General features: G+C 44.8%; 5 protein-coding genes across 9 annotated transcripts; 2 read left to right on the plus strand and 3 right to left on the minus strand.

Annotated features, from left to right (window-relative positions):
- Positions 1-5191: 5191 nt before the first annotated feature.
- Positions 5192-27233, minus strand: PLEKHS1 (pleckstrin homology domain containing S1). Its single transcript, XM_036829086.1, has 13 exons — positions 27165-27233; positions 23762-23808; positions 18489-18577; positions 18271-18377; positions 17807-17941; positions 16376-16451; positions 15367-15483; positions 13438-13584; positions 10837-10952; positions 10127-10333; positions 9350-9451; positions 7930-8065; positions 5192-5418 (listed from the first exon to the last, which is right to left on the minus strand). The coding sequence occupies exons 2-13, from the start codon at positions 23787-23789 to the stop codon at positions 5239-5241; spliced, it is 1440 nt and encodes a 479-aa protein (XP_036684981.1). The 5' UTR covers positions 23790-23808; positions 27165-27233; the 3' UTR covers positions 5192-5238.
- Positions 27234-45168: 17935 nt separating this feature from the next.
- Positions 45169-76379, minus strand: CASP7 (caspase 7). Of its 5 annotated transcripts, none has more exons than XM_036829613.1 (8): positions 76257-76274; positions 75528-75595; positions 69840-69949; positions 52835-52971; positions 52244-52372; positions 49591-49766; positions 49103-49232; positions 45169-47089 (listed from the first exon to the last, which is right to left on the minus strand). In XM_036829613.1, the coding sequence occupies exons 3-8, from the start codon at positions 69947-69949 to the stop codon at positions 46866-46868; spliced, it is 906 nt and encodes a 301-aa protein (XP_036685508.1). In that variant the 5' UTR covers positions 75528-75595; positions 76257-76274; the 3' UTR covers positions 45169-46865. The 5 variants fall into 5 exon arrangements, with proteins under 5 accessions (XP_036685508.1, XP_036685507.1, XP_036685506.1 ...); XM_036829612.1 differs by lacking the exon at positions 76257-76274 and adding an exon at positions 76173-76190; XM_036829611.1 differs by lacking the exon at positions 75528-75595 and having other exon boundaries at positions 76257-76379.
- Positions 76380-85105: 8726 nt separating this feature from the next.
- On the plus strand, positions 85106-154703 carry LOC118882943 (nebulin related anchoring protein). The gene is given in 43 exon segments (XM_036829338.1): positions 85106-85137; positions 85261-85332; positions 85651-85745; positions 86319-86406; positions 91016-91120; positions 93549-93653; positions 94968-95072; positions 95784-95888; positions 96669-96776; positions 97067-97171; positions 100602-100706; positions 101678-101794; positions 104000-104104; positions 106423-106530; positions 107581-107685; positions 111787-111885; positions 113135-113239; positions 114564-114671; positions 114916-114956; positions 114958-115015; positions 116660-116857; positions 117461-117565; positions 119963-120061; positions 121154-121258; positions 122407-122514; positions 124118-124429; positions 125553-125657; positions 127803-127901; positions 129541-129645; positions 130372-130479; positions 130999-131112; positions 132804-133001; positions 134830-134934; positions 136196-136294; positions 138201-138305; positions 138648-138755; positions 139605-139916; positions 145402-145506; positions 146323-146421; positions 147706-147810; positions 151169-151276; positions 153661-153792; positions 154339-154703. Coding segments are annotated over 42 exon segments (4878 nt in total). The 5' UTR covers positions 85106-85137; the 3' UTR covers positions 154444-154703.
- Positions 151283-153654, plus strand: LOC118882945 (nebulin-related-anchoring protein-like). The gene has a single exon (XM_036829340.1). It carries the CDS (start codon positions 152559-152561, stop codon positions 153009-153011), a length of 453 nt encoding a protein of 150 aa, XP_036685235.1. The 5' UTR covers positions 151283-152558; the 3' UTR covers positions 153012-153654.
- HABP2 (hyaluronan binding protein 2) lies at positions 153840-191384 on the minus strand. The gene is made up of 13 exons (XM_036829339.1): positions 191228-191384; positions 179280-179316; positions 167688-167798; positions 166135-166242; positions 164797-164913; positions 163925-164044; positions 163257-163428; positions 161966-162063; positions 160296-160551; positions 159747-159889; positions 158898-159032; positions 157388-157533; positions 153840-155191 (listed from the first exon to the last, which is right to left on the minus strand). The coding sequence occupies exons 1-13, from the start codon at positions 191294-191296 to the stop codon at positions 155027-155029; spliced, it is 1677 nt and encodes a 558-aa protein (XP_036685234.1). The 5' UTR covers positions 191297-191384; the 3' UTR covers positions 153840-155026.
- Between the last annotated feature and the right edge of the window lie 96974 nt (positions 191385-288358).

A 288358-nucleotide genomic window follows, 5' to 3' on the forward strand; every position in this document is an offset into this window, starting at 1 on the left:
CACATTAGACCAGATGTGTGTGTGTGTGTGTGTGTGTGTGTGTGTGTGTGTATATATATGTAAATGTCTTCCATGTCCCAGTACTTCTTAGAAAATACTTAGAATATGGTAAAATAATGTCCATCACCATGACCCTGAGTAAGAAGAGTTTAAGAAGGCAAGAGAGTGTTAACAAATTTCAGAAAGATTATGATGAACATAATTTAAAATTTAAACTATAGGAGAGTGACTTCTCAAATGACATCACGTAAACAAGAGATCACAGTTTGGTCATCTTCCTCTTTTTTTACTATGTCATAAGCTCTTGTTAAAGAGTTTTAGATCTTGCATATCTTTTGTGTCCCCAGGAGAGCTCCCAAGTCAATATTGACTAGTCCATAAAAACCTGTTAATTGTTGAGAAAACAGCTTATATTAAAAAGGCCCACAGTTTGGCTTTTAAATTAATTGGATCTGACCCCATACCAAAAGAAAAAAAAGTTATAAAAATCATTGATATGAATATTTTATTTGAAACCATTAACAAAATAGAATAATGCTTGTGAATTGGTATTTAACCCCACATTTAGTGATTCCTTCTTTTAACATGTACTTATTAGCCCTTGTCATGAGCAGTGCAATGTATTTACGTGCTAGGAATATGGTAGTGAGCAAGGCAGATGTGAATTGTTCCCCTCTGAGGGGTTTAACATTCTAGAGCAGGGCTGTACACTAGAACTTTCTGCAATGATGAAAATATTCCACATCTGTGCTGTCCAATACTGTAGCCACTCACCATCACACGGCTACCGAACAATTCCAGTGTGGCTAGTACAACTGAAAAACCAGATTTTAAATTTTATTTAATTTTAATTAGTTTAAAAATTTAAGTCACATGTGGCTAGTGGCTACTGAATTGGGCAGCCCAGCTCCAGAGTCCAGTCCTGTGAGTGCAAAGTTCACTTAAACCCTTAGATTTCCAGAACCATCTAGCCAGAGTTGATATTGAGAATGGCTCCGGAGGTCCTTCCAGATTCTTGATCATTAGACAAAGACTTCATCAACTCAGATGTTTTAAAGAGATTTTTCAATAAAACACATTTCCTGCATGTCTGTGTATTCAACTTCAGGAAAGAAATCTAAGTTAATCCAGCTTCTGAATCTGAAAGCCCTCTCCCTTTGGACCTGTTTATGATAGTTTAAATCCTCCTTCTTATCCCAAGGGAAAGTACTTGGCACAAGCCCTGAAGAGAAAGGGGTAGGGGTGGGGAGACTGAGTGCTTCAACTTCTCAGCCGATTAAAGAATTATTGTTGCCCCCACCTGTCTTCTCCACCACCCCCCAACCCATCAACATGCACACAAACGCACACACATCTAGGTAAGCGCCTTTCTGGAATCCATGCTAATATGTCAGCAGCTTTGAGTCAGGATAGATGTATTTGGCCCTGCATGTTCATTGCATATCTTACCAGCTGCTATTTAGATTTCACTCTGAATAGTTTGTGTCCTCAGCAGAAAGAGCAAAGTGGAAAGATACAGACACCCTCTGAGGCCTGTCCTGGAGGCATGATGCAACCATTAGGAAGAGGGAGTGGCTGAGAGGTGGCAGCTCCAAATGCCCTATTGGAAAGTTGAGCAAGGGCAGAAAAGATGTCAACCTGGAAGCTGGAGGTGCCACGCTGAGCTGGGGAGCCCAGGTAATTCTCTTCACGTTGCCAGCTCTGGTTTCTTCCCCAGCAAGACTGAAGTGCACCAGATTCAGGCCTAGGTTATATGATGGCCAGGACTAGCTTATAATCCATTCTCGTTACCTCCTTTCCTCCAGAAATATGCCCAGAACAGGGCTATCTCTTGCAGGGACAGTTCATCACTCTGCAGCCCCCAGCTCCACCTTCACTCATGTTCATCCATCTGGAATCGGGCTGGAATGAACAACAAGGGCAACTCTGGAAGGGGAAGGTCACAGATGACTCTCTGCACTGAGGATGGGTGTGGGTGTGGTCGGGGGTGCACAGTGGGAGGAGGGTCTATCCTACCCTCTCTGCTCTGATGAATTACCTGTCTATGAGGCACATGTCCTTTTTGCCTTGGCCTCGAGACTTGCCCCCATCTCTCAGCAGGCTGTCCTACAGTTCTCTTGGCCGAGTAACAAAAAGCTGGGTCTGGAACAAATGCCTCAGTTAGCAGATTTCTGGACCAGTTCAGTCACCAGCTTTCCTTGGGGCCACTACCTTGGCTATGACACTCCCCAGTGGCAGAGAGCAGACTGGAAACCAGGCTTCTGTGCTCAGGAACAGGGTTCTTTTCTGGAGGGGGAATGGAGGGGTGGTTGCCATCAGCCTCTTCCAGGACTATTGAAAACGAAGGGCCTTTTCCTCTCAAAATCACCCGTGCGTATTCCGTGTCCTGCAGCTTCTCAGAAGATACACCGGCCTCTCCCCGTTACCCGGGGTGGGGGGTGAGGCTCCCCAGAAATGCTCCCTGGCCCACCTGCAGTCCAGTCACCTGGTTGTTAGAAGGCAGCTTCCAGGGCCCCACAACAGAACTACCAAATCAAAACCTTTGGGTTGGGGGAGATCGTGAAATCTGCCCTGAGACTTCCTTTAGGGAACAAACCGCTCATGTGGGAGAAGCCCCTAGAGCAGGATCTTCGTAACAAGTATCCCAGATGGTTCAGCTGCAGGTGGAAGGTTCTGGGATGAAGAGAGGGCCAGGAGCAGGCTCTCTAGCCTCACTGTACAGGGAAGAGAATGGACTGGGAGCCAGGAGCCCTGTGTTCTCCCAGCACTTCCATGAGCCACGTAAACACTTCAGCGCCTTAGTCTTCAGGCTCTTCTTCCACTCAATGCGGAACTGAAGGGCCTGGGAGCTAGAGCTTGTCCATCCATCTCAGCTTAGACGTCTGAGCAAAACAGGAGAAGGACTTCTGGCTTCAAAGCAGTGCACCCACCCCCATTGTTGATTCCCAGACAGTTTTACCTTGATGTTTTTTTAAACTTGCTTCACTAAGGTGGCTTGGTTTCTACTTATGAAGGCTTAATATATAAATATGTTTAAATATATATATTAATTACCACACCTGTATTTATTTTTCATTATAAATGTGGCATGTGCTCATAGTTAAAAAAAAAGAGAGAGAGAGAAAAATTCAAACATTATAGAAATGCCTCCCCCCAATGGCCAACTGTGATCATACTTCTCAGAGATGATTCTTATTGACAATTTGATGTATGTTCTTCTAGACAAAAAAAGGTATTGTCTGAGCAGCGGCAGTATAACTAACCTTTATTGACTGCTTACTCCATATCAGGCAATGTGTCAGGGGCTGTTTGTACATCATCCATTTCAACATCATAACAACCCCTGTGAGGGAGGGATTTCTGTCCCCAGTTAAGGTTGGGAAAAAATTTTTTTTAATTAATTAATTTATTTATTTTTGGCTGCGTTGGGTCCTCGTCACTGCGGGCGTGCTTTCTCTAGCTGCGGCGAGTGGGGGCTGCCCCTTGCTGCGGAGCGCAGGCCTCTCATTGCAGTGGCCTCTCCTGCTGCGGAGCACAGGCTCTAGATGTGCGGGCTTCAGTAGTTGTGGCACATGGGCTCAGGAGTTGTGGCTCGCGGGCTCTAGAGTGCAGGCTCAGTAGCTGTGGCGCACGGGCTTAGTTGCTCTGCGGCATGTGGGATCTTCCTGGACCAGGACTCGAACCTGTGCCCCCTGCATTGGCAGGTGGATTCTCAACTACTGCACCGCCAGGGAAGCCCAGGGTTGGGAAAATTTTATATGCACCAACACCAGTCATTTATTTTTGTAAATGTGGGATGATGTTATACCTGCTGTACTGCAACTTGCTTCTTTCGTTCTTAAGATATTGTGAACATCTTTCCTAATCATTCATGTAAAACTTTGAACATCTGCAGAATGTTCAATTATATGAAGTCATCATAATTAAGCAATTCCCAAAGGATTTTTGTTGTTGTTACAAACAACGCTACTGTGAACAATTTTTTTTTATGGATATCTTTGTGTATTTGTGTGAGTATTTCTGTAGGATAAATTTCTAGAAGTAGAAACAGTAGGTCAATATACACATATAAAATCATTATACAGTATACCTTAAACTAATACAATGTTATATGTCAATTATATCTCAATAAAACTGGAGAAAAGTAGAGTCTTAACTCCAATCTAGCTTTACCAAAAAAAAAGAAAAAGAAAAAGAAAGAAACAGTAGGTCCAATAGGGCATGCAAATGAAAAATTTTTAATACTTTTCTGTACAATCTAGGTAACAGAAAATGAACTATATTTGAGTGTCTCATCTATGTGCTGAAGGTCTTTTTGAATCTAAATCCAAATACGAAGTGAAGATCAGGACATCTATTTCTCAGAGCTGGTTTTAAATTCTTGGTTCTGCCACTAAATAGCTATGAAACCAGGAGCCACAAAGAAAATATATCATTAAACGTCTGAGGCCTTGATTTCTTCCCATGTGAAATGGTAACACAGTAAGATCTATTTTCCGAAGCCCTCTTTTGCTCTACCATTCCCCCATTTGATTCATCGTTTAGTTCTCTGCATTTGTTTTCTTACTTATGAAAAAAGACTTGATCCTTTCGGCCTTTTAGGATCAATGAGTTAATGCATCAATTAGTTAAGAACTTTCAAACTTAGAAGTGCTAAGCAGTTCTCTTATTACTTGTAGAGCAAGCAAACTTTGCTGGATATAACCTTAAAATTGCTTCGACTTCTAAAATTGTTCCTTGGTCTTTAAGAAAACAAGATGATCATTGAATCCAAGAAGTCACTGTGTCTTAGCATTCTGGATGTGATGAATAGCAGGAGGTGTCTGGGAAGGCTGATACGGTATCACATCTCTCTCGGGAATCTTGGCTTCCCGAAATGAGTGTTTCCAACTGTCCATTCCCTAACAAAGAAGAGACTGTGTGGACCATGACCTCACAGAACACACAGCACATTTTAGATGAGAAACTTACCCAATCTCAGTCTGTGGTGTTTGGGACAAAGTCTGAGATAATAAGGTCTTAACATTTTCACTGTGTTCCATAATCATCATCCCACTTGGGCCTCTCAACATCCCTGACGCAACAGCCAGAGATGGGATGGTTATTCCCATTGTTAAGATGCCGATGGAGAAATTCAGAGAGGTGTGCTGACTGCCTGCTGTCACACAGCGGTGAGGGGCAGAGCCCAGCACAGAGTCTGGGGCCCATCCTCGCTCGTCGGCAGTGGGCCCCAGCACGTTACTCTCCAGATCCTTTCTGCTGACCCTTTTTAATGGCTAGATTCCTCTTCAGTGTCCTCTCCAGTACAGACGTATCCAGTTTAGAAGGTTTAATACCTTGGTCTTGTAAGTGGCATGTACAGGCTATTGCGTGGAATTTCTCTGAATTTGGGATCCGAGCGATGGTGAGTTTTACTTTCTAAAACACAAGAAAGAAGAACATTAAATGACTAAAGACTATCCTTAGGGCCGTTGGTTCTCAGTGTCAGTCTGTCCTCATTCACACCCTTTGAAGCTGGTTTTGAGGAAAATCTGGGCCGGAAGAAACCAGGATGGATGACTTATATTGATATATTCAGGTGGAAGAAGGATTTTCATTCTCTGGCCTCCACGGGGCAGATTCCAGAGTACATCAGTCCTGTCCAGATGGGCCCATTTGTACCAAGAAATAAAAAGCCTCTTGAAACAAGAGAATCCAAATAAGACCACCAGACAGGACCAGCCCCTGACAAAATTGGGAGGAAATTGAAGTTCTATGTGTTTCTCCTGCAATCTAGCATCTCCTCCCCCTCCTTTTAAAATCTCACATTCTCTCCCCTCCCTGTCCCTACCCACGCTCACCCCAAATTCCCATTTCTGTCAACTTCATTCTCAAGGATGGAAAGTACATCTGCTTGGTTCAGCTGCTGTAAAACATTAGGGGTCTTTGACTGCCCCTCCTTTGGTTCCATATCTTCCCATCTTCCAATATCCTTTTTCCTTCCAGGGACCAGCTATTTGAATTTTAAAAAGGACTGGATATTTGTTTTTAACATAAAGAAATAGATCAGGAATGGTAGGGATGGGCAAGTTGGGGAGTTTTTTGATCTTCAATAATCATATTGGTGAACACATGTATTTCTCAATAGCATCCGGGAGAAAGGGGGCAGGCAGAATGAGCCCAAAAGAAATGCTGTCAGTCCCTCTTATGCAAGTGACTCCATAATCTAGAAGGCAGTCTTGATAAACTGCAGTCAGCAACACCCAGGTGGAGTTCCTCCTGGATCTGCTCCCAGGCAAAAACCCTTTTCTTGGCTTCGGAGCTGATGCCTAGGTCTCTGGATAAGCGTATTGTTTGGTAACTTTCAGAAGATTATATTGAACACTTGGCCGCAGCATGGGTCTTTGGCAGAGGAAATATATTACAGTTACTAGAGTGTTGGGCTGGACTCCTAAAAGCTCCCCTTTGCCACCACACAAACTCCTACCCTAGTCTTCAAAACCCAAGTCAAGCATCCCCTTCTCTGAGACACCTTTCTGGCCTCCCTCAAATAGATTAACTTCATTCTTCCTCTGTGATCCCATGGTCCTCTGTTCATATCTCAAGGCACATACTGCACCTGTAACTAGCACATAATATACCTGTTTTATCCACTAATCTGTAAGCTCCTTGAGCTCTGGCCGAGGCCATTTTTGTGGCTCTAGGACCTAGCAGAGAATCCAGCATACAATAGATGTTCAATAAATGGTGAGTGAGTGAAGGAATGAAGGAATGAATGAGTCCTTTTGCTCTAACGCTATTTATGTATCTTAGACAACTCCCTCATTCTTACTAAATTTTCCCATTTAGATAGTAGGGGTAGTACAATTTGTCTAACCAACAAAGTTATTGTGTGATGCAGAAGAGATAAGACATATTTAATCATAAACTCTCAGAGCTGGAAGAAATTTGAGAGATCTTCCAGTACTGTGGTTTTTAGAAATTCTAAGCCAAGTTACTGTTTCCTCAAGGTGAGGTAACAGGAAATTCCAGCATGAAAAAATAATGATAAACATACACTGCTCTCACTGGCCGAGGCCCAGAATACCATCCTCTTCCTCCCCTCTCCTCCTGCCCTGGTCTTAGGGGTCCAAGAAGTACAGTTTGAAAACCAACCCTCTCTCACTTTAGAGAGAAGAAACTGAAACTGACTTGTCAGAGAAGGAAGTGACTTTCCCAAGGTCAAATGGCTTGTCAGAAATAAAAATAGACCAGGAAAGGAGTTAACAATATGGAGACTGTACTAATAGGCAGAAACATGGAGAGCCTTTTAACGACATGCGTACTCGGTACATAGTCACGTGTTCAGTATAATTCTTACAAGAACTCTGTGAGGAAGGTATGTCAATTTCTAAGATGAGGAAATGGAGGCTTAAAAAGCTAAACCTGTTCAGCATTCCCCAGCCGATAGTAGAAGAAGTCATAGTAACCATACTGAGTACCTAATCTGTGCCCATCACTGTTGTAAGCATGTTACATATTATCTCATTTAATTCTCCAATAACTAGTATTACCATTATCCCTAATTTTACAGAAGAGAAAATTGAGGCACCGTTTGGTTAAAGGAGGTTGGATGTAAACACTGAGCCTGCCTGATTCCACTGCAAGCTCTTTTTTGCCATGTCATGCTGCGTCTGAGGTCTTGAACCCAGCTGTTCAGCCTCCTAGCAAAGTGCTCCCTCCAAATACTACTTGATACAAAAGAATTTTAACAGGGTCCTAAAATAACATTCTTGTTATTTAGAAGTATTTTATGAAGTGTTATTTACACTTCTTAGTCTCTTATTTACATATGGTGGCTGAGGATTGAAGAGTCTCATTTGTCTTCAGAGTACAGTACTGTTCAGACACCATCCCAGACCTTGATCTTGTTCCTTCTTGCCCTGACCAGGGCCAATCAGCAGGACTCACCTCCCTCTGGATGGACCGGCTGAGAAACAAGGAAAACTCCTCCAGGCTCTGGGGCTTCAGGTCATTCACGGCCAAAAGGTGATCTCCGTGAAAAAATAAGCATCCCAGGTGCGGGGGGCCTTTCCACTGAGCCACACTGCAATGGGAGTACAGCATCCAACACAAGAGTGAGAAGGTGCTTGCTGGGAGTGCGGGGCACAGATGGAGATACAGAGGGGGCTTCTCACTCTATTGTACCACTACTATTACTAGTTTCTTTAGCTATATCGCACTACATCTGAAGTAGTCGAACTCCTTTTTCTGTTTGGAATATTCTTTCCTCTATCATTACTCTTGGAGCCTGAGCCTTCCTCCAAACTCCAGCTCCAATGACACTGCCTCTACAAAGCCCTCCTACATTACCCTTCCTTTACCTTAATTAATCTCTCCTGCCCCTGGACTTCTACTGCATTGTGTGAGCTCCTTGCTTATTGTATATTCAGATCAAATGCATTTTATATTTACTTGTCTATGTAGCTGTCTTTTTCAACTGGCTTTGAGACCCCAGAAGTATGGAACCACCTTAAAAAAATGTTTTTTTATAACCCCATAAACAGAAGATGTTAAGTACTGGGTTGGCCAAAAAGTTCGTTCCGGTTTTTCCGTAAGACGGTACGGAAAAACCCAGTATTTAAAGTGAGCACACAGTGAAAATGTCATGCAAAAATAGATGAATTATTAGATGAGCAAGCTCAGGTGTAGAGAAGTCCATAGTTTCCGTCAAATATGTTTTGAGCCTTAGATTGTGGGAAGTTTGGAAAAATGGCAGGTTGTGCTTCCTGCCCTCTTATAGAACTTATAATTGATGTGTGACATTTACATTAACAAGCTTTCTTCTATTCTAAAAATGTAATCTTCCATCAGAATGAATTACAACGTCTTTAAAAGAATGTAGAATCAAATAAACAGTAATCATTCTAAGAAAATTCTCTGCCACACAATCTTCTGTGTCTGAGTCCCTGACCAGCAGGTTTTTACCTGGTGTCTAGAAGTCTTCGACCCTGTTATGCCATTTTCTTTTAGACCTTAGATTCTTGTTGACCTCACTGACTTCATTCATCAAATACCCACTGCTCATTGTTTGGCAATGATTTCCTTGGACCATACATATTCCTGCCCACTTTTCCTCACTTTCAAAAAATCAGAAATTTAGTGCCTCCTGGACTTTTGGGTCCTCCTATACCCACCTATCTCCCAGCTGTCCCTCCTATACAACAGTATCCTTATTTCTGCGTCAATCAAAGACCTTTTGTGACAACAGCAGCACGAGAGTCCGAGTTCTCCAGGCAGTTTTGCCACATACAGTGCTTCAAGATATAATTACTGTCTTCATATCATCCAACCCCATTTATAATCAGTAACCCTCAAATCTCCTACCTACCATATCCGTCCTGCAGCTTCTTTGAGAGCAAGGTAGTTTATGATGTCAGGAGGAGAAAGGAACACTTTCAGTTTCTCCACTTGGATTTCATCGGGGATGTTACTGCAAGACATTTGTAAAAGTCAGGCAACTCTCTCTGGCTCTGAACTGTACCTTCTGAGTGGACTTTGGCTTCCAACATCTGAGACGGTATTATGCCATTAAAGATTGTCCAAAACATTTGGAGAAGAATAAGAATTTAAGTTACTCGTTAATGCCCTCCTCCACCCCCTTGGGATGTGGTAGCGACAGTAGACAATGGAAAAGGAGTAAAAAATGGACGAAGTTCATTATATATCATGTCAGTTTGCACACTTCTCCACAGAAGGAGACACTGAAAAGAGTTAAAGTTGAGAATGATCTCATCAAATGTTCTTGGCATCATTTAAAACCTGAAAGTTCTCCAGCCTAGTCTACAACCAAACCTCATGTGACTTGCATGCCTGTAATTTTAATAGTAAAATCTGGGTGATATACAACCCAGGTCAGGGTGATCCAAGGTTCCAGAACCTGAAAGAACAGAATTTTTTAAAGTATTTGAAAATGCCACTCACAGCCCAGGGGACTGCTTGCTGCGTTTCCAGCTCTGGTACTCACTGTCCTTGGTTACCACATCAGTGAGAAGGGCAAGCTGGACAGATTCTTGGCTGAGTTGGAGATTAAAATGTGAATTCTGAGGACAAATGGAAGCCTGCCTTGCTCTACGGGCCCATAAAGTTTTAGAAATGAGAACTTTACTTGATCAGTATAGACAATTGCACAACACTTAGTGAGGCCGACCCCTTTTTGTCATTCGTGATCTGTGCTTCCGTACTGGCAGGTGAAAGACAAGAGCCTGTTCCTGAGCCTTGGTCTTGTGGGTGAAGCTCCCCATTCAGCATATCTGCCTGGGTCTGGGATTCTTCTTTGCCATCAGCAGACTTATGGGACGTCTCTTTGGAAACACTAGAGTACAAGAAGTTAACACAAACACTTTTTCAGCATTATCTATTTACAGCTTTCCGTGGTGTGTGAATCAGATTTAAGTAGCTAACAGCCATGTGAAAACTAACAAGGTTTTGAAGTATGTCCAACCATCAGAATCCCAGCTACAGTTAGAACCAAATCCAATAAACTTTCCTTCTAAAAATGGACATGGAACCAAAATAGCCCTTTACGTTGGGAGGGTTTGGAGAGACAAAGTGAGCGTGCGAGAGACGTAAATGCAAAATAGAAAAGAACTGCCCCAGGAGACAGAAAATGTCCCGCGGATGTCACCAATGGTTTTCTATGGATAGAGAAACCATTCTCACGTTTACTTGTTTTGAGATGACTGAATAATGTGTTGAACTTGGTCTATGGTAATGCTTTTGTATTATTATATCAACTATTTAAATGATCTGGCAGCAGTTGTTCTAGAACAGTACATTAGCTAAGATCAAATTTTAAAGTATGGCAGTTTTACTTACCAGGATTTCATTGACATGTAATGACGCTCAACTGCCTTGGAGACCTGGTCTGGACTACCAGGTCCAATGGGTTCAATGGGTTCGCCAGAATCACTGGCAGCAAGAATATTATCCAACTACAGACAAGAGGCAGAGACGTAAGGATGTGAGTCTACCAATAAGCCAGGTACCTTGTCACCCACTACCTGATGGCTCTGGTCCCTGAAACAGAATGTCTACCATTGGATGAACAGTGGTGCTCATTCTGGGGGAATGAACCAGTAAAGCTTCTGGCAGACTCCAAATCTGCTTTCTTCTCTAGGATTCCCCACGCTCCTGATACAAGTGTTCTATTGGACTAAACTGCTGTTCATTTTTCTGTTTCATCACTAGGCACTTAATGACATGAACTCTTTTGCCCAACCGATACTATTATAGAATCGTGACACCTGACTGGGTCAAAGGCTCTGACATAGTGCAGAGCTGGCCTCGGGCTGCTCTGCTCACAGGCAGTCAAGTTACTTCAAGGGGCTGTAAGGATTCTAGAAAATACTGTCCTCTGAGGATTCTCCACTAGCCTGTTGGAACTAAGTCATTTGGGGCAATGGTTTCTCAAAAACCCTAAGGGCTTTCGATTGCCTACCTAACAAACTAACCATTAACCATCACTGGAACACTTCTTTCCAGTCAAGCCAGCCTTCCCACTATGCCCCTCCAAACGATGTTCTTCTAGTGCCCATTTCATGCTGTTTTCTTCTCCTGGAGTGCCCCTTTTTTCTTTTGTCTAATGAAGCTGTATTCAGGCCTGGCTTGAGGTCCCATAGCCCCCTCCGATCACCTCAGCCACTGCCAACCTCTCCTTTCTCTGAACTTCTATGACACAGTGTTGTACTTAATTTTTGTAATGGTCTTCCAGCTTAGTTTTATCTGTCTTACTAGACTTTGCATCTCGTAAAGTACCTAGCAAACGCCGGGCATATAGCTAGTGCTCAGTACCACCTGACTGGTTGGTTGGACTGTCATGAAAGACTAGTTGCTGTCACCATGTCCCAGAGAGCACTGGTATGAAAAGCAGGGTCCTGTGGTCAAAGCTTGCGGAATGCTGTGTGTTGTATCCTGCTTGGCTATTTATAATGCACCACTGCATACTAAAGGCTCTGAGAATTCTTCAGTGAAGAAGCTTGTGTAACTTACTTTGATTTGGTGTTTCCAGAACTCATTTGACCTCAGAATGCTTCTTATGTATGAACACATGTCACCATCTTGTAGAAAAACCCAGTTTGGGAAATGCTGCCCCCCTCCCCCCAATTTTGTCTTCCTACTTCCCATTTCCATTCTCTTCTCTCTACTGTCCACCTTGAATATAGCTGCTGGGTTAATAGTACTAGAAGATAATTCGGTTTTGCCCCTTCCTAACTGAGAAGCCACCACTGCCCCTTCTCCTGCCTGCAGCATGAAGTCAACTTGGCATTCAAGACCCATTATGGTCTGGCTCTTTTTTCTGGTTGCTGTGGGTTTTTTCCCCCTAATATGCCACTCACGCTGGGTTAGAGCTCAACTGAACTATTCATCATATATGTGTCAAATGCCATTTTGTGTCTTGAAGCCCTCCCTGACTCCAGTGGAGACCGAAAATCTGTCTTGTTTTCTATTGCTTCCAGAGCTCTTTTATTTTTTAAAAAAAGTATTATTTTATTGAAGTGTAGTTGATTTACAATGTTGTGTTAATTTCTACTGTACAGCAAAGTGATTCAGCTATATATATATATGTATATATATTGGGTTGGCCAAAAATTTCATTTGGGTTTTCCATAAGCTGTTATGGAAAAACCCAAATGAACTTTTTGGCTAACCCAATATATACGTATATATGTGTGTGTGTGTGTGTGTGTGTGTGTGTGTGTATATATATATATATATATATATATACACACACACACACACATTCTTTTTCATATTCTTTTCCATTTTGGTATATCACAGGATATTGAATACGGTTCCCTGTGCTGTACAGTAGGACCTTGTTGTTTGCTTCCAGAGCTCTTTGACCATGCCGCTGGTGGAGCATCGTCAGGTGGTAACTGGGAGGACTGTGAGCACTGAGGGCAGGCGTGATATCAGGTCCCTTCTGGCAGCCACCATGCCTAGCACAGTACAGGATTCGCACACAGAAGGCACTCAGCAGGGAATTCCAAATGATCAATAGACTGGTTGGTATATGCCACACAATTTATCACCCAAGGGTGTTGTTGTTTCTGCTCATACTATTATTATCTCTTCCCAGAATGCAGAAAGACTCCCCAGGTCAATCCCTCAAGTCCAAATTTTGCCTATCATGTAAGGTCAAATGTCATTCCATGGAACTTTCCCTGGCCTCTGTCTGGAAGTCAGCTTCCCCGCCTACCACCCCTCATGCCCTCCGAGCATTTGACGAGCATCTCTCTTCAGTATGGAGCCCTTTCTGTCTCGTATCATGGTTGGTTCCTATTAAAGTGTCAACACTGTGAGCACATCACCTGTGTCTGATTCTGAAACCAGCCTAGTGCCTCAGAAACAGTGCCTGGCAGGGGCTCAGTAAATATTTGCAGAAGGAATAAATGATTAGTAAACAGAAGGGGTTACCTCTAAAAGAATACTTCGAGGACTAATATAATGACTCTCTTCTTCTGTATCTTGAGCGGCCTCTGACCAGAAGTCATGTGGTAGATGAGCTTCTCTTAGTCCCGAAGAACTCTTTTCCATTGAAAAAGAACTTTTTACCATTAAATGCTGAATAAAGAGATGAAGACAGAATTAATGCTTTTTCTTTGTCTTTGCAAGAGACAGAATTAAACCACATGTTTTCTGGAAAAGGCATGATAGATTAATTGGGTTGAGAACATCCGAGGATCTTCCAAGGTTACATCCAGAAGCCCTCACAACTTGAACTTGCTTCTTAAGTCTGGGTCACCACTGATATAAAAATATAAGCCAGCCCATCTTTCAGGCTTTTCTCTATTATTGGGTCCCGTATCTCAGAACAAGTAATTCTCTCCGGCGGGTGGTGTGCTAAGTCACTAAGCTCCGCCACTGTATCCTCCACGATCATCTTTTTCTAGTTTTCACTCAGTGCCATCTGAGAAGCTAATTAGCCCAGGGTCAAGGCACTGCATCTTTTCCCTTTCTGCTGTGTTCCTCTTTTGTGTTCTGCTTATATAATTCTACTGTTTCCATAGCAATGCAATTTTGTAGCACCGATCATGTGATAGTATGAATTGTAGGCTTCAAGGTGATCTAGGTTCAACCAATTACTGCTTCCCTCTCTAATAGATACAGGACTGTACAAAGTAGCTGCTTTGCCTGGCAGGAAAATTGTTATAAGTACAATTCAATTCTTCCAAGTACAATGCCTTAGAGCAAGGGGGGAGGGTTGAAAAAACCCTGAATGTTCTCTAGGAAGTCCTTGAAAGAAAGTGATTTAAAAAAAAAAAAAAAGATGTATTTAAGTTGTGTCCGTTTTTCTAGCTCCAAGTTCACGAAGCCAGGTCATGCTGAGTCGGGGATGAGGAAGGGTTCCCATTTTATTTTAGAAACAGCAACAACAACTCCCAACAAGGTAGGTGGTACTCTTAACTGAAGGTGATTGGAAAATCACTGGATTGGAATACATAGTATGAAAAGGCAAAATGACCAATAATAGTATCTTTAGGGAGAAGGGGTACAGGAGTGAAAAGCAAGAGGCATTTACTGAAAAGAGTTATCTTTCTCAACCCCATTTCCTACCACCTTTCCTACAAATACCAAATGAAGTGTTTGGCCTGGTGCATTTGATATGCTACATAAAGCTTTTAAAATAGTTGGAGAGCTTCCAGCTAGATAAAACAGGAGGCTATGCCCTATTAAGATGTGCCCGGTACCCAGGGAAAAGGCAAAGTCAGTGGTTACATCTCTAAGGGATAAAATAGCATCCATGGCAGAAGAAAAAAACACTCAGCCTGTTCGTTAATAATACCCAAAATTGGGAAGATTGCAAATCCAGGAGAGCTGAAAGCACAATTACAAATCATTTTCAAGGGGCAAATGTATTATATTTGTTTTCCTCAAATGGACTTCATTAGAAATGAAGTCACACACACACACACACGGAGAAGCAAGACTGATTTGGGTAAATATAGGAAATAATAAGAACTCTGATTTTGCCTCAGGAGTACAGATGGTCAAGTGGTGTTTGGGGAATTTTTTTTACAGAAGTAATCTTTGCCCTGTTGGTGAAAGGAAGGAAAAGGCTACCATCCAGGCTTTTGTTTAGCTGGGGGGATCTCCACCCGACATACCTGCTGTACCTGGATGCATATCAAAGAGCACCCAAAGTGAACGAATACATTTAGATGTAGGCCGGGCAAGCAGTAAGGCTCATCATGGCAGGGGAAACAGACTAAATATAGGATAGACAGTAGGACTAAGAATCATTCTTTGGTGGATTAGGCTTTGAGGAAGATGTCAAATACTTTGACTTTTGAAGCATCAGCTGGCTCCCAGGCAGGGCGTCCTAAGAGAGGTAAGTCTGATTACCATGTCTGGAAGACTTTTTCTTGTTGTGGTCGTGCTGACAGCCTCCGGTGTGCAGGAAGGACCAAGGAGAGGGATGGGGTCTGAAGAGGGCCTTCTATCACCCAATGAGAGTTTCTCCTGCTTATCAAAAAGGAATACTGGAATCAGGGCATGACTGATCTCTTGTCTAGAATGAAGCAACAGCCTGGTCATGGGGCTCTCTGCTTCCAAACTTTGACCACTAACATTTATACTGCTGGCCAGCATTCTCCCATTTAGACAAGAGCTGATCTTGTGTCTCTCCTGTTCCAAAACCCTTGAGGACTCCCAGCCTGGCCTTCAGAGATGCTCTAAGTTTCCCTCAACCTGTCTTTTCAACACCGTGTCCCTCTGTACCCCACCCCTTCACTCTAATCATTTGAGTACTTGTAGACACACTTTGCTTTCCCTTCTCCTTGGCCTCTGCTTTTGTTGTAAGCATAGAACAACCTAGAAACCATGTCAAAATGATACCTAGAGGCCAAAGTTTCATTTATAAAGGTCTGTCCTAAGAAAGGACTTAGGTAAATTAGCAAAGGTTCTTATGAAGTAAATAAACAACTTAAAATTTCTGGCACTTACATCAAAGAAAACTCGTATTGAAAATACAAGATAGGTTAAAAAGCATTTTTTTAGAAACCACCCTGGACTTAGTCATTCAAAAGGTAGCTGTTATGTACCTTGAATAACAATGATGGAAAATACTGTAGTTTCAGCTACTATTAAAAAATGCCACAGTTAACTTTCACTCCTCCTACTCCAATAATGAAAATTTGAAGTGTCTGTATTTTAGCTCTCTTGCAAAACACAAAAGAATTTTTTTCTATTGTTAGTCATAAAAATAACAAGGATGTACATTTTCTCAATTATTTATTCCTTGTATTAATGCCAGTTGCTAAGGAGGAAAAAAAAAAATAGCTCACATTTTGTTTCCTTGTGAAAGAGGGCTTTGTTCAGATGCCCCGTTATTTTATTAGTGAAATAGAGTCACCTCTGTATTCTGGTGTGCTGCTTTTATATTCCGGCAGAGTGATGACAAGAAGGACACCCAGTCTTTAATCTTCTCCCTGTTGATAGGAATAAACTTTCACCCGTCATGTGGCAACAATGGCGCCTGCGCTCACTTTGAACCGGCGAAGGATTCTTTTATTAAGATTGGAACAGGCAATGGGGTAGGTACCAGGGAAATAAGGATCTTTTTCTTGAGTAGCTTAAATGCCCCCCCTTGGATCCTTACCACCTCCACGCTAACACACCAGAATTAACCCTCATGCTACCTCTGTGAGCAAAGCTCAGAGAAATGGGAAGAAAAGTGGAAAGTAACAGTATAATCACAGGGTTTGGAGCTTTTGACTTTGAAACGGATTTCTTTTGTGTCCTTAAGTGGCCCCTTAACCTGTCAGCGCCATTTGGTGTAGCTATTTAGGTGTGCCTCCCTTTAGGGAATGCATGTATTTAAGAAGGATGTATTTGAACAAATGTATATAAATCACGTCTTCTTTTCTATTGACTCCCGCGACAATTGAAAAGAAAGGTTTTCGCCTGAATATCTCTTCATATTGATAGTTTGGCTTGAGCATTTGCCACCTCCTCTGTACAGCTGCCTTCTCCAACTTTAGCCTCTCTGTGAAGCAGATAATCATCCGCAAAGAATCCATTTGCCATCTTCGCTAGCACCAAAAGCCCCTCAAAAACTGAAGACTCCTTCAGGGACGAGCATAGCCACTCCCTAATATATGTACCTTGGGTAGATGTTACTGTATTGGTTTCTTGTACATAAAATGTATCTGCGGTGATGGTGACTGTTATGGGTTGAATTGTGTGCCCCGCCCCCGCAATTCACATGTTGAAATCCCAATCCTCAGTACCTCAGAATGTGACCTTATTTGGAAGTCAGGTCAGGTTGTTGCAGACGTAATTAGTTAAGATGAGGTCAGACTGGAGTAGGGTGTCCCAATCCAATATGACTAGTGTCTTTAGAAAAAGGAGAAATTTGGACGTAGAGACGTGCACATAGGGAGATTGCCATGTAAAGACTGGAGGTTTGCTGCCACAAGCCAAGGAACTACCAGAAGTTAGGAGAGAGGCCTGGAACAGATCTTCTCTAGAACCTTCAGAGGAACCATGGCCTGTGACGCCTTGATTTCAGACTCCTAGTCTCCAGGACAGTGAGACAACAAATTTCTGTTGTTCTAAGCCACCCAGTTTGTGGTACGTTGCTATGGCAGCCCTAGGAAATGAATAGTGTGATTTGTCAAGGTATTTTAACACATAATAAAGACTGCCAAGATGGTGTTTAAGGTTGTGGCCATGGGTTTCTATTCAAGGCATGTTTATTGTTTACTGGTTTAAAATGTTTTTGTTTATTTGTTTGTTTTTTATTTTGCATACAGGAGACACCCTGTGTTATCTTACTACTTACCTGTCATAGCCAATGAGGAAGTATTCCCTGTTAGTGGTCCTGATGGACATCACTTCTTCAGGATGGCATCTAAACATCTTCTGTACAGATTGCATTTTTTCATGGTTACTGATGCCGACTTCTACACTGGAGTTTCTGTTAGAAATAGATATAAAGTATTAAACAGATGCAAATACAAAATTAGGAAGAAATTGACTAATGTTTTTTATTAAGTTTCAAATTGAATAAAACTTTAGATCTGTTTGATCAATACTTTGAAAATTGTCCAATAGTTTTAGAAAATAAGTTGAAATCTGGTTTATCACTGATTGAAAATACTTTGTTCAGCCTAAAACTTAATTCAGAATTCCTATTTCAGTTGGACTCTTAGTTCCACAAATTAACGTTTTCTAATTCTTTTTTCTATTTTGCAGGCAACACGTTAGTATTTGTTGTTATAAACATTTTCTTGATTGGATACGCACCGATCAATTTCAACAGAACCTCGGTGATGATGGTCTTTGTAATAGGAAAGACTAAAGCCCTTTTCCCCACTCTTTGACAGGATGAAAAGCCGCTTTTTCCAAGAGGCCTGAAAAATGAAAACATTTTGCATCTCAGTTAAATCTCAAAGGAAGAGAAAGGATTTTAAAAATGCTCATGAGGCTGGTGGGAGGCCTGTTAAATCTTTGTGAATACTTACTGCAGAGAAGAAAAGCTGAGGAGGTGGTGATTTAATAAAGTAATCTTGTTTGCAGACTTCATTTTCATAATATAATGTAAGTTGTTTGCCTAATAAAAGAAAGTGAACAGGACTCAGTCTGTTGCCTATAAATTTCTGAGAAGAACTGCTTCAGTTGGAGAACACTGTTTACCGCTGGAAAGGTCTTTGCATTATTCAGTTATGGAAAAAACCATCTATAATAGGCCAGGAGAACAAAAAACCCAGGACCAAGTGTGCGATTCTTATTCATCCAGTGTCGGGACCTTTGTTCAGATGACATTTAGAAGCTCTTTAATTCAGCTCACACCTGTCTGGCTCTCCGTCTCTGGAGGATGCCGTTGGCTCTCTAGATATGAGCAAAGATCTGTCTCCCTTCCTGTTGAAGCACCAGCCGCAGAAGCAAGATAATTCTGCCTTGACCTTTGACTTACCAAACAAAAGCGAAACCACCTGCTATTGAAAATAAGGTGGCAAAGTGGTTACATAGAAGGTTTCCAAAATGTTAATTGCTTCTCTGTAAGGATTGACATGTATAGGCAGTTTTGATTTTTTCTATATTTTTGAAAATGTCTGCAAGAAATATGTACTACTTTCCTTATCTAGAAAAAATTAATGTTGCTAAAATAAAATTTATTTTAAAAAGAAGACCTTGGTTTTGCTTTTACATCCAGGCTATAGTTCTAGGTCGTCCATGGTTTGGTAAAAGACAGCCTTTACTAAAGTATTAGCACTTCTGCATTAAGTGAAAACAGAATCAAGATTAGGTACTACAGCTGATGGAGACATTATGCTCGTATCCAGTAATTCTCAGACAGCCGTCCTCACCTTCCCTCCCTCTCCTCCTTCTGCAGCAGCTCTGCCTGCTCCCCCCATTCTCCCCACCAAGGAAGAAAAAAGGAAAGAGAAGAACAGAAGGAAACAAAAGCAAAAAGTTTTAGCTCCTTTATTTAATGGTTGTGTGGCTTTGGACAAATTCACAGATTTATTTACTGAGCAAATATTTACAGAACACCTTGAATCACTCAATTTCTCTCAGTTTCCTCATTTGTAAAACGGAGGTGAAAAATAAAGGAAAGCAGAGAGTATCGTAGCCACTGCAGTCCCTGACCGACGGTGCACCCTGAGAGGAAGTCAGGATGAAAAACAGGATGCGGCACTCTGTGATCTAGAAAAACAGTCCCCATAGATAGTCAGAGGTATTTCAGGAAGAATTTTAATGAATCCAAATCCTTGCATCTTCCCGTACATAGATGAGCATTAAAATCATTCACTTGAGGTATCTGCTCTTTGTGACTAACAGCAATCTTTTTACTGAGATGCATTCTTGACTGAATGTATTTTCTAGCCAAAAGTCATACATAAGCTGGTTTCTCCCTACCTCTTCAGAGCAGTTCCCTAGAGCTGCTGAGAGGTTGTCTCCCCAGTAGGAGACAGAGTGGAGTAAGAGAACAGAGTGAATAAGAGAGGAAGAGTGGTATAAGATGAGGCTGCAGATGAATCCTGCAGCACCTGGTAGACACTAGACCACGGTAGAGTTTGCATTTATTTTAAAAGCAATGGGCAACACCATCCATGGATTAGCCTTGACCAGAAAACACTGAAACGATCTCATCAACCCTCTAGATCCAATTTGTAGGAAATACAGAAAACAGAGAAACATGCTAAACACCATACCAGGGACGTGATCAGCAAAATTCAGTCTCTAGGGGAACTTCTAGGACAAAATCTCAGTATTTTCACCCTTGGATAGATCATTTCCGGCCCTGAACATCTCCACCTGGATTTCCTGTAAACTCCTTTCTCTCCTCCTTTTCTCTCAGGTGCCCTAGATCACTTGGTGGCACCAACATCTACCTAGCCTCCCCTCCTAGAACACTCAGAGTCCTCTTAAACTTTCACCCTTCCATCACCCTTCTGTCCAGTCAGTCATCAAGTCATGTCCATTTTACGTCCTGGATCCACCCCTATCTCTCTGTTCTATCACCACTGCCTTCCAGACCTTCATATATTTCAATACATTAAATTCACATGAATTCAAGGCCTGCATACATTTTTCACTACACTGCTTTGGTAACTGTCTAGATTGACTCTCTAATTCCATTTTTGACATCTTCAAAACCATCCTCGACACAGCCCTGAGAGTAAATGCCAAATCTGGCCAATTTTGTACTTCGGGCAAAGATGAAATAACAGGAACTGGATTTACTCTCCTGTCTGAAACACACAAAAAATACAAAATATATGAATTAGTTGTTTTCAGGACACTGGTCATAGGCAATAAAAGTCATGGATCCCTGAGAGACAGGAAACGAACTTGGTGAGCCCTACAATTTCCTTGGTGGAGTTTCCAGTCCACAGCACAGGAAAGGGGAACTGAGGTGGGCCCAGGTGGACCCCTGAGCGGAGGAAACAGAGCTGACAGTTCAGGGAGATCAAGGCAGCTAGAGCTCATAGGACAGAGGGAAGAGCTGCACAGAGGGAGAATCCCAGAGACAGTCACAGGGTCCCCCTCAAGTATTCAAGAATGTTGATCAGTATACGTGTGTGGGGAAACTACCCAAGGCCAGAGAACGAACCATCAGAAAAAATTAGAGGGAAGAGTGCCCAGTGCCCCACTGGGCCAGAAAAAGTGCCACTTCCGTCCAGCCAAACTGGCAAAAATGATCATTTATGGAGCACTGTGTAGAGTACTCAGGAAGGTCTTGCCTCAGTAGGGAGCTTGCCTCAGTCTGGGCTGAGGACTGCTCCAGACCTAACAAATCATAAGAGCAAGGCTTAAAAGGATCAAATTGTTTCCAAGGAAGTTAACTGCATCCCAGAAAAAAGCTCAAGATTTATAGAAATACAGAAATATCCAGCACCCAACAAGGTAAAATTTGCCAGGTCTGGCAACCAATCAAAAGTTACCTGGGATGCAAAGAGACAGGAAAACATGACCCATAATGTGGATAATCATCAATCCTTCAAAACTGGCCTAGAGCTGACACAGATGTTAGAATTAACAGAGAAGTTCATTAAAACAGTTATTATCAACTGTATTTTATACATTCAAGAAGTTAGAGATATAGACGATATAAGAAAGATCCAAAGTGAACTTCTAGAGATGAAAACCACAATGTCTCAGAAAAACAACAACAACACTGGATGGGATTAATGGGACTAAAACAAATGGAGAGTGAAAAAAGCACCCCAAACACAAAAGAGCACTGGTGCATTGTGGGACAATTTCAAGTTTAAGGTAACTGGATTCCCTGAAGTGGGGGAGGGAGACAGAAAAAAATATTTGATGAAATAATGCTGAAAGTATTTACAAATTTAAAGAAAACTATCTCAGAAATCTCAGCAGGTCAGGAACCCCAAATACAAAATATAGGAAGAAAACTGTAACAAGGAACATCATAGCCAAATTGCTCAAAATCAGTGATAAAGAAAAACCTTAAAAACTGTCAGAGGGAAAAAAGAGATAATGCATACAGAAGAAAAAATAAGGATGACATTAGATTTCTCATCAGAAACAACGCAAGCAAAACAAAAACACCATCAAAACCCAGTGGAACAACATATTTAAAGTACTGAAAGAAAAATAGTGTCATTTTAGAATTCTATAGGCAGCAAACATATCTTTCAAAAACGAAGGCAGTTTCAAGACATTTTCAGACATACAAAAGCTGAAAGAATTCAGCATCAGGAGGCCGCATTAGAAGAAATGTTAAAGGAAATCCTTCAGGTGGAAAAAATGATGCCAGATGGAAATCTGAATTCATACAAATGAATGAAGAATGCTGAAGTGGTAACTTCAAGGATAAATATGTGACATTTTTATCTTACTACTTAAGACATAAAAATTCAATTGACTATCTAAACCAAAAACTCTTGATATATGCAACAACATAGATGAATCTCAAAGAATTATGTTGCGTGAAAGAAACCAGACAAGAGTTCATACAGTATGGTTCCATTTATATGAACTCTAGGAAATGCAAACGAACTTAGAGTGACAGAAAGCAGAACAACGGGGAGTGGGATTGGGTGCTGGAGGGAAGGATTATAAACAGGCACAAGAAAACTTTTGGGAGTGATGCATGTGATTACTATCCCGCTGTGGTGATCGTTTCCCAGGCACATACACACAACCTTATCAAGTTGTTCATTTTAAATATGTGCAGTTGATTGTGTGTCAGTTATACCACAATAAAACTATTTTTCTTAAAATATGAGCAATCCAAAAAGCAAATCTGATGACATCACTTCCGTGCTTGAAATCCTTCAAGGGTTGCTGGTTATATGAGGTCAATATCCGGCACCATACAGCACCACTTTCCTGTTCTCCCCTCTTCCTCCTATTTTACAGCCACATTCTCCTTGAACACAACCTGCCTCGAACACACTTCATTGCTTTCGGTCATGCCATCCCTTTCTGCTGAGATGTGCTCTTTCCCAATCTCTTTTAAAACCCTATACATCCTTTAGGGTCCAGCTCAAATGCCTTCTCCATAAAACCTCTCTGGATCCCCACAAAGACGCATGTGCTTTTTTTCCCTTCAGACTCTACAGAATTTTGCACTTACTTATCATAGCCTGATCACATGTGCCTATCTTAACTTCCCAATACAGCTACTGGAACGTGTTTATCTTAATATCCCAATGAAATTACAAACTCATTGAGAAAATGACTCTTCCTAATTAACCTGTGCATCCTCTGCAATACGAAGCACAGTGACTTACTAATAATAGGTGCTTTGAATAAATATTCAAAAATACTCATTTTGGAATTGAATCAGATAGTTTGATTTTTAAATTAGTTCATCCTAAACTTCTGACCAATCATCTACAGTGAGGCATGTGAGCATGAAGCAGGAACATCTGAATAATACCCCTTGACCTATCCTCATAATAAGCCCTGATAACAATTTTGGCAGTTTCTCCAATTGAGAATTTCATATAAAATTACGGAAATATTCTCCAGTCTTTTCTGGGCTATAGTTTGCTGTTAGTACCACCTCCAAGCAACAAATGGAACATTTGGTCCATGAAAATCAGAAAATGCCAAATTTCTAGATAAGTGAGCTCTTACAAAATAATCAGCTGAATCTAATAGCCTCTGCTACATTCTCCACACCAAGAATAATTGTCTCAGAATTGCCACCCATCATCCTTACTAAAACCATCTTCGGTATCCTGGTTAGTTTGACAGGAATTGATCATTATTTTCAATAGAGTTTTTTCCTTCTGAGAATATGCCCCTCGGGTACCTGAACTCTTCTGAGGTTTGGGTTCCATTATGGCTGTCTGTTCTCACCTGTCAAAAAAGAAGGGTTAAGCGTTAGTCCCCAAACAACGGTATGCTTCACTGCTTAGCCACTCAATCACCAAGCGTCAGGATGGTGCTCCCAAATGTTGGTGAGACGGCTTATCGGCTCCCCTCTCCCCATTCTGCCCTTGAGGCTGATAGTAGCCATGGTAATGAGGACCCGCCCAAGCAGCCTGTGTTCACCAAGTGCCAGTTCTGTGGAGGTGTGGCTAGGATGACCAAAGGAGCATCTTCCCTGGACTTTCTCTGCTCCTGCTTCATAAGTGGCTCTGACAAGAGAGCCCCTGGGAATAGCAACACCAAGGAACAGAGATAAGAACAGGGCAGAGGGCAGCATGCTATGGACCAACTGCAGCTGAGAAAGCACTTCTGGCCAAAAAGAAGCCCAAGATAAGCCCTCCTCCACGCCAGGAACTCATTTTCTCCAGAGGGAAACCTTAGAGCAAGGACCAGGGCATACCCCTATCCTTAAACTGCCTCCACTGCCCGTGTGCCCCGTTCCCAAGGCTGCCCAGCACTGGGGGCTGAGGCTGACATGGTCAAACTGACTCTAGAGGTCAAGCCCTTTCCTGCACAGATCTGCTGGCAATCCCATGACCGACACGGGGCCCTGCGAGGAGAGGAATCCCACAGGGTAAGAGACCAGGGGGCAGGTGAGATCTTTGAAACAGGAATGTATTGGTGACTAAGTTTTACCCTGAATCAGACTCTCAAAATAGGAGGAAACACTGAACAGGGCAGTGCTAGGGCAGTCCCAGGGCAGTCCCGGGAAATGGGAAGAGGCAAAGGGCTCTTTACCATCCAATTGGCATGATGTCATTCCTCCTCTCCTGAGGTCTCCCTTTCTCCAGCATAAACTCACTCATTCCTCCTAGGGCATAAATGACTCACAGCAATTTCTGAAATATATATGTATATTGTATATAGTATACAATATACATATACTATACTATAGTGCGTGTGTGTGTGTATATATATATATATGTATATATACATACGCATACAGTATACTATATGCATGTATACATATACTATTTGTGTACATATATATAGTAAACAGAGATGAAAGTCTTAAGGTTAAGACCTCAAGATCTCAAAGCATACTCCTGGTGATTTGTGAAAGGCACATGGGAACCCTCTGAAGACAAGTGGGGTTTTCCTGGACCTAGAACTCACACATTCCCTAACTAAAAAATGGTTTTCTCTGTTGAGGTATCTCTGTATAATAACGATAGTGATTATTTGAACAAATAACAAACAGATAACAAGTGAAGTAACAAACAGGTCCCTGGGGTATCTTAAGGCGTATGTTGAATCTCTGGTGCCCTCAGCCCTCCCCTGGTGTAAGGAGCATGCTTAGCTCTGTGCAATGGGCTGTAATACTTGGTGAAGGCACCAGGCCATTGAGACCAAAGCCTTCTGTTCCCTGGAAGAGCATTTCTGTACAAGGAAAAGGAATAGAACCTACTTAAAAATTTGCCAACCATGGACATTAAAAAAAAATTTACCCCTGAGGTTTTGCTTCAGATCCCTGAGGTTCTTTCCAATTGTAGGGATTTCACTGCCTGAAGCAGAATTGGGGGCCAGTGGTTCTCAGCCCATCGCCTTTCCTCACATCCCTGCATGTGGGACTTGACCACCTTTCCCACGGGGCATTTAGCCTAGTGAGCGATGGAGTTCAAAGGTGAGATTGTAGGACTGTGCCGGAGAGACTAGCTGAGGGAACATTTTTTTTTTTTGAATTTTTGAATTTTATTTTATTTATTTTTTTATACAGCAGGTCCTTATTAGTCATCAATTTTATACACATCAGTGGATACATGTCAATCCCAATCACCCAATTCATCACACCACCACCCCCACCGCTTTGAGGGGAACATATTTTAAAGCAGTGTTTTTACTGCAAGCTCTCTTTGTTTAAAAGCCCCAAATCATTCTTTTTCTTGACAGAATAATTCTTTGTTAAGCCTTTACAGTTTGTAAAATATGTTTGCTCACGTGACTGCTTTGGTGTCGCAGAACCGTCCCGGGAGACGGCTCATTTTATGCACGGAAAACTGCGTTTGCTAGAGGACGAGCGAGGTGACTTGTGCAGATCCCCACACCGCTCCACGCTCCCACCCACATCCATGCTCCCTGCGCACCGTGGACGGCAAGGAGAGCTCTGGAAGACGTTTCTGGCCTTCCAATGTCTGTGAAGGGCCCCAAAGTCTCGTGTAGGGACCACTCTTCCTGCTTTTTTTTTATGGTGGTATTTTTTTACCCACTGTAAAATGAGACGGCAGTTTTAGAGTATTAACTCTGAAATCCGGATTCATCTCCATCAGTTATGACATGTGATCTTGGGTACATTATAGCACCTGTGTTCACCTGTGTTCCTTCATCTATAAAATGGAAGTGATAACATCACCACCCTCATAGGATTGCTGTCAGCATCAGTTGAAATAATCTGGCGAAGAGCATTTTATAGGTGCTCGACAAGTGTTACTTGTTGGGTCATGTCCAGTTCGGATAGTCTATGATTCTATGATTGTTTCATAATGTCTAGCATGTATTGAGTACTTAATACATTCCAAGCACTTCCAAACAAAATCTATATAATAGATTTCAGATATATATATATGTATATAATGGTTTTCATATATATGTATACATATTCTGGATTTCACATAATATATGTTGCATATGATCTATATCGATTTCAAATTATTTTTATGAAATTCAGTATATGTATACATATATATGAAATCTACTATATTCAAACATATGAAATCTATTATATAAATTTTGCTTATATAATGTAAGCAAAGTTTTAATATTATATATTACATATATGAAATCTAGTGAGATTCAACATAGCAATGAGATATAACAATACTATAATGTTTACATTATTCTTACAGTGATACAGTATCCACTTTACAGATGAGAAACTGTTACCAGAAAGATTAAGTAATTTGCCTTTGATCACATAACTAAAAAGAAGCAGAGCCAGCGTCCTAACTTGAGAGCTGGTGTCTGAACTACTTTGCTGTTCCTTTCACCTGAGAAAAAAGAATTAAATCTGTTCAGAGTTTGACTTTCATTTCTTGTCATTGCCCCCAAACAAAACAGCCTTTCAGATTTAACTCTCTGATCTTGTTCAGGAGACAGCATCCAGTCTCATTGCCTAACCTGTTCATTGTAATGAAATCTGATGAGTGTGATACCAAGAGGTCCTGTTTCCCTCTGTGCAGCCCAAGAAGGTTATGAAGAGAGAGCCCGTAACAGTGATTTTGTTCAGTTAAGCTTCCAGATCAGCACAGTCTTGAGAACCCCGACCAGTCACGTCAAGCAGTACTTACTGGAAGCCAGGTGATCACTGGTTCGGTTCTCAGCGAAGTGTCCTGTCCTTGTGTCTCCTGAACTCACCCCGGCTCACTCTGAGCTCTGAGGATTAAGTACCAGCTTTGCCTGAAATGTGAGTCAATGGGAAATTCCCAAACTTCTATCTTCGGGAAGATTTTACTCTTGCTCCAAGCTGAAGGAAGCTGGTGACCCAAGGGAAGTCCTGGGCTTTCATTCTTCTTGCGGTTTGGCACAGAACTGCCCTTGGCATTCTCGGTGTCTAATAACAAAACAAAAGCAAACAAATAAAAAATTCCTGCCTGACTCTGGACCATGAACACAATGACTCTTATTGAAAACAGTGCCAGCCCAGTCTTGACCTCCTGCAATGACTGCCATTGAAACAATTCCTTTGCTTCCCACCCATCCATATCCTCCCAATGTCCTCCTGGGGAAGTTAGGAAGGGTTCCTTTGTGCCAGATGAGGAAATAAAACCTGACTTCTCTAACACATTTGCACATGCCAAGGGTCTCTGGAAGGTCTGCTTATTTATCCATGATGGAGTGGTCAGCAGGGTGGCACTGGGCAGGCTCTCCTGAACGTCCTGCACAGCCACCAACAACTCTTAGAAATAAGCAGGCTACCATGAATGGTCATTCTCAGTGATCTCTAACCACCAAAGGGCCTTAGGTATATTTTCATTTATATTAAATTGTTCTTTGGAGAAAGAGGAAGTGGCAAATGAATTAAACTTCTTATAGCACCTTCAGCAGTGAAAGCACATAATTTTAACCTTTGTTTTCACTAGTGTAACTGGACTTGAATCAGCTCTGCCAGGTATTCACTGAGTGGTTTTAGCTAGCTATTTAAATTTTCTGAGTCTGCTTCCGCATCTGAAAAATTGGGTGCAGCACTGACCTCACAGGATCTGTTTAAAGATTAAGTAAGATTTCACCATAAAAAGCCTATAGTATAGTGATTGATCCTTGGTAAGCATTCGACAAAGGTTATTTCTCTGCTTTTCCCTTTGGCACCCTATGGAAGGGACAAGTATTATTGGTTCCTTTACTCAGCAAACTTAGATGGACTTCAGATATGCAGAAATGATTATTTTATTGTTCACTTCCTGCACAGGATGGGTTTTGCTTGATTTAGGAGAAATAATTTCTTGGAATGTATTTCTTTGGATGTTTCTTTAAGGCCAGCTTTTGACTACTCATGAAATAGTTTTTAGTATCTTTACATTTGGTCTTTAAGCAGATATTACAAGTTATTGCTCTAAGGGGTTCGTGAAAAGCTTGTGCTGATCTCCACTTACTCAGAACTATAAAGCTACAGACAGCCCAATGTAATAATCCAGGGACCCAACCAAAAAAGGGAAGAGAGAAAATTTCTTTAAGACTGTATTCCTTTGGAAAGGCTATCGATAAACCAGTTAGACAGACAGAGGGACTTCCCATCCATCCATCCATCCATCCATCCATCCAACCAGCCATCTACCAACCCAGTCCACATTGTTCTAGGCTTTTTTGGTCATATTTTCCTAATAGTATTACAAAGCTCCTTGAAGAAGAAGCTTAATATATCTTACAAGTGCTTATGAGAGTTATCTATACTGTAGATGCCACCTAGAAAATTAAAACTTGGCAAGCAGACACCAAATACGAAGCTTGTAAAAAGTAAACATACCTATGAAATGCAAGTATAGTTTCCTTCATCATCTCCAGTGACCTGTAAACAAGGTATCAGTGAAATGCCTGTTGCAAAAGAGCAATCATCTGTTCATTTGAAATATCAAGTAAGCTATTTCGTGGTTTTGCCAATTGTGCTTCTGTATCATGAAACAGCTCTTCAGCTCTGCTGCCTCTTAACCAAAACACAGCTGAATGGTTTATATTACATGACCTAACATTTGTTGGGAATTTTTCTTTTACATATACTATCTTAGTTAATCCCAACAATTTTGCAGGATAAGTGTTGTGATTCCTTAATTTCAAAAAGAGGAAATTGAAATTTAGAGAGAAAAAAGAACTTGCTCAAAGTCATACAGCTAGTGTGTGACCACCAGAAATCAAAACTCGAGTCTGTCTTGACTATAAGCTTACATGTGCCCTTTCGTACCCTCTAGTGTGTTGAATCCTGGGCTTGGATCAGTTGGTCTGGGCTCTTGGCCTGCTCTGCCACCAACTGTGTGACACTGCATAGGTTGCCAGCTTTCTGGGCCTCATGACCCCATTGCTGTCCCTGTGTCAAGGAGCTCTAAGTACCCATTCAGTTCTGATTATAATGACGCCCTTGAGGCAATGCCAACGACATTGTTGGCCAAAAGGAAATGAGATTTCCTGGGCTGGCTTGGACCAATCATGATTCTTTTCCTTAGCATCTGAACAAAATTGAGGTACAGTTATCAGGAAGATGGAGAACATCTGTTGCCGACATCATCACCTGGCCCCTGCCTCCCTCTCCAAGATCACCTCTGAGAGCTCTCACTTGTACTGTCTGCCCTCTAGGCATCTTGACCTGTGTATGTACTGTTCCCTCTCTCTGATTCATTCTTCTCCCATCTCTTCACCTGGTTAACTTCTACTCATCCTTCAGATCTCACTCAGCTATCACTTCCCAGTGATTCCCTCTCTCCCCCAGACAAGGTCAGATTCTCCCATGATACATTATCATGGTGCTGTGTTAACTTCAGAACACATTTTCCCATTTATAATTTTATATTCATTTGTCTGATTATTTGATTAATGTCTGTCTCTTCCTCCACAAGACTGCAAAATCCATGAGGATTATTAGTATTGTGTCTGCTTCTGCTGACCCTTGCATCCCAAGTAGCTAGCTTAAATGCCTCTCCCATTCTTTCTTTATTGTGTGCCTACTATATGCAAGGTGTTATATTATGGGTCAAAAGATAAATGAAAAGATGAATGTCTTTTGAGAGCTCATAACGTGGCCAGGGAGATCAGACACAACGAACTCTAATACTCCAGTGATACCTCTACTTCACTTCCATACCCCACTCCCATGGTCACACTTTGGACCTTGTAATTACTCATCCCTGTCTGGCCTTTGATCACTTTGATGCTGGTATCCTACCTTCTGACTGCAACTTCCCATTCTTCTACCTATTCTATTTCCTCATTTCAACCAAACCTGTTCTTCAGCCTTTTCAAGCCCTCGGGATTCTTGATGCTTCCTCATACTTTCACATGTCTGTTGCGATCAGTGACCTTTTCTAGCTGAAACTGCCATTCCTCAACCCCCTGTTGAAGGAAATGAGCCAGCCTGGTCTTTGGATCAGGGCGAGCATGTGACCCTAGAGCTGGCCCTCCGTTGGTTGGCTGTTGGTCCACAGAGTAGCCTGACACAGAGTTTTGCTCAAAAGAGACAATGGCAGTTAGTGAAGCCTTGTTGAAATTCTCTTTCCTTTACTTCCAAGTTACTTTTTCAGCTGGTTCTCTTCTGCACTGATTGATCTTCTTTGCCTCTTTTGCTCGCTCCTCTACCTACATGCAATCCTTACATTTCAGAATCCCCAGCGTTCCTTCCATAGATATTTACCCACTCTACAAGTATATCTTGATGCTGGAAGTGTTGACAGTCCATTGAGGTTGGTGACCATAAATCTGGCAAGATTCCTATCTGCTTGATGTGTGATTTTTCTCTAGTAGCATCCAGCTGTTCAGGAGCAGACATGGGGAAGCCAGGTGGTGAGGTTCATTCCAGGTTAGCATTTGTGCTGGGGAGATGCCACGGAAGGACAAAAGAGAAAGGGAGTTTAGGATAATTGCAAAAGGGTGCCCAAATAGGTGAACCATGGGATCAGAGGGGCATAAGGAGGGAAGAGATGATAGGAGGGGCTCCTGGAGAGGAAGTACCGGTGAGATTGAAAATAGATGAAATAAGCTGGCTGGAAGGGTAGGAAGTGGTGCTTGAAGAGAGCATGACTGATTGATGATCTTAAAAGTAGAACAGTTGCAGGGAGGGGATGGCTGAGCTACAGTGTGTAAGAAGGTCATTGGCAATGAGGAGGTCAAGGAACTTAGGGGCTAAGATGTTTGGTCATCTACATGGATGTCTAGTTTATGCAACAAAATCCTTTTGAAGTTCTCTGAAGTTTTTTTGAAATGAAAAACAGAATAAAGTTAATCATCTCTGCCCACCTCCCCTAACACATACATACAACAGTGTCTATTTTAATAGTTGAATTCATTTGTAAAAGCAAAAGTAGACATAGATGTCAAAGGAGGACCCTTGGATCCATAGACGATTGAAGTCAGAATCCTCTTTATTTCAAAAGAACACTTGGGTCCAGTTTCTGGGGATGAGGGAATGTGTATAGGTGATAGAAGATGGCCCAAAGGTTGCAGGCTGGGAAGACAGCCAAAAGACCACCACTGGGTCCAAAGGAGGGATGACGGGGGCTGCTTCCTTTTCTTTCCCTTCCTTTCCCCTTATTGCCCTGAATCCTTATTTTGCCCACCTGGTTGGCACTGGGGCAATGGGAACAGAGTTGGTAGAGAAGGAATGGCAGTGCAGTTTACAATAGTGAAGAGGGAGGGACAAGCAGAGTAGAAAAGAGACCCCCAAAGTGGGGACCCCATGCAATAGCCACTTTCCCAAAGCGTATCACATGTATAGGATGTGGCACAATTACTGATACCTTATGTTTCTTAGATCCCTCCATTGTTCCGCAGTGGGGCTTCCCTGCTGCTCTGGATTTCACAGCTGCCCACTTTATTTGTACTTCAACTTCTATGGTAATGGAAGTAACCGTCTTTCATTTATGGACCTGGAGAAGAAAGAGCATACTCCACACGGATTTTGTATGAATCGCGAATTTGACGAATCAGGCAAAGCCCATGAAATCAGCAACTAGTGGGGCTTCCCTGGAGGCGCAGTGGTTGAGAGTCTGCCTGCCAATGCCGGGGACACGGGTTCGAGCCCTGGTCTGGGAGGATCCCACATGCCGCGGAGCAACTGGGCCCATGAACCACAGCTACTGAGCCTGCGCGTCTGGAGCCTGTGCTCCACAACAAGAGAGGCCGCGATGGTGAGAGGCCCGCGCACCGCGATGAAGAGTGGCCCCCGCTTGCCGCAAATGGAGAAAGCCCTCGCACAGAAACGAAGACCCAACACAGCCAAAATAAAATGAATAAATAAATAAAAATAAATAATAAAAATAAAAAGGAATTCCTTTAAAAAAAAAAAAACCTCCTTAAAAAAAAAAATCAGCAACTAGCATTATTTCATCCTTCTGCTTTTTGTCCTGGGGAATCTATAAACATTTTAAATGCTTTTATCCCTTTCACTTCCTATTTAAGTTGAAGGCAGTTAATAAGAAAGAATATTTTATTTCGGCATTTGTTGGTACCAATTGTATAACAATCATTACTAGGAATAAAAAAAGAACTAAGACCTTGCTCTTAGTGACCGTGTAAGCTAATATGGGAGATAAGCAACATACAAAAACAAGCAGTGTGTCAATCAGGGTCCCAGCAGGGAACAGGACACTCAAAGTGTTTATAGAAGAGAGTTACTGAAGGGACTATTTACAGAGGCGTAGCCAGATTAAGAGAGCCAAAAGGGATGGTGAAGCACCCAGGGTCTAGCAATAGCGGGAAGCCTTTACCACATCTAAGCCTGCTGGGATAAGAGGAGGGAGCAGTGTTACCAGATTCTGATGAGGGCTGCAACTGTGGAAGAAACACCACATTACAGGAGCAGCGGCTATAGGAGGAGTACAGCCACTGTCAAAACCGTGGTCCTGCATGAAGAGAACAGGGATAGGTAGGGGTGGGATGGGATGGAGAGAAGCCAGCAAAGGAGATTAAAAGGGAGCAGTCAGAGGAGTATGTGAAAATCCAGGAACGTCTGGTGTCTGGAAGTGGCAGCAAGTGTTTCTGGAGGGGGAAGGGGTCAGCCACATCAAATGCTGTCAGGAGGAGGAGTGAGATGAAGACTGAGAACTGACCACAGCACTGGGCAACATGGAGGTCATCATGGTCTTGGCAAGAGCTATTTTGGGAGAGTGGTGTAGAGTGGAAAGTTTGATTGGATCTTTGTTCTTTTTTTTATTCCTAGCAGTGACCATTATGCCATAGGTACAAATAAATGCCAAAATGGAATATTCTTTCTTATTAACTGCCTTCAGCTTAAATAGGAAGTGAAAGGGATAAAAGCATTTAAAATGTTTACACTTCCCCCAGGACAAAAGGCAGAAGGATGAAATAATGCTAGTTGCTGATTTTATGGGCTTTGCCTGATTCCTCAAATTTGCAATTCATACAAAATCCGTGTGGAGTATGCTCTCTCTTCTCCAGGTCCATAAACGAAAGATGGTTACTTCTATTACCATAGAAGTTGAAGTACAAACAAAGCGGGCAGCTGTGAAATCCAGAGTGGCAGGGAAGCCCCATGGGGGATCAACAAATGGATCTAAGAAACATAGGGCGTCAGTAATTGTGCCACATCCTATATATGAGATGGGATTTGGGAAAATGGCTATTGCATGGGGTCCCCACTTTGGGGCTCTCCTTTCTACTTTGCTTGTCCCTCTCTCTTCACTATTGTGAGAGGGTTCATTTGGTGGGCTGCAGAGCAGGACAGAGAAGAATAGAGAATAGAGAAGAGTAGCTCTGGAGGGGCGAGTGGAGATGGTCCAGAAGGAATCCAGTGAGGAATATGTAGAGTGATAGATGCAGATCAAGAGTCACGGTATTTCAGAGGAAGGAGATGTTCTTCCAGAGAGGGAAGAGGAGGAGACCAAGGGAGGCTTCACGGAGGAGGTGGCACCTCAGCTGGGTCTTAAAGCCTCCCTACCCTCCCACTTCTCAGTGATCCCTGGGACCCACGTGACTCTTGGACCGTGGACACACTCTGGACTCCAGCGTCAGCCTCAGCCACTGGTCCAGAAGCAGAGGGAATCTCAGGACTTGTGAGTGGGATGCTGGGTCAAAGGCTCCTTCTCTTCCGCTGGGCAGCACAGCGTGTGGATGGGAAGGCATTTTGCTTCCGTGCGGGGAAGCCAACCTAATAATAAAGATGATGCAAGGAAAGAACAGAGCTGAAAGAATCACAGAGATACAGTGCCACTGTCTTGATGGCTTGGTAAACTTTGGATTAAACTGTGCTTGAATTCCATCCTTCCTCTGGACTTTCCTGTTAGGAGAAGCTGAAATTCTCTTGACTGTTGAAATCAGTTTGCATTAAATTGTTTGTTTTGTGCAAATGGAAATCATTTTGACTGAGGGATGTATGATTTGAACATGAGGAATTGGCCCAGGGATAGAGATGGGGGAGAGAGTTTATAGGAGAAAAAGGATAAAAAAGGAAGGGTGAAAAAGAAGATGACTCAGCATAGCATAGTATTTTCAAGCATAGAGTCAGACTTACAGAGCTCCCAGAGCTCATTATTGTGCTCTGTGCTCTTGGAGAAATCATTTAACTTCTATATGCCTCAGTTTCCTTGTCTTTCAATGAGAATGATAATAGTACCAACCTGCTAGAGTTGTTACAAGGATGAAATGAGCATATATTTGTAAAGTGCTTGGCCCATAGTAAGCACTTTATAAGGGTTTATCAAATAAATCAAGGACGTTGTATCTGTAATTTAACTTATAAATGAGTTTGTGTAGGAGCCATACCTCTAATGGGAGGGGCTAGGCTCCTCTCTGAGTTTAAAGACTCTTCAGAGTACTTTGTAGTGGCATTGGGGGTGTGATGTCATTCTTTCCATGTTTCACATGAGTAAATAGAGGCTACACGAGGCTCAGAAATCATCTAAGAGTCACCTGGTAATAAACACCATGACAGAGTTGAAACCTACCAGACCTAGAATCAAGATACCAAGTTTATGCTTCTGGTCTGCTTCAGCTCACTGGAAGACCTTGGGTTTGTCCCCTTTTTCCCCCTGGGAGGGGGGGACCAGTCTATGGGTCTCATAATAGTACCAGCTTAATTGATTGTGCAGTTTGCCAGTTACAAGGCACTTATACACTGTCTCCTGCTTGCACAAAAATCTTGTGAGGGAAGCAGGGCAGATATTATATTCCCTCTTTTACAACCAAGAAGAGAAGCCAGCTGATAAAAACGTTTGATATCTGGTAAGTTACCACTGAGGGTAACTGGAGCTGGATCCCACTAGGAAACTCTGGAAACTATTCTACAACACTCACCTTAGTTATTCCACCCAGGGGTGAGGGAGCTGGGGTATTTATAGACCAACTCCTGTCTATCATCAGGGGGACATGAATTTCTGGCACTGCTGACCTGTCATATATGTAGCAAAGTGGGCTCAGGAGGCCAGAGGGATCCAGAGGGACATGTGGGTGTTGACACTTGCGAGTAGACCAATGTGGCTGCCGCCGGCATCTGCTACAGTCTCCCTTGGATAAGATGCTTTTGTCACTTTTACCTGCAAATATGTCTGAGAAATATAGTTTTGTAGTTGGGCACATTGCTATTTTCACCTCAGTCAGGGTTTTGAGGACAAGGAGACGTGGCAGGTTAATAATGGTCCCCAAAGATGTCCACATCCTAACCCTGGAACCTGTGAATATGTTACATCACATGGCAAAATGGTCATTGCAGATGTGAGTAAGCTAAGGATCTTGAGATGGGAAGATTATCTTGGCTTATTTGTGTGGGCCTGCTAGAATCGCAAGGGTCCCTATATGAAGGAGGCAGGAGGTCAGAGGAGAGAGAAGATGCTACACTGCTGGCTTTGAAGAAATGAGGAAGGGGCCAGGGGCCAGGGAGTGTAAAGCCTCTAGAAGTTGAAAAAAGCAAGGAAAGTTTGACAGATTATCCCCTGAAGCCTCCAGATGGAACAGAGCCCTGCTGATACCCTGATTTTATATTTCTGAACTTCAAACTCCGAGAGAATAAATTAGTGTTGTTTTAAGCCACGAAATTTGTGGTAATTCGTTAGAACAGCAATTGGAAATTAATGCAGAGCAAATGGATGGGTTAACATCAGGGTCTATGATAGATGTTCAGCAGGTAGCTCAAACAACTTGTGCAAAACAGAAACCTTGATTTTCACCATCCTCACCCTTCCCAGCAAACCTCTTCCCAGTCTCAGGAAACTGCACCATTTCATCTACCTGTTAGGCTATAAACCGGAATCATCCTTAATTTCCAGCCTTTTCGCATATCCCTACTCCAAATCTGTCAGCCAATCCTGCTGTCTCTGCCTTCAAGACAAAGCCCACATCTGACCACTTCCCATGACATCCACTACCATGTCAATCTGCATCTCTCACCTAGGCCACTACTGCAACCCCTGGGCTTCCTGCTTCTACTTTCTCTCTTTAGTCCATTCTCCAGAGTATCTCTGACAATAAATAGTTCATGAAATCCTATCACTTCCCTGCTCAAATCCCTCCAATGGATTCCCGTTTGTTGTATCAGAATGAAATCCAATGTGCTCACCATGGTTGAGAGCCCTACACGATCTGGCCCTGCCCGCCTTTCTTATTTCCCAGCATCCTGCTCTGCAGCACTGGCTTTCTTGATGTTTCTCAAATAGGCCCAGGTGGTAGCTGCCTCAGGGCCTTTGCACTCACTGCTTGCTCTACCTAGGAACCCCTTTCTTTGCATGTCTACGTGGCCCACTCCATCACTCTGCTCAAGTTTCTGCTCAGATATGGCTCTGAGGAGGCCTTTCCCAGTCATTCTACCTAACTTAACCTTCCACTCACCCACCTCACCATTCCTGAGCTTCTTATCCTGCTTTATTTCTTCATAATACTTCTCACTACATGAAATCATATTAACTATCTGTCTTCTCCACTAAAATATAAATTCTATGAGAGAAAAGACTGTTTTTTTACCTGTTCTTTCCCCAATGCTAAGAACAGTGCTTAGCACAGATCTCAGTAAATATCTGTTGACTGAGAAAAAATACACATAAAAGGTTATTTCCTTTTTGGTGTCTATCATGATCAGTCAAAGACAAGTGGTGGCTTCTGATGTAGGCACGGTTTACCCAGAACACAAATTAGTGCATTTTCACATATCCACCCACCCACACCTTCTAGATCTTTATGCCTGAAAGAGAAATTCGTCTTCAGCTCCCACAAGTCCTAAGTTGGAAGAGAAATTGTGAACCAACTGTGACTTCACTGAAAGTACAAATCCTCCAACAGCGCTCTCTTCAATCACAAGTGGATCATCTTGCCCTCTGAAATGAGAGGGACCACTGTTCACATCGGCTATGTGGCTGTTAGGCGCTGGTTAATTTATCATAGAAAATTCTTACTTGGTATTCTTATCTAACCCCTGCTTCTAGCACACACCCAAATCTCCTGGTTTTTAAATTAGCCATACTCATTTGCTCTTGGTACTTATATTATTTTTAAAAGTTTAGCAGACGGAATATATCTATCTTTACAATTCCTTTCTCTCTTGTTTTTCTTATTATTTTTCCTCCTCTCCTTCTTTCACTCAGTCTCACTGAAGAATGTACCTATCCCGTAGGACCCTCCTCAGGCTCCAAAGTTTCTAAACTGTTCAACTTACCCCTTCCCAGGGTGCATTCTACCTCTAGTTTAAAGTTTGGCTGCAAGCTGGAATCACATGGAGAGGTTTAACAACACTGATTCCTGGTCCCACCCTCAGAGATCCTGACTTAGCTGGTCTGGGATACTGCCTGGGCACTGGGCTGGAAAAGATCTCCAGGTGATTCTAGGGTGTAGCCACAGTTGAGAACCATCATATCTAGTCAATCTCCTTAGGGTCTTTATTTATTTTTTTAGAATTTTTTTTAAAAATAAATTTATTTTATTATTTATTTTTGGCTTCATTGGGTCTTCGTTGCTGCGCGTGGCTTTCTCTAGTTGCGGCGAGCGGGGACTGCTCTTCGTTGCGGTGCGTGAGCTTCTCTTGTTGCGGAGCACGGGCTCTAGGCGTGCAGGCTTCAGTAGTTGTGGCTCGCGGGCTCTAGAGCGCGGGCTCAGTAGTTGTGGCGCATGGACTTAGTTGCTCTGTGGCATGTGGAATCTTCCTGGGCCAGGGTTCGAACCCGTGTCCCCTGCATTGGCGGGTGGATTCTTAACCACTGCGCCACCAGGGAAGCCCCCTTTAGGGTCTTTAGAATCGCCCCTTCTGAATAAACTCCATAGACTCCCTGGAATTTTCCATTTATCTCTTTAAATTCACAAAGACCTGGCTTTTGCTTGATGACTCATAACAACACCCACCAAAGGAAATGTCTCCTTATTTGATCTTATAGTTCTTTGGAGTTTGCAAAGCCCTTTCCACACATTTTTCTTTAAATCCTCCCAACACCCCTGTGAGGTGGGCATTCAGGGCCAAGATGAGGCGATGGAAGCTGGAACAATGGTCTGCAGAGTTAGGGCTGGGGCAGCCAGATTGAGCAAAACAAGCAGATAGACAAACACACACACACAATAAACAATAACCCCATAAAAACAGGATACCCAGTTAAATTGGAATTCCAGATAAGCAACGAATAATTTTTCAGTATAAGTATATTCCATGGAATATTTGGGACATACTTACACTAAAAAAATGTGTTGCTCTGCCTGAAATTCCAATGTAACTGGGCACCTTGTATTTTATTGGACATCTCTGCACTCAGCGCCCATTCCTCTTCTGAAGCCCAGGCTGGTGGCTATGCCATTCTCTGGCCTTCCTATAATTCTCTTGCCTTCCTTTCCTGCTCCCGTTCTTCCTCTGCTCTGCATGGGTAGCCATAATCCTCAGAAAGCCTCTTCTGTAGATTAGAATCCACTTGCACTTCCTTTTTCTCCCTCCTTCCTAATCTCCTTCCTGTGTCCTAAATTATTAACAAGGTCAGGCTGGTTTAAAAAACATAGTCAAACATTTACTGAGTACTTTCTGCGTGCCAGGCATTGTGCTAAGCGCTTTGTACTCATTATTTCATTTATTTCTCACAAGACGCTTAGAGGTAGATACAATTTCCTAGGTACCTACATATGGCTATTTCCATTTTAAGATGGAGAAACTGCGGTTTAGAGAGCTTGAGAGATTCCTCAAGGTTATCTAACTTGGAAGTGCCAAAGCTGGGATGGGAACAGGGCTCTTCCTCCAGAGCCTTTGTTCTCAACTAGCATACTAGGAAAATGAGATGGTACAAAGAGCCTTGTGGCTTTGCTATTCAAATTTTCCAGCTTGTTCAATTTAGCTTTCTGAAGCTCCTGGGATTTGGAACAACCATTGGATAAACCTCTTCCATGCCATGTGGGAGGCCTAGGAGATGAAAAGTGTTGACAGCGTAGCAATCCATAAGATGCATACATATTTTTGGAAATCTTATTTTTAACCCTGAAAAAAAGAAGTGTCATCCACAAGTCTCTTGAAGGAAGACTTCAGCATCCATTGCCAGCAAAGTAAACACTTAGTCAACCCAGGGACAACGTTCTTTAAACACGTTTGCTGAGGCTAAGGGGCAAATAGTTTATGCTGATTCCGGGTAACAGACCACAAATACAGTGTGTCAGAGGGGCTTTTTTTTCAAGTGTTCCATATCTTTTTTGGTATAAGCTGCCCCTATGCTTTAGCAGTCTGTAAATATTTGTGCAATTAATGTATGCTGGCAAACGTCTCAAGAGAAAAGCAGGCTTCATAATGCCAAGAAAAATTGTAATTAGCAACACAAAAGAAAAAGAATTTGTCTCTTTCATCTCAGTGCTTAAAAACTGTCAGCACTTAATACAGCTGGAAGCTTCAGAAAAGATAATTTGCAAAAGCTGATTTTCCTAAGCTTTTAAGAGTTGGTCCTGCATATATCCTCGTATAAAAAACATACACTTCAGAATTAATTTTTCCCTTCCTTACTTAACATTAAACCAGTTAATATTAATTATGAAAGGTGTGGTAGAGAAAAGTTCCTTTAAAAATGTCAGTAATGTTATTAAAGAGAGTATTTTACATTGTGGTACCTAAGAGGCACTGGAGGAGAGGGAAAACACGTGTGGCCCATCTTGCCTAGAAATGATTGTCTAAGTGATCTGAGAGGAAGAGGAAAGAGGTGTGCCTGCAGATACCAGCTGGAGAAGCCAGTGCATCTGGACCCATTCATTGCAAGCTCCCTCACACTTCCCAAGCTTCCTCCAAAAGTCACCCTGTGCTTGAAGTTCCTGTTCAGCCTCTGGAAGTTCCTGGGCAAGTGTTCTCTAGTTCTAGCACATTTGGAATTGGGATAGGGTGGCTAGCTGTACGTTATGGACTGAATGTTTGTGCCCCTCCCCCAAATTCATATGTTGAAATCCTACCCCCCCACCCCCACCATGTGACAATATTAGGCAGTGGGGCTTTTGGGAGGTGATTAGATCATGAGGGTGAAGCCCTCATGAATAGGATTAGTGCCCTTATAACAGAAACCCCAGAGAGTTCTCTTGTCCCTTCTGCCACGTGAGGATACAGTAAGAAGATGGCCATCTATGAACTAGGAAGCAAGCTCTCACCAGACACCAAATCTGCTGTGCCTTGATCCTGGACTTTATAACCTCCAGAACTGTGAGAGATAAATGTTGTTTAAGTTTCTCATTCTATAGTAATTTGTTAGCAGTCCAAACTGACTAAGTCACCAGATCTGAGAATAGCCAATGCATGGCTGGCCCTTTGATGGTCTTTCGTAGCTGGGTTTTTTTTTTTTATATTTATTTTTTTTGGCTGCGTCAGGTCTTAGTTGCGGCACTCAGGATCTTCGTTGCTGCGTGTGGGATCTTTTTAGCTGTGGCATGCGGGATCTTTAGTTGCAGCATGCAGGCTCTTAGTTGCGGCATGCAGGATCTAGTTCCCTGACCAGGGATGGAACCTGGGCCTTGGGAGCATGGAGTCTTAACCACTGGACCACCAGGGAAGTCCCTTTCCTAGCTGTTTAACTGAGGTTTTACTGCCACTCACACTGATCTGCAAGGGAGGCTTTTACTATCAATATAAAATACACTGTCCTAGGACCACCTACATCAGAATCTCCAGGCAGGTTTGTCAAACATGCAGATTCCTGGTCTCCAACCTGGAAATACTGAATTACAATGGGGGCAGAGTGGGGTGCAGGAATCTGCTTCATACACAGATCCTCCAGGGTTCTCAGGCACCCTAAAATGTGAGAATTACTAGAGTAAAGGAACCACCTTCTACCTGCTGACCTTCATTTCCTGTCTCTGCTGCCTCCTCTCAGCCTTGCTGGGAGGCTAAAATGTAAAAGAATTAGATATGTCCTCTGGGAATCCCTCTCTGAATCCCTACCTAGGCAGAGGGAGACCTCCTCATCTGTACTCCAGAGTAATGAATGCACAACTCAATAAATAAACAAAAATAAGCTACTCTTTTACTGGAGTGATTTGTTTACCTCTTCTGGGGAAAGTATCATTTCATGGTCATCTTTTTAGCCCCACCTCTAATACAACATCTGGCATTTAGTAGGGCTTTTTAAATGTTTGCTGTATAAATCAGTCTTTGGTGTAATTCCTGCTCTTTTGGGAGACCTCACTTTGAGGCAGAAAGAGTGGAGGGTCCAGTGGAGCATCTTCCATTCTTGCCTTTTCCATGTTTCATGTTAAAATCATTGTCTTCACATCATCATCTTCTTCATCATCCTTTGATACCTATCTTTTATTGAGTGTTTTGTGCCAGGCATTGTGCTAAGCACTTTACATACATATCTTATTTAATCTTCACAACATTACTATCCTCATGGGTTGATGGGGAAACAGAAAGGTTGTCTAAGGTTATATGGGTATTAAACAGTCAAATGGCAGAGCTGGGATTAGAATTTGATCCGACTGTTAATTAAACCAGGAGGCCATCAGACTCAAGGCAGCTCTAGCGTTGCTGCACCGACAGAAGCAAATCAAAATCTAAGCCTATAAACATCTCAAGTTTAGGAAAGTGAAAGCTAAGGACAACCAATCACAGCCAACTAGGGTTTAGGCTATAGCCAACCAATACTTTCCTTTCTGCTTCCACTTTTTCCCTGTGAAAGATTTTCCCCAGCTCCCTTTGAGGGAGCACTTCTAACCACTTCCCTTTTGGAGCAAATAAATTCCTAAAATTTTTTTTTTTTTTTTAAAGATTTATTTATTGATTCATTGATTGCTATGTTGGGTCTTCGTTTCTGTGCTAGGGCTTTCTCTAGTTGTGGCAGGCGGGGGTCACTCTTCATCGCGGTGCGCGGGCCTCTCACTATCGCGGCCTCTCTTGTTGCGGAGCACAGGCTCCAGACGTGCAGGCTCAGTAGTTGTGGCTCACGGGCCTAGTTGCTCCGCGGCATGTGGGATCTTCCCAGACCAGGGCTCGAACCCGTGTCCCCTGCATTGGCAGGCAGATTCTCAACCACTGCACCACCAGGGAAGCCCAAATTCCTAAAATTTTAATATGCCTCAGTTTATCTTTTAATGGGACTCAGAGCCAAGTTTCTAAATACTGATGGTTAAAAGCACCTCTGCTAACCCTGGATCCTAAGAAAAAAGTTTGACGCTGTGAGGATTGAGATATGCCTTAAACAGCTTAAGCTGGAACTAGCAATTTTTCATTTCATTTCATTCCATTTTTTGGCCGTGCTGCACGGCTTGCGGGATCTCAGCTCCCCAACCAGGGATTGAACCCAGGCCGACACGGCAGTGAAAGCGCGGAGTCCTAACCACTAGGCACCAGGGAACTCCCTGGAACTAGCAATTTAGACCAAACCTATCAGACTGTTTCTACCTCCCTCTTTTTCTCCAAATCCTTCCTGAACCTCATGCCATCTACCTGGGTCAGACCATCAAAGCTCAAGAAATGCCTGGCCTTGTATTTCTGCAGTTATATCAACCCCAAGTGCCTTCCAAATTTAAATCCTTTGACATCGTTTGGCTTTAAATGCTTAAAACAAACTTAACAGAAAACTGTAGTGCCATAAATATTTATATAAACCAAAGCTCGCGCCAAAGCCAACTCCTCATCTTCGGCTTTTGGGTTTTCAGATGTTGATTGTGCACTTTTAGAAGGCTATTCAAGTATGAACCTGCAAGCTAATGGAGTTTCCACGTCCACACCAGTACTGCGGAGGTGGCTGGGGCCTTCCACATATGTTCTTGGTGTATTTGTGTTAATGATCTATGAATCAGAAAGAATTATTTGCCATCTGATCCAAAACCAAGTCCTGAAATCTATCGGAAGGGTGATCTGTGGCCCGAGGGCACACTGGCAGGGACAGGCAGTAATTCTCTCTATTGGGAGGACTGGTGGGAAGAGACAGGCTCTGTGGTTTCAATGCACAACAGCTCCTGCCCACAGCAGAAACATGCGCAGAATGGCTCCCTTAATCCCATTCTGTCTGGGAAGACATCTTAAAGCCTGCAATTCATATTCTCAAGCACTTTGAGAACATAAAAACAATCCTATTATATCACTCAGCAGAAGCCTCATTTAAAGTGGAGAAGGGCATAGAAAGTATACCATGGAAATTAAGGGCATCGTAGAGTTTTACAAGAAGATTTTTGCTGAAGGTTAAGACGTGCTTGAAACATGTCTTCCGTGAAAACTCCAGAATAGATATGTTCTTTCGGGAATTCTTTTTAGGTATATACTATATTATCAGCTTCAGTTTCAGTGGAGAGGGGAAGCAAAAATGTGTAAACAAGTGGTCCTTGCCCTCAAAACTGAGCTTCTCAAACTGTCCTGTGCATGTGGATCCCCTGGGGATTTGGTTAAAATGCAGATTCTTGTTGAGTGGGGCGGGGCCTGGGATTCTGCATTTCTGACAAGCTCCCAGGGGACGTGGATGTTGCCCGGCACACACTTGGTATTGACATTTACAAGGCAAAAACATTTACAAGGCAAAACAGTGTAAAAGAACCTTTTGATCTTGCGTTATCTTTGAAGAACTCTGAAGGATCCCATTCCTTTGGAAGTTCATGGTACTCGGGGCTACTGCTATTTGTGTCCCTGCCTAAGGACACAGATGCATTGCTGCTGCTTTAAACTGGTGATCACCGCAGCTCCTCACCTGGCCAGACGTCTGCTGGAAAAGGCCTGACAGATGGAAAGCCAGACGGAAAGGTGTGATCCTAGGAAGTCAAAAGGCAATCCTTGGTGGCCAGAGTATCTGGACAAAAGATTTCAGGAGACGCACTGCAAGGCTGGACAAAAGAAAGGATTTGTCAACCAGTGTCTATGTCCTTTCAGTGGACACTACCGTCTTTCTCACAGAGAAACCTTGATTTTCTTGAGGTTTTAAACCATGTTGAATACACTGCATCCCAGCACTCTGAGACCTATTTTGGGCAATTTATATACATAATAGGCTTATGATGGTTTATGGAAATTTGCTCAGAGGAAAAAGCTCAAGGCAGAGCCTAAAGCTAGCACTTAAAATAGGCTAGCGGCACCTCGAGAAAAAGCAAACAAAGAGAAACCCAGACTTGAGCCCACCATGCCAGGTGAGGCCTCTTCCTCACCGACAGCAGCACTCTGCCTGGTACTTTTGCAAGGGGGAAGCTGGGATTCTAAATAACAATAACCAGGAACGTGTATTCACCAGGACTGAGTTCTCCTTTAGTGTAATTTGTCATCAGAATTTCAGATTATAAAAAGATTGGTTAAGTTTAAGAATGGAGATGGGTATGAACACATACCCAACTTGGAACAGGATTTCTGATCTTGATAAACGAAGGCTCTTTCCTAACAGTGATTTATATTTCTGGACTACGGGGCATGAGGTAATATTATTTTATAAGCTTAATGACTGCTCAGAGAATTAAAAAAAAAAATTAATGCTGACACTTGGAATCACTTCTGTCTCTTTAATGAAGCTTACAAGGCAAATATCAATAAGTAGAGTGCTATGGTTTTTACTTCAAATTACAATGCACTTGGGCATATTTATTTTTAAGATAGGAACCTTTAACAGGGTAGTCTATTTCCCAAAGAACAGCCTGTGAATTCTGAGAAAAGTGGGGTAGGTGCTTGCTGATTCTCTTGATTCATGATCACCACTTAAATTTTGAACATTTGGTATATTTTAGATGGCAGGAGACAGGGACAAGTCTAATAAACTGGCCCTAAATTAGTTTTCTTATTGAAAGAAGATACTTTTACACCATCTGATTTTGTTGCCAAATTAAAAAGGGCCAGCCCATCACAAACAGCTTTACAAGTTCATTAACCCTTTATGTGAAGAGTTTCAGCTTCCTAAGTGATTATTTACTTGTTGTTTTATTAGTGTTCTAGCTTCAAAAGAAAACATGAATTACATTCTGTGTTGAGGTCAAGTCAGTAGGGTCAATTCTTATCCTGTTTTCTCATTTTCCCACTGAAATAAAAAAAACTTCAAAAGGAAAGCAAACTGAGCAGATTAGGAATTAAACAACCACATTTTAATCAATAAATATAAACATTTGTTTGTTAACAAGTTATCGGGCAGAGTAAAATAGTAATTATCAAGGATTCAAAAGGGGACACCACCTTGAAAACACAGTGCAAATATCTTTGCCATAAACCTTCCCCCATTTAGAGAATTAGAGGTAACAAAAAATTTACTCAGAATAAGGCTTGGAATAACCTAAAAAGTTCCAGGCAGATTTTAAAGCTAAAACAGATGATTTTGCACATAACAGGTAATACATAGATTATCTGACAACTCAATGAATAAATGATTGAATGGATGACTCACTGAACACAGGGAACAGGATTCCTTCTATTCACATTGTGAGCCAGGCCCATATCTATTTCTGTTCCTCCCTTGCCTCACTATCCCTTGCTATGCTCTGTATTGCAGGAAATCACACTTCCCAGGGCCCTTGCCAGATTGCTTCCAGGTAGGGCTGGAAGGGTAAGGTGTTGGAGGAAGACTAGAGGGCAGAAGGAGAGGTGAAGCCTGGGTATGTTGCCATGTCTGACTCATCTGGTGTTGCCCCATCTCGGGCGATGGCTTTGTTCCTGCCACGGCTCCATTTCCCACAACTCCTAGGTGGTTCCAGCTCCTACCAGCCAGCCCCCAACCATGTTTCCAGCTCCTGTGTATGACCCCAGCTTCTGGACTCAGGGAACCACACCTCCTCATAGCCCTAGGTGGTAACAGCTTCCTTTCATTTATCTTCTCTTTCATCATCTATGTATGTCAATTTCCTCTATTGAATTCCCTCTGCTGAAATACTTAGAATGGTTTCTGTTTTCCTGACTGGATCCTGACTACTACATATTAGAATCATTACATTTTTTCCCCCTCTAACATATCTGGGAATTTCTGCACGAGAATCCGCTGTAAGCCAATGAAAATAATCACTCAAACCGCATTCAATACCCACTTTCTGCAATACAGGCAAATGAATATCCCTTTGGCTGTCTTTTGTCAAGCACTCTCTTTGCCAGGTACAAATATGACTCTGATGGTCTACCAAAGTCACCACCAATCACGGTGGACACAGCCAGAACTCATCTGCAGAGGTCATTTTTGTTGTATGTACTAAGTGTGACAACAAGGAAAAAGAAAGACAAACAGAAAATTAATCTTAAGAGAAAGTCACCAAATGGATAACAATGTTAAAAAAAAAAAAAAAGTCTCTGAAAATTCAGAGACGATAAGACAGCACCAGAAAGTTTCCTGTTGAATCAATTTTCCTGAAGTTAAAATCTTTTCGAATTTCTGGATCTTTCAAGAGCATCAAAAAAAAAAAACAATTCTGATTCACCCACAAATGATCTGTAGCTTCTCAGCTAGAATGCGCCCCTGGAATGGTTATCTTCAGAAGTAGAGTTCCTTGGTGAGCATGGAGACCACACATGGGATCTGCTTCTTCTCATGGAAGCGTGGGTCATCAGACTGAGATTCAAAGTGCCTGGCGACCCTGTCATTCACCCTGGTGAGAATCTGCAAGATCTCCAGGCTTTTCCCGTGCTCGTTCAGGATGGAGCAGAGGGCCTGCACAAACCAGGAGCCACTCCCTTGGTTCCGCCATGAGAAATAGCCTTCAACGGGAGAGAAAGGAGGTGAAATCAGCAGACCTGGCCACTGCTCCGCTCACCACCCAGTAGGAGCTGGTGGTGTTTGGGGCCTTCGCACGTGCTTTTCTGAAGTGGCAGTACTCCCCGCCTATCCGTGCAGGGTATGTGTCCTACAGGTAACCACTCTAAAACACAAATCTCATCCTGTCCCTCTCCTACCTAAAACAGTTCCCTCGCACCCCTATATTAGGGTGAAGTTCAGGCTGCTTAGCACAGCCCACAGGGCCCATGACAACGTGGCCCCCTGTCTACCTGTCCGGGTTTGAACCTTGCTAATGCCCGATCACACCCTGTGCTATGGCCTCTCGCTCCTCTCTGTGCCATGGGAGTGAAAAGGCAGCGGTCTACAAGCCAGGGTGAGAGCTCTCATCAGAAGCCACAATGCCCGGCACCTTGATCTCAACCTCCAGAACTGGGAGAAATGAATTTCTGCCCCCCAGTCTGTGGTCTTATGTTAGCGCAGCCGGAGCAGACTGACAGCCCCCTGTGGTCCAGCCTTTTGAGTTTTACCAACGCGCTGGGCCACCTGCCCCTGGGCACGCTGTCTGGTGAGCCATCTCTCCCTTCCTCCTGCTGTTTGGTTTTTCAAGACCCAGTGACAGCAGCTCTTTTTTCCGGAAGCCTCTCTCACCTGCCTCCCTAGGGTTCACGCTTCTTTCTTTAGTTCTGCTAGACCTGGCTCAGAGCACCTCCCACTTGAGTAACAGGTTGGTTTACACAAATACATGCTCCCATGACTCTGCCTCCCTCTCACGAGCAGACCAGGTTTCTTTCTTCCACGCACAATCCTTAAAACTTGTGACATTATCATTCTCACAAAACCCCATCTGTAGATCCCGCCAGAACTGGTTTTCCAAACACAATGGCCTATTTACTGTAATCAGTACCTCTGTATCAAGCACTTGACAAACTACTACTACAGTTGGGAGAACTCTAACTTAGTGATGGTTTTTACCCCAAACAAAGGAACTTCACTGAACTCACTCAGGCAGACTCACTTCACTGAACAAACTCAGAGTTATGATTAACTCACTTGGTTAATCATAAGGTGGCTTGTTTGCTACAGGCATTTCTGGTGTCTCTTAACAGGATGCCGTATAAAAGAATAAAAGAATCCTGGTCTGAGCTATACCTCTATTATGTATCAAAATCTCTATATGACCTTGGGCAGGTCACCTAAACTCACCCAAGCTCAATTTTTTCTTCTATCTGTAAAATTAGGACAGATGTAACACCTTTCCTAACTACCTATACAATTATTTCAGGGATGATTGAGGTAAAAGACATGAACAACACTCGGTAAATTGTAAAGTGCCAAAGAAATGTTTGTTCTTATAATTCCCAACAATGATAATAATAATCATAAATGAGAGAATTCGGCCTTCTTTGGAGAGAAAAGTGACTATGTCCCTGTGGTAGGCAGAATAATGGCCCCCAGAATAATGGCCCCCAGAGATGTTCATGCCCTTACTCCAGGGCCTGTGAATATGTTACCGGACACGGCGAAAAAGAGCTTCGCACACGTGATTGAGGTCAAGGAAACAAGATGGGGAAATTATTCTGGATTACCCAGATGGGACTAATCTAATCACAGGAGTCCTTAAAAGAGGGGAACCCTTCCCAGCTGTGGTCAGAAAGAGTGGTGTAAGGGTGGAGGGAGGGTCAGAGATGGGAGGTTGCTGGTTTTGAAGCTGGAGGAAGGGGGCCACGGGCCAAGGAATGCAGGTGGTTCTAACATGCCGGGAAAGCAAGGACGTGGATTTCCCCCCCTACAGTCTCCAGAAGGAACTGTAGCCCTGCCAACCCAGTTTGGAATTCCATCCTCTGGAACTGTAAGGTAATACGTTTGTGTGTGTTAAGCCACTATGTTTGTGGCAATTTATTGCTGCAGCAGTAAGAAACTGACATAGCTGCAAGCCTTCATTTCGATGGTGGGATGGATGGCATGGTCTGGTTAGCAGACAATGGACGTGATACCTGGAACTGTGGAATAGGCGAAGAGAAAGTCGGCTTCAACTGGGATCTTATTTCGGGGATTAGCATCTGTGTCACTGATAGGCCCCGAGTCGGCCTGGATCCCATCATCAAGCTCTGTCCCCCGGCAAGCCTACATATCAAAGCAGAGATCACTCCGTGAAGTTGGGAACAGGAACATGTGTGCTGTTCACTGCTGTGTCCCAGTGTTGTCTACGCTTGGCATGTACTAGCAACGCAACAATCTTCAAGATAATTTGATAATGTGTCAAATCAGTAAGCAGAGCAAATAAAAATATTGCAATGTCTTAAACTCTCATAATTTGTGATCGAATGCAATCTAAATGCAGATGGCAAGCATTTAGAAGTAGAAAACTACAACCCAAATTTGCATACCCCAATAGAAACAGCATGTAGATTTGTAAAAAATGATACAATCCAAGTCATTGTGTAATCTTTTCCCATTTCTATGGACTTTGGAAAGGGATTACCTGAATGAAGAAGAGTTTGGGTTTCTCTAACAGGGTTTTGCACCGATCCCCCCTAAAATGGGCTGTCAAGTCCTTTATTGTTGTCTTGCCATCTGTTCCATAAATTAAATTTTCTTCTCCGTGGCTTAATAAGATGCAGGCAAAGCAGGCTGAATTTCTGTGGTCCTCTTCAGAAGCTGCAAGTGATTTAAACATTGAAAAGTTAAAACCTAAATCCTGTGGGACCTCAGAGGTAGTATTCCCTTCCAGCCTGGCAGCTGTTACTGACAGAGAGTGACGGGCAGATGGTGGAGGAGTCCCCCCTGGAGAGAAGTTAGAGAGAGGGAGAATTCTAGAATTCTCACTCAGTCTGAAACCAGAACGAGGCTGCCTCATGAGGAAGAGAACCCCAAGGGTAGGAGGGCTTCAGGCAGCAGCTGGGAGACAGCATATGGGGTTGCTGAAGGGTGTGGCCTTTGTTAGGTCCGTGACACTGGGTGAGTTACTCAACCATTTTGTGCCTTGGTTTCCTTGCCTGTAAAATGGAGATAACAGTACCCATTAAATGAGTTGATATTTGTAAAGCAGACCACAAGAGTATTGGGCAAGTATTTGTTAAAGAAAATAAAACATACTAAGTGAAACAAGCCACTTAGTAAAGGAAAAATACTCTACGATTCCATGTATATGAGGCTCCTAGAGTAATCAGGTTCACAAAGGCAGAAAACAGAATGGTGGTTGCCAGGGGTTGCGGGGATGGGGAAATGCAGCGTTAGTGTGTAATGGGGACAGAGTTTCAGTTATGCAAGATGAAAAGAGTTCTTCTGGAGACGGGTGGTGATGGCTGCCAAACGATGTGAATGTACTCACTGCCACTGAACTGTACACTTAAAAGTCGTTAAGATGGTAACTTTTATGTTATGTGTAGTTTACCACAATTTAAAAGGTAAAAAATAAGATTACAAAAAAAAAGAAAAAGAAAGAAAGAAAATGCTAGGTTGGCTGTCAATTTAGGATACTGAGGAGAGGAACCATAAATTACGTAATGGGTTGGCTCAGCTTGATTTCATCTAAGGTTCTGTGGTTCTAACTAACCAGCTAGCTAACTAATTACTATAACCTATCCTTTCTTCTTCTCTTCTCTTCATCAATGATAAGGGAAGAATAAGATTTAGAATTTCTTAATTCCCTGGAGGTCCAGTGGTTAGGACTCCACACTCTCACTGCCGAGGGCCCGGGTTCAATCCCTGGTTGGGGAGTTAAAATCTCACAAGTTGTGCGGTGTGAGCAAAAAAAAAAAAAAAAAAGTAGTAAAGAATTTCTTGAGCACCTACTGCGGGCAGACAGTGATCTAGGTACTTTGCCAGAGTTATCGTATTTAATCCCTACAAGAGCCGCTTGAAGTAGGCCTCGTTTATCTTTATTTCACTGATAAAAAAAATGGAATCTCGGAGAGGTCCTAGCACTTTGTCCTGTCAAGAAAAATCACCATGTTGCTATTTTGACAGGACAATAAATGAAACTTCTGTGATCCTGACATGCCCTGGACACGGGTGGAATAACTCACTTTTCATAAGAAACTACAATTGGGACAAGCCCTTACATCTGTAGAGGCCATTACCCTTCTCAAATCACATTCACAATCTTTCCCTCAGCTAATGCTAACTGCAGCCCCAAGAAGCAGGAGGAGCTGGTATCATGATCCGCATTTCAGGAAAGCAAAAAACCAAGAAGGCACAGATGCCTTGCCTAGCTCGCCCAGCTGCTAGAACTTGGACTAGACCCCAAATTTGTACTCTTGACTTCCAGTCTGCTCTACCATGTGGCCTACTAGGGTACAGAAGGTGGGCTCTTAAGATTCCTGTTTGAAGAAATAAGGAAAAGATGCCTAGGTCTTAAAAATATAAGAGAGGGTACTTAAGAGAGAGTGTTATGGGGGGGGGTCTTTTTTGTTTAGCTGCATAGCTAAGAAAAGCAGCGCTGATTGGAATTGTGTGCCTACCCTCTGCCCGTGGGTCACCATCTAATGAGTTGGGAGGCCATTACTTTCAATCATTTGCCCTAAATGCGAGAATATCCTAGGTGGCTTCCACTAGATGGTGTGGGGTAATAGAAAACGTAATTGTTCTGGAATCAGAAGACTAAGGCTTGAGTTTTGGTTCTGCCCCTACTAACTGTGCCTTCAGTATGGCCTTTATCCTCTCTAAAGCTCTGTCCCTATATTCATGAAACGGGCATGATAATATTGTTGGCCAACATGAAGGGGCTGTGTTAAAGATCTAAAGAAACAATTTTGTGAACATGTCATATAAAAAATAAGGTGTTGTGTATGGGGTTATTCTTCTCTCTCTGCCACCAGGGAAAAGTTTATACTTAAACTCTGTTCTGGACAGAAAGGTAGATTTGTTACTTCCCTAGGAATTAGCGTTTTGAAATTGAGACCATTCTGTAGATACAGAACCTATTTCTCTTGCTGTGATGTGAGCCGCTTTCATCTTTTTAGGGGGAGATCTAAGTTTCCAGAGAGACAGGTGCCCCAGAGACAGGTATGGAGTCACCCAGAGGAAGGAAGGGCTTCCCACGCTGAGACATTTCCCTCCTGCATGTGAAGGTGTCTTCCCCAGACCAGGTGGGGAGCAGGAAGAAGACTGAAGGAGGAAAGGCAGGAGTGCACCTTTTTTCAGCAGATCTTGCATCCTGGCACAAGAGCAGTCATTATAGACGGTCACATCAAAACCCAGGCTTCGGAAGCACTTGAAAAGGGCCTCAGCATCTTTGTCTGTTCCGTTGCGGACATCCATTCCTGTGGGAATCAAGCACCGAGTCCACGATGAGTGCCACGTGCTGGCACCATCAGGCCAGGTGCTCCGGTGTAAATGCTGCCAAGGTCACAATTTAGATGAGCGACTGAAATAAGAAGCAAACTCAAAGGAGAGGGTAACTCAGCCCACCCACAAAAGGTGAGCCTCGTCATGGTGACTCTCAGGCCCAGTCAGCCCAAACAGTCCGCCTTGATCCTCAGCCAAATCCCACATGTGGTCCAAATATTACATCCGCTAATGCACATGATGGGACTCTCAGACTGAAAGTTCCCAGTTTCCCCGCATCCCTCTCTCCTGGACACTCGAATACCACCTGCGGAGGGGCTGTCTGCCACAGTAGGTGGGCACAGTGGCTTCCTGATGAACATCTGATACAAGTCTGAATGCAAGCTGAAGAAACTGGAAGGGAACAGGAGAGGTTAGCCCATGCCCAGAGCACCCACCTGTCACTCTGTCGAAGTTCTTGTTGTTTATGATGATGCATTTGCCCACCTTCTCAAAATTCATGTTATACTGATATGTAGGCACTCGGTCCCGGGGGTTCTTGGCCGATTTCCCTGAGTCATTTTTCTTCTTCTTACTGGGGAAATACAAAGCCAGTCAGGGGCTGTGGAAGATGTTTGGACAGGAATGACCACTTGTTTTTACTACTAGCATAAAAGGGGTGCCCAAGACTGCTGCAATGTCTGTGAAAAAGAAAAAGAGCTGGGGTGGACAGTTGGTTCTGTTTAACTGTCATGTTTAAAATGAACAGGATCTCCTGCTTAATTTCATTAGATGCTACAGAAATGCAAACTGAAATCATAATGCGATACCACTACATTTCTCCGAATGGCTTCATTGTCTTGGTGACCACGTTCGGCACCTGGAATTATTATACGTTACTGGGGGAGCCCCCTTTGTACATCCCTCTGTGGAAAACTGGCAGAACCTACTAAAACTGAACTTAAACATATCCTATGACAGAGCTATTCCCCTCCTGGGTATATAGCTCAAAGGAGAGCAGACGTTTACCTAACGACAGAGCCACACATGTGCACAGCAGTACTATTTAAACAGCCCCAAACAGGAAATAATCCAAATGTCCATTTACAGTAGAATGGATAAATTGTGGAATATTCATGCAATGCAATACTATAGACAGGCAGACCTCAGAGATATTGTGGGTTCTGCAATAAGCAAATAACCCAATAAAGCAAGTCAGATGATCTTTTTGGTTTCCCAGTGCATATAAAAGTTATGTTTACACCATACTGTAGTCTATTAAGTGTGTAATATGTCTAAAAAAACAATGTAGGTATATCTTTATTAAAAAATACTTCATTGCTAAAAAATGCTAACCATCATCTGACAACACAGGGTTGTCACAAGCCTTCAATTTGTAAAAAAACACATTATCTGTGATGCACAGTGAAGTGCCTACAATAATGAGAGTGAACAAACCATGACAACACAGAGCCACATGGATGCATCTTACTTAGACAGGTAACGCTGAGTGAAAGAACACATACACAAAAGGGTACATAAGTGTGTGCACTTCTCTATGTAGATGTTATAATTTAATTAACATTTACATTAAAAGGGGAGAAAAGGAACAGCAACTTAAACAAGAAAGTAGGCCCCTTCCGATCTCCAGACACTGACTGTCCAGTTTTCTAAGAGTCAGGCACACAGGCACTGAGACTGAAATCTGCGGCATCGTTGACAGGGTAGAGGAAAAAAATGTCAAATGTCAGCGGGGAGCTGCATTGCTAGTCGACCGTCTGAATGTAAGCTCCATGAAAGAAGAGATTTTTTAATCTCTTTTGAAAAATTGCAGAATCCCCAACACCTAGAACAACGCCTGGCATATGAGTTGCTCAATATTTGTTATAAACTACAGACCAATAGCCCTAATAAATACAGATGCAAAAATCCTTGATGAAATATCAGCCAGCCAATCCAGCAACCTATAAATAGGGTAATACACCATGACCAAGTGTGATTGATCCCAGGAACACAAGGTTGGTTTAACATCCAAAAATCAACCAATGTAATCCATTGTATGAATAGAATAAAGGACAAAAACCACATGATCAACTCAATTGGTGCAAAAAAGCATTTGACAAAATCCAACACCCTGCTATGATAAAAATGCTCGCTAAACTAGGATTACAATGGAACTAACTCAGCCTGCAAAGGGCATCTATGAAAATCCCACTGCTAATATCATACGTGATGAAATAAAATTTATATTTTAAGGTGGGACAAGAAAAAATTAAACATAAAATTCTCTGTGTTTGTTTGGGCCTCCTCCCTCCCTCCCTAATGTGCAGTTTACCTCTGCACTACATGTTAACCAGAACTCCTCAAAGACAGGAGTGCCCGCTCAACTGTAACGATCAATATTTCTTCTTTCTACGGATGCTAGCAATGTAACTTCTTAAAATGGCATTCTTTCCCAGTTCTGTAGGGGGTCATGGTGACTTGCTGCTGGCTTTGTATGTGCTTATCTGGACTATGTAACTTTGGTGAACTTTATGTGAAATATCAGTATGTCATTTTGATGGACGATCCTATGTCTCGAAAATGAATATGACTGTGCCTTTGACTTCTAACAGGTGGAACAGTTCTCAGAGCCTTCTGAGAATATGCTTCCCGGGTTATAACCCTCGGTTTGGCTCAAATAAAATTCCCGTTTTCTTCTTGACTTGATAGTTAATTGAATTTTCATCGACATACTTAATGATGAAAGGCTGAATGCTTCCTGCCCTAAGATCAGGAACAAGTCAAATATGTCCACTCTTGCCACTTCCTACTAAATACTGTATGAGAGGTTTTAGTCAGGCAATGAAGTTAAAAACTATCATTTGAATGAATGAATCAGGTTTTATTTGCTCATTTTGCAGACATGGAAACTGAGGTCCACAGAGAGGCAGGGGGTTGTCCAAGGTCACCCAGCTAGTGATGGGCAAGGTGGGACCATCGCCCAGGCCTCCTCCTTCATGTCAGCGTTCCAGAGCCTTATGCTCTTGAGTATCTGTTAGAATGATTTGTCCACCATCCCCCCAAAGCTTCCTCAAAAGTTGGAAAAAGTAAAGTGAAAGTGAAAACTGAGCTTGTTACCTGATGAATGTGGGTCCAAGGGTATTTTACTCTGAGTTTTCATTGAATGTTATCTGAGTTTCTCAGAATCTCTGAAAGGATGTGGCCTTTCCCCTTTCTCCTCCTACTTTGGTCCAGATTACAGGTTAGCTATGTTAAGTCGAAACTTCAGATTCCATATTGCTGTTTTCAACCTCAACATGACTTTATCCTCCACTTTTATAAGGCCAAATTTCTTCCGTCGTATCATTTTATTTCTAAAAGAGAAATGCCCTCAGTCTGGTCTCCTACCTTCTAAAGTCTCCCCTCTCAAAACATAGGCAGAACATTCTATGACATAAATCACAGCAAGATCCTTTTTGACCCACTTCCTAGAGAAATGGAAATAAAAACAAAAATAAACAAATGGGACCTAATGAAACTTAAAAGCTTTTGCACAGCAAAGGAAACCATAAACAAGACGAGAAGACAACCCTCAGAATGGGAGAAAATATTTGCAAATGAAGCAACTGACAAAGGATTAATCTCCAAAATTTACAAGCAGCTCATGCAGCTCAATATCAAAAAAACGAACAACCCAATCCAAAAATGGGCAGAAGACCTAAATAGACATTTCTCCAAAGAAGATATATAGATTGCCAACAAACACATGAAAGAACGCTCAACATCATTAATCATTAGAGAAATGCAAATCAAAACTACAATGAGGTATCACCTCACACCAGTCAGAATGGCCATCATCAAAAAAATCTAGAAACAATAAATGCTGGAGAGGGTGTGGAGAAAAGGGAACCCTCTTGCACTGTTGGTGGGAATGTAAATTGATGCAGCCACTATGGAGAACAGTATGGAGGTTCCTTAAAAAACTAAAAATAGAACTACCATATGACCCAGCAATCCCACTACTCGGCATATATCCTGAGAAAACCATAATTCAAAAAGAGTCATGTACCACAATGTTCATTGCAGCTCTATTTACAATAGCCAGGACATGGAAGCAACCTAAATGTCCATCGACAGATGAATGGATAAAGAAGATGTGGCATATATATACAATGGAATATTACTCAGCCATAAAAAGAAACAAAATTGAGTTATTTGTAGTGAGGTGGATGGACCTAGAGACTGTCATACAGAGTGAAGTAAGTCAGAAAGAGAAAAACACTCTGTCATACAGAGTGAGGTAAGTCAGAAAGATGTCGGTCTTCAACTGACATCTCTGAGGTAGGTAGAGGGGGCATAATCACACCCGTTTTATAGGTAATAATAACAACAATTAGCGTTTGTCAGGGCTTATTATGGGCTGGGATCTTGATAAAATTCTCACCTGCATTTTGTCATTGGCTCCTGAGAGGACTTTAGCTAATTTAAGCCCACTCGAAGACCCTAACAAGAGGAGCGTTATGTCTGGCAGGCTGGAGGTCAAGTTTATGCCCTTTATGAGAGAAAATTTCACTTCTGTCTTCTGCAATACAGACTATTTTATAACAAACTGTACAATGATATCCAAATTATAAACAAGCTGTGATTTTTTTAGGCTGCCATAAGCCAAACTACACCAGTGAGCATTTTTTATAAGAAAAACAGGCTCAGATATAAGTTACACAAAAAAGAAAAGGACTCTGTTTCTATCAGAATAGAATTTGGAAAACTAACTGCTTAAAAAAAAGGAACACAAAAGTGTGTATATAAAGATATACACACTTTAAAGAAAACGCTTTCCATGGTTATAAAAAATACCTTAAAAAGGAATATGAAATGTGATTCTTATCCCCAGTAAATATATCAAGGGAGATAAGGAAAATTTCCCTTTCTTATCCTTCCCCTAAACTGAATTCTCATTTTTCAAAATGAACTTAATATCTGCTTCTTCTTTCTGGATTTGAGTCAGTCCATATTAATTTTTCCTTCTAACTCAAATAGCTTTTTGTTAAACTCAGGTCTTCCCACACCAAAGATGTGTATCAGAGAGTGATTATCAACTTGATCCCATTGAGCTCATCTTCCTAAGAGGCACTGGCTTTGGGAAAACTCCATCTGTAGCTTAAGCCTGGGGAAACAAACCCTGATGATTAGCTTAAAGCACGTAACGAGAGACAAATAAGAGGAAGAAATGATTGTCGAGAAGTCACCAGGGGAAAGGAGCCAGGAAAAAACCAGGTGGACTAAAGTCTATTGCCTATGGATAGATTCCGCAAGTAAAAGAGTCCAAGGGACTAGAGTCTACCACCTACTAGGTGTGAGGCTTTGGGGTCCCTTCTCCTGGGGATTATCTATCTCCCTTTCACCCCATTCTCCCTCTTGTGGGAGCAGTGCCATCTCTTCCACTTTGCCAGCTGCTGTTGCCAGGCTGCTGCAGAGACAACATTAAGTACAGCCTCACATATAGGAAGGGGGCTGATTCCTGAGAGGGGCTTACGTTAGGGAGCCCCAGTAGCTGATTCCGCAGGAACACAGGGCAATCGCTTTGCTTGAGTCTTTCTTTTGTGTGTGACACCTAATACTATTTGGAAACACTTCTGGACTGACAAGTTCTCTTCCATTTTTTCCCCCTGGGGTTCCCACGTCCAGTTTTGAACCTTAATAGCAGGCCTCAATGAAAAGACCTGGTTGGCAGACCTAAGTTTATTCAGTTGCCACTCACTCCCATAATAACCAGCAGGGCAAGTATCAAGATCTAATTCGGCCTCTACTTCCTAGCTGGAGTGTAAAAGGGAGGGTCTTGAATCTAAACCACACAGTATTGTTAAAATCATGAGGAAGCTCTCCCTATCCTGATGTGGGATGATTTGTAATAAGCAGTGTTAAGGGTGGAACAAAACAAAGGGGCAAAACAATGAGAACAGTGTGCTACGTGTCAGGAAAAATTCGTATCTTGCTTGTATTTGCATAAACAGACTCTTGCAGGATGATATAAAGGATAAATCCATGGATTCTGGGGCTGGACTGCCTGGGTTTGAAACCCTGCCCCACCACAGAGCTGAATGATTGTGGGCAAGTTACGTATTAACCTCTCTGGGCTTCAGCTTCCTCATTTGTAAAAAGGACAAAATTATAGCATCTGCCTCAGAGCTCGTAAAGAAGTTAATATTCACAAAGCACTTAGAACAGTGTGCGGCATGTAGTAAGTTGTACTGAATAAATAAACATCATTATTATTACTCATGTTATTTATTAAATAGCATCGAAAGTGGCTACCTGTGTTCTGGAGCCCGAGCAGGACAGCAGGAAGGAGAAAGAATTTTGACCGTGTATCTCTTTTTCTATCTATGAATAAGTTAACTACTCAAAAGATTAAAATAAAAGTTATTATTTAATAGTTAAAAATCACTTGCTGCAAGTGGATTTCAAGACCTGTTTTGAAAATTACTTTTTGGATTTTTTGGATTCATACTTTTTTGTGCGAATTGTTGAAAGGCGTCCCTGGACACCCCATTTTTCTGGTTTCCACTGTGATTTTACCCCTCTCCCTAGCCTTCTTCCTCTACGTGTCAATAGTAACAACAATAATAAATAAAGTTCTAATAAGTATCACTTTTTGAACACTTACCGCTTTACATATATTATCTCATGTGATCTTTACAACAACTCTGTGAGACATTAACTCCATATCTCATAGAAAAAGATTACATTAGCTTGTCCAAGATCACAAAGCTAGGCAGGGGTAGTGTCCAGGTTTATTCTGAGGTCTGACACCAAGTCCCTTCTCCAGGATTTCTCTGTTAAAATTCAGGTTCCCAGGCCTCGCCCTAGACCCAGGGGATCAGAGCCAGGCCTGGGTATTGTCCTGGAGACGCTCATATCCTCTGAAGCCTGAGGGCCTCAGCACCAGCCTGTGTGCCCACTGCCTGGGCCCGCTTGGCCCTCACCTTTCACTGCAGTCTCCACTCTTGTTTCAAGCCCCTTCGTTACTTCCAGAGCCCATGGAAGCAGAGGTCCCTGCGGGCTAGTCCCTCTTCCTCCCGGGCAGGGTACAGAGTACCAGCTCGTCCCACCCTGTCAAACACCGCTCTCTATATAGCTGCAGCCTTTGGGCCCCTTAGCTCTTGGCTAGAAAGTCAAATGAGATATGCCTCGGGGAGTACAGCCTGTGGAAGGCGGCCCTGGGCAGCAGCGTGGTTATATTTAGGGTCATGTGTGGGATTTATGGCTCTCCACGAAACCCGCAAGGTCTCCCAGAGGTGACAGCCGAGCTGAACGTTAATCCGAAATTAACAGCACAACCAAAACGCTTCCAGGAAAGGCCACGTTGCAAGCAATGCCATCCTTATTCTCCCTTGTTTGCACAATGTTTGGGTGAGTCCCCAGCACCGCCTTGGTGGCCCTGTAACTCACTATCAGCACAGTCGGGGGAGGTGAGCTCTGTGACCGAAGTGCTAGCAGCTCATAAAGAGTTACTGTTTGTTTGGAGATCAATGGTCAGAGCCAAGCAGATCATCAGATAAACAACTGCTGTTGGACAGAAGCAAGGCCCTCAAGGGCTCCAAAGAGATGGTGCTCATTAATCAGCCAACTGCAGAGAGATGGCAGTGGTCTGATCCACAGCTCAGCACCGCAGGTTCTCCAGGGGTGGGCGCCGGGGTGGGAATGAACAGGGTGATAAGAAGCTTTCAAGGATCCAGATTAGAAACTTCTTCAGCTGGCGATCCTCCCCCAAAGACAAGATTTTCTAAAAGTGGCTGTTCTTGTCATCCTGGGTTCATTTGGCCTTTTCTGCAGAAGACGCTAGCACACGTGAGAACTGCCGTTACACAGACCCCAACAGGTGGGCACCCGCACTTCGTTCAAGTTCGGATCAGTGGAAACCAGCCTTTCTCCTGAATCTGACAAACGGTACAAATGGTGGAGGAACCACGTAAGATAGTCCCTAAGTCACCAGGAACAAGTATCACTGATATATTTTTTAAATTTATTTTATTGAAGTATAGTTGATTTACAATGTTGTGTTAATTTCTGCTGTACAGCAAAGTGATTCAGTTACACGTATATATATACATTCTTTTTCATATTCTTTTCCATTATGGTTTCATCAAAGGATATTGAATACAGTTCCCTGTGCTATACAGTAGGACCTTGTTGTTTCATTAATATTTTTTAATAGGGTTTTATGCTTTACAAAGTATGTTAATAACCATTACCCCCATTTGTTCTGCAAAGTACAAACGAGAGGTATGGGAAGATGTAACAAATAAAGGCTGGCCAGGGTATTTTTAAAGCCAGATTCTATCACTTCCCATTGTACCCTAGCCAGGACCCATTTTGTTCCCTCCCTTTGCTAATTTTGTGCTGATAAACTCAGTCTTTAACTTGACTTTTTTACATTCTGAACACATTGGCCAAGATTACTACACTGAGGAGAAACACAGGATTCTGGTTTTGGAACCTGCTGTTAAGTGCAAGGCTATGATAAACCAGACCAGTGAATTAAAAGGTCCAAATCCTCTTAAAAGCTCATGTGTTATATACAATTGGCTGCAGATTTTAAAACAACAAATCTGGCCACGAAATCACTGTGCTTGGTTAGGGCTGGACAAGCAAGGTCACAACAACTACAAAAGCCTGGTAGAAAGACTGACTTAGGAAGTGCATTCAAGTGTGCACTCAAATACAACGAGCAGTTAATTTACACAAGCAGGTTGGCTAACTATGGCGCTTCCTAACCATCCTTCATGTTTGCTGGTGTTGTATTTCCTCGCTCATATGCGCAAGGACCACTATCTTCATTTCCCAGATATGTTTTGGTAAGCTCAAATCTCTGCTAGGAACACAGATAATACCAGCATTGATTATCAGGAAGGACCGAGATTATCCTAACTTCTCAGGTCGAGAGCCATTTTTTGGAACCTCAGATTTCGCAGTCATTTCAGCAAAATCAAGAGGCAAAGAATTACCACCAAGCTCTGATAGTTATTTATATAGAAAGACTTCCTTGAACAGTCTACAGTAACACATACCAGAAAACATTATAAGATAAAAATACTGTACCTACTATACAAAGAAGTGAAAAGCCTCAGAAAGTGCACGAAAAATTTTTACAATCCACTCTGGGTACAAGTATAATTTTCCCCATCACCAGAGTGAATAAATACAGGTTTTATCATCTTACAGATCCCCCAGGCTGCTCGAAACGTGAATTACACCTTTCTATATTTGGAAGGGAATATAAGCACGCAAACTGGCTCCTATTTATTTTCTAAAGTGTCTCCATGAATAGGATTCCCAGTAGCTCTGTCTGTTTGCAGACATTCATCAGCATGAAAGTAAACACACCACCAGGCACACATTTCCCCAGGGCTGCCTCATTCGGAACTAGAGCTCTGGTTTTCGTAGCTGCTTTGTCTAAATATTTTTGGGATGATTCATTCATGGTTTCAGGATTTCAGTAGAGGGCATTCCCAGCAGTCCTGACATACCAAGGCACAGAACAAGACCGAGAGGAAGGGACAGAGTGAAGGTGGTACCTCATGTCTCCATCTGAAAGCAACCCCCTCTGCATCAGAACTAGGCTTCGCCCTGCGATGACCGGCAGCGAGTTTCCTTCTTCTCTGAAATAATAAAAACTCAGCATGCTCGGAGCACAGCAGGGGCAGAAGATTGGCACGGTCCGCCCGGCCCTGAAGGCCTGTGACTGAATCAGCAGTGAACTGCACGCTGGAGTTTTCCACAGGACCATTCACACTGGGGCTGGGAAAGTCACACTGGCCTCCCCCTTCTCTGCTGACCGGCAGAAATGCCCAGGCTCCAGGCGGCTGCATGCTCCCCACTCCAGGACAGCTCCCTAGAGAAAAAGCGACTTCCTAGGAACTTGGGGTCCCATGGGAAAAAACCCACATTTCCACAAAGATGCAGCCAGTAGCACCATCTCTGAGAGGGAAAAACTGGAAACAATGGGGAAGTGGCTAAGCAGGGGACAGAGTATCAGGAGAATAAAATACTACACAGCTATTTAAAGTGATGAGCATGCAGATGTGGGCAACCCACCGAAGTGCCAGGTCTACAAAAGGTGGCAAAACAGCACACATAGGAAGTGCAAAGTATGTAAAGTTATATGTGAGTGAGCAAAAATAGGAAGTGAGTTTGTGCTGAATCAGAGAGTTCAAATTCATTAGGTTATTTTTTTCCTTTTAAAGGTCCTCAAGGTAGTAATATAAGAATAAAATAAAAGACCATAGAGGCATACCAAATACTTTAATTTTCAAGTGAGGCATATAAACATTTTTCAAGGGTCTTGGATAAAGCGAATGACTCAGGAGTTACCACACTTTCCCATTTCACCCCTCCAAATGCAATGAGGAAGAGGTGGATGCATAAAAACCAAAATTATTAAGCAATGCTTTTCTCAATTTCCTGGTTCAAGGTCACAGTCAATGAAAGGTGTGGAGCTGATGAAGGGGAGTTATAACACCTGCACTCCTGGGAAACCTCCTAATCAGTTGCTATTCCTCAGGTTTGTGAAGGAGAAAAAACTGGCTTCGTACATTCTTCTCTGAAACTCAATTTGCAAAAGTACACTTACACTGGGAAACAAAGTCAGTTTAAAATAGGCTAAGGAGAAGAATTATCGGCCTCCATGTTTCCAACTTCCCCCTTAGAAAAAGAACAGAGACCTCTGGCAATAAAAATTGACAAATGACTCAAAGAAAAAAATCATTCGGGGGAAATAAAGGACTGAATTCTCTTTAAATAGCCTAGAATGAAGTGGGAGACACAGTGGTGTCTGTACTGTGGCTGCAAGCTCCAGAACTGCGAACAGCTCACACACTTCAGTCTTGATTCTTACACAACCACTTCATCTGTCTTCTTCACTTTCAGCTGAGCAGTATACAAACTCACCCTATCAGATGCAGGCCAGACAGAAAGCCCCAAGCACCAGCAAGCTTGGGCTTTGAACGTGCAAGGCCATAATGCACATTTCTTATTTGGATTATGAGCTCCCTTGAGAAGCAACGGGGCTTATTTTCATAGTACTCTTTTATTACTGGACTTAATTCTACACTAACGGTGTTTTAAAAGTTCTATCACTATGGAAACCTGACATTTACCTCCCTTCCTCACTTTTTCTGTTAATTTTAGAGCTTATTTTTCCCCTCTAGAAAAGCAATAATCTAAAATAACTAGAGGTATTCTACACACGTAGAAGTCATGGCTTCAAAGATTTAGACCCCGTGACCATGGTTCAGAGGTGTGGCTCGCTGCTCCTGAAATGCGCACGTGGCCCTCTTTATCAGAAACCCCGTCGCTAGCCCTGTTGAAATGCTGTCTGTATACCATCTCTCAGCTGAAGTGAAGCAGAAAGGGAGCAGTTTCAATGAAGAATTAAATTTGCTGACCCACTTGGGTGGAAGAAAAAAACCACCCTGCTGGTGGATTAATATGGTTGAATAGCTAGATGCCACTGCACCTGTGGGTGGCACTTGGTTGAATAGCTAGATGCCACTGCACTTGTGGGTGGCACTTGATGTAAGGGGCGGGGGGAAAATGGATCCCAAATTAGACCTGGGTCTTGGTCCTGTTGGGTGACTATGGATAGAGGACTTTACCTCTCTGGCCTTCACTTTCTTTGATCGTTGCACAGAAGGGGAACTGGATAAATTACCTTTCAAGGAGTCTTCCGGTTTGAAATTATGATTCTATGATTTCTCCCTTATCAGGTAATTTAATTCTCACAAACAACCCAGTGGATAGGTATTCATATCCCTATCATGCAAATGAGGGGACTGAGGCTCAGAAAGGTCAAAACACCTGCTCTAGTTGTTCAACTAAAGAGTGGGACTCAGGGCCAGGATCTGAACCTAGGTTGTCCAACTCCACACCAGCACTGCTGTCATTTTAAGTGGTATCATGACTACTTCAAATATGGCATTAAATCTTTATTACTCTTTATATAAAAAGTTGGGAGACAGGCATCCAGTATTCTGGAGTCTGAATCTGAAGGCTTCCTTTATTGAAAAGTAAACTGCCTGGGTATGTTTTAACGTTCTTTTTCTTTTTAGGGGGCTCAGACCTGGCCTCTGCTTTTGCTTAATTAGGGACATAGTCCTTGGGATGAGTTGAGGTCTGCTTTCTTTGTTCTTTTCTCCAATTCCAAAGCATTGCTTCTTCTGAAACACTTCCCGTACCAGCCTCCAAATGAACAGTCAGGCCACCTGGATCTTTCTTATAATTACACAAATAACACTTTTTTTAAAAAAAATAGGGACCTGTTTACATATAACACAATTGGTGGAGCAACTCAAGTTGCAGCCCAGGAGAAAGAAGAATTACAACCAAGTGGCATTTATGAAACACGTTCCAGGAGGACAAAGGTCAGAACACAAAGATGATACACAGGAGAATGCTCATGGGATCTGAGCCTGTGCTTCAAAAGTAGGGAGCTTATCAAGCTTTGAAAACAAGCCTTTTCTCCTGCCCTCTTCACCAGGGAACTGGAAGGATAAATACACCCCCCCCCCACCCCCGGAAAACACCCGAGGCTCCACCAAGGCCCTGGGGAAATTTGAGAGCATGTGCAATCTGTTTGCTACTTTGTTTTTTATTTCCTTTAACAGTGACCTTGAGCAGAACTCAGGAAGGAGCCTCTGATTTCACAGCTGAAGTGTTCCTGGAAGGGGGACATCTTCCAGGCTACTGGGCAGGGCTTGGTCTTACATGTGCAATGGCTCTCAGTGGTGCCACCAGGATCAAACTCAGCCCGTCCAAGGGCTCTACCCACTTTCCCAGACCTGTGCCGTGGGGCCTGGCCATCATTCCCACCACGGCTCTGGCCCCGGCAGGCAGGCTCTTCTAGTGCCCTGATAACCCCACTGCCTTTTCTCTGACAAGTCCCAACTCCTCCAGGCCCGCCCTCATCCTTCCTCTCCCAGCCTCCCACAGCTCCCAATACTCTACAATTCTGCAATCAGTTACTTCCTGTTGTTAGTTATTTTCTATACCCGTGCCTAGATATTCACTAAGAACTTGAGTTTCTATCCAGGGCAGGGACCACATCGTTGACTTGCATGACAGGTAACCCGGGCCAGGATCTAGGGTTACCTTTACATCAAGAGGGATCCCTCTTCAAGTTCGCAGATGACAGGATGCCTTGTTCATCAACTACGGCTCATAATGAACACAGACTGTGCACACACAGTTGGCCCTTCGTATCCGAGGAGATTGGTTCCAGGACCCCTGAGGATACCAAAATCCTCGGATGCTCAAGTCCCGTATTTCAAATGGAGTAGTATTTGCATATAACATATGCACATCCTCCCTTATACCTTAAATTATCTCTAGTTTACTTATAATCCCTAAAACAATGTAAATACTATGTAAATAGTTGCTGGCACTCAGCAAATTCAAGTTTTGCTTTTTGGAACTTTCTGGAATTTCCACTCCCAATATTTTTGATCCACAGTTGGTTAGATCCACGGATGCGGATCAGAGGGCAGACAGTACTTATTTCTTCTAAGTCATTTTTTTTTAAGTCCAAGCACTTTACTAATGTAAAATTTACATTCTATTTACATTCTAAATATTTTTCCTTTGTGGTTTTCTGTGTTTTTCCAAATGTTCTCCAATAATCAGATAAGTAGAAGATATTTCAATCAATTTTTTTTTTTTTTAAGAAAAGTGAATTAAGGAACTGCCTGGTTTATTCAGGGCCCAGCAAAATGGAAATAAAATGATGGTGTCATGCCATCTAGTGGCACTGACACAAAACAGCCAAGACAAGTGTGAGGGCTTGGGACCACCTGAGTCCCGCCCAGGCTTTTGGGGGAAAAAGAGGCGTCTTTTCGTTTCCCAGCATCCTTGAGGTTTCCAGAGGAGGGTGAGGGTCCTCGACTAGAGACGGATGGGGGTGCTACTGGCCCCTCCACTGCCTTACCTCCCTGCAATTCTGACGCTTAGAGAAGGGAACTGGGGATGGGACGGGAGGGGGAAGGTGCCTGCCGTCAGCTGCAGGGAGGAGCCACTGATGTTCCCCCAGGCTGCACCCACACCTCCGAAGTGTGGGAAGCAAAGTTCCCCACGCGCCACAGCGGGGGCCATGGGCGGGGCTACTGCACACCTGCCAGATTTGCAGGAAACAACCAGCATCTAGTGCTGTGTTCAGGTCGCCCCAGTGAGTCACAGGTAACAATCCCAGTTAGAATCCTTCAGGCACAGAGGGTAAGTGCGGGGTGTCCATGGGTCAGGTGTGATAAGGGACACTCCCTCTTTGCTTCAGATCACCCTGTTTTAATCACACTTAAGAGTCTCACCCCATCATATACAAGGTCCCTGACGCCAGCCAAGTTTCTCAAGAGGTCTCAGTCAGCAAAGCCGAGGCAGCAGGCACGGTCAGGGGAACACTGAGAGGCAGCAAATGCTGGTGCAGTTCTGTCACTGTGACACTAGAAATCTACACGGCTTTCCCTCTTTGCTGAGCAAGGGGGCTCAGTGGGCACGAGCCGCCTTCAACTATTCCCAGGGGTGCAGGTGCCACTTGCCTCTTCGTCCCTCCCTTCTTCGGCCCTCTCCTTCCACGTGGTCAAAGTCTGGTGGCTTCCACCTCCCAGGCACCTCTGGAAGCCCTGGTCCCGCTCCATCTACACCATCCACTCTGGCCTGGGGAGCAGCAATGGACCCCTAACTCACGTCCCCTCACCACAAACCCCTCCTCAGGGCACTCCCCTCCATGCTGCAGCTCCAGTGGTCTTGTGGGTTTCCGTAGGTGTAATCGATCAAGTCACTCTACAGCTAAAACCCTTTAGTGACTTCGCCGTCCTTAGGATTGATTCCAAATCCTTTACGTGACCTGCAGACAAGTCCTGCTAAAATCCGGCTCAGCCCATCTCCCCTTGTCTCTGCTCTGTCCCCTCCGGGGGTCATCACACCGCAGTTACTGGCTCCATGTCTGCCTTCCCCACCAGAATGTGAGTGCGGCAAGGGCCACGTCGACCTCGCTGTTCTTGCTCCTGGCTGCAGCGCCAGGGCCACACACAGGACCAGGTACACAAAGGCGGCAACAGAGACTGGTGGTCGAGAGCTTGGTTTTGAGAGGCAGGGGAATACAGGTTCAAATCCTGGTTCTGCCACTAATCAACCATGGGATTTGGGGCAAGGGACTTGAGTTCTCTCTGTCACGCCGCAAGTATTTAATGAATAAATGAAATAATGGATGTGACCAAAAATGGCATCTCAAGTGATTAATTTTAAAGCCAATGATACTTTACTAGATGAAAGGACCTTCTATCCTGCTGAAGTTAAAAAAAAAAAAAAAAAGGAAGGAAAAATCTAAATTTTACGGGTATGTCGCAAATCCTGATTGAATTTTATTTGCATTGATTGCCTATTTGGTAGACGGTCCATGTACAACCTAACACATGGGTACGAGTCAGATGCCTAGAGAAGGCAAAGAAAATAAACAACTAACATTTCACAACCTAGATGAATAAGGCATTAAATTGACATTTATTGTAGTTCAAATACATTTAATAATTCAACAATCGTGTCTTGCAATTCATACAACTAAAATAAGCAGTTTATTGGAATTTACAATGCAGTTAAAATGGAATTTAATTTAAATATTTTGCAAGTATTTCATTTAAATATTCACTGTTTATTTTCATAATATGTAGCTTGACATCAATATCAGCCACACTATAAAAAAAGGTATAGTGGACCAGAATACAGAAGATTATCCAGGCTTATTTACTTTTCCAAAGAACTTAAGGGGGTAAAAAAAACCCACATCACAGACCACACCTATTTTTGCAAAATGATGGGTCTTTAAGGCAGTGGTCTCCAGCCAGGGTACTCAGAGATTTTCCAAGGGGTGCAGACAAGACAGTTTTAAGTGAATGAATTGCCAGATCCTCAATTTCCATTTGTATTTTTCCTAAAACTAGTCTGCCTGAATATGATACCACCTCCCCTTTCCCAGTTTCCCATCTCCCACCAGAGAGGAGAAGGGTGGACTTCTCACCCTCCTTGAAATCTTAGATCACATAGAAACTGCCGCATCAGCTAACTAAGACTTATGAAATGGCTGTTATATGATTCCTGTTTCTCTTTCACTTAGAGGCAACCTGCTTAACCTGAATACTCAGAGAGATGGGAAAACTGAAATATTACTACATCCTCTGCAATTATTTTGAGGGGGTGTGTAGTTTTACATTATTTGGGGGGTATGTGAGCAAAAACATTGGAAGGCCACTGCTCTAAAGGGTTTGCACTGGGGAGTGGCTTAGCCTGGACCACTTGAACTCATGGCTTTGAAAAGTTTTCAGTAATTGGAGTTGTATTTTCTGGTCATCTCATCAGATATCTTTGACCCTCAATGGCAACCAGTGCCAACGGAACTTGGATCCAGGATGCCGAGGCCTTCCCACTTCTCCGAGTCATGTCTGGGATGATATGACCAAAGGATCTCTGCGGGATGTTGCAGGGAGCCAGAATGCCCCTCATCACCAGCTCTTACCCTCCTGAACACTGCTTGGGAGCACTCCCTAACCTCACCCTTTATCCCCCTCGCTGTCCCTCCGCCGTGGGGCTTGGTTTAGGAGCTACGGAGAAGTCTGATGCTCTGACGCACAGACCACTCCTGCCTCTTTGCCAGGGAATACCACTCACTGCCCCTCCATGACCAAGGTTAAGGAGGGGAGGGAAGGGGCTCCTCCACGTCCCTGCAGCCCTACTTTTAAATAGAAAGCACGGCAGAGCTGTTAAGGGAGTGGTGCTGGTACCGTCTGGGTTCTAATCTCAGCTCTACCATTTATTAACTGCCACCAGAAAGGCAGGCTACTAACCCTCTTAATGCCTCAGTTTAGCTACCTGTTAAATGACGGTAAGAGTAGAACCATCTCCTGGGATTGTGAGGGTTACATGCAACACTGAGCTGGCATACAGAAGCTTAACAAATGAAGCTGTTATGATTGTTATTAAATGAAAAGTTTAGAACTTCAAAAGTGAACTCCAAAAAGGAAAAGGTAGGAATCGGCAGAGTGCCACCCTACCGCTTCCCACGCCATGGCCCTCAGTTCTGCCTTTCAGCCAAGCCTGGTCCCACTGGCGGCAGCAGCCCATGCTCTGCCCCGAAGGAGGCTAGCGGCAAATCACCTCTGACGGGGACAGCCCCTCACTCCTGGGCAGCTGCCACCGCAGCAGGAGACCCCCAGAGCCTGGCTCCCCCATACCTGGGCTTGCCCTGGGGACAGGGGAGTGCACAGGGGGACCCCAGTGTTGTCACACACAGCTGGCAGGATTCTGTGCAAATCTCCCACGCACAGCACAGACCTCCTCCCCTGAAGGCCCGCTGCCGCATGGGTGGGTGGAGAGGGCAGAGGCGTGGTAGGTTGAAGTGGCCCAGGGTCCCTCTTTAACTCAGCAAGGAAGGAAACTTACCTGAAGAGTGATGGGACAAAAGAGGACCGGTCTGGCTTCGCATCAACTGTGTCATTGCTTGCTGAGTCCCCAGCCCCCTGCTCCACAATATGCTCTTGGCTGTCTGCCATCTGGAAGGAAAAAAACCAACCAGAAAATTGGTACCCAGTGGCATCACTGGCCTCATGATATTTTTAAATAACACTCATTCAGTGACACAGCTTTTAATTAAGCCTGGAGATGACCAGTACTGCATATCTGGGCTCCAGGGCTGCTGCACCAACAACTCATTCAAATGCTCGAGTGCCAGCTCCATTTCAGGCCTCATTCCAGAGACTGGATACACAGTGGCAAAGAAAGCAAAGTCCTTGCCCCTCTGGGAGCTTCTGATCCAGCATTCACGATTTTGTTAAATGTTCACTGCTTATGAGAAGCTGTGGAAGGTTCTTCAAAGTCTGTAACAACAAGAAACTCCCCCTAAATTCCTGACAGGTTATAAGATGCTCATCCTTTGCCCGACATCACTCAAACCCAGTTAAAAAACAGCAGCGACCTGGAGTATAAAGTTCTCTTTCTGTTTCAGATGGTTTTACATGGTTCTACCAGAGTAGATTTCCATCAAATTATTTTCCTGCTCAAGAATCTTCATGAGATCCCTACAATCTAAAAGTTCAAACCTTAAACTGAACTCCTTGGATCTTAAGGGTCTTCATTATCTAGTACTGGAGTCGATGACAAACTATGGCCCACCACCTGTTTTTTTATTTGTTTGGTTTTTCTTTGAATTTTATTTGTTCTTCCTTTTTCTAATTTTATAAGGTTGAAGCTGAATTTACTGATTTGTGACCTTACTTCTTTCCTACATACAGGTGTTCAGTGCTAAAAATTTCATTCTAAGTACTCACCACCTGTTTTTTGTAAATAAAGTTGGAACATAGCCACGCCCATTCATTTACGTGCTGTCTGTGGCTACTTTCCCACCACAACCAGAGTTGAGTAATTGTGACAGAGATCATGTGGCCTAAAAAGCCTAAAATATTTACTACCTGGCCTTTTACAAAAAAGGTTTGCCAACCCCTGATCTAGGATTAACTGCCAGCCAGTCGGATCCCCTACTCACCTTCTACTTCCCTTACTTTAAGTAGTAAAAATAGCAATAATAAGAATAGAAACTCACACTTATTATTTGCTGTGCTAATTGTTTCATAAGCATTATCTTATTTAACACTCCCCCAAATGCTGTTAGATCAGCCCTATGATCACTGCCTTTTGACAGATGAGAAAGCTGCAGTTAGAAAAGGTTAGTAACTAGTCCCAGGCTAAGTAACTAGTAAACTAGACTTGGATCTGAAGCCGGCAAACAAGCACTCAGAACCCACCCCTCACCACCACACCATTTGGCCTCCCAGCCTCCTAGCATCCTTGGGCCCACTATGCTCATCTCAGGCTCCATCAGGGCTTCTGGTTCTCCCTTTCCGGTAGTCACCACCCAAATGTTTGCTGGACAGGCCATCTTTGCCCAGCTGGCTGGTTCTCAATCTTCAGAATTCAGTTTAATAGCACCTTTGCAGGAGGTCCTCCTGTATTACACCTACCTCACCAACTCCCTCCCTTCCCCCAGTCCCCCTACAGCCCTTCTATTTATCTTGTTTACTTGCACTCTACTTATTGCTTGGTTCAAACACGACAATGTAAGTTCATCATGGCAGAGGCCCCTGGCACACAAAAAGTATTTGCTAGATCGGGCTTCCCTGGTGGTGCAGTGGTTAAGAATCCGCAGGCCAATGCAGGGGACAGGGGTTTGAGCCCTGGTCCGGGAAGATCCTACATGCCACGGAGCAACTATGCCCGTACGCCACAACTACTGAGCCCGCGTGCCACATCCATTGAAGCCTGCGCGCCTAGAGCCCGTGCTCCGCAACAAGAGAAGCCACCGCAATGAGAAGCCTGCACACCGCAAGGAAGAGTAGCCCCCCCTCGCCGCAACTAGAGAAAGCCCGCACGCAGCAATGAAGACCCAACTCAAGCAAAAGTAAAAATAAATAAAATAAATTTATTAAAAAAAGTATTTGCTAGATAAATATTAATTGAATGGGAAGCTGGAAGAAACAAACGCCCTGAGGGAAGAGAATTAGCTAAGTGACACAGCTGGTCAGAAGCAGAGCCTTGAGTCGTTTCTCCTAAACCAAGTCCTGTGTCCTTTCCCGTAAAGGGACTGGCCTTCAGTAACAAAGGGAAACCTCTCCAGACTCTAATTCCTGCCCATCTCTATCTCTGAGCAATCGCACAGTGGGCCAGGTTGGCAGCTGCAGGTCTGTGTTCCCGTCAGGCTCACCCAGGGATGTTTTCACACCGCTGGAAAACAAGATGGCATCTATCTCACAGAATACCCATGCCCCAGAGCACAAGCAATGACTTTTGGAGGTGGGCAGAAGGAATCCAACTGGGGGGAGGTATCCAAGATGGCAAAATGCCAACCTTGTGTCCTTGAGCCCCGAGAGGCATTATCATGTCACCTTGCAGCTTACTTAGGGGTGAGCTGGGCAGTGAGGAGAGAAGTGAGAGGAAGGGCGAATCCTGCAGCCGGATCTTTACAAAGACAATGAGAAGTCCGGTGGCTATCTTGTTCCTCAACACATCGTGAACCTCCCATCATAGCCACCAACCTGTTTCCAGTTGTGAGGCAGTAAGATTTTTCTGATTAGAACCCAAAATGTTTCTTGAAAACAGAGATAACCCATCCCCAGAGGAGATGAGCGTTAAGTCCACGCATGCAGAAAACACTCAGTCATTTTTATTTCATTTCCTTTATACAGACTTAGTTACTTTTCACTGTGGATTGTTATTAGCAAAGCACAGAAGTATTTTCAAAATTAACAAGTTAATATTATACAAAATCCACCAGAAAAAGACACTAAATTCGACATGTGGTGTTGAAACCTTGAGTCTTTTGCTAAGGCTAATCTTAAAGACTGAATCTAGGAAGTATGATGATATAACAATGTGACCATTATATATAGATATAATTTCCTGGAAGTCCAAGGCACCAGGTGTGTGCTAGGAGCCAGGGATACACCTGACCTGGTCCTGCCTTGTTGAGAGATGGGCACTGATAAACAGCACAAATGTTGACGGACAACCGCGATCAGTGCCATGAGGTTGAACAACTTGCGGCCACAGTAGGGGACCTGACCTAGCCCCAGAGGAATTAGGGAGGGTTCTCAGGGGAGGAAATGTTTGACCTGAGGTCTGAGAAGGGGAAGCAGAGAGGGTGGAAGTGAGGGAGGCACAGGGAACTGCATGTCCGTTAAACACCTGACATGCTCCATCGACGGAGGGGCTCAGCTTGAATCCCGCATCCCTCCCAGATTTTTGGAGGGAGCTTTGGACTTAGCGACAGGCTGATTTCTATGGCTCAGTGGTGGGAGGATCTCCAGAACTTTCTCTGCAAACACTAGGCCAGAAGGGTCTTCTGTGTGAAACCTACAGCATCTTTCTGGGTTGGTGCTGTTTACCGTCTAGGAGGGCAGCAAGAGTCCCTTCTAACAAGTTGCCAGAGTGTGCGTCTAAAACGAGTCAGTGCTAGGGCTTTACTCTTAAATCTGTAAGGCTAAACATTCAGTGACTTTCTTATTCCTATGAGACTGGGCTTAATTTCTGGGTGAAATCAAGTTCACCCAGAACGAGAGTGGTGACCGAGTGGGGAGCCTGACCTTGGTCACATCATATCAGTCAAGCCAAGGCTTGGTGTTGACCTTTTATTTCTGCTTATCTTCACAGCCCAAGACATTTCAGGCCTATCTCAGTCTGCTCTACTTGGAGAGGGCATGCCTGGCATTATTTTCTTGTATTCGTTCCCTCTGTATGCTTCAGGCTGCAAAGAGCAGTCATCCATTCAAGGGAATATTGCTTATTCAATTGCTTCAATTGTTAAAAACATCTATCTTCTCTTTAAATAAATGAATATATAATACACATGAAGCATTATCAGTGTCAGGCACTCTCTGTAAGCGCTCTGCTAATTATTATTATTACTCTTACTATTGTCCACTAGGACTCTTATTTGTAGATTATCTTAATCATCCTTTTATAGTTCCAGTTATAGAAAAGTGCCAGGTACATGGTAGGCACTCAAAATTTCTTTATAAATGTCACAACTGAAATGTACTTAAAAATTTTTAATCTTTCAGGGCCCCGAATAAATTGTTGATATGGGACAGACCACAGAACCAAAGGGACCTAGGAGGGCGGTTGAGAACTCAGTTATGGTGAACCACAGACCAGGGGTTTAAATCAGCGCCTCCAGGGGTTTACATCAACCTCTCCTGAGTTTTGTCATCTGTAAAATGGGAAAATGGTGATGCCTAAGTCACACGTGGCTATGAGGATGAATGGAGCAATGCATGTAAAATGCTAAGCATGGTGTCTAAATGTTCAATAAGTAGTCCCTGTTATCACCACTGCCCACAGAACTCAAGACTAAGACAACATTCAACTGTCAACCCTCACTGGTATTTTAAAATCACATTAATATTTTAAACAGCTTTTGTGGAGACTGAAAAAAAAGTTCCTCTAGTGATTATTTCTATACATACTTAATAGGCGACTGGTACAGATCTGGTAGGAAATCAGTTCCCAGCTACTGTCTGAATTTCATTGCAGCTGCTTCCCCTGAAAAGTGACATAATACAACTTGTGCCTCACTCTTGCCCCAATGAAGACAATCTTCCTAAAAGGCTCAAAGAGAAGCAGCCCAGGGGACCTCCACTGTTCACCTCCGGCACCTGGAGGGGGAGGGGGCTCTGCTGGGCACTGAAGTACTCCACTGTCCCCTGATGCTCACGACACTGCTAGGAGGCTGTATTGCAGAAGAAACTTCAGTTTTCTCAGAGAGGTTAAGTAACCTGCCCAAAGCCACAGAGCTAAGAGGAAGCAGAAGTGGATTATGAACCTAGGCGGTGACGGGCTACCTGGGATGAAGGTCAGGCCACAGGCCCTAAAGGAGGAAATAGCCTGTAAGTAAACTAAGGTTAGGGCCACGTCCTTGGCCAGCCCAGGAGTTCAAGAGAAAAGGCTGGGAATGACTCAGAATCACCCACATATAATTTTACTGCCCCCAAAAAGGCGAAGTTGAATACAATGGTGAAAGGCTGCAGCCTGAGAGTCCTGCCTTCTTCCGCTTCCTCAAGGAATCTTCGAGAGCCGTGCACAAGGGTACCTGAACAAAGATGACAGCGGCTTACGTGTAGCCTGCTAAGCCCTGACAGATGCACGGCTATGCACCACAATCACCTCATTCCATCGTCGCAGCAACCGTCAGCCCGGGCCCACCACTAACCCCATTTCACAGACAAGCACAGAGAGGGCCAAGGCCCCACAGCTGACGGGCAAGGAGGCGAGAGAACGAACCCCTCCCGCCCTCCTAAATCCACCCCTCCTTCTTTTCCAAATCCCGAACAGTACCGGGTGTCCCAAGCCCGGGGACCAGAAGGGAAGGGAGGACAAGCTGAGAAAAGCAGGCGATGGTGTGGGTGGCGGAGAGCCTTCTCCTCCGAAGTTGAGCGCCGGCCGTCGGGGCCGCTTAGCCCGAAGGGACCGGGCCCCCACCGACTGCGCTCGGCGAGAAGGGAGGAAGGAGGCAGGGGAAGGCAGGGCAGAAGCGCGGCGGCGGGCGGTAGAGGCGCCGGCGGAGGCGGGGGCCAAAGTTACCGTTCCCTCGACGATCGGGAGGCCAGAGCTGACGGCCGTCTCCGTCTCTCCGCCGAGAGGGTCTGCGGCTGCTCGAACGAAAGCGAAAGTAAAAGCCCGTACGCGGCCAGGGGAGGAGTCGCCCGGGGCTGGAAACGGACCGGGCAGGAGGGGCTGCGGACGCCGCCTCCGGCCCGGAACCCCGCGCTCCGCAAAGTCCGCCGCGCGCAAGACCACCAGGCCGCCGCGCGCTCCTTCGGGGAGAGCGAGCCCAGCCCAGCCGGCCAACTGTCGCGCGCGCCATCGCCGGAGGGCGCCCTCGGCAAAGCTGGCCGCGGGCACCGGAGAGCGTGCTGGGCGAAGTTTGCGCAGCTCTAACACCGCGCTCCAAGTGACCCGGAGAGCGCGCTCCGCAAACCCGCCGCACGCGGCCTCCCCATCCAGGCGAACTGAAGAGCGTGCCCTGCCGACTTCGCGGTTCTGGACGATGGGGCGCTCGTCGGAGGCCCCCGCTCCTGCCCGGGTCTACACCTGGACTTCGGCCGCCACACCAGTTCCGGGACCCAGTTCCCAAGGCCCGAGGACGCCTCCCCCGCCAGACCCTGACCCCAGTATGCGCGGGCTGCGCCCCTCGGGGGACGGGGCGCCCACATCTGCAAGAGCTACCGTCTCCCAGGGGCCCGCGCTGGGAGCCGCCGTGGTCTCCCGCCTCCCAGAACTTGCTTCCAGTCCCTGGCGCGCCTTTCTCACCCTTGGGCAGCAGGACGCTAACTCCGTTTCCTGCAGAGCGCGTCCCCAGTGCCTAACACCGCCTGCTGGCCTGGATGTAGCGCCAGAATCATTCATGGACTATTTATTGAGCGCCCCCATGTGTCAGCCACTGGGTACGTGGCCGTGACTTGGTCTACTGTGGGAGAGTCAGTGAGTCCCCCCAACACCACTTCACCCCGGCGTCTCCCACACCCGCAACACCCACGCACCTTCCCACATTTGTCCTTTTTCAACCTGAGGCCTCCAAGGCCTTGCTCTCCGAGACTCCTCAGGGGACCAGCTAATGAACACAGTCGCACTGAGGTGTAAATAGCTGAGGAGAAATTACAGTTTTATTCACACCAGAGATGTTGACTGTGAAACTATCAACGCCTTGAGTGAAAGGAGTGAACCTTCGTGGTGTGACATCGGGCAAGAACCGCATCTTATCTTTTATTTGCTCTCCTCTGGGACTGAGACTTCAATATTGTCCGTAAAATCTCACCAGGTAAGGACACTTTCTTGGTTTAAGAAAGACTGGTCCCAGGCAAGGGTAAGGGAGTAATTATAATTTATTAACTTCTGCCAGAATACTGAATTCCTGAATATTTTAAACAGGCAGTTACACTATTTCCACTATGGCTGCGCTATAGGCTGACCTTTTGTGCCACTCCCACCCCCCAATTCGTATGTTGAAACTTAATCGCTAAAGTGATGGCATTAGGAGGTAAGGCCTTTGGGAGGTGCTTAAATCTTGAGGGTGGCGCCCTGGTGAATGGCATTAGTGCCTTTGTAAAGGAGACCAGAGAGAGCTCCCCGGCCTTTTCCACCACAGAGAGAAATTGCAGTCTGCAACCCAAAGAGGGCTTTGACTAGAACCCAGCCATACTGGCACCCTGATCTTGGCCTTCTAGCCTCCAGAACTGTGAAGAATAGATTTCTGTTGTTAATAAGCTACTCAGTCTGTGGTATTTTGTCATAGCAGCCAAAACAGACTAAGACAGGCTGCACTACTCTCTTTAATACCCATATTTGCAGGACTTCCCTGGTAGTGCAGTGGTTAAGAATCTGCCTGCCAATGCAGGGGACAGGGGTTCGAGCCCTGGTCCAGGAAGATCCCACATACCGCAGAGCAACTAAGCCCTACTGAAGCCCGTGCGCCTAGAGCCCATGCTCTGCAACAAGAGAAGCCACTGCAATGAGAAGCCTGCACACCGCAACGAAGACTCAATGCAGCCGTAGATAAATAAATAAATTTTAAAAATAATAAATTTACGCTTAAAAAAATACCCATATTTGCAAAATATCAGGCAAACTAAATTATTGTAGACACAAAGATAATTTACTTTTTGCAGGAATTCAATTGTGAATCACGTAAGAAATGAAAAATCCTATTAGTAAGGCAAATAAATTACTCTTTAATTTATCTGATTTATAAAATTGTTTTTGCAAGTTATTCCTGAAATATGATGAAACAGTGTTAGATGTAGAGGAGCCTTAACAACTAATCTCTCTGCTCATATTATAGATAAAGAATCTGAGGCTCAGAGAGGTTGCCAACATCACAAGCTTTCTAGTGGAAGAACCAGGATCAGGTTGCCTAGAAAAATAATGAATTTTTCATCCACAAGAAGGTTCTACCATAAATTATATCATGCAATTGTTAAAATGTGTTGCACACAGGAATTCATTGCTGGCTCAGGTAGAAAGGCAGTTTGAAGGAAAACTTTCTTTTTTCAGTTCCATAGTGTAGACTGGCATGGGAACTCCAAATGTATTGCTCCGAGGCTGGATTATCACTGTACCAACAAATAAAATCATAAATATGTGAGAGGGAAGAAACAATTTTGAACTTTTCCTCTATAATAATTGTACTGACCTTTTAGATCCAAATGATATTTTCTTCTAATTGTATTTCCTGTGTTTCTCCAGCCTTGGCCCATATCATTGTTTTCTGCTTCCTTTCCAAACTCACATGAGTAGAGCATGAGTCTTCCTCTTCACCCTAGAAAAATCGCCGACTCCATTATTGAGATGGTTTCCCAAGGGCTGGCCTCATGGGTGCTCCTGGGCTGGTCCCTCTGGACCTTGCCTCCAGCCCTCTGCTCTGGTCACCAGGCTGCTGCTGCTAATCTTGCCAAGCTCTGCAGTCCCACCCTCGCCCTGCGGGCACTGCACCCCAAGGGGTGCCACCAGTGATTGTTTCTCCAGCTGTTCACAGGACAGCTCAGGCCAGGCTATGGCTTCGTACAGGACTCCACTGAAGGATAATCCCTTGAATAACAGAAATGCCACTCTTAGGACTCACAGGCCCAAACCCAGACTCTGTCTGAGGCACCAGCAGACTTCTGCAAAGGGGGAGAGGGGTGAGTGGGAAGCTCAGGGTCCAGGCAGAATTCCCTGGAAGGAGGAACTGATGCTGTACCTATTAACCACTGCCTCTAAGCTCCCTGGTCTGTTCTGTGAAAATGGAAGCGGGCCCTTTGCATGTGGCCCCATGTTCAGCTTTGCCAGTAGGGGGCGCTGGAGAAAGATTGCAGGAAGTAAAGCTTTTGCTCCCTGGTTCTGGTGTGTCTGCCATGCTTTTGAGGAATCGGGCTCATGCAGAAGGGGTGGCTTCTCAAGTTCCTATACCGCACGTGGCTTCCCCAGCGCCCAGCTGTGCCTGCTGGCCAGCAGCACCCAGCAGCTAGCAGCTTCCCTGGCACCCCCTTCAGGTGATTTAGTAGCAGCGTGCCTCCATTGAGACAACTCCCCATGAACAGCTCTCTCAGGCACCTAGAGGGTAGATTTCCAGAAAGTTCTAGAGGACAGAGTTCTAGCAAGTTTCACTGGCACAGCCCCATAATAACTTCCCTGCATCTAGTAAGCCATGAACGTGCTCTCTCCAGTAAGGTTTGGGTCACAGCCCTGGGGTGGGGAGTCTCTTCTTTAGGCCCTCTAAGGGCAGTGACAAGTTAAGTTATGTCATGTTGTGTTGTTGTGGAGTGGATTGTGTCTCCTGCCTCCAAATTCGTATGTTGAAATCCTAACCACCAGTACCAAGGAATGTGACTTTACTTAGAGATAGAGTTTTTTTTTTAATTAATTAATTAATTAATTATATTTATTTTTGGCTGTGTTGGGTCTTCGTTTCTGTGCGAGGGCTTTCTCCAGTTACGGCGAGCGGGGGCCACTCTTCATCGCAGTGCGCGGGCTTTTCACTGTCGCGGCCTCTCTTGTTGCGGAGCACAGGCTCCAGACGCGCAGGCTCAGTAGCTGTGGCTCACGGGCCTAGTTGCTCCGCGGCATGTGGGATCTTCCCAGACCAGGGCTCGAACCCGTGTCTTCTGCATTGGCAGGCAGATTCTCAACCACTGGGCCACCAGGGAAGCCCAGAGATAGAATTTTTAAAGAGGTAAAATGAGATCATTAGGGTAGGCCCTAATTGAATATGACTGATGTCCTTATAAGAAGAAATTAGTACACAGATACACGCAGAGTGAAGACGACCATCTCCAAGCCAAGGAGAGAGGCCTTAGAAGAAATCAACCGTGCTGACACTTTGATTTCAGACTTCCAGCCTCCAGAACTGTGAGAAGGTAAATTTCTGTTGTTTAAGCCACCCAGTCTGTGGCACTTTGTATGGCGGCCGTAGCAAACTAATACATATGTTATCTTCAAGTGTGCTATGTCTGTAATAGCTGTATTTTTTTAAATTCTCTTTACTTCTTACTCTTGATATTACAATCCCCTGTTATAGTTAATCATTTGATGTATCAACCTGTCCCTGTTCAGATTACTGGGTGGTTTCTCTCTCCTGACTGGACCCAGGAAGCTAGACCTATGTATCCTGAATCCAAGGGCTGCCTCCTTTCTGATTCTGTGGCCTTCAGCAGTTGGGAATATCCATTTCTTGATTCAGAGGGAAAGCTCCCCCCCACCCACAGTGTGTGTTGTGGTCCTTTGGTCCAGGGAAAGGCAACCACAGCAGAAGTTCAGGCTTCCCCAAGGTGAGGAAAGATACTTGCCTAACTATGGTCACCACCATCTAGTGCACAGCCCTCATGACTGCATGGAGGAACATGATTCTGAAGTCATCAACGGGTGCCCATGGAACTTTATTCTGCCCCTGTCTAAACCCATGTGGTCACCCCCAACAAATTCCCCCAGACATAAAGGGATGGGGGTGGGAATTCTGACCTGGGAAAGCATGACAGCTAGAGACAAGCCCTCGCTTCATTAATTTTCCACCGCAAGTATTGGTCACATCTTGCACAGTGCAGAGGAGAGGAAGGATGGAACAGAATTGACACCATCAGCTGGAAAGGAGGACAGTGGGAGTTCATGGTGTACCTCATACAAACACTTTCCTTTACCCTTAGCACAATCAGTTTCCTTGAGTGATTGACCCTTGGGGTACCCTATGCCACAGCCCCTCGGCTCACCAATAGCTCCTTGGGTGGCACCAGGACCTCCTTAAGTTCCTGCAGTAGCACCTCTCTGCTCCCTTCCTCTGGGCTTCCTCCAAAGCCGTAAAAGTCTGTTCAGCTAGTGCTGAGGGTGTACCCTAGAGGTGTAGGGAGTTATTGCCCCTGAGAGTACTTGCAGCTGATGGGAGGTGAGAATTGGGTGGATAAGTGTCCCAGCCTCCTGTCCTTCAGTGGGACGGTTTGGGGGCACATTCTACACGATTCCTCAGAGGGTCCCTAGCAAGATTGAGCCCTAGTTGCCCACAGTGGTAATTAGATCAGGATGGGCCCTTATTGACTCTTCTTCCTCTGGCTCGCTCACCTCAAACCCTCACTCCTGCCTTGTGGGATCACCGCCCAAAGCAAGCACCTGCGGCCAAGTGCTCATCTCAAGCTCCACTTTTGGGAGAACCTAGACTAAGGGAGGCACGCACCCCCAGCACGGGAGGAGCAAGCCCAATCTAACCAGAGTGACGATGACGGAGTGAAGGCTTTGGTAGCTTTCTTGTTACTTCACATTTGTCATCTCTCTGTAATTTCAAAACCATTTGGCATCCATGGCCCTGGAGGGCACTGGAAATGATTCAGAGCTGGGAAGAATTACCTCATAGTCTCGAGGACAGAACCAAGATACAAAAAGATCTTGACCGGCTGAAGCAATGGGGCCGCCATCAACAGGATGCAGTTTAAAAGAGAGAAATGAGTGCTACATTTAAGTTCCGAAAGGAAATCGATCGCCTGTATACTGAACATGATAGTCATCGATGTGAAAGAAAATGTGGGGTTTTTCATTGATCACAATCTCCCTATGAGTCAAGACTTAAAAAAAAAAAAAATGAGCCAAAGCAATATGGGACACTGTTGGCAAAAGCATCCAGATCAAGGATTAACAAGCCTCTACAGGGTCTGGCTCTGGCTCACCATCACCAAGCCCGAGTCCTGGGCTCTCTGCCGATTGGACAATGTATCAGACACCTCTCAGGAGCCACTTTCCATCCACTTAGCCTCACCTGTCTTAGACCTTTGCCCCTGTACGCCAGTCCAGCCTGGGCGGTGGCAGCTAGCTCTGTATGGGCCCTGGCCACCTTCGCTGTTGCTGCTCTCGCTTTTTTCCCCTGTTGCTATTGAGGCATAAGATGCTGTGGGTCTCCCTGGGTGCATACACAGCATGGATGTGTAGGGGAGTTAAAACCCAATGGGGCCAAACTTTCACCAACGGGAGACAGGGGCCAACAGATACTTCCTTCCCGCTTCCTTCCTCTAGCAGACGTTCCTGGGTAGCAGTTGTTTGTGTGGCGTCTTGGAAGGTAGAGACCAAGAGATCCAGTGTCCGGTGGCTTCTTTGGGAGAGGAGCCTCGTGTTGACTCTCCCCCCTCCATTTCCTGACTTCTTACTTCTGCTCCCTGGGACCATACTTCTGAATAAAGTCCTTGCACATAAGCCTTTGCCCCAGGTTCTGTTTTTTTGGGGAACCCAGGCTAACACACATTGTCTGAACCGATGCCGGGGGCCAGAAGAGCATGTGTGCTCATTGGCTAAGGCTTGGAGGACCTCATGTAATCACTGTGACAAGGAGGAGGGGCTCTACTGGATGTGAGAGGGGTCGGCTGGACACAGGGAAGACCATCCACAAGGTCTATCAAGCAGATGTGGGCTCTGTGTCTCTTGCCAGCAACGAGGGTTCATTTTAGGTCCTTCAACTGTCCCATTTCCAGTTCTGTGGGGTTGTTTTTCCTCACTATTTCTGATACATAATAAGTGCCTTTTAAAAGCAGAAGTGATGGTAGGAGTCACATTTAACATCTTTCATTTGGGTCATCCTTGTTTTCACAAGGGTGACCGAGAACTTGTAGCAGCGATGCAATCACAACCTTAGAGAAGTGTTAGGTAGTTTTTTTCTTTAAAGGAAATCTGGCTGCGATTCCTCATCCCTCTGGATGGGGGCAGAGTTCTTCCTCTGTGATTACTGGGGCTTCCAGCCCAGGTCCAGGTAAGGCTGGAGAAATCCCACACAGAGCAAAACGTTTGGGGAACCTATAGGTCTTAGTTCTCTGCCTTTGCTGTTCCCCTTTGTTCAGGCTGCCTTGTGTCACATTTCAGCCTGGGAGTCTTCCTGGGTCTAGAGCCCCTACGTAGAGCCTCCTTCCCACGCTGAGAAGGCAGCACTGTGCCCACTCTCCATCTGTGGGGAAACTCACACTGCACCCTCTCCTTAGTGTCATGGCAACGCTGCTCTTCTTCCCTTGCTCTGTGGCCTCCTCCCCCTGGTTCTCCCAACACAACACAAAAGCACTACTGATTTCTCTCTGCCTTACCTGGGGTCCCTCCAGCAGAGTTTCCTCAGAGCCTTTTCTTTAGGCCACAGATCACTAATTGGTAACCTGCCGTCTAAGTACTGCCCATGTTTCTGTTTTATTGTTTTATTCCCAGTGTTTTACAAAAGAGAGAATTTCAGGTGCAGATGCAGATATCTGCCTTTTCTGGAAAAATCATAATATTTGGCAGTGCCGGGTACTGATTGCCTCATGACAAATTGCTGGGGCGGAGGAGTGGTTCAGATGGGGCCTGTGACCTATGGCTTCACCTCTGTCCCCTGTAGGTATTTTGGTGTGAGTATTAAGTTGATTTCTTTGACTTGATAAATACTTGTTGAGCACCTTTTCCATATCCGACCTTGTTCTAGGCACTGGGGATACAGAAAGGACAACAAGGACCAAGGATCCTATTTTGATGGAACTCATATTTTGATGGAGGAGACGGATAATTTTTAAAGGTAGATATAGTAAGATTTAAGGGGTCAGGTGGTGGCAACCGCTGTGAAGAGCATAAAGCAGGGGGAGGGTCACAGGAGGCAGTGAGCTGAGGAGAGGGACACGTGTGGTGCCATCTTTTGTAAGCTGTTTCTGGAAGGTCTGTTTTAAGTGACATTTAGGTAGATCCCTGAAGGCAATGAGGGGCTTCACAAAGCCAAGAAGAGAGCTTGTCTTCAAGCTGCTCCCTTTCAAGCCTGGGAGGCAAGGGGCTGAGCAAGACCTGGAAGGCAAGGACTTCTTGGAACGGTCCAGGATAACATACAGAAGCCGGCATTCAAAGAGTTCTCATCTGTTCTTAGTTTTGCATTCTTGCAGAAGCTACACACGAATTGATATCTTAAAAAGTTTGCCGTCCTACTCTTATAAACATCTTTATTTATTTTTTTAAGTTTTATTGAATTATAGTTGATTTACAATGTTATGTTAATATCTGCTGTACAGCAAAGTGACTCAGTTACACATATATATACATATATATTTTTCATATTCTTTTCCTTTATGGTTTGTCCAGGATATTGAATATAGTTCCCTGTGCTATACAGTAGGACCTTGTTTATCCATCCTATATATAATAGTTTGCCTCTGCTAATCCCCAACTTCCAGTCTTTTCCACTCCTACCCCCCTTCCCCTTGGCAACCACAAGTCTATTCTCTATGTCTGAGTCTTTTTTTGTTTCATAGATATGTTCATTTGTGTTGTATTTTAAAGGATTTTTTAAAATTTATTTATTTATTTATTTATTTTTGGCTGTGTTGGGTCTTCGTTTCTGTGTGACGGCTTTCTCTAGTTGCGGCAAGCGGGGGCCACTCTTCATCGCGGTGCGCGGGCCTTTCACTGTCGCGGCCTCTCTTTTTGCAGAGCATAGGCTCCAGACGCGCAGGCTCAGTAGTTGTGGCTCACGGGCCCAGTTGCTCCGCGGCATGTGGGATCTTCCCACACCAGGGCTCGAACCCGTGTCCCCTGCGTTGGCAGGCGGATTCTCAACCACTGCGCCACCAGGGAAGCCCTGTGTTGTATTTTAGATTCCACATATAAGTGATATCATATGGTATTTATCTTTTTCTTTGTCTTATTTCACTTATGTGATCATCTCTAGGTCCATCCATGTTGCTGCAAATAGCATTATTTCTTTTTTATGGCTGACTAATAGTAAACATTTTTAGTAGACAAGGCTAAATTTCAAATATGGTATTTACCCTCCTGTGGAGTGAATCAATCCTGTTTTATTTTCTTTTGCGGGGGGAGCTGGACTTTCTGCTTTAGTCACAGGCCTCACAGAGCCAGCTTTCTCATTTGGTCGTTGGATGAGGGTGTGGTGAATGCCTTTGAGTTCTTTTCTTGGGTTATGATCACAGCTAGTGTGAAACGACTACATGCTGCCTGATCATACACGAGGATTCGGTCATCCACATAAACGTGATGCTGGTGTGAGTTCACTTTTCTATTTAGAGAAGCATGTCAGCTAGGAATACCTCCACCTTATTTCCCAGGCGCATGCGTGCTGAGCAGAGTTGCCAAAATAGCCCTTTGAGTAAGTGGCAGCTTTAAAAACCATCCAGCTGCTGACTTCAAAGTAGAAGGTCAGCAAAGGAAAGTGGAAGTTGGATTCTGAACGGTCAGGGTGCCCACAGAAATTTACTAGGGGTCGGGATTTTGGAGACTTGAACAACTAGACTGGGGCTTCTCCTTGGATTTCTTCCTTGTTACCTGTCTTTGTCTTCTCTCCTCGGACTTCAGGATGAACGTGCAAGCTTGCTCCAGGTGTGGGTACGGAGTGTACCCTGCTGAGAAGGTCAGCTGTCTAGACCAGGTCAGTAGACTCTTCTTGGCCTTTGGGAATCATAACAAACATGAGAAATTTATCTTCTCACATATGGACATGTGGGTTTTTTTAAACCACCAAAATAAGACGCTTTCCCCACCTTTCTTCATTTCTACCCATTTCTAGCTACATCTCCTGTATTGCCTCAATTTTTTTTAATTCATTTATGTATCGTAGCCGTGTGTGTGTGTTTTATCACCATTTTATCCCTAAAGCTCATTTTTTTTTTTACCCTGAAATATATTAAGAATACTGAGTCTGAAAAAAAAAGGTAATTTTGCTAAATCTTTTCTGTTTGATTTCTAGATATGGCACAAAGCATGTTTTCACTGTGAAATTTGCAAGATGATGCTGTCGGTTAATAACTTTGTGAGTCACCAGAAAAAGCCATACTGTCATGCGTAAGTGTTTGACGCCTCTTCCCACCACCTCTTGAGTTGTGTTTATCTTTTTTTTAGACAAGTAGCCAACCAGAGGTTCAAATCACACACTCCAGGGTTAAATCCAAGAAATGCCTTCTCAAAAGTTTTTACTTCCATACAATCATTACAGAGACCTAAGACGGGATTTTATGCAATGGACAGAAAGTTGAAAATTTCAGATTTCTTATAAGTAAAAGATCAAATCTATCCACTACAACCTCATGTCAAAGTATTAAATATTGTGCAGAACAGTGTAATTTCCATGAATATGCATGAAGCTTTAAAACGTTTTCTTTTAAAAAATTTCAGAATCCTTTTTTATTTCTTCAGAAAGTTTTTAAGTGATCATTTCCAGTTAAATTTGGTCTTTAAGTTAAATAGGTTGAATTTATTTGGTTAGCCTTTGTTTTCTTTAGGACGCATTGCCTGGAAAATCTTGAATTTAATTATTAGGTTTTATATTTTTGATAAAAAATGACTCTGCCTTTAAGAATGGTCAATCATCTTGGATAAAGTACAGTTCTAATTTTGGTTTATATCTACTTTTTGTAGCCATAACCCCAAGAACAACACTTTTACAAGTGTCTATCACACTCCATTAAATCTAAATGTGAGGAAATCTCCAGAGGCCATTTGTGGGGTAAGTTACTTAATTTTGAATTTCAAAATAGCCTTTAAAGAAGATTTCTTAGCTCAGGAACCTGTTAGGTTTTTAAGTGTCTCTGCCTAGATGTGAACCTGCCCATTTTCTCCACATATACAAGCAAAGTATATATTGCTATTTGCCCTACCACAACATAGAGGCCAATACACAGGATAATCTAGCTTGAATATCTGAGATCCTTGTATCTATTTTAATCTCTCTGTGTCTGCTAGCTCTGGACACCTTGATGCAATAGGCTGTGCATACACTAGGTGCTTAATACATAAAACAAAGTTTATATAGTTGGAAAGTATTACAAAGGCCTTTCCTTTCTTTCCCCATGATATTTTGGTACAGACATTGAAACTTCTAGTTCCGTACTCTTAAATCTCTCCGAATTCAGTAGTGTTTCAGTTTATTTGCAGTGTTTAAGATCTCTTTCCCTATGGGTAGCGGTAGGTCAAAGATATTTTGATTTGGAACTGATGTTTGGATAGACCAGGAGGCCATATTGATAAACCAAGCTCTTTTGAAAAACCAACAGTAGAGTTTTGTCAAATAACTGTTGATTAAATGCCTGCATTTATTAAAATGATGAATCATTTCACTTCCCTCCCCCATGCTCCACAACAAGTTGTTTTTTGGGATGGAGCTAGCAGCTTTCTAAAATTAGAAAATGACACATGAGGTGGAAGGCTCTCTAGTAATCTGCTTTCCTCATGTTACCTTACCTCATCCTGACTCTCCGGCCTGCCCAGGCCGTGTCCTCCTCGAGAAAATGGTTTAGATTGAGCTTATCATTATCATGTGGCTCTCTACACAGACTGCCACGTAGCTTATTTCACTAAATGCTTTGCACCAATTGTGAGTTTATTATTTTTTTTACAAGCTTATATAATATTTACTGTACAGTCAGTTCATTTAATACATTACGTCCAATAAAGTAAATACTATTTTTATCCCATTCTACTGGTGAGGAAACTGAGGCTCAGAGAGTTGTTCATATGTCATTGATTTCTAAGGATTAACAAGCCTTAAGAATTCACAAGCCATCCTAGATTACTGAGAAGGCTGATTCTTTTAGGATTTTGCTTTCATCTCTGTTTGTTTGGTTTTTGTTGTTGTTGTTGTTTGTTTTCATCTCTTTTTGTCTAAGGGCAACTACACAAAATTACAATCAATACTGAATTTAGCTCTCAGTTCGATAGAGTGCCAGACACTCTTTGAGGCCCTTTATCTGTGTGATCTCACTTTTTCTTCACAAGAGCCCTCTGTAATATTATCATATTACAGTTGGGGAGGCTGAGGCTCAGAGAGATTAAGTAACTTGCCCAGTTTTACCTGGCTAGTTCAATGGGCACAAATCCAGATCTATCTCACTCTGGGACCTGTATCCTAAACTGCTCCATTGGTCTACTCCCATGTACCTAGGGGGTGGCAAACTCTCTAGGAGGAAAAAAAAAAGCACTTACTTATGTTTACAAACATCCAGAGTTTTCTGCAGTTCTGGGGCCAGAGTTTGACAGACTGAACACAAGGAGACGTACTTATACATCAGAGTACTATTTGTATTTATTACAAAAAGATCCATAATATCTGTATCTTTCATCCTATGCGAGGTGTCGACTGGCATGTCCCCCTTACGCTCTTACAACAGGTCACAAAGTATTTACCTTTTTTTGAGGTGGTAGTGGATTCACTTTCTTTTAACTTGTATGACAGGCCCGACCTGGAGCAAGATCATTGCTGGCTCTGTTTCCAGCCACAGACAGTGATGTGAGCTTCTCAGGAAGCCTGTGTGTGTGTATTTGTTCGCATCTATGTAAATATATGTGTATGTGTATAAAAATGTATGTGTGCATATGGAGAGTGTATGTATGTGTGTATGTAGGTGTGAATATGTGTACACATGTATACATATGTGTGTACATGGTGCATATGCATGTCTGTGTATATGTACATGTGTATACATATCTGTGTGCACATCTGTGCATGTGTGTGGTGTGTGTATGTGTGTATGCGTATATGTGTGTTATCTCTGTGTGTATGGTGGATGTGTGTTTACATGCATGTGTATGTACATGCATATGTGTGTACATGCGTATGTGTGCATGTGTGTACACGCATATGTGTGGGTGTGTACATGCATATGTGTGCGTGTGTGTGTGTGTACTGAACAATTGACTGCTGAGACCCCTTTCTCCTCCTTTCCCACCAGGGAAAAAATCAAATGGACAATGATGTCCGTTCTAGGCCCCAGATCTTTTTTTTTTTAAATAAATTTACTTACTTATTTATTTTCGGCCACGTCGGGTCTTGTTGCTACATGCGGGTTTTCTCTAGTTGCAGCGAGCGGGGGCTACTCTTCGTCGCAGTGCGAGGGCTTCTCATTGCGGTGGCTTCTCTTGTTGTGGAGCACAGACTACAGGCGCAAGGGCTTCAGTAGTTGTGGCACATGGGCTTATCTGCTCTGCGGCATGTGGGATCTTCCCAGACCAGGGCTCAAACCCATGTCCCCTGCATTGGCAGGCGGATTCTTAACCACTGCACCACCAGGGAAGTCCCCAAGGCCCCAGATCTTATAACCATTCTAGGGAGTGTGGTGGATTACTTTCTTACTCCCTTTTCTTCTCTGAGAGACTTTGCCAATTGAATAAAAAAACAGATTCATGGTGCACATGCTAAAATAAAAAAAAAGGAAAGAAAGGGATGCTTCAGTAATGGTGATGAAGGACAAAAGTAAAGATTTTAAGTTGGCATTTGAAGGAGGTTGACATTTTTCTGTATTTTAAATGTCATTCTTTAAAAAGTAAATGAATAAATAAATATTTACTAAGACAAAATTTCCTGTTTGGTAGGTGTGAATGGAACTTTTAATAGAATAGAACATCTGGGTTCCCTTCTATTTGGAGAATGAACTTTAGCCCTTAATGCTTCCTTACCCCACTATTAACAGTTATGGCTTTTTCTCTCTTCCTGCTTCCTCTGAATAATCACGAGTCCTGTGAAAGGTCTCTGGGGAGGCAGGCACGGCCCCCACCGCCACCCCCCGCCCCATGATGGATTTGTCCTGTGAGACGGGGCAGCAGATATGGCTTCCTGTTTATTTTGGTCATGTGATTCTGATTCCGTAAGTCAATGGCTCTCAAGGAGGGCAGTTTTGCCCCCCAGGTGATGTCTGGGGACTTTTTTTGGGTCAGAACTAGGAAGATAGGAATACTATTGGCATCTGGTGGATAGAGACCACCTATCCTGGTCAGCGTAGTGCCATGCACTAGACAGTCCTCCCCAGCAAATAACGAACTGGCCCCAAATATCAGTGGAGCTGCCAACAAGAAACTTTGCCTTGAGTCTGTGTAATGTTTGTGGTAGTTTCTCAAAATCCAAGGGAAAAAACATGTTAAGATCTCTCAATTTATCTATTTTAAAGTATACATATTAGTGCAGTGTTAAGCAAGCCCAGACAAAGTGCCCTTGACAGGGAACTAGAATTCCTGGATTGTGAACCTGGCTCTGCTAAATCATTGAATGATTTCAATAAGTTCATCTCTCTTCTCTGAGCTTCTTTCCTCACCTGTAAAATTAATGACTTAAACTTCAACTTGTTAAAGTTGCAGGTTTCTGGGCCCCATCTTGGATCTCATACGTTATGATATCTGGGTTTGGACTTAAGACCTGATTTTTTTCTTTTGTTATTAGTTCTTTTTATGTTCTCCTTAAGAAATCTTTGCCTATTCCAAAGTCATGAAGATATTGTTAGATGTCAGTTCTCCTCAAATTGATCTACACATTCAATGCAATCCCAGCCAAAATCCTGGTGTTTTTCATAGAAATTGACAAACTGATTCTAAAATTGATATGTACATACAATGATTCTAGAGTGGCCAAGAAGTCTTGAAGAGCAAAATCAATGGACTTAGGTTACCAGATTTCTAGACTTACTATAAAAGTAGTAGTAATTCACTCAGCATACTATTGGTGTAAGAATGGACAGACAGACCAGTAGAAAACAATAGAACATCCAGAAATAGAGCTGCACATATGTGGTCACTTGAGTTACAACAAAGGCACCACTGCATTTCAATGTAGCAAGAATGATCTTTAAATAAATGGTACCGGAGCGATTGGACACTTGTGTAGAAAAAAATGAACCTTGATATCTTATTCATACATAAAAATTAACTCAAGGTGTGTTATAGGTCAAGATGTGAAAGGTGAAATTATAAAGCATAGGAGAACACCTACATGAATCTGGGGAGCCAGCATTTAACAAGCTCCCTGGGTGTTGCACAGGCCAAAGTTAAGAATAACTGCTCTAATGTCTAGTGTTTTCTAAGCTGAACACTTGGTGTTGTGTGATTAGCTCGTAGAGATGTTGCCTTTTTAACTGCACTGCTAAATAGAGCTTTGCACACAGCAGGTGCTTTCTGTGTGCCCTTTGGTGGTACAGATGAAGCTGGTGGTGACACTGACAGCTGTGGCTTGTAGTGCAGTTAAGATGCTTTGCAGTTGAGACTTAGGATCCCCGCCCCAGTTTAGCTGTATATCATTTGTTTCCTTTCTCTTTTCTGATGGAAACATTACTGATAATATCTTCATTGTGCAGATCGATGACGAAGACGATGGCAAACGATTTAAATCGGTTTTTCACTGGGACATGAAATCCAAGGATGGGGCGACTGCACCTAACAGGCAACCATTGGTGGATGAGGTGAAGGAAGAGTTATAAATGGCTTTGGAAACAGAGAAAAGAATGACACACTATGCAAATGAAATGTATTATCAGTATTACTTCTAGAGGGCATTGGTTACACTTTCTTTTATCCAGTTTGTAATTCCAGCTGTCTGCAGAAGACCCAGCATCACCCCAGCCAAATCTGCTCCAGTCCAAGCTCACTGACTTCTCCCTTCCAACCACTGTGTTTCTGTCACTGGGATCAGCCACCAGGCTGGAAACCAAGGCTGCCTTTTCTTCTTCTTGACTCTTCACTCAGCTCCACCTCTTCCCTCCCATTTCACTCTCCCAGCTCTGAGCCCCATCATCTCCTGCCTGGACCTTTGTGAGGACCTTCCCTCTCCTGGCTTTGCCCCTCTCCAGCCTGTCATGTGACATCGGTCACACACATCTTCCTGCTTGTCTCTGATTTACTCTTCCCATCACCTGAGAATTTGTGGTCATTCTCTATTGACAGCCTCATCATTTCAAAATTCCGCAGCCATTTGTTTTTAATGACCTACATAAAACAGTCCAAACAGTGCAAAGCTAACCCTTTGTCCACTATCTCCAATCCCAGTTCCTTCTGTAGAGGTACCCATTGCTGTCAGTCTTGTGGGTTATCCTTCCAGACTCTCTCTCCTCATTTACAAATTAATATCCATATAATTTATTTTTTTGTTACTTACATTTATATATGACTACTGCCACTTATTGAAGGACCTTTAATGAGTTATTTAACCATTCTTTTCTTTGGCTTTCTTTAAGTTCAATTTTTAAGTGAACTTCAAACAGTTCCTGATTCACAGAAACTATTGTAAAAATTAAAAGAGTATATAAATGTAAAGATCTTAGAACACTGGTTGGCACAATAAACATCAGCTAGCATTTCTTATGGAAAATTATAGATGTATATTTCTATTGAAATGTATAATTTTGTTTTTCCGTGAAACAATATGCATTGTTTTACAACTTGCATTTTTCGCTCAACAAATACCCTGGAGATGTTTCTGTGTCAGCAACCTTTTAAGCTGTTGTAGGTGGGTAGATCATGGGTGCAATCATTAAGAGAGGATGTATCATGCTTTCTTATTGATGGGCAGGGTTATTCCCATTTTTTTTCTGTTATGAATTTGCAGTGAACACCTTTGTGCAAGACCTCTTTTGGACACAGTGAGTGTTTCTCTAGAATAGGTAATGGAAAATGAGGTTGCTAGATCAAGAGTCTGTGCCTTTTTAATTTTAATGGACAAACTGTCAAATTTCTGTCTAAAATGGCTATACATTTTATATTCCCACAGGCAGAGTATGAGAATACCCGTTTCCCACAGAGTCACCAACACTTGGTATTACCAGATAAAAGTTTTAACAACCTGTATTTTGTTGTTTGAATTTAAACTTCCCTGATTGGGAGTGTAGTTGAGCATATTTTCACATGTGAATTATCTGTCTTTCCAGATCGCCAAAAGATGGTCTGTGCAACTTGCCCCACCTCCAGCCCACTTGGTTCCTCATCCTTACTCCCAATTCCAATCAAACCCACCTCCTCATGGTCTTTCACATGAAGCCTATCACTGCCTTCATGCTTTTATTCATGGAAGTTCCCACTCCGAGAATTTATTCAACATATATTTATTGAGTATTATATGCCAGGCATAGTTCCAGGCTACTGGAATACATCAGTGCACAAAACAGATAAAAATCCCTGCCTTCATGGAACTGACCTCCTAGAGTAGATGTTTTTCTTTTTCCCTTTGCATCATCTGTCAACTGACCTTAGCCCTGGAGGACCAGCTCAAATTCCCTGTCAAAACAGGGGCCATCATATACAGATTGCTTTTTCAAGACTCTCACTGTGTTTTATCTTCAATACAGTACATTTAAGCACACAAATGTTCTCTAATAGCTCATTGTTTCATATGTTAGTTTTATCTCCATAGATAGGTTACAAGTATCTTAAAAGAGAAACTTTGATTTCTTCTTCTTTTTTCTTTTCCTAGTGTTAACTGCTTAATCTAATGCTTGGCACGCAACAGGTAGCAGGTTTTTGAAGCTTGGCTGAATAGTGCTGATTAGTCTCAGATGGCCTGTCCACAGCAGCTCCCCGCTGCCCATCTTGGTGCAATAATGAGCAAAGAAATGTTAAGTTACATTTGGAACTCTTCTATGATATAAGTGAATCTCAGAAAGTTCGGTTATTTAGGATATTAGGTTATTTTCTAGTTTGAAAAAAAATGAACATTCTGGTTAGGTGAGACCTACCATAAAGCAAGAGGAGTTTATAGCTTTTAGAGAATGTCTATTTTTTCTATCTTATATTGACAATGTATGTGAATGTTGCCGGGAGGGTGGGGTAGGTAGGGGGATCTTACCAGGCAAATGTGTGGGGTGTGTGTTTGTATACATTTGTGTTTTTCCTCTGTAGAGAGCCTATTGGACTGGATATGGGGAAGGGAAGGCTTGGTGCCCAGGAGCTCTGCCAGACGCTGAAGTCGTAAGGATGGCTAAGGCTCGAAAGTCACTGGGTGAGGTAAGGGTCCTGGAAAGTTACTTTAGCAATTAGTTTGAATATTCCTTTATTTTAAGATTGTGGTAGACAGAATACTGGCCCTCCCCGAAAGATTCCCATGTCCTAATCCCTGGAACCTGTGTATATGCTACTTTGCCTGGCCAAAGGGATGTTACAGATATGATTATGGTAAGGAATTTTCTTTTTTATTGAAGTATAGTTGATTTACAATATTGTGTTAGTTTCTGATGTACAGCAAAGTGATTCAGTTATACATTTACCTACATTTATATGTATATATATATTCTTTTTCAGATTCTTTTCATTATAATTTATTACAAGATATTGAATATAGTTCCCTGTGCTATACAGTAGGACCTTGTTGTTTATCTATTTTATATGTAGTAGTTTGTATCTGCTAAACCCAAACTCCTAATTAAGGTAAGTATAGGAAGATTATCCTGGATTATTAGGGTGGACCGAATGTAACAAGAGTCCTTATAAGGAGGGAGGCAGGAGGGTCAGAGTCAGAGAAAAGATGATGTGACAACAGAAGCAGAGGTCAAAACTGTTTGGGGCCATAAGCCAAGGAACGTGGACAGCCTCCAGAAGCTGGAAAAGGCAAAGAAATGGATTCTCCACCAGAGCCTCCAAAAAGAATCAGCCCTGATGCCCTATTTTAGATTTCTGACCTGTAGCACCATAAGAGAGATCTTAGTAGGTTTTCATCGTAGAAAAGGCAATCTTAGCCCAGATTATGGAAATCCTTAGTGATCTGCACACAGTACCCTCTAGTCCTCTCCATATACCCAGGGCACCTACCCTTTGAAGAAACCACTCTGGAAAATATTGCTAGTCTTTAGTAACTTTTCTTTAGCAAATGGAAAGAAGACAACAGAAATATAATTGCTAAGGTGGAAAACAGACCATCAGAGATACTCAAAAGTTAGGAGCAAAAAAGAGCAGACATTTCACTTCCAGTGCTGTAGAACTGTCTCTAGTACCAGAAAGTCTTCTGCATAATAATTGCTGCATTATCACACAAGTCTTTGAGTTAAAGGGCATCCCTTGGGTTGTGCCAGTTTCCACATAGTTCAATATAAACATTGAAGGAGAAACCCTTTGACCTGGGAAATATGCTTTCTTCAGCCTTGAAGGTGTTATTTAAATCACCAAGTGAATAACATTTTCAAATTTATTCCAGGTGACTGAAATATTTTCCAAGTATCTTATACATCCAATTGCATTGGTTCTGATGATGCTTGCTGTTGCAGTTTTATTCGTTCTCATTGGATTTCCTATTGGTTCTCATGCTGACATTGGTCTGACCAACAGGAGTACACAGAAGACTATGAACAACAGCGGGGCAAGGGCAGCTTTCCAGCCATGATCACACCTGCTTATCAAAGGGCCAAGATAGCCAACCAGCTGGCCAGCCAGGTGAGTGTCTTAGTGCTTATTCACCACTGATTACGCTAATGTTTGTCATTAGTGAACCCCTGGGATTCAGATAAAATCCAAAAGGAGAGTGCTTTGGGGCAGTAGGTACCCTTAGTGTGATATTATGGAGAAAACTATGTTCTTATCTTTTCCCTATCATTCACTCTCTGTGCCTTGTTTGGGCCTCATCTATCACATGGAGAGAAGACCCTGTAGCTCACCCCAAGACTGTACCAAATAATTTCTTGTGGTGGCGTTAGCATTAAGGACACTGATTTTTATTAAGTGGATGGTAGAACCTCCTGAAGAGTAGCACAACTTGTTGGTTAAGAGCTCAGATTTTAGAGCTGGAATGTTGGGATTTGAATCCTGGCTTTCTCACTTAGTACCTGTGGGACCATGAGCAAATTACTTAACCTTTCTGTTCCTCAGCTGCTCTTTTGTAAAATGGGGAAAATCATAGTCTTGCCTTATGTGATTGTTATGGAGATGAATGAATATTTGTTAATGTTTAGAAGTTCCTGGCACTCTCTTGGACTTAACACATGAGCACTGATGCTTTTTGGAGAGGAGCCCGTAGAACAAACCAGAAAGACTTGCCATATGTTTGCGTTGAGTGTTGCTCGATGGTGTAGCTTCCGGACAGCCGCAAGGAGAGGTCCTACAAAGGCTGTTGGGTGTGACCTTGACTCTATGCTGTCCCCTCACCAGGTGGAGTACAAGAGAGGGCATGACGAACACATCTCCAGGTTCAGCACAGTGGTGGATACCCCTGAGCTTCTCCGGGCCAAGGCGGCAGGACAGCTTCAAAGTGATGTAAGAAATGATGGAGGCCAGATGCAGTGTTTCTCGTTTAAGGTTCCCCATTCTTTCCTTATGTGGAGGAGGAGGCAGGGAGAATGCAGGCGGCATCTCAATGCTGTGCGGGGGCCAGGAAGAACTTTCTAAGGTCAAGGAGGGTCAGGTCAGATTTGGCAGCTAGCACAGACCTTGCAAAAACTTTTCCTTAGAGAGAAAAGTTTACACGGTATTAGTAACAAGCCAGGTATATCTGATTAATCTTAAAGAAGTCTCTCCCTGTCACTGCAAATTGTAGAAGATAACTTCCGAAGAATTTCTTCCATTTGCCTTTTCATAGCCCAGTTGCTCCACGGCATACTAAGACTGGGAACTTAGTATTGCTCTGAGTGGGAAGTTTAAGCATGAATCCAGGTTCAGCTTAACAAGTGGCTTCCACTTGACTTGGGTTGAGAAGCCTCTTTCATCCCCCAGACTTGACGGGCAGCTCCCTGAGGGCAGAAGCCTTGTTGCTCTGCCTGGCCTCACCCCTTGGTCCACAGCAGGTGCTCACAAGTATGTGTCGAATTCTACATTGAGCATCTCCACGTATCAGGCAGTGAGCTGGGTATTGGGAATAAAATGGTAAATAAGATACACAGGGTCCATCAAGCTCTAAGACAACGACATTGCATAAGAGCTGTGACGATGTGAGATGTGCAGGGTGCTCTGGGAGCCCTGAGCAGGGCTTCTCCGTCAGATTGCCTGGGAGATGGTGGGATTGTGGCATGTGATTCAAAATTTGTTTTCATTTTCCAGGTGAGATACACAGAGGACTATGAACGACAGAGAGGGAAAGGCAGTTTTCCTGCTATGACCACACCTGCTTATCAGATAGCCAAAAGAGCCAATGAGCTGGCAAGTGATGTAAGTGTCCAGGGCGATGTTTTCATGGGAGGGAAGGAAGCAGGAATTTACCTGGGCTTGGCGAGTCCAACTTCCTGTCTCCTTGTCTCCGTTTTTTTGCACCGTGGATACAGGAAGTAGCTTTCCTACATAGTTTTCAATCAGTTTTACCAGGACAATGATGAGGCACTTTTATGTCTAAGACACATTCCCTAGACCCAAGCAGAAAAAGAACATTCCACAAGACATTCATTTTTACTGTTTTGGCCCCTGTGCATAAGAAGCTAAATTTGTCCTTCCCCTTCAAATAGGTGAGGTACCATCAACAATATCAAAGAGAAACGAAGGGAACGGCTGGTCCAGCTGCTGGAGCTGAGGGCGCATTGACAAAGGAGTATGTGGACCAGTATGGCCAGGTATGTGATAAAATGACGTCCTGCGAGACCCTTTTTGATGGTCATTTCTCAGTTTGGCAGCCCTCTAGCCTGTGACACAACCTATGACTATTTAATCAGGGGTTGGGCTGTGATTTTTTCTTTGCCCTATTTATGGAAGGTGGAATTTCCAAGCCAGAAAGTAGCGAACAAACAATTACACAGGGCTCAACTTGACTCACTTAGGAAAACAGACTCTAAGCACTTTTTCTTTCCTTTTTTAAAAATAAAGGACCAATATCAAAAGGGTGGGTTTGCCAGGAATAAAGCATCCTCATCTATTCATTGAAGAAAAGTCCCAAGGACTAAGACTGGCTGTGTTTAGCCTGTCACTGCATAGGCACAAAAGGGATCAAAATGCATGTCTTGAAAAATATTGAGCACTTCACTGAGTAGCAGGATTCATTTTCTTAGAAAATGAATTTCTTATCTAGGTTGCTAGATAAAGCAATGTGCCAGAGAAAGTAACCCTTTTTCTCAATTTCACTTCTTAAATGAACTACATCTTGGCAGGATGTAAAAACGTTGAGTGACAATTGCAGCTAATTTTATTTGCACATCCCTCTGATTTTCTGGTACTAGACAGGTGTTGTAAGGGAAAAAGGGAACATTATTTTTTCATGGTTGTAAGTAAAGAATGTTGGAAGAGCAAGCGTGTGTCCGGAAGGGTACATTCAGTGGGCTTGGGTGATATTTCTTTCTTAATTTGACAGTTGTTTAAATTTTTTGGCACTGGGTAGACTTTACAACATATGTGACATTCAATATACATAATTTATAAAAAGAAACAAATAACTTATTTCTCTTCTTCAGAAAACCTAGTTGCTTATATTGGGGATATATTCATGTGAAACTTAAAATGCACGTGAAGATAGGTTTTGACCCTTTTGCAAATGTCTATCTGAGCAAAAATGTTTGGTTTTGAATTTAAAAGGCCATTTTATTAAATTTCATGATAAGTCAGTTAAATGGTCTCTCAGTGCTTAAAACTCAATGAAAATACATTCTTATTGGTTTCATGTTGTAAATATGTTGTTTAGAATGCTCAGGACAACTTTTTTTTTTTTTTTTTCTTTTTTTTTTTTTTTTTTTGGTTTTATTTATTTATTTATTTTTATTTATGGCTGTGTTGGGTCTTCGTTTCTGTGCGAGGGCTTTCTCTAGTTGCGGCAAGCGGGGGCCACTCTTCATCACGGTGCGCAGGCCTCTCACTATCGCGGCCTCTCTTGTTGCGGAGCACAGGCTCCAGACGCGCAGGCTCAGTAATTGTGGCTCACGGGTCTAGTTGCTCCGCGGCATGTGGGATCTTCCCAGACCAGGGCTTGAACCTGTGTCCCCTGCATTGGCAGGCTGATTCTCAACCACTGCGCCACCAGGGAAGCCCAGGACAACTTTTAAAAGTCTGTTTAAAAAATATTTGGCTTCCATATTTAGCAAAAAGTATTTTGTTCTAAATTTGGACTATCCTATCTGCCACTAGTTATAACACATGCATATAATTTCATGTGTGTATCTAGACCTGTCTATACACAGTGATGAAATGTAACTTCATAGTATCATAGTGGAACCTTGATTATTAGGACATTTTGATTGAAGTTTCCAATCATGATAATAACAAATACAAGAATCAAAGTGGGTGTTGTTCGATAGCACTGCCAGCAGCTGTCAGTCGAGAGGACTCCATATCCTGTGGCATTTCACCGTGATTGACTGTGACTCACCAGGGCGAGAGTAGGAGGGAGTGATAGAGAAGCAGGCGGACAGTCAGATACACTATAAATATCTGTAGTGCCTAAAAGACCAAAGAATTCATTCTTCATTTTTTTTTTTTATAAAATTATTTTATTTATTTATTTTTGGCTGTGTTGGGTCTTCGTTGCTGCGTGCGGGCTTTCTCTAGTTGCGGCGAGCGGGGGCTACTCTTCCTTGCGTTGCACGGGCTTCTCATTGCGGTGGCTTCTCTTGTTGCGGAGCACGGGCTATAGGCACGCGGGCTTCAGTAGTTGTGGCTCACGGGCTCTAGAGTGCAGGCTCAGTAGTTGTGGCGCACGGGATGTGGGATCCTTCCGGTCCAGGGCTCGAACCCGTGTCCCCTGCGTTGGCAGGTGGATTCTTAACCACTGCGCCACCAGGGAAGTCCCCATTCTTCTTTTTAATGAGTAGTTTTTTAAGTTAATGGACTATACCGTGTAATCTGTTATTTGTAACCTGTCAACTCCCCGATAGGATTAAGGGTCTCAAAAAGATTTACATACACAATATATAGTCACATAAGCAGAGAAGTTAAAATGAAGCTACAAGCCAACTCCAAACCGTAAAGCAGAATGGGCAAAAGGAGGTTACCAAAGAATTTGAGAGTCTTTGTTGTTATTATTTTTTTCACTTACTACATTTGGCCCAGAACATTCTGGCAGCCAAGCATAAAGGAGCACTCAGGCTAAACAGTTGTCATTATTGGATAAAACGGAAGCCTGGACATTCTAATTTGACCCAACTATTTCATTTAAGAGAGTATGTGTGCTAGACTCTGAGCCATGATGCTGTAGCAGGGCAGGCCCCTGCTTTGGAGGAGGCCAGAGAGAGATGGAGTCATGAGCCCAAGGAGGCACACTAAGGGCTGTTCAAGATTTGTGGGAACACAGATGAAGAAGCAGCTGATTCTGCCTGGGGTGGGGCTGGGAGTGAGGGAGGAGTTCCCTGGAGAGAAGGTAGCATCTGACAGGGTCTTGAAGTACCTCCGGTTGCTGGGGAAGTTTTACACTAGTAACGTGATGACAGTTCCGTGAGAGAGAAGGTTCTCCTTTGTGGGAGAGGCTGGGTGATGTGGGGAGGAGGACAGAAGAAATTAAGACTCGGATTGTAATACTTAGTCTGAAATATACATTTGGTCCCAGCTGAGATCATCTTATTGCAATTTGAAGTCTTTTCAGCCAAATTACAAAAATTCAAATAGTTACATAATATCTCTTTCTTGGTAAATGAAATGAATCCATCACTGGGGGGAGACAGTATGTGGAATATCAACGTGTCTTTGCATAGATCTGCTAAGGGGCCTGAGAACGGTGGCATTCGAGACTACTGGAAGACAGAAGGACTTTCCAGGTGTCATTTAAGAAATGAATACTCCAAAATACATGAGCCTAGGAGACTCATAGAGTATCTTGATTTATCTGATGGAAATGATGATGCTAGTGATAACAGTTACCATTTATTTAGTGCTGACTGTGTGCTGGGTCTACCTCTAGTGTCTACCACCTTAATGACCACGTGCTACTGCTCTTAGGGGTGATCACAGGAATTTCCAAGGTGGACGGGCCTCCATGGAAACAGGCTCTAGGAGAGATCATTGCTAATCCCCCACCCATTCCAGGAGTGGAGTATTACTGATTAAACTTTTTGATTGACCCAGCAGGGTTACTCAGAAGAGTATGGCGAGCACAGAGGAAAGGGCAGCTTCCCGGCCATGATCACCCCGGCTTATCAGAATGCCAAGAAAGCCAGCGAACTCGCTAGTGATGTAAGTACCACATCGTGACGACCCACAGAGTCACAGAAGCAGAGGAGAAATGAGACTTTGAAGGCTGTGCTTACTGAAACCTATATACAGTTAAATTTATCAGAGCTGAGTCAAAGCAGAATGTTAGCCCTCAATTCCTATCCAAATTTCTGACATCTGCATTTTTGGCTCATGCTGTTAGGTCACATTTATCTGCTTCAAAGGAGACTGACATGGACAAACCACACAACTTACTTGAAGTCAGCTGAAGCAAGTGCACATACCGGTCCAGCTAGATAAGCTGGGGTTAGGAGAGTCTTTGCAAAATAACCCATCTTAGAAATTGAGCACTTCAGAGGAATAGCTGATTAAAATAAATCATATGATTATCAAACTCAGTGTAACCCAGTTGATAAAATGATTTTTATTTGCAGAATGTTAGCCAGTTGGCAGTCCTTGAAAGATAAGCTATAATTAAACTTGGTAAAGTGACAAGCACACTGCAGATCTTACACCAACTTGAACTTGATCTATAATCAGAAGCCCAGCATTCATTTCATACCCCCTTTGCCCTTCTCCTTTACTTTGTTACTATTCAGTTATTACCCATTTCCTTAGAAGAGTGCACTTTGCCCTGAGAGGGGAAGTAAAAGACACATTCATCACTGGAGGCTGGAAGAGAAATGATTGTTAAAACCAAGAGCAGAATGGGTTTTGGATTATACCTTTAGGTATGATCATTTTGAGACCTTTCTTCATGCAGAATTAGAATGTAAAGTGTAAAAAATGTGAAAGGGGGCAGTAAAATTTTAATATAAAAGGCACTAAGTGGTTTATGGACTTTAGTGGAGGAAAAACCCATGTGATTATTTTCTCCTCCAGAAAATTCTATGAAATAAATGTTGACATTAAATGTGAAGTAAGTGTGGAGTAACTTCTCTCATGGAGCGTGAAAACAACAACTCCAGACGCTCCTTGTGTGCTTCTTTCAGATAAAATACAGGCAGGACTTCAGTAAGATGAAGGGCGCTGCACATTATCATTCCCTCCCAGCCCAAGACAACTTGGTTCTTAAGTGGGCTCAGAACGTGAACAAGCTTGTGAGTGAGGTACGTATGGGGACAGTTTCACCTGTGTGCTGTCACCTCCTTTATCTCCGACAGACAGTGAAGGGGCGACCCCAGAATGAAAAGTTCCGTGTAACACCACATAAACTACACATGAGTTACCAGTTCCCAAAGAACGAATAGTCAGTAAAAAGCAATTCACAAGACAGCCTAGAATCAAACCAATTAAATCTTTCTCTGATGGTTCAAAAGTTTCTTACCAGAATTCTCACAGGGCTGTAGCTATTCCAAAGTTCCCAGCAATAGATTTCTAGTTGCCAGAATACTGGAGGAGACATGCTTTATAACAATATGTCATTCTTATAGAGTGGAAATCAAAGATAGGAGTGTTTTGAACGTGGAACCTCCCTCATTCTCTTATTATTGTAGTCAGGTTTCTGAGAAGTTGTGTGTACCGCCGTATGAATTCCCCTTGCCTTAGAGGCTGACCTGGCTGCCAGAGACTGTGTTTTGTTTGGCCTACCCAGTGGTTACGATTTTTATAATTGCTAGGACTATTTGGCAAGGAAATCTCCCCTCTGGCTTCCCATATCCTTTTTAAGTCCTGGAGTTTCTTCATAGTAGCTTCTCTGTTTGCATTGCCTATTGGGACCCTGAAGGCATTTGAGTTGTCAGCCTCTTGGCAGGCTATTCATAGGACTCACCTAGCAAGTTATCTGAAACTCAAAAAAGGATATGCAAATTTCCTAAAACATTTTTCTTCTCTAACCCCTAAGAGTCAGTCTTTTACCCCAAAGTGTTCCTTAGCCTGTGGTGCTCTAATTGCTCAGAATCACAAGGGTGACATTTCCTGGGCCTCATCAGCAACCTCAGATACTTTGAAGTAGTAGATGGGTGCCGAGCCCTTGGAACCTGCATTTTAAACAAATATTCCACATGATTCTGATGCTGTAGGCCAGAGGTCAGCAAACTATGGCCTGAGTGCCAAATCCAGCCCACAGCCTGTTTTTATAAATAAAGTTTTATTGAAACACATCATATTATCTATGGCTGCTTTTGAGCTACAAGAGTTGATATAAAGATGGGATGTCCCACGAAGGGGCAAATATTTACTATCTGGTCATTTACAGAAAAAGTTTGCTGAACCTTGCTTTTGACTCAGAGAACGTTAGATCTAGATGGGATCTTTGCAATCTTAGGCCCTCGCTTTGTCATAGGCCTGGAAAAGTAAAGTGTCTTGTTCTGGTTCAGATAGACTTTTAGGGACAGAACTAGAACCAGACTGCTGATAATGTAGTTCTACCCAAGAATAACATTGTTACCATTTTGACCTCTTTCTATGTGAATATATCATAAACTAATATATGAATATAAAAACATACATTTGTAGAATTAGAATTCAACGTATATACAGTTTTGTATACTTTTTAAATTTTATATCATATTGTAAGCATTACAATGCATCTTGCATACTTTAAAAGTCATATTCCCACCAAATGTTTTATAAGATATGATAACAAGTTGTATTTCCTTTGGGAAGCGGTCACGAGGGAACCTTCCATTTCTTTTTGCTCTTATGTTTCTCTAGTAAGACAAACCAGCCAGGCCTCTATTAATGGTAATCACCCTTCAGCTGCCTTCTCCAACTACCTGGGATGACTTGCAGTCTGTTTAGTAACTATGGCCTCACATCTTATATCTAGCTACCCAGGGGAGCTCAACTAGCCATTTAAAATTAGAAGACACTTTGCATCTATGAGTGGTCTCATTTGTTACACTCTTTTGTAAAGTAACTTTTTTGGTTAAGTTCTACTTAAGTATACATACAGAGAAGTGCGTATATCATAAGTGTACAACAGGAAGAATTTCCACAAGTGGACACATCTGTGTAATTAGCACCCAGATCAAGAAACAGGACATGATCAGAAGTCCAGACACCTGTCCCCAAGAGTATCCACTGTCTGAATTTCTAAAACCATTTTGCCATTTTTTTGAGCTATATGAAATCTTAAAGTATTTACTTTTGAAAGGGGCTGTATATTTTTAACATTCAGAACCAAACTGATTATTTACTTATCACTATTTGAAAGGAAAAGACATATTGTTAACCTACAGTATCCTATGCCTGGTATTTTAAAATCTTGGGTTGAAAGTTTTCTAAAAATATCCTAAGTCGAGTCCTGGTGACATTTTCAAGAGTGACTTCGGGTTTGGTTCTCTTGTGCATGTGGTGTTTTGGTTTCCAAGGTGGAGTATAAGAAGGATCTGGAAAGTAGTAAAGGTCGTAGTATCAACTACTGTGAAACACCTCAATTCAGGAATGTGAGCAAGATCTCAAAATTCACCAGTGATGTGAGTTTTTAATGCCTACACGTCTGTTTGGGCTTTTTTTTTTAATGACCTTAATTTCTAGGTCTCCTAAGAGACAGTCTACGTGAATGTATCTGGGTGTCTTGGAGAAGCATGGCGTCTTAGGCACAAATACTATGAGTTTTGATAGAGATTGCCTGCTGGGGCTGGTCCATGGAGTGTTAAATCCCCTGGCATGCACTTGACCTTGAGCCCTCAGGGCTGCACTTGTCCTCTTGCATCCTTCGTGTATAGTAGTATCTGGCTCCTACTGGTGAATGCTGGCGAGGGAGCCTGGCTGAGTGTGCAACGTCCCCTCTCAACTTGACTTTGTGCTTCTTAAATTAGTACAAGATCTCAGTTAACCTGCACAGTCACCTAGGGAGCCAGGTGTTATTTCCCCATCTTACAGGTGAGCAGATATATGCTGGAGTGGCATTTGCAGATTTGGAAATTCTCAAAGTCTGGGGATGTATCCTTGAGAACATCAAGGACTAGTTTATATGACTTTACTTCTTTTTCTTGTTGTTGTTGCCCTCATTTTTACTAATTCCAATTTTTTTTTTCACAACTCACACACACACACTGTATTTTATTTTTACAAGAGATAAACTGACACTAAGCATTGTAAATGGATGACCGCAACAAAAGCAACAGTGACTGCAATTACCAAACATGAAACACACTCATACTGTGTCATAATATTGACATTCAGTCCAGTAATCCTCCACTGTAACAGCTCCTTTACTTTGCAGTGAAAATTGATTTGTATATTTTTTGCCTCTGAGTCCTTGTGGGATTTTTTTTTTATTCAAACAGAAAGTCACAAAAATTATAATCATCCTCATCAGTTCACTCAGTCCCATGTAATTAAATTTTTTTTTCATCTTGATCTTTTGTTAGCACTTTTATGAATTCATCAGTTTTCCATTAAGGTTCTGAAAATGCTTATTCATTCAGTTCAGCAGAGTATAGTCAGAAACTGTACTTGTCAGAGTCTTTTCCATGAATTCCTTGAAGATGAAACCCTTTTATAGGAACGTTTTTGCAAAAGCATCAGAGTACACCCAGAACTGTCTGTAAATGACAAAAGACTTAAAAATGGCCACGGTTAAAGATTTGATGAAAGTTCATAATAATGCAATTGACAAGGAAATTTAGTTATTTCTGAGATATACATTTTAAAGTAATAACTAGAATTATGACTTATAACATTATACCGGAACATATAAGATTTTTAGAAATTTCATGTAATGTCTGAAACATTTATATTAACATATTTCCATACAAATAACCCAAAGAAAGTTTAGTATTAGTTGTTTTTTTTGTTTGTTTTTTTATACTGCAGGTTCTTATTAGATTTTACTTCTGCTTAGCTGCATATAATAGTAGAATTTAAAATCACTTGGGACTTCGTGAGGCTCAGTAAGGAATGTCTTCTGCATAAATGTCATGGTTAAGAGCACCAGCTTTGGAGCTGATGGACCTGGCTCCACAATTAGCCAAGTGGCCGACTTCAGGCACGTTTAGTTCTTGGAGCCATTTTGCCCTCTGTAAAATGGGGATGATAATAATTCCTTCCTCCTCATAGAGTGCTTGTGAAGATTAACAGAGATAAGTAGAACTGTGTCTGATGCAGAGTAATAGTATTCTGTTGGAATACTCTCAGTGCCTGGAAACTCCGTGGCCTCCCAGGGGAGGTGATTTTAATGTAGCTTCATTAGAAGCTACCCACCTTTTCTTATTTATGACTTCTTGTCCTCTTGTTTTGTTCTTTGTTTGGTAAGCTGCATTTGGGACATAACATCGTTATTTCACATGGTTGTGGTAGTGACCAATGTGTCATGTATAAGTCACAGATTTTGGCAAAGCTGAGGTTTTATTCCTCATATATTTAGAAATGGAGGTCATAGCATGCAGTGATGTGTACTAACCCCCAGCATGGGGCTTGCGTGCAGCCCCTGTACGATCAGTGGTTGTCCTTGGAAAGCTCCACACCTGTGCAATGGGTTTTCACATTGGAAAAATCTGGTATATTTACAACTGAAAATGTTAAAAAAAAAAAAAAAAATCAGGTCCATTTTGTGCTGTCTGGGTGCATCAGATCTTATGTTTGCTTGTGTGCTTGTCTCACCCCAACTTCTTGAATTTTAAGTTATTTTTTTTAAGTTTGTCTTATTTTTAATTCAGAGACACACTGAATACTTAAATAGGTTCAATTTAATCATTTATGTTTTGGATTAGTGCATTAAGATGAGTAGTTTATCTTCAACGAGTTGGGGAGAGAATGCTTTTGTTGAAGGTTTTGTGTTTCCGTGTAGAATAAATATAAAGAAAACTACCAGAACCACATGAGAGGCCACTATGAAGGAGCTGGGATGGACAGACGGACGCTCCATGCTCTGAAAGTTGGAAGCCTGGCAAGCAACGTGAGTCCTGTCGTGAAGGGCCTGCAGGTCCTGGGGGTCTGTTGGCGTGGAGAGTGGTGGGGCACGAGGAATTCAGCCAGTTCTTTTTCAACCTCCCCTTTTTAAAAAATCAGTGTTTTGTTGTGTAAAGATTGACCCAAAAGAGTTTGTAAATGTTAATTAGTGCAACCAAGGCTAGGTAAAAAAATCTTTGAAAAATTTTAAAAGCTTCAATTTATTAAACTCAACTTTCTCTGCTTTGAAGAGTACTTGGATCTATTGTAATTGATCCAGTGTGAGAAAAACTTTCAGTTTCTGAGAGATAAAGAGAAATGGACAAGCATAATTCTCATTTGAAATGCTTCAAATTTCCAAAGCATTGCGGTTTATTTAGAATTGGTTGGTTGGTTGGTTGGTTGGTTGATTGGTTCATTCATTCATTCAATCTTAGTGTTCATTGAAGACTTCCTGTATCCAGGCACTGCTCAAGATACTGACATAACAAAATAGATCAGGACCCTCTTTTCCCAATAGCATGTGATCTATTAATCTCTCTTTGGCTTTGTCAATTCAGTTTACAGGTTTGCAAATGCCAAATTGTAAATCTTGTAGGTAAAGGACACGGAGAAGGAACTGATTTCGTTATTAAAACATACAAACGTCAAATTTCCTCTACTTGAGAATGTCAAATTTGACCTTTAAAAATCTTTTTAAATACTCTGAAGACTCTTGACTTTTCATTTATTTTCTGGGGGTCAGCCAAGAAGCTCTTTTGCTATACACTTGTCTGCAAATGCTTCTTTTTAACAAAAAACTACAAGGGGTTCCATGATTAATAAGAAAGATAAAATAAATGTGCTACAGATGACGTTAACTAATTTTAGATTAATTAAGAAGAAGAATTCAAATTAATTAAAAACAAAAGTGTGAACATAATTTTCCTTGGAGGTGATGAAACTGAATTAATTTTGTTTCTGGTTATTTTTAAAAGATGCTTTTATGACATTCAAACAAGGTCAAAAGAGAGAGGAGACTAATTTCTCTTTTCTTGTTTTTTTCTTTGTGTTTCAGATTGCCTACAAGGCCAGTTACAAACATAATGCTGTCGACTACAACTACCCAGCCACCCTGACTCCTTCCTATCAGACAACAATGAAACTGCTTCCCTTGAAAGATGTATGTCCTTTTCCAATAGTCCTTTCTGCTTTATTCCTGTCACTTCCCTCCAGTAGAGTGATTCTTTTTTTTGGCTGCTTTGGGTCTTCGTTGCTGTGCACGGGCTTTCTCTAGTTGCGGTGAGCGGGGTCTACTCTTCGTTGTGGTGCACGGGCTTCTCATTGCCGTGGCTTCTCTTGTTGCGGAGCACGGGCTCTAGGCGTTCAGGCGTCAGTAGTTGTGGCTTGCGGGCTCTAGAGCGCAGGCTCAGTAGTTGTGGTGCACAGGCTTAGTTGCTCCGCGGCATGTGGGATCTTCCAGGACCAGGGATCGAATCTGTGTCCCCTTCATTGGTAGGCGGATTCTTAACCACCAGGCCACCAGGGAAGTGCCAGTGGAGTGATTCTTAGGCAGCAAGATGGAAAGAAACAAGATACAACAGTTCATAGGAGATGGAAGGGATTGAGAAAGGGGAACTCTTTTCTGATAGAAGTCCGTATATACACGTTTGGAAACTCTTAGATTTCCAACATGAGGCGGAGACAACTCTGGTTTCATCTTGAAAATATCCTAAGGTTCCATTTCACCTCTTAGAGTTTGGGGACTATGTCTGCTGCTGGGCACATTAAAGTAATTATTCCCTAACAATGATGATCTTTTTTTTTTTAAGTTTTGGAGTGTAGTATGTTTAAGGACCAAAGGGAGTAAACTGAAATAGCTGTAAGTTGAGAGGAAATGGTAACATTTACTTAAGTTTTTTCCCCAGGAGTGCTCGCGAAATATGTGTGGAATAATATGTATCACTAATTTATTGCAGCAGTGATTTTATTTATTTATAGTTTGGCTTGTCTCCAATGAAATATGTATAATTAATTACATTTGTTGTTTCCTAATTATAAGAATTTTACTACATGTTTATTTCAGAAAATTCAGATAATACAGAAATGTACAAAGAAAAAAGGTAAAAGTTATCTACTATTTTAAAAAGTACATAAGGTGGTTTAGAACTGAGTTGGTATCATGGTTGTCAGTGAAAGTTATCTCCAATCAATCAAGAATTTAATGTATCATTCGACGTGCTAATTGAATGCTCAGCGCTACTTTCCTTCACATTCCTTTTGGATCAGCACAGCTTCAGCAGCTGACTTGGGCTTTGCTATTGGTAGATCAGTCTTTGCATCTCTTTCCCTTTCGCTCAGAGTAGGAGCAGTGTCAGGTTCAGCTGGGCATCTCCAGCGTCTAACAGTTTACAGGACAAAGAAGGCCAATCATTGGCAAATGATAGTTTGATGGATGAAAGGGGCTTATCAAACGTGTGATAAAGCAGGGGATGGGAAGTAGAAGAATACAAAGGGCCTACATTTTGCTTTTCCTTTTCCCAGAAAGTTTGCCCGAGTTGACTTATTCATTTCACCTTAATGAAATTCAAGGTTAAACTTGGCTACCAAAGCCAAGTTTCTTTTTTGGCTGCACACATTACCTGGGAAACTTGAGGGATCAAGAGCACCTTGTAAAATCTGAATGCCAATTTTCACAGTAGAATTCTACAAAAAATGCTTCATAGCACAAACAAAACAAGAGAGCGCTCTACAATTTTGTATTCCCACTATAACATGACTTGCTGTTACGTTTGTCTGTATAAGACAGTGGATCAAACCAGGCACCTGAAATATAGTCAGCTGTCCTGGGGAAGTCGGAGAGGTGAATTAAACTAGACTGGATTAGAAATATTAATTGGAAGCAGAGGTAGGTTCCACACTGGCAACGCATGAGCCAGATCCAGGCTGCAGAGGTATTTTGTTTGGCCACACAGTGTTAAAAAAAAAATTGTTTTTGAACCAATATGTAGAAATTGTGAGAGTTCACATAGGAACTGTGGTCCTAGTTCCTGCACGGCAGCAATTGCCTGGGGCTGAGTGGCAGCTGCTTTTATCACCTTCATCTCCTTTATTTTCCTGGCTCCTGTGTGAATTTGAATTTACCACCCTTAATGAAGGGACTTTAGTATTCAGGAAGTTTGGGGAATCCATTTACAAGAAGATTGTGGTCTCTATTTTTTCTGTCTGGTAGTCTTAAGGTGGTCAAAGTAGCTATGAAATTAAATAAACAAGCACAGGTCCTTATTAGAGAGCATTCCCTTCAGATGGATTTTATAAACACTGATAGCACTTAAAAATGAGACTACTCTACCCTCAGCAAAGGGACCTTTCAGAAAGTAGACTGAAGCAATGACCAAGCATCCGTGATGTTGCAAGGATATAATTAATCATGCAGAGTTGTTACTCTGCGACATACTTAATGTAACACTATCAGGAAGGAATGTACCATTTAAAAAGTACAGTTTTGTGACATTTTATCGTGCATAATTCTGAATTCTAATAGACTCTATTATGAGATGATAATTTTCCCTCTGACTTAAATGCATTAGGAAGCTACTGTAGTGTAATCTCTTAATGATTAATATTGAAAATGACTTCATATTTCCTAGTTTTCTAAAATCACCCCATGTCCAAAACTCAGAAAGTGCAAAAACTTTTCTCCTTGAATCATTAACTAAAAAGCTTGAAACAATGCTGTCCTTTTTCTCCAAATCCAACAAATGAAGTCTGTGGCCCAGTATCTGGAACACTCTGCTTTTCCTAGATCTTGTTCTAGAAGCTAATTTGTAAGGCTTTTCTTTTTTTCTAATTTGTCAGTCAGAATACATTTCCCTCTCTAAACAAAGTTAGCCTGGCTATAGGGAACACCTCGTCCATCTGTAAGATAACAAGTAACAGTTCCAAGCAACACCAGCTTTGGCAAAACCACATTTATAGTGGTAGGCTGGGAGCCACTTTGGGGAGGCCCAGCTGCTGGGATTTAAAAACCTAAACTCTGTGACGCTAGCTGGGTGACGTTGAGCAAGTCACGTCAGGTCTCTGTGCCTCAGTTTTCATGTTGTGAGGTAGGGATAATAACAGTGGTTATAAATCTGGAGTGGTTTGGAGATTAGATGCATCAATATGGTGTAAAGCACTTGAAATAGTTGCCAGGCACATAGTAAGTACTATTTTTAGCCATAATTATTATTAGCTGATGTTGGGACAGGCAAGAATGGAGTGAATACAAGGAAGAGATGCAGTATCAACTGGTCCTTGGGTCTGTTTCACTTGGGTCACTGGGTTTTAAAATATTGCACTATTTTCCAGCATTTAAAAAGTGTAAGAATTTATATAATAATATAGATTTCTGGTTTCTTTGGAGTAATTGGACTATCTGTCTACTCTGAACCCCCACTTTGATGCAGGGATTATACCATCTCCTAGAGCTGAGTGGTAGCTGCTGCCCTTCGCCCCAGTCCCCACCACTCCTATACTACTTCCCCAACAATGAGGCCAAACACTGACTAGTGCCAGCCTAGTGCATCTAGCTAGTGGTCTGTGACTCACTGAGGTGGGCTGTCACCCAGGGAGGTGACAGCAGTCAGATAGAATGGCAAAGACATCAGAGTCTAGTTTAGATAGACAGAAAACGGTAGGAAAGTGCAGTGCTGGCTGTAGTACTACCCCCCGTGAGGGCGAGCCAGCTGCCAGAGGAGTATGGCCAGAGGCAGTAGGTGGAGGTCTGGACAGAGTTGGCAATAGCTAGTGGGGATGCATGGAAGGGGGCATGGAGGTCTTAGCAGAAGCTAGGCCTAAAGAAGCTGCCCACCTGTGTGGATACTGGGAGAGGCCTTGGGCTTTGGACAATTAAACAGAGGCATGAAGACCATGCATGGGGTGTTTGATGGTGATCCGACTGCTGCAAACAGAGCCAAAGCCTAGTCGACTAAGGGCCTAGCCGGAGCCTGTAGTTTTAAAACACCTTTCCTCTGATTTAACGATGTGGATGAACACATTTTCCTCTGTTCACCAGCCATTTAGTTGACCTCTTTTATGAGCTGCCTGTTTAAGTCACTCAGTCTTCAGTGGGACTGTTTTTCCATTTGTTGGCCTGGAGTGTCTTTGGTCTCCAATTGGAATCTGATTCTTTCTCTGCTAATTGAGAATCATGGCTCTGTAGGCTGAGCGGGAGGAGCTAAGTAAATCTTAGAGAAAAGTACAAATGACGTCTTCTTGTGTCTCTTTGCCTCTTTGCACCCAGGTCAACTACAGGCAAAGCATTGACAAGCTGAAGTACAGCTCTGTGACCAACACCCCTCAGATTGTTCAAGCCAAAATCAATGCCCAGCAACTGAGTCATGTAAGTGACCTGCCCCTGCCCAGCGGGATATGGGACACTTGTAATTGCTTTGCAGGGTCTGGATATCTGGTTCCCCAAAGATTTGACTTTCATTGATGGTGACATGTGTCCTATTACAACCATGAGATGACTCTCTTTGATTTAAATGTTTTATTATACAAAATTTCAAATACATTCAAAAGTAGAAAGAAGAGCATAATGAATCACCAGGTTCCCATCACTCAGCTCAACTACTACTAACTCATGGCCAGTCTTGCTTCTATATGCCTATCCACTTCCCCCCTCCATATTATTTTGAAGAAAATCCTAAGTATTGTATAATTAAATCTATAAATATTTTAGTATGAATCTCTAAAAGATAAAAATAATTTAAATTGTATTCATACAATTTAATATATAAACACAAAAAACTAACAACAATTCTTAACATCACCAACGTCCAGGTGCATTCAGCATTCCAATTGTCTCATAAGGTTATAATTCTTTTTTACAGTTTGTCTGAATCAAGCTCCAATAAGGTCCACACTTTGTGATTGGTTGATATGTCTTCAAGACTCTTTTCATCTTGAAGTTTCCCTTATCACTTTTCTTTTCTTGCAAGTTGTTCGTTGAAGAACTTGAACTGTTTTTCCTATAACGTTTCCCACATTCTGAGCTTTGGCTGACTGCATCCCATTGTGGACTTCATGTATTCCTCTGGCCTCCAAATGCCTGTAACATAGTAGCTGGAGCTATAGGTTTGATCAGGTTCAGGTTTAATTTGGGGGTAAGACTGCTTCTCAGATGATGCTGTGTTCTTCCATTGAGAATCATATAATGTCTGGTTGGCTGTTTTTGTGTGTGATTTAAGATGGCTTTTTTCCAATGGGGGCAGGCATTTGATAATTACTCTTTGAGTATCTACCCTGCACATAGCAAGAGGTTCAGAACTGCAGCAAGTTAAAAAAATAAGTTTCATACCCTCAAGTGCCTCAGAGGACAGTGGGTGAGGTAACCACAGGGAAATCTTTTACAAACTCATAACTTTGAGCATGCCTTGAGTTGTCTGACTTTCATTTGGTCTTCAATCTGTTAATTTAAAACACTCTTAAAATTACAGGCTTCCTTGTAAAAGGCCTTTTCAGGAAACTCCTTCTGGGCTACGGGCCTACAAAAAGAAAGTGAAAAAGAGAGTTTTCTCTCCAAAGTTCTCCTTCTGCCCATGTAAAAACCATGCACTTACCCTGCAGGTTTATTTTAAATCCAACAGGTGAATTACCGTGCTGACTATGAGAAAAATAAGTTGAATTACACATTGCCACAGGATGTACCTCAGCTAGTGAAGGCCAGAGCCAATGCCGAATTGTTCAGTGAGGTAAGCAAGCAGCATGGGTGAGAACGTGGTGAGGGTTATGCACAGACGTGAAAATGAAGATGCAAGGATGGTCCAGCAAAACAGGGACCAGGGGCTCTTCTGTCCATGGAGAAGTTCATCAGAGGCACCCATCAGGTTTATAATTTTTAATTTTTGCTGTCTCATGGCATGTGGTAGTGCACGGGGCTAAATTGATCATAGCAATTGAATTCTCACTGTGTATGCACATGTATGATGTGTGCTGGGACACACACACACACACACAACACACACCTCACTCATCATCAGTATCATCATCATCATCATCATCCTGATGACTTCTAGCTGGTGCTTTGCCGTGTGGGTAAAATTTAAGTTTTAAGAAGACCAATCTTAATCACCAGATTCTTCCAGGAGTCACAACTAGGCTATGATTAGGCTTCTCATTCTAGATGGGATTTGTAAGGCAGGATAATGTAAAAAGGAACTAACCTTGGATGGGGAGAGATCAATTAGGAGTTTGGGATTAACATATATACACTACTATATATAGGATAGGTAAACAGTAGGGACCTACTGTATAGCACAGGAAACTATACTCAATATCTTGTAATAACCCATAATGGAAAAGAATATATATACACACACACACACACACACACATATATATACATCTAAATCACTTTTCTGTACACTTGAAACTGGTACAACATCATAAATTAACTATACTTCAATTAAAAAAAAATAAATAAGAAGGAATAACCTTTTCCCATATGCTTATTCTGTGCTGGGCACTGGGATAGGCACTTTACATATGGAATTATTCAGTTGTTATAGAAACCCCTTGAGGCATTTACTACAGAGACACAGTTGGTGGCATGGGCTTTGGTATCAGATAGAACAGAGAGAGTCAGGGTGTTTACTACCATGGCAATAATAATAACTTACATCCGTGTTGCACCTTACGTGCTTAGGTTATCTGTTTTCGTGTATACAATTTATTCTCACAGCCACCCTGAGACAGATAATATAATATTATTTTTTCAAATGGTAAACTGAGGCCCAAAGAGGTAAAGTGATTTGTCCAAGGTCGCATGATCAGGAAACAACAGCGCTAGGATGAACCCATGGGTCTTCTCTTTGCCCCCTCCCATTAGCACTGCCCCGCATGACCCTACAGTGAGGGAATCAACTGTGTTAATAATTGATGTTATCACTTTGATAACAGCCAAAATTCTGGTCTGTAAACAGAAGAAGACTTTGTTATTGAAAAAACAAAATTCTGTTCAACTCTTGGCAGGACTCTGGATAGTGACTCCCATTCACCTGCGTTCTTATTTGTCAGGTTAAGTACAAAGAAGGCTGGGAGAAGACAAAGGGGAAAGGATTTGAGATGAAGCTGGATGCCATGTCTCTGCTGGCCGCCAAAGCCTCCGGAGAGCTTGCCAGCAACGTAGGTTTTCTCTCATTAACTCAGAAATGCATAAGAAATTGTTCCAGTGAAACGTCAGTGGTCCCGCAGAAAAAAACAATGACTGTTAACACTGTAAACATCGCTATACTTTATCTTCCACTGGGTTCAAGAAAGACTGGGTGTTGTTTTCTTAGATTTGCTCCCCTTGCACCTGTTTAAACCACAGCCCCTTAGATGGCAAAGTTTCTCTTCTTCACAGTCGACTTTCCTCTTTGCTCTCAAGATGAAATACAAAGAAGATTATGAAAAGCAAAGAGGCAAATCCTGGGACTACAGACACGAGGCTTCTGCACTCCTTGCAGGTTGCCAAGATGAGCAGTGAGGTAAACGCTTTTCTATTCTACTCCCCAAACCTTCACTTAGCGTTGGTGCTGCTCTGAAAGTTTTTCCCTGGCCTGCTTCGCCGGACACTGTTATTTTTCCACTTCCACTTGTAATTTCTTTCCTGGGCTTACATGAGAAGTGTTTCTCTTTTCTTTAGTTTGGCAAAGGATACTGGTTCTTTTAAAGTAGATGAGAAAACAGTGGTCCCTAAGGGTGACCGGCATCTACTGTTCACGGTACAAGATGTTCGGCCACATCTATTCACTCTGCAGATGTTTACTAAACAACTACTCTGCGTGAGATACTGTGGTGAGACACTGGGGCTGTACAGAAACAAACAACACATAACCTGGTTCCTCCCCTAATGGAGCTTAATTCTACTGGGAGAGTTAGACAGGAAGCATCCTGTTATTGAGGTAATGTCCTGGATGAATCCTCTCGTCCGAACACCGTTATATTCAAAATGTTTAGCCATCCACTGGGGCAACCAGGCTCCAACCACTCAAAATGCACCGCTTGTGAAACACGGTAATGGCTGGAGGTTAACCTTGGTAAAGTCTGTCACTTACCAGAAGCCTTTGGGGAAGAAAGTTCTGCCCAGAAGGTCAGACTTGGTTTCTAATTAAGACTTCGTTGTCAATGCCAAACAGCAAAAAAGGAAGCACAGGCATTGGTTTTTGCTTTTATGATGGCCTGCTCTAAGCTGTGAGGTCAGCTTAGATGCCACTTTGATGATGCAGTCAGATATAATTACCTAATGAGTCATTAAGGACCCAGGGCTTGAAATAGAATAAGAGTGTTGGCATCTGGGTCACCATTTTGGTTGTGCTACAGAACAAGCCTATGATGTGCATAGTCATGAAGCTTCAGTTTAGACAGAGAACAAATTGGTATTATTCCTATTTGCAGTTGGAGCAAATGGGACCAAAAAAGATGGACTTGTCCAAAGTCATATAGTAGTCAGTGGTAGTGGTGGAGGAGTGGAGAATTAGACCCTAGAACTCTTACTTACTGGCACCATGCTGCTTCTACTGTACTACCTTTCCTCACCATCACACCATCACCATACCACCATCATTATCACCATCATCACCAGAAACACCATCACCACCATCATCACACCATCCATCCTCATTGCCATCCTCATTGCTAACATTTATCAAGTGTTTGCTATATGCCATCCCTTTGCTAAGTGGGTTTGAGCTACTATTTTGTTTACTTATCACAATAGCCCTCCAAGGAAAATGAGCCATTAGAGAGGTAATGTGACTTTCTAGAGGTCATCTAGCTGACAAAGGGCTGATCAGATTTGAACTCAAGCTTGGCTGGCCCTGGAGCCCAAGCTTTGTTATTTTGCCTCTTAAAGTTTCTACAGAAACCATGGGTAGGGTGTTCTCTTCCTGGAGCAACTGGGGAAAAAAGAGTTAGGAGGCATTCCTCCCAGAGACAAAGTAGTGTGAAACCTCAGTTTCCAGGTGCCACCACCTTACAGAGCCAAGACTTGGGTCACATCCTTTGGACAGACAGGTGCCATTGTCCAGAGTGCCAATTCCTCATGGAAACCTGGCCTTCTTTCCTGTGTTTTCACATCACTCCTGCCAAGGCAGACTTCAAGTAATACAGCGTGTTTTGGTGCATTCAAGGTTGAATACAAGAAAGGCTTCGAAAAGAGTAAGACCCACTTTCACCTGCCCATGGACATGGTCAACATCAGGCATGCTAAGAAGGCCCAAGCTCTGGCCAGTGACCTGGAGTACAGGAAAAAACTGCATGAATACACCGCGCTGCCTGAAGATATGAAGACTTGCTGGGCCAAGAAAGCCTATGGGCTCCAGAGTGAGGTGAGCCCTGGCTCTTCACCAGTTCTCCCCACGCATCTCTTGCAACTGGATACAGTGACAGTTTCAGAGTGATTTAGAAACTGTGCCTGAGTCTATTAGGTGACTCAGAGGACTAAGAAGAATTTCTGGAGATGTGCCAGGCCCAGGGAGGATGGATGGGGAGGTAGCGATAGAGAGTGAGTCAAGACAGTGGAGACTAGAGGGTGGAGGACTGGGGCTCAGAGCTATTGCGAAAGTCAAGATGTGCTGGCCATGGGATGAGCAAAGAGGAAGCAAGTGTTGAAAATGGTAAATCTGGTAAATGTTAAAAAGTAAATCTGGGAAGTGTAGCAGGTTGGCAGATGAGATCCTTAGGCAAGAAGTCTGAAAAGCCCTCTTTTTGGTAAGGCGGTGGTGTTTCAGAGTTAAGGTAGAAGAGCCTCTTCTGAGTACAAGGTGAGCCAGTGGCTTTACCCCCAAGCAGAGTTCTGCCCGACTATAACAGAATGGAGAGCAGCTCTTGCACGGAGACAAATACAGGATCGAGGGCTTTCCTAACTCTCCCGTTAACTTTGCCCCGTCCGCATCCATGTGTCTGATTAGAGCTTGGTTTTTCTCTCGCAGCTGCAGTACAAGGCCGACCTCTCGTGGATGAAAGGAGTTGGGTGGCTGACGGAAGGCAGTCTCCATCTGGAGCAGGCCAAGAAGGCTGGACAGCTGGTCAGCGAGGTAACCTGAGCCCAGGCCCCCCAGCCTCTAATCCTTCTCAGCCCAAGTCACCACCGAGAGCCATCTTTCCCTCTGATTCCTCCCCCATCCCCAGGCTTACTTTGAGTGAGACTCAGAAGAGTACTTCTTCATTTTGCACGCATAGCACACCCTGAACTAACTTTCGTACCCTTAAGCTTCCCAGGGAGGTATTTGTAAGAAGCCAACTAAAAGTAGTAGTTGGATCCAAAGCCTCGTTCAGAACGGTTGTGGTATACAATTAGTCACGTAGGAAACATGTTTGTTGTGTAAGAAGTGTGTGATTCCTTCTGAATCAGAGAATCTGGTGTTTGGAGGTCAGCGTTCTCATTGTGCGTGTGCCTTAAACTCACTGCAGACTTCGGGCAGGTCACTCAACCCTTCCGATCCTCTTTCTCTCTTATAAAAATGAGAAAGTGGGAAAGGATACTCTACAAAGTCCCTGTGGCTCCAAGCCTGTGCTTCTCTTTATACCGTGTAAAGCTGGCGTTGGCAACAGGCAGAGGAGGACTTTTGAAGGACATTTCATTTGGAAATGGGACTATTTCGGGAGCTCTGTTTGGGATCTCCAAAGGGGTTTCTTATTTCGGTGCCAGGAAGGCTGAGTTGGCATTTCTCTTTCATATGGTAATAATAGTGATGATAACAGCTGCCATTTATGGACTGATACTAATTATGTAACCACTGCTATCATTCATGGATGACTTTGAGTGTATTACATACCTATTGTTCATTTATTGCTCACATTTATTATCGCTATGTGACTAGACACTAGTAGTATTCTATTAATATCTCCATTTTACATTTGTGGAAGGTGAGAGACAAAATCACATTTCAGTAAGTGGCAGAGCTGGAATCTGTACCTAGTATTTTGGTCCAATGCCCCAGCTCCGGACTATTAAACAAAATTGAATCCCCAAAGCACGTTTTGTAATTTATTCTCATTTTTCAACTGTACTCATCCTTCTCTCAGATACAGACACATTGAAAGTTAGAGTGCATAAATAAGGAGGGTTCTCATTACTTAACTTCTTTGAGACCAACTGAAATCCAGGTGGAGCAAGCCGAACCCCGTTTGACTTGGATGGGGTGCAGTAAGGGGACCTTCTGCCTTAGGAATGCCCGTTCCTGTCTCACTTCCTGTACTGACTAATTTTCAAGCTCCTCAAGGGGCAAGAAGGTATCATTTCCTTTGCCTTTTTCATATCCCTGCTCTGCCCTGGGCAGGGTGGGTTCTTGGCTCCTCCCTACACACTTATGATTTGACCAATGCAGAGGCTGGGATGCCATGGAAGGGGCAACGTGACTTCCTTCAATTACGTAGTGAAGGAGTTTTCCCATTCAACACACTGGAATGAGAAAGAAAAAGTACAAGTCTCTTTGGAATTTTTTTTTCTAGATTTTTTTTTTCCCGAAGGGAGGAAATTTTGGAGTTTTCCATATTCCAATCCCTATTTTGGGTTCGACTGGCATCGACAACCCTCTTGCTGACAGCACTGGGGGCTCTGCTCATCTCTGATCTCCCCACCACGTGAAGTTTTGCTTCCATAAGCCATTCTCAGCAGCTTCCTTTCCCATCAACTTTGGCAACTCCAATGGAAAAGCCAGAGGAACCAACCTCCGGGAAGGACAAGAAGTCCCCGTGGGGGGACAGAATTAGCACATTTGAAGTTGCGTTGTGGCCGTGAGATGGCAACATGATGAAGACAAGCCCAGTGATCTGGAACACGGAGAGCTGGGAGGGCAAATCCCACCTTGCCACCCACCTTCTGAATGTGACTCTTGGCGTTGCCCTTCATTAGAGCTGATACTTCCTGGATCATCCTGATGGCACCGTGAATAACAGTGATGGCGAGCTTAGTGAACACTTACTCTGCCCAAGGACTCCACTCGTGGGAAGTGTGGCATTGAAGCCTCCGCACCACCCTCAGTGAAGCAGCTTCTATTGTTTTCCACATTGTATAGTCCAAGCCCGAGGGGCTCAGGTGATCCAGTGATGTGCCCAAGGCCGTGAAGCCGAAAATAGGTAGAGGGGAGATTTGGACCTTGGGATTCATGGTTGTAAAGTCCAAGTTCCCTCCACCTCGCTCTCCTATGTCAGATCTAGGTTTATAAAATGGATCCATCCCAGGGCTCATGGTAACATACAGGGTTCACTGAAGGGAAAATTCAAGTCCCCATTCAGTAGTAGCAACTAAAACAAGCTCACCAGGGCTGGAAGTCTCAGGTCTGCATGGTCCTCTTTAAGCTATAGGACCAGCTGGAGCATCCCCCCTGGGGAAATGCTTGGGTCACAGAAGGTATGCATGTGTGTGCATGTGTGTGATGGTGGGGACAGCCCGATCCTAATGCTATGGGGTCCCTTTTCTTTGGAAACAGAAAAACTACAGGCAGAGGGTGGACGAGCTGAAGTTTACCAGCGTGGCCGACAGTGCCCAGATGAAGCACGCCAAGACGAGCCAGGAGCTGCAGAGCGGGGTGAGTCCCAGGCTGCCCTCTCTCCACCGGGCTGCTGTGTCGTGGGCCTGGGAACCTCTGGGGACAACAGCAGGTGCTGCCCATGCACGATCCAGGGACCGAAGAGCCTTTCCTTTAAATAGGCCGGACCCGGCTTTCTATGGGCTTCCAGGCCTCCCTGCCTCACCCACTACACTTCTCCTCTGGTTGTTAAGGACAGATGTCAACTGACATTATTCCTTCTCAGCTTTCAGTCTTTCCTAGTTCCTTCTTTCTTTCTCCTTCTTTTCTCTCTTCTCAAAGACTCCATAATTGTGGAGCCAGGAGAGAGGAGGAAAACATTTGCTTGCAGGATGTGTGCATTTCATGCCCACTTGAGCTCAAATGTGGAAGGTGGGACAACGAAACACCACATATGCTATTTACATTTTAGTGGTCAACAGCCAAACAGGTGTAGTTGCTACCATCTGGCCAGGACGTTCCTACCTTTCCTTCCTAAAGGTCCAGGTACCCCTGCCAGAAAGCATGCAATCAACATAATTCAGAATCAGCAGAAAGCCACTGCATGGAAACTCAAGCTGGGGAGTGGGAGAGGGCGGAAGAGAGAAAGAGCGGGAGGGACATGGTTTCCATAGAGAAGATGTGCCCTCATGTTGCCTTTTGGGTTACTGTTCACTCTCCAGGTGTCAGTACCTGTGGAAACATTAGGTCTGGTTATGGGGTGCAGGTGACAGGGGACGCTTCTTATTTTTCCCACCTGGGGAGCCTGTGCTCATCTGAGCCCTCAGGTGGGTTATTTTTTGTGGCCATGGACACTGTGGATGGGAACAGCTTGGGGAAGTCGACGCCTCCTCCAGGGAAAGGTGTGAACGCGAAAACCGTAGAGGGGTTCTCAGGTTGGCCCCCTGGCTACATTCTCCTCCCCGCTCCTCACTGCTGCTGCTTCTTCCTGCATCACCTCTCCTGCTTTAAGCCTCGTTTCCTGCACGCCGCCAGCAGCATCTGGTCTGGTTGGCCTGGTGACGGACTTTCCACGTGAGACACAGAGAGCTGAGCAGCCAGCCACCCTCCTCCTTTGCCTCCTGCTCCTGACCCGGTGCTCTCTCCCAACAGGTGGCCTACAAGGCAGGGCACGAGCAGTCTGTCCATCAGTACAGCATCAGCAAAGACGAGCCTCTCTTCCTACAGGCCCAAGCCAACGCTGCCAACCTCAGTGAGGTACAGCCAGAGGGAGTGAGCAGCCCAGGGCTCTGCTTCCCTGCGTGTAGGCGCCTGGTCCACAAAACCCACCGGCCGTGTTGGTGTGTCTGTGTCACTTGAGGCTGCATACATCTGGTCATTGTAAACAGCTCGTGACCAGTATTTTAGGGGGAGGGAAGGCCAGCCTTTGGTAGGAATGAGCTGGTGGGAGATTTGAACCACTGACTATATGATGGGGTAGGAGGAAGTGGTTATTCCGGGACTGGAGTTAAAACAGCGTAAGAGGGGAGTAAATAAGAGCTCAGACGTTAGCTTCAAACTGCCTGGGTTTGATCCTTGTTTCTAACACTTACTAGGTGTGCAACCTTAACCAATTTCTTTGCTCTCGGTTGTCCCGTTGGTAAACGAGGGCACTCCTAGTCCCCTCCACATTAGGTTGCCTTGAGGCTTCAACGAGCTGATATATGGAAAACACTCAGAGGAGTGTTCACAGGGCAGTTATTCCTTAGACGCGAAAGCTTGCACAGTTCCAACTTTCCTTCTCTGTCTTCTAAGGAGGGGCCTTTCTTGGCTCTTCTGCTTGGCTCCCAGGTCTTTAGGGCCCTGATCCGAGGAATGGGTAGAGGGGAGAATTAGAAGGAGCAACAGAAGCTAAACTGATTCACATGCAGAAATGGAGGGAGCCTTCCAGAAGAAAGAACTTGAAATCTGGAGGTGGGGGGCGGGACAGAAAATGGGAGGAGCAAAGAAAAGACCCACATGGACTAGGGGCTGGGCTTGGAAAGAAAAAGGGCTGCAGCTGGAGCAGCTACTGGGCTGGTGGGGTGTGTGGACAGAGACGGAGAACGGAATTTTCAGAAATGCTGCTGTGTGTTGTGCAATGTTATTCCACCCGTGACAAGTCATTAAGACTTCCATGAAGACGCCTAGTATTTTCCAAGTCTTCTGGAGTTCAATTTCTGCCTCTTTTGGCCGAAGCCCTATGTGGCAAGAGGCCTTAAGGCAGGAACAAGAAGGCCTGGTTGTATTCAAGTTACAGGTTTCTCTGGCTCTCAGGGTTTCTATGGAAGGATGTAATAGGTGTTTCCCTCTTGGAGAGGTCATTAAAGAGTCTAATTGAAGCCCTCTCACATGAGGATGATCTCTTTTCTCCTGAATCCCCTTAGAAACTGTATAAGAGCAGCTGGGAAAAGCAGAAGGCGAAAGGGTTTGAGCTGCGTCTTGACTCCTTGGCCTTCCTGGCAGCCAAAGCCAAGAGGGACCTGGCCAGTGAGGTAAGCCAGTCCCCAACTCGTACTCGACACCACGAATCCCGACATTTACATCTGGGAGAGTCTGAAAGTGTCCTGGCAGGTTTTCATAGTCTCTCTGAGCCTCAGGGTTCTAATGTGTAAAACGGAGATAAATATGACCACCTTGCAGTGAGATAATCGTGTAACTGTCTAGCACACTGCCTGCTGCACACTGGTTTTTGGTAAGTCGTAACTGTTATTATGAGCGGTAGTAGTGTGAGTGGTAATCCAAATCACTCATTTTACAGATAAACTGATGCCCAGAGACATTCCATGACTTTCTAAGGTTGTAGAGGCCTGCTGATGGTTAAGAGCACAGGCTCTGGTGTTGGATAGACTCGGGGTAAAATCCCAGCTCCATCACCTACTAGTTTGTGATTTGGGGCAGATTGTTTAACCTTTCAAAATCTCAGTTAACTCATGGGTAAATTGGTAATTGCAAAATGGTTATGAGGAAATGAAATGAATGGATGTATGTTAAGTGTTCTGTAGTCCAGTGCTGTCTGTTATGAGTCTGATGTGAGATAAGGAGCCTAGGACAGAATGTAAGTCAGACTCTGCTTCCCTCATCGAGAAAGTCTTGCTTCCAAAAAAACCCCCAATATATATACATGTATATATATTCTGTATCTATTGTGTATATATATATATATATATAGTACACATATATACAGAAAATATATCAGTAAATGTATATAGATATCAGCTGAGCTAAACAGTGGCTTGGCAATGTGGTTGATTTCCGTTATGACACAAGCCCCTTATCTTATCAACTGGTAACATTTTACAAACCAGCACTTGTCTTCAGATGCACTTTGAGTGACACAGATTTATACCACGCCTGGCTCATTGTAAGTGTTCAATAAATTGCGGCAGATATTGATACCGTTGTTCTTGCTGGCAGATTTGAGAGTAGAGCCCAAGTCTCCTGATGGCCACGGTAATGATGATGTTGAAATGATGCCACACACCAGTATTCTGTTACAGTTTTCAAAGCATTTCTATATTTATTCTTTTTTTGGATCCTCATTACTTTTTGCCTAGTGCTTTTTCAAGCCAACGTGCTCCCTTTTGCTCCCTGTAACTGCTAAATATTTATATGTACCTCAGTTGTCTTTGAGCTTCTTTCTGAAACAGCAGTTGTATTTTAGATATTCTGTGTCTTTTTCATTTTGTGATAACTTTCTATTTATAATATTCTCACTGTTATCAAAAAAGATTATAAAGTGGCTTTCATGAAAGCAACAGGCCACTTAAAAATAAACCCAGAAAGAGTAATCTCAAATAATATAGAGACAAGATAGAATTTCACCAGGAAATTGAAAAGACTGTTCTATAGCTGAACTTTCAGTTTAGCTCTGAGCTTTCTGGCAGTCCAGGTGTAAAAGGAAATAATGAGTAGTAATAATTTTTTTCACTGTTTGATCAAAGGAAGTACATCAGTTGTTCTAAGGAGGCAAGCTTTTTATGACACTAATTCTGATAGGATTCTGCTGTATGGCTTTGTTTTAACTTTCTTGCATGGCTTGATACTTAATTCCTTTAGGAGATGCTAATGTACCGCTGCTCTCTTCCTCTCATTTAGGTGAAGTACAAGGAGAATTATGAAAAGTCCAGAGGGAAACTCATTGGGGCTAAGGGTGCCCAGGGGGATTCGCAAATGAGCCACTCGCTGCAAATGTCCAAGCTGCAGAGTGACCTGGAGTACAAGAAGGGATTCGAGGACACCAAATCCCAGTGCCACGTCCCCCTGGACATGATCCACCTCGTGCACGCCCGCCAGGCTCAGCACTTAGCCACAGACATAGGCTACAAGACGGCATCCCATCACTTTACAGCTTTGCCCACAGACATGAAGGTGGAATGGGCGAAGAAGGCTTACGGTTTGCAGAGTGATGTAAGCTCTGTGTGTGCGTTTATGTGTGTGTGTGCTGGTGTTGGCGCCAGGGTTTTCCCAGACCCTTCAGGACATCGTTTATTCTCTGAGATACCTGTTTCTGGATCCCTAAGTGGAAACATTTTAGCTTCCTAGTGCTTTAACTTTTACTCAGACTATGCCCATTTTAGATTCTATACTACCAAAGAAAATCATACAGCTACTCCTTTCTTCTTGGAATTCTGATCTACATATGTTTTCCGTATTTCTGTTTCTTGCAGGGCGGTGGCAACGGTGGGGCGGGAGGCATGTATTTGTGACCTTCTTAACTGTGGCCTGCTCTGGGAGAGCATCCCTGGCACTCATTCTAACGTTGGTAGTCCCATTTTTAGAAAGGGCACCTTGCTAATCGTCAACAACCCCCTCCCCTTTCTCGTTATATTCTTTCATCTTCGGTTGACTCTTGCAAGAGAAAGTGGGTGAACTGAACAGGCAGGTCAGTTGCAACCAGACTGGTACACGTGGGCGTGGGGTGGAGGCAGCACAGACACACCCTTCCAGGTAGAGCTCTTTCAGGATCGAGAGGTGATGTGCTAGTCTTAGAGACGTGTCCATTTAAATGGCTTTCCCTTAAAAGTACTCCTTCAATGGCAAGGAGAAAAATGAGGAAGACCCCCCGCCCCGCACCGAGCTTCCTAAGAAGGAATTGGCACCGTGGGAAGCCTCGAATGTCTTGTGATATTCCCTCAAATAGCTCCCCACCTGGGTTCTGTTGTGAATTCTCATTTTCTTCTCCCCTGCATGTCATTTTAAACAAGAAACCAGGGAAAGCAGACAATGAGGACGGGCTCCTTCCGGAGGTCTACGTGGCTTGTAATGAGGGATGCGGCTGATTTGGCTCCACCCCCAATAGTGTCGGGCGGGGCCAAAGCCGCTGTCAGCAGGTCGGCTCCAATTAAGCGGGAAATTAATTTACATTTTGGAGCCCTACCTGTGACTGTGCAGAAATAGATAAGACAAAAGTGGCATCTAATTTGACTCAGCTGGCACCAAGGCGACATTGGGGAGCTGTTAACAGCCCTTTAAATGTCCGCACACCAACAATGGCCTGCCTTTTTTTTTTCTTTCCTTTCTCCTTTGTCAGAACCAATACAGGGCAGATGTGAAGTGGATGAAAGGCACAGGCTGGGTCGCCACCGGGTCATTAAATGTGGAGCAGGCGAAGAAGGCAGGAGAACTCATTAGCGAGGTGAGATTCCCTGACAGCGTGCAGCAGGCCTGGCTGCATTAGGCGTGCGGCATTTCTGTATAAAATTAAAATAATTTCCACTCAAAAGGCAAAGAAAAAGGCAAAGCTACATGAAAGGCCTCAAAACCCAGACTAAGGCTGGTAATTAGAGGGAAACCACATACCAAACACACCCCAGTAGGGGCCCAGAGAGCCCTGGCAAAAACAAAGTGGGTGACAAATGATATTATGAATAATAATGACAATCAAACAGAGCTCAATTGCTACCCACCAACTTACCTTTTTAATGAAGCAACACGGGACAGATGATAAAAAGATACATTTAACTATTAGTTTATTTGAAAAAAAAAAAAAAAGATACATTTATTGCACCTAGAAAGCCCTTTTGTGACTTAACGCACATTTTCTCCCTCTTTCTTTCCGCAGCAGGCAGTGTAAACAGTTTTTGAATATTCATGTGGTGTCGAACATGTGACACGGTTCTGGTTCTTTTTTATTGGAGGGTCTCACTTCTATCTGAATCTCACTCCTGTCTACTTGCAGCCACCCTCGCTGGACCCGAAGGCTTATGAAAGGAGCCCTTTCCTCGCATTTTAGGGCAGTATCCTTGAGCAGACCTTTTAAAGATTAGATCAGGGTTTCTCAACCTTGGCCCTGTGGACATTTTGATAATTCTGTGCCGTGGGGCTGTCCTGGGCCTTGGAGGATGTTTGGCAGCATTCCTGGCCTCTACGCACTAGATGCTAATGGTACCGTTTCCCATTATACACATCACTTAGACTTCGAGATGATTCCTTCATGCATCGAAGTCTGGCATCCAGGGGATCTTTTTGGAACCATTTTTCCCACGGTGGTCTTAATCTTCTACCACATTTTGCAAACTTATTCAACAGATTTGCTTATCTTCCGTGCCTTATACTAGTCCTCAAACTTCAGGAAGGCAAGACATCTTTCAGCAACTTTTCCCAACCATCTCATTCCAGTTTGACACATTTCCAGTTTAGTGTCAAATTGGATTGGCCTCTAAATTTTCAGACAGAATGCCAGGCACCGTGAAAGAGCCACAAATGCACACACACCTGTCATTTAAAGCAGGAGTTAGCAAACCTTTTTTTGTAAAGGACCTGATGGTAAATATTTTTCGTTTTGTGGGCCACACTGCTTCTGTTGTAACTGCTCACCTCTACCATTGTAGCATGACGCAGCCATAGACAATATGTAAATGAACGAGCACGACTGTGTTCTAATAAAACTTTATTTACAAAAACAACTGATGGGTCAAATTCAGCTGGATATTGAACTGTCTTCTTAAGACAACCCAGTATACAAGTATCTAACCCAATAAATAAGAAAGTGTTTCTAAAATAATTGTTTGATTGGAGAAAAGTTATACTTCATAATTCCATTAAGATAGCAACTGTTTTCAGTCTACTGGAACTGTACTTTAATTAAAAAAAAAACAAAACAGGAATGAATTGAAGCATAATTTTCAGAATACTACAAAATTGGGTATCTAGGACTTTGTTAGCATTTGAATTTCTTGTAACTTTTTTTTTGTTTTTCTCAGTGTCTTTCAAACTGTATGATGACTCCTTTCAATAATAGCACCCTTTTTCTTATAACATTTATAGAATTATTGTGTATGTTAACTGAACCGGTTTCTAAAATGATGAGATAATGTACAGTCACTGACTTAAATGCAAGGGTTTTGACTCTGGTAATCTCTGCCCAATTCTTTTGTGGAGGGAAAATAGAAAGCTTCAACTGATAAATGTAACTGTGAGTGTTCTTTCTTGCTTGGGAGACCCGAACTAAAATATGTAAACAACTGCAAAACAGTATTTGAAGGCTATATAAAAAATCCTTTACTAAGTGTGTATCCTCTAGTATTTTACTGGTATAACCTAATTTTGAGATGTTTTCTTTGCACCAGGTAGAAATACTTCAATGTTAATTGACATGAGGTTATTCTTAAATTGAAACAAATATTAACCTGAAGCCACCTAGGATATAAAGATGGAGGAAGCCGAATAATAATTATGTTCACAAATTCACTCTAATCTCAAGCAACCTATGATTTTCTCTTTCAAATGGCATGAAAGAACAGCACAAAATTCACAGCTTTGATCTTTTTCTGCTCAACAGAAGAAGTACCGTCAGCACCCAGATGCTTTGAAGTTTACCAGTATTAAAGACACTCCGGAGATGGTCCAGGCCAGAATTAGTTACACCCAAGCAGTGGATGTAAGCGATAATGTATATACATTATGACTCTAAGAGTGGGCTCTTCTTTCAACCCTGCGATTGAAGCCGAGGGGTTCTTGGCTTGCTCCTTCTGTTGTTCTAAGGATGAAGGAGCTTCTTATCCTTTGCTGAGGCTCACCTTAGTGGCGGTGCTTCCTCATCAGGATGTAGGCGGGGTGTTACCACTGCTCTTAGGATGCCAAGGAAGGCTCCACCACCCCACAGCCCCATGCTTTCACTTCTTCCCATTTGCATGTCTCCAGGATTCATCTGTGGTCGAGGTCTTTTCCCCTCTCCTTTTGTTTTGAAGCATTGTTTTCAGAAATGGGACTTTTGGGCGAAATTCTTGGTAATTATAACACCTAGGAATTAGAATGCTTAGGGCTTCTTGGGATGCACGGCAGGAATTCTTGCTTTCCGAATTCTCCCAAAGACTTTGAAAAGGATTTGGGCCTGGTTTATGTACATTAGACTAACTTTCAAGCCATTTCCCATATTCCCTTTATAAAGTGAAGCCAAGATCTGGCCTTTTGCCCTCTCAGCGCAGGGTTCCTTGTAAACTAGATGGAATGATGAGGTCCTCTAAAAATTCATGTTAAGACATGGATTAGCCCTGGTCGGCTGATTCTACTGAGAGGGGCCCCCAGGTCATTGCGCAGGGTGGACATGCCTTTTAAATATCTTCAGACCATTTAAGTTGCCATGAGGGAAATTGACAAAACTTGGTGGGGAGGGGTTTCAAAATGTCTCCCTTGCTTCCCAGTTGAACAAATTATTCCTGTTGTGCCTTATTCGACAGGTATTCTGAGATGGCTTGAGTGCCTGTCAGAATATGTTATGGGATGATTTACAAACTTATGGGTTTAGAAATGTATAATTTCTTGACAATCACCCCTTCAGAAGCAAATTTAATTCTGAGAAACATAGATGGTCAAACAAGAACTTTTGTATGGAAAAAAAAAAAAAAAATAGCTGCATTTTTCCTTATCCTAACCAACTCTAGGGGGCACTGCTGTGATACGTAGAAACTTGGACACATCTAATAAGATTTGGGATGGAAAAGCCGGGTTTAGAAACTTTCTCTGGTGGCAGATGCCAACTCCGTGTGTCATTGCTAACTACTAGAATTATCATAAGCCCAGATAAGAGTTCTAGATGAATAGCGCCCCAGACCCACCCAGGAAACGTTTATTAGCACAAGACTCCTTGAGATGGCGGGAGGGGAGGAGGGTAGAAGTAGGTCCAGGGAAAATTTCGCCTGTGGAAGAGCCATTTTCTCTTGTGCCTGCTGAATTTTGATGTCCTCTCCTAGCTTATAGTTAATAACGAAATTACTAGATGTTAGCCAGCCATCATTTTCTCATTTGACGCCCGTCTCAGCAGTATGCTGCAAGTGGAGTATTAACTGAGAGGAAAGTTTCAGCCTGTCATGTTCTGGGCTGGGCACTAGAACTCCGGAGGGAATGAAGTACATGTCACCTCGCTTAGCCGTGCGAGCCAGGGAGAGGCAGGGCGCCCAAGATCTCGTCTCTATGGGGAGGTGGCAGCTGCAGTGCCCTTGTCTCCTGGAGTGTAACTTGGCTGATGGCTGTATGGGGGAGGCTTCTGGGTTTAATGCAAAACCTCTCTGCATCCACAGAGGTTATACAGGGAACAAGGAGAGAACATAAAGCATCATTACACACAGACAGCGGATCTCCCTGAAGTCCTGCTGGCCAAGCTGAATGCCATGAATATCAGCGAGGTGAGGCTGATGGAGGGGGGGCTGGTTTTAATTACTGGAGGTCCAGGGACCTGCACAGTTGTACTGCATCGCATACTCAGAAGCGTCCTGTTCTTCCACACTTGGTTTAATGCTCTGCTGTCACCATGTTGAAATTTGTTAAGATTCCTGAACAAGGGGCCCTATGTTTTCCTTTGCATTGGGCCCTGCAAATTATGTAGCTGGTCCTGCAGAAGAGTCAAGCTCATTGATAAGGATGAGACTAGGAATACTTCCTTAGTGCAAAGGACATTTGTACTGAGGGGCTGGAATATGGGAGCATCAGAATATAGGTGAAGACATCCAGCCAAAGAGAGACTTGGGAGACTTAACTCTTCCCTTCCATCATCCCTATCAGCACCCGCTTTCCTCTTCTTCAGTAGAGACAGTCATTCCTCTTTATTCTCCATCAAGAGCTGTGCACACGCAGCCTCATGCCTCCTTCTTCCCATCAACTGCTGCTCAGAGCGATCTGGTTCTGACTCCAAAGCTCTTGCTTTTTAAATCCCACTCCCCAACCCCGTGGCTCTCCCCTCCAAGGGTGGACATAAGGCAGGATCCAACTCTTTGTTGGTTTTTGCTAAGCCACAGTGATCTCTCACTGGGGGAAAAAACTCCACGAGAAACCAGATTCTCGTTTTGATAATGGGAGTTCAGGAAGCCACCAGGTCACAGGAGGGTCTTTATTGGTGCACATCTTCTCGACAGACACGCTACAAGGAATCCTGGAGCAAACTTCGAGACGGTGGCTATAAACTGAGATTGGATGCCATTCCGTTCCAGGCAGCAAAGGCTTCTGGTGAAATCATAAGTGATGTAAGCCTCCACCTCCATTCCTAGGACAATGTTTAATACTCACCAATTTTTATTCCCTTTGCCCCTAACCCCTGCCTTCTTTTGCCTGTGGATAATATCCTCTGCTCTCCCAACTGACTGTGAGAAAGAACATGCCTTACAACAACAGCAAAAATCCCCCAGCCAGGGTACAAAGCTGATGCTGGACTGTAAATATGGACCCCTGGCAGATGAAATGCACCCTCCACCAAGCGCTTGCCTAAAGCAAGTCCACGTGAAGAGACTGTTAACAATGTACCCACCTTCCTCCGGTGTGGGCGGCCCAAGCGCTCTCATGTCCTGCCATTTCATATCCCAGCCCTTTAGTCATTGGGAGGCTTGCATATGAAAGAATAGGCCTTTTGACGACTCCCGCGCCTTTTCTTTTAACTCACCCAGTTACTGTCAAAAGAACAAAACATTTTCACCCAATACCCACCTCTTCCATTCCGTGTCCCTTGTCCCCGAGCTGTTACTCTCTCCCGCTCTCTTTCCCTTTAGTACAAATACAAAGAGGCATTTGAGAAAATGAAAGGGCAGATGCTCGGCTCCCGGAGCTTGGAAGGTGATATCAGCCTCGCGCATTCAGTGTACGCGAGCTCTCTGCAGAGCCAAGTAAGTGGGAGAGAACGCAGTGGAGCTGGGGGCCCCCCACCTAATGACGCGCAGCCGACAGATGTCCTGTGTCCTTCCGGTTGAGGGTATTGGCTCTGTCCTAGCTAGCTAGGTGGCGTGGTCAGGTCCCTTGGCCCCTCTGGGCTTCAGGTTCTTCCTCAGTCAAGTGAGGGATAGAACTAGTTGACCCCTTAGCTCCCTTCCAGGCTGGACATTCTATGATTTTGACCAATGGCCACACTTGGGGGCCTGTGGGCTGGATTTGCACTGCAGAGGCGTTCTGTTGGGTCTGCAGAGCGAATTAATTGCAAACCTTGCAAAACGGAAAACTTCACATAAAAGTTTTAGACTTCTGTGCAGAAGCCAGACCTGGATTCCTCAAGGCTACTGTTGAAGTTGATTGCTGAGAGCCCCACTTCGAAGGGATCTGTACTCTCCTAGTCATGCAGCCAACCCCTCTTCCCCCCCTTCCTCCTTCACTCATTTATGCTACCTGTCTGGCCTCTGGTGGCATCTGAGTTTGTACCCCTTGATTTGATCCCCTGGATGCTGGCACATGCGTGTATACAGTATCTGCTTGCCCACATGTGAGTTGGCTAATGGCTGTGATGAAATCGAATATGTGTCCAACATGTAGCAGAGGACTAAACATTTTACATGCAGTGTCTCATTTAATCATCAACTTATTTCTAGGAGCGTCACTTGTTCATCCTGGTTACTGATAAGGAAACCTAGACTCTGAGGGTCTCAATCCCTTGCCCAAGGTCAGCTTGCAAGGGGCAGACTAGAACGTGCAGCCAGCTCTCCATCGCGTGCTCTTTCCACAGTTTCACACGTTCTCGTCTCTTTTGTTCTCTGCCTCAGTTTCCCTATTTCTAACACTTCTCTCTGCTTTCGGTACTGGGGTGGGATTGGACATGAATTGTCCTTGGCTGTATGCTAGGGGTGGGGAGGGTGCGTGGAGGTGGGGGTGGGAGGTTAGGGAGGAGTGGCTGGAGCTTGGAGGGCAATGGGAAGGGTGGAGGAAGAGGTGGCGATTATGCACCTGACTCCCCAGAAAGCCCAGAGTGAGCTTTGTGGACCTTCAAGCAGCTTCTCCGAGGACTGGGGTGGAGCTTGAGGTCTGGAAATGGGCCTCTCCCTTCCTCCCTCAGGATGCATGTTGGGCTCTTGGGAATACCCATCCCTCAGAACTGGCTTTTCAAGCATCTGCCCACTGCTCCTGGCTCCCAGATTTACTAGGATGTCCTCTGATGTTTGAAGAAGCTCTCCATTACCTAGCGTGAGAGGAGAACTCCTGGTGTCTCAGTCTGAACTTGAGAGGGTGACGGGGAGAAACTGTGTGGTGCAGGAGGCGGCTTAGCCATGTGTCTTCTTGCCTCTGGAAAATGGGAAGATCTAAAGACTTGAGCAAGGGAACCACTGCCATTATATCTGTCCCTCGAACTTCTGTATTTTCCCCAAGTAGGGGAACCATGGGCCTTGATCATCCAAGAGCTGGAGGTGGTGAGTGGCAGGACCTGGAGACGAGTCCTGCTTGTTAAGCCAGTTGCTGCAAGAAAGGAGCACTGGCCCTGCCAGGAAAGCCTCCTGGGCTCACCTGGGACAGTCACGTCGCATTGCTCTCCCTCATGGTCCTGATGCAAATGGCAGCTTTGAAATAGCTGCTATTGATCTGTCTGCCCATCTAGGTGAATTACAGGAAAGGCTTTGAGCACTCAAAGGCACAGTTCCATCTGCCATTGGACATGGTAACACTGGTGCATGCCAAGAAGGCTCAGACCCTGGCCAGCGACCAGGACTACAGACACCCACTCCCCCAGTATACTTCCTTGGCCGAGGACCTGAGGCTCAGCTGTGCCAAGAAAGCTCACAAGTTGCAGAGTGAGGTAAGGGGACCTGGCCTCTCTCTCCAGGCTCTTTTCCTCTTAAATGTGACCGTGAGGCAGTGACCCACAAACTCCTGGTGGCTCAGTGGGGCTTCCAGAGATGAGGAATCCCGTACCTGGGGTTTCTTTTAAAGCACTGCCCTGGTTGTTCTTGCCTTGCTCTTCATAAGCACAATTGCACAGATCTATTAACAACAACAACAGCAGTTTATTGAGTACTTCTGCTGAATTCCAAGCATTGTGTTTTCAGACATTATCTCATTTAATCCTCCAAATAACCCTATATCGATAGTCTTTATCCCCATTTTACGGAGGAACTATAGTGAGTCTCAAAGAAGTTAAATAGCTCGTGCAAGATCGTAAAACTATAAATGAGAAAGTGGGTGCTGGGACTTGGATGGTGTCCAAGGAAGATGCTTTCAAGGCTCATGGTTTTGCACGTTCAAGACTCGCCAACGGTGTTGCCTCTGGCCCCAGCTTGAGCTGGGGGTTCTTCTTGGTGCATCATATGTTCCCAGGCCACCCAACTTCTGAAGAGGCCTGAGATCTGCTGAGAGAGTTGCTCAGAGCCCCTTTGGAACTGACCCACTTCAGGCAGAGGAGAGTGTTGGGCAGAGGGCAGGGAAATAAGGGCCCCAGAGACCCTTCCTGAGTCCTCCCAAGGAGTCTTGGAGGCCTTCACGCCCCCCTGCCCCCACTGAGGGCATTTCTAGCTCATGCCGCCTGTTTTCTGAAGCAGGCGGGCCCGGGAGCGGTGGGGAGCGGTGGGGAGCGGTGGGGAGCGGTGGGGAGCGTTGGGGAGCGTTGGGGAGCGGTGGGAAGCGTTGGGGAGCGGTGGGGAGCGGTGGGGAGCAGTGGGGAGCGTTGGGGAGCGGTGGGGAGCAGTGGGGAGCGTTGGAGGGTTTCCTCACTCCCAAGGAGATCCAGAATGTGTCTTCCCAACAGGCAGCAGCATCCTTTTTGGTACTCACCTCATCTCCCAGCTCGCCACGTTTCCGTGCCGGGAGATTTGCAAGTAACGGGCCTCTGCTGGAAAATAAAACAACCCCCCCAAAACCCGCTTTCTGGTTTGGCAGAGCCTGAGAGCTGAGCGGTGCTCGGATCTGGGTTGCTGTTGTCCACTGGAACTTTCCACCTGTACAGCGTTTACTAAGTGACATAACTGTCAGGAACCCGACAGCAGGTGGAGGAACGAGGGAGCCGCCACGCTCAGCTCAGGGGCCCGTTTGTCACTTGAGCAGAGCCCTGGCTTCTCTTGCCTCTCGTTGCCATGGCAATTGGAAGGCGGCATGCACGGGGGCGCCTCGGTGGCCGGAGGGGAGTGAACTTGGGGCCCCCTTTAAACTGTCAGCCCAGACCCCTCAGGTACACACACCGCCTCCACCCACACAGACTCGGGCCTTTGCCAGATTATTCTGGATTCATTTATTAGTTCTTTCTTAACCCATGATTAATTAATGCCGCCTTCTGCTGCTGGGTTTTGTTTTGAAGACCCATTAAACCATTTCCACATTTGCCCCAAGACAGCTGACTTTCTAACCACAATCCGCTCCAGCGTTTATTTTTTGATAGCCCACATTAAAATAAAAATCCGCCAAGCATCCCTCTAACAGCTACGGAGACAAGTGACAGCAGAATTATTTTCTTCTGACCTACATTTTTGTTTCCCTAATGAGCATTTAAGTAAGAAGCGTGTTTGTGTTTGCTGAGTGTGATGTATCTGGAGAGACTGCCTTGGCCTTGAGTTCTAATTATGATGCTGTCTGTCGTGGGTCCTTCCTCATTCTGCGAGCTTGGCTTTTCTGATTCCTCGTGTCGTTCCTTGTAGAATTTGTACCGGTCGGACCTGAACTTCATGCGAGGCGTTGCCTGTGTCATTCCAGGCACGTTAGACATTGAAGAGAGAAAGAGAGCATCTGAACTCATCAGTGAGGTAACCAGGGACCCAGGACGGGTTGGGGGTGTCAAGTATATTCCACGGTAGAGGTTACACAACAATCTGTTTGTTTCTTACTAAAGCCAGTTAGATGCTACACTGTTAGCAGTGGCAACTCACCCAGCCTCTCTCCTTACTCCCTTCTCCATTCAGACTGGATGCCGTTTAAGACAGCTGTGCAGATCTTGAGCCAGTTCCTGTATTAACATATAAGAATTATTTGCTGGATCCTAAGATGTACTTTCCTAGGGTCCCTTTGAAGAGTGGCTTGTGGTACAATGAAAAGAGGGCGGGCTTTGGAGACACATGTGGTGACTGAAATTCCAGGCCAGTACTCATTTGCTGTGTGACCTCAAGCCAGTCACCTGCCCTCTCTGAGCCTCAACCTCTTAATCAGTCAAATGGGAATCCTCAGACCTCTCTCATTTAGTTTTTGTGAGGATCAGTGCTAATGTAAGCACTGTGCTTCTCTGGGGGCTGTATATGAAATGGTTGCTATAAGCTTGGTGATAACTTCTTGGTAAATTACAGAAGTCTGGAATTCTAGGCTCTTTGAACTCCTGAGGAATCTTGCCCACCCCTGGGAGGGCTCTGGGATTTCCATTCACGGTAGATGGGCATAATGGAAGGCACTGCAAGCAAAAGGCGGTCGGCATCCAGCCTGGGTGCCTCAGAATGGCTTATGCATTGATTAGAAGCTCTGAGCAAGCGGAATTGGCCGCACTGTGGGAGTTGAGATTTAATTTTGTGCTTTGCTTTTTCAGTGAAATCTCTAAAGCGAGTGGTTTCTAAACCTCATGGTGCATCAGAATCCCCTTTGGAACTTAAAAAAAGTACAGAGCCCACTGACGATTTACTGAATCCCATCCCCTGGGGTGGTGTGCAGGCATGTGGATTATTTTAAGCTGCACGGTTGTTTCTGGTACACCCCCAAAGCTGAGGAGCCCAGGGTTTCCAGCGAGCAAAGGAAATTTGGGAGCAAAACGTGCATTTCTATAGTCATGTTCACATTCGTAGCAAAGGACTAGATCTCCCTTTCCCATTGATAAGTATCTGATTCCATCCGTTGTCTCCTCCTCCCTGCTTCTTCATCCCACTGGGTTCTGAGGTCACAAGAGCAGGGGACGGACTGGATTCTGGGCCACAGACTAGCAGCCTTTGCAAAACGAGGTTTTATAGCTAGTGCTTAATGAGCTGGTTCTTCTGCTGGTTTTGCATCTTACCTTGTCTTCTTATCGCCTCTTGTGTGTGAGCTCAGAGTAAATATCGTCAGCATCCCCAGTCATTCAAGTACACGGCCGTGACAGACACTCCCAGCCTCACTCATGCAAAACTCAGCAACCAGATTACAAACGAGGTAAAATCTTCGGATGGCTTTGGGATGGGCTTTTTAAAAACTGCTAGATTGTTAAAAAATATGTGTGAATATTTGTGGGATTGGCGGGGGTCAGGGGAAGGATGGGTGTTTGCATGGAAAGAAAAGAATGTCGTTAGACAGAGCCTCAACAGTTTCCAGAAGGAAAAAAGGCCCAGGAGGAAATTCGGTTTAGTCTGTCGTCTCGCTCCCCAGATGTGGTCACAGACCGACAGCATCAGCATCCCCTGGGAGCTTGTTAGAAATACCAGACCTCAGGCCCCACCCCAGACCCACCGAATCCACACGGTCATTTAACAAGATCCTCACGGGTTTCCTTTGCACGTTAAAGTTGGAGACGTGCTGGTCTGTCGTTCGTCTGTTCTAGCTGGGCAGATATTGCCTAATCATTTCTCCACTGTCATTCTGATGATGACGTTGGGAAGGATTTGTGGTTGTCCGGGGACAGTGACACAGTGTGATGTTTGCCAAGCTTCTTGGTTCTCTGCCTCCTCATCTTCTCACTCACACCACTTACCCAATTATCACTTTAATATTCTAGCAGAGGGGGCCCAGGGGAAAGAATCTCACTCCATAAAATCATCATTCCAGCTCTACTTCTTCTTAATGGCCCTCTGACAAGTTTGAAATATCGAGTGAGCTTGGCAGAGAATGAAATTTCGTTTTTAAAATTCTCCTTCTGACTCTAACTTTTCGAAGTCAGTTGAGATTTGGGTATTTATAGATTAGTTCCAAGCTTGGGATAAGAAAATCCAAAGGGCTGTGTAGCGTGACATGATCAAGTTAAAATTCCCACTGAACCTTTCTTGCCTGCTTTGTGATCGGGGTGCTGAGGGGTAACAATGCCTCCTGCAGTGGCCTCTGGCCCTGGAGAACTCAGCAACCACAGACCCAGTTCTAATCACGAGAGCAGATGTTTTCACAACGGTTGAGTTCTGCCATGCAGCGCAGCACTGGTGTGAGTCCGCCCATGGGAGGATCCCGGGATTTTAGTAAAGGATGCAGACTGGGGTTTGGGAACCTCCCTTCCAACCAGTAGAGCTTCTCCTAAATTTTCCAGATCTTAATATTGTCTTTACACTGTGTCCTTAGCAAAAAAAGTCTGCAATGGGAAGAACCACGATAGTATTCTTAAAGGTGTTTTTCTTCCCTCGGCCTATTATTGAGCAAAGTATAGGGAAGGGAAAAAATATCTTTTCTTTTACCCATCTTAGGTTCTCGGCTGGGGCTCTGTAACAAAAGATAGATTAACAAGAGAAAAGCATACAAATTTATGTAATATAAGCTTTAGGTGGTGCAGGAGTCTTCATAAGGAAACGGAGACCAGGAGGGAGGGACGGTTAAACCTGAGCGTTTTTATTCTAGGTTTGATGAAGAGTGGACAGTCGTGGGAAAATGTGTAGGACAAAAGGGGGTGAGCTAAGGGCAGGAAACTGGGGGACACTTAGCGAGGTCTGTTTGTTCAAATGCCTCTCGGTCGGTCCTTCCGAAGTCAGAGATGAGCTTGATCCTTCCCTATGTCAGAGGGAGGGCAGCTCCCACAGGAGGGGAGAAGGTCAGAGAGAGGTCTTCCACCTCCTGCTGCTTCCAAATTCCTTCAGCTGAAAATATGCACGATGCCAAGGTACCATATTTTGGGGTAACATGTCCTGAACCCCATCACAAGCAGCTTGCAGTTTCTTCCACATTCCTTTCACAGCACTCAATTTGACTCATGAAGGACTATCTCTATTGAAAAAAAAAACATCTTCTCCAGGCTGAAGGTGTACCCATGACATAGCGAATGGCCTTTTACAAACGTATTTCCCAATTGCAAAGGAGGGAACTCCAGCCCTGCAGAAATGCACAGCACTTACCTTCTTGCCTTTTTTTTTTTTTTCCTGCCCAGCGCCTCTATAAAGCAGCAGGCGAGGACGCGAGACACCACTACACAATGACCCTGGGCCTGCCCGAGTTTGTCCGAGCGAAAACAAATGCAGCCAACCTGAGTGATGTAAGCCTTTCCCGTTGCTGAGGTTGAGATGTGCTCCAAGGCCACATATGTCTGTGTCTGTGATGGGAGCTAACAGTGACCCTGGTGACTTTCACAGAAACTTTAAACAATGTATCTTGTAGACACTCATGTTAAATATACCTTACACAGATGTGTTGATACCTACGTGTCAGAGCCCACTTCCGAGAGGGTGCTAATGAGATTTTCTTTGCAAAATCGAAAGCTTTTGCTTGTCAGGAATTGATTCTGGAACACCACACTACAAATAAAAGGGAGTAGCATTTGTTCTTTGAGTCATGTAATTTTTTTTTTAAAGAAGATCTACATGTGTTCCTACCGTAGGCAAAATACAAGGAGTCTTGGCGGAATCTCCGTGCTCAAGGCTACAAGCTGACAATAGACGCGCTCCCCTTCCAGGCGGCTCGGGTCTCTGGAGATATAGCCAGTGATGTGAGTTGAATGATATGACCTTCCATCCGGCCTAATTTCTGTTAACTTCATGTAAAACAATGTCTACGGCTGATTTTCCTGAATTAAAGCAAATCTATCACCATGTGAGACAGGATGTCACCTGCAGAATATATTAGTTATGAATGAGATTCTTTGACGGAGAGAGAGAAAGAAAGGCCCTGTTAATCAGAAGCTAAATGCAGGCAAAAGTCTCTAGCAGGAAGAAGATTACGATTTATTTCTAATTGCGGTGTCTAGGCAATGATCTCCCCGTAATGTGTGAACTGTCTGTTTTCTAACTCCACCCAGAATTAGAAAGAACTCGCAGTAGAAATTGTAACTCGGCTCTCTGTAGTTTCCCGCGTCGGCGGTAGGATTTTCAGCTGTGTTTCAGGCACTCTGTTGATAACATCCATAGCTTTGGGACATGAAGGTGACTTTCTGTTTCCCACAAACAAATCGCAGAAAATGTAGACTTCAAATAAATGGATCCTGTCTTTTGGGTTTGATGTTTTGCCAAGTGCAAGGGGATAAAGCACAAGTTTCTCTTTTACCCTTTTTGATAAATTCCTTTCGGGCACAGGACAAGTAAGGGGAGTGGGCCCCTCACTTTGGTTCTAAGGATCTGGTTTTAATTAGATGGGAGGAAGGGAGCAGTGTTTCCACTGTTCCTCCCCCAGGGAGGAAGCATGCTCTCAGGCCAACCTCACTGTGGTTTTTCTTATAATCATCTCCTCCTAGTGTAAGAACAGGTGATTTTCTTAGGGTCTGCAAGGAATAGATGGATAGATGGAATGTAAGCATCCCAAATGCCAGCCCTGACCGCCTGGTTCCCCCCCCCCCTTCCAGTTTCTCTATAGGAACGACTTTGTGAAGGAGCAAGGAAGGCTGATCGGGGCCCAGAGTGTGAGAGACGACCCCCGGCTCCAGCACTGCCAGCGGATGGGCCGGCTGCAGAGTGAGCTTCAGTACAGGAGGGAGGCGGCGGGCAACAGAGCCCAGTGCCACCTGCCCATGGACATGGTGCCCCTGGTCCACGCCAGGAAGGCCCAGGCCCTGGCCAGCGACCGCGACTACAGGACACGGTGCCACGAGTTCACGGCACTGCCTGAGGACCTGAAGATGGCCTGGGCCAAGAAGGCTCACGCCCTGCAGAGTGAGGTAGGGGGGGAGGTCCGTAGATCACACATCAGTCCCTGACCTTCCTCCTCCCGCCAGGCCTGCGTGTAAATCTCTGCTTCTTCCTTAGCCTTTCGGATCCCCCAAACGATTTGCTTGGTCTGTGCCATCTAGGTTGGAATTATTCAATCCATCAGCAAATATTTGTTGAGCACCTACTATGTAGCAGGCATCCCTCAAGGCCCTGGGGATACAGCAGTCAACAAAAGAGTCTAAAAATACAGCAGTCAACAAAAGAGTCTAAAAACTCCCGGGGTCGTGGAGCTTCTGTTCTGTGGGAGGGAGAGAAAGTATAAGTGAGACGTGTAGTATGCCAGATGGAGACAAACAGAGCAGGGAAATTGGGTAGGGGGGTGTGAGTGTGTGTGCAACTTAAAATGGGGGTGAGGGTAGTTTTCAAAAGTGCAAAAGTGACATTTGAACAAAGCCCCTGAGTGGCAGCAGCCTCAGCATATTTGAGGCTGGAGCGAAGCAAGTGTGTGGGTGGGTGAAGAGGATGTCGCAGGGGATGGGGATGGGGTCCGAGACAGAGGCTCAGGGCTGGACTGTGTGTGGTGAGGCGAGGAGAAGAATTGCCCCCAGAGCTGACGCTCACTGACTGCTTTGCCAGTACCGGCACCCTCGCTACCGCACTTCGGGGTGGGGGCCATTGCTGCTCCTGTTTCACAGACGAGGTCACGTGGGAGGGGCCGAGGCAGGACTGGCTCCAGGGCCCACCCTCCCAACCCTCCCGCCATCCGGGACAGGGGAGTCACGCTTCCTAGGATGCAGGTGTGGACGCTGAGGCCCAGAGAGAGGCCCACGCAAGGTCATCAAGCCTGTAGGTGGGTAGCGCCAGCCACTGCCCCCGTAGTGGAAGGCTCTGGAGTCAGTCCCAGGCCCCTCCAAGCCTCGGCTCCCTCAGCCGGGCCGGGGCCGCGATGAAAATGTGGTCACGGTCGGCACTTACAGGGCGCATGCACGTGGCATGCTCTGCACCACGCGGGCGCCCGTGCGTCGTCTCCCCAGCCCCGCGGCTCCCCTAGGAGGAAGGCGCTCTCATGTTAGAGCAGAGCTCATGGCACTGTTGTCACCTCAGTCCTTATCACCCACATCAGGGTTTCCCAGCTCAGGCGCGTTTGACATTTTGGGCTGGATGCTTTGTCGTAGGGGCCTGTCCTGTGCACTGCAGTGTCCCTGGCCTCTACCCTCTACATCCCACAGCACCCGCTTAGCGTGGCAATCAAACTGTCTCCAAATATTGCCAAATGCACCGGGGGACAAATCTGCACCCGATTGAGAACCCATTTCTCAGTTGAGGGCTGGTCTATATGATGCACTGAGCATGGTGCCTTCTCTGTAGGAACACGCCAGTGGGTGTGAGCAGTTCGGACTATGTTCTCCACCAAGCCTTCCGATTCTGGTGGCCTTCAGGGCAGTGGCTGCTTCTAGTTTAGTTATATTGCCCAGGCAGAGTGTTGTAAACACCTAATGGATGATTAATTGTGACAACGATGATGTGATTTAATGAACGTCAGGATCATCTAATTATGCATCGAGATTTGCTGGAACTGCAGTATCGTGTTGGGCACCAGCCAGCAGAGCGTAGAGCAGGATGAGTTTATCGGGCCCCACTCAGGGCACGTGGTCACTGAAGCACAGCCCAGGACCCACTTAGAAAGCCTTCCACTTGCTAGAAGGCCACCCTGAGGTCCAAGAAGAACTCATAGCATGACTTGGTGCCCAGCCCGGGACCCTCTTGTCGGTGGCCTATTCCTGGGGAGAAGAGAAACCTCCTGGGACAGGACAGGTGCTGAGGAAGTTACAGAGGCCACCGGGGAGAGGTCGGGGGCCAAGCTGGAAGCCCAGCTTCGTCACTCACTGGCAGTCCTTCCGCGGCCCCTTGGCTTTCTAGGCCTCCGTGTCTCCACTGGAAAAGCAAAGAGGTTTGATTTAATTGGTGATCTCAGATTTCAGGATTCATAGATTACTGTTTTTTAAAATGCCGGCATCAACATAATGTCAGACTATTTAACTAAGTGAGGAACGATACCAAAAACCAAATCCTACCTCAGACTACCATTTATATCACTGTTACTTCTGAAAAGAAAGGATATTTTAACACTAAAAAAAAAAAAAAAAAAAGCCGAAGAGGAAGAACAAACTAAGACAGAGGGTCCTTCCCAAGAAACGCTAGTTGGCAATCTTAGACTGACATTTTACCAAATGGGATATGTATTAGAATGTTGTGTGCTGAGAAATTATTGCCTAATTGAAAAATGACCGTGTTGTGCTTCATGCATTGTTTTGAAACTTCAGGTTTGTTAAACTGGGGGGTCTTGGACTCTAAGTTGCTGTGAACGGTAGACCCGCACAGTGTCCACAGATGGTTCTGAGGCTTTAGTCTTCTCAGAGTCATCCCTGAAAATCCAATTCCATGTGGTTACGTTATAGCGAAAAGGAGACAAAGGCTCAATATGAGCTCACTCAGTTCAGCAGAATCTAGGGTAGGAACAGTAGCCCTCAGTAGCCTTCAGCCATTTCTCCTGTCCTCTGCCACCCAGGCCAGAAAGAATGCTGTGGGACTAGGTGCTCGCCCCTGGGGAGAAGGTCCTCAAGGCCGTGATTGCTCAAGTCATGCTAACCTCAGGGATGTACCTGAGACATGTGCTCCGCCCAGGCCACGCTCCACCACGAATCGGTGCTGGTTCAGTCACCTCTCAGTCTTTCCCAATGTGCCAGTCCACACTCCCCTCCGTGATCTCACACGGGGGCTGCAGGGCATCCTGCAAAGCACGTGTAGGGACAGTCAAGGAGACAGTCCTGGCCCCGCCCTTTATGGCTACCCGGCCTCAGGAGACTCCTTAAGCTCTCCTAGCTTCAGTTTCCCCACCATCACAAATAACAACAACAATAACAATACCTAAAAAGTATGGAATGCTTATCCTAGGTCAGGCATTTGTTTAAATATCTTGCGCGAACCATGTCATGTAGTATCTAGGTAAGTACTGGCATTACTCCCATTTTTACAGTTGCGGTAACTCAGGCACCTGTAACCTTCAGTAACTTGCTTAGGGTCATAAGCTGGCAGGGAAATGACTTGCTCAAGACCATACGGCTAGTGAGAGGCAAAGTGGAGCTCTGGGCTCCCGACTCTGGGTTCAGTGCTCTCTGGCTCCCCCTGGTGGCTAGATTAGGAACCCAGGTGCCCTGGCTCCTGAGTGTTCTCTTAAGGACCACCCACGCAGCATCCCCACGGGACCGGGACCGGGACCGCAGCTGGTGACTCTTCTGGGAATCCGAACAAACATTTAAACCCTGACATTGTTTGTGCTTTGAGAATGGCGCAAGGACTGAATGAGATAACGAGTCTAAAGCAAACCACACCCTATGCAACGTAGCAAGGTAGTGGTTATGGTGATTCTTATTAATATGACAAATATACCCCTTCCCCTGGCCACCTCCTGGGTGCATCTGCTTATGTCATTCCTGTTAGAACTCAGGGGCTGAAAGCTGCAGCTCGTGCATCTGCCACACTGTGCTCCAGGATAGGGGTACCAGGAAACCCCACGTGTGACTCTGAAGGTGACTTCTAGGCCTTCGTATATACAAGGGCAAATAGCGAGGCTGCCATGTGGGGAAGCCAAATTCAGCTGGGCATCCTGAGAAGGTCTCTTATTATCTTAGAATCCTTCTTTGAAACCATCTTTGGGCCGATTCTCCTCGACTCCCCTCCTCTCTCTCCCTGTTTTATCGTGAAGTCTGGGGCAGGCGTGTTGTTTTTAGGGTCTGCGTGAATAGTCAAAGCTGGGCTGGGAGCAGAAATATCAATAGACAATTCATTTATAAGAGAGTCTAAGGCGCAGTCAGATCTTTGGGGAACCTGCATCTTGCCTTCTGACTCACCTGCGCTCGCACTGTTCAGCTCCACAAAAGGCAAGTTGAAAGCGTGCTCCCCCGCTTCATCTCACTTATGAAAGGAGCAAGGCCTGGCTGTGAAGAGGCCCTGTAGGATGATTCTCTCTAACTTAGAAATTTATCCAATTTTCTCTGTTCTTTATCAGAGTGGAAGGCAAAAGCTTTGCCGGTGTATACTGAAAGATCGCGGTATAAAAAGCAATCTCACTGACATGGGGTTTTGAAACGTGCTCTGGGACCTGAGTGATGTCTCCTTGCACCAGTTGGAAGGCAGAGTGGAATTTGCACAGGGGCCTTAACCAGCAGACAGTAGATCAGAAACGGACCCTCTTTGAGGCCAGCTGTGAGGAGCGCTGTGATTCCTGAAATGAAAGAAAACTAAAAAGGCCGAAAAGGCTGATTTCAGGAGTGGGTATTTTGCGTTACAGCAGAGCTTATATCTAAATTAGAGAAAGGCTAGCAACTTCGTTTAGATCCAAATTTCAGATTTCCTTAGAGAGTCTTTTCCCACCTTTAAAAATGCCTAATTTCCAAACGGAGAGGAAGAAAAGCAACTGTCTCATCGTAGGTAATGGTGGGCAGATCAAAGAATGGTAATTAGATTTAACATTTTAGGAGACTCCTAAGCAGGCCCACTGCCTTTTGTTTTGTTTTGTTTTGAAAATGTCAAAACTGAGTTGATTTGCTGCCTTAAGTTTCCCTTTTATATAAACAGGTGTTAAAGGCTGCAAGTTACATGTTCAGTACCTACTACGGACCCATTGTCTTAAAACAGCACTTACGATTTTCTCCCCAGAATTGATGCTGTACTCCTGATCTTCTGAGTCCTTAAAAGGAAGAAGGTGGATAAAGCTTAAGCCCATTTGTGCAATATAAGCAAATCATGAGTAGAAGTAGGAGGGGTAAACCGAGGCACAGAAAGATTAAAATGGCTTGCACACCATTCGCCAGGTGTAGCCAGGTTTGTTCCAGTTTTGAGAGTCCTGCTATAATCGTCTTCCCTTCCCCCCACCACCGCAAGAAAAAAACAAAATCTAACACATAGAGTGGCTTTTACCCCTCAGGACTCTCAGGTGTTTTCATGAGAACAGAGGGGTTGTCATGACCTTCAGGTATCACAGAGAGAAACTGAGTCACATTTTGGTACAGTGATTTGCTCCGAGTCACAGCAGGTTTGATCCAGAGCTCAAAGCCCTTTGATCAACTGAGAGTGTATAAAAACGTTTCTGTTTAGGCAGGAGGTCAATCGCCTCACTGCCGGAATGAAACAAAATGATGGGGGCTGATGTGTGGGCTGGGGTGTATATCTCAGGTCGTTCTTAGGGATCATTCCCGCAGGTCAGTACCTTCTGCTTCAAATCCAGCCAGTTTACGGGTGGGGCCTTCCTGTATCGTACACTGGACCCGTTATTTGATTCTGGACAGAGTGCACAAACTCAAACAGTTTGACTCGATGACATGCAGAACGCACCTGAATGACGATGTTGAAATGTTGCGATGAAGCATTTTTACAAATGCCCCACAGTCTTCGACCCTCTCCTGATAAAAGCCAATGATTTTCTTCCTGCAGTTGCACTACAGATCAGACCTGATGGGCATGAAGGGGATAGGATGGCTGGCGCTGAGTTCCCCACAGATAGAGAGTGCAAAGAAAGCCGGAGAGCTCATCAGCGAGGTACCATTAATCTGACTCTACCACAGACGCAACCTGGCGTTTATTTCCTCCTGATGAGGGAAACTGCAGATGGACTGGAGATCCCAAAGGGCCCCATGGCCACTGGACTCCTGATATTTCTCTGGGGCCATTTGCAACCAAATCCCAAGACAGAACAAGATTTCCCTCCCAGTGAATTCACTTGCTGGGGAGTTAAAGGCATGTTCCAGTCGGGCAGTGAAAGAAGGGTGATGCATTAGAAGATTCTCAAGAGAGGCGTTAATGTACAATTGTGATCTAAGCTGGCCCATTATTTTTGGGGAGGCAGGGAGAGGGTTTGCCACCCATCTCCTGAGTTTACTCAGAGAGTCCAGTGTCTGGGGGTTGTCTGACTTCAGAGGCTGTTAAAAGTTGCACAGAGATGGTTACGTTCACTGAACTCCCTACCATACTGATGACCTAGAGATTCTTGCCCTGGGAGCTGGTTGAGGGTGCCACTGCTTTCTTCAGTTCCTTAATAATGGAACCTACTTTTATAGGGTCTGAGCAGGGCCACCTTGTTGCTGGATCCTTCCCTCTACTGAATTCCTTTATTGTGATGAGCTATGGCATTTTGCAGCCTCTCTTTTCAAGAATGTAAATACCTGGAAAATGTTCCTTATCACAGAGGCAGCTTGGATCTCTTCCGTATGCTGGTGAGGTGCCCACCAAGAAGAGAGACTTGTTTTCCAATCACGTCATTGGTACATTTGGTACTGAGTAGATGGGGTGAAGCTGCACTCAGAAAAGTGCATGGTGTTTGATTGTTTCATGAGAATCTTGGTCCTTCTCTTATAGACCAAATACCGTAAAAAACCAGACACTATCAAATTCACCACGGTGGTTGACTCTCCAGACCTAGTTCATGCCAAGAACAGCTACATGCATTGCAATGAGGTGGGTGTTTTCTCTTCACTCATCCCAGGCCCAGGAGTGGCTAGTGCTGTGCAGTGGTCAGTGCTTAAGATGTGAGGGCAAACCTTTTGTCCCTTCCCTGGGTGATCTTGGGTCAGTTTTCTAATGTCTTCTAACCCTGGTTCCCTTATTTGAAAGGAGGGTAATGATAGCAACCATTTCATAAGATTGAGTGAATTAAATGAGGATTAAATAAATAAAAGTACTTGAAGCTTTTAGCAAGTATCAGAACAGAGTAAGTCCTCAATAAATGTCCCTAGTTTGACTCATAATCATAACAATAATAATACTAAGTATCATTGATGATCCCTTACCAAACACTAGGTCAGATACATCTTAATTGTTGATAAATGATAATGGAATTAAAAGCTTAACATAAGCCAATTAGAAAAAAAACAAAAACGGCTATATCAAAAGCTTCTTTCTGCTTTTACTCTCTATATGATTTAGCCCCATTTCCTCTCTCCTGTATTAATTTCGAAGAATAGGAAGTTACATATATATTTTTTTCTCTGAAATTGTCCAGGGATTGGATTTTGCACACTCACCAAGCTGCCCCGTGCTCACAGAGTCCAAATGTTGTACTGACCAGTTCACATTTGCAAAACCCAAATTGAATTTGGGAAAGGGTTGGAATATTAAATATTATATTTCCTCTCTAAAACTGGATGAGACTCAACCACTTCCTAAAATTGTTTGCAATTCTTAGATCGCTGCCCTAAAAATAGCAACTAAGATAAAGCTTGAGTTTTAAAATTGTGTCTTCTTGGGACACAGGTTGGACTGTGAAAACTTCACATTTCTGAACAGATATTAAGGCATTTAAGACTTTTTAGCTGTTGTGTCTTTTTATTATTACTATTAGTGTTAAGTAGTAAAGGTATGGAGGCATCTTGTTACTAGTAAAAAGCTTGAGCAATGCCCAGTTGCAAAGATTCTCTGAAATATCCACCCACTTTTACTGTTTGTGAAATACACAGGTACAGCCAACCAGGGTGATGGTTTGTGACCCTTTTGGAGCAAATCTTGATGAATATTTTAAGCAGAGTTTATTTAAAACCAGCCCCGCCACCGCCTGACCCTGGCCACATGGGCCCCTCCCTTCCTGGGTGGCTTCTGGAGGGATGCTCTCCACGGGCTTCTGTGCCCTGGGGTGAGGGTATGGGGTCACTCGAGTGGGAGGGGCAGGAACGGGAATCGGCCCCTTCTTCACCTTGGCTGCAGCAAGTGCGGTTTCCCATTTACTGTGAGCCTTCTTCCCCGCAGCGCCTGTACCGGTCAGGGGATGCCGAATCCCGGCACAGATACACCCTGGTCCCCGACCACCCCGATTTCACCAGAGCCCGCCTCAACGCGCTGCATCTGAGCGATGTAAGTGAACCAGCGGTTCATGTGTGGTGTGTGCCTGTTTCTGTAAAATGATCTGTGCCCAAACGGGATTTTATTTGTTAAAAAAAAAAGAAAAGAAGGTCCTAGGAAGGGGGGCTGGGAGTGGAAAGAACCGTGGATTGAGAGTGGGACAAATGACATGTGTGACTTTGAGCCACTTTCCTCCCTGGGCCTCAGTTTCCCAGCTGTAAAATGGGGATGGAGCTGTGCTAGCCAATGCCTGTGGTCCTTCTAGCTCTCAAATCCTAATGCTGGGCATGGCTCCAAAGACCTCGGTCAGGTGCTGGGTTACGGCCAGAGGAGTGGTGCCCTGGCCCCGCGGGTGTAGACACCTGCTCTGTTTGTTCTTTGGACACCTCTCCTTAGCCATTCAGAGCAGTGTAAGTTTGGAGACAAAGTGGCGCTTTCTCTGCTTTCTGCAGTTTAGAAAGATGCTGTAATTGTAGTCCATCTGGTCCAAACACAATCCGCTCCTTTGTGTGTGAGGCTGTAGACCCCAACACGTCTGTTTCCCTTGGATGTGTGCCCTTTGCATGCATCACCAAGATGCTGTTTCCTAAACCCAGGCTTGTTGGCAGGGGTTGGAGGCCCCTGGTTGTAATAGAATAGGCGGCCGCTCTTCCAGCAAAGCTGTGATCCTGGGATAACAGGTATCGAGGCGGCAGAATCAAAAGATGCTGTCAGATCAGAATAACACAGGCTGAGTGTGTCGGCCTGGGGCAGCGCGGGGCCTCCCAGAGTCTGGCCATTCTTCCCGCCCTGGCCCGGCCATTGTGTCCTGGGGCTCCGTGAAGATCAACAGCTGCTGCCGTTCACCCTAGAGATGGCTGCCTCGCAGGGGTTGGCGAGAGGCGCCTTCTAGTTAGCGTGTGTGTTAGTTTGTTGCGTTTGTAAAGCCCTGTGGGATCCCACACGGTGAATGTGATGGTGCTTTGTAAATATGAGTTATTATGACCATTTGATGCTTTTGAGGGCTGTGCGCGGGATAATTTTAGAACAGCAGCTCTGGTGGGCTGACCTCCATCTGGGGAAGCGGGACCTCCCCCTCAGCGGAGCTTGGACAAAACATCCATCTCATTAATGCTGCAAGGATGTGGGAAGGCAAGGCCTCCGTTAGAGGAACTATTGGAGGCCCATTGCCCTGGAAACTGGGATAAAACCGCCCGTCCATTTGGGGCCCAGCTTAAGGAGAACAGCCACCCCAGGCTGGTGGCAGAAGCATCTTTCCTCCCACGAGGGATGCCAGTCTGCAGAGTTCCGGAGCTGAAATTAGCCGCCAGGGCACGCGGGTATGGAGAACTCATGGACCTCTTTTGAAAGAGCACTTCTTCGGGGGCGTGTAGGATACGCACAATTGGATCAAGTGCTCTGTGAGGATGATGTGGAGGGAAGGTGACCTTCCTGGGCAAAGAAAGCCATTGAGATGTGTAAGGCAGCCGAAATAACTAAAGAATCAAATGACTCTAATGTGTGAGGATGAGGGCAAAGCTGTGCCCACTGTGATAAAGAAGAGGAGCACCCAGGGTTCCAAATCAAAGAGCCTGCGAAATCTAAAGGCTCCCAGTGGCAAGGCGAGAACCTCAACAGAATAAAAAAAAACTCGGGGAGGAAGTGATGATAATCAAGCAAATAGTTAGTATACAGGGAGAAGTGGCCGGGAGACGGGGATCCAGCACCTCGGGGAGAACCCCAATTTGGGCCGTGCCCTGGAGTTGACCCTCAGTTACAGAGCCTCAGAGGCTGGGATGCATTGAACACCAGAGTGGGGTGACCTCGGAGTTTGATGCTGTGGATAGGTCGGTGTCATTTCCTAGCCCAGATCTGGTATGGAGGCTCTTATTAGGAAGGCACCGCAACAGACCCCTTTCCAGGGAATGATAAGGTTTTGGACTCTATTTGCTAGTCTAACATTTGCGGGACCGTCAGAACAGGAAGCGTCATGCTAGAGGGGCTGGTTGGTCTGTCATTGTCTGAATGCTCCTCCCCTTCCTCATACCTCTCGGTCCTGCCCGCTAAACTCAGTGGTGACCCAGGAAATCTAATCCTTTGGGCCCTGATTGTGACCTGTCAGTTAGGTGATTACCCCAGCGGTGATGGGTTCTGTACTTCTCGCTGCTTGAACAGAACAGGCGTCTGGCTCCTGGTTTGTGATGTTGGAGCTGGAGGCGGTGATGAAGGTGAAGGTGACAACGGGCAGCAGGACCGAAAAACGATGAGCTCCACCGCGCTTGGCTCGAGCTTTCCGTGGTCCCCTCTAGTTCCAGGCCCGGTTGTGGGGTGGCGTGAGGGCACTTTGCTTTTTTTCTGCCACTTTTCCCGTGCTTAATCCCCCGAATCCCCTGTAGAACAGAGCCTCAGCCTTGACCTCTATTTCCAAGTGACAAAAGTAAGGTCCTTAAGGGCCCCCTCACCTGCCGTGGCTCTGGGAATGAGTGAGAGACCGACACGGTCCGGGGCTGTCACTTTGTCATCTGTTGGTGATGTGCCTCGCCTGCTGTCTCCCTTCTCTGTGGCGGAATAAAGAACAGCCTTCCGCTGGGATCTCCAGGTGACTCCTTTCGTGGAGCCGTTCCCTTATCTTGAAAAAAAAATATTAGCTACATGAAGGCACGGGAGATTTTGATGCCTCCATCGGTGATGTGGGTCTACCTGAGGACTGAGAGGATGTGATTACAGACTCCCCGAGGGTGTGTGAGAACAACTTGAAAAGGGAAAAAAATGAAAGAGGAAGATGTGAAATACGGGGGTCAGGAACTCGGGCAGGTTCCTGACAATCAATTTAATTCAGGGGAAGGCTCTCCCCTCAGTGCAGGCACCAGGGGTGCGTGTGGGATGCAGCATCCTTCATAGGGATGCTGTGACGTGGCATCAGAGGTAGCCCAGGGGCCCCCAGGAAGTCAGTGGAGCCAGTGAACATGTGGGTGCCAGGACCCAAGGAATAGAACCTTCGGCAGGTGGGAAGAAACAGGGTTCTTGAACTTTTGAGTTCTGGCATCTAGAAGCTGCAAACCTGAAACTCTGAAAGTAAAAGCAAAGACAGAAAGAAGGTGGTCAGGGGCATCTGGTACCAGTGGGATGTAGCAAATGAGCCAGACCCACAGACCCCAAGACCCACAAGAGCAGGGCCTGATGCTCAGGCTGGGGGCTGAGAGCCGAAGCCCTTTGTGGCCAGAGCTGGGGGAGGTCCTCAGGATGGATGTGGGACCACGGGCTCTGCCATTCTGGGCACCAGCAAGACAGAGGGTACATGTTTAGGAACCACTCCCACTGAGAACCAGCAACATTCCAGACATGGAGCTACTCACTCCCCGCTCACTCATTTCTGTGTTTCCCCGACTAGAAAGTCTACAGAAACTCTTGGGAACAGACCCGGGATGGTGGCTACGACTTCAGGCTGGATGCCATCCCGTTCCAGACCGCCCGGGCATCCAGGGACATTGCCAGTGACGTAAGACCTCACGTTCTCTCCCTCCTCTCTCTCTCTCACTGATAGGTTTTGCTCTGGTTTTGCCAGATCTGTTGAAAGGCAAACCACCGGGAACCAAAACTGAACAAATATTTCAAATGAAAGAAAAAAGGTGGCCTTATTTTTTTAGCATCTTAGGCAGAAATTTGGAATTGGGGAGGGTCGTATTCCCACTCCCTCTGTTTTAAGAGAGGCACTCTTAAAAGTTGACGCATGTGGACAGTACCTAGAAGTCAATTAACATACGATTGATTTGTTGACCTTCAATTGAGGGGCTATATTTTTTGAGCTGAAGTGCACTGTGGTGGGATAGAAAGAGATTGGGTTTCCCCCCTAGATTGACTTGAGTTCAAATCCTGGCTCAGTCACTTAGGAATTGGTTCTGTGGTCTTGGGCAAGTTGCTTAAATTCTCTGGACTCAACTATCTCCGTCTATGAAATAGACATCTAATACTGGCCTCCTAGGATTGACGTAGGGATGAAACCAAAATGGTTCATGGTGTCATGCACAGAACACGACAAAACACGGCAGCTTCTATTATTGAATAGGAAGATATCATTAACTAGATACATCATCATTCTTGAGTGGCTTGTCACTGGTCCAAAGTGAGATAAGTACAGAAATCAAGAGCAAGCATTCAGGAACATTCTTAGCAGTTAGACATTATGACCTCCAAGCCTGTGTGACTGGTGGACTCCTCTGGCTGAGCAGAGTAGAGGCCAGTTTTTATGTGTTATCAAATGTACCTGGTACCACTACATACTAATCACAGGCAGGAGGACCACATATTGGACTTTGACAGATTGGAAAGTTTAAAAAGCAAAACAAAATGAATCCTGTCCTTCACTATAGATGGTTTGAGGAGCACTGGACTGGGTCCCTGAAAGCTGGAAAGAATCAAAGGATGAGTGGCTACTGAGAGAATGGACACATTTTCCTTGCTGTTGGATTATTAACTATTACAGCAGCGATAATACCAGCAGCCAACACTCGGCGGGCATGAGCCTGTGCCAGACATGAAGCTCAGCCCCCACGGAATCCTCTCAACGTCCCATGGGGTGGAGGTTCATGCTCCCATTTTATCAGGTGGGGAAACCAAGAAACCAGAGAGACTCAGTAACTGACCCAAGGCCACACAGCTAGTAGGCAACAGAGGGAGATCCAGGTCCCAGGTCTACTTGAATCCAAAGCTGTGCCCTTAACCCACTGTTGAACTTCCTGCTGAGATCCTGAGGACTGGTCCTAGAAGGGAGGTGGGCGCCCATGACCCCCCTCTGCATCTCTGACCTGCAGTTCTGGTACAGAGAGGCCTTCCTGCGGGACCGGGGCCTGCAGACTGGGTACCGCAGCATCCACGACGACCCGAGGATGAAGCATTTCCTCAGTGTCAGCAAACTCCAGGGTGACAATGAGTATGGGAAGGACTTCGCTAAGAGTCAGTCCCAGTTCCACAGCCGCCCAGACCAGCCTGGCTTCCTCCAAGCCAAGAGGAGCCAGCAGCTGGCCAGCAGTGTGTGCTACAGGCAGCCCCTGCCCCAGCCCACCTGCGACCCAGAGCAGCTGGGCCTGAACCATGCCCAGAAGGCCCACCAGCTGCAGAGCGATGTGGGCTGCCCTCACTCCCTGGCCGAGGCCCGGCCTCTGGGGCCTCTTCGTAAGAGATGGCCAGAATCCCACGTCCCCTGTTACCTTCAGGGAGGACCTGGGCTGAGATAGAACCCAGGAGACCTAACTCAATAGTCCCAGAAGAAATGACAAGAATTGCAATGTACTGAGTCCTTCCTGTGGGCCAGGCTCTGTGCCAAATGCTTTCTGAGCGTCGTGCCACGGAGCTCTCACAACCACCCCACCACTGCCCCAGTTTACAGATGGGGAACCTGAGTCTTAGAGAGGTGAAGTAACAAACTCAAGATCACATGGCAAGTAAGTGGCAGGCCTGGGATCTGAGCCCCATTTGGTTTGATGTGAGAGCACAAGCTCTTGATTGCCGTGCCATACTCTTTCCAAGGGATCTTAGTAGTCGCCTAGACCGTGACCTTTCTCTGGGAGGCAAGTGAAGCCCAAAAAAGGGAAATGACTTCCGTAAGGCCACAGAGCAAGTCAAGATGGGAGCTCGGCCTTGAACCAGGTCTCTGACCCTCCACCCCCATTACAGCCCCATCACTTGAATGGAAAGATGCAGAGGGCAGCGTTATGCTGGCCCAGCCCCCAGCACGGAGGGTCCTCAATGCCGGGGAGCTCCTGCTTAAGAAGAATTGGCTCCCTTGACCTGGCTTCACTGACAGCATATTCTCCAGGGCAGGCTTTTTAAGCCTCCCCCCAAACCCTGCTGACCTATTCCTCTTGCCTCCCTCCTTCCCCCAAGGTTAAGTACAAATCAGACTTGAACCTGACCAGAGGTGTTGGCTGGACACCTCCTGGCTCCCACAAAGTGGAAATGGCTCGGCGGGCTGCAGAGCTGGCCAACGCGAGGGGCCTGGGTCTCCGGGGAGCTTACGTGAGTAGCGGGCTGGCTTGCAAGGCCATGGGGGAAAGGCAGACTCGTTGTTTCTTTTCAAACTTTATTTTTGGCCAAAGGTCAGCTGGCTCTAAAGACGCGTGAAATGCAGCTCACGCAAGGCGCCTAATTTCATGGGTCTGAGGTGACCAGGAGGGTGACACCCGGGTTAAACTTCCTGCAGGGTTTTCTCTGAAGTCACAGCCATTAGTTCTTCGGAGACAAACATGCCGGGGCTACATCAGTCGCAGCCGCGGCGGCCCAGGCTGTGCTGCCTGCTTGCCCGTTACATCCATGGAAGGCGCCAGGGACTTGCTGGCTGCAGCAGTCTGGGTTTTGAACCCTACTTTGTTCGGAAGAAAGATGCCACGTCTAAATGAGAGATTGGCTTTCCTTCTTCCTCTTTCTTGCCTCGAGGATCCTTCTTCTTGGGGAGGATGGAGGAGGGAAAAAGGAAGGGGAGGGCGAGCGTTTTAGACAGCTTGTCCTATGGGAGCAGGGCAGGAGGTTCATCTTAACTCAGGGAGGTGTGTTTGATTTCTGCAGCGGGGGCAGGAGGCTGTAGAGACCGGAGACGATCAGAGGGGGCATGTGAACCCAGATGCCACCGAGATCCTTCACGTCAAAAGGAGGAAGGCCCTGCCGTTGTGAGTGGGCGGCGTCCACCTGGGATTCTTGGGAGAGGAGCTGGAGAGGAAATTTGCGCGCCAGAGACATGGCTTCAGTTGCGGCCAACTGTGAAAACAGCACCCCAGCCCATGCTCCGATCCTCCTTTATTAAAATAACAACTCTCTGAAAGTGGGCGGAGAATGTTGTATTTTGGTCCCCTGTCGGATGCCTAGAAGTGGGTGGCCCTGTTGCCTGCCTTGAGTGTCTGGGATGAGGGATAAAGATGCAAAGGTGACCCCCACCGACGCTAAGCCGTCTGAAATCTCACATTTGCAAATGTCCGAGGTGAAGGCAGTCGATGAACACTGATTTTCTAGAAGCTACAATTGTTGGAAGGGAAGCAAACGTCATATACTTCAGGTTGATTCTCTCATTTCTGGGTTTCCCAGGAGGGAGCCTGAGGCAGTGGTGGCCATGCTGGTCCAGGGCACCCCAGGCTGGGCAGCAGTGGTCTCTGCTTAGAGCCTGGACACTCGGAGGCTTCCGGGGCTGTCCACGGCCGCCCGTGAGGCCTCGCCTTGGCCGGGTGCTAAGGAGGATGGGCTGTGAGCTTTGGAAGACACCTCAAAAGCTAGCCTCCCTTTCCATGGTGGCTTTGATCCAAGTCAGGAATTTGGTCACTTGGGTGTAGACTCCTGGCTTCTTCCCACACTCCAGGCCCCAGCTCACGATCCCATAGACGTAGTAGGTACCGTCCTTCTCACAGGTCAGAGGGCCTCCAGAGTCACCCTAGGGGAAAAAGACGCAGGAGTCAGCCTTGTGAATAGGAATGCATTCAGAGACAGCCCCAGCCTCCGTGAGGGGGTGCGGGGGCGGGGGGAGGGGGAGGGGTGAGACTGCTGGCGGGTCCTGGGGAAAGTAGCAACAAGGCTCTTCCAACGCCTCACGTGACGCAGTGCTCTGAAGGGAGAGAAACAAATACCAACCTATGTCCTGAGTCAGTGAGGGCTTCCTGAGTCAGAGAAGCCACGGGGCCGGGGCCCAGTGCCGGACCCAGCCCTACTTCCTGACCCGCCATGACTCTTAGTGATACAGGTATTACAAGGGGCCCTCAACGTCTCATTCCGGCAAGGATCTGGCGGAGGCTGAGAGGTGCCCTGTTTGGATAGAGCCCTTCCAGGGCCCACAAGGGCACACACATGGCAAGGAGGATGGGGCTTAGAGGCAGCATGGCCTTGATGTTTAACATGGTCCATGGAGTTGGATCTGCTGGGCTCCAAACCAGGCTTACCGCCTGCTGGCCAGCGGGGCCTCGGGTTCTCACACTGTAAACCGTGGGTAGCAACAGAACCCCTGCCCCACGCTGAGGGTCTTGTGAGGACTAATGTTTGTAAAGTGCCTGGTTCATATTAAACCCCCAGTTAAGGTGGAGGGGATGAAGGTGGTGAGGAGGAGAGGAATGAGGACGTCTCTCTCTCACTCACTCTCTCACACACACACACACACACACACTGTTATTAACGCACCACAACTGGTAGGCTTTTTAATGAATTGTCTCTTTCAATCTTAGCCACAATCTGCTGATTTTATGGATACGCTATTTCCGTTTTACAGATTAGACACCTGAGGTTGGAGAATTATTTCGGTGCAGTGGGTTGAATGTTTATGTCCCCCTGCCCCCAAATTCATATGCTGAAGCCTCATCCTCACTGGGGTGTTATTAGGAGGTGGAACTTTGGGGAAGTGATTAGGTCATGAGGGTGGAGGCTTCATGCATGGTATTAGTGCCCTTATAGAGGAGACCCTAGAGAACTAGATTTCTCTCTCCACTATGTGAGGATACAATGAGAAGTTGGCAGTCTGCAACCTGGAAGAGGGTCCTCACCAGAACCTGCCCATGCCGGCACCTGATTTCAGACTTCCAGCCTCCAGGGCTGTGAGAAATAAATGTCTGTTGTTTAAGCCAGCCACCAAGTCTAAGGTAATTTGTTATAGGGGCCTAAGCTGACTAAGCCATTCAGTGATTGATAAAGGTCACAAAGTAAAGGGTAGAAGCAGGTTTCAAACCCATGACCATCGGCTTTTAAAGCCTGCAAGGGAAGCCCTTGAAATATCTAGGGAATTGAACAATCTGTTTTCTTATTCGTCTTCTAGGGACTTAGGGAAAATCAATCCCATCTGCCCACACACCTCCTTTGAGTAGGTGGATATCTGTGGCTCCTTGGGAAGGGGCAGAGGGTCACAGTAGAGCCACAAACCCTGGGGAGAGTGACCGTGATTTCCCATCCCAAAGGGGGCTCAAGGCTGGGAGATCATTGTTGGGTCCCTTTGTAGGGAGGAGCTCAGATGTGAATGTGCCCATGCTGGTCCCCCAAAGTCCTATATGGGGGCAGGTGTCAGGCAGGTTCTAAATTGGCCCTGGCCACAGAGAAGCCACTCAGCCAATTAGTTTATTAGGGTTAAATCGCCCTCCCCCTTCACACACACACACACACACACACACATTTAAATCCTAATGGTTAGTCAATATTATTGTGAATTCTCTGGCGTCTCATCTTTCTCCTTCCAACCACTGGTCTTTGGGACTCTTCCCTGCTTATTGGGATTTTCAGACAAGCTGCCCAGTGCTGAGGCCATTTAAACACAGTGGAGCAAATTCCTGCTCTGCCACTTGCCACCCAGGTGCTATAGGCCAAGATGATTTCTCTAAGCATCTGTACAACGGTGATAATGACATCCCCTTCACCAGATGGTTGTGAGAATTAAGTTGGACAATGTGGGCAAAGTGACTGCTATGGTTATTATGCTGAGTCGTCCTGGTTTGATGTGGATTCAGATTTGCCGGAGGACAGACATGTCCCCCTTAGCTTAATGGCAGGTGGGTCTCTGAACCCGCCTCCCAGCCCAGGGTTCTAAGGACCTTCTGTGCCCGGTGTAAGGTCCTGTCAGCCCCTCCTTCTTCAAGTACCATTTGGAGTCTCTGACCTGGCAGGAGTCTTGCCCAGGCTTCTGGAGGTTTCCTGCACAAATCATACTGTCATCGATCATGCGGTCATAGAGTTGGCGGGAGTTGCACACGGTGTTGCTGATCAGCTTGACTTTGGCATCCAGGAGCTGGTGGGACCCTTCTCCTGCGGGGCGGAGAAAAGAGGTTGCCACTGTACAGACCAGGCTGGAACGTGCCCCACCAGAAGCCAGCAGCAGTCAGAAGAGGGCCACCAGACCTGAGCTCGGCAGGAAGGGTTCTTCCAGGAGATGGGCAGAGTAGCCTCATCTTTCAGGGCTGGGGGCTCTTTGCTTTCAAGCCTTCACGATGGTTCTCTAGACCTTCAATGCTGTGCTTAACACATGGAGCAGGATCATTTATGCCCTCCTCTGTCTCCCCAACTAGATGGTGAGGTTGGGCAAGTAGGGATGGTGTCTTAAATCCATTTTTAATTTCCCACGCCTGGCAGAGGGCTGCATGTAGTAGAGCCTTCATGACGCGTGAAGTGCCCCCTGGTTGACCACCTAGAGCACCTGCTTCCCAGAGCAGACGTTTCCTTGCCTAAAGAACCTCTGTTCCGCTCAGTCTGCTCTCGTCAGCACGGTGATGCTGAAAGGTTTAGATGGACTCCAATGAAGTTAGCTACAAAAAGGTTTCCTGGTTAACCCTAAATCTAATTATCGATCAGAAATCTTCTTTCTCAGGAGGCTTCTGACAAATTTGTATATTACATTTCACGTTCTTCATGAATATGGGCCTATTTAAAGTGATTCTTGCTTTCCATTATTAAGAACAAGATTTGGGGGGGAAGAGAAATCTATTTTGAGTATTTGAGAGAGACGATACATACTTCTGAATTTCATATATGAGAGGATGTCATCTTGTCAGTACTATAAGGAAAGTAGCCCTTTGGTTACTTTTTAAGATCAGACCAAATCCTATAGATAAATCAATAGCTTGATTTAACAAAAATTTATAGAATGCTACTATGTAGAGAGCCTTGACCAAAGCACCGTAGGAGAGTCAAAGGTGAATGAAACCTGACCCCTGCCCTCCAGGGGCTGACTTAATGAATATCTCTGGAGAATTCTGTCATCTCCTGATTCCAAACCTAGGATGTTATTGGGAAACTGAAACTCAGCTGTCCAAGTGACAAAGCCAAGAACCTAATACAAGTCTGTCTGACTCCAAAATCCATCTTCTTTCTAATTTATCCTCTTTCCAATGTACCTAGGAAAGGAAAAAGTTCTCCATGGATACAGGATCAATGCTTGGTGAAAGTCAAAGATCTAAGCGTTGGGGCCAAGGACAGATAGGGAGATCAGAGAAGACTCCTTGAAGGTGATGAGATTTAACTGGAGCTTGAGAGATGGGGCAACCTCTTTCTTTTGTTTATACATTTTGAATATAACACTGATATCTAGTTCAGGAGGGCAGTTGGGTGTAACCCTTTCTTGTCTGGTGGATGTAACTCACCTGGGCCTCAGGAGAATGCATGGCCAGCCTCACCTGTTTCTGTAACACCCCAGCCGGAGATGTGACACTCAGTCCCAGGGGGAAAGGGACCATCAGGCAAACATACAGTTTTCACATATTTGGATTCCAGAGCACACTGACCATCCACTGGCTTTAGCTTGAGCAAAGCTAGGTAGAGAAAGGGGAAACAGGCAGTGATAGCCTCTCTGTCAAAGAAGCATCAGCTTCAGCTTGATTGGAAGGTGGACCTAGCAAAGCCCCATTCCCGATACCTAAAAGAACTCTCCTTTGGTCATTTCATTCTTTTAACTTTCAATTCGGAGGAGTAATAACACTTCGGGCTGAGTTTTAAATTACTTCGAATCCTTTTTTAAAAAACAGGCTTTAAGGGGGAAAAAAAGATATTGAGGAAGCAGAAAGAGTGAGAGGTCTGTGAATGGAGAAATAGGGGGTAGAGCTAAGCAGCAGGCAGATTAAGTCCATCATTGCCTACCAGGTGCCAGATGTGCATGGGGATACATGAGCATCACGTCACTTAGCACATAGGAAGTGGAGACTTGTACGTCAGTGTCTCCGTTCTACAGAAGAGGGAATTGCAGCTTAGAGAGGTGAGCCAGCTGTTAATTCAAGGCTGAGCTCTCTCCACAGCGCAATATTCCTCACATCTCTTCCCCTCAATTTAAGAACTTGTGCACATTTATCTGCGACACTAACACAGACCTTTAAGAACTAAAAAGCTCTGGAATAAATGCTCTACCTTACAGGGTCTATGAGGGACCAAAAAGACAAGAGCACTTTCTAGAACCAAACCTCAGCTTTCCATCAGTAGAGAAACCCACCCAGGACAAGACCCACGGGAGAGCCACGATAGAAGAGACTTGCCAATGTCGTTGTAGGGAATGTCGTCTCTTTCGTCATAGTGGCTGTACTTGAATATCTTCTCCACCCCAAAGCTCTGCTCGTGGGATTCTGTCTTCTTCAGGTCCTGGTCCCCTAGCACCACTTTTAGATATTTGGCTTTTAAGCTACAAGGGAAAGTAAGATGATCAGGAACTAGCCCTGGAATTTGAGAGACTGGATCCACACCCTGGCTCTGCTCCTGGTGAGCTGTGTGACCTTTGACAGATGACCTGACCTTCTCGCGCCTCAGCATCCTCATCTGTAATCATGGTCTTGCTAAAGAACTCTCCTGCTTGTCTTTAAGTAGCTAGTTTGGAGGCTTGCGTGTCATAACACATGTAATGCACATGGTGAGCATTCTACACATGGGAGCTCTCTTCTATCTGGTTGTAAGGAAACATCCTTTCGCCCTTGGAGCAAGATCCGACCCCCAGGTCCTGCCAGAGTTGCCAAGATGCTGCTCAGATGGGAAGAGAAGAACCCCCCTGGAGATTGCAGCCACCCTAACCTCTGCTCCCAGCAGGCACCTACTCGGTGCAGTGGGCGGCAGTCAGCACCCAGCAGGGGTGGATCAGTGTCCCCCCACAGAAATGGCCCTGGGGCATGGAGATGGTCAGTCGCAACGAGGTCTGCAGGGACGCCTGCCATGGGTGCTTGCCCGCTGTGCTCTTAAAGCCGCCGTAGATCCTCTTGACCTTCCTCTCTGCTATCTCAGTCCTCCCGCATGAGTCAAACTCGGGAAGTTTGGTCAGGGGCTCCGTGAGGCTTCCCTCTGGGTTGGCAACATCTGTGAAGCACAAGAAAAATAAATCAACCTTCTCACCCTCCCTCCACATCCTCAGAGGGACCTTGTCAGAGGCATGGCTCTGCATCCCGAAGCTTAAATAGTGTCCAGAGCTAAGAGACTATACTGGTGCGTATAGGATAGGCACGTGTGCAGTTAGCATTTGTTGAATACATTGATTAATACAAAGCGAGTCTATAGAATTAATGGTGAAGATGTTGCGTTTTCCTTCTTATTTTGACATGTACACAGACACATAAAAAATGTTTGTCACTTATATGTGGAATCTAAAAAATACAACAAATTAGTGAATATGACCAAAAAAAGAAGCAGACTCACAGATATAGAGAACAAATTAGTGGTTAGCAGTGGGGAGACAGAAGGAGGGAGGGGCAAGACAGGGGTAGGGATTAAGAGGTATGAACTATTAGGTATAAAATAAGCTACAAGGATATATTGTACAATGGGGGAATATAGCCAATATTTTATAACTATAAATGTAGTACAACCTTTAAAATTTGTGAATCACTGTAGTGTACACCTGTAACTTACATAATATTGTACAGCAAATATACTTCAATAAAAAAATGTGTGTATAAATATATAAATCCATCTCTGGGTATGCATTTAACTATTTGTTAATGCACACATATATTTTGGAGGCTTTTTTGGTGCCTAGGGGAAGATATTCAGATGAAGTAGAGTGGGGGAGAGAAGACATTTGCACATGTAACTGTCATGCAAAGGAGAGAGCAACAGGTGTTGCATGGATGGTGCCCAATCTATTCCATGGGGTTTGTAAGAAGGGAGAGACAATATTTCACTTGGTAAATCATGGAGGACTTCCTGGAGGAGTGGTTACTTGGGTTGATTCTCAAAGAATGGTTGGATATGAACAAGAGTGGGTATGGGCAGAGTATTACAGACAGAGGTGACCATAAGAGCAAAGGCACAGAAATGAAACTGTCCAGGGAAGTAATTCCATTGAGCAGAGGGAGGGTGCATTGCTTCAGACGTGGGTAGAGAGGTGGGCTAAGGCAGCGTGGCAGGAAGACTGTGAGGCTGGAATTCAGTCCATGCTGTATCCTGAGAGGCTGTGGAGACCCAGCCACTCTTTGATCACCACTGTACACTGAAGGCCTGGCATAGCGCCTGGCATCCAGCAAGCAATCGATCAATATTTGCTGAGTGCACAGACTGGGAGTCAGGAAGCCTGAGTTTACAAAGGTATCCAAGTCTGCTCGACCTCCCGAGAGGGCAGCAGAGGATTGGGCAGTTGGGTTGCCACTGGGATGGCAAATGGTAAAGCAGGTGTTGTGGAAGGACAGGGGTAGGACAGAGAGGGAGTTCCAGGAACATCTGTCTATGGCTCTGCAACCTCCCCACTACCCAGGCCTCCAGACAGCCACAGTCTTACCTAGTTCTGAGCAGGCGGGGACATCACAGTACTCCCATTTCACCTTTGCATTGTTTACTTTAAAGAAACACCAGGGCTTTTTGTCTCCATCTGGGTTTCTAAAATAAAAAAACAAACTAAGCTGGAGCCAAGGCTTGGTGAACCCGCTGGACCTCATTAAAAATCCTTTGAGTAAGAGAGTACCAAGCTCTTGCATCCCACTGAGACCACATTCCATTCCATTCCTCCAACAGGTTAGCAAACCTTGACATATAAGGGTGGTTATAGTTTTGGGGCCAAATCTTAACTTCCAGAGGAGAATCTCAATAACCAGGAAGTAGTTCACGAGCTTTGTGCCAGATCCACGGGACATATTACATTGTGTGTAGGAAAATAAATGAGATCCCTGTCGAAGATCCTTCTTTGTCAGGAAAGTGAAATAACTACAGAAACATGGTGAGAGTAGGGCTCCTCTGCCCGAACCTTCAAATTCTGTGCATGGGAATTCTCTGAGAGAGGCTGCTGGGGTTCACCCTGAAGACAGTCCCATGGAGGGAACAGTTCAAGGTAAGTGAAAGTAGAAGGAAACTTGTGTTTTGTGCTAGGGAAATCCTCTTGCTTAATGGAACCAGTTTAAAGCCATACAAAAAAAATCTCTGTTTCTATATGCAGACCATGCATGTCCTTGGCCTTGGTTAGACAATAAGCAGTGGGAGGAAGCCAACAGAACGGTCAGGAAGACGGGGAAGAAGGTAACTAGTCATCACCAGGGATAGAAATGGCATTATTCTTATTTGGGAAAACCTGCACATCCTTGTGTCAGAGACCGTAATGCTAACCAAACATTCCATTTCCTCCTTTGAAGTTCCATTTATCCCTTGAAGTTACATGGGACTATATGACCATTTCTGGCCAATGAAATATGTGTGCTAAGATGACGTGTCACTTCTAGGCTGAGGTAGTAAAAATCTCATGCTCCATGTTCCAGCCCTTCCTGTGTATCTGAGTAACTAAGTGAAGCTAAGATTACCCCCTACCTCCACACCCAACCTACATGACACACGTAGCATTAATGAGAAATAAACATGGATGTATTCAGGCCACTAGGATTTGGGGGTTGTTCATTACAGCAGCATAACCTAACCTATCCTGAGTTGGAAAATCTTCCTAGAAAGAAAGCTGATGTGTTTCAGTGTTCCGGTCCAAGATTTCGAAGCTGGCCCAGGAAAACTAGGAGCAGGGGGAAGGGACAAACAAATCCTTACATTGACAAGGGGCCAAGACGGAGCATAGGGAGGAGGGTAAGTTTTACCTGCAGAAGTTGTGCTCCCCAATCCCATGGGCCTCAGCATCCTCCATAAACGTGTTGTAATTCTCCTTCAAGAGGAGGTGGGAGTTCCAGTAAAGGCATGAGTGCTGGTTGACTGTCTTACTCACTTTCCCTCGGTAAGAGTAGCCATCACCAACATAGCAGTCATCAGAACCTTGGAGAGAGCAGTTGGGAATGTGAGAACTGAGACCAGCTGGTGTGCCATGCCTGGAAAGGACTTGACAGGTATGTCAGGTGGTGAGAGGATTGGGCCTGAGTATTGATCACCCTGAGGTTTCACTACGAGTTCCCAGAAATAAGGTGGTTTGAATGCTCCACATTCCACCCAGCTTAAAAACATGGACTATCATGGGGGTGGGGGTGAGAGCTGAGTTCTTTAATTTTGGCTCAAACAAGAACCAGTGGTAGGTAAGCTGAGGCCCAAGGATACCCAGGAGTGTTTGACTTGCCTGCACTATATCCCAGTTTATTACTTCCTCTACATGGAGCCAGACATATCCTACGCCCTTAGGTTGGAAGGCTGAGGCAATAGCAGAGCTTGGGAATTGACTTGAACCCTGTTCTGGCAACCAAATGCAAACAGATAAAGGATTCCAGAGGCCTCACATGTGTCCCTGAGTTTCTGATGAAGTGGTGGTATAGACCCATACCTATTTCACAGAATCTCCCCTTGAACTGATCAGGACAGGTACAGGTGAACTTGGATCTCCGCCTATGCCGGGAGCAGGTGCCGCCATTTTGACAGGGATTTGGCCTGCATGCAGGAACCACTGTGAACACAGGAAGTGGGTCCAGGAAGGCTCTTTAGAAGGAGTTGCAGCTACATCTGAGCTGGTGAGGAGATATTGGTGGCACTTTTCTGGTGTCCATCCTTTCACAAAAATGGGTCACCAAAGGGGAAAGAGAGACCCACTGACATGCAAGAAAACATACACACAAACCTTAAGAACATAAGCAAACATGGATGAAGCAATATGATGGAGGCCAGCAAAAAAGAGTATATAAGTAGATGGGTCGCTCAGTAAGGAAAAACAAGGTGCATAGACTGAGCAGGAATTTGGGGGCCAGTCTGAACTAGGTCGAAACTTAGCTCTGCCTTTTGACAGCTGTGTGACCATAAGCAAGTTAGCTAACCTCTCTGAACTTCAATTTCTTCATCTGTAAAACTGTTTCTTGTAGTGTTTTGGGGACAATGTGAGAGAGAATGTAAATATCCTGGGACAATGCCTGACTCATAGCAGTGAATAAATATACATGGTCCATTCTAGGAAAAGACCAGGGCTTACTTCCTAGATGAAGTGAGTTTCAAGATGATTTTTTTTGTTAGAAAGAGACACAGACAAGTCAATTCTCACTGGACTTTCCAGGGGTAATGAATCTTAAAAAGTCCTAGTTAAAAGAGCCATCTTGGATGCCACCAAAACATTGGATGTATCTGGACTTCCACACAGGAGGATATCGACATCCCAGGCACAAGCCACGGTAGAGAGAGCTTTGCATAGAAGAGGCCTCCAGCACTTACCTGTGGAGCAGTCTGCACCCCTGTAAGGGTGTTTACAGGCACAGCGGTAGTAAGGAGAACTCCGAGTAATGAGACAGTCTCCTCGGCCACATGGGTTGTTCTTGCATTTGTTTTGCACTGTAGGAGATCAATAGAGAAGTAGGGACAAAGTACAGGACATTATTTGGGGCACATTTTACTTTGAGAGGTACCTGTACAGTACAATGTTTGGGAGGGGAGTGTGGGGGCGTGGGGAGAGGTGGTATTGGTGACTGATAGAGCATGTGCCCCCTGTCCATGGTACTGAAACATCATGCTACCTTCCTAGACAAGGCTTCTCTCTTATCCTTGGGTCATGGATGATTGCTTCCCAGTTCCTTATGAGTTCCTAGGGCTCATAGTCTTTATTATGCTATTTTTATAAACACCTTGATAATTTTTACACCTTCAAAAAAATAGACCTGCAATTTGAGTTTCTCCATTGTATAGCTGATTTTATATTCCATTTACAATTTTGTCATTCTTCCAAGAAGTTGAGGGATAAACCCAGTAACTATGTTTGTGCCTGATACCCCAAACCATCCTGAAAAATTTATTGAAAGACTTTGTAGGATTGAAAATGGTAGGAATAACTGAAGAGGGCACAGAGAAAAGAAGTCAACCATAAAACCCTCACTTCCTCCCCCACCCCACTTAGATGGTTGCTAGATGCGACAGAATCCAGGTTCTCTCTAGGGGTGCAATTAGCCCGTAAGAATTCTATTCCCAATACCTTATCACATAGCCTCATGTTATGCCCACAAGAGGTCACCAGAAGTGGACACACCTTTTATCAGAGTCTCCACGAGTGAGGATGGCAGGAAGAGAGAGCGCGGGGCTGGGAGTCAGGCACCAGGTCTCTAATTTCTGCTCTTCTCTTAATTAGCTGTGTGACCACGAGCAAGTCCCCTGTACACTCTGGGCTCCCTTTCTCTAACAAGGTTGAGCCTTATGTGCCCTGAGAGCCTTCCTGCTCTTGTCTATGAGAACATTTCTCTGTTGAAGTTGGTCTAAACACTCTAAACAACAAGTCCTGAGTTTAGAACACATCTTGGTCAGAACCCAGCTATTATCCCCTCTTACCCTCAATGTTCTCATCTGTGGAATGGACATACTAGTCCTAGCTAAAATGTAAGGGTGAGGACTCAGTGAGATGCTGCCTGTGACCAAGGTGAGGAATCTATTATGCACAATATAATATGTGTGATCATCAGCCTTTTCACGGGATTGCTGAACCCTTCTTTACCCCCTAGAATTGGAGGAGAAACTGCCTCTTGTTCAACATGGAGGGAAGATTGGATCCAGTGAAGGTCCACTCACCATTCTGACACCTGTTTCCAGAGAAAGGGGCTGGACAGCTGCAGGTGAATGTGGCCCCGCTGATGCGGCAGTCCCCACCATGTGCACAGGGGTTGGACAGGCACGGATCTAAAACACGTGGGCGGAAGTCAATGTTGCAATGAACAGCAGGCAAGAAGCCCCCTGTCTCTTCATTGAATTTCCATCTCCTGCCCCAAATGAGAGAGGAACTGCATAGCCAGTGATCGGGGAAAGGGGGAAACACGCATTGACCTTAAAGAGCCAGGAAAACTGCCATCACAAGACCAGAGGGAGGGATTCAGGTTAGTAAGAGGAGAGGCAAGAAGGAATCGTGACTGTCTCCCTCAGCCTGGCTTTGGATGGGGCCTTTCTCGTTGAGTAACTCCCCTTTCCCGTCATCAGTGTCTCTCTCCTCCCAGTCTCGCTGGGAGTGCCACGGGGTCTGTCTCTGATGCCGAAGGCATTTCACAAGCCTGAAGACCTCCCCTACTCCCAGTGCCCAGGGGTGGAGGTCAGGAGTGGGGAACGAAAACCCACCCCTAATGAAACACAAGCTTTCTGAACATCAGGAAAGAAGACCAAAGGCAAGAGGGGGACAGAAGAATTGACGGCGAGGAGGAAATGACCCAGTGGCCTTCATCTTTCTTCAACTACTTGTTCAGTTAGATTTTGTCATATTTCATCTGTGCCTTTGGCTTTTCATGGTTGTCTGAATGGATCTTCCCTTGGGGAATTCTTTATCCTTCTGTTCACACACATTGTTCTTTGGTTCAGGAACTAGGATCCCTGGGCCTGGCTCTTGTTTTGATGGTCCCTTCTGATGTTCCCCTGATGCCCCGTATCTTGGCCCTGCCTTCCAGGCCACTTCGCAGTTACACAGCTTTTATTCCAGCTGCTAAGTGCTTTCCATTACTTCTACTGATTTAGTCACATGGCTTTGCTTAGGCCCAGCTTCTCATTTTCCTTTCTGTCTCAAGAAGCCACAAATACAAAAACAAATGTGGCCGAAGCACACCTGTGTGAGCGCGCACACACACACACACACACACACAACATAACAACTGTGCAAATCTTCTGAAGAGTGAAAAGAGAAAAAAAACAAAACAAAACACAGCACAGCACAATGCCAAATTTGTGAATGCTCCAGTTCGATGCCTAATGCTAAGACGACTCTTCTGCATAATTAGGACTACCTGTCATGAAAGCTCTGGGATGATTTTGAACATTACTCTAACCCACAGTGTCGGGAGAGCTGGATGACGATGTACTAACTTGCTGCGTGACCTTGGCTAAGTCAGCTCCTCTCTTGGCCTCACTTGCTTCACCTGTCATTTGAAAGTGGGAGAGATGGTCTCTGAGAACCTCTCCAGTATTCATAGTATGTAATTCTAACTGAAAAAAAAGCCAGTCTAAATAATTTTTTAATACCTATTTTATGATGCTGGTCAGAGAGGAAGAGAAGAGAGAGCCCTTGCATGTGGTCACACATAAACTCCCCTCCAGGTGTGCTGCTCTCCCCCCAGGAGGGCCCCCCAAACAGCTTTGGTACCGACCGTCCTCTGCGTAGTACCAGTCAGGGTTCTCGGGATGGGCAAGAGCACTGCTGGCGTTCTCTTCCTGGTCATAATACTCTTGGCTGTACTCATAGTGGTCGAGAGTCCAATCTACAGATGTGGGAACAAGACAGAAGAGACCCTAATCATCAGACCTAAAGAAGTCACCATTTTATTTCACTGAAAACCCCCTTTCCCAAAGATTTCTAGGTCCTGAAGGAGGGTTCATGTGTCTTTCCAGCTCCTGACACTGACGGGGCAGATAGAAGGGGTCAGGCATCGTGAGCTTTCATTTGAGGGGGCTGTTGTGACCCAGTGAGCCAGCCCTGGCATTTGGCAAGGTCAAGAGCACGTGATTGGAAATGGGGAGAAGACAACAAGTTCTGGCTTTTCACTAACCGTGACCTTGGACAAGCCAATTGTATTCTCCGTGCCTCAGTTTTCTCACCTGTAAATAGCAGGAAGATGACTGGGGCGCAGGAAGTCTCCAAGGTCCTGTATGAGATCTGCCCAGGGTCAGATCCAGTGGCACTTGAGTGCCTTGTTGGGTGGTTCTGTGAATGAAATTTCTCAGTGGGACTTTATCAGTCACCTTAGCTGAATAAAGTCAAAGAAACTTGTCACTTTTCTTTCAGCTTCAGCATCAAACTACTCCCGAGTTATTTATATAGAATCATCGTAACTGTTAATATTTACTGAGTCTTTACTACGTACCAGACTCTGGACTAAGCATTTTACATGAACCACCCCATTTCATTCTCATAAAAATCTAGATGTATTATTATCTCTACTTTAAGCTTAGAAACCTGAGGCTAAAAGAGGTTAAGTAACTTGTCCAAGGTCACATAGCTAATAAATGACAGCATATGAACTAAGGCAGTTTATCTCCATATATCCCTTAAATTGCACTCTCTCAACTGCTTCAGCAGGCCTCTCATACTGCCTCAGATAATTCACACTTACCCTTGGGAAAGGGGTCCTATCATTCCCATTGCGTATCCAGCCTGCTAATTAGGAATTGCCCAAGGACAGCCTTGAGAAGGTTCACGAATCTTGCCTACTGAAAGGAAGGGCAGTATATGGCGTTGCCCATGGTTGTAAACCTTACACTAGACCAGTCCACTAGGAAGAGCAGGTGTGTGTAAGCCTCAAGCTCTTTGTTGTCTGGGGCCTTGGAAGATGCTGATAGCTCTGTGGCTGATGGAGAGGAGTTTGGGATTTGAAGAAAGTTGGGTTGACTTTGCTCTCTCCAGCTGGCAGGAGTACGGCAAGTCAGCAAGTCGAAGCTGTAAGGAAGCTGTCCAGAGATGCATATGATAATGAGGCAGGAGCAAATGCAGATAACCGACTTGAAAAGGTACTCCCACGGAGCCAGCGATGGCCCGGAGGATGGCACTTTACCTAAGCCCGATTATCAACCACATTATCTTATTCGTCTCTCAGTCATTCCCTTATAGTCTTTATCTCTTTGGCTTTTGAAAAATCGACTTTTGCACAATGGCTGTTTTATATTTCCCATTAAAATGGAACTATCTTTTTATTTCCTTTTTGAATACGCCAACTCTGGTTCCTTGCCAAAGTTTCACCTCATTTATCACAGTGTCAAGTCAAGACTCCCTTTGCTTCCTCATTATTTCTCCCGAGCTGCTTTTCCCCACTATGAAAATGCTCTCAGAGGAGGCCACCTTTCCAGGCATGAGGATCTAGGTTGAAGATAAGGCCATTGTCTTCCTGGAGCAAATAAAGTTTCTTTCCATCTAGCGTGATAAAGCAGAGAAAGGGTGAGAAAGTAAGGGGAAAAAAATGTTTTTCTGAGTTTGACATGAAAGATTTCAAACTGACATTTGGAAGAGACAATGAGTTTGGTAATGAGATGATTGCCCCATTTCTTTCTTTCTTTTTTCTTTGGAGAATTGATTTTTGTTTTTCCAACAGGTGTTTATAGACAAGCGCCTTCAAATTGCTCCTGTAATTTCTCCCATCACTCCCACAAGTCGAGGTTCAGACTGGATAATCTTGGTTAGACCATTAAGAATCATTTCTTTTGCAGATATTCGGAAATGAGGGAAGGTTTTTCATAAAGATGGAATGGTATGATTTTTCCAGATGACAGAGGATGGGTGAAATGTCTGTTGGAGGGTTTTGATTTGAATCCAGCCCTATTTACAAGGTCTGTTCACCTCTCAGTGAAGCTAAGGAGGGAATAAAACACATAGACTTTGAGTTACATTCCTGCTAAGTGAGGCATTAAGTCCCTGCTATTCTCCAGGATCCAGGGTCCTTGGCTGAGGTGGGATAGAAGCAGCAGAGGCTCAGTGGCCCCAGATTGCCAGAAGCCATCCAGTTGGAAGACTGCAAGGGAAGGCACCAAGATCCTTGACATTTGGGGTGGGTTGCAACATGTTTTGAAAATGCTTTTTAGAAGAATCACCTGGGAGGGTTTCTCTACCTCCAAACTTAAAGCTTATTTTGTCTTTTCTATTCTATTGGTACTTCATCCCATTGCCCATGTAAGAAACATGTATTGTGCACCTACAGTGGGACAAGTATTATGCCAGGTGCAGGAAGGCTTTGGGAACAATGGAGAATTATACAAAAAAGAGTGGGATGCGGCCTCCAGTCAAAGGAGCCTCGAGTCCGGGGTGGATGGGGGAAGAAAGCCAGCTAAGGAAGGAGATGAAAGGGTAGTGAAGAGGCAGGGGAGCTGGATGTGGCCAAGTCTAGCTGATAGCCTCAAGTTCCACATTGGCACTCTGGTGTGGTATGAGCCAATCTGATGAAATAAAAGGGACTGATTCTTCACCTCTCCCTGTGGCCATGCTTTTTGCAATGTGCCTTTGCAGTTCCTCCCACCAAAGATGGAGTCACGAATCAATAAAATTAGAAATGAAAAAGGAGAAGTTACAACAGACACCGCAGAAATACAAAGCATCCTAAGAGACTACTACAAGCAATTCTATGCCAATAAAATGGACAACCTGGAAGAAATGGACAAATTCTTAGAAAAGTATAACCTTCCAAGACTGAACCAGGAAGAAATAGAAAATACAAACAGACCAACCAATCACAAGTAATGAAATTGAAACTGTGATTAAAAATCTTCCAACAAACAAAAGTCCAGGACCAGATGGCTTCACAGGTGAATTCTATCAAACATTTAGAGAAGAGCTAACACCCATCCTTCTCAAACTCTTCCCAAAAATTGCAGAGGAAGGAACACTCCCAAACTTATTCTATGATGTCACCATCACCCTGATACCAAAACCAGATAAAGATATTACAACAAAAGAAAATTACAGACCAATATCACTGATGAATATAGATGCAAAAATCCTCAACAAAATACTAGCAAACAGAATCCAACAAAACATTAAAAGGATCATACACCATGATCAAGTGGGATTTATCCCAGGGATGCAAAGATTCTTCAATATATGCAAATCAATCAATGTGATACACCATATTAACAAATTGAAGGAGAAAAACCATATGATCATCTCAATAGATGCAGAAAAAGCTTTTGACAAAATTCAACACCCATTTATGATAAAAACTCTCCAGAAAATGGGCATAGAGGGAACCTACATCAACATAATAAAGTCCATATATGACAAACCCACAGCCAACATCATTCTCAATGGTGAAAAACTGAAAGCATTTCCTTTAAGATCAGGAACAAGACAAGGATGTCCACTCTTGCCACTATTATTCAACATAGTTTTGGAAGTTCTAGCCACGGCAATCAGAGAAGAAAAAGAAATAAAAGGAATACAAATTGGAAAAGAAGAAGTAAAACTGTCACTGTTTGCAGATGACATGATACTATACATAGAGAATCCTAAAGATGCCACCAGAAAACTACTAGAGTTAATCAATGAATTTGGTAAAGTTGCAGGATACAAAATTAATGCACACACAAAAAATTAATGCACAGAAATCTCTTGCAATCCTATACACTAATGATGAAAAATCTGAAAGAGAAATTAAGGAAACACTCCCATTTACCACTGCAACAAAAAGAATAAAATACCTAGGAATAAGCCTACCTAGGGAGACAAAAGACCTGTATGCAGAAAACTATAAGACACTGATGAAAGAAATTAAACATGATATCAACAGATGGAGAGATATACCATGTTCTTGGATTGGAAGAATCAATATTGTGAAAATGACTATACTACCCAAAGCAATCTACAGATTCAATGCAATCCCTATCAAATTACCAATGGCATTTTTCACAGAACTAGAACAAAAAAATCTTAAAATTTGTGTGGATACATAAAAGACCCCAAATAGCCAAAGCAGTCTTGAGGGAAAAAAACAGAGCTGGAGGAGTCAGACTCCCTGACTTCAGACTATATTACAAAGCTACAGTAATCAAGACAATATGGTACTGGCACAAAAACAGAAATACAGATCAACAGAACAGGATAGAAAGCCCAGAGATAAACCCACACACCTATGGTCAACTAATCTATGACAAAGGAGGCAAGGATATACAATGGAGAAAAGACAGTCTCTTCAATAAGTGGTGCTGGGAAAACTGGACAGCTACACGTAAAAGAATGAAATTAGAACACTCCCTAACACCATACACAAAAATAAACTCAAAATGGATTAGAGACCTAAATGTAAGACCGGACACTATAAAACTCTTAGAGGAAAACATAGGAAGGACACTCTTTGACATAAATCACAGCAAGATCTTTTTTGATCCACCTCCTAGAGTAATGGAAATAAAAACAAAAATAAACAAATGGGACCTAATGAAACTTCAAAGCTTTTGCAAAGCAAAGGAAACTGCAAACAAGACAAAAAGACAACCCTCAGAATGGGAGAAAATATTTGCAAACGAATCAATGGACAAAGGCTTAATCTCCAAAATATATAAACAGCTCATTCAGCTCAATATTAAAGAAACAAACAACCCAGTCCAAAAATGGGCAGAAGACCTAAATACACATTTCTCCAAAGAAGATATACAGATTGCCAACAAACACATGAAAGAATGCTCAACATCATTAATTATTAGAGAAATGCAAATCAAAACTACAATGAGGTATCACCTCACACCAGTCAGAATGGCCATCATCAAAAAATCTACAAACAGTAAATGCTGGAGAGGGTGTGGAGAAAAGGGAACCCTCTTGCACTGTTGGTGGGAATGTAAATTGATACAGCCACTAAGGAGAACAATATGGAGGTTCCTTAAAAAACTAAAAATAGAATTACCATATGACCCAGCAATCCCACTACTGGGCATATACCCAGAGAAAACCGTAATTCAAAAAGACACATGCACCCCAGTGTTCATTGCAGCACTATTTACAATAGCCAGGTCATGGAAGCAACATAAATGCCCATCGACAGACGAATGGATAAAGAAGAGGTGGTACATATATACAATGGAATATTACTCAGCCATAAAAGGAACTAAATTGGGTCATGTGCAGAGACGTGGATGAATCTAGAGATTGTCATACAGAGTGAAGTAAGTCAGAGGGAGAAAAACAAATATCGTATATTAACGCATATATATGGAACGTAGAAAAATGGTACAGATGAACCAGTTTGCAGGGCAGAAATAGAGAGACAGATGTAGAGAACAAACATATGGACACCAAGGGGGGAAAGTGGTGGTGGTGGTGGGATGAATTGGGAGATTGGGATTGACATGTATACACTGATATGTATAAAATAGATAACTAATAAGAACCTGCTGTATAATAAAGTAAATAAAATAAAGTTCAAAAAAAAGAAAAAGATGGAGTCAGTTTCTCCATCCCTTGGGTCTGGCTGGCCTTGGGACTTGCTTTGCCAATAGGTTCTAGTGGAAGCATTGTGTGCCAGCTCCAAGCTTCTCTTTCTCTCTCTCAAGGACCCCGTGACTGCCGTGTGAACAAGTTTGGGCTCTTCTAAGTAGGATAATGGAACATGTGAGGCAGTTCTAGGCCCCAGCCAAGGTCTCAAACATGTAAGAAAGTCCAGCTAATCGCCTAGCTGACTACAGACACATGAGGAAGCCCAGTCAAGATCAGCTGACCCTGTCTAGGCTAGAGGAACTGCCCAGCTGAACCCAGTCCAAATTGCCAACGAACACAGTTTGAACTGCACACATAGGTCCACTTATATGTGGATTTTTTTTTTTCAGTAGACACATAAGTACATGCACTGTAAATGTATTTTCTCTTCCTTATGGTTTTCTTGCTAACATTTTCTTTTCTCTGGCTTACTTGTAAGAATACAGTATATAATACATATAACATACAAAATTGTGTTAATCGACTGTTTATGTTATCAGTAAGGCTTCCAGCCAAGAGTAGACTCTTAGTAGTTAAGCTTGGGGGGAGTCAAAATGGATTTTTTACTACATGGGGAGGTCAGGACCCCCAACCCTTGAATTGTTCAAGAGTCAACCATATCATGTAGTAATAACAAATGAACACACATGGCTTAATATTGAGTTGCTGGTGGGATACGAATTTTAGATACTAGAATTCCTCAGTGGCCCAGGTGGTTGCAGAATTTTAGGTTTCACGGCTGGATCTCAGAGGGCACGTCTCTTGAGTTTTGTATTTAACTTGGTCTATCTGATTTCTTTCCTTCAACTAGACAGTTGGTTTCTTAAGAGAAAGGGCCATGTCCATTCCTCTTTCTACCCCACAGTGCCCAACACCGAGCCCTATATGCTGTTAATATATGTGTTGGACAGATCAAGCTTTCCTCCTATGGCCAAGCCTCCCTTCCTTCTGATTGGCTGGCACACAGTGGGCACATAGCTCTGCCAGTGAAGATGGTGTCTGCCTGGTGCAGAGTAAACAGGGAATTCAGGAAAAAAACTATTTGAGATTTGGGTCATAGATATTTGGTGAAGAAAATACCTGATGAGCTCAATAGGAGGATAGAAATTTGTCCAAGGACATTCCTGGGGAGACAGGGAATGCATGCAGCCTGACATGAAATTTGGTTCCATTGGTAGTTTTTTTTTTTTTTAATCAGTCATCAATTTTATACATATCACTGTATACATGTCAATCCCAATTGCCCAATTCAGCACACCACCATCCCCACCCCACCGCAGTTTCCCCCCCTTGGTGGCCATACGTTTGTTCTCTACCTCTGTGTCTCAACTTCTGCCCTGCAACCCGGTTCATCTGTACCATTTTTCTAGGTTCCACATACATGCATTAATATACGATATTTGTTTTCCTCTTTCTGACTTACTTCACTCTGTATGACAGTCTCTAGATCCATCCAAGTCTCAACAAATGACTCAATTTCATTCCTTTTTATGGCTGAGTAATATTCCATTGTATATATGTACCACCTCTTTTTTATCCATTCGTCTGTTGATGGGCATTTAGGTTGCTTCCATGACCTGGCTATTGTAAATAGTGCTGCAGTGAACATTGGGGTGCATGTGTCTTTTTGAATTATGGTTTTCTCTGGGTATATGCCCAGTAGTGGGATTGCTGGGTCATATGGTAATTCTATTTTTAGTTTTTTAAGGAACCTCCATATTGTTCTCCATAGTGGCTGTATCAATTTACATTCCCACCAACAGTGCAAGAGGGTTCCCTTTTCTCCACACCCTCTCCAGCATTTGTTGTTTGTAGATTTTCTGATGATGCCCATTCTAACTGGTGTGAGGTGATACCTCATTGTAGTTTTGATTTGCATTTCTCTAATAATTAGTGATGTTGAGCATCTTTTCATGTGCTTCGTGGCCGTCTGTATGTCTTCTTTGGAGAAATGTCTATTTAGGTCTTCTGCCCATTTTTGGATTGGGTTGTTTGTTTCTTTAATATTGAGCTGAATGAGCTGTTTATATATTTTGGAGATTAATCCTTTGTCCGTTGATTCGTTTGCAAATATTTTCTCCCATTCTGAGGGTTTTCTTTTCGTCTTGTTTATGGTTTCCTTTGCTGTGCAAAAGCTTTGAAGTTTCATTAGGTCCCACTTGTTTATTTTTGTTTTTATTTCCATTACTCTGGGAGGTGGATCAAAAAAGATCTTGCTGTGATTTATGTCAAGGAGTGTTCTTCCTATGTTTTCCTCTAAGAGTTTTATAGTGTCCGGTCTTACATTTAGGTCTCGAATCCATTTTGAGTTTATTTTTGTGTATGGTGTTAAGGGAGTGTTATAATTTCATTCTTTTACATGTAGCTGTCCAGTTTTCCCAGCACCACTTATTGAAGAGACTGTCTTTTCTCCATTGTATATCTTTGCCTCCTTTGTCATAGATTAGTTGACCATAGGTGTGTGGGTTTATCTCTGGGCTTTCTATCTTGTTCCATTGATCTATGTTTCTGTTTTTAGATTTTTAAAAAAGTATTCCAGGTTCCAATACAGATTATTTGAGATTTTCTCTAGGCTATAGAGAAGGAGAAAGCTTTGCGGGAAGAACGGGGAAGCTGTCAGAAGCATTTCATATCAGGTATAAAAAGAAACCCTTGTGGATTTGTCTAATTATAAGAGTCTGTTTTTAGAATTTATCAGGAAGAATGGTAAAGAGTATCCTGAGTTAACTCAAATATTCCAAATAATAGGTTATTATGTACTGAGTATTTTCTATGTATTGGTGACTATACAAAATAAACGTGGTTGCACACAACCTTATTTAACTTTTAAAAAACCTCTATAGCATAGGTACTATTATACCCATTTTACAGAAAAGGAAAAACTAAGGCAGAAGGAGATGGTATCAGAACCCAGGTCTACCTAAGTCCAAGTCTTGTTTGCTATTTTATGAGCCCCGGAGCCTCTTGTGGGTTTGTGTTTCCGGAAACTCCATGGGTTTTGGCTTCCAGGAAGTAACACCATTGGGAAATTTCTTTTGTCACATCCTCCAGGTCCCTCAACCGGGATTATCGTGGTCCATACATGGGGTCTCTCGGAAAAACTCAAGAGTTCCTGGGATGGGGTTTTGCAGCTGCTTGGGTTAAAGAGCTTGCCAGATGTGTGGAACAGAATAAAAATCCCTGGAATGCTGTCCCTGTTGGCACCATCCATCACTGTGGCACAGACGGTTCCTCTGAGGGCCTCCCCCAAACCCCAACCCTGTCAGCCTGCATTTGACGCTTGCAATCTGGCTGACAGGGCAAGCCCAGCAGAGACCCTTGCTGGCAGGCGTCAGGACAGCTGATGGATAGGCTCAGCCTGTGTTGCTGGGCAGAGTCTAGCTGGCTTTGAAGAGGCATTTCTGCAGGCCTGTGGGCTGTCATGTCACCTGCTTTGGGGAGATGGGCAGAGTCTGTGTTGTTTGATGGTCACCTCCTCTGCCACCCGTTGGGGACTGTGGCCCAGGCCCATCTGCTCCAGCCAGGCCCTCACAATGTACTGTCTCCAGCAAGACCAACTACAGTAGCAGCTTGCCGGTGGACATGTGCACAGCGTTTCCCTGGCCACCCTGTTGTCAAAGCCGGCGGGGAATCTGACAAATTCCATCAAAGTACAACCCTCAGGTGAAATTAAATCAGACACGAACAGGGGTGTTTTTAGAACCTAACCTGTTCTTTGCAGAAAGACCCAGCCACTACATCTCACCCTGTTCCACAACCAGAGGCTGGCAGAACACCTCGAGGTGGACTTGGGAGCATGCAGGTGGCCTGTTCCAGGGTCCCTTCATCTACTTAACCAAACTATCAGAAGCCCTTGGCAGAGTTCTTATAAAGCCCAGAATCTCAGTATGTTAAATCCCACACTTTCCACTCCTTACTAAGTGGCTTTTCAGCCTGTGCTCGAATACCACCAGTGATGGAGAACTCACTACCACCCAAGAGCCCAAAAGCCCATTCAGATTTTTTGACAACTATGTTGGTGAGGAAGTTCTTCCTGTTTGCAGATCAAATCTGACCCTATAGTTTCCAATCTATTTGATTAAAGCTGAAGGCCTTATGGACACAGAGAATGTATCCACTCCCTTTTCTGTGATGTCTGTTCAGTAGGGCCACTGCATACATTTGTTCGTGTTGTTCACTGCACAATCCAGGGTGTCATAAACTCATAGTCATTGTAGATGTCTTTTGCAACTTTCTGGCAGGTGGCTGTAAAGTTTCTTGACGTAAATACTCCTTTTAACTCCCACAAAGACCACCTCTTGGACTAGGGGTGGGGCTGCTTTTCAAACACTTGAAGAGAGTGAGGTCCCTTGAGTGTTAGATGTCTTGTTTCTTCCTCTGTGCAAGCCCACAGTTCCGAAGCTCTGTCTCGTGGGCACCCAGACCAAAGCAGCCCCTTCATTGGTGCCATTTTTATTTTTGGCACCACTGAAGAAGAAGTTCGCGCTGAAGGCTGGGGAGGGGGCAGCTCTTCCCATCTCTTGGCCTTGGACCCTCCCTGGATTCCATGTACGGCTGCTGGTCTGGCCAGCTGGGGGAGCCCCCTGAAGTATGATTCTTCCAAGCAATTGAATTATATGTTGTTGAATTCAACACTCTCCTTTGCTTTGGGGAAAGACACAGATCCTTTCCCAGTCCCCACACCACGCTCGTGTACATTTCTATCCAATTCCACAAACATTCCCTGAGCATGCAGGGCAGGACGAGGTCCAAGCATCGCTTGCCTTGAGCCGGCACAAATCTGTCTGCCCATCCAGGGCTTTGCTGCCAGAGAATATTGACTGTCAAGCTGAATTTGACCCAGTTATTGCCTTCTTTGCTCCAAAGAGACCCTTGATCCAATGTTTAGATGTGACTGTAATCTCCATGTGCCTGGCTCTTGTCCTCTGTGGGTGATCAACACAGGTCGCTACCAGTGGGGGATGTGTCCTCTGCCCCAGTGAAATAATCAGTGGAGTTTTCTCCCTGGAGCCTCAAAGCAGCAAAGGGAGACTCAGACCCAGAGACAGAGACCGAGAGATGACGATGTGGCAGGAAAGAGCCGCTCTGCTCAGCCCAGGCCCGGCTGAGGGCACCAGGCAGAGGAAAGGGCACAGGGAGCAGGTGAGAGGTGGCAGGTGTGCCTGTGAGAGAAGAGCCTGTGTGAAAGAACATCGAGGAGACACACCGGGTGGAGGAGCAACCCAGTGGGGCTGCTGGTGAGAGACCATCAGCAGCGGTGGGCCAGCCGGGGGCTGCCTGCACGGCACCACCCTCTCAGCACAGAGGGGCTGGCTCCCCACCGAAGGGGGTGGAGAGAGTGGGGTAGCACAGGGCTGGCCTTCCTGGAGCCATTGTTCAAGACACCCTCACTTTGCCTTGGCCTTTTGGTCTCATTTCATACACTGATGGGCTGTGTGACCTCAGGCAGGATGCTTCCCCTCTCTGGGCCTCAGTTTCCTTCTGTATAAAAGGAAGGGGTTTAACGGCTTCAGCAATTTTTCCCTTGGGGTCATGAGACTGGACATCAGGGATGTCCACAGGCAACTCAAAATTGTGTAAAGCACTGTGTGTGTGTGTGTGTGTGGTGTGTGTGTGGACACACAAATACCCAGGAATGTATTTCTCTGGGAAGATCCTCAAAGCGGTCCGTGCCACTTCTGAACCATTGGAACCCTGAGGTCACATCCACACTCACATGTACAGGCCCCCTGTTGTCCATCCCAGAACCAGCCTGTGGGGTTGGCAGCCCCAGGGGGGTCCGCACACTCACCTGGGTCCAGGTCGGTGAGTAAAGACAGGAGGGAGAACTGAAAAACAAAATGACACAGAGCAGAGCAAGGTTGAGTCCTCTGAGCAGGCTGGGTGCTTTCCTGAGCTCCTGCGAGCTGAAAGGAGCCTTCTCGGAGTCATAGCTAGGGCACAGGAGCACGGGGTACTCTCTGATGGCTGGAGGGGTGGTGTCGTGGATTGGAGAGAGAGGGGCTGGGGCCTATTTGACGATGTGCCCCACTCACTCTCCCTGTGCTGGCTGAGCATCCAAAACATCCCTCTTTCTCCCCAGTGTGGAAGAGTAGTGCTTGCACTTACCTGTTCCCATGCTGGAACCTGGCCGCCCAGGTACTGACCGTCTTGTCAGTTACAGCGATCAGCATGTATTGTGCATCTCCTCCGCCTGACTACACATCGCTGCATTTAACTCTTATAACAACCCTATGAAGAGGCTTTATTAGCCTGTTTACAGATGAGAAAATTGAGGCTCAGAGGTCACACGGCTGTGATAGGATTCGGATTCATGCCCAAGTCTAGTGATTGTCTCAGGTGACAGTTCCTTAAGGTTGGAGATGGACAGATGCTTAAACTCTCCAACTACTTCCCATTGTTCTTGGAATAAAATACAAACACCAACTCTGACCTGTAAACCTCCTCCCATACCCCTCTCTCCTGCTACTCTTTACTAATCTCCAGCCACACCTAGGTTCAAAATGGCACTAGCCAAGCTCTTTCCACCTCAGGGCGTTTGCAATTGCTGTTCCCTCTGCCTAGAAAGGCTCTCCACCCCACCCCTCCAATGACCATCACTAGGTCTCAGCTTAAGTATCATCTTCCCCGACTCCCCTATCAGTATGACATGCCCCCATTGTTTTGTCTCTGCACCCATTCATTTCCTCCATGGTCCCCATTACAGCTTGTAGTTTTGTATGTTTATTTGCATGTTATCTGTCTCACATCAAACTCTGCCCTCACAAGAAAGTCGAGGCTCTTGTCTGTTTCATTACTGATGTATTTACCCAATATTGAGCATGGTGCTTCGCACATGGCATGCCTCAAAAAGTTTTGCTGAAAAAATAAATAATGATAGGAATAGTGTTTTTTGGTGGTGGTGGTAGTGTTTTTTTGTTTTTTGTTTTTTTACAACGCAGTACTTACCAGAAAAAGAAAGTTTTACTTATTTAATAGCTGGAATATTTTCTTTCACTTACATCAGATGTCAGCAAACAAAGGTCCTTGAGCCGAACCCAGCAGTTGTGTTTTTGCCCATAAAGTTTGATTGGAACATGGCCACGCCCACCTGCTTACACATTGCCTGTGTCTGCCTTTGTGCTGCAACTGCAGGGCGTTTGTTGACACAGAGAGTATAGTCCCAAATATTTCCTATTGGGTACTTTACAGACCAAGCTTGCTGACCTCTGACTTGGAAAACAAGAGTTCTATCTCCTGACAGGGTTCCCCTTGGGTGGGTCTCGATGACCAGGAAGCTGCCGTCAGGGTGATGCATCTTCCTTGTACCCAGTCTAGGCAGTTTGGTATATTTGCTTCCTCTACCCTCAGCAGAAGTTTTAATTTTCTGTTTTACTGTAGCCTCCTCAGTCATTTTTGGGTAAAATGGTAAAAAGAAAGAATGCATCCCGACATGATGTACGCACAATAGGGCACAACATCAACTTGTAGCATTCTGGACAAAAATACTTATCCTAAATCTGCTCATGAGGAACATGACAGGCCCAAATTGTGGGCTTTCTACAAAATAACTAGCCTCGAGTCTGCCAGATTGTCAGTGTCATAAAAGGCAAAAAAGATGGGAAGACTGTTCTTTATTAAATGAGGCTAGAGAGACCTGACAACTAAATGCAGTGTGGGTCCTTGATCAGATCCTAGATTTAAAAAAAAAAAAAAAAAAAAAAAAGCCCTAAAGGTTATTATTGGGACAATTGGGAAATCTGAATATAGACTTATATTAGAGAGTATTATTTCGTTAGTGTTGAATTTCTTGAGAGTGATAATGGTAGTGTGGTTTTGTAGGAAAATGTCCTTATTCTTAAAAGAGGCTGAAGTAGGGAGGGAGATGTCTGCAATTTAGGTGCAAATGATTCAGCAAACCAACCAACCAACCAACCAACCAAACAAACAAAACAAATGTATATATCGGGTTGGCAAAAAAGTTCGTTTGGGTTTTTCCCCAATGCATAAGAGATCATGGCAGAAAGCAACTACGGCAAAAGTTCTGTGTTGCATCTATCTGGGTGAATGATATTCAGTGAATTATTCTTTCCACTTTTCTGGAGGTCTGACAAATTACAAAATAAAAAGTTGGGGGGGAGAAAGTCATGCAGAGAAAGGGAGAGAAGCCACTTGTTGTCTGGACAGTGCCTATTTAAATGCATCACTATTGCCCTGCCCTGTTTCTGCAGGAAGTAGACAAGGGGTGGGGATTTTGTTTGGTGGGGGATTGGTAGTGGCGGGCAGGGTTGGCAGAGGAAGGGCAGGTTCAGGTCTCAGGGTGTTTCTGGGCCTGGGGTGCTTGAACAGGGAGCAGCTGACATTGACATCTCTGGGCATGAGTGGCAGGCAGGTGACAGAGAAGAGGCATGAGGGGTCCCTGAGGACAAACGTTACCCCTCCTTCAGTCTCACCCTCGTCACAGCCAGTCAATGCAGCCTTGGTCCCAGTCCTTTGCCTGCCTCATCCTCCCTCCATAAAGCTTGTGTGGAGGTCAGAGCCCGTCACTCTCTACTTGTCTTCATCCAGCCCTTCAGGACCTGAGCCAGGGCGAGAGCCCCAGATCTTAGCTGGAAACTGGAGCTTGAGGGAGAGTCAGGTGCTGCGCTGCCCACAGCCAGCAGGTGGCAGACGCGCCCTTCCCAGGAGTTGGAGCTGGAGCTGGAGCAGGGGCTCAGACGGAAAGCAAACAAAAAGAAAGCAGGACCTTCCTGGCCTGGGGGCACCTTCAGATATCACGGGCTCTCAGGGGGTCTGAAGCAGCTGCCGCCCAGCTGTGCAGCCTGGGCTGCATGTCAGGGTGTCCCAGGGGTCCGAAGCAGACCCACTCGTTTTGTGGATCAATGGATCCGCCCTCAGAAAGAGGCTGTGGTGAAATGTGGACACCGGCAGCCCAAACACCAGGCTGGATATTGGGGGACAAAACTGGAAAGGCTAGGACAATAGCCAGTGATTTATGCCGTATACCTGGATCCTGAAACTAACCTGGATGATGGCGGGGGGCTGAGGGGAATGGATAGACACAATATTCGCCTCCTTTCATCCCATTATTCCATTCCATTTTTCAAAAGAGACAAGGAAATAAGAACTCCTATGCCTGGGACTTGCAAATCTAAAGAGGAAGGTCATCGATGCAAAAGAAGTAGGAAGAGGAGCAGGAGGGGACAGCTATGATCTCAGCTCACATTTATTAAGGCCTGACAGTTGCCAAGGACTGTGCTAAATGATTTATGTGCATTTTGTCTCTTTTATTGCACAGAATCCTTGATAATTGAAGTACTATAATTATGCCCATCTTAGAGGTGAGAAAACACGTTTGCAGAGATTGTTGCCCAAAATTACTCAGCTAGTAATTGATAGAGCCAGGCCAGAAAAGAGCCATCGCTGTGAGGGATGAGGGACCCACAGCCTGCAAACATGGTGTTGAAAAGATGGAGAAGGAAGTGGGAAAGCTACTTAACCCTAAGAGGAGCAGGGCATTGAGCCCGGTGAAGAGATTGGGTCCTTATTCTGGGAAACCTTTGTGAAAATCTTGTTCAGAGTTGCCCAGGCCTGGCAGACACAGAGAGAGCCACTCGGTCCCATGGACATCGGGGGAAGCGACAAAGGTCTTCTGCAGCCTCAGCCAGCCCACTGTGACAAACACATCTCAGCAAACATCTTCACGCAGATCAAAAGGCACACAAGCCACTGCCTGCTTCTTCCACCACATTTATTCCCAGTCTCACCAGGGATGAGTGGTCACAACTGCCTCAGCTCCTCTTAGAGGGCTGGGAATAGCTGCTTCTTGCAAGTGGAAAGGTAGCTGCTTTGCAATAGATTCAGAGAGACCTCTCTGGATCCAATTGCTGGTCCATCTACAATCGGGCTTTCACAATGGACCCGTGGCTCAGGACTTTGACCTTCCCCAGTTAGAAGCAAATTATTAGCAATGTTAATATCCCACCCCCCAGCCCAGTCACGAGGGAGCATGTCTCATGATCTGGTGTCTTCTAGGCTCAGGATGGTTGGTGGGGAAGGCAGGGAGGGGCAGAGAGAAGGATCCTGCTTCGGAGTCTTACTGATTTACAGTGTAATCTCCTTGAGGGTGGAGGGAGTTGAGGTCTAATCTCTTCTGTCCTATCTTTAATCTAGTAATTATTTCAACTCAGGTTCTTCCTCTACCTTTCACAATTCTAAACCTTCTTGAAAACAAAACAAAAACGCAGAGGCTAAAAGTCTGCCTTGATGGGTTCCAGGAATTAACTGATAGGAAATACTCTCAGAGGACTGGGAAGCAGTAGAGGGGAGAGGTGGGGCTAGACCTGACCTTCGGGGCTAGAAGCTTGACTTAGAATGAACCAATAGCAGAAAAATCTTTCACCTGGTAAGTAAGAGATTGGGACTCAAATGCCAGCCATCTCTTTCTCTGCAGTTGTTCTACCATGACCGGGTGGTAGACCAGATGTCACTGCACACCAGGAAAGGATTTGCATTGCTCCTAAAGGTAGCTGGGGAGGAGAGGCTGCTGGGTTGGAAGGCAAGCCAGGGACAGGAGTGCACAGCTCAGCAGGGCCAGTCCCCACTGCTGGACACAGAGCTCAAGGTTAGGGTAAGAGGTGGAGGTGACAGAGGACAGGGGTTGCCAGAATCCCAGGCACCATCCCAACTGCTGCCTCACAACATCCTCCCACTCTGGCCCCTCCTGCAAAAAGCTATGTCATGAGATGAACAACTGTGCAAAGCCTCAGTCATTTTTTTTTAATTGTAAAATATATACTACATGATATTTTTCATTTTAACCATTTTTAAGTATACCATTCAGTGGCATTAATTACATTCACAATGTTATGTAACCATTACCACCATCTATAGCCAAAACTTTTTCATCATCCCCAGCATAAAGTCTGTACCTGTTAAACAATGACTCTCTTCCTTCCTCTTCCAAGCCTGTAGTAAGCTCTATTCCACTTTGTCTCTGTGAATTTGCCAGTTCTAGGTACCTCATGTAAGTGGAGTCATACATTATGTGTCCTTCTGTGACTGGCTTTACTTCACTATGAATAATGTTTTCAAGGTTTGTCCATGTTGTAGCATATCTCAAAAATGTGTTCCTTTTCATGGCTAAATAATATTCCATTATATATCACAATTTGTTTATCCATTCATCTGTTGGTGGAAACTTGGGTTGTTTCTATCTTTTGGCTATATGAATAAGACTGCTATGAACATTGATGTACAGATATCTGTTTGATTCCCTGGTTTCCATTCTTTTGGGCCAGTACCAGAAGTAGAATTGCTGGGTCATATGGTAATACTGTGTTTAACTTTTTAAGAAACCACCATACTGTTTTCCACAGTGGCTACACCATTTTACATTCCCACCAGCAATAAATGAGGGTTCTGCTTTTTCCACATCCTCACCAATACTTGTTATTTTCCATTTTTAAAAGGTTCTAGGCATCCTAGCAGGTATGAAGTGGTGGCACTCAGTCTCCTTCGTAGTCACAAGGAATCTTATCCTTGCTTTAGCACACAAGCTGTGCAACGCTGTCCCAGGACCGGCAGCTTCCCTGTGGCTTTGCTTTAATCTGAAGCTCAGGGTGAGGAGGGACGGCTCTAACGGGGAAATCCAGAGGCCAAAGGAGAAGGCACCAGCCAGTGGTCCCTGCGGGTGGTTTCCTTCCTGAGGGCCTGCATGAAGCCGTTCACAGGACCACAGCGATGAGCCAGGAGGCACTGTGAAGAGGAGCTGGTCTAGACCCTTTATGTGCAAAGGAGGAAGATCAGGTCCAACAGGGTGACGTGGCTCCTGTAAGGACGCGAGTGGGTTGGGCCAGGGAGGAATTCAAGGCCGGGTCGCCTCACCGTGAGGCTGATCACCTATGCCTGGCTCAAAGCCACCTGTACAGACCTCTGCCCAGTTAACTGGAGGCTGGACTGCAGCTTCACGTGGCGAGCAGGGCTGGGGCAGGGCAGGGAGGAGAGTCCCGTTTGTAGACCCTGGGAATTTCCATTTTTATCTGGGGAGCTTTTGATAAGAATTCAGATCCCTGGGCCCCACTTGCAGGGTTGTGCTTCCATGGGCCTGGAGCGGGCCCAGAACATGCATTTTCAATCAGCCCCCAGCTCACTCTGCCCTTGGCCACACTTCGATTTTACCTCTCTTAGGCCTGAAGCTCCTGGCCAAGGAGATGGGTGAGTCTATCTTTGCTCCCGTGCAAATTGTTGAATCTCTTTGCGCCTCGTTTCCCCAGTGATAAAAGAAAGAATTCCCTTACCCACCCTGATGTTTGACTCAGGGGGATTTGTCTGCTCAGGGAGAGCACAGCATTTGCAGTGGGTTACTATTCAGGTAAGCACTTAGCGAGAAATATTGGTACGAATGGCTCATCCCAGGACTTGCGGGGAGGGGGCTGAAGGATTGGTGGTGAGACCATCCAGGATAAGGAGACTGGATAAAAACAAACGCTCATTTCTGGATGTGATCATGCACTTCGGAACCCTTTGAAAAGGCAGGTGTACAAAAAAATAAAAAACAGAAGAGCCGGTGGGGGTGGAGTCTGAGGCCCACCACATGGGCACAAGCCCCCATATTCACCTCCTTGGCCAGTCGGTTCTCAGGAAAAGCCCAGGGGTTCTCAGGAAAGTAACTTCCCATTGATGGGAACCAACTCCACCCCTGAAGCTGTCTTTACTTCTGTGCTTTCTCTGTTGTGGGACATGAACCGCTGGTGGTACCCAAGCTGATCTGGGTGGTGCCTGGCCAGGGAGAGACACCACATCAAAACACAGCGTGAGAGAGTCATTCCCTTCTCAGTTTTACTGTCATCTCTTCCAATCCCATCACAAAGACAGACTGGGGTGGCGCTGGTAAGTCCCTCCCCTCTACCTCTTGCTAGTCTTCCCTCCTAACAAGGAGAAAGCAGGCGTCAGCCCTGTGTTTTAGCGTGACAGCCGCAGCCAGTTAGAACTCAGTGGCACTGTTTCATTTTCTTTGATTTTCCCATTTATAGTAGTGATGGTTTCCTTTATGAATATATCTATCTAGGTAGACAAAAAGTGAGTCTATTCAACAAAAGTATTAAGAAACTAGTCTGGGCTTTGGCAAAATTTCTAAAGATGGATTCATTCATGACTAAAGTTTTGAAAGCACTGAGCTAATGGGTTAGCCAACCAGCAAGACCTGATCATTCTGGTGTTGGAAAGAAAAGCTTCGGGGATTGTTGAAGGCGCCTCCAGATGGAAGTGGCTTTTCCTCCTGCCTGAAACTGGAGTCTGAGGCCACTGTCCCTCTGGACACGTTCCATTCCACATTGAAAGTCCCAGTCGTTTCGGGGTAGTGCCTGGCATGGCAACCTCTAACAAAGTGGTTATGAGCATGGAACTGGCATCAGGCAGACCTGGGTTTGAATCCCAGCTCTGTAACCTCACAGGGGGGGCCATTTGCACAGATTACTTAATTTCTGTAAAGCTTAGTTTCTTATCTGTAAAATGAGGATAACAGTGGTCCTTAACTCATAGGGCTGTTGGGAAGCTTTACATGAGATAATAAACATAAAGTACACAATACCTGACATATGGTAAAGACTTGATAAACTTAATAAATACTTGCTGCTATGATTATGATTATGATAATTAGCCACTGTTGTCAATGAGTTTGAATTTTTTTTTTTTCAAATTATTAAGTGATTGAGGGGAGCTCACTCAGCACAAACTCTTCCTTGAATTTGTTCATCAGGTCACAAGCACGTCACACCAACCCCCTCCCCTCATTTTTCCTGGGATCTTTGCCAAGTCCTAAGCCAGGAAACATTGTTATATTAATTATGAAGAAAAAGCATGTTTTATTTAAAATCCCGGCTGCCGAATATTCTGCCATGCTGCTTCTCTGTGACAGCAGAATTGCTTTTGCATTTAGGAAACTCTAATGAATTGAAAATATAAATATATCTGTGCCTACATACACATGTGATTTCCTGCGACCTGATTTCCCTAAATACCAGTGTACACTGCCAAAGCTAATGAGTTGGACTTGTGCTTAGGATCAGGTTTTTTAAAAATCTATAAGAACATGCAGTGCAACTCAGTCCCTCTCTTTTCCATAAGACTCTGAATGGGTTACAACAAGAGGAAGTGATGTCTCCTAGGCCTGAAAGAGACTCCGACATTCTGGAGCATTGACGCTTTGAAAAAGGTGGTTCGTGTTATCCCATCCAAGGCCTTGTTTGGTCCTGGGGGCCGGCTAGATTTGGATGCTTGAATTAATCAGACACTGAGCCCTGTTATCTGACCATCCAAAATTGGCTCTAATACCTCAGCATCCACAGTGTTTCTAAACAATAACCAGACAAGCAGGCTCTCCCTCCATTTCTTTCTCTTTTTGCCTCTCTTTCCAAGGTAGAACGAGGTAGATAATGTACACCTATCAAGCAGAGAGGGTGTCAAAAAGAGAGAGTGCTGGGGCCTGTGGGATCTGGGAGGCTTCAGCTTCTAATATCAGAAGCAGTAGTTCCTTCTCCCCTTGGTGCCATGCAAGAATGGGAGCCTGTGTTACTAGAATGCCTGATTTTCAAGAAAAGCTGGGGATCTGTATTGTTATGTGAAATGTTCTGATTCTCAGATGTCACCAAGCAATTGAAAGGAAATGAAAACACTCTTCAGGCTGAACTTCTACCCACCAAATAAAACTCGGGCTGTGAGTAGACTGTACCCCAAGCTGCCAATTTGCAACCTCTGGTCTATGCAGACATTTTTGTGACTCTCTATCTAGGAGAATTCTGGAGTTCTAGAGTTCTTGACTCCAAACTCTAAACTCTAGGGTTTAAAAAGCTTAGAAATGGGAGCAAACATGCATTTTAATTGTAAGGCCCACTGTTGCAGATGGGCTGAGATAAGCAGGGCAGGCCTGACAAGCTTGTCCTCTGGCTTATGACCCTAGAAGAGGTCAAATTACATTATGGCTGAGGCCAGTGGCACCGCAAATCACCCTAAGAACCACAGCAAGAAGAGATGTCTAAGCTCTGGGGACGGGGCACATACAGTTGAGCGGGCCTCCTGTGATGGACGAGGAATTGGACAGAGCTGGGTCTCTGTCCTGGCTGGGAAGTTAGTTCAACATCTTTGGGCTTGTTTCTCCTTCATAAAACGGGAATAACAATACAAGACCATGCTGGGGACAGGTGTTCAAAACTGACAGGTAAGGAAAAACAAATCTAGACCGGACCAGGAAGGCACTAAGAAGGATTCCCTGGAATCCATGGCAACTATATTTGACTGCATCTTTTTTGGATCGTAGATATCTGAATAAAAACCTAAGTTAGAGACGAGCCTACAGAGAAGTCTTCATATTTTATGTTGCATGATCTGAACTCGTGGGAGGGTCTCCAGGCATCTTTCCAATGGGCAGCAATCAGAGACCCTTTGCTTTAAAGTTTCAGAGGCACATGAGTCTGTTACGCTCCAACCAGCAAAGAGGCCCCTGGTCTAAGAGCCTCCCATCCCTACAGGAAGGACCATGCCCTGAAGCTATATGGACCAAAGAAAGCTCATCCTCAGCCAGGGTCCCAGGCAAGAGACCTTATCCAGACAGATGGACACCAGCCATAGTCTAGGACTCAGCTCTGCCACCTCCCAGCTTTGTGACTTGAGGACATGTTACCCAGCTCCTGATCTGTAAACTGAGATCAATAACAGTACCTATTTCTTAGGGTCCTTCTGGAGGACCCAAAGACCAATGCATCAAAAGCACAGAGCCTGGCACACAGGATTTTTCATTAAATGGTAGCAGTTGGTTATTATTTTTAGCTACATGGGGCAGAAGAGGCCACCCTATCCATTGGGCGATGTGGCCCCTTCCTTCCTGCTGATGCCTCAAACTCTCTAGACATCTGAGTGAGTTGGCCACTTTCCCCTGGATGTCTGTGTACTGGCCTATGGGACACAAGCTGCCCTCCCAACCACCTGTCTGGCACACATCTGGAGTAAGAAAACATTCCAAAGCCCTGAATCCCCTTTTTGGAATTGACTAATCTCATTGCCCAAAGGCTATCTCTCGTATTTTGTCTTTTATCCATTATTGACTTATATTTTCATCCCTAACCCTAAAAAGTCACTGGGGCTTGCAAAAAAGGGATTTGGGGGGAGCATTATCTTTTGGTGAATTTCAAACAGACTGCATCCACTCTCTTCCTTGCCTGCAAACTTTAGGATCTAATTCTTTCTGACTGGTCCTTTCTCCGGGCCCCTTGTGAACTTCTGTTAGTTTCCATCGCTTTTCTCTAGACTTGCGGTATTTCTGCAGGATCTTGGCCCCAGACATCCAACAACAATCAGTGATGTAGGGGGTTTGATAACAACCGGTCATTGTAGCCACACCACATACACACACACACACACACACACACACACACACACACACACACACGCAGGTCGTCACTGGAAAAGAAAACTCTTCCAGAGGTGAGTCATTGGCAGCTTAATATGGAACTAAGGTAGATGTCTGAGTACAGTTTACCGAAAGGGGAGGAGAAGCTCTTGTTTTTAAAGCGTGCTAATCAGAAAACCTGGAATTTAATCTGCTTCCTGCAGGAAAATCTCTATGGAGTGAAATGGGAAATAAGATGCAAAGGTATTTAATGAGATAAATAGGTTATGACTGTTATTTCAGTTCTCACCCCTTTCTTGTTCTCTATTCAAACCCCCTCCACTCCAACAAAGGGGCGCATTCTCTGATTTTTATAGAGAACTCGTATTCACTTTGGAAATCTCAAGGGAAAAGAGCTCACATTTATTGAAAGCCACATGCATTGCCCCATTTAATCGGTCTTGACCCTCCCCAAATCTGGGGGAGATTATCACTAGGTTTGCAGTAGAGGAAGCTGAGGCTCACAGAGATGATGTTAATTGTTACTTGTTACTTGTTCCGCAGCTAGAAGGCGGCAAAGCTGAGATTCAAACCCTGGCTCCCAAGCCCACACTCATGCCTCCAACCCATCCAAGAGGTGCGATGTCTGGTGAAGGCCCTCTCTCACATGTCCACAGAGACCCAGCTAACACTCTTGGACCACAACGGCGTACAGCAGGAGCCGACACCTCCACAACTCACCTGCTCCCGAATGTCTTGAGTCCCCCATGTGAGAGCCCCTGATGTCCCTTTCCTTCCATTCTCACCACGACCTCCCTGGGGCCCTCCTCTCTGCCCCATTCACTACAGCCATGGTTACAGGGTGATGGGAGAAAAAGTGCTGCCCACAAAGCTTCTCTCCAAATCTAATCCATCTAAGTAGACGTGTTGCCAGCGGGATTCTCCTCTAGAGCCAAAGCACAGGGATTCTTACCCTAGTGTCACCTGAAATAGCTGGAGAACGTGGTATGTGTGTTGGCATGTACAGAGAGAGAGTTTGTAGCTTTCAGCAGCTTCCCAGAGGGATCTCTGAGATCCAAGCCAGATCACAGCACACTGCCTTGGCAGATTTTCTTGCTCTGATCTCCTTAGTTGGAAGGTGTTCATGGAGACTCTGCTCCAAGGGGGCTCAAGTCAATCGCATGGCTTCATGGAACTGGCCCCTTAACAGCAACCAACATGACAGGCCTGCATGAGCCCTTGAAATCAGGACATATTCGACCTGGCAACACCAGCCTTTCACAACTAGAGTTTCTCAGCACTCCTGGCCCAGCTGGTTTGGTCCTCCTAATAACCTCAGATTCTCTCAACTACAGATATTTGAAAAGAACACTTACCCCGAAGGCTGTCTTTCCCGCCAGAAACATTAACAGCAGAACATGGAGATCAGACATTCTGGCAAACATCTTTGTAGTTTAAGAACTCTTGTTTTGCTCTAAAAACAATTCCTTTTGTTGTCTATGCCTTTAGGGGGGAAAGTGTCAGTCTCCAAGGATTCAGGAGCAAATGAAGAGGATGCAAATTATTAACTGGGCATCAAATACTGTTTAATGTTTAATGTTTTGCAAACCAACTATCTTGATTAAACAAATGGTAACTTTGGGGCTGGGCTGAGTCATGGGGGTGGTTTCTTTTCTGGAGAGAAAGCAGCAAAGTGCCCCTGGCTGCTGGGGTTGGGGGTGAGGGGGCGGCTGCTGAGGGTTCAGCGCAGAAGGCCCGATGGTCCACTAGCATCCCAGCCGCTGGGTGAGAGCCCTAATAGCGTGAGACTCCTGCCACAGGCCTCGGACATCGCTGATTTGAACAGAATGTTAATAGAGCTCGGATTCACCAAATCTCACACAGAATTAAGGCATGGATGGGCTCCTAATAACATCACGCTTTATATTCATGAAAAATAAATTAAAGGATGCAAAACTGCTATTGACAAACATTGATTCTGGGCCCTTTGAAGCATTGCCCATGGTTGCTTGTTGGCTTCAAAAGTTTTCTTTTAAATTTCATTACATAAGGTTTTAACTTTTTAATTAGTTTTTTTTTTCCCCTTTCATTGGAGTCTTTCTTTGATCAAGAGGGGGGAAAAAAACCCACAGTGCTCATATTTGGGGCCAATTGTTTCCTACGTTCCTTTTATAGCTGCACTGGTTACAGGTAGCACTATGTAGAGCAACAGTTACCTATGAAGCGTGGGTGCTGGTGGATACAACTGACCTCTTTAATAGGCATCACTGTGAGCTCCTGCAAACACCTCACTGCCCACAATAATCTATGCAAGGGCTCCAGGAATCCTCTCACCTGAGTCCTAAATCCAGGTTCTGAAACCCTGCTGCCGACCAAGGCGGGGGCTCACCTGGGCCTCCTGTTCACCCACTTACCATCCCTACTTGGCACGTGTACTTGGACTCCTCCGTGGCTGCTTCCACCTTTGGAGGCCAGGTTGCTGGTCATGGAGGGCCCCAAAGGTACCAGCCCAGGAGAAGGCCAAAGTCAGTGCCCCAGCCACCAGATAGACAACCTTGAAGGACAAACCAAGTCCTGCCACCTTACGTCCTAAATTACCCCCAATTTATCCTTTGTTCTCTATTTTCTTTTGTCTCCACCCTCATTTAGGCAGCCGTCAACTCACTCCTGGTCAACGTCCATCTGATCCCTATAATACATGCACACTTTTCTGGAAAAGATCCTCTCTAACCTTCCTCTATTCTTCCCCTAATCCTTATTCCACCCCTAACTCTGTTCCTAACTCTAACCCCGATCACTCTTTAGCAAGTTCATTTAGATAGCCACCTGGTTCATCCATCTTTCGGATTTCAACCCAAACATTACTTCCTCAGAAGCCCTGCATGAGTTTTTCCTTCATGGCACTTATCAGGGTCGTAATTGCATACCTGTATAGCTCTTCCATTAATATTTGTTTCCCCACTGCCCCCGATGGACCAAAAGCTCATGAGATGGGCACTCTGTTTTGCTCACCATTGAATTCCTGGCGGGGATGCCTGGCACATGGCTGGCTCATGACAGGTGTTCAATAAATACATCGTGAATGAATGAGCAAAGGAATAACCGCTGTCTTACAGTGATAGTTGGATACTTTGTAACCTGGGCGCCTTAGATAGCATAGCCAACTCAACTTGAAAAGGAAAACTGGGTATGGAAAGCTAAAGTATTTGTGCACTTGTAAACACCCTTCAATTTATTCATGGACACTACATGAATATTGATTGATTATCCACTGATGATCTGCTGTGAGCCTGGCATTGGCAACACCAGGATAGAGGAGGTGAGGTGAACTTTGCTCTTAAGGAACATGCATTCTGGTCGACGGGGAGTTAGGTGGACCATGAAAGAGTAAAGAAGTTAATTTTAGTTAGTGATAAGTCTGAAAAAGAATGAAGCAAGGTGATGGAACAGAAATCCTTGTGAGTGGGAGGCTTCCGTAGACTAGGAGGTGGCAAAGGTGGGGATAGTGGCTAAGTGGGTCCTTGGTGGGGCGTTGACACCGTTGCTGGTTATCTGGTCATAGAGCAAGGGTCAAAGAGGCAGCGTGCACGAAGAGGTTGTTATTTTCCAGGTTCAAAGTTGGAGCCCTTGTAGCATCGGCTCAGGCTGTAAAAAGTGGAAATGGAAATTCCAGGCAAGTCAAATCACTGAATCACCCATGTGACTTAGGCATCTCTTTTAGCTTCCACAGCCTTGTGTGAACTAGTGACTGTCTAACTTTGTGGAGAGATTCCCAGAAAACAAACCAGAAGCTTTTCTTCCTGTGTGAACAGGAAGTGACCCAGTGAGTTTGTTGTTCACCTTTAGAATCCGGATTCATTTCCCTGACATGTAATCTTCCCTTTATCTCTAGCAAAAAGTGAACAATTGTGCTCTTTGTGTAGTAGCCACAGGCCTCTCACATATTGTCTTATGTCCCTAAAGTTTTATTATCATGACAATGTGCAACTGAATAAACGTCTGCACGTAGCCCGAAAAGAGAGAATTCTCTAAAAGATGCTTAATCCTTTTAATTTGGAAGGACAAAAGACTAGTTTATCATGTGATATGATTTTATCTGGGGAGTTGGAACAAACCTACCTGGGATCTCTGTTTTTTAAATCCAAACACAGAGACTTCAGCCCTCACCCCTGCGGGGGTTTCAGATGTGATCAAGTCAATCATCTATTCTCTTGAGCTCTGGGGAGCTCGTGTAGGGTTTTCTCATGTGTAGGGTTACATGCTGCAGGAGAGAGACTCTGTCCTGCCTCAGGAGGCCTTGGGACTCTGGTTCTCTAGCAGGCTGATTCTTCCACCCTAAGGGAAGACTCTCTCACAATGTCTTTGCTGGAGACCCAGGCTTTAATGTACTGGGTTACATGACATCTGTTGGGCCTGGACCAACCTGCTTCATGTTTATTGTTTATAACATGTTACAGAAAAACTCGAATGAACTTTTTGGCCAACCCAGTAACAACAGTCCTCTTCCTGCTAGGCCTTCAGTACAGGAAGGTAGCAGAGGGGAGGGCCTAAGAACAGCAGCCCAGACTCAAAACTGACGTGGGGTGAGCCCCGGCTCCACCACATCCCCACTGTGGGTAGTGGGCCAATCATTTACTCTCTCTGAGTCTTGGTTTCCTCGTCTGCAAAATAGGGATGTTATGGTTCCCACTTCATGGCGTTACCTCGAGGTGTATGTGAGAGCATAAAGGTAAGGGGCTAAGTACAGCAGCTGGTGTGGAGCAGACTTTGCAAAATACACTGGCTTTGGTAACAGGGATGGTATCTCCCGAGCCCCCAGACCCTCACAGATGAAACGACCTGTGTTCAGTGAGTCTAACCTCCAATCCAGGAAGAGGAATGACTGCCTTCTTGGGGGGACCCTTGTCTCACTTGTCCTCTCTAGAACAGGGATCAACAAACTTCTGAAAGCGCCAGGTAATAGAAATTTTAGTTTTTTTCTGGCCCTCCAGTGTATGTTGTGAGTCCTCAATGCTGCCATTTTAACACAAAAGCAGCCACATCTAATACATTGGGCGCTCCATATCCACGGTTCTGCATCCGCAGATTCAACCAACCACGGATCAAAAATATTTTTTAAAAAGTTCTAGAAAGTTCCAAAAAGCAAAACTTGCATTTGCTGCATGCTGGCAACTATTTACATAGCATTTACATTGTATTTACAATTATTTATATAGCATTTACTTTGTATTAGATATTATAAGTAATCTAGAGATGATTTAGAGTATACAGGAGGATGTGGTGTAGGGTTTATGCAAATACTACACCATTTTATACAAGACACTTGAGCATCCATGGATTGTGGTATCTGCGGAGGGTCCTAGAACCAATCCTCCCCAGACACCGAGGGATGACAGTACTTATGCCAATGGCCATGGCTATGTTCCAATAAAACCGTATTTGCAGAAAGAGGGCCATAGTTTGTGGATCACTACTCAAGGAGAGAGAGCTGCAGATAGAGCCAGAGCATCACGCAACTTGAGGGGCCCTGGAAAACAATGGAGACACATTGGGGAACACGGGAGGAGGCCCTGGGCGGATGATGTTGCTGCCCTCAGAGTGTTTACCCAGAAACTATGCCCCCCCGAACCCCAGAATCATCAGAACTTCTTTGTGTGGTGGGGGGACTAAAGATCATTCATCATTCTTTCTACAAGGATTTATTGAGCACCTACTATGTGCCAGACCGTGCTGTTGGGAATACAGATGACAGACTAGGTGCCAGCCACATGGAGTTACCTTCCCATGACGATCCTCACTCAGAATCACGTGGCTGGTCTTTGGCTAAATTGTTCAAGCCATCCCTAATCAGAGATGACATCATGTAGGGACACGTCACTGCTCCTTCCCGTTGTTCCCAGAGACCTCTGCCTGATCCATTCACTTCCACGGGCACCCTCTTTTCGGGGGAAGGGGAGATGGCTTGTAAACTTGGCGTGAGGCAGTAACCTTTCCCCAGTCTACCTCACACCGCCCCCCCCAACCCAGCATGGTTCAGTATGCTCAGATCCATTGTATCACACGCCCCATTCTCTGACCTGGAAGATACTAGGGTGCCCTTCACCCCATGTTTGTGAAAAGAAACCAGCATTTATGGAGCAGCTTCTGTGTTCCAGGTGCTTTTACAATTCTGAGCTCATACAGTCTTTGTAACTACCCTGAAAGGTGATTTGGCTCATTTAACAGATAAAGAAACTCAGAGGCTCAGAGAGGTTAAGTAAATTGCCCAAGGTCACAGAGCTTGAGACAGAGCCAGGTTTGAAGCTCTTCCTACTCTACTGCACGGACTCGAGAGTCTCAGGGGGGTGGTTTTGCCCTTTACCCCAAGCCACCTAAGAACTTATTGAAGGAAACAACTTGTCTAAAAGCAAAGATTGCCCATTGCCTGACCAATTTCCATGTTCTCATCTTCCTTACTATCACTTATTCTTAGGGGTGGCAATGTGCCCAGTGTTTACAGAAACCGTGTCCTCCAGCAACAGCAGCCACTTGTTTTAGGCTGGGTTTCCTGGGAAACAGAGATGCTGAGATTTGTGGGCGGGAAGTTTGTTGGGTAGTACTCTCAGCACCAACACCCATGAGGGAGGGAGGGAAGCAGGGAGGGAGGGAAGTTGGTACTCTCAGCACCAACACCCATGAGGGAGGGAGGGAAGGAAGGCAGTCACAACAGACGCCCATTTCACGGAATGTTCTGGAGCTGGGATGGCCTTCAGTGTTGTCCTGCCATGAGCCAAGGGGGCTGGGACTTTGTACTGGGACCATCTTGTCACTGGTTAGGGACTCTGCCTGTGAAAGAGATGTGAGTTTGGGCAAGGCAACCCTGGTTAAGAGTAACACTCAGAGAGGAACGCAGCTGAGAGCCCCTAGCAGCCAACACCTGGCCGCTGAGAAAAAGAGGGCTTCACTTGTGAAGAGGGGATCTGGTGGCACACTGCAGAACATCCACTCCAACTATTAAGTGGGAATTTACCCCACATCCCTTAGTTCAAATATCCAATTCAGGAAACCTGAATGGCTTAGCCAAGTTTTGAATGAACATCCCTAGTCAATACTTGGCCTAATCAGAGATGGCTGGAGCCACAAACATGGCCAGACTGCTCCAGGTCCATAGCGCAGACAGTGACAGATGTTTAGTTGAGGTAATCAATATCAAGGAGAAAACCAGAATGCTATTATGGGAATCATAAACTCTACGTAGTTATTAAGCAAGCCAAGCTACAAATTTACAGCTAAGCTCCCTGCTGGCCAGAGGAAATTGAAAATCCTGATCGTTTGGCATGATTTTCATTATACTTAAGTCAATTTTATAAGAAAAACAAAGATTTTTTTCCAATGACCAATTCCAGGTCAATTTTTGTTTTTTAAAAACCTTATGATCTGATGAGCACAAGTTGGAGTTGAGGAAACAGGATGGGGAACCTCGCGGACACACTGGTGATCCTGAATTCCACATGGTCCCTCAGCATCACCCGTGAAGGGTCTCTGTCTCTCAGGCCGAGCCAGGAGTCTGGATGAACCTATGACATAGATTTGCTTCTTTTTCTCAGAAGCAGGTGTTGAGTCTCTAGCACATAGTAGATGCTCAAGAAATGCCATTTGGAGGATGGGAAGAATCAACAGCCTCTTGCAATCCTCTCCAACTTAGAAAATGGCACTAGTATACACATGGCTTTTCAAGTTGGAAACCTGGAAATCATCATTTGACTCTTCCTCTCCTTCCCCAAACCCAAATTATCAGCATGTTTCCACCTCCGGAATGCATCTCAAATCCTTCTAGCACCTTCCACCCTAGTCCAGGCCCACATGATTTCCTGCCTGATCACTTGCAATAACTCCTTCACTGCTCTGCCTGTTTTCACTCCTGCCTGCTCTTAAATCCATTCTCCACCGTATGATAGCGTTATTGCAGAAAAGCCTAATCAGATTATGTCATGCCCCAGCCTAAAACTCTTTGATATCTTTCTTTTGCACTTAGAATGAAATCCCAAATTCTTATTGAGATCCCGTTTGATCTAGTCTCATTGTGGGTTCTTCTCAGATATGCAGTATTCGCTGTAAGACCAGAGACCTCATCTGTCGCGTTTACTGCCCTAACTTATCCCCTAGCCCAGGGCCTGGCATGGAGTGTCAGTACTTATTTGTTGGCTGAATGGATGAATGGATGGTTGGTTGGTTGGATAAGTGGATGGATGAAGGGACAGTGGGCAGCCATGTTTGATCAGATGTCAGAAGCCTCTCTTTCGGCAAGGGCTCACCATGGACTCCAAATTCAGAGCTGTCTCCCTCTTGCCAAAGTGATCCCTGGTCTTCGGTCATTGGTAGTTCTGGTTCCTGTGATCTATGAAGTTTGGAAAAATATAATAACCACTGATGCAAAACAACTGTGTAACCTCCAAACACAACGCAGCCCAATATGAATTAAACACGTCAGGATCTTCACACAATAATTGATCTGACAATTTGTGCTTCTTTCCTTTCTTTGGTCTTTCAGTGCAGCTTCAATCTTCCCTCTTTCATTTTAAATTTCCTCTGTTCAGTGGTTGTCTATGGCAGAGAGTGTATTTTCCGCCCCGCCAATCTCTCCCATCCCATCAGTTCTATAGAAACACAAGATCCCCCTTGGCTCTCCAGCCTCACAAAGAGCTATCACCTGGGTTGTGTGATGCTTCTTGTTCTAAGTGTGTCTTTGATTTATTAAACATTTTTGAATAAAATTCTACATACATTTTACATGTTGAAAAGCTTCCCCTCCCTTCGATATAATAGAAAACCTGAAAGAGAGGAGGGATCTTGAGATTTAGGTGTCCCTTTCTGTCTAGACTTGTGGGTATTCTGAATAGAGGGTGCAGTGAAATTTTCAAAAGCCTTTTCTCTTTTGGGGAAGGCAGACCTCTGAGCATTTTTCTAAAATGTACATTTTCTAGACACTGCCTGACATTGACATCTTTCCTAAGCACATTTTCTTGCTGCCTCTGTGGTGCAGTGGCAAGAGCCTGGGTTGGAATCAGAAAGAGCCAGTGGCAAAGCTGTTTACTTGCTGTGTGAGCTTGGGCAAGTTGCTTAACCTCTCTGAGCCTGTCTTAAATATTTTTTTTGTGTTAAATGAGAATATATATGTGAAAGTGCCTAGCACACAGCATGCACTGGATTTGTGTTCATTTCTCTTTTTCCCTTTTTCCATTCCATTTCTTGGTTTAATTTTAATTTATTATGGAAACTGTACATCTTTCTCCAAATTGGCGTGATAGTCAATGAAGCAAGTTTTTATAAAAAGAGTTAGACAGAATTGGAAACAACAACACACACACACACACCTATGTGATTTGTCTTCCTGAATCATGCATTCTTTCATTCATTTTAGGAGACTTCATTGAGTGCTGGGTGCTATGGCAGCCTAAGTTGCCTAAGAGACTTCTGTCTCTGTTGAGAAAAGACCAAGCAGGCCAATCTGCAGACATCTAGGAAAACAGGTCCTTGCGGAGGCCAATTCTGAGCTGTGGAGATTGGAGGAAAGCACACTAGAAGAATGATAGGTGCAAAATGGGTTCCATTAGTCATTACAGGATGGCTCTCAGCTAACACATACTTAATCACCCACTCCAATCTCAGGCCGCTCAGTAAAGCCAGTTGCCGTATGGGTGACTCCTATCTATCACCAACACATATTTCTTGTGTGTCCAGCACTGGGCTTAGCTCTGTGGATGGAGGTTGGAGGACAGACCCCCACAGGCTCACGTTCAAGGTCCTCACACCCCATCTGGGGAAACGTTCCTTAACTTTTCTCTACGACTCAGTTTCCTCATCTGGGACATGAGGACAATGTTAATATGTATCTCATGGGGTTCTTAAGATAATTAAATGGGTTATGACGTGTCAAGTTCAAAGTGCTTGGATCATGCCAGAACATAGTGAGTGCTCTAAGGCCATTCATTAAATGACCCACCCTCCAGAGTGTCTATGGTGGGGTTTCACATATCACTATGTAAAGCTGCACCAAAGGCTCAGTTAATTAGCATAAAGGGTGTTAAATATTAAAGTTCTGTGGATAAAATGAGCGATATTCACGATAGATGGTTGACTGAAAAGATGGAGCGGGCACCGCGGCCCTGTCGTAAACAAAAGAAAAGAATCTGGTGAAGCTGGCCGCCCAGCACCTTCAGAGAAGAATTCCAGGTCTAGACCTCCTTTCAGTCTTGTCTCCGACTCCTGGTCCAACCAGAAGACCAGCACACCCTGCAATCCAGCTATGATTGCAAAGTGACCCTTTTCTGCAAAGTGGTTGTCAGGGTGCCTGAAAAGGCAGAGAGTGGGGACCTACCCACACGTGGGTGACTTTAAGCCTCTTGGTACTTGTGGCAGAACTACTACTGTAACGCTGCCAGGTAGCAGGTCGAGAGGGGAAGCCACGGAGCTCCCCCTCCTCTAATTAGCAGAGACCCTGCTATTTCCCAAAGAGCCTGGCAGCTGTTGAATGGACACACAGCTTTAGGTCAAACAGCATCTAGAGTGTTTAGAGCATCTTCTGCCACGCAGCCTAGACCTCAAATGTTAAGCCATTACTACCTTATGACATAGCTAAAGACTGGTCAAGTGTTTGACCACGTGGAACAGATGACTTGAGTCACAGAATCTGACAAAAGGAAATCAGGACAGTGTGGCCAGAAGCTAAACTTGGTCTCCAGAGACCAGGGTTGAGTTCTAGGTGCTTCTCATACCAGCATGGCAACCCTGGGCAAATCAGCAACTCCTCTGAGCCTCAGTTTTCTCAACTGCAAAAATGTCCTTCATTCTTCCAATTTTGCCAAGTGGTGATGAAGGGCTGGAATGTTCCATAAGCACGATGACCTCCCCAAGGCAAGGCTTGATTCTTTTCTTGCCCTGGCTGATATCGCTCTTCCCGGAACTGTTAAATGTTGATTTTTGTGCTGTCGCCGTGCCTCACGCCCCGCGGCCATTTCCGCAGCCATCTGTGTAGTCAGTGCTTATCAGGGGGTCTGGAGTAGCCCCCTTTCTCCAGAGTTTATTTTCTCCTCCAACCGGCCAGGGTCTGTGGAGTGTGCTTCTTCCAGCTCACAAGCTTAGTTCATCCCCCAGGCAGGGTCCCTACAAAGGATGCACGGGAGTTTGTCGGTCTGCGTGTGCGCTCCACAAAACATCCTTCACATCTGTTCTCCCGGCTCCGCCCTCACCTCCACACTTGCGCTCACGCCCTCAACATCCCTGCCTGCACCTTTACGGTAGCATCCGGTTTCTCAGCCCCGCCCTCAAACCCACCTTCCACCGTGCCAGAGAGTCATCTTACAAAATGCCAATCCGGTTGTGTCACTCACCCACTTAGAACTCATCAGCAGTGCCTCATTGGCTACAGGACAAAGTCCAGACCAATTAGCGTGACACAGGAGGCCCTCCTAAGCTGGCTTCTGGTGACTTGCTTTCTCCTCTCCCCACCAGCTCTGTTCGCAGCTATCATCACACTCCCCTGACGTCCATCCTAAACACCCACTTTAAGCTCCAGCCACAGGCCTGCCCGATGCCTTCATTTATTTACAATTGTGGTTCCCCTGCCAGAAAAGTCTTTTCCCACCTCTGGTGCCTGGAGAATTCCACCCTTTTCTCTTTTAAAAGGCTCAACAGTCCTCCTGGGAGAAGCTTTCTTCCCCTAGAAGTTGGAGTCCGCTTTCGACCCTGAAGACTCCTATGGCGTTTTGAAGTTTATGACCTTAAGACCCTGGTGTGTTACTCTTGGGAACACTTTGGGGCTGAGCCTATGATTTTCTCATTTTTGGATTTCCAGCATGTGGCACACAGTAGGTGCTCAATAATTGTTTTCTGAATGAAGTGAATGTGTATGTGTCACCTTAGGGGCATGTGAGCTAACAAGGATCTTGGAAGAGGGAAAAGGAAGGCAAAAGAGAGCTGAAGGCAGGCTTAGAAACAAGCAGTGGCACCCTCTGGAGATGCTAGGTCCCCACATCTAGTCTGAGTCTATTCATATGTTATTCTTGACTCCCGTCTCTGGAGTTGAGTAAATGGAAGCGCAGCAACAACAAATAAATAAATAAGGAAGTATTTGTCAATGGGTCCCTGGGAACTGGTTCTTTCAGAAACAGGCTGCTCTTGCCTGTCAGTACTCATCTTCCTGCCAGTTCTGGCTTCAGCCCGACCCCTCCCACTGGCTCCTATACAGATGTCTGCTACAAGCCCATCTTGAGGGCGTTCACGTGCAGGAACAGTGGAGCTCGAGTTCAGGGTTTAGATCCCAGTTCGTTCATTTTCTGGCCCAATGATCTGATACTGGCCAGATGGGACCAATAAGGCCAATCGAATTAGATAATACATGTGAAGGTCTTTGCACAGTTCCTTGCATGTAGTAAGCATTCAATAAATGCAGCTATTATTTTCTTGGGCTGCCTTAGAGCAAGAAATTCAGCAATCACAAATGAATGCACATATGACAAGAGAAAATTATTAATGTACTTTATATAACATCCTACTTGTTCTTTTCTGAGGCTGGCATTCTTCATTTGATTCCTCTGCTTGATAATGTGTACCCAAGGAAATCACAATAACAATCGTTATACATCTGAATTAGTTTCTAGAAAAAAAATCATACATTTTCTAAAAACAAACTCATTTTGTGGTTGGATTTGGGACTTGGTGATCACATTGAGGCCAACAGACCACAGCAGTCTCTGGGTCTCTGGGCCTCTTTCTAGGTAGTTTTTTCCAGCCCTTTCTCACAAAACCAGTTCTCTGATACGTTCTTCTGTCTTTGAAACATTTACACTGGAGGTGGCACCAATCCCAGAAAGGGACACACTTACACAGAGAGCTATCAAATTTTCCTGGATTTTGAGAAATCAGTGATTCCTCAATGATATTTGGATCAATTAGTGAATTCTTCATTTCACACACAAGCAGTGGCATGCTGGAGCTGACTCACACTGGCTCACAAGAGCTGACTCTCCACATCTCTTCCCAACTCTGCGTTCAATAACACCACATTGGTAGCTTAAAATCCACCACGTGGGAATAGATCACAGAAGTTGGCAAATGCAGGGAATTCCCCGGTGGTCCAGTGGTTAGGACTCGCACTTTCATTACGGAGGGCCCAGGTTCGATCCCTGGTCAGGGAACTAAGATCCCACAAGCCGCATGGTACAGCCAAAAAAAGTTTTAAATTTTTAAAAATAAAAAGAAAAGAAGTTGGCAAATGCTACAGATCAGGGCTTCTCCCTCACCCTCGAGAGCCAGCTACTAAACATTTACCAGCACACCATGCATCCAATGGAAATGTGAAACAGAGAGATCAAGTGACTCTCTCAAAGTCACACAGCACAGTAGTTTAGAAGAGAAATTGTTAAGAAGGACTTTTTAGAACACGTAAGACTTAGATTGGGCTTCTAAGATAGATGGATAGGATAGGACAGTATAGGGTAGGATAGGATAGAATAGAAAGACAAAATAATGGCTCCCAAAGATGCCCATGCCCTAATCCCTCAGAACTTGTGAATACATTACCTTATATCGCAAAAGGGACTTTGCAGATGTGATTAAGGGTTTGGACCTTGAGATGCTAAGATTATTTTGGATTATTTGGGTTTGCCCAACTTCTTAAAGACATGAGTCCTTAAAAGCAGAGAACTTTTCCTGGCTGGGTCAGAGGGATGAGATAGAAGAAAAAGGAGAGATTCAAAGTGCGAAGGGAGTTCCCTGGTGGCCTAGTGGTTAGGATTCTGGTCTTCACTGCCATGGCCCAGGTTCAATCCTTGGTGGGGGAACTAAGATCCCGAAAGCTGCAGGGAGTGGCCAAAAAAAAAAAAAAAAAGATCCCCAGAGTGTGAGAGAGGCCAGATGTTTAAGATGGAGATATGGGTGGCCTCTAAAAGCTGAGAAATGGTCCTCAGCTGATAGCCAGCAAAAGAATGGGGATCAGCAAGGAATGTTGCCCAGCTGACACCTTGAGACCCTCTGAGACCCACGTCGGGTATCTGACCTACAGAACTGCAAAGGAATAAATTTGTGTTGTTTAAGCCACTAAGTATGGTAAATTGTTACGGCAGCATAGAAAACTAATAGTGAGGCTAACATTTAGTTGCTAAAGGAAAAATGGGGAAAGCATGGATGCAGTGGAAATGCCTAAGCAAAGGCTCGGAGGCAGGAGGGGAAAAGCATTTCAAGGAACCGAGAGTAAACTACTTGTCTGCATGGAGGCTTCCAGTGGAATCAGAGTGGGAAGTAACTTTGGGAGGGCAGGTCAGGGGCTCTGTGTGGCCCCATGGGAACTACTGGCAAGTGGCAAAGACAGAAGCACCGGCAGCAACAGGTTAATGAGACTGGGGCTACTAATGTAGATGCCTGCAAGGGCCAGGCAGGTAATTTGAAATGAGTAGAATGGGTGACATGTAAGGAAAACAGCCAGAGGATGGCGATGGATGGTAATTAACACTGAGCTTCAGGGTGGGGGGCAATGGGGGTGGTGGAGACTGGGTGAGCTGGGGACCGCCACACCCTGTGTCAGCATCCTAGCTCTGCAGGAATGTGGGCCTAGTGTGGCCAGAATGTTAGCTTTTTCAAGAGAAGACAGAAATCCTGAGTTCTCCTGATTTCTAAATGTTGAAAACTATTTCATTGATTTTTTTAACCTGCGCTGGTCCCTGTTGTCTGTGTCCCATTAAAGCACACCCGCAGACCAGCTTTTGACCTTTGTCTCCTACTCCCAGCTTTTTCTCCTCCTGGTTTTTGGATTCTGTGCTGATTCTCCCTATGGATTGGGCAAGCTTCCGGGATGATTACACAATTCAGTAGTGGGAGGGCTCAAGGGGGGCAGACTCTGGTCCTCCTGTGAGTATGGGCCCAACTGATTCATTATAAAAATGACATGAGATCATCCTTTCCTCTCCCCATCCCCTTTCTCCCTACAAAAAGGAAAACAAGAATGAACAAATTTTGCTGGCTTGCGGGCCGACTTACTAAAGACCTGCCGACTCCATCTCAGACCCATCTTTTTTTTTTTTTTTTTTAATTTTATTTATTTATGGCTGTGTCGGGTCTTTGTTTCTGTGCTAGGGCTTTCTCTAGTTGTGGCAAGCGGGGGCCACTCTTCATCGCGGTGCGCGGGCCTCTCACCATCGCGGCCTCTCTTGTGGCGGAGCACAGGCTCCAGACGCGCAGGCTCAGTAATTGTGGCTCACGGGCCCAGTTGCTCCGCGGCATGTGGGATCTTCCCAGACCAGGGCTCGAACCCGTATTCCCTGCATTGGCAGGCAGATTCTCAACCACTGCGCCACCAGGGAAGCCCATCAGACCATCTTTGATGCTGAGGAAGAACAGGCCCATCTGGGAGTCTTGCTCTTTGGGATGACAGGAGGCCTGCTGTCCTCCCCCCTCCCCCTACCGTTTCAGCCCAGGACCTGCCCAGACTTATCTGGAGCCTTGGGGAGGGGAGGGGGAAAGGGAGGGCAATTATTTGGATTTCTTGTCGGAAACCAATTTACACTGCATTTATCTGAACAGAATTCAATATTTTGTCTTCCCCAGAGCAACCATTTATTTATTTATTTTGGGGGTAATTGATCCTTCTTACTTTTCCTGTGCTACCAGATGGAGTGTTGCTGAGGAAGCAGTTTTAAGCGGTAAAGCGCAGAGAGATGAAAAAATGAAAGCAGGAGGGAGGCTGCCCCGGGGCATTTCCTGAAGGAGCAGACAGACCCCTGTACCTGACGTGGGCCCTTTCAGCCACTTCTCAGTGCAACGGGACCCTGGTCTTGACAGAAGGGGGAGCCCGAGCTAACTTGGGGGGCCGGGTAGTGTGGTGGCTGGGAGCTCCAGCTCTGGGTAAGACCGACTGGGCTACCCATTCTGGATTCACTGCTTACAACTTGTGTGATCTTGGGTAAATCAAGCCCTCGGAGCCTCAGTTTCCTTATCTTACAGGGTTTTGGGAAGATTAACTAGGGTAGGTTACGTAAAGGGCTTTGCTATTATTCCTTGATGAGTTATATTTATGAGTTTGCAACCCAGACTGCGCATACCCCGAGTGTGGAGACATGCACACGTGTGCACACTGCATGCGGATGTCTGTTTGTTCTCAGAACCATTTCCTGTCCTCTCCCTGCTTTAGGAGGGAATTATTGATCAGCTCTCTTGCCCTCTGGCTTCTGGGCAGGTTTGGCCACCAGGGGCACTAGAGAAAGATTGGAGGGCTGAAGGAGGAGAGAATCTAGGGAAAGCCTCCCCTTCCCTTTGTTTCCTGTGGCAAATCTGGAAACTTCTGTGTTTTCTCTACGATCCCAGCGCCCACAGAATCTGGTGGAATTTCACTGATTACAATGACAGGGAACCTCCTTGAATACTTCCATGTGCTAAGTGCTTTACATGTAGTTTAATCTTATTTCATCCTCTCAGTGCCCCTGTGAAGAGGATGCTACTGGCATTAGCCCCATTTTACAGATGAGAAAACTGAGCCTCAGAGCCGTTAAACTGCCTGTCGTCCGCCTCACCGTTAGTCACTGGTGTTGACAGGATGTGAACGAACAGAGTCTGACTCTAGAATCTTTGCTCACCAAGGAATGAGCCTTATACAACTGAGGGCTGGCTCAAGCCTCACTTTCATTAGCCAGCCATGACCCTAACCACCAGGCCCACAGGCTGACACCAGCCCATGCTGGGCCTTTACAAGGGACACCTGCTGCACTACAGCTCCAAGAAGGGGAGAGCTGCCTCCAAAGGCTGCAGTAGTTGAAGTTTTGACAGACACCACTAGCTGGGCCTGAGAAAGGTTCTGCAGCTTTGATGGGCGACAAGATCCCATCCAGGCAGCTCCCGGAGATGGCTTTGCTCTGAACAGATAACTCAATATAAAGAGAGGAAAAAGTGGAGGGGTGGAGGGAGGGAGAGGAAGGAGAGGGGGCGGGGGAGAAAGTCCCCGATTTCACAGAGCCCAACCCTGACCAGGCACTCTCTGATGACCAGGGGAAAGGCTTTGAAAAGTGGAGGGGCAGTGCCTCAAACCCCGTTTCCTGAAAGTGGGGGTGGATCCTGGCAGAAATCACATGGGGACCCCTGCTGTGGAGCCAGGGAGACCGGGAAAGAGTTCAGGTGATAAAAAAAAAAATGTTAATAGAGGACTGAAATGCATGTGGCTGTGATTCCAGCCTTCTGATTCCCAGTCTGAAATCCTGGGGAGAGAAGGCTGTCAGGCCGGCTGCCTCTCCTGCCCAGCCGACTCCACTCACCCTGGGGTGACGCCCCTCAGAGCCGGCGCGCCTGTTCTTGGTTCAGGATGTGAGAGTCGCCCTATTAAGTGTAGCCAAGCAGGCACCTTGGTTTGAACGGCTCTCCTGTTAAGCACCTTCCTTTCTCCCAGATGCCTGAACCACTTGCTGGCCACAGGTGAAAACATCTGGAGGGGAGATGGACCCCTTGCCTCACGAAAGGTGGAGTGTCCATGCCTCTGGCTGGTAAAGAAGAACCCCATCGATGTCTCCAGTCCATTCTCCAGAAAGGACATCGTATGGCACAAAAATGGGGTCACGTTGCTCCCCTGCTGAAATCCTTCAGTGCCTTCCTCATGTGCTTAGAATACAATCCAGACTCCTTACTTTAACCAGGTCCTCCGTGGTCCGCCCTTGCCCCCTGGCAACCTCACCTCGGCCCCTTCTCCCCTTTGCTTGCCGAGCTCCAGCTGAAGTGCCTCCTCTCAGTCCCCTGGAGACACTCTGCTCCTCATCACTGCCACAGGGCCTTTGCATATTTACTTTCCTCTTCTTGGGCCCCCCTTCAGGCTGCTCTTTACAAACCTGGCTCCTTTGTGTGCTTTGGTCTCAGCTTAAATGCCTGGTGGCATTTCTCTTCAGAGAAGAGAAGGTCTATCATTTTCGATCTCGACATCCTTTATGGTATTTTCATAATATGCAGTTCGTTTATTTACTGGCTGTCCCTTTCACTGGCCTCTTAAGCCCCCCTCCCAAGGTTCAGGGACCTTGTCTGTCTTGCACACACCTGTGTTCTCAGTGTCTAAGCACAGGTGGCTGCTCAGTGAATATTTGTTGAATCCGTGACCGTTCGAGGAGGGCAGGAAGCAGAGAAGCAGAGCTGGGAACTGCTGAAGGGGAGGGGGACTTCCCGACTAGCCTGTGGGTGACTGTTCCTGGAGGGGATGGGACGCAGAGCCAACAATTAGGGGCTGGCTGACAAAGTGGGAAGATTCCAAAAGCGGGTCCATGCAGGCAAGAGGAAGCCTGTGCTGATGTGCCTCCCGGGCTTGGCAGGCGTGTGTGTAGACAAAAGTGGGGTGGACCTTGATCCCTTCGTTTTATCTGAGCCAGTTTCCAGAGCTGGGGATGCCAGCTCCTCAAGTACGTCACTTTCTCCTTTTTGCCTCCCTGTGCGACAGTAACAAAAGTGTGAGTGGTAATTCCACCCAGCCAACCAAATTTTTTTAACTATTTTGAGATCATGTAGTTGAAGACATGGTAAAAGAACTGACAAAACAGAGGAATGAAAGACGCTGCTGCAGATACAGACATATACGTGTGTGTAAATAGTGCCTATTTTTAGATGATACATATTTAGACATTTTAGACCAATTTATTATTTAGACAAAGGCGACCAACAGAGGGACCAAGAACTGTGATTTAGTCCTCCTGGAGAGAAGGAAGGAGGAGAGATGGGTGAGTGTCCTGAGTGAACCCAACCCTCATTTATCCAAGTAGCCAGCCATGGGGCTCAACAGATAAAGTGCATAATCCATAAAACAAGAAGTGGTGATGGAAGCAGAGTATTTGGAGAAGATCATCAGAAGAACTAAAAACAGAAACAATTTTAAAGATTAAAAAGAAGTTGCCTCTGGGCTTGAGAGAGGAGTGTTGTTTTTCATAAGCCGTTGAGTGCTATTTTTTTAATTGCATACATGTCACTTTGAAACAATTTTAAAATTTAAAAAAACATTTTAAGTGTGCGTTTCAGTGGCTTTGATAAACATTAAAAATATTTTATATTTTCTAGAATATTCATGTATTTTTTTCAAAAGATAAAGACAGGTAAAATTGCAGAGGGGAAAAGGGACTAGGTTACAAGGAATGTGCTGGAAACCCAGTTAAGCCTGTGTAACTCTCCCTTAGCATACTTCTCCCCAAGTTCCAGGCTAGCTGCACAGACTGTTGCCTTTTCTGGCATGTTCTGCAACCCCCCACCCCCACCCCGTCCCGCTCTCACCTCGTGCTCCCGGGGATACCTCAGATCAGGGGCAGGGGTGCAAGACCTTCCTCACCACACGACCATGGGTGGGGAAAATTAATTACAGAGAAGCCCGGGACCATGAGCCGGGTCAGAATGCACCTGCCCTAAGATTCCCAAACCCCCATCAGTGGGCGTCCTTCTTTGTGCTCCCAGAGCCTGGAGGAGCTAGGACGGGGGAGCATCTCGGGTCACCTTCCCCGTATGGCCCTTGAGGTGACACTCCGGGTTCTCTCCTTCCTATAGCCCTGCCCAGACCCACAGACCACGCTCCCATCTCCCAGTGTCCATGTGGGACTCCTGGACGGGTCTGAATCCCACCTGGCATTCCTCCAAGCCTCAGACAGAAGGGGGAGGGAGACAGTTCTTCTTGTAGCCAAGAGCCATCTCCCTCCCCTCTGACCACTACTCTCCTCCTCTTCTTTCTCGATTTGGGGTCTGGTCACTTGTGCCGCCTTCGGAGCCCCTTTCCCCGCCAGCGCCGCTCCGCAGGGCCCTTCCTGTGCAACAGGTCCTGTCCTGTGGCTGCTTCTGACAGCTAGGGCTGGCAGGCTCCTACCTGCACACGTGGCAGTCCAGTCCTTACAGGTGGGACTGTGAACTCGTGTGACTGTTATTTTAAGTCAGCGACACCGCCAAGTGAGTGCTGTGCTCTTGGAAGCGCCCGGGTCTCTTGGCAGTCCCAGGGCATCGCTCCTGTTTGGGTCAAGTGGCATCAATCCTGTTGGGACTCACCTTCAGATCCTTCATCCCATTAGCCTCTCTGATGGCAATCTTCAGCCTTCAGGCAGGACTTGGATTTCTTTGCAGCTGAAAGCTGCCTCCCTAGAAAAGGCCAGGGTCTTGGGGTCAGAAACCAGGCACATTGCCAGAAGGGGGTAGCTTCCTCGTGCCAAGTTAAGGTCCTCTGCGAGTGCCCTCCTGCAGAGCTAGCCCACCCTTCCCCTCGGTCTCGGCAGAACCCAGTGCTTGTGCCTTGTATGGTGTGCGAACAGGCAGGTCGGTGGCCCCCGGGTTGAGAAGGAAAGACATCTTGGTGGCTCGACAGAACATTCGAGCATCATGCGTGTGGCCGCTGGTCCTTCTCCTCTTCCCGCCCGCACTGCCCCCGACTGTCCTCAGGAAGCCCCCATCCTCCATTCGTCCTCCGCGGGCTTGTCCTTCTGGCCTCTGGCTGCAGGGGAAGGACGCAGTCTGCGTTTCCACAAACAGCTCAATGCTGGGGCTTTGTCAGGGGCCTTTCTCTTATCTCGGCTCTCCTTTCTCAGAACGATGTGCAGGGCCAGTTTCAATTTGGGGATTAATCTCACCAAAGTACAGAATCTCCTTCTCTGCATGGAGAATGCTCTCCACGCTGTTGTTTATCTGTCCTCCTCCCAGCCCCCTCCCTGTTTCACCCTAATCTTTGGAGCTTAAAAAGGCTTAAAATGCTTCCCAGGCCTGGAATCGTTCTTAGGAGGCAACTATTGATGAGCTAAACAGAAATGACTTCAAAACTTAGGGTGTGAACTTTCCTTCGTGACTGCATGGCCGGACGTGGAGCAAAAGGGGAAGGAGAGGACCATCCTGTTGTCTTGTGTTGTCGGATATTTTCTTCCTGGGGAAAGGCTGAACGTCAGGATGTCCAAATATGGAAGCCTGAACCTGCCGTGGAGGCGGCGATGCAGAGGGGCCCCTCCCTTCTCCCTTCGCCCACTCAGCTGATGAGATGGGGACAATCGGTGTGGTGGCCTCACCCTGTCACAGACCAAGCCCCGGGGAAAAGGAGCTGTTTCCCTTCACATCATCCTACTGCTTCTTGTTTCATCAGTTCACAGCAGAATGACATATCAGAGTAGAAACCTAACATCCACGTTGCCCCTTGCAGTGTGAAAACTGCTTTCACATGCATCGTTTTATTTGCCGCTCACCACAATGCAAAGACATAAGTACAGTGATTCCCATTTGCCAGATGAGAAGACTGAGGCTTGGAGAAAGGAAATGACTTGCCCAAAGCATCTCAGTTACTAAGGTGTAACGTTAGGTTCAAACCCAAGATTCTGACTCTGCAGCCCTCCTGCTGCCCATTCCTGGTCCAGCTATTTCCCATAGTGATGGGCAAAGCTGCAAACTGGATGATGATCGGTAACTTGGGCAAGGTGTGAGCCCCTTATGATATTAGAAAAAGAAAGGTCCGTGGATCATTCCCAACTCAAATCAATTGGAGGCTCCATGCAATAGGATGGGAAAGAAAGGACCCAGAAGAAGGTATCTCTGTGCTGAAATGAACACACGACGAGCAATTTACCTTCACGAGTTGAGGAATTAGAATCCAGTGACCTTAAAACCTACCACCTAGGGGCTTCCCTGGTGGTGCAGTAGTTAAGAATCCATCTGCCAATGCAGGGGACACGGGTTCGAGCCCTGGTCCGGGAAGATTCCCACATGACGCTGAGCAACTAAGCCCGTGCGCCACAACTACTGAGCCCGAGTGCCACAACTACTGAAGCCCACACAGCTAGAGCCCGTGCTCCACAACAAGAGAAGCCACCGCAATGAGAAGTCCGCCCACCACAACGAAGAGTAGCCCCCGCTCGCCACAACTAAAGTCCGCACGCAGCAACAAAGACCCAACACAGCCAAAAATAAAAAACAAAACAAAACAAAACAAAAAACCTACTGCCTAGAGCATGTTAGAGCTGACCCCGCACATGGGAAGGGGGTGCAGAGAATTAAGGGCACGGTCAGGTGATTGAGAGAGTGCTGCCTGTTTCTCAGGGGAGCAGAGGCTCGAAGTCTCTTGATAATTCCACGCCTTTCCCCTCACTCTGCTTGTGTAGACCGGCTGAGTTGAGGGGCAAAGAGAATGTCTGAAATGCTACTTGCCTAAGCAGCTCCATCAACGCTGATTTCAGAGGCAGACTGCAAGCACCAGTTTTGAGGTAGAAACCTTTGCTGCTGACACTAGCTTTTGAATCTTCTATTCACATTGTTGAGAAAGCAGTAAATGTTTGCTGCTTCCTTTAAAATCTTTGTCTATCCTCCAGCTGCGGAAGGACAAAATTGGCAAGAAGTGAAAAGAAGGAATTTAGTCATAAGAAGAGATGCATGTATGGAAATCTGTGGGTATTTGTCCTGAGTTCTGGAGGCCCCCGGCTGTCTTGTCTAAATCACCCGAGGAGCATATGATATCTACTCAGGGACTCCTGGAAGACCCAGTGGTGTCCTAATGAAATAATAATGGGGCACATCCTCCTCTCCAGCATTTCTACAGGGAAGACTTATCGTTACTCCAGACGGGGATTAGGTCTAATAAATTACACTTCAGAATGCAGGATGCGCACAAAATGTCAGGGCTGCGTACACACACGGAGCCCCGGCACAGAAAATTCATCATCCTCAGGGTAGACACACAGCAGGCGCCAAGCAGCAGGAAGTGGCCTGGAGTGTGTCCCCTGAAGTGGTTCTTGGAGTTGAGAAGGAAATGCCAACAGCAATGACTGTTACTATGTGTGTGTGTTGCAGGCGGGGGGAGGACTCAGGGCCCGAGGGACACGGGTGCTGCCTTTGCAGCTCCCTGCCATCTTCCTAAGAGAATATTGCCCATTCCTGGGCCTACACCCGGCTTTCTCAGCCTCGGCACCAACCGTTGACTTCCTAGGTCAGATCATTCTTTGCTGGCGGCAGAGGGGGCTGCTCTGTGCATCTTAGGATGTTTAGCGTTCTCCCTTGCGCCTGCCCACTAGATGCCCGGAGCACAACACCAAAAATGTCTCTAGACAAAATGTCCCCAGGGTGGGGCAAATCGCCCCCAGTTGAGGACCACTGGTCTATACCAGGAGAGACAGGGTGATTGTGTTTTTCTGTTGGGCCACCAGAACCTCCAATGGCTTCCGGTCTCACTCAAAGTCCACCGGGGGCCCCAGGCTCCTTCCTCATCCACCAATCCGGCCTCACCTGACATTTCTTCCCCCGCTCACCCCACACTTGCTGTTCCTCGTGTGCCCCCAGCTGTTCCCTTGTTAGGGATTGTGTGTTTGCCTTTCCTTCTGCCTGGAATGCCCTTCGCACCTCCCCCCTCCCCAGTATCCACCTAGCTCATTTCCTCACTTATTCGGGTATCTGCTCAAATGTCACTTACTTTGAGACATCTTCCCCTTGACTTTTCAACTCGAAGAGCGTCCCACTCCCATCACTCTCCAAGCCCTTATTCCTTATTCTGACTTCCCCTCCCCATAGCTCCATTTTCTCCAGCCATTCCGTATCTGCTGCCCATCTTCCTCATCCAAACTCATGACCCTTGAGGGCAGGACCTTGTCCTCTAGGTCAGTTGCTATAGTCCCAGAACCTCCAACAGGGCCTGGCCACCATAGGTGCTCAGAAACCTGTTGACTGAATTAGGACAGAAGTTGTGCCTGTATTGGTCACCAATGTGAACTCAGTGCCCACGAAATGTTAAAGAGTGTTGTTGAGTTATGGTTAATGAATTCTGGTATGATGTCCTCTCTTATAGGTGTGAGGTGGGGATAAAGTGGAAATCAGAAATAACCAAGCAAAATGCATATGGGGCTAAGAGCTTAGCTTGAGCTCAGACTGACCTGTGTTCAAATATCTGCTATGCGTCCTGGTGAAAAAGTCACACGCTGGCTGTTGGACCTTTGGCAACTCTTCACTTCTCCAGGCATAGACACTGTAGACAGTGGGGATAAGAGCATCCCCTCCTAGCCAGGCTGTTGGGAGGAGAACAAGAGCTGCTGCTGACAAATGACTGGCCCATCCTATTGAGGTAGATCTGGCTCCCAATCTGGCCATTAAACCTCTGTGAGATTCTGCCTGCCCCTCAAAGCAGAAGCACAGCAGTTCCCTGTGTCCCCTTGTTCCCTTGACCCAGTGTGGTTTGAATAGGTTGGGTAATGGTGGGAATGGGGGAGAGAAGAAGGAATGGCTCTACACCTTCAACTTGGGCAAGTCCCACCCAGCACATCTGCCCACAGCTTCCTGAGGATGAGCAGAGAAGGGGGGCTGGCTGAGCTCGGGGCCCAGGGTCATCAGGCAGTTCACTCAGGGGGACCCCGAGTGCTGCCTCTGTCACCTTCCTCCTCTCAAACCCTCAGTGGAGTCACCTGGCCAATGTCATCCCGGTGGGGTCAGCAGGGAGGAGCCCCGTGGATTTCTGAACTTCCAAACAGCAGTCTGGAGCTGTGTGGGCCTCCGTCCGGGGGCCTGAGGTCTGCTCTCTTCTCGACTGTAGGCTCCCTGGGGACTGTGTCCATTTGGGCTTTGTGTGCATAGCTCGTGGCAGGATGCCCATGTGTGGAATGAATGAGTGAACCATGAATGATTGGACTCAGTATTTCATTCCTGGTCTGATGGGCTCAGTGTGGACCCAGGGATAGGACAGCACGAGGAGGTCTCTGTGGATTTATTCTGCAAAAGCCAGTGTGACCCGAGATACCTTTCCATATTGCTGTCTCTGCCATTTCTACCTGCGGTTTGTCCTCAGACTCTAAGAGTCACCATCGTACCTTTACACCAGTGGCTTCAAGAGAATATTGTGACAGATGCTATTCTTTGGGTGTCCCCTAGCCAGGAAGGAACGCTTTCTCTCCTGCTCCTGAAGCTGGGAGCCTGAGTGCATCATTCCCTTCCCACCACTCCAACCCTGTCTCCCCTCCTCTGTGGCTTCCTGAGAGCAGATGCAAAGGTGGGAACAGAGGTCAAGCCCTTGGGTTACACTTTCAACAAGGAGTCATTTAGCCATGCCCCCTGGGCCGTCTCACCAGGTCCCCATGAGTTGGGAGGAAGATGGTGTCACAGGGAACTTCTAACCTTTCCTGTTAAAAATTGTTGGAGGGGGGGGCGAGAAGATCATATGAGTAAATATAGGAATTGGAGACATTCTCTGTGTCCTATTTATCCCCAGGAAAGGAACAAAGAAAAGAAAGAACAGGGGCCTGAGAAGAGTCCAGCAGCTTCCTGAGGGTGACTCACCATCGGGAACATCTGACAGAAAGGCTCTTTATCTGGCTGCCTGGCACCGGGCAGAACATTCCACCGAGGTGGGCTTAGGCCTGGGCAAACCGCACTTACAGGTGATTTCTTTACCAGCGGAGCCTTTCCTCAGGAGGCCGGGCCTTGACTGCGGCCCTTCCCCTCCCTCAAGTGTGGAGCCCTGCCCGGGACACAGCAACAGCACAGTGGTTAAGAGTACAGGCTCTGAAGTCAGACTTCCTGGGTTCAAATCATTCTTCTGCCACTTAGTAACTGCGAGACCTCAGAGAAGTTTGTTCATGTCTCTGGGCCTCAGTGATCCATCTGTAAAATGGGGATGATAATTCCCTTTTAGGTCATGGTGAGGATGGAGCGAGTTAGTACGTAGTTCAAACAGTTCCTGGCACATAATAATTGCTCAGTAAATGTTAGGTATTGTTATTATACTGCAAGTTTAACCCTCCTACAACAAATTGCCTTTCTACCCTAAACTCTAACCTATGAACTGGAACCTTCCAGAACCTGGCAGGTTTTTAGTCTGCCACTGGCCATCAGTGGTAGGAATTCTCCAAGATCTCCACAAGGACAGACCCAGGGCCAAGTAAGGACCCTGTCTTTGCTCACTGGCCTAAGTTCAAGGACATTCCTTTGGGTTGGTAGGGCATTCCCACCCATGAGTCAAGGGAGCCATCACACAAGTCCATGTGACCCCTCAGGAGCTCCTGTGTCATGGTCAGACCGTGGTGGAAATGAAAAAGCACACTGGGGAGCAGACAGCAGAGCCCTCCAGACCCTTGCTGGGGCACAAGCCCACGGAATGTGGCCACTGAGGTGTTAAGCTCCTACAGAATTCCTGAAGCCCCTCCCACTGTGTCACTTAGTGGACGATGCAATGGATGAAGAAATGTACCCTCCTGGTTCCTATCAGTGGTGTCTCTGTCTCCCTCAGAGGACTTCCCAGGAATCACATCAGCCGTGAAAAGAATCGCCTCTTGTTTAAAATCCGTTCCTAAAAAAGGTGATAGGATAAAAAGATAACTCTCTTGTGCATTCAATGCTTATTACATGTCAAGTATTGGACCAGAACTTTATATACATTATTTCATTTGATTACCACAACAGCCCTGTGAACTAGGTCCTCTATTATCTCCGTTTTATGAAGGAGGGAACCAAGGTTCAATGAGGTTAAGTATCTTGTCCAAGGTCACACAGCTAGGAAGTGGTGGAGCTGAGGTTCAAATCCAGGTCTGTCTGACCTTCAAGCCCAAGTGACTTTATTTCACATTAGGAAATGGAGTCTCCTAATAAAGAAATCGTTCCTCTGACCTCTCTTCTGATTGCTGGGGTATTTCAGTTAAATATACACTTTCTTTCTTAGCAATGGGGACATTTGGGGTCCTGTGCATGAGACCTACTGTTCCCTATTACCAAAGAACACTTTTTTCCTACTCATTTTAGGTGATATTGTGAAAAGGACACTTGACCCAGATACGCAGAATCTTTTGGAATAACCGGATTGCCGCAAAAGCCTCTTAATTAAGCTGTGACCTTCACCCAGTTTATCTTTTTCCTGAATGCATGTTCTCTTTTTCTACCCAAACTGCTTTGAGTAAAAACGAGGCTGGACTTGTAAAGCATTAACCTTTTTCTCTCTTCCTTTCTAATATCTGCCACTCCAGCTCTGGTTCCCATCTCCCGTTTCCAGCTGCCCACAGGAAATTGCCACTGGTGGTCCCGAAGGCACCTCCAACTCCACTCCCCCCCAAACAAAGCACATCCTCTCCTCTGTGCCCACCCCTTCTTCTTGTTGGAGGTGCCATTGTTCTCCCAGCCTGCAGAGTTCAAGGTCAGAGAAGCAGCTTTGATGGCACTATCTCCTTCATTTCTGAAGTGCCAGGAGTCACCAAGCCCACAAATGCTGCCTTCCCAGCATCCCAGGCATTTGTCTCCATCAGCACCTTGTCCTGAGTTCCAACCCTCCTCACCTCTCCTCAGGACTCAGGCCATTTTACAATCTGCCTGGCACAAGCTGCCAGAGATGTCTTGCCTCCAAAGGACCATGATCACATACCCCTGCCCAACAACCTTCAGAGATTCCCTTTGCCAGCAGCTGCAATCAGCCCAGAATCCCAGGGCTCCAGAAAGCAGCCTCTCTCTACTCCCTTTTCCTATCAGTTCTGTCTACTCACTCGTAATTTAGCTTACTTTACTTCCTCTGGCTAAGATGCCCTCCCCCTCCCCCTATACATCTTTAACTACCCATGTGTCAAGACCTGGAAAGGTAAACTAGACTGTTCGCCATTTTCTCACTCTGCTTAATTGTTGTAACTGCCTGGAGCTCTGTAATGAGAACTCTGAGATCATATACTTGGTCCATGAGAGAGAGAGAGAGAGAGCTATGATTTATTAGTGATGTCTGCCATGGGTGTGGAAGGAGAAATGATTGATTAGTGATGTCTGCCATGGGAAAGGAGGGAGAAATTGAAACCAGTGGACTCTGGCTAGAGTCAACTGATAGCCTGACTCTTCCACGCAGCCTTGAGACAAGGTAGCCCTGTGGGTCATCTTGCCATTGATGTGCTATCGTATTAATAAACACCTTATTACAATGGGCTCTGAGAATTTAAAAAACTAAGGAGATCTGCCTTTGAGAAGGCCATGATTAGGAGTATATTTATCCCACTCTTTATTATATCCCACCCTGTTCTCTATCTGTACTTGACAATTAAAAATCTTACTTATAACCATAATGGCTAACCCTTATGGGAATGGCTCTGTGCCGAGAACCATGCTGAGGTCTTGACATACTTCATCTCATTTAATCATCATGACTCTGCGAAGGAGGAACTCTTACTAGGCTCATTTTGCAGACGAGGAAACTTCCCAAGTGGTGAAGCAACTTGTTCAAGGTCACCTAGGCAGTAAGTGGTGGGACCAGGACATACACCTAGGGCTGTCTGATTCCGAAACTTGGCTGTTAGGTTGACAGGTATTTTTACGATTCTTTTTTAGTGTACAGTGTCCTATAGTGTCACCCTGAACTACTTACTTTTGGTGAATGTGTTACAAATAGACTGCCAGGTCTTTGAGGGCAGAAATCTGCCACACACTTTGTCATTTCCTTCCCTTCCACAGCCAAGTACCCAACACAGCGCTAGGCCAGAGCTGATGGACCCTTGGAGTCTCTGATGCTCATTTTAAGGCTCATTAGTTATCTATCTAGCATCATTTTAACATATTTTCAAGGCACTGGAGGATCACAGATACATACAGGGTATGTGGGACTGGATCAAAATGACTCAGGGATCTGAAAAGCAGTGTTCCATGAAACAGAACTATCTCCCTCTCTGTGGCCACAATGAAATCTGCTTTTTCACGTGACAGCAACATTTTTGGCCACAAGAGGGCAGTAAAGACAAGGCTACCAGGACCGAATTACACCAGACTCCCTCCAGGCCTCAGAAGCAAGTGGAGACCTCGGTGGCAATCACTGTTTCTTTTATTACGGCCACTGTCATAAATCTTCAGATGAAATGTACCACAACAGGCTGATGCGAAGGTCTAACTTATGAGGTCCCCGCAATTTCCATCATAAACTAAGCTAAATGGGCTTGTATCCATGAATGTATTTGTTCCACTTGCATTTATTGAGCACCTACTGTGCTGCTATTGGGGATGACAGAGAAGTAAACTGACAGCTCTCCTCCAGGTTTCTAAAAGGCATCCGCAGCCTCGGAGGAGGCACTCGCCATGTTCCCGGAAAGGTCTGGTATGGCAGCTCAGAGGAGGTGACATTTGAGTTGGGTCCTGGAGGAGGTCTAGGAATTCCCCAGATAGAGAAGGCTGGGGAGAGGGCATCTCAGGCAAAGGGGACAGGAGAATGGGAGCTGCACAAGTCACTGACCTGGAAGTGGATTTTTTGCTGCTTGCCAGGGGCTGGAATTTGATGGCTATCTTTCAGATTCTTGGAATTCTCCTGTCATTTTTGGTCGGGTTTGTAAACACCCACAGGAGCAGAGCTATAAGCTCTGGCTAAAGGGTACCAGTGGGAACCATCTTTTCTAGAAAGTTCCTGTGGTTATATTCCTCCTGAGCAGATTTGTGGGAGTTCCCAGCAAAGGCATCACGATCTTCCTCGGGAACAAGCCCAAAGGGACAAGGTGGGAACCCCTTGGGGCACTCCCACCCGCACTCCTGCACCTGGCTCGAGACGACTGAGGGCCTAATTCTCAACTCTGGAAAACAGGCCGCAGTCCCAGTCTCCCAGCAGCTGGATTTCCAGCCCTGCTCTTTCTCCCTGAGCTCTTTTTCCAAAACGGTCCTTCCCCCCTTTTCTCCTGCCTTAGGCCAGATTCTGTGGCAAACAACAGCTGCCCTGGCAGTTGATCTGAGCCTCGGGGTATAAGGCGGGGTAGGAGGTCATGACGCCTTTGAGGTCAGCCCTGAGCTCAAATCTAGGTCATGTCCACACCTTGGCTGTGTGAGCTTGGACTTGACACTTAGCCTCTCTGGGCCTCCATTTCTTCATCTGGGAAATGGGCATCATAGCCCTTTCCTCCCACAGTCCTTTCCTCACTTGTGGTGAGCAGTTGCAGAGGTAAATGTGAACTGGGGTCCCAAATAAGGGCCTGGGCTGTGGACCCCAAGATGCGTCAGCATCTTGGGGGCAGTGACGGCATGGCAGGGTGTCAGGAGTACCTGAGCAAGGACCATAGCTTAATCTGCCCAGGGAGCCCCCTAGGGCAAGTTGGATGCCCTCCCTCCCCCAGCAGAGGGAACCCCAGTGAGGAAACGACACCCAGAAACTGTTGGGAGAGGCCATTACTGTTGTCTCCCCCAGTGCTGACCCTTAGCCCGAGGAAGCTGGGAGCTGAAAGGGGCTGAAATGGATGCAGGAGGGAATGCAATGGGGGAGCTGACCCCTGGAATTCTGGGGGGAGAGTCATGGCCCCCTCATCCCAGAGCTGCTCCTTCTCAGGGGAGCCCAAGAGAGGGCAGGGCTGGGTGGGAGTAGGGATCATGTCAATCACAGTGTCAGAGCTGCACCCGTGGCCAGAAAGGGTGACCTCAACCCTGCAACTAGGGAGCCAAGAGGACAGGGGTGGCAGGGCCTGGGGAGAATGTAGAAGATGTGAGGCACTGGAGAGAAAGGTCCTGTGTGTCATTCAGCATCATCATCTTCATCACCATTATCACCGTCATCACCATCACCATCATCATTATCACCATCATCACCATAACAATATTACTACTACTAATAATAATAAGAGTAACTTTAGTTTACTGAGCTCCGACCACACTTCAGGCATTTTCCATACATGAAATCCTCACAACAGTATTTCCAGGTATCTGTCATTATTACTCGTGCAGATGAAGACCCTGAGGCTCAGAGAGTCTAAGGAACTTACCAGCTTTGCTAAAAAGCAGCAAAAGCCAGGATTCAAATCCTGATGCACCTGACTTCAAATTTTGGCCTCTCTCCACTTCCCCACTGCCTCTTTGAAAGAATGAGTCACTCTTGATCCAAAGGACAAAGACCCCATGAAAATTTTCTTCAACAGTTTGGTTACTCTGAGTTCAAATGCATCAAATTCAGAGGAGATTTGGAAAATCAGCTGATGTTTAAGGGATGAGCAGTGACAAAAACAGAATGCTGGGTGCAAAAAATGGCCTGTGGGGAGGTACCCCACAGTCCTGAAGGTCAGCCAGCACTGTGCCCTCCTGTTCTCCCACCCTATCCCATCCTAGAGCCCGGCAGACTGGGCCAGATCTTGCAATGCCCCCTCTCTGTCCTCAGGACGGGGAGAGAACATCCCAATCCCTGCAGGGATGGCGCTTCCAGCTCCTGCCCCAATGGAAGCCAGCCACTGAGAGTCAGGCGGACGTTGTATCAAGTCCAAAGAGAGGCTGTGTGGCCTCAGGCAGGTCTCCTAACCTCTCTGGGCCTCAACTGTCTCATCTGTGAGATGGGCTAATACCTGACTTATGCACATCCAAGATGCCCTCAGTTATAAGATGCAGCATTACCTTATGTACTACTGCAAAACGGTTTCTAAAAATGCTGCCAATTAAACTCTCACTCACTGCTGAGATGCCATGAATACTCAGATACATCCAAATTTTGGTGATACTAAAATATGCAATGGATGTTTGTTTTAAAATTGATGACAGAGGCTGATGGTCCCCACATACAGCCTTCAGCACAGTGCCTGGCACGAAGCCATCACCCAGCGAATGGGAGCCAGATGGAGCTGCATTTTCTGCATTATCTCTTGTTTATAACGTTCCCACCAGAACTCCCTCCACCCTCGGGGACATCTTCCCAGTGCTGCCCCTCCCCCGCAGTGAGCACCCCGGGCTCCTCCCCACCCCCTCCCTCCTTCTCCCTCCCTCTCAGGAGCAGTTTCTCTCCAGGCAAGAACGTGGGCCCAAGTCCCTACAGAAATGGAGAAGAAAAAAGATGATTTTAAAAGTTCTCGGGGAAGATTTATTTTTCTCTCTCTATTTTCGGTGAGCCTGTCAGACTCCTAACTGTTCTTTGAAAGTTAGAACATTAGCTGGGTCAGCAGGGGTGCCAAGTACACTGCAGAGCTTCTGTGCTTGGGCAAAGCTTTTCTTCCTGCTGCGGTGAGACTGAGTCCTCTGTTCCTGCCCCAGCTCTCTTCCGCTGGCTCTCTGGATAGTGGGGCTTTTTCACTATCTTGAAAGATATTCACAATCTGCCTGAAGGGATGGAAGTCAAATCTGGTGGTTCTCCAACTCCCTGTAGCCCGCAGAGCAGTAATCGAGGACCCACCAACCCTGTCCCGTGTCCCTGGGATTTACACGGGAGCCGGCGGTCCGTCCATCAGCTGGCAGGACAGGTACAGGGAGGCCCCAGCCCATCACACACCCAACTCCTCATAGCTTTGGTCTGTCGGCTCTGGACCCCTTGCTTCCCCTTGGCCAGGAATCAGGCAGGTGGGAGCAGGCAGAGACCATCAAGGATGCTCCTGCTTTTGCAGAGGAACTGACTCGGACCCCTGCTCAGAGCGATACCCACTCTCCCTCACACAGACGGGTGGACTCAGCTCAGTCTCATCACCTAAGCTTTGCCAGTAGCCTTCACCTGGGCCTCGCCGGCAAATGCATCTCTCCTGTGGGTACCATGCATACCTCAGAGCCGGGGAGATGCCCGCCCACTTCTGCTAGCGCCTTTGATTTCTCTCTCCCCAGACCACTGTGGGCCAGGGGTTATTACATGTTGGGCTATAGTCCCTGTGTGTGGATGGACAGAGATCCTTCCCTGCTGCCTTGGAAACACTGTGCAAGAGACATGGAATGTTCTAGAGCCACAAATAACAGCTCCCAAACCATGGAAGTCCCAGGCAGGGGAGTCATAGGTATCTCATTTTTTTTAAAATGAGCCATATTTTTGCTTTTTGTTTGCCCAATGATCTTCCTTCTTCATGAGACAAGGAGGAGGAAGCGGGTTTATGTAAAGAGAGGGCAGTGCTGAGTCCCCAAGAACCCAGGGGGGCGCTCAAGACAGCCAGAGCAGCTAGCCTGCGGCCCTGGAAGGAGGCCCGGCCTCAGGGCTTAGAAAGGCCAGAACTGGCCGACCCTCAAATTCTGAAGACTGAGAAGGAGTTAATGGAGAAACGATTGTTTAAAATTAGAAGAGACTGAGATACAGAGAATGAACAAGTTTCCTTACCTGTCATGTGGGCCTTACAGTATAGGTCTAAATGGCCTTCTTATCATTCTGAAATCCCCAAAGCTCTGAAAACAGAAAGCCTCATCTTTTTCCCTAAATTTTTGGCACAAAAATTCATTTAGTGGTGAAGTCTGACCTGCATTAATATGAAGTAATGTATAACTTTACTTTGTCCCACCAAAGGTGAAAATACTCATGTGTTTGATCAAAGCCCTCTGATCCTATGGTGGTGGTGGGGGGTGGGAATCATGTACTGTACGCCCATATTATTCCTTTACTAAAATCTGGGGGGAAAAGGCTTAATTTTGAAACATATCAGACCCCAAATATTTTTGGATAAGGGCCTGAGGACCTGTAATACCTTCCTCAAAAGATTATTCTAGAAATCAAATGAGATAACACAGGTAACACACTTAGCACAGGGTTTTGCACCTAGTAAGAAATTCTCTACCTGGCCCCTGCCCCCAAATGGCATCCCTAGCAGGTTTGGGCCTCGGATAGAAAAGACAGCTAGACGTTCTTTTGAAAAGGGACCTTTTCCCTAAGGGAGCAATAGGGACTTCCCTGAACACCAGGAGAAACAACAGGATCCTTCCTCGCTCCCCCAAATCATATTTCTCCCAGTGAATCAACGTATCCATGCCACTGCCTCCCATTTTGCCCACAGTTTCCAGAAAGAACATTTTATTATATGCGGTTTTCTTCCCCCAGCTGCTTTAAGTTGCAATACTCCCTGTTGGTTATGAAGTTGAAAAATACATTCACATCTGTCCTTGATCTGATAAGTCAAGAACGTAAAAACTCAGAAAACACAAAGACATTCTTCCGCACTCCTTCCTAAGGGGCAGTTTCCATCAACTGTGCAGGCGAGTAAGAGCTGCTTTACATATGTTTTTGATGCTGAAACTATAACATTTGACTTCTTTCTCCTGCCCCAAAGTGTTAACCAAATAAATAAGAATTAGACGATGTTTGCGTAAACTCCAATACATGACCTAAGATTCTTGTTTCTCTTCTGACTTCAGCGTAAGGCTTAGCTACTTAATCCCTACACTTTAAAGCACGTGTCCTACTTATTTATTTATTTTATCAAATCCACTTATGTGGCGAATAACCTCTCCCTTGGCAAATATACAAGCAAGGAGGTTGTTTTGTATTCTCACCAAGGTGGAATGAACACTGGAGCTTTGTGGCTGTCTAGGGGTTGGGCCACTTTACTTCCTTATCTGGATCAATGTAGGTTCTTTTCTGTCCCTCTAACCTTGGTCCCCTGACTTCTGGCCACAAAGGGGAATGGGTGTAGGGTGACGAACTGACTCTGCTTGTCTGAGACTGAAAGGTTTCCCAGGCATGGAACTTTCAGTTGTAAAACTGAAAAAGTTCTGGGCAAACAGGGAACAAGTGGTTCCCTGGGCATGGGCGGGAGAATGGGCGCATCAAAGTAAGCTATCCCATCTACTGCATTAGAATACATGTGCCATCTTTAATTCTAAAGAGGAGCACGGAACATATGGTCACACAAGAGGAGGATGGGAGAGGATGGAAGCTTCTGAGGGTGAGCACCTTGGCAGGAAGCTGCTGTGGGTCATGCAGGAGCCAGGGGGCGCAGTCTCACCCCAGCAGGTACCAGCCACCAGGGACCTTGGGATGGGACACATCTCTGGAGCGCTTGGTGAAGATCCAGGGGTGGCACAAGGAGGAGAAGCCCACGGGACACACCTCTCCTACAATGCCAGGATGGAACAGAAGCTGCCCCACCACTAACAAAATAACAAACAACAACAAGGAACGGTGAGGCTGCTTACGGAGGAGGGCTGAGGAAGGGGGTAAGAAAAGTCCAGAACAAACTGAGATGACATTCTGAAAAGACCAAAATTCATCCCAAAGAGTTCACCTCAGATTGTTTTAAGTTGGAGATATTAAGAATGTCAAATATGAGGTTTTTATTTCTCTGCAGTGAGGAAGATCTCTGTGCCAGATGAGACTGACATTACTTAGAGGGAAGACATTAAATTCTTGAGTCCTAGAGAATAAGTGTGGACACCCCCTCCCCCACTGGCTTTATAATTATGACAACTTCCATTACTTTTAGGATAAGGTCCAGATCTCTACCACAAGATGCTGGATGACATGGCCCCAGCTTTGCCCCTTTTATAGTCACATCTGGTACCATTGCCTCTCCTCCCTCTGCATGCTCAGCACACTGGCCTGCTTCCCATTCCCCACTGTTAGATTTCCTCCTGCCTCAGGGCCTTTGCACGCCTCCTGGTCCTTCTTCCTGAATACCTCCCTTACTTCTTGTCCTGGATCACTCTTATTTTCCCCACCTCATCCCACATTAAATGGCTTTTCCTTGGGAATGCAACTCATAACCCCTGAAATTAAGCATCTCTGCATCCCCAGTACCTAGCCCAATGTGGAGCACATGGTTGGTACTTAAAAAATAATTGCCAAAGAATATACAGATCAATTTTCACTGCAAAGTAAAGGAGCTGTTACAGTGGAGGATTACTGGACTGAATGTCAATATTATGACATAGTATGAGTGTGTTTCGTGTTTGGTAATTGCAATCATTGTTGCTTTTGCTGTGGTCATCCATTTACAATGCTTGGTGTCAGTCTATTTATCTCTTGTAAAAATAAAATACAGTGTGTGTGTGTGAAAAAAAAAAAAAATTGCCAGACTGACATAAGTGAAAATGGCAGAGTAGAACTCCAGTAGTTCATTCCTCCACAGAATGATGAATAAACTGGCAAAAACTTCCTCAGAATAACTTTTTTGGAATTCTGGAAACTAATCAGAAGCATACAGTAACAAAGAGAATTGTGCTTGGTTGTTTTAATCTGTCTGGTGGTTGCCTGGAGGAGTAGTTCAAAGGGCTTGCCATTATATTGCCTAACTCAGAACCATCCCAGTGCTGAGATGGTTATCCAAGGGGCATTTGTCAAAGACATTTAAGGAAATGCACTATTTTCTGCTAACTGGACAATGTATAACAATTGGGGCAAACAATAAACTAACCAAAAAATTGGAGAGGAAAAGCTGGGGGATAAGATACTTTGGGAAATAAGGGTTTTGAAAAGCTCTGGTATTTTCTTGAGGGTCTTGAAGGCCACATGCATGCCAACTGGATCCATGCTAAGGAAAGAACTGAGAAGTCTCTAGGGTCTTATCACTGACTGACCTTCAGGTGTTGCACAAACAAGAAGAAAAAGCTAAGGCAGAGTTGTCAGCTGCTTGCCCGATTGTTGAAGGCATGCCCCAATAGGTACCAGAGCTCATCTACAAAGACTGAGAGTTTTTGTTGTTGTTCTAGACATTTAAAGAAATCCCTTTCTACACTCTGGCTGATTACTAGGCCAATGGAACAAAGACTTCAGTGATCACAAATGACAAAGAATACAGGCTTTACAAAATTAGTCCAGAAAAGTCATTAAACAAACAATTACAAAACAACAACAAACTGTGTGAAGGAAGAGAATCTAATTTCCAGAACTGCCACATTATAATGTTCAAACTGTCCAGTTTTCAACAACAACAAAAAATTATGAGAAACAAAATGTATGGCCCATGCACAGAAAGAAAAGTAATCAATAGAAACTATTCCTGAGAAAACCTAGATGTTGGACTTACTAGACCAAGATTTCATATCAAATATTTTAAATATGTTCTAAAATCTAAAGAAAATCATGAGAATGATGTATCACCAAATAGAAAATATAGATTAAGAGATAGAAATTATAATAAGGAATCAAATGGAAATTCTGGAGTTGAAAATTACAAAACAGAAATTAAAATTTCACTAGGTAGGCTCAATAGCACATTTAAGCAGACAGAAGAAAGAATCAGCAAATGTGCAAATGGATTAATTGAGATTATCCAGTCTGAGGTGCAGAAAGAAAAAAAGAAGGAAGAAAAATTAACAGCCTAAGTGACCTGTAGGATACCATCAAGAATACCAACATATGCATAATGGGAGTTCCAGGAATGAAGAGAGAGAGAAAGGGAAGTAGAAGGAATGTTTGAAGAAATAATGGCTCACATTTTCTCAGTTTTGATGAAAACATGGATCTATATATCCAAGAAGCTCAACAAACTCCAAGAAGGATAAATTCAAAAAGATTCACACAGAGATAAAGTATAATCAAACTGTGTGTATAATCTAAGGCAAAGAGGGTATCTTGGAAAGTAGCAAGAGAGATGTGACTTGTCATGTTCAAGTGATCCTCAATAAGATTAATAGCTAATTTCTCTTCAGAAACCATGGAGGCCAGAAAGCAGTGGGATGACATATTCAAAATGCTGAAAGGAAAAAAACCACCAACCAAGAATTCTATATCTTTCAAAATTATTCTTCAAATATAAAGGAGAAATTAAGACATTCCCAGATGAACAACAAGGAGAGAATTAGTAGCTAGTAGATCTTCCTTACAAGAAATGCTAAAGGGAGTCTTTCAGGCTGAAATGTCTTTTAGAAATAACTCAAATTCACCCAAAGAAATAAAGAACATTTTTCAAGGTAACTACATAGATAAATATAAAACACAGTATTAGTCTCTTTTTGGTTGGTAACTCTTTTTTCCTATATGATTTAAAAGACAGCTTCCTAAAACAATAATTATAAATCTATGTTGATGGGCACACAAAGCATAAAGATGTAATGAATTTGTGACAATGACCACATGAAGAGGGAGCAGTGTTAACAAGAGCAGTTTTTGAACACTATTGAAACTAAGTTGGTATTAATCTGAACTAGACTGTTATAAATTAAGATGTTAATTGTAATATCCAGGGCAACCACTAAGAAAATATAAATATATGGCAAAAGAAACAAGGAAATTAAAATAGTATCATATAAAATTCTATTTAACACAAAAGAAGGTAGTAATGGTGAAATTGAAGACAAAAAAAAAAAGGTATGACATATAGAAGAAACAGCAAAATAAAAAGAGTATGCCCTTCCTTACCAGTAACTACATTAAAAGAAAATGAATTAAACTCTCTAACCAAATGGCAGGAATAGGCAGAATGGATTAAAAAGAACATGATCTAACAATATACCATCTACAAGAGACTCACTTTAGGTGCCACTGTGATTCAAATTTCAAGGGAAAGACAGGGACTGAGGCACCTATTCTAGTCTATTTCTGTCAAACAACATCCTTTCTTCTCTGACAACTTGGGTAAGTGGAATCCAGGGAAATTATTGATATTCTGCCAAAAATCTGGAAACCACTTTCTGCTAGGCTAGATCAAAAGTGAAAATAACACATATATGGAAACTTACTTTGAAGGTTATTCTCAGCCAGCTGATAGTGGGCAATGACTGTGTCATCCGCATATTCTACTTTTAATATGTAATCATGTCCTTCAGTACCATCCATGGGCCATGTATGTAGTTTTCTTAGTAGCAAAGAAGGGGCTGGTACTCTTATACATCCCCCAAGGGCATCTGTCTGCCTGTCTTCAAGGGCTGCCTTGCAATGTGGCTTGAGAGGAGATCTGGACCAACTTGTCTATGTGGGTTTGAATTCAAATTCAATTCAACAGTTTTTTTTTTTTTTTTTTTTTTAGCACCAAGCATCATGCTAGGTTCTGAGGCTGCAGCATGAATGAAGCCAAGTCCCCTGTCTCGTGGATCTTCTTCATTGGTGGTGGTGGTGGGGGAGGGCAGGCAGACAGACAATAAACAAGGAAACAAGTGAATACAATGAGTCACCTGGCAGTAAATGCTTTGTAGAAAAATCTCTCAACGGAAGGGAGTGAGGCTAGGGGAGGGGAGCTTGTTGCTACTTTATACAGGGTATTCAGGGACAGCTTGACCAAGAAGGTATCTTTGAGCAGAGACCTGACACAAGTGAGTGGGAGCCATGGAGATATCTGGGGGAGAGTGTTCTAGGCAGAGGGATGAGGGAATGGGCAGGTCTTGGGGCAAGAGCTAGACCTGTTTGAGGAGTGGCACGGAGGCCGTGTATCTGGATGAGAGTGAGCAAGTAGTAGAATGGTAGGACATGAAACCAATAAGGGCCAGACCACACAGAGTCTTGTGGACAAGTCTAAGATCATTGAACTTGGGCTCAGGACTCAATGGCTCAGCGATCAAACCAAATGAACTTATCTGCCGCAAAACCATTTGCCTCCTGGACATGAAACGCCTTGAGTGTGTGGAGGGTCTATCCTAGACTAAGGCTGGGCATGTCCTGGTGCACGTGGCCAGATGCTCCAGCGGGAAAGAGCAGGGCAGCAGCTGGCCTACCCCAGACCCACCTGGTTCCCCAGTCACTCCAAAATCATTGGGAAGCAAGCCAGTCTTTAGAAAGCAAACAAATGAAAAGTCCAGTTCTTCGTGCCTGACACCAGAGCAAGCTGTCCTCTGGAAACAATCAGTTCTCCCTCACCCGTGTGTCTTCCTTCTTCTCCCATCACCCTCCTTCCAGGAAGTTCCTGCTGGGGCTTGTGTTGCCTCTGTGTGCCCAAGCTGCATCTCACTCACATTATTATACAGCCGTCCTGACTTTGTTGAACATTCCTGGCTGACTAATCCCAGAGAGAAGAGCCACAGGTTGAAGATGAGTTCCAGTCTTGGGGCACAGCTGCTGAGTCATTTGGAAAAAAAAAAAAAGACCCTTTTAATGAGCCTTTGTAACAGGGTGTAGGTTGGAGCTGTTTCTTGAGGTCTAGAAGATATTTGGGGTCTAGAAAGAAGACCTCATTTGACTTCCACACTTGAAAATTTCCTTCATTGAGAATCAATCACTGAAATCCTAGTGTTTCTAGCATCTATCCAGGATGAGTTAGTGACTGCCCTCTGCTGACTACACCGTGGTCCACACAGGGTTAATTCAAATTTGCCTGTGCTCCCCTAACTGGTAAAAAGCTGGAAGCATTTCTGTTTTATTTCTGTTCCCCTGTTTAACTGTTTTCCTAAGTCGCTCATTTTTCAAGAAGTAATTCCTTTGTCCTTTTGGAATGATAAAGTGTTTTTATCTCATTGTGTTTACCCCTAACTTTTATCACCAGGGGCTTTGTAAGTTACACCTGCTCTTCTTTAGTTTCCGGGTATATTAGTGCCCATTGTAATCATACAACTGACCAATCATGGGAGCCTCCAAGGGGGCCAAAGCTGGGAGAGAGACTATTCATAAAATCATACTTAATATAGTCTTATCTTGCCAGGGGAAAAAAGCCATCTGTCTGGCATCCCACAACCCAACGCTATGCAGGTACTCTAGCACTCTTTGCGGTGGCAATTCTCACCAAATTGTGCAGAAAACAGGCTTCAAAAGAAAAGAGCCACACACAGGAAGTGACCCGATTGCTTATGGACTTTGTCAAAGGGCAGTTGCCAGGGTGCTGTTAGTGGACAAATGCACCTTGCAACCCAGAAAACAGAAAAGGATGAAAAAAGAGAAGAAGAGGCAGGCTCTTCCGCATCTCTCTCCCACACCAGCTTTGCAGAAAACAGCTGGTTTGTCCCACTCCTAAAGATTTTCCTTGAAACTGCAGCAAAAAAAAGCACTGCCAGGAAGTCCCACCCCATCCCTTTCTTCTACCCCCTCCCAAAGAAGCAAAACGGGCTTATTTACATAGGTCAGCATCTGAAGGTAATTAAAAATGTAATCTTATATTTGCAGCAAGCTCTCTCATCTCTAGTAAATTCCCACCACCAAATCATACTACTGCTCAACATCTGGAGTGCACTTTAAGCTTCTTTTTTCCATCTTCTCACTGAGGTAATTGATTTAGATCCTCATTGCAATCTGCCCCAGCTGGGTGGGTACAAAAGGAGTAAATATCCCCCTTTTACAGATAGGAAAACTGAAGTGCAGAGGGATTTCATGACTCATCCAAGTTCAGCAAAGTCAGGTTTCCTTGTTCCAAGTGAAGTTATTTCTACCGAATCATGAAGATGATAAGGAATGGTTTATTCTGGTGCATTGATTGCTTTGGTCCATTCAGTTTCCACATGTGCTAACTTACGCTGCAAAATGTTCAAAAAATGAAAGGAAACTGCTACTGAAGAGGAGTTTACATAGAATTTTACGTAGAATTTTGGAGCTAGAAGTTGACTTGAAGCACGTGTAGACCACTTCTCACATCATGGACAGAAATCTGTGCCCCAGAGGGGGCCGTGTCAACCAGGAGTGACACACAAAGGAAGCAGCAGCCCCGAGCTGGAAGAGAGGGCTCCCAACTCCTGGAAGATTGATCCAGCATCTTCTGATGGATTCAGAATTTCCTTCCAAATCCTTCTCTTATATAACCTTTCTACTCATTGTCAGGGGTTAGCATTGTGAAAACACATGTGATTAAGTGAGTTTTTTAGTTGTTTGGGATCTAAATGGAGTTTACTGTCTTAAAACCAAACGAACAAGGATTGGAATGTTACACCAGAAGGCGGTATAATGTAGTGGATTGAGCACTTGACTGGGAAGAGACACCTCTTTTCTTTTTTTTTTTTCTCACCGTTTTTTTTTTTAACACCTTTATTGGAGTATAATTGCTTTACAATGGTGTGTTAGTTTCTGCTTTATAACAAAGTGAATCAGCTATACATATACATATATCCCCATATCTCCTCCCTCTTGTGTCTCCCTCCCACCCTCCCTATCCCACCCCTCTAGGTGGTCACAAAGCACCCAGCTGATCTCCCTGTGCTATGCGACTGCTTCCCACTAGCTATCTATTTTACATTTGGTAGTATATATAAGTCCATGACACTCTCTCACTTCGTCCCAGCTTACCCTTCCCCGACACCTCTTTTCTGACTTAAGTTCTGTTAATAGTTCACTTACGGAAGGGGTTGGAGGCCTGGTGTCTGGTCCCCCATCTGACACAAACTGGCTGTCTGATTCCAATTTCTCTGCCTCTGTTTATTCATCTGTGAAATAGGAAAGGGAGGGGTTGTATGAGTTGATCCAGAAGGGCCATTCTGCCTTGAGAAAACTTTGGTTCTAGGGCACATACGTAGCACTGTCTCTCTCCATCCTGCCACTGGGAGATCATCTTGGAATTAGCGAAAAAATTAGGAGTACATGTCCAATCTCAACTGGACCTCCACGGAAGCTTGCATTTTACTTACATTGTACTTGTGTTCCAGGGGGTATAAAGCGGGGGTGGGTGGGCATGAGAAGTCTTCAGTTCTACAGCTGTTTTTGTTCAAATATAATGGCATTTGTTCTAATAGGATTTGATCTGTATGAGTGAACATTTAAGTTCCCTTAATAAAACATCTTCCATTCCTACAGTCCAGGGGCTCTTTCTTCCAGCAAATCCAGGAGCCACTTTCTCCTTATTGTGGAGGTGACAGCCAGGTGACAATGCAGGGAGACCTTCCAGTCCAACCCTTCGCTGTTCAGACGAGGGGGCTGGTGGCGACTCTAAGCGCCGTCAAGGCTCACAGCTCGCCACGGCCTCCCGGGCCCGTGACAACAGAAAAGAAAGACGCGCACAGAAAGGAGTGCTCTTCCTTCTCCGAGCCCATTAGAGAAGTTCAATCGCAGGTCCATAGGGAGGGCGCCTCCATTGCTAATTCCCTGCCACTCGGGGAGCAGGGTAGAGACGGAGTGAGGAGGGCGCCCCCTCTTCTCCCACCATCGGAGCCCGAAGCCAGCCTCCTTCACGCCTTCTTCTTCAGTCTGCATCTGCAAATCACCTCCACCCCCGGCCCCCGACACACAATACTGAATAAATATGCCTGGCCCCGGTCCATGTGGGAATTCTGGAGAGTTACGACTGTTATTTCCAGGAATGCACAGACACCAGCAAAAATTCATTTCCCAGACGCATGGCTATTTTGAGAATCAAATCTCCTGCTCTGTAGCAATCAAACTGGGGGCTTTTCCAGTCTTGCTTTCCGATAGAAACCTGTTCTGCCTTCAGCTGCCTTTACCTGCAAGGACTCAATAAGAGAGAGAGAAGCCATTAGTTTCCTCTCGCCATCTCTGCTTTGGCACGACATACATTCCTGGCCAACTTTCCTGACTCTACATCTTAGTAAATTCTTCCTGACAATAGTTAGTGACAAGCATGTCAGAAGCAACAAACTCCGTCATCTGTACGGCCTATCAATAATTTAGTCTCTTCCCCCTCGTGAGAGCCTATGTGTTTTGCAATAATGAAATATATGATTTTAAAAATAAATAATAGGCTGTTGTCAGCCCGATTGTAGCTGCAAGTTATGAATGTGATTGATTGATTGAACATTTGACTTCATCCTCTCGAGCAGGATCAAAGAGAGACTCTTCCACCCGCCTAAGGCCACTAGCAATTTATTTAGAGGCTGTGTTCGTATCCCAGCAGGTAGCAATATTGGACTGAGGTACACAGAAAATCAGCTCTTTGAAATTTTTTGCAAGTCCAAGGGAAGCAACAAATGAGATTTTTTTTTTCCTAGTTCATTAAATCATTAACCACTTGATCACTAAAACGAGACATGATAAGCATCCCCTTTAGCTGGGATACCCAGGAAAAAAGGAATGAGGCTTTGCCGAGATCTGGTGTTGGAAGGTGGGCCCTTTTTACACAACATGACAGTCTCTAATTTTTTATTTATATGACACTGTAGTTTTTTTCTTCATCTTAACTAATCAGTGTGGTAACAGCCACAATGACATCCAAAACTGACAGGTGTCTGAATTGTAATGAGGTGTCTATACAGCTGCCAACATGGGGAAGGAAAAGACAAAGGTATGGAGGAGATGTTTGTAAAACAAATATTGTGACTGCTAGGCTGGTTGGATGGAAAAGGAAAAAAAGAAAAAAGAGAAAAGAAAATGGGGCATAGCAAATTGCTGCTGGTGTGGAATACAGGCCCCCAGTTCAGCCAGGGCAGAGATCCTCCTGAGTTTGGATGCCCCGCTGGCACAGGAAAGACTGTCTCTTTCTCAAGAAGACCCTCAGGGTCAAGTGTGACTCTTGCTGCCTCACACAACAGCTTCCCTGAGCTTTTAAAAACACTGCAACCCAGAGCTCTCCCCATGAGCAGGGGGTGCTGTTTGGCATTCTGATGAGCGGGGCTGGTGAGGAGCCCAAGTCTGGTCCTAACCAGGGTGCCGGGGATAAAGGAGACAGGATGTGAAGGCCTGAAGACATCCACCCACAGAGGGACAGGCTTATCTTAACAAGAACGGGTTGTGGTCTTCGTTGTTCTAGCAGGGGGCTGGAAGAAAGGGAACAGACTTCCCTTTCTGGGTCCCCTAGTCCTGGGCTGTCTGACCTCAGGCAAAGCAATTTAATAATCATCCGAACGCTTTTGACTTCATAGGGCCTTTCAGCCACGGATCTCAAAGCACTTCACAAATACCAATTCATTAACCTTCACAACCAGCCCTGGGGGACAAAGTGTGGGCACGTTTCCCCTGTGGTGGAAATGCTCAGCTGGAGGCATGGGGAAAAGCAGTTTTCCCTTCAAGGTCACTTGAAAGTTGACCAGGAAACTCTGGAGTGAGATCCAGAGCAGCTGGCATCAACACACATGGTTGCTGATTGCTGGGGTCTCAGTTTACCACCCTTTGTGCCTTTGGGCTGGACACACACCTCTGATTCTCCTCACAGAGAGCAAAGGAGCTGCAAGTTCAGGGAGGACAGGACAAACCACATTGCGTACTGCTGGCTGTGTGTTAGCTGCTTTCACATGCCACATCTCATTCACTCCCCATGAGAATCCTGTGAAGGTCTACAAACCCCATTTTACAGGTGAGAAAATTGAGGCTGAGAGATGTAAAGAATTTACCTAAGGTCATCTAACTCATAAGTAGTGGAGTTGACAATCTGTTTATAGTAGTAATAATAATAATAGTAATTATAATATTATTATTATTGTATTCACAATCCCTTTCCCTAGGCTACCTCTAAGAATTCTGTTTTTGTTTATGGGCCTTTTTGGGTCTATGATCAACTTATCAATTGAGTCTATGAGCTGTAACAGGAAATGTTCAGGCCAGGAATGGCAGAAAGCCTGGCTCAGTTTAGAGAGCTAGAGAGTGGGGTGACAAAAGAGTAGCTCTAAAAAGGAAGGGGGAGATGGGGGAGGTGAGAGGGACCACACTTGGGATGGGTTTAGGAAGAGGTTTTAGGGGGATGAGTTTGGCATAGAGGAGGACAGAGGCTTGGGAAGCAGCTGCCATGCATGTGTGAACCATATCACAGAGAGATGGGGGAAAAAAGAATTTTAAGAAGTTTTGCTTTGTGTTGTGATGTGGTTTCTTAAGGGACTGCAATGTGGATCTGAACTGCTTCTGAGCTGCTTTTGGGTGCCACACTTATGCTTCCTAAGTGCAATGCTAGGCAGAAGCCGGCTGATACTTCATTTGGTTCTGTGAGTTACACATCTGTCAGCTGCACATCTCTGCTCTTTTCATGTCTCATTGCCTGGCATCCCTCCCACCTTGGCTGAGCTTTTGTGCTCTCATGGTATATAGTACGGGTGTTGATCACATGCTATTCACCTCCTCTTATAACTGTTTTGTGATAAATGCTGCTTCCTGTGAGTAGCCTGGGTGAGACTTGGCAGGACAAGCGGCATAACTCTCTCTGCCATCCAGGTGAAATAACACATGCCAGGAGGCAACCCAGCATTTGCAGGATGTATTAGTCAGGGTAGATTAACTGCCGTAACAAACAGGTCCATTGGGTTGACATAATGAAAGATGATTTCCCACTCGTGTGATGTCCCCTGTTGTTGTCCCTGATCAGCAGTTCTCTGGGGCAGGTCATCCCCTAGCCGTGACTCAGGGGCTGGGCTTCTACAGTCTTGTTATTCCCCCCATCCTCTGGAGTCTTGGAGTCCTGCACATCCAGCTGTAAGAATGGCAGAAAGACGGAGTGTGGAGAATGGCACAAGAGCCAGGAGCCAGGCCTGGAAGTGTTGTATATGTCACTTTGCCATACACAGGGTCCCACCTAACTGCCAGGGAGGCCGAGATGTGTTGTTTAGCTGTGTGTCCAGAAGGAAAAGGAAATCTATTTTAATAAGCATAGGAGAGTTTCAGCTACCTGGGGTCCTCCCCCTCAACACCAGGTATTCCCTCATCAGCCAAACTTGGAACTCTGCTAAAGTTGTTCCTGCAGGCATCTGGGCATCAAGTTTGTGGGTACTGTGTGATTCTCTTTCCCCCCACATGGATTTATGAGTAAGCTAGAGGTCTCCAGAGGGGAGAATTGTTTGAGGAGTTTTGAAAAAGGCTGTATGGACCTAGGACAATTGGGAGGCATCTGACATTTTCTGGTTGGAGGGAGGACATATTCAATTTAATAAATGCCTTTAAACTGACATTGACCAAGGCATCCTTCCCTTTATTCTGTAAAAAACAAAAAGAACAACAAAAACTCCACTAAAGTTCATGTGTAAAAACTGGGCAGAAAGGGGCTCCTCACCTGGACACCAACGGTGAGTGCTAACACTCCTCAAATTTCTATCTCCAATGTCCATCCAACTAAGGTTGACCATGTTTTCTTGGAATATCCAGTCAGTCTTGGGAAAAAGAGAGTGATTTGCCCTTCATTTTCAGGGAACAGCCTCCGTTCTCTTTGCATGCGCAGTCATGGCCTCAGCAGTAAAGCTGGTAGGAAACTTCATTCCTCTGTTTCCCTGGAGAAGCTGTGCTTTCTGGGTCACTATGACAATCCCCAAACATGTAGTTTTATTTTTGAACACAACTGTGCATACTTCTCATACATTGCAGGGGTTTAATAATGGCAAAAACCTCTTAAAGCACAGTCTGTTTCTATTCATTTCCCCTGAAAATACCAAACTCTGGTTGTTTCAGAGAACCAAGGCTAAAATATTCCAAAGGAAGGTCTCACTCATCCTTTCTCCCAGGTTCTTTTCTCTGCTGCCTTCAATTCCCCCTCCCTTCCTATTTGTAGAGACAAAAGAGAAAACTCTGTAACCACTGGCCTCTGTCCAGGAATACAGAAGAAAATGAAGCAAGGCAAACAACAGAGAAAAGTGAACAGCAGAAGAACAAACTCAAATGAAGCTGCTTGACAATTGTACAGCGCCAGCCCTGCAGGGGCATGCTTTGACTGCTTTTCCTCTTTTTCCTTAATGTCCAGTTTGTTGTCAAAATTCTTAGACTAAAATTGAGCATTGGTAAAAGCTCTGAAAACCCCTACATGGAAATGACTTGCCCATCAATATGTATCCTGGATCTTTAAAAGAAGTCATCTGGTTTGACTCAGTAATTCTGCTGCTGAGATTCTATCCAAAGTTAATGACTTAGCTTGGAGTCTCCCAGAAGCAGAGCCTGAGATAAGGATTTGGTGCAAGTGGGTGGTTTCCTGGGATGTTATCCCGGGAAGCATGGTGAAGGAGTGGGGATTGTGGAAAACAGGGATGCGAATGTTGACCTTAAAAATAAAACAGTTATTTTACCAGTAAAAACGGGCTTATTCAGGAATAGCAGAGGAATTGCAATTTGGGACAAGCAAGCTATCACAAAAGCCATAGACAAGTCCAACAAACAAAGGAGAAGAATGCTTTTTTATAGAGAAAAAGGAGGAAGTTGGGAGGGGTTGTTTTGAAAAAAAAAAAAAGTCTGTTGGAGAAAAGTGAGTTTAGGGTTGATGATGGTTTCTCATTGGCTGAGTTGCTGAAGTAGGAGTTGCTGTCTTGTAGGAAGTGCAATGTACATCTTTTCCTGTTGGGGTCTGTAATTGACAATTCTTCTTGTAATTGACATTGAGTGGTACCACATGAGTACTTCCCCTTCTGGCTTCCTGACTCCATTTTCACAAGAGGAGAGCCAATGTGATGGATATGCTAATAAGCTAGCCACTGTGGGTAGCTAGAGCTCAACCCTGTGGGGACTATCTGACAGACTGTGCAGAACACACATTTCATTGGTCACCCTGAGGAGCAAGGAAGCTGAAATTCCCATCCCCATTTGTGGAGGGTTGCTTAGGGACATCAAGGCTGACACATGCAGGCTATTCTACCTGCATGTAGGACAAGCACGCCCCCATGGCCAGAGAATAAGTTCAGGCAGGTGACGTAGGAATCCAGCAGACAGTCCAGGGAGAGTCTTCAGGTACCCCTGGGAAAGACCTAGGGATGGGATGCTGACAATATCTGTTACAGATAATAATCCTAATATAGAAAATCAAATAAGCACATCAGAATGGCATCATGACCTATAACAGTGAAAAATTAGAGGCAACTTTAATGTCTACATCAGAGGGAGGGTTAAACAAGTTCTGGTATACCCACTCTATGAAATACTCCCCGTTGTTATTTTGTTCAGTAATATTACTGTCTACCGGGTCACTATGATGAGAAAGACAGACCCCGTTCTTACCCTCCAGGAGTGTATGGTCTCATTTGTTTAAGCAGGATTTGAAAAAAACATGAGATCATGCCTGGGTTGTACTGGAATCAGGATTGTACATACAGCTTGACCCTAATTCCATTTTCTAAAATGCATAGAAAAAAGACTGGAGGGAAGTATACCAAACTGTTAATAGTGATGTTCTTTGGGTGATGAGGGTTTCTTTGCTTCTTGCATTTCTCTTTTCACCAAATTTTCTATAATAAGAATGTATTCTTCTCATAAGGGAGAAAATAATAAACTTTATCTGAAAATAAGAGCAAAAAGAAGTCACCTGCCAAGCAGAAGGGAACTCAAAGCTGGCCCTTCTCACCTTCTCCCTATGCCCAACTTTTATATGTGTCTAACATTTCTGGTTCCCTGCTGAATCTGGAACCAGCATCTAATGCAAAGTAATTTGGGGCACTTCTCAGGCATGACTGGGGCCTGAAGGTAGCAAGCAAGCATCCCCTGATGAAATGTGAAGTTCTAGGGCACTGCAAAGAGAACAAGGAATATCTATTCCTTTTATTTTTCTTAAATTAACTCATGGGAATATGAAGGCTTCAGTCATGTTGTCCAGGCTGGTTCCTCTGTGCACTGATTAGCTCTGATGCCATCTTCAACAGTTTGCCGGTAACTTCAGAGTCACCAAATTTCCTGCTACTGGTAGAAACTCACAATCCCACTATAGGGAGGCGACCACCATGTTGGGGAATTTCTTGCCAATCATCTCTCTAGTAGATTCTTGAGACTTGAGGCTGAAAGATGTGACCTAAATACAAAGTGTTCTCATCAAATGCTTTGAAAATGCACAATGAGCTAGGTTTAAAGGAGCAGAAATATGACTATATTCAATGAAATTTCATGTATTGGAATAGTTACAATTGGCAAAGTTCATCCTGAAATATTTTCCATGCAGTTTAAAAGAGTTAAATATCTTGGAAACCCTCTCTCTAGACTCCCCCAAACCCCTTAATTCTAAGTTATTTCTGGACAATGGAAATATTTTAGTTCTTAAGCTCCTCATTAATTCCAGATTTGGCTGTAAGTCCAGGCTGCAGTGATGCACAACTCCAGGGGGCTCCATTCCCACAGGGCTGTCCCTTGGGGCTTTGTTTACTCAAATGAAAAGGTATTTCTTTTAAAAATAAATAAATAAAATAAAATTTAAAATAAGTTTAGGAAAGGCCAGTTCAGTGATGTGCAACAGGGCTTTTGTCTCCGGGACTCTTCCTGGTCTTGAATAGGCTGGCATTATGTATCTTCATGAATTTCCAAGAGGAGAAGAGAATATACAATATTTCCAAATTTTGAACACAGAAGTGCCCCTGCCCACTACCCTTTTTCGGTTTTTTGTTAATACACAACATAGAGCTACAGTCTGTGAAAAGTGTACATTGTTAGTATTGAAGCATGTCTGAGCATCAAGTCCAGGCCAGTGGTTCTCAAACTTCAGCGTGAATCAAAGTTACGTGGAGAACTTGTTAAAACGCAATTCCTGAGCCTAGATTCTGATTCCGTAGGACAAGGTGGGGCCCCAGAATCTGCATTTCTGAGTTCCTAAGGGCTGCTGGTGCTGCTGGGGCAGGGGCCGTATTTTGGGAACTACTGGTTTAGAGTGACTTCGTGCTTCCCCAGAAAGACAGGTGACCGAGAAGGAAAAGAGTGGTTTTCTAGTCACACAGCTGGCGCTGTTGGATATGAGTGTCCCATTTCCCCATAAAAGGCATGATGGTGGAAGGATGCTTGATTTTTAAAGACTAGGGTTGAGGCCCTAAAGGAGCAGATGAGATCTTGCTCTGGGAGCACAATTAGATGTAGTTGCAGAAGCTACAGTACAAGCTAGGCGTTCATTTAGGACAAGGTTAAGGAGCCCTAGCTTCCATGTCAGACAACCTGGCTTCAAAACCCAGACAACAGGGCTTCCCTGGTGGTGCAGTGGTTAAGAATCCACCTGCCAATGCAGGGGACACGGGTTCGAGCCCTGGTCCGGGAAGATCCCACATGCCGCGGAGCAACTAAGCCCGTGCGCCACAACTACTGAGCCTGAGCTCTAGAGCCCGCCAGCCACAACTACTGAGCCCATGCGCCACAACTACTGAAGCCCACACTCCTAGAGCCCGTGCTCTGCAACAAGAGAAGCCACCGCAATGAGAAGCCCGCGCACCACAATGAAGAGTAGCCCCCACTCACCGCAACCAGAGAAAAGCCCACGCGCAGCAACAAAGACCCAACACAGCCAAAAATAAAAAAATAAATAAATTAAACAACAACAACAACAACAAAAAAACCCCAGGCAACACACCTCTCTTGAGCCTCAGTTTCCTCATCCATTATATAAGCAACATGGGTCTTACCTGCTATGGTTGTGGGAAGAGCAAATCAGATAACAGGTGTAAGGCACTTAGCACCATGTAACAGGGCAGGCACTCAATGAATGAGAGGGTAAAAGACTTGCTCACTGGGAATGAGGCACGAATTGGGTGCAGGAAGTAAAGTATCAAGGCCAGACAACAAATCTGCTTTATTGAGCATTTAGCCCAAGTTCCCTTAAAATACTTTTGTCTGTGATTGGTTTCTTAGTGTAGAAGTGGGATTAGGACTGAGAGGCCCCTCAGTGGACCGGTGAACTGTGGTCTCCAGGACAGAGACGTCTCAGGAGCTACCAGGTCTCATGCTTCTCTCAAAGCCCTCCAGTGCCCACCCTGCCACACAGCAGGTGCTCATCTATACCTGTTGAAGAATCAATGTATTTGATAGAAGGATGTGACCAACTTGACCCCAGGAGCCACCAAACAATAAAACACCACGACTTAGCTTTTGTCAGTGCAGCTTTTTCTTCTCAGAACAAACGAACAAAAAACAAAACAAAACAAAAATAAAATCAGGCAAGGCTTGGGTTCTGAAAGACACTGATCAGATACACTTGAGTTCTCATCACAAGAAAAATCAATACCTTTCCCGGCGTCTGAGGCTTCGGCATTGACTTGGAAACCCTGAAATCCTCCTGGCCGGAGGCTCTCCTGAATCCAGAGGCTGAGCACTCAGGCTCTAGCACCCCCAGCGGCCGAGCCAGTGTGAAGTCATTTCCTCCTTGGAACGTGGGGCAGGTATTAGTGTGCCTTCCAAGCCCTCTGCCTCCTGGCTAATGTAGCGAGTGGACAAGGGAAAAAGGAGGCAAGTCAGGCAGCTGCGGGGCTTGGGGTTTTCTCCCGCTGTGGGAGAGCGGGTTTTGGAATATCGCAGGGGAGTTAAGCGCAGCCGGGAGGCTGGCCGAAAGCTAAGCAGATGCTTGACCAAGAAGCAGCATCACCTGGAGACCTTTCATTTAAATTATTAGTAGTATTTACATTATTATTTAATGACCGATTCCTAGGTCCTACCCTGGAGTAGAGTCACGGTCTCCATCTTGACATGCTCTTCTGGAGATTCCATGATGAAAACATGTGCAGGAGTCCATTTCTGTCTCAGTCCTGGAGCCCCCATCGTTCTAAGCTACCTCCAACCTTTTCAGCTCAGCCAGGGGTCCCAGGCTCGAGAGAATTCTCCCCGAGCGCTCTTCTTGGAGGAACAAGCTGACAACACTGGGAAGGAGACGTTCTTTTCAGACCATAGAGTGTGGAAAAGAAGAGCTGGAGAATTCTCAAAGACTCTTCTCATGGTTGCAGCCACGTGTCTGTCAGTACGTCTTGGAAAGTGTTCACCTTCAAAAATCATTACAAAGAGTGTAGAGAAGTGTGCCCTTCTGTCTGTTTAGAAGCATGTCAAGATTCCTCCTTTCAGCACTTCGGCTCCTACGAAGAAAAAGTGGACCCTTTGGGTATCTTGTTAACAAATGAGGGACAGTCCTCATAGCTCAAGGAGCTGTTCACAGCCCTCCAGCCCGCTCCTCCCTGGCTGTCCCCACTCTGCATGAGAGTAACTCCCGTTATGGGGAGGCCTGTAGTAAGTGTTTTACACACATTTGTCTCGTTTACGTCTCCTGACAATCTTAGGAGTTAGGTCAGGGGTGGGCAAGCAATGGTCAGACACCTATTTTTGTAAATACAAATGTATTGGACTATAGCCAGTGCCATTCATTTACATCTGTGGCTGCTTTTGCTCTACAAGGACAGAGAGAGTAGTTGTGACAAAAACCCTATGTCCTGCAAAGTCTAAAATATTTGCTATGTGGCCCTCTACAGAAAAAGGGTGTCGAACCCTGAAATGGGTCATTGGTACCACTTTACAGATGGGGAAACAGAAGCACAGAAAGGCTGTGTCGCCTAAAATCATTTAGGTTATAAATGAGTGTCAGAGATGTCACCGGCCCCAGAGAAACTCTTCCTGTGCCTCTCCCCACCCTACACTGTAGAACCTCTTACTCTTATCACGCTGGTCTGTTCCTGCTAAATGTGTCAGCCAAGAAAGACATGCTTATTTGCTCTGAACAAAATGTCGCAGGCTGACCACCACACAGAGAGGCCTGCAGGAGATGCTGGAGTCCCAGAGAGGTGGTCATCCAGCCCACCCCCCTCCTCTCCCAGCCCCTAACATCAGGGCTCCCAGCCTGCCCAGGGTTTTTAAGAGAGACCGTCATCCAAAATGGACAGAGATAGCTCTTTAAAGTCCAAGAGATCAGCTCAGGGATTTGCTGACTGAAGAACTAGAGAAGAACCAGACAGCCCCAAGCCAAGGACAACAGCTGCCCTTGCTTGAGCGACACCCCAGGGGAGCTTATCCCTCGTCCTAGCCCTGGGGACAGGCCCACATCTGTCTTGTCTGCCATTCTGCCCTTGCCGATGTCTTTTCACCCAGCCTCGGCTTGGTTTGCCTGTTGGTATTATTCACAGTCATGCTGCCCTCCTGTCCAGAGTTCCCATCTGGTCCTGGTTTCTGCCTGTCTGACCTTGGCTCACCCTTGAACTCTGTGGGTAAGAGGCTATGCCTCAATAGTGATCTGCAGTTCCTAATGGATGTCAAAGCTAAGGCTCTATATCTTGGGGAGAATGCCCTAAATTTCCATACCTATTCTGAGACCAAACCAATTCCAAGAATAGAATGAAAAGTGAAACCGGTGGAAAAGATTGCTGAGTAAAAAGCCACCAAAATTTCCAAACATATAGAAATCGTTGTATCAGTTATGATAAATCCATACAATGGAATACTAGGCAGTCATTTAAAATGATATTAAAAAAGATTTAAAAATAACGTGATACAGCAGAGACAGAGCCAGTTTCACAGGTGTGGGACCTATGCAGTGAAACAGGGCCTGTGTTTGGAAGGGCTCCACACTTGGTTTAATTCTCCACGGCCACCATCTTGAAATTCTTAATAAGTTTTGAACAAGGGGGCCCATATTTTCATTTTGCACAGAGCCCAGAAATTATGAAGCTGATCCTAAGCAGATATATCTCCCCAAATTCATCCTCTCCTGACTTCTAGTAGTAGAACTTCCCCAACCCAACACACATACACATTCATCCTGACTAAACTCTCCACATGAGAATTCCTTTTCAGTATTTCTTGGGAAATTTTTATGTTTTTCCAAATTCTGAAAAAAAAATAATCAGTAAAGAAATTGGAGTAATGGGAAGAAGTATAATAATCCTCCTGCAAGAACTGAAGCTTAACAATCAACATAGAGACATTATTGGTTTGAAGCCACCAATGTCAAGTCAAAAGCTAGAGCAGAATCACAAACAGGTTAAGGTTGGTATTTCTGGGAACCAGAACAGGAACACATAGGAGAGAACTGGTCATGATCTAATCAGTCATACTTGTAGCTCTTGTCCTGCTATAAGTGTGTGTTTGTGGCTGTGACTGCTGCTAATAGCAAGTCATTCTTGCAAATAAAATATTATTGTTTATGTACATGTATACTTTATATATATATGTATCTTGTTAATGATGTTCTCAGAAATAACAAGTTTGGGGAGCAAAATAAGCCCTTAAATGGGCAATTTTGCCATGTGATTCTATATAGTGCTTTACCTGCTTGAGATTTGAATGTTAAATTATTTAAATATTACCCAATAATGTTCACTGGTATTTTCCAATGTTTGATTATTTACTACAGGCTATAGTTGTTTGTAAATTCACAAAACTTAATATTTCTTATTTATTAAGCTATTATTGTTAGATATCCATAGTAATGAGTAAAGACTGTGAAGAATGTTGGAAGTCCTTTAAGAATAACACGATTTCAGGAATTTCTAAGAATTCCCAGGAATTCCAACTTCCCATTTGTAAACCCTGAAGATTCATATCCATTGGGTATTTGGAAACACTGATTCTACATATAATTGTTCAACTAGAGACTACAATTTCCAGCCTCCCTTGCAGCTAGTTATAGTTATGTTCTAAGTTTTGGCCAATGAGATGTAAGCCCAAGTGAAGGGTACACCTACTGAATCATGTTTTATGAAGAAGCTGCTTGCCCTCCATGCTCTCTTTCCCTCTTCTCCCTGACCTGGAAATGATGAAAACTGGAGGAGCCACCTGGGACCAAGATATGGAGACCATGTGTTAAAGAAGAGAGAGTTGCTCGTCCAGTTTGTTCCCTGGATGACCTTGTGGAACAGAACTGTCTACCTGCCCTAGCCTATCCTTAGACTATAAAATAAGAGATGAATAAATCTTGTGATTTATGAATCCTATGAATAAATAAATCCGAAGATAAGCCTCTGCATCTTCGAGTCTCTTTATTATAGCAGTTTAGCTTATACAAACACATACAGGAACATGCTTATACTATAATGCTACTTGACAAAGCATCACACATAATTGCGTATCACATTATATTTCACTATTCTGTGTATTATATTACACACAATTGTGTATACAGTTCCAGGATGCCCCATGGATACAAAAATCTGCAGATACTCAAGTTCCTTATATAAAATGGCCCAGTATTTGTATATAACCTACCCACAACCTCCTGTATACTTTAAATCATCTCTAGATTACTTATAACATCTAATACAATGTAAATACCATGAAAATAGTTGTAAACAACAATGTAAATGCTATGTAAATTGTTGCCAGCATGCAACAAATTCAAGTTTTGCTTTTTGGAACTTTCCGAATTTTTAAAAAAATATTTCAACCTGCAGTTGGTTGAATCCATAGCTGCAGAACTTACAGATACAGAGGGCTGACTGTATATACAATATAACTTCAATCACTAAAAAAATACACAAAGAAAATGCCCAGAACAAAATATGTCAAAAGCCTGGCAAAAAAAAAAAAAAAAAAAAAAAAAAATGAAAGAAGCCAAATCAGACATTGTTCCAGAAAGAATTAGGTAGCGTTATCTCTACGGTCTTTAAACTAATACTTATTGAGCATTACTTATGCTCTGAGCACGGAGCTAGAACAGAGAACAAGAAAGACATATTCTCTGTTTGTATAAAGTTTACAGTGAAACTAGAAAGGAAGATGTTTGTACATAATTACCAGCATGAATGATATGAAGAATTTATTCTCTCCTTTCTATGAGTCTTTCTCTATGGCAATGGGAATATTGGCGAGATGCGGGGTTTTGGATAATCTCAGCCTCTTTCAAGGACTGGTCATTTCCTAATGCCTAGGAGAAGCTAAGGTTTCACCAGGAGGCGGTCCGCCCCTTCAGCAGTCCTTCGAGGCGAACGACGGGCAGGAGAACTCCAAGGGTTTCCATTCACATTCCTGCTGCTCCTCTTGAGAAATCTCCATCCAGTTTCCCCAGCCCTGGGCTAAAGAAAACTGGAAAGTATCCCAGCCTCATTATGCTCTCTGTGTCAAGGGACCCCTCCTTATCTAAGAACACAGGGCTGGCTGTTGGGTTGCCATCTAGGGAAAACCAAGAACATCTCTTTGGTTTGGGTTTGGGGGAAAAGCAAAGAAAGCTGAACAAACACATGAGTGGAAATTTGGCACTTGTCTTATACAGTAGCTATAATTTTTGTAGCCTTAAAAAAAGTGAGAAAGTCTAGTATTCTGTTCAGCAGAAGTCAGCAAATATGCTGTTAAGAGGCTGTTTGAGTCACTGAGAGGAGATCAGTTTGCTGTTGGGTTAAAACTCGGTGTTTACTGAAGATTATCTGCCTATCTGTCCATCTATCTGCCTGGTGAACACGTCCAGCTCTGCCAGCCACTGCAGGGCATTTCTGTCCACATACCTGTCAGATTCCATTTTTCACCAGAAGCTTCATTAGGAAATAGAGGCTGAGCATTCTTAGAGGCACTTTCAACAGCTGCAAATAATGAAGGAGAAGTCAATGCAATTAGCCAAGCCCTTGGCAGTAGGATTTAAATAGCTAAGGAACTAATTATGTGTCCCAGGCACCCATGCATTGTATTTGTCACATCATCAGGCCACAATAAAGAATGTCTCACAGCTGTGTGTCTCACAGGACAGGTGTGAGACAGGAGTTACCTTGGTGAATTCCTTTCCTTCTCCTTCTCCGTAAAGAGGCTGAATCTTGCAAGACAGAGTCTGCTCTTGTGTACCCACTATCCGTTCTTCCCTTCTTCCTTACTATCAGAAACAAGACTTTACCCAGATTGACAATGTGCCCAGATTAAAAAAAAAAAAAAAAAATTTCCTGGTCTCCTTGGCAATTACAAATGGCCAATGAAATATTAGTGGAAGTCAACTGAGTCTTCTGGGAAAGCTGTCCTTCTCTCCTTTCTCCTTCTACCTGGAACATGGATGTGATAAATGGAGTTCCAGCAGCCATCTTGTTACCACGAGGCAATCTTGGGAGTGGAATTCATGAGCTTAAGATGGAAGAGCAAAAAGATTGAAGGAGGCTGGCTCCCTGATGATCATGAAGCTGCCATGCTGCCATGGGATTCTCAGCCTCTAGACTTCATGTTACATGACAGAAAAAGAAATCTTTATTTATTACAACTATTAATTCAGTTATCTGTTTCTAGCAGCAAGTCTAATTTTAGCACATACATTCAATTTCTACCTCTCTCCCAAGTTTTTCTAAGAGTCCCTAGAAAAATTCAATCATTGACTGAGGCAGTCATTCTTCAACAGACATTTACTTAATGCCCATTAAGGCCCAACTCTGTGGTCCACATCGGGGGATGGAAAGGTGAGTATGCATGGTCCCTGACCCTGGGAGCACAGTTCCCCACTTTACCATTAGAATGATCTGCTTTCTCACACTGAACTTTGAGTCTCTGTTAGAGTTGCCTTGCAACAGAGGAATTGTGTAGGCTGCTGGAAGGCAGAGAACCTGCCTTGTTCATTTTGGTATCTCCCTCCTACAGTCCCTGGCCCAATGCCTCTCCTTAGGTGCTCAATGCCCATGGCAGGGGTATACAAAAGTTGAGCCTTCAGTCTTTCCCAGCTTGTTTCAGCAACTGCCCACACTTGACAGTCACCATATAAAGAGTTGCCCTGTTCTGACTCAGGGTTCATTGATGATGTTCATCTCTCTCCAGCCATGTGCCTTGGGGTTCAAACCCCCATTTCATCCTCACCATTCTCCTCAGATATGATGCAGTAGAAGATGGGGATTCCTCTCACTTCTGACTCTGCCTCTCAATCCTGGCCATGCTTCTGGTATGGCCTTGTCAGCTCAGCCAGGTAATGAGTACCCTTTGCGTCCCCCCACCCAGCCACATATATTCAGGGTGAGGAAACCATCAAATCTGCCAAGCAGTGCCTTATTCTATCAATTGGTCTAGAGTGGGATAATCTCTGTAGATCAAGGGTTTCATAGAAGGGGAGCCAGTGGGCTTCCCATGGTACATCCCTGGGGGTCATTTTTAGCAATGGAATTGTGGGTCAAATACACCATTTGTGGGCTTCCCTGGTGGCGCAGTGGTTGAGAGTCTGCCTGCCAATGCAGGGGACACGGGTTCGAGCCCTGGTCTGGGAGGATCCCACATGCCGCGGAGCAACTAGGCCTGTGAGCCACAGCTACTGAGCCTGCGCGTCTGGAGCTTGTGCTCCACAACAAGAGAGGCCGCGACAGTGAGAGGCCCACGCACCGCGATGAAGAGTGGCCCCCGCTCGCTGCAACTAGAGAAAGCCCATGCACAGAAACGAAGACCCAACACAGCCAAAAATAAATAAATAAATAAATAAATAAATAAATAAATAAATAAATAAAATTAAAAAAAAAAAATACGCCATTTGTTTCCCTCTAGCCTTCTCAGACTCTCCAGTGTGCCAGTTCCCAGGCCCGTCATGACCGAGGCAGGCTGTCTGCCAGATCCTTACTCTGGCCAGCTGGTGAGGGGGGTGGGCATCTGTCTTGGGGTCCAGGCCCAGATTATGCTGCAGGGTGGTGTGGTCTGCGTACCAGCTCCATCGCTTTCCACCTCTGGGACTGTGGACATATTACTTAACAACGCTGTCAGTTTCCTCGCCTGTCGAATGGGGACAACACATCGACCTTACAGAGTTGTTCTAAAGATTAAAGGAGTCAAAGTGTGATAGCCCTTAGCCCTGTTCCTAGGACACAGTGAGCTTTCAGTCAACGGTAACTGTCATCATCAGTATTAGTAAAACCTGGCATCACCTGTTGTTAGAACTGTCTCATAACTTGGTGAATATTAAACATATTTAAGGTTCTGATATTGGTAAAGAATCCTAATTTGATTTTTTTTTAGCAGGGGGAGGGGTAATTTTTAAAAGTGACCTTTTCACTTATTTTTCTCTACTCTCTACTTTATTTCCCATTCTTCACTCTAGTGATATCATTTGTCCTTTAGGTCATAAGGAAACAACCAAATTGCAATCTAAGTTCTCATTCTAACACCCTTGCTCTGAAGCATCTTCTGTACTCACTATCCGTTGGGTCAACTTGCTGTTTTTTTTCTTTTATGAAGTTTACAGTAAAGGGTCAAATTACCTGCTCGTCTTCTCCCCAGGATGCTCCCATCCATGGACGTGTCTGAGGTGTGGTGAGACAGGCAGAAACATAAAGGTGCATGTGGGAATAAATGTGTAAATGTATTTAGACTTTATTTGGGGAAACTGGGCTTTCGCTGTCATCCAAGTTCAACAGAGGTGGCTGTGCAGACCAAACAGTGGTTAGTCGTTGACACCAAAAACCATTTGCAGCCCAAATTAGACACAACAAATCTGGGAAGGAATTTTTAAAAATCCAAACCTTGCAACCCTCCCCTCACCCCAGACTACTTTAGGCGACAGAAGTGAAGGGAAATATGCATGCCAAGAGGAGGCGAGAGCCCAGAGCGGATTCCTCGGGCTGCAGCAGGTGAAAAACACATTTGCTAAAGCAGAGCACATTTGGGGGATTGGAACAGAAAAGCTGGGAGTGCTTGTGAGACAAGGCCCTTGGTCCTGCCTCCCCTTTATTCCCACCGTGAAAAGCTATCCAAGCTGAGGGCTGGGTCATCCCTATGTCAATGTTATTGGTAACAAAGCAGAAAAACTCAGGGATTCTGGCTGAGGCTGAGCGTGCAAAAGCCTGCAAATCCAGACAGGAACATAGGTAAGTCGAGTGGGTGGCTTGAGGGCCTGTGGTGGACCAGAGACAGCAGGCCCTGCAGGAGAAGAGAGCCTCCCCCAGGGGGCGCTGTCTATGCAACCCTGCCTGGCCATTACTATGAAGAAATGTAGGCTGAGAGCGACCAGATCTTCAGATGTTTTAAGAGATGCTATAAAAGCTCCTGATTTTCAAATGTTGGCAACTGATTTAACACATTTTACAACACTGTGTACAGACTGAAGAAAACAAATCTGTCGGCTGGATCTGGCTTGCAGGGGAGCCCGCTTCTGAATTCTGGATGGGGGCTGACTTTTATCTTACCTCTGAAGCTTGGGGTTTCAGGAGCTGGGTTGAGAGCCCTCATGTATCTGCGTTCACTCTTCTGCCCAGATCATCCTACTGCTAAATTAATCTAGCCTAAGAACTCCTCTGCAGCACTGAGAAAAGCAAAGCTCCAAAATCAAAGTACAAACCCAGACAAAAACCTTCCAGGTAGAACCCTCAAAGATTGAGGTTTACTTTTCTTTTTTATGTATTTTGTCATGTCCCGGAATGCTTGGCCATTTTAAAATCACAAGTGGAATAAGAGTCACGATCCTCTGTAGCTCCTGGGACAGTCTGGGGAAGGAAGGGAGAAATGGAGGGCGCTAAGTGACACGCCCAAGACCACCCAGGAGGCTGGGGGCAGGGGCTAGTTAGGGGCCAAATTTATTTCCTCCTTCTCCAACTCTTAGTTTGAGGCCTGTATTCCCAAGCCACCCCTGGAATTTGGAATATCCAGATAATGGCTCTGGTAGATGGCGTGCGGAGCAGGGTTTGGAGGGAAAAGCATCGTGTCTGGGTGGGAAGAATGAGGTCAGAGGGTGCCCTGTTGGGCTGAGGGGAAACCCCTGCCCCCAGTGGGTCATGGTGGCACCACTGTCTTCTGCATCAACCAAGCAAGGACTGTCCACAGGAGCCCAAACGCCAAAAAGGCCAGTGCATCTTGGGGCGAGGATTCGAGTCAGAAAACACATTGCACAAAAATCTCCAATTCCAGGCAAGTGCTGTAGCAACCCAGCCAGCCAGGACTTCTAAAGTTTGACGTCCTCCTCTTCCTGCACAGCGTGACTTCACCACCGCAGTGTGTCTGGGGAAAGGGAAGAAGAAGGCAAAAAGCAAAAAACAAAAAAAAAACCCCAGAACACAAAAGGCAAGGTACGGCTCCCCAGCCTGTGATTAAGCCCCAAAGGGCTGGCTGCTAATCACCATAGCCCCGCACCTGCCTTGCGTTTCCCCCCTGCATATACCAAAGTACCTCCCTCACGCACCAGCACATGCGAAACTTTCACTTCGTTCTCTAGAGCTCAGACACTGGGCCTGCTCAGAAAGATCTGGGAGCTAGCAGAGCATTGTGGGTACTGACATGCAAATGAGGAGCACAACCAAGTGTGTCCCACATTGCTTCAGAGGACCTGAATTTTTTATGGCTTGCATGTGCTTTTTGATGTTTTCATTGTCTCCCAGCATAACTGATATGCATTCTGATTCTGACAACTAGAAGTTGTCTTTTTTTGTTGTTGTTTTCTTTTCCTGGAGCTGGTCTTCTCTACCTTAAAACAAAACAAAACAAAACAAAACAAAACCAAAACAAGGGCGGGGGGGACGCAAAAAACAAATCCACCACCGTAACAATCCGAGGTTACTTTAAGAAGTGAAATATTTTAAGCAACTGAACCACAGATGCAACCAGGAAAGGAAACATGTTGATTCTCTTAAATTCCTTGGAGAAAAACAACTCCAGCTTGTCTACCTCATTTAAAGGGACAACTTCCAAAAGGAGTAAAGCAGCGAGAGAGTGATTTTTTTTTAATTTGCTGGTGGTCAGTCATGAAGAGCCCATTTCTATTATGAAATACACCCTCCCCATCTGTTTGCACTTGCTCTTAATTAGGGGGAAGTTCATTTGGAAAAAGTGAGACCCCCTTCCCTACACACACACACACACACACTCACTACAAGGACTAAGTGAACTTTTAAGGGAACGATTTTCATTTTATAGTTATTTGCCCTTAAAGGATCCAGAACACCGTAACCTATGCCAGATACCTCAGGCTCAGCGGTTTTTCTGGTTTGGCTGAGGGAAGGAATTGCTGAACAAATCAAGAAAGTCACTTCTGAGGGAATCCTGTCAATGTCCGCTCCCACTTCCCAGCTCTGGGGACTAAGACCATGTGGGTGATGGGCAGGATGGCAGAAGGCCTGGCTGAACCTGGACGTGGGACCTTCGAAGCACTCCAGTTTCCTTCCAACCCTAACCGCACGAAGAGAAAACAGAGCATCTCTTGTAAATGTGAGCACAATGGTGACGTCTATAGAAATCCTAACACACCTTGTGTTTTGCTCGCCATTCTCCTCATCCGAGGTCTTGAAAGTCATCCTTCCAGCCTCCGCATACCTCCTTTAACCAAACTCAGCATCATTCTTTCCCTTCGGCGCCATTCCTGTGCATCCACTGGCCTTGGACAACCAGTCAACCAGTAAAGGTCAACCTCCCCGCCCACCCGTGTGCCCACGCCCCACCCTCCATAGCTCGGACAATTTAGACACAGTTATTCTTTCCCATCCTTCCTTGGCACTTCCTCCCATAGCCATGAAATCCCCCCACAGCCTTGGCAGGGGGCCTCTAGGTTCCGAGGCCAGGGCTGCTGAGGTCAAAGGTCAGCAGCTCTGACCTTTAACCTCAAGGTCAAAACTGCCCCTCAGACAACTTCTGTCTCCATCCTCAGCTCCCAGCAGCCCATCTTAGGAACAGTGTTGGGAAGTATTTATGAATGAAAGAATGCAGCACTTCATTGTTTACTCAACAGCTTCACGCACATTGTGTCTAATTTCCACTAAAGGCCTAAGAGGTAGGTATTAGCATCTCCATTTCACAGGTGATAAAATTGAGGCTCTGAGAGGGCACGTGACTTCCCCAACTGTTAGGTATCCAAAGTCCAGTGATCTCCCAGCTACGTGCTGCCTCTCCACAAGAGATACCACTCAGCCCTTCGCCATTTTCAAATCACTTCCACAAACAATATTTCTGGGACTTCCACAATGACTCTGTCAGATGGGTATGAATAATAACCCTGTTTTACAGATGCAGGATCGAGTAGCATAAACCCCTGCATTCCCATTGCAGTTCTGTTCTCTTCTTCCAGAACCTTCTTTGGAAGACCACGACAACTGCAGTGATTAAAAAGGTGTCTGATTCTCCCACGGCATAAGCTCCTGGGAGTGGGAGGGAGGTCAGTTAGGAATTTGAAGGGGTCATGTTAACCTTTTCAATTACAAAAGCCTTTAGGGACTTAATTCACCGAACCACCCTCAAGACCACAAGAATTTATGATCCTTCTACACACACCCAAATGAGTCTCGGGAAGTATCTTAGGTAGCCAGAATCCAGCTCCATAAAGCATATAAATACATTTAAAACAGCAGTAAATGTTTCCACCCTTCTATTTTTTTTATGACTGAATGTACCCCAAATAGAAATGTTGGCAGTCACCCCTTTAATAACGCTATTTATATTTAACTTATCAGGGTATAAATAGAAGCACAGTAGACATATATACCAGACTTTGGTTTATGTGCTTTCTACTTCAGAGCCAAACAGTCCTGATTTTGTACTGACAATAAAAATAAAGAGAGACACAAGTGTTCTCACCTCATCCTCGGCTTCCAGCTCTGGTGCCCTTCAGTATATCCAGTTTTCTCTGGAGTATCTCAGAGGTCTCCCCTGGGGGAAGGAGAGAGTCTTCAAATGGACTCAGCTTTTCAAATAATGAACAGGAGGAGGATTTCTCCAGAAAGGTTTTGTACTGGTGGCTATAGGAGTGCTCTAGAAAAAAAATCAACAGGCACAAATTAGGGTGGACACAAAAAGAAACAATATTCCTAACTGCACATAAAAGCTGTCCAAACATCCCCAGCCCAGCCCCCCTCCCCCAGCACCCTCACGTTGTTTAGATTTCAGGCTCTTGAAGAAAATGTATTTCTTTTGACATTTAATAATGTCTGTTGACATGCAACATCCCTGCTAGGGCTTTTCATTTTTTTATTAAATGATGTAAGTTCTGTAACTGATATCAGTTGTCATCAAACATCATAAAGCCAATCATGCCTCAAGTCATCAATATTTATTGTCCCTGGTGAGGGAGAGGCTGTTTTCAGTTTGGGGCAGATGGGTTTAATTTTTAAGGAGAATAGTTAAAGCAGACGCACCTAGTATAAAATATCAGACCGGCAAGGATCTGCCGACATGGTGCAATTGAGATGTTCATGCAGTTGAAAGGAAGAGGATGGGGGAAGAGAAGGATAGAGAGGGAGGAGAGAGAAGGAGAGAGGGGGAGGTAGACACAGACAAGAGAGGGGAAAATAGCGAAAATGGGGAAAGGGAAAAAGAAAGGAAAGAGAAAAACAAAAAAGGGAGTGTGGATACTCAGCAGACGTATGGCATGTACATGAACAAAACCCTCTTTTCTACTGAAGGCTATCAAAACAGATTTAGGGCATAGGAAGGACACACCATGCTCTCGAAGGGCAGCCCGAGTACTACAGCGAAAAGGGAGTTAGAGAAAGTGAAAGTGAAATAGAAGAGGATGAAAGTAAAGGAGAGAATGTGAAAGACAAGTCAAAAGGGAAATGAATAAGATAAAATGTGAAAGTGAAAGACACATGAGAAAGAGAAAGAAAAATGAGAGAGTGAAAAAAATGAAAAGAGAAAATGAAAAAAGGGATGGAGAGATCTGTAGAGAGAGAAGGTGAAAGAGGAGTGAGTGGAGAGGTAGGGTCAGGAGACGCTAGTGGGTCTGACAGCTGGTACCAGCCCGGGAAGAGAGGGAACCGGGACTAGCAGCCTGGGGGCAGGGTGGGAGGGAGTTGGGTAGCCTTTGGGCAAGCCAGTCCCAACCAGAGCCAGCGGGAGGGCATCAGTTTTTCTCTGGCACCCTCACCTGTCCTACCTGTGCCCTCTTCCCCCTTAAAAGTCTCCATCTTACATGGCAGGCTTCTGGAATCTTCTCACACTCTATCTCAGGCTCTGAGTATCTCATTCACACTGAGGCATAAATGACTGATAAAGCTTAATGGGCTACTCCTGGCTGGGTTCACGTTTTCCTTATTTGATTTTAGTGCTGATGGCAAATTCTTAGACCACAGTCAGCCAGGTAGGGAAAATTTTAGGGGATGTGAAGCTGGTGGCTAGAGTCTCATCCCATAGACAAGTCTATCCTGCCTCCTGAATGTTCTGTTGGGGGCACACTTTGTAGACCCAAAGTTCTTTTTTTTTTTTTTTTTTTTGGAGTGATGGATTGGGGAAGTATGATAAGCCTTGGGCTTAGATGGCCTTGGACAAACCTTGGGTCCTGAGGCTTCTGCTTGGGACCCCAGTCCTGGGCTGCTGAATAGAGAGACCAGAAAGTGGGACCTCCAGGGAACAGAGGATGAAGAACCTTGTCCTTCATTTTGGGACTTCAGAGGGTCTCTTGCAGAGACCAGGGCCTGGGAGGGAGGAGGGGTCGGGAATGGACTCCTTGCTCTGCAGTGTCCTTAAACGCCCAAATTCTGCCCACGCTGGCTTTTGTGCTGATGTCAAAATCAGAGGGAAGAAAGGAAGAAGGAAGGAAAAGCCTTAACAAAGAGAGTTTCCAAAAAAGCTCCTGGTAGAAAAGAAATAGGTCAAACCTCAAAGCGGCCCAGCATACTCTTCCTAGTGGTTCAACCCACCACTTGCATTTTGAAATTGCAGGCCTTCGTATTTGTGTCACCTGGCCTGTGAGGCAGGCAGGGGCAGGGAGCCCTCCCACAGTGTGGATGAGGATTCTGAGGCAGGGGGAGTCCCCACACAGGGTCCCAGAGGATGTTCAAAGCACCAGAGGAGCCAGACCCAAGGACCTCACTCACATCTGCTATCTTCCTTTCCTCCTTGGAAGAATGAGAGGCAGGGGGCAGGTATTAATGTTCCAACACCCCATAACTGGCTTCTAGTTCTCCCACACTCCCTTGTACGTTTCTGAGTAGAAAGATACTGTATTCTTTAACCCTCTCCTGACTTTTCCCATCCGATCTGGACAAGTGCCAGGACCTGAATGCCACCCTGGTCTCTCCTGTTGGCGTGCATCCAGGCCGCCCTTGGCGGTTACCTGGTAGCTCCTTGACAGCTCACCTTGCATCACTTGAAGTGGCTCCATGCCATTCCTGCCCAAGCACCCAGCTGGCAACCCAGAGCTCATTGGGGACACTGGGGGCCTTGTATTTCTGGAGAATTGAGTGATTGGAAATTTCCTGTTTCCCCATATCCTCACTAACATTTTGTCTTTTCTTCTGACTTTTCTAATTGTTGCCAATCGGCATCTCATTGCTATTTTAATTTGCATCTTTCTAATTACTGATGAGGTTGAACAGTTCTCCATTAACTTATTGGCCATTTAGCTTCCCCTTCTAGGAGCTGCCCACATCTCCCCATTAGATTTTCTGTCTTTCTCTTCTTAGTTTGCAGTATCTTATATTCTAGAGTCTACTTCTTTGTTAGTTTTAGGCAGTGTTTATTATCTCCTCCCAATATGCCACCCATCAGTTAATTATGGCTTTAGTGGCCATGTTTGAGCAGATATTTTAAATTTTGATGTAGTCAAGTTCACCAATTTTTGCCATGTGGTTTATGCTTTTTGTGTCTTATTGAAGAAAGCTTTACCACCCTAAGGTCAAAAAGATATTCTTTTACATATTCTTCTATTGAATACATAGCATCTTTCTTTCACATTTAGGCCTTTTCTGAGTTTATTTTTGAATGTGGTTTGAATTAGAGTCAAACTTTATTTATGTTCATCCAGTGAGCCAGTTACCCTAACAGAATCTATTAAATAATTCACTTTCTTTTCTCCACTGAATCCTTGTGCCTCTTTATCATACATTATTGGTCTCTTTCTGAGTTTTCTTCTTTATTCCATTTGTCTATTTGTCTGTTCTTGCACTAATAGCCCATTATCTATATTGCCATGTCTTTGTAGAATATCTTGATATTTAAAAGGGCAAAGTTTTCTTTCTTTGCTCCTTTTTATTTTTCAAAATTATCTTCACTATTTGTGCAGCTTTATTTTTTTTAATTTCAGAAGACTTATAAAGGTCCAAAAAAGGTAAAATTTTATTGGAATTGAATAGAATTTTAAGAACTGATGTGGAGAGGATTGACATTTAAGTTGCTCTATTTATAAATATGTTCTATGTCTCTATTTATTTAGGTTTATTTTACTTAAACTGTTTTCTCTGTAAAGATCTTGTGTATTTTTAGGTTGATCTCTAGATACTCCTGGTAATGGAGAGTGATGGTAGACTATTATGAATTGTGACATGATCTCTATTATATTTTTCTAGTAGGTTATCACTGGTGTAGTGGAACCACAATAATTTTTTTTAACTTTTTTAAACCTCAACTTTATCGACACAAAAATTTATAAACAGTAAGATGCACCCATTTTGATTATAGGATTTAATGAGTTTTAGCAAGTGTGTACACCTATGTAATCACCACCACAATCAAAATATAGAACATTTACATCACCTGCAAAAGTCCCTTCTTGCCCTTGTTTGTAGTCAATCCTTATAACTTCTGTTCGCCCAAGGCAACCACTGATTCACTTTCCATCACAATAAATTAGAATTGCCTTTTTAAGAATTTTATTTTCTAATTTTTGTTTGATAGTATCTGGAAATAAATTGATTTTTGTATATTGACCTCATGTCATGAAATACTGTGAAATTAGTATGTTAGTTCCAGTTTCATGTTTATAGACTCTTGGGAATTTCTACATAGACAATCAAATAAATTCTCCAAACAAAGAGAATTTCACTTCTTTTCCAATCTGTATGCCTTCAATTTAAAAAATTTCTTTCCTATTTATTGCACTGTCTAGGACCTCTAGTACAATACCGAACAGGCATGGTGAGAGCAGACATCTTTGCTTGTTTCCAACCTTAAGGAAGAAATTTTCATTTTTCACTCTAAAGTATGATGTTAGCTGTAGGTATTTCTTATAGATAACCTGTATCTGTCTGAGGAAGTTTTTTCTTATTCCTAATTTACTGAGTGTTATTATCATGAATGGGTATTGAATTTTATCAAATGTCTTTTCTATATCTACTGAGATGATCATGTCAGATTTCTCCTCTATTCTGTTAATAAGGTGAATTGTGTTTATTGATTTTTTTTTATTGTTTTTGCATCCCTCGGATAAACCCCACTTAGACACAATGTATTATCCATTGTATACATTATTGGCTTAGATTTACTAAATCCTGTTAATGTTTTTTGTAGGTATTTTATGGAAAGTATTGGTCTATAATTTTCTTTTCTTAGAATTTCTGGGGTTCTTTTGCCTTGTTTTCATATTCAGGTAATACCAGCTTCATAACATGAGTTAGGAAGTGTTCCCTCTTACTCTATTTTCTGAAAAAACTTAAGATTGATATTGCTTCTTCCTTAAGTGTTTGATAGACTTTACCAGTAAAGATATCAGGGGCAGGATTTTTCTCGTGGGCAAGTTTTTAATTACTAATTTATTTTTTAAACTGATTTAAGATATTTGAGAGATTTTTTTCTTGAGTTTTTTGTTGTTGTTGAAAATTTGGGTTTTTAGGTGATTTTTCCATTTCAGATAGGTTGTTAAATTTATTTGATAACATTGCTCAAATTATTCCCTTATTATTCCATTATTATTTTAATGTCTGTGGGATTCATAATGATGTCTCCTCATTTATAGCTGATATTAGTAACTTCTGTCTTCTCTTTTTTCTCTTGACCACTCTAACTAGAAATTTATCAGTTTTATTGACATTTTCAAGAAACCAGCTTTCTGTTTCATTGATTCTTTCCCCCCTTTTTTTTGTCTTTTTTCCATTTCTTGGATTTCTATTCTTATATTTATTATATTCTTCCTTCTACTAACTTTAAGTTTATTTTGTTCTTATTTTTCTAACTTCTTGTAACAAAAGGTAAGATCACTATGGTGGAGGGTAAGATTACTGATTTTTAACCTTTATTCTTTCCTAATATGGTCATTTAAGGCTATAAATATCTCTCTAAATCCTGCATTAGCTGCATCTCACGTTTTTTTTTGTTTTCATTTTCATGAAATTAAAATATTTTCTCATTTCCCTTGAAATAGCATATGATTGGGTCCAGTCTGACAAACTTGTCTTTTAGTTGGAGTGTTTAGATCATTTACATTTAATGTAATTAACAATATGGTTGGATTTAAATATACTGCTTTGTTATTTCCTTTCTTTTTCTCCCATCTGTTATTTATTTTTCTCTCATATCCCATGTTGTTGTGGATCAGTTGGGTATTATTTCACATTAACTTAATTCTCCATTAATAGCTCATTAACTATACCTCTTTGATTCTTTTTTGGTTGCTCTAGAGTTTACCATATATACATGTAACTTCCTACAGTTTGTCTGTTTAGCAATAATATACTATTTCACATATAAGAACATTGTTTGCAAATTCCATCATCTGTCATTTTCATGTTTGTTTCTTTTGATTATTTTTTTTCTTGGCTCTGGGTCATATTTTCCTATTTCTTGACATTTTGAGTAATACCTTTTGGGTGCTAGACATTGTAAATTTTATGTTGTGTAGTGCTAGATTTTCTTGTTTTTTTTCTGGAGTGTTGGGTTTGTCTGGCAGGCAGTTTAGTAATGTGCAGATCAGCTTGTCCTTTTGAGGCTTGTTTTTAACTATTTTTAAGGGTAGATTTAAAGTAACCTTTACTCTGGGCTATTTTAACCTATTACTAAGGTATGACTTTTCTAGTGACTCTACTGAAAATTTCAGATGTTCAAGAAGAACTCTCTCCTTCAGTTGGTCAGAACTCAAGTGTCTCCTTGCCTTGTGTAAACTCTTGAAATTATTTACTTTACAGTTCCCCAACCTTCTTTTCCTGGTTGCACAGAGTTTCATTCTACATGGGCACATTTTAGTAGTCAGCAGAAACTCATGGAGTTCTTTTTTTATTATTATTTATTTTTATTAGAGTATAGTTGACTTACAATGTTGTGTTAGTTTCTGCTGTACAGCAAAGTGAATCAGTTATACATATACATATATCCACTCTTTTTTAGATTTCCTTCCCATTTAGGTCACCGCAGAGCACTGAGTAGAGTTCCCTGTGCTATACAGTAGGTTCTCATTAGTTATCTATTTTATATATAGTAGTGTATACATGTCAATCCTAATCTCCCAATTCATCCCACCTCCCCCCTTCCCTCCTTGGTGACCATATGTTTGTTTTCTACATCTGTGACTCTATTTCTGCTTTGCAAATAAGTTCATCTGTACCATTTTTCTAGATTCCACATATAAGCGATATTATATGATATTTGTCTTTCTCTTTCTGACTTACTTCACTCTGTATGACAGTCTCTAGGTCCATCCATGTCACTGCAAATGGCATTATTTTGTCCTTTATATGGCATGGAGTTCTTCCTCTATCTAACCTCTTCCTCTCTGGTTCTCTACCCACAAGTTCCAGTCTCCTCAGCCTCATCAAACTCTGATCTCTTTCTTCCCGGCTCAGTGAGGCAGCCATGAACTGCTTGAGAAGCCCCCTCTTCCTACTGTATTCCAGAATATTCTTCCAGGCAGGTCAGGGATTGTAGGGTTTGCCTCATTTTTTTGCCTTTTTTGAAAGATCGTAGTCCTGTGCTACCTGCTGTTCAATACCTGAAAACAGCTGTTTCATATATTTTATCCTGTTTTCTAGTTGTTTATGGTAGGATGGTAAGTCCTGTCCCAGGACTTCAACAGAACCATAAGTAGAAGTCAGAGATAACTTTTTTTCATTGAGGTATATAAATTACTCTTGCATCTAGCAATCTTACCAGACACTTATGAGTCTTAAGAGTTTTTTCTATTGATTCTGTTGGATTCACTGTGGGAATGATCATTATCATCTACAAATAAGTACAATTTTAAAAAGTTCTTTCAATTTTCCATGTTTTGTCTCATTTTCTTATTGTAGCATTGGACAGAATATCCTATACTATGTTGTTTAAAAGGATAAAGTGTATATTTGTCTCATTAGCAATCTTAATGAAATATATCTGAATTTTTTTCATTAAGTTTAGCTTTTGCTCATGTATATGTATTGGGCATTTAACAATTTAAGGAAAGCTTTTTCAAAGTACCTTTTCTCTGAGTTAAAAAATCATAATTAGATGTTGAACTTTATGAAAATCATACTCTGGATATATTGAGATAACCATGTAATTTTTCTTCTTAAGTACATAATATAGTGAATTTCATTACTAGATTTTCTGAGGTTAAGCTATACTTTGACATTATTTAGTTTAGCTATATTATTGAATTTGGTTAGCTAATATCTTTCTGGCATATTCCTCTCATAAAATATGTTAGGTAACTCTTCCTCTTTCTGATTTCTGAAACAACTTGTGTAAGGTAGGGATTACTGTTAATTTGACAATTTAATAGAACTTACTTCTAAAACTGATACTGGAGTTTAGAGTGAAAACCTATTTGATCACCACATCTACAGCTGATATTTGAGCAACGTCAGGGTTAGGGGTGCCGACCCTCCGTGGAGTCAAAAATCTACAAATAACTTTACAGTTGGCCCTCCATATTCGTGGTTCCATCCATGCATATAACTGTGGACTGATTGTGCAGTACTGTAGTACACATTCAGTGAAAAAATCCACCAATTAGGGGACTCATGCAGTTCGAACCCATGTTGTTCAAGAATCAACTGTATTACTCTATTAGCTATTTCTATTCAATATTTCTATTTGTCTTATCCCAGTTTGGGCTTTTTATTTTTTTCTAACAATTTATCCATTTTGCCTAAGTTTTCCAATCTTTTGCTATACAGCTGTTCATAATATTCTATTATTATTCTCTAAATTTTTACTGCATCTATAGGTATTTATCTGCTTTAATGATGTATCTATTTATTTGTATCTTCTCTCCCTTTTTTCCAAAATCAATTTTTCATGAGCAATCCTTATGACAAAGGAACTATTCAGTATCTTGGATGGGGTGGCAGATACACGTATCTAAGCATGTGACAAAATTGCATAGACCTATATATGTATGTATAACTGAATCACTTTGCTGCATACTTGAAACATTGTAAATCAACTGTACTTCAATTAAAAAAACCAAATAAATTGGGTGCAATAAGTTGAAAAAAATTTCATAGAACTAAGTGCATACACATGCACACACACAAATATATACAAATAAAACTGGAAAATTCTAAATAAAATCAGTGTATTATATTATTGTCAATATCCTGGCTGTGCTCTGTACTATGGTTTTCCAAAATGTTACCTTTGGGGAAAAGAGTACATAAAATCTCTATATACTATTTATTATGATTGCATGTAAATCTACAATTCTCTCAACCAAAATTTCAGTTAAAAAATAAACTTTACCAGGCATTTGTCTCTTTTTAATCTTTTCAGAATGCTAGCTTTTGATCTTGTTAGTCTTGTGAATTTTTTTCTTTTCTCGGTTCCATTATTTTTTACTATTTACCCTATTTTTATTATTTCTTTCCATCATGCCTTTTTGAGATTTCTTTTTGCTGCTGAAAAAACGTGAAAGTTTAGATCTCAAAGCCTAGTTGATTTGTTTCGGTTTTGTTTTTTTTTTTCCTGGACAAATGTATTTGAAGCCATATGTTCCTTCTTTCATGTGGTGCACAAGTTATGGTATACAGTGTTTTCATTTGCATTTAGCTTTAAGTATTTTAGAACTTCCCTTATGATTTTCTCTTCAACCCAAGAGTAATTAAATAGCACAATTTTTAGTTACCTAACGGATGTAATTTTTTAAGCTAATAGTTGGTTTAAGCTAATATCAGTTTCTTCTTTTCCCAACATGATCTGAAAACATTGTCTGATATTAACTCTTTAGAATTTATTGAGGTTTCTTTTATGCCTAAGTTTATGGGTAAGTTTTTGTGTATATTCTATGTGCACTCAAAAAATGATGTATATTCTGTGTTAGATACGTTGTTCTATAAACACCTATTAATATGAGTTTACTAATTGTGTGTATTTCTGGACTTTGGTTCTTATTCATTCTTTTGGTTTTTACTTTTGATCCAGTCAGGAATCTCTATTTTTTTAAGTCAGTGAATTTAACCTATTTACAATTGCTATTATGCTAGGACTAATTTCTGCCACTTTAGCCATTTCCATTTACTCTACTGTCTTAAGTCAAGTTCCTAGAAGCAGACCCTGAAGCAGGGATTTTTGTTCAAGTGATGTCTTAGTGGAGAGCTCTCAGGAGGAGAATGAGGGACACAGAACAGGGCAGAGGGAAAGTAGAGTAAGATTGCATTTTCAGCTGGAGCTGAGCTTCCCCTGGGGAGGGTGGTTCACCACCCTGGCTAGGCTGGAGCTCAACTTGATGCTGACCTCCATCCTCCAAGGGCTGCTGGATGGGCACTGCTGTGCCTCACAGAGGAGATAAAGATCAGCGGTCTGCCCAGGACAGTGTGAGAAAGAGAAAAGAGCAAACCTTCAAAGCTCTCCCACACCCTTGGAACTGACCCTCTCTTACTCTGGGGGTTCCCACTCTTCAACCTGGAGACCCATCATCTTCTTTCTTCTTAGGGGTTGGTTCCACACATGCTCACTCTCCTTTTGTAGTTCCATCCACCTTCCTCTGGCCTCCATGGCATCTGCAGGGCTGGGGTCAGGGAAGCGAGCAGCAGCCTCTGTCAGTTTACCCACTTGTCCTGCCCTTTCAGCTTCAATTCACTTCCTTCCGTCACAGGCCCCTTCGGAGAACTCGAGGTCCAGCTTTGATGGGTGAAATGGAGATTAACATGAGTGACAGCCTGCACTTGGAGTACCAACCCCCACCTTCTCCAACACTGTCCATCCTTCCTTCCTCTAGGATGGGTCCTTTCTCAGGAGGCTCCCCCATCTCTCAGGTAGGTAGAGTCCTGCTAGGGGGACTCCACATCCCTGGGGCTGGTCCCCAGGTGCCTGCATCCTTGGGGGAAAGCAGTTCAGACTCCAGCTAAGACTCCCCACCCATTGTATTATACATAACTTAAATTGGACCAAACTCTGGGAAGTGGCTGATAATAAAAGAAGAACATATAAAGTTAGAAACAAAACACTTACAAATAAAGTTAACAAGATCATGAGTCATACTGCATGGAGAGGTAAAAGAATTCTTTCAGGAAAGATATTTGGATTTGAGCCCTAACTTTACGTGGCAGCTAAGGTAAACCAGACAGGCACTGGGCCACATTCAACTGGGGATTAACCCTGCATGGTTCATTTGGAAAATCAACAGCAAACATTTCTAATTTATAAATTCCTCTTTTTCAAAAGCCTACATATCTTTAAACAAGTCATTCAAATTCCTCCTTGCTTCTTTTATCCGGCCAATTTTTTCTTCAGACTCACTTGACAAGTGAAAGAATAATCATGTTCCAGACCAAGTCCACAGCTTTTTTTGCTTTGCTTTTCTGCTTCCATTTTATTATTGGGTTTAGAAAAAAATTTTAAAGGCGTGTCCTGAGAGGGAGGTGCAGTATTGTGCTTAAATGGAGTGTGTGTGTGTGTGTGTGTGTGTATGTGTGTGTTTGTGTGTGTGTGTGTGTTTCTTGGCCCCTCCCTGAACAATTCATTTCATACCTTGAAGGCTTGTGCTGGGGTTTTTGTTATAAACTATCTCCTTTTCACAAGTAGCCTCAAGCAACAATTAGTCCTGCAAGTAATTTCTGAGTCAAATGGTGGGTTTGGGTGAGAACCGAGCAAGCAGTTTTGAAGCAGATGCAGCCCGAGGTGAAGTCACTCCCTGTGTTTAATGGGAGGCGGGAAGGGGGTGGAGGGAAAAGGAGGGAAGCACAGGCTGGTGTCTGGCCCAGAACTCTGAATGAGGAGCCAGTGAGTGGAGACCACCATCGATGGGCAGAATAATGACCCCTAAAGATGTCCACGCCCTAATCCCCTAGAACCTGTGAACATGCTACCTGACCTGGCAAAAGGGACTTTGGGATTAAGGTTGAGGACCCTGAGATGGGGAGCTTAGCCTGGATTATCCGGGTGGGTGCAACTCGTCTTTAAAAGCGAAGAATGTTTCCTGGCAGTGGACAGAGAGGTGTGCCCGACGGAAGGGTCAGCGAGATGCAACGCTGCTGGCTTTGAAGGTGGAGGCGGACGCCATGAGCCAAGGCAGACAGTGGCCTCCAGAAGCTGGAAGAGGCAAAGAAACGGATTCTTTCCTAGAGCTTCCAGAAGGAACGCAGTCCTGCCGACACCTTTTTTTTTTTTTTTTAAATTAATTTATTTATTTATTTATGGCTGTGTTGGGTCTTCGTTTCTGTGCGAGGGCTTTCTCGTTGTGGTGAGCGGGGGCCACTCTTCATCGCGGTGCGCGGGCCTCTCACTATCGCGGCCTCTCTTGTTGTGGAGCACAGGCTCCAGACGCGCAGGCTCAGTAGTTGTGGCTCACGGGCCCAGTTGCTCCGCGGCATGTGGGATCTTCCCAGACCAGGGCTCGAACCCGTGTCCCCTGCATTGGCAGGCAGATTCTCAACCACTGCGCCACCAGGGAAGCCCCCTGCCGACACCTTTATTTTAGCCCGGTGAGACCCGTGTCCAACACTCGTAAAATACTAAATTTGCGTTGTTTCAAGCCACTAAGTTAGTGGTACTTAGTTACAGCAGCACGGAAGATGAATATAGCCTGCCTCTAATGCTGCCTCTTACTGGCCCTAACATTTGGCCACGCCACTGAACACTCCATGAGCCTTGGTGCTTTCATCAGTAAAATGGGGACAGAGTCACTTTTTATAACCCCAAACAGTCCAGGCCTGGCCAACCCATGGTTAAAGGTGAAGTCAGCTAAACAATAACATACAAATGTGTGTCTCTGCCCCATCCCTGCAGAGTCAGCAGGCACCCAGCAAGCCTCGTCCCTGCCCACCTTCCTGCAGGACAAAGGCTATATCTCCTTGAACTCAGGAAGTAGCCTGTAGCTTTTTTGCCAGGCCCTACGTGACAGCTTCCGCTTAGCCCAGTGGAAAGGACTGCTGTCAGCCAATTTCACAGCCCCTTGCTGCTCTTTGATTCTAACCGCCCAACTCAGCACTGAGCACCCTGCATTACCATCCCCCCCTTTTGGGGAGCATCCTAGACCTCGTACCCAGATCCCTTTCCCGTCAAAACTCACCTGCCCTGTGTCCCACCCGCTTCCTTCAGGGGCTTGCCCTCTACCGATCTGATAACTTCCAGGAGAGCTGGGAGGTGCCAAAGATCATTATTTTCCCCTTGACGGTTTTGCCCAAGGCTGGCCCTGAAGCAGATAATCCACCCAGAACAGGTTGGGGGCACAAGCTGCTCCGTGCTTTTTGTGATGCAAACATGCACAGTCTGTGCGACCCTCATCTGGAGCAACATCTTCTAGGAAACAGCCTCAGAGCACCCAGTCAAGGCTTTGCTTCTTCCTTTCAGGATGCCAGAGGACTGTAGGAAGGATGATCTGCCGTCTCAACGGCATCCCCTTGGAACTGGCAGGAGGTCAATTTTCTACCTGGGGTCCTCAGGGGTTTGCTGGGGTCGCTGATCAACAAGACCTTTCAGATTCAGGCTGCATCTTTCAATGGGAATGCCATCCAGCTTTCAGAAGCTGAGCATAAGTACCCACGTCCACCACGGGGTTCCCGGACAGAGCCATGAGGAGAAGCAGCTCTGGTGGACCAAGATGTTGCAGACATGGCCGCCCTCCATGGCCTGTGCTCTGAGCTGAGCCCAGGGGGACACTGGACGCACGGGGGAGTCTCCTCACCAACTCTCAGTGAAGGGTTCTCTTTTGAGAAAGAATTTGAAAAAACTCCTAAGAATTCTAAAGTGCATTCTGATTGAGCTCTTTTCAGAAAGAAAAATTCCAAATCCCCAAATGATAGGCAAGCATGCATTGGTCACCACTCTGGAGCAGGAGGGAGGTCAAGATGGGACAAAATGAGAACAAAGGAAGACGTGAACTCAGAGGAGCCTTCCAGGAGCTGGTTGTTGAAGCTGGCCAGAGAGTATCTTGCTCCAGCCTGAAGGCCACAAGATGGCAGCATTTCTGAATGTTCCAGATCCACCCAGGGGCCGCCTCTCAGGGTGCTGGGGTGCCTTGGCGCCTGGTCAGGAGCACATCCTCTCTCGTGTTCAGGAAGATTAAGAGTCCCAACTTGGGATACTCTGTCCTCAGCCAGAGATGGGAGAGAAGAGAGCCAGCGCAGAAGGGCTGGAGCTCCACGGTGAGCATTCATTCAGCTGTTGCAACAAAATCAGCATTGAACCCAAGTGCCTGTTGGCCAGTGGCCACTTTGGATGTTGGCTGGATTGTCTGTTTGTCTGAAGAACGGCATGTTTATTTGGCCAGAGGTAGTGTGGCGGTCAAGGAGCTTGGCGGCACTTGAGGAAGTTCATCCCCCCCAAACGTCAGTTCGTGTGCTCTGGGGGATTTTATTCTGCACGGCCTGGCATCAGGGCCAGCATTCAGGTCCCCACTCCAGCCCCACCAGCCTGGATGCCTGCACCAATCATTTGGGGTGCAAGACTGGACAGTTTTTGCTATTAAAATCCTTCCTGGTATCTGTCTTATATCCTCCATTCATTCACTCATTCATTCATTCAGTAATTCACTTTTCAATAAGTGCATATTCAGTGCCTCCTACGAGCCAAGTGTTCTGTTGTGTCCTGGCGATACGAGAATGACCGTTCTGCCATCAAAGAACTTGCATCTAGCTGCAGGGGTGGGAGGCTGGGGAGAGTTAATTAATCACAATTATAAAAACTGCTTTGCAGGCAAAGTGCAAAGTGTTCTGGCGGGGACTCTGGAAGGCTTTGCTCTTTATTAGCAGTTGACCTTGGACAAGTTAGCAAGGGCCTCTGTATGGTCCCTGAGATTTTGCATAAGACGATGGTGAGGGTTAAAGAATTAGCACATGTGGCTATGTGTGGCATATTGTAAATGTCAAATGAGAGCTGCCTGCTGCTTTTATTTCTGTTGTGCAGCCCTCACCTGCAGGGGGACCTATTCACATGTGCTCTTCACATACGCAGCTGACGGTGGCAGCTTTGACATAACCTCTCAGAGTTTCAGTTTCCTCATCTGTCAAAAGAAGTAATAATGCTGACATCATCATGTGACTGTTGTGAGGATTAAATGAGGTGTGGAAAGAGAGTAAGTAGTTAGCTTGGTACCTGGGGTCTGTTATTATTAGATCTAGAAGTCATGATATCAAAGCCTTAAATCTGCATTTTTGGAGTCATATGTAAAGCCCCAGGGTGCCCATTAAGGTATGTGTTTGGCTAATTAATGGCCCATTTTCATCCAGTAACTGCCTCCTCTTAGTACCACCTGAAGGGGTTGTGGAGAAAGCTGATACAGATGGCCAGGCAGCATGCCCGTGCCCAGCTTTCAAGATATGGTTCGTGCCCATCTCTACGCAGCAGAAAAAGATCTGTCCAACCTTCTGCCAGTCAGGTCAACAAAGCTGGCCGAGGTGGGGAGGAGGGAAGGCCACTCCTTTTGTGGAGTGACCCACAGTGGCAGCTTCTGGCCCTGATATATGTCACCTCGTGTCATCCTCATGGCAGCCCCAGGACATAGGCCCCTGTTTCAGCATCCCTATTTTACAGATTAGGAAATGGAGGCCAAAGTCACGCAGCAAGTACGTGCCGGAGCTGGGCTTACACCCAGATCCTGAAGGCTGACTGAGAGGTTTGATGGAATTACTAGAATGTTACTGCTTAGCCTGTCCCCACTCTGACAAAAGGCACTTAAGTGCTTGTTGAATTGGACCAAGGGGCAGATTCAGTCCAAATGGGCCATCCATTGGCTCCGCATGTGGACAAATATGGGCTGCTAGAAGATTATTATATGGCCATTCCACCAACTTGCGTGATGCTGGTAGCTTCCTTCCAGGCCACCCTCAGCTGCCCCTGGGTGAACCGCCTGGGGTGGGCGGATTGCTATCTGTGGACGGGGTGTCCCTGAGAGCACAGACCATTCTGGCAGTGTGGCCTCCTCATCTGACCTTCAGAAAGAACATCTCATTGCCCCAAGACAACCAGGGGTGAAGTCAACCCTGTTCAGATCCCCGAGGGAAAGGCTATTTTTAGGTTCCCAACGGAGAAAGGAAACAGCCATGTCTCCAAAGATCGCCCTCCACCTCACTGGGACAGCGGTGACATCGAGTGACCCACGGGGCTCGGGACGGTGAACGCAGGCCAGAGGACAGATGGCAGCTCAGCCCACACACAGATGCTTCTGCTGGCTCTCCTTGCCACCTTGGTTTTCAGGACATCCTGGCAGAGCATCATTAAAGCCTTTCTCAGATAAAGGAAATGTCAAGCGTTGTTCCCAGATTGTTCGAGGATCGAGGGTTTGGGTCCACTGAGGTGTCAGGTGTGACACAACAGCTTTTTTTTTTTTTTTTTTCCTCAACACTCATTTGTCAAGGTGTAGAGAACAGCTGATGTTTCTGCCGGCCCAGCATCCATTCCCCTTCTCATAATAGCATCTTGGATTTTCCCATGGGGGCCACCCCTTCCCCACACCTAGTCTTCTGGTTTGAATGGCACTGACTCCATTCACGGGCTCTGAGGATGTGCATGTGACCAAAGCTGACCAATCCCTGTGCTTTATGCCCTGGAGGAGTGAGTGTTTCTGAGGTGGGCGTGTATCCTCAGCCAGACCAAAAGAGAGTCAATCCTCAGGTTTTGCTGGAATTTGGGGATAGCACACTCTCTTTCTCAGGAGTTTGTTAAGCTGGTAGCCCATCAGCCTGGTACTGTTGGTGGCTATGTCACTGCCACCTGGGGAGAGCTACCTGAGAAGAAGCCAGACTGCAGGAAAGCAGAGAGAAGAGATGGTGAGACAAAGATTCCTGGTGACATCTGAGTGGCTGGATTCAACCGTGGTCTTTTCCAGTTATGTAAGTTAATATATTTCTTTTGGTGCTTTTGCAAGTTTGAGTTGAGTTACTGTCTCTTAGACCTGAAAGCATCCTGTCTGATGTAGAAACATTCCCAAAATATGCCAGTGAGTTGGGTACTGAGAAAACAAGGGAAATTTCATTTGAAATGTTTTTGATACTTAATATCAATCATGATTGTTTTGTGTTGTAGATATTAAAGACGTAAAAGATGTTGTGCTATGCCTACATTATATCAAGGAGAAAACAAACAAAACTGAACAAATACACAGTACAGCATTATCTAATAAATCCCCGAGACCTGCTTCTCTGGAGTCAGAAAAACCTGAGTTTGAATTCTAGCTCTGCCAGTTATCTTGGGTGACTGTCATAACTGTCCTGGGCCTCACTCCCCTCACCTGCAATATGGTGATAATAAGAGTAGCTACATCATTGGGTCATTATGGAGGATTATCTGAAATAATAAGAATATCTGGCCTTATAACAGTCCTATGAGATAGGAACTCAGGGGCAGAACTTGTTCGAGAACAATAACTTGTTCAAGATCAGTGAACTAGTAAGTGGCAGACCTGGGATTTGAACATGGGCAGCGTGACTCAGAGTTTCCACTCCTGACCACCATGTTTATTATCTTTTGAGCTAAGGGAGGTTGAGTCACTTGCCCAAGGTCACACATCAAAATATTGTACACAAAGTGCTTGTCAAGTGAGCTGATACATAGTAAATCTCAACAAATGTTAAGGAGAACACAGAAAGGGGGGTGTTAACCAGAGGGTTACATTTCAGGGCAGGACCATGTCTGCAGTAATGGGGGGATGCAGAGTGGGATTTAGGAGACTGGTTTTAGACTCTACCCTGTTGCAAGCCTGATGTGTGACCTTAGCAAGTCACTTGCTTCTCTGGTCTTTGGTTTCTCAGATGTAGATCGAGAGGATCAGTATTATTGTTCTCCAAAGGCCCATCCACTGTAACCATCTACTGGTCCAGGGTTTGGAGCCATTTGTCACAACCAAGGTGACTGAGGCTATAAGAACGGGACATGGAGAGGTAGCTGGATTAGAAGGTCCCATCTCCCTGCCTGTCAGTCTGAAGGTTGCGGTCCAGGGTTTCACCCTCCATGCTCTATACTGCTTCCAGCTTGGGTCTTTTCTCCCAAGTTTTCCATCTTCCTCTAATCTAGTGTATTTCCAAGATCAAGGACGAAAAACGTGACCAACATTGTCCATCTCTGAACCAGAGCAAAGAAAGCCCATACTAAGCCCTCAGCCTCCTCACATGTCAGATTCATGACCAACTCCCAGCCTTTTCACTGGGATCATTTTAAAGGCTTTTATCACATCTGAAAATGCTTCCCAAATGGCAACAAACTCTCCCAGGGGGAAAAAAAAACTGTTCCGATGAGTTAAGTGTAAATGAATCAAAACCACATGGATTAAATTTCCCCTGAAATACACTCAGGATTGACCATTAAGGACAAATGCTTTGGGACGATACGGGCTTTGGGTGGGAGGGGTGGAGAGCCTAGGGTCCAACTTGGAGCTTCCACTCTGCTCCTAGCAACACGCCCCCAAAGTTCCAGACTCCCTAACTCATGCTCAGTGTTTAACAAATGAACAGATCATCTTAGGCTGGGACTTAATGAGACCTTGGTTACCTGAGTAACCAAGGGCATCTCATTTTGGCTGCTCTTGCTGTGAGTCTCTCTTTGAAAAGTGGTAAACTTGTTCAAGGTGGTAAATAGCCTTGAACAAACAAGTCAGCTTGTTCGCTCACTCAAAGAACATTTATTGAGTCCCCAGTTCAAAACTGCAAAGTAATGAGAGGCAAAGAGGAATGAAACTGTCCCAGCTGCTCTGTCCCCTCTACCTGTGTCATGATGCCATTTGCCCAGCTGCTGCTTCTCATTGGGTCTCCCTTGCTCTCAATGCCACCATGCTCTCTGCGGAAAGGCTTTCAGACCAGTTTGGGAGTATTTTCTCAAGGCTTTGGTTGAGGCTGGGAATGTACCGGATACCCCCCCCCCTCCGCTAATGCACGGCTTGATCATCAGACGCCGTCTTCTCCTACGGGAACACCAAGGCATACCCCTAATGGGTCATCCTGTTTGTCACCTTCCAACCCAACCACCAGAACGATCTGCCTAGACCTCAAATCTGACCACATCAATCCTACCATTCAGAGAGTCAGAGCTCCCGTGTGTGTCCACTCAGTTAAATACAAGCTCCCCAGCCTGGCAGACAAGGCCCTCTACAGGACTGGGCCCTTAGTTGCTCTCATGCCTCTTTGGTCTACTCTCTCCACTTTGTACTTTACACTCTGACGACACCAAAGTGCCTGTGGCTGCCACTAACATGCACCCCGTGACTTCCTGCCTCTGTCCCTTTGTTCATCCAGAATCCTCTCCCTTTTTTCTTTGCCGCACTAATTCAAGCTCCTGAGCCACCTTCCTGAACTCTGCTCTGAGGAACGCTGGCTCAGAGAGATGTTGAATCTCTTGCTCTGTGAAATAAAGGGTCTAGTGGTCCAAAAAGTTTGGAAAGCGCTGAGTTAGAAAAAGTTAAATGGGCTTTTTCTTGCAGAACTTCTCAGAGCCTTTAATATGCTTTGCTCAGAGCCTTACTCTGTTAATGTGCACTGTGGATCTTCGAGACCAAACCTCATTTGATCACAGAATCCTGTTCATCTCAAATACTTATTACCATCTGTTGTTTCTAGGAACATAGTTGAGGAAAACTGTCCTAGGCAATAAGTCATTCTATAACCTTGAACAGACAATTTAATTTGTTCATTCAAAGAACATTTATTATGTGTGTCAAACTGATACAAATGGAGGTTACGAGCAAGCTTAAAGCCTTTTAAAACCGTTTAGGAAAAATATGTCCAAAACATGTATCTGACAAAAGACTGGTTTCTAGAATATGTTTTAAAAACTCTCAAATCCCAACAGCAAAAAACCATATAATCCAATTAGAAAATGGGCAAAAAACATGAACAGACCTTTCATCAAAGAGGTTATCCAGACAGCAAATAAACATATGAACAAATGTTTAACACCATCAACCATTAGAGAAGTACAAATTAAAACCACAATGAGACATCACTATAAACCTACCAGAATGGCTAAAATAAAAAAAAACAAGGACAATACCCAAGCTGGAGAGGACGTAGAGAAACTAGATCATTCATTCATTGCTGCTGGGAATGTAAAAGGGCACCTCCACTCTGGAAAAAACTGGCAGTTTCTTATACAACTAAACATGCAGTCACCATACGACCCAGCAGTTGCACTCTTGGGCATTTATCCCAGAAGAATGAAAACTTATGTTCACACAAAAACCTGTGCATGAATGTTCCTAGCAGCTTTATTTATAATACCCCAAACCTGGAAACAGCCCAGATGCCCTTGAGTGGGTGAACGGTTTGTTTAAAGTGTGGTACATCCATACCATGGAATACTACTCAGCAAGAAAGAGGGACTAACTATTGATACATGCAACAGCGTGGACTGAATCTCCAGAGAATTATGCTGAGTTAAGAAAGTCAACTGTAAGTGGAACTATACAGTTCCATTTACATAACATTCTTGAAATGACAAAATTATAGAAATAGAGAATATATGGTTGCTAGGGATTTAAGATGAGGGGTTGAGGGCAAGAGAGAGAGGTGAATGGGTGTGGTTATAAAAGGGCAACAGGAGAGATCCTTGTGGTGATGGAAACGTTCTGTATCTTGACCATGGTGGTGGCTATAGGAGCCCACATGTGATAAAGTTGTATAGAACATAGGGCAGAGTTCCAGTTTTGCAAGATGAAGAGTTCTGGAGATTGGTTGCATGACAATATCAGCATATTTAACACTACTGAACTTTGCCCTTAAAAATAGTTAAGTTGGCAAAGTTTATATTGTGTGTATTTTACTACACAAAAATTGAATTAAAAATGCATGGGACTAAACACACACATACACACACTCAAGCACAAGTAAAACTGGAGAAATCTGAATAAGAGCTGTAGATGTAGCCATCTCAATATCTTAGATGTGATTTTGTACTATAATTTTGCAAGATGTTACAGTGGGGGGAAACTAGGTAAAGGTTACGTGAAATCTCTCTGTATTATTTTTTTTACAACTGCATGTATGTCTACAATTATATTAAAATAAAAAGTTTATTTGAAAAAATCTGCTGTCACAAACTAAACAACCTCTACCAATTTTTATATCATCTTCTAAGGACATTGCTATTTTTGCCCCTGTATAAGTGTCTGTGCACTTTTTTTAAATTAATTTCTTTTTTAATTGAAGGATAGTTGATTTACAATGTTGTGTTAGTTTCTGGTGTACAGCAAAGTGACTCAGTTATCCATATATATATGTGTATATGTATATATATATTCTTTTTCAGATTCTTTTCCATTATAGGTTATTACAAGATATTGAATATAGTTCCTTGTGCTATACAGTAGGTGCTTGTCATTTATCTATTTTACGTATAGTCGTGTGTATCTATTAACCCCCAATTCCTAATTTATCCCTCCCCCCCGCCACCTTTCCCCTTTGGTAACCATAAATTGTTTCTGAAGTCTGTGATTCTGCTTCTGTTTTGTAAATAAGTTCATTTGTAGCATTTTTTTTTTTTTAGATTCCACATATAAGTGATATCATATGATATTTGTCTTTCTCTGTCTGACTTACTTCATTTAGTGTGATAATCTCTAGGCCCATCCATGTTGCTGAAAATGGCATTATTTCATTCTTTTTTATGTCTGAGTAATACTCCATTTTATTTACATATATATATATATACACACCACATCTTCTTTATCCATTCATCTGTCAATGGACATTTAGGTTGCTTCCACGTCTTGGCTATTGTAAATAGTGCTGTTATGAACACTGGGGTACATGTATCTTTTCGAAGTAGAGTTTCCTCCAGACATATGCTCAGGAGTGGGCATTCTGGATCATATGGTAACTCTATTTTTAATTTTTTAAGATGGTAACTCTACTTTTAATTTTTTAAGGAACTCTGTACTGTTTTCCATAGTGGATGCACAAGTTTACATTCCTACCAGCAGTGTAGGAGGGTTTCCTTTTCTCCACCTCCTCTTCTGGTGCACTTTTTATCACATACTCTTTGTGCTTACTCTCAGAGTCCACAGGGTACATTTCATACAAGTTAATATGTGTTATATGAATTCACAGTGATTTTTTAAAAATACACACACACATTACCACATAGTGGGCAATATTAGCACATAGCATTAGATCCAAGACCATAAGTAGGGCAGCACATAGCCAAAAGCAAAATGGCATGTTCCGTGGACCTGACTGTGACTCTGCTGAATGGGGTGGGAAGCCGGGGGATGAGGGTGCGGGGGGGGAGAAGGAGGCGATGTGAGACTCCCAGAGTATCTTGTTTTGTAAGGTGGCTGAGGAAGCAAAATGGCTTTTCCTACAGGAAGCAGCCAGTTCCAACTTGAAGTTTCAGAGGCACTCAAACTGAAATCCACAAGGAGTGGGTTTGTGGTTAGAAAGAAGGCACATGGAAGTGAATCGGTATAGTTCCTTTTATTTTTCCCAAGGAGAAGAAAGGTGGGGGAGAAAGGATTGAACCAAGCTAGAGGCAACCTGAAAGTTTAGGAAATCCAGCCTCAGCTTGGGGCCTTAGACACCTGGGAGACTGAATACACAGACAGAAAATGGCTGAACCAGACATAAAAATGGAACTTTGACCCACAACCTGCAGCACCCTTCATCTATGCTAAACAGCCTGGGAAGCCAGCCTGCAATGAGTCAGACTTATGGGAAGCCAGATTGCTATCTCTAGTGATAATCCAGGAAGCTAAACAATAACTTCTGTAACAATGGGCCCGACTCAATTAGTAACTGACAGCTTCCCTAATTTTTGCCCCTGTTTCCAACTTAGGACCAACCAGAGAAAGCCAAATGTGCACCCCTCACCCATCACACAGGATAGGATGCCCCCCTTCTATTTAGCTGCCTCCAGCCTCCCCAGGCCAACAGCCTCCGACCAGGCACATGTGAAGCTTCCTCTTTTCCACTCTAAAGCTTGCCCACCCCTCTGCCTGCCTTTGAGTCTCTGCCAAAGGCAAGTGACGGTGGCTGACTCCCTTGGTATAGCTCTGAAAAAATAGCCTTTGCTTTTCTCATTTGGTTACTCTTTTCTTATCTCCATACACCTTTCTAGATATTTGCGGAATAAACGATTCCAAGCAACCAATGGTATCACCCACTTTCCCGCTTCTGTTTCCGGGGTCACCAGCTGGTGAATGGGTGACTGTCGGCGGCTCCAACCTCTTCGTTTTACAGCTGGAGGTTCCTTCACAGACTCCATCCCTGCTGTGTGCCGTGATGGGTTCCTGAGGTCTAGAGCTGGCCTGACAGGCAGCTCTATGAGGCACTGGTAAGGCATGAGTGTTTGTTGACGGCTGGTGTCTATTGTGACGGCTCGAGGCCCTTGCCTCAATTCAGCACTGTGTTTCTTACTCAAAACTACCACGGATGAGGAGGAGTGGTGGACTGGTTTCCAATCCCAGCACTAACCAACCTGGAAAGCCACACCCCCTCCCTGGTCCTGCCTTTGCTGCTGTAATATGAGGACTGGAGTAAATAACATCTTAGGTCCCTTCTGTATCTAACCCTGCTGAACCTCCTCTCCACTGTCAGCCCGCCCTCACATGGTGGACATCATAGCAATCTCAAAAGGACCACTGATGGGCTTACCCTTGCAGAAGGAGGGTGAATCGACCTAGTGGCATTTTCACTGCTTGGCCAAAGAGAGGCAAATCCAGGACGGAATCAAGCCCCTGTTTTCCTACACTAGACCCGCTGTTACAAATGGTACCACTTAAGCCCCACCAACTCTTGAGCCGCCACACCCTTCCTTATAATTCACGCCCTCAGACTTGATTCCTCTGGGAACGTGTTTTTTACATTGAATGAATCCAGAGTTCACATCTGTTGCCTGAACGCAACATGGCGAAAACCTTTTTTTATTTTTCCTGACTATCGGTACCATCACCCACCTTTAGAAACTCACTCTCGTTGAGTGGCACAGAAACAAAACAAAACAAAATCCTCACTCCCACCTAGAGACCTAAGTCCTGGGGAGCTGGAGCAGAGCAGAGATTGTCACCTCCCAAGTTCAGCAATAAAGATGACTTTCCCCTTTCAGCTGCTGTTCCCTGAGGTGACTCTGTGATCTGTATCAAATGCTCGGTAGCAAGGATTTCTGTGTAGCCTTCTCAGCTAAAATAGATTTAACCTGCCCGCTGCTCTTTGTGTGGGAACAATGCATGTAACAATAAGGAGCTGCTGTATTGTTCATGCATGAATAGTCCCGATTCTAGATATTTGCTGTTGGACCCTGTAGATTACCTGCAAAGAATGTCCGGCTCCCTCTGTTGAGAAAGGTTATGCTACAGGCGAGCAGTCCAGGCTGTTCCATGGTAATGAATCAATAGGGGCCTGCAATTAATGAAGTCTCATTTCAAGATGGTAGGGAGTCACCTTTTGAAATAGGGTCTGTTTTCTCCTCCAGCCTAATTGCAGAGCCTGGGGTGTCTCCAGTTTGCATGGGTCAACTTTGTGTGTGAGCCGGGGTTGGGGACTGGCCAGAAAGGGCAGAGGGTGAAAAGCAAAGTGGCTTTGGGGGCTTACTTGGGCGAGCTCTGGGAGAAATAAAACCCATATGTGTGGTTATTAGCATGTGGCTTGGAACCAGGCAAACGACAGAGGCTGGCTGGAAGGGCAAGAGCATCTTCTGAGTTTCCCATCCCCAATTTTTTAGCTGGATGAAATCTTAATCATCAGGGATTCCTGCTATGTGGCTGCAGATTGAGTCTTTGAGGACCCACGGCTAGTGCATGGTGGTGCTGGTAGAAAAAGAAACCCCACAGGCTTTGGATCCAGCACATCTGAATCTCAGTCATTGCACTGCCATTTACCAGCAGTGTGACCTTAAGCAACTTAACCTCTCTGAGCATCCTTTGTCTCCTCTGTCAAACAGGAGTATATCATCACCTCCCTGTAGGGCTCTTGCAAAGAAAATACGTTCCCCTAGTGGGCATTCAATAAATGGGTGAGGCAGATATTACTAGTTTCCCAATGTCTATCCTCCCTTTCTTCCTTGCTAACAGAATCACAATTTTGTTCAGGGCAGCAGCATATTCAGCCAAGAAAATCCCAATTTCTCAGTGTCCCTTGAGGTTGGAGTGGCCATAGGACATAGTTCTGGTCAATCAAAAGTGGATGTCTCCTGGATAGGGCTTTCTGGAAAGCTTTTTGGTTTTTTTTCTTGATTAAAAAAACAGACTTCAAAAGCTTTTGCCTTTTTCCCTATCCTCTCCTTCCTTCCTGGAATGTAGTCACAATGCCTGGAAGTGTGGGAGCCATATTGTACCCATGAGGACAAGTTGGGAGTGGGACAGAAAGAGGTGAAGGGGAGGGATTGAGGAAGTTGTGGAGCAGCTGTACTGTCTGTAAGTGCCTCCCTCAGGACCTCTGGTCAGGTGAGAGCAATAAACACCTGTGTGTTTAAGTCCCATTTCTTGAGCTGTCTCTTACGTGCAGCCAAGCACAATCTCTAAACAATACCTGGTGATTGTTATTTCTTCAGGCTGGCAAAACAAGCCCTTGGAAACTTCCTTGGAGACTGACTAAGGGAAGAAGGAGGAACACACTGGGAGGCAAACCACCCAGTCTCTGACATATCAGGACCTCACTACCTTCCCCTGTATCTGTCATCTGTGTACTTGAGCTTTGTATTTACATAGGCTTCCTTGCTTACTATTAAATCAGGGCTTCCGGGAAAATGGAGTTAAATTAAAGGACATCAGAGGCAAAGATAGTCACGGTACTATATAAATACCTGTCTGCATCATGTAAGATACTGGAGTTAACTCCAAGAACAAAGGCAGAGTCTGAATGAAAAAAACTGCCTGCCAAGCTGGCTACAGCCACCCTGATGAGTGTAGGAAGTAAATATGGGAAACAATAGGCCCCAAATAATAACAGTAATAAGATTTTAAAAGCTTCATCCCTAATAAAGCAGCCTTTGCCAGATTCTCATCCCCTGAAGAAATAGCCAAGAGTATTGGGCTCATCCAAAGAGACAGCGAAAAGTTGGGGGAAGTGTGGACATGTCTTAGTAAGGTTGGGGTGGGGCCCCTTGACCCAGTGGGAGAGCTAAGAGGGAGTGTTCTAGTGACCTCTGAAGGTCAAGCCACTGGTCCACAGCTCTGGGCAGCATGGCTTAGAGGCCGCCTCTCCAGGAGGAGAGTGGAGTGAAATGAGTCGCAAATGAGCTAATCACCATTAATGTTCCGGCTGAAACTGCCAGTTTGACATCCCTCCTAATGGCTGACAAATGTCAGGGTGACTTGTGTGCTTTTTTTGTTAATTGAATTGGTTAATTAGGTCCCAGAGGCCTAGCTGCTAATTATGAGCTACAGCCGAATATGAACTTAAAAAAAAAAAGATGCAAGGAAGTTAAAACAAAAGAAAACACACACACGCAAACACACACACACACCCACCCGATTCCTTTGTATTCTTTACAATCCGTACTGTTACCTTCTCTTAATTTTTGACCTGCCACATGTTACTACTTTCTTGATGTGTTCAAAAAAATTTTTTAAAAGAGAGCAAGAAAAACTCCGATTCTGCCTCTTTCCATGAGGAGCATCTGCTCAATCAGTGCCTCGTTCATTAATTTTCTGCCAATTAGCAAGAAAAAAAAGGTAGACAGGAGAGGGGGAGAAAAGAGTCCAGATTTCCAGCCTAATGTATTACCTTGTGAAGATGGTGTTTTCAGAAGTTGCCTCTTGTTTGGGTAAAGAGGCAGCAACAATCTACCAGACCCAGCAGGGACTTGTTGATGTTGAAGAAAACGTTTCCAGAATTTCATAGAACAGGCCCCAAATGCAGAGCTATCTACACTGTCCCGTTGAGGAATATCCTTAGAGGTAAATAAAGGGCCTTCTAGCTCATGGAGGACTCGAGAAATTCACCCCTGTCAGTGAGTGTCTCTGAGAAGCAGCTCTCGATTCGCACCCACAAGTTTCTGGAGTTGTCTTCGGTTTTCTCGTCCAGTTAGGGGAGAACATTGAAGGAAGTTGAAAGTTCCGGCTTCCTAACTCCAGTTCACACTGCTCCTGGCAAACCCCAAATATCTGATAAGCTGGTCGGCATCCTTTGGCTGGTGGGGGAGGAGGAGGAGGGGGAGGAGGAGGAGGGGGAGGAGGGGCAGAAGGCACACGGAGCTGGAGGGGAGGGAAAGGTGAGGAACTCAAAGAACCTTTGTGGCAGAATCAGATTTTTCCAGCCGCTGAGGTTCTGGCAGAGATACTTGGACAGAGCTAAGCTGCCCAGGACAGCACTCATTACCTTCAGTCTTGGGCTGGCAGAGCCTGGGATTTTGAAAACATGTGGCCAGGAGCTTGGGGACTTGAAGAATGTATGTGACCCAGACACCACTTGGAGCATCTTCCCCGGGCAGACGCAAGTGCATCTGACTCACATTCCCGGTTCCACAGTCTGTCCTCCTGGCTCAGCCACCAAGTCCAGAGTCCTCCTCCCAGTTTCTTCCAGTTCCTAGCCTTCACCCCATAAAGTCCCCAGTGCGGGGGGATGCCTCAGGATGGCCCGAAGCCACCTTTTGGCCCTTTGCTGTTCCCAAGTCCTCCGATCAGAAAGGTTCTAACTTTCCTGAAGATTTGAGAGGGAGGGGCCACACCCCACACAGAGCCTCTGCCTTCTGCATGGCTCTCCCTCCACTGGCCCAGCGCCTTTGGTCACCCCTCTCCCACCCCCATCTAAGGTCCCTAGGATTGTGGACTGCCTCACCCGCTTCAGGCAGACAGTCACTGAGACACGTGCGTGAAAAGCTCAAAGTTAAAAGAAAAGCTGCACGTTTTACAGTGATTCCACTTGAGTCTCTGTATTTTTACTGGTAGGCGTGTGTGTGTGTGTGTGTGTGTGTCCTGGCATTACAATAGCATTGACTGTTTGGGTTCATCCTGAGCAAAGCATCTCTGAAGGGTTTTCAGGAAATCACAGTAACAGTCTACAGGGGAGCTTTGATGAGGTTGATTTTGCTGGGAGGACATGACAGTGGCAGGCGGTGTAGCACCTTGGTCAGGGCCGTGCAAGGCTCTGGGCCCTGACGATCAAGGTCCAAATCCTGGCCTTGACACTTGCTAGTTGGGCAACCTTAGACCAGCTACTTCAACATCTTTGAGACGCACGCTTTCGACTCTGAGATGTCAATAAGAAGAGTACCTGTCTCCTAGGGCTGCTGGGGGGAGTAAAGGCGAGAAGGGGTGTGAGCCGTGAGCAACACGCACTCAGGAAACCCCAGCTCCCATGCCTGCTTTCCCCTTTTACTCTATTCTTTCAAAATCTAACATCCACAGAAACATTAGTGACATCAGGAACTTACCTTCAGTATCTTTCATTTGGTTTGCTTTGCTTATGCTTTCATTATTCTCCAATTTCTTTTACATATTCGACACAGTGACTTCTGCTGTTCTTTTCTTTAAGAGATAGAGTTTTTATGACTCTTAAACCCACAGAGATATCAAAATTGTCTTCAGGTTTACTTTGGGGACTGCTCTTCCCCCAGGGGTCTCACGTGAGACTCAATGGAGCTGGAGGAGAGGGTTGTTCTGTTTCATAAGAAGTCAAATGGTATGCCCCATCACACCAGTCATACCGTCTAGAACTTTCTACAGAATCCCTCCTAGGAAGGACCTGTCTCATATACTCTCTGAAGAAGAGGAGCTATTTAAACCCCAGTTCTCAGAGCAGGGAGCCACAGTCTCTTTGGGTATCTCCATTCCTTTCTACCAGAGAAAGCTCACAATGAACCCCAAGTTTCTTTTGTTTTATCATCAGCTGGAAGGGAAGATCATTTGACCGCCCTGAAAGGTAGGGTGACCAAATGTAGGTGGTGGTGCCCATGACGGCGGAGGTTCCGGGACACGGGTCTTTCAGGACTCAAAGGAGGAACAGCCCAGGCAAACCAGGATGAGTCAGTCACCCCCCTGGAAGGCAGAGTTTTAACTGTTTAGGAGAGTCGTTGCAGTTGGGGGAGGTGCTTATCCCAAACCACCCAGCAAGTTAACAAACTCAGTAAAAATCTGGGGCCTCTCAGTGCATCAGCAGACGCTAAATGTATACGTGTGGCTTGGGGTGGTGCCGATGGCAGAAGTTGTAGAAACACAGCATTGCTCAGTCGCACAGGACCTGGGCCGTGGGACTCATGCCCTTGGAAGTTGAAGTCCCATGTGGGAACTTGTTAAAAAGGAAGTCCTGAGTTAACCAAGCCACTCCCCACAGATTACATTATGGAATATATATATATAGAGAGAGAGAGAGAGGCGGGAGGAGGAGATTTTTTTCTTCTTTTCTTTTTTTTTTTTTTTTTGATATTTGAAGTTTTTTTTAAATTTATTTTTAATTAATTTTTAAAATTGAAGTATAATTGATTTAGAATGTTTCAGGTTTACAGCAAAGTGATTCAGTTTTATATATGTGTGCATGTGTGTATATATATATATTCTTTTTCAGATTCTTTTCCATTATAGGTTATTACAAGATATTGAATCTAGCTCCCTGTGCTATAGTTAGTCCTTGTTGTTTATCACTGAGATGTTTCAGTGACAATAAAACAAAACCAAAAATCCCCCAGGGGCCTCGTGGACATTGCCCACCAGAGGCATGACCTGAGGGACACCAGCCACTTCTCACATCCTGAGGTCACCACTTGGAAAGCTTGCCCTTATCAGCTGGGGTGATTGGCTTGAAATTAGATGACTAAGTATGCCTCCTCCAGGTTTGCAAAGGATGCTGCAAAAAGAAAGGAGGGTCACATCTCTCCACAGAAGGAAAGAGAGAAAACAAAAATTAGGGAAAGAGAACTAACATGCGTTGAGGGCCTAAAATATGCCGGTCCACGGGTCATGCAATATTTTCAGAGAATCTTGAGAGGTTAGTGTTATGATCAGATTTAACAGCTGAGAAAATCAAGGCTCAGGAGGGAATGTAAGGGTTCCAAGTTCACTCAGCTAAGAAGTGGCAGACCTGGGAATTGGAATTATAATAATTATTATTATAACTTAGTAAAAATAGTCAACATAATGGAGCAACAGTTAGTATGTATTAAGTGTTTCTTAGGTCCAGGTACTAGGCTAAATACACTCTTTAATGTTTAATCCCATTTAGTCCTGAAACAGCCTTCGAGGTCGGTACCACTATTAAACCCATTTATCATATGAGTAAACTGAGGATTGGAGCGTTCGTATAAACTGCTGGGGAACATCCAGCCAGTAAGTGACAGCACTGGAGTTTGAACCTACGTCTCTCTGGTTCCTTAAACCATTGTATAACACGTTTGACCCTTCTCAGCTTACAAAAACACTTTTGTACATGTTATCACATTTGACTATTGAGACTGATATTTTCTAGATTTAAAAAGGGATGCCAAAAGACCTTCTGACTTTTCCCAACTCATATCGCATTTAAGTGTGGGGCCTTGGCAGAAAACTCACCCCAAGTCCCAGTGCCCCAGGAGAACCATGGCCCGATGTGTCCGCTGGGAAAAAGGTATTCTTCCAAAGTGCAGCTTTCTCCTCTCTGTTGCAACAGGAAGCTTCTTAGGTAACCAGATCCACCCTATAGGGGATCACCGAGCAACTCAGAAAGAGAAAGGAGATGTCAGACTAAGAGAGCAAAGCCGGATAGAGCCTCTGCCAACAACAGCCCCTCCCCCAGACCGTGCAGAAAGGCCTGGATCTCGCCTGCACTTGCAATATTGACCCAGCGCTATTGATGCACCCCCTGCAGGCTGCCTTTCCTTATCGATAACCAATGGCAGTGCCTAAAGTTCAAACACTGCTGGGCGGCTTTCATGTTTGTAAACAGTATTGATGTGCATAAATAAGGGCCCATCAGATGGCAGGATTAGACAGGATGGAGGCAGAACATTTGGGAGATTAAATCCGGAAGCAGCTAATTAAAACCAGAGCTGGGGAGGAAGCTGGAAAGGGTGCCAGTTAATGAAAATGCCTTCTGATCCTGGACACCTCAGTACCACAACTCAGCCTTTCCCAAGCTGGTGGCCAATGACGCTGCTTCCTTCTCCTCAGCATAAAACTTGTCCAACGCTGTCCTTGACTTATTCTGACAGAGCCTGGTAGGCCAGTGACCCTGCGGGAAGCGCCAAAAAAGCTGCGCTGTCTGAGAAGACTGGGTGGTCTGCGGGAGAACACAGACATCTGACATCACCATTTTGACCTAGGATATTCTGAGGAAGCCTAGAAAACAAACGCTTAAACTTTCAATTTAAAAAAAAAAAAAAGAAAACATGTCATTAACACGAATTGTGGACATAGCAACACTTCCTCCTTTACTCCAAGAGGGTCAGTTTTGAGGACAAGATTGGGTTCAGGGAGGGAGGAAGGCTCAAGGCTCAAGGTCACTTGTCCTCGTTACTTTTATTTATTTATTTATTTATTTATTTATTTATTTATTTATTTATTTTTGGTTGAACCATATACCATTCTAAGTGCTCTACATTACATATACTATCTCACATAATTTCCCAACAATACTACTACTATCTCATTTTACATTGTCCTCATTACTTTTAATTCTTTTTTTTTTTTTAAAAAAGGTGTTTCTGCATTATGATAGCTCAACAGCAGTATGTCCCCTAACTCAAAACAGCCCTGTCTAAAGTCCCACCTCACTGTTGGGCAACCTAAGTGTGTGAGGGCAGCTGCCGGTTGTACGTGGGATAAAGAACCTCTTGCCCCACTGATTGCTCAGGGGAACATCTTAAGAGCTGTAACAATAGGGAGGTAATTCATGCTTTTGTTGCTGCCACACTTTCTCTTTTTCACCATCCTTAGTGTGGTTTGGTTCAAAGCCAATGAAAACAATGGCCAACATTTATTCAACACTTACTGTGTGCCAGGCACGATCTTAAGCACTTTACATACATGAATGAGCTCATTTAATTTTCATAACCACCCTGAGAGAGGAAGCTGAGGCACAAATAGATGATACTATTGCCACAATGACTTTATTTCCCCGAGCGATCTCGGAAGAAAGGCAAATGACGTTAGTCTCACTTTCAAGATGAAGAACAGAAGCCTAAGGGGTAAAATGATTTGCTTACAGTGAGAGGCGGACACCTAGCAGAGCACCGTTTTGAGGGTGCCTAGATGCCCTGCATCTAGAGGTGGGATGGCCATGCTTTGTCCCCAGACACCATTTGCCATCACCATGGGTCAGCCATGGCCCAACATGCTTCCAGAAGCATTGCATTGGGTTTAGGAAAGGATAAGATACTCCCCAACATTGGGCTGTCATGAAGAACAATGCAATCAAATGCCATGAAGATGCACTGGGCTATTATTCCGATTAGAGGAGCTTTTCCCCAAGACAGACTCCAAGGCTGCTTTTTTCTTAGCTGGTCTCAGCAAAGGTACCCTCTGCTGGTTTGAGTGGCAGGGGATCTGCATTGTGCAAAAGCACCTAAGATTTCTGGGAGGGAGGGAGGGAGGGAGGGGGGAAGAGAGGGAAGGAGGGAGGGGGGAAGAGAGGGAAGGAGGGAGTGGGGAAGAGAGGGAAGGAAGGAGCAGGGTCATGTTCCTGGTTTTAAGTTAGCTCCAGGACTGGAATGCTTAACTCATGTGGTTTTTCAAGATTAATCATAAGTTACAACAAGCTATTCCCCCTTGGGGTATTTCATTTGCATCATTTTCTCTCCCAGAGGATTGAAGGAAGAAAAAATATCCGCTGCACAGCTTTGGAAATTAGCTGCTTGTCACTCACTCACTTGGAATGGGATTTGGATCTCATGGCCTTCGCTCCAGAGCTCTGGACAGGCTCCCCATTAAGCAGGAGGCATACAGCTGGAAAAGACACTGCAGCCAAGGCACGTAGACTGAGGAAAGCCAGTTGTGGGCAGCTCAGTGGTAACATGAGCCCCGGCTTCTGAGTGCCATCATTTATCTGCCGGTCCCCAGGCACCTTCAAAACTAGGCACTTAGCCCTCCATACGCATTTGAGGATCAGGAGGGAGCCAGCAGGCCCCATTCTCCAAGGAAATGAGACATCGTGGTTAAATCTTGGGGGAAGGGGTTTTCGGTGAGGTATTCAGCTTCCTCGGTTGTCCAGGTTGGTGGGGGAGCTGTCTGGAAACTGACCTGGCTGGGAGGCGGAACCCATTGTCCAATTCTGTATTCTACAAACTGGCCAAGTGAACCCAGACCTGATGGAGTCAGTGTCAAGGGAGTGGAACATGTCCCCCCAGGCATGGGGTCCATACCATCTGAAGGGGAACCTCAGCCAGAACCCGGGAGTGGTGGGTCATCAGGGCCCAAGACACAAGGCTGATACTCAGTGCTCCAAATTCAGAGTGCTGGGAAAGCTGGAATGGAAAACCAGGAAGGTGGACAGAAGTGTGTCCCATGGGCACGGCCGGGGGCAGACACGGCAAGATCAGGTTAAGGCCGGGCTCCCCCATGGCAGCCCTAGGGTAGCACAACTCATGGCAGACCACACTCTCTGGCCAGTTCTGCCTGACCTGGGCGGACTGACTCAGGATGGGACTGGTGTCGGAATCTGGAGAGATGAACCCACTCAGATGCCTCCAGCCCTGCCAAGATCCCAACTGCCACTTCCCGGGGTGCTGATTGAGGTGTCACTGCCAAGTCATGACACGTATCAGAAGTTTAACCAACAAAGTGACATCCCCAGGAAGCAATATGCTCAGCTGTGTAGCCGGACAAGGCCAGTCACTCTAGAAAACCATTCATTACTTTATTACTTGTTGTCTCAACTTGGTGATTTCCTTTGCTCAGCTAGACTTATTCCTGATTACATTTTGACCATTTACAAACCCCAAATCCTCTAGAAAATTCTTCCTCAGAAAGCTGTAACAGTTTCTGATGGTCAAAAATGAAAGCATTCAGTGTTAGCCTGTGAATCAAGACCAAGGTTTCCTCCCATGACCTGGCCCCAACCTTCCTTCTTCCAGCATCTCCCGTCCTATACACGAGCGGAATCAGCGCCCTTTCCAGGATTCAAACATACGAGGTGGCTTCCCGCCTCTGGTCCTTGCTGATGCTGTACCCTTGTCTGGAGTATCTTTTCCCACCCCTACTTTTTGTTTACCAAATGTCTTCTCCTTCTAACCTAATTTGCTACCACTCACTTGCTACTTCCTCCAAGATCTTAAGAAATTGAGCAGTGTATTAGGTATGTTTGTTAGCTCTTCCATAGCAAAGTATCCCAACAAAAATCATATCTCTCACACTTTTGGAGGCTATGAGTCAGAAATCAAGGTATTGGCAGGGTTGGCTCCTTCTGAGGACTCTGAGGGGAAGATCCATTCCAGGTCTCTCTCCTTGGCTTACAGATGGCTATCTTCAAGTTCACATGGCATTCCCGAATGCATGTCTCTGTCCAAATTTCCCCTCTTTATAAGCACACCTGTCATATTGGCTTCGAAGCCACCCTAATGATCTCATGTTAACCTGATTACCTCTATAAAGACCCTATCTCCAAATAAGGTCACACTTTGAAGTACTTGGGATTAGGATTTCAACGTGTGAATTTGGCAGGTGAGTGGGAGGTACACTGATGCCGTAACAAGAGGCAACAATGGTTAAAAGTATACTACTTTAGTCCATGATAAGAATTATTTGATTCTGTGCTCAGAGAGAGCTAATCAGGGCTATTATGAAGAAGAGAGCTGTGTGCTAAAACAGGAAAGAGAGGTCACCATTAGCAGGCCACTTGAACTACCTTCTAAGAGAGCAAATGTTTCATGGAGGGCAGAAGGTGTAGGTGTTGTGCACGAAGGGTTCATCTATACAAGGGAATATTACTCAGCCGCAAAAAGGAACGAAATAATGCCATTTGCAGAAACATGGATGGACCTAGAGATTGTCACGTGGAGTGAGGTAAGTCAGACAGAGAAAGACAAATATCATATGGTATCGCTTATATGTGGAATCTAAAACGTGATACAAATGAACTTATTTACAAAACAGAAACAGAGTCACAGATATAGAAAACAATATTATGGTTACCAGGAGGGAAAGGGGGGAGGGATAAGTTGGGAGATTGGGATTGCCATATACACACTACTATATATAAAATAGGTAACTAATAAGGACCTACTGTACAGCACAGGGAACTCTACTCAATACTCTGTAATGACCTATATGGAAAAGAATCTAAAAAAGAGTGGATATATGTATAACTGATTCACTTTGCTGTACAGCAGAAACTAACACAACGTTGTAAATCAACTCTACTCCAATAACAATTTTTTAAAAAGAAAAAGAAAATAGGTCGTATCAGTTAGAAGAGGCTAGGTTTTGCTGCGGGACGTACAGCCCCACAATCTCAATGGCTTGCAGCCACGAAGGTTTGCTTCTCGCTCAGGCTACACGTCTACGGTGAGCCCACTACTACTCTGCTCCACGCTGGCCGCCCCAGGGAGCCCAGCTGATGAAGTAGCCTCCAGCTGGAACTTGGCCAACTTTATGGCAGAAGGGAGAGACATATGGCAAATCACGCAGAGCTCTTAGAGCTTCTTCTTGGACAGAGCTTACATTTCACTGGCCCAGTGAAGTCACCTGGCCAAGTCTGAAGTTGAGGCAGGAATGTATAATCCTCCTGCAGGGAGGGCCATTGCAAGAAGGGGCACTGAATATGGGCTATCAGGGTCCAACCCACCACATGAATATAAGCGCCCGAACGTATTT

The sequence above is a fragment of the Balaenoptera musculus genome, chromosome 16 (genome assembly GCF_009873245.2).
Source record: "Balaenoptera musculus isolate JJ_BM4_2016_0621 chromosome 16, mBalMus1.pri.v3, whole genome shotgun sequence".
Taxonomy (NCBI): domain Eukaryota; kingdom Metazoa; phylum Chordata; class Mammalia; order Artiodactyla; family Balaenopteridae; genus Balaenoptera; species Balaenoptera musculus.

Excerpts from the sequence above, each read along its gene's own strand:
- PLEKHS1 (XM_036829086.1), bottom strand. The coding sequence starts at position 23,789 with ATGGAACCCAAACCTCAGAAGAGTTCAG. Across the intron at positions 18,378-18,488 it reads CTCAGCTTTTCTTCTCTGCA|GCCTCTTGGAAAAAGCGGCT; the intron begins GTAAGTATTCAC and ends TTCATTTTTCAG. Across the intron at positions 10,334-10,836 it reads TACATGTCAATGAAATCCTG|TGTTTCCAAAGAGACGTCCC; the intron begins GTAAGTAAAACT and ends CTTGTACTCTAG.
- CASP7 (XM_036829611.1), bottom strand. The coding sequence starts at position 76,352 with ATGAATGATTCTGGCGCTACATCCAGGCCAGCAGGCGGTGTTAGGCAC. Across the intron at positions 52,972-69,839 it reads TTTGTCCCATCACTCTTCAG|TAAGAAGAAGAAAAATGACT; the intron begins GTAAGTTTCCTT and ends GTATTTCCCCAG. Across the intron at positions 49,233-49,590 it reads CCAAACTCTTCTTCATTCAG|GCTTGCCGGGGGACAGAGCT; the intron begins GTAATCCCTTTC and ends TTTGATATGTAG.
- LOC118882945 (XM_036829340.1), top strand. The coding sequence starts at position 152,559 with ATGACCCCCCTCTGCATCTCTGACCTGCAGTTCTGGTACAGAGAGGCC.
- HABP2 (XM_036829339.1), bottom strand. The coding sequence starts at position 191,296 with ATGTTTGCCAGAATGTCTGATCTCCATGTTCTGCTGTTAATGTTTCTG. Across the intron at positions 163,429-163,924 it reads GGGGAGATTCTGTGAAATAG|GTTCTGATGACTGCTATGTT; the intron begins GTATGGGTCTAT and ends GCTCTCTCCAAG. Across the intron at positions 157,534-158,897 it reads CTGGGGTGTTACAGAAACAG|GAGAAGGGTCCCACCAGCTC; the intron begins GTGAGGCTGGCC and ends TCCGCCCCGCAG.